Source organism: Mobula hypostoma, chromosome 20, assembly GCF_963921235.1.
Source record: "Mobula hypostoma chromosome 20, sMobHyp1.1, whole genome shotgun sequence".
Lineage (NCBI taxonomy): Eukaryota > Metazoa > Chordata > Chondrichthyes > Myliobatiformes > Myliobatidae > Mobula > Mobula hypostoma.
Window position 1 is genome coordinate 18,002,568 of NC_086116.1, and position 288,358 is coordinate 18,290,925.

General features: G+C 41.3%; 1 protein-coding gene across 4 annotated transcripts; it reads right to left on the minus strand.

Annotated features, from left to right (window-relative positions):
• Nucleotides 1–27,787: 27,787 nt before the first annotated feature.
• Nucleotides 27,788–238,138, minus strand: LOC134359353 (potassium voltage-gated channel subfamily A member 1-like). Of its 4 annotated transcripts, XM_063072476.1 has the most exons (5): nucleotides 234,846–238,138; nucleotides 133,486–133,671; nucleotides 132,802–132,863; nucleotides 125,901–126,021; nucleotides 27,788–35,540 (listed from the first exon to the last, which is right to left on the minus strand). In XM_063072476.1, the coding sequence occupies exon 1, from the start codon at nucleotides 237,821–237,823 to the stop codon at nucleotides 236,222–236,224; it is 1,602 nt and encodes a 533-aa protein (XP_062928546.1). In that variant the 5' UTR covers nucleotides 237,824–238,138; the 3' UTR covers nucleotides 27,788–35,540; nucleotides 125,901–126,021; nucleotides 132,802–132,863; nucleotides 133,486–133,671; nucleotides 234,846–236,221. The 4 variants fall into 4 exon arrangements, with proteins under 4 accessions (XP_062928546.1, XP_062928545.1, XP_062928548.1 ...); XM_063072475.1 differs by lacking the exon at nucleotides 132,802–132,863; XM_063072478.1 differs by lacking the exons at nucleotides 27,788–35,540; nucleotides 125,901–126,021; nucleotides 132,802–132,863 and adding an exon at nucleotides 79,464–79,516.
• Between the last annotated feature and the right edge of the window lie 50,220 nt (nucleotides 238,139–288,358).

The following is a 288,358-nucleotide window of genomic DNA, read 5'->3' on the forward strand; positions in this document are numbered from 1 at the left end:
TCCATCACATACTTTGTCATTGAATTAAATATTCAGATTGGCCCTCACATATTAATCAATGTGCTACTCAGTGAGGATTCTAATTGGCTGGGGAGGCAAATAATTGTTTATCTAGCTCATGCCTATCCTCTGTGGAGTGCTGCTTTAATCTAATTTCTGAATACTGTTAGATTTACTCCAAAAGGCAATAGAAAGGTTATCACCAAGTTTTAATGCAGGGTTGTCAAACTCATTTTAGGTCACGGGCCGGGTTGGGCAAAATGCGACTTCATGCGGGACGGATCAGTTGTGCACGCGCGCGTGCTCCCACAGCTTTCATTGCCTTCGTTTTTTCAACCTGCTCTCATGTGTCTCAGTCTCTGCTATAACTACAAAGTGTTCCACTTTACGAATTTTGTTTCTTATGAAGAAGATTGCCAAGCAAGCATTATTTTTATGATTGGTATTAACTTACAGTCGCAGGCTACAAGAAAGTTGTGATGAGAGAGAGAAAAAACAATGCTACTTTGGCTAAGATTGTTTTGGGAGCCACACCCTTTCCATTAATAAACCATTTGAAATCGAACATTAACAGACACAAATGTAGAGCTAATGAAAAAAATTGTAAATGTAGGCTATACAACTGCACCTAATTTTTATTAGCCTGCTTCCAGCAATCAAACTCAGACAATGAACACAGTTAGCCTCTAATTTTTATTAAAGTGATCACGTTTACAATAATAAAATAGTCAGAAAATGAATGAATCACAATATTATGACACTCAATATTTCATAATGCATTTTGCTTACATGTCGCAGTACATCGAACAGTGTCACTCATTTTTCACTTGCTGCTTCCAGACACCTGACATCTCTTGACTTTAACATCAGGTGCCTGTCAACATCAGGGACCAGTTTCTGGGCAGTTGTGATTTTCATAATGTCATTTAGATGTCTGTGTGTCAGCTGTGAGCGCAGTTTGGATTTGTTAATTTTCATTATGGAGAACTCCTGCTCACAGAGATATGTTGTCCCAAACATGCAAAGGATCTTTGAGGCAAAGTCTGTCATCTTGGGGTGCATCGGTCCCAGGTATTGATAGAATGAGTCCAGACTCACGGTCTCAAATTTATATTTCAAAGCCAAGTTACAATGATGATGATGATGATGATGTCGACTCAGACCTGAGAGGCCAGTGTCGGGCATTTTCATGCCTTACAAGGCGCAGTTCGAAGGGCTGTGTGGGGCACCACTCTTCGCACAGACATTTCACAGTATTATTTTACGAGGCCGAGTTGCGAGCTCGACATCAACCCGGTGCAGATGGTGAGCGTGCACGGGGGCGGTCTGTCACTGGATCGAACTCGGGAACCTCCATTCTTGAGCCCGGCGCTGATCTCACTGCACCACCAGCTGACCAAAGTTACACTGAATTTCAATTAATTCCATTTGGAGTTCCTCCGGCACATCTGATGCTGTGTTGACGGCAAACGGCGAGCAAAATAGTGAGATTTCCTTCTCGAGCTGAGTGAAGACATGGAAACAATTCTGAAACTCACTTTTCAGCCGTGATATTTTGTCCTTGTCCCCGTCCATGTTGTCATTATTCCCATGAGCGACACGCACAGACTGCAAAGAGGGGAAACGAGCTCGGTTGCTCCGGGATAGTTGCATCTCCCACAGGCCTAATTTAATTTGAAAGGCACGAATGCTGTCATAGTATTCCATAACAAGTTTGTTGTGGCCTTGAATGTTAACATTAAGCACATTTAAGTGCTCTGTTATATCCACAAAAAATGCAAGATCATGAAGCCAGTCTGGGTCATCCATCTCTGCCACTAGCTTCGCCTTCTCATTCATAAATAGTCCAATTTCCGCACGTAATTGAAAAAAATGTTTGAGCACAACCCCTCCACTCAACCAGTGGACTTCAGTGTGGTAGGGTAGGCCGTGTCCAATATTACTTTCGGACAAAAGAGTGTCAAATTGCCAATGGTTGAGTCACTTGGCTCTAATAAAATTAACCGTTTTGATTACTACATCCATAATATTGTCTATTTACAGGCTCCTGCTATATAACGCCTCTTGGTGTACAATACAATGAAAATTCCAGAATTCCTGCTCTGGATTCTCTCTCTGAACTTTCTCTCTGAGTTTCGCAACAACACCTGTCTTTTTCCCGACCATGGACAGTGCGCCATCTGTTGTCACGCTGACAGCGAGACTCCAGTTAACCTCCAGTCTGTCCAAGGCCTCGACGAGGCTGGAGAAAATGTCGTTTGCCGTTGTGGTGTTTGTCATGGGCACCATCTCCACAAACTCTTCGGTGACGGTCAAAGATGCATCAACATCACGAATAAATATTCCCAATTGAGCTACATCAGTCACGGCGGTGCTTTCATCAATTGCAATAGAGAAGGCAATAAGTGACTTCACTTTGTCTTTTAGATGACTGTTCAAATCTCCTGCAAGGTCCCTGATTCTCTCTGCCACAGTATTTCTTGACAAGCTGATATTGCAGAAAGCCTGTCTCTTCTCAGGGCACCCCAGCTCTGCCGCCGTCAGCATGCATGCTTTAATGAATTCCCCCTCTGAGTATGGCTTCAACGCAGCAGTTATTTTGTTGGCAATAATATAGCTGGCCTTGACAGCTCCATCATGAGTTTCTTGACTTTTGGTGAACACTGCTGCTTTTTCAGAGCTGCTTCAAGCTCGTTTACCCTTTGTGTTCTGAGACGTCCTGCATACTTGTCATATTTTTCTCCGTGTGACGTGTCATAGTGCCATTTGATATTGTACGCATTTGCCACAGCCACTTGTTACGAGCATATCAGACACACAGGTTTGCCGTTGACCTCACAGAAGAAAAAATGATCCTTCCAATTATCGTTGCATATCCAACCTTCGATGTCAACTTTTCTTTTCTTGGAAAGTATTTTGAACCACAGAAGCCAACAGTCTCAGCCTTGCTACAGGTGTTACTTACCTGAGTACTCTGTGTGTTTATACTGTGTCTGACGATGTAAGTGGGGCCCTAGTGGTCTTCAGTGCAGGGTGATAGGTGCTTATGCACAGCGGGTGGGTAACTGCCGCCTATCGTTGTCTAAGTACACACAGCAAGCTGCCAGTGCAGCAGGCAGCACAGACAGCGGGGGCAGAGAGAGCAGCTGCTGTAGAGATACATAATAAATGGTCGTGAATATACTTTTTTCCCCCAAATCATCCCGCGGGCCGGATTGGACCCCTTTGCGGGTTGGTAGTTTGACACCCCTGTTTTAATGTAAGGGATGGCCAGCTCAATTGGTCATCGAAGGTAAAATTTGGGACCAATCCCAGTTTGTTCCACCAGCATAATAATGCCCCTGGCGGCACTAAAGGCTGGTGCACATAAGCGTGTGGCACTCACAAAATAGAAACGAAGACCTACCTATCCAAACAGAATAATAACTTACAAGTAACACACATCAAAGTTGCTGGTGAACGCAGCAGGCCAGGCAGCATCTATAGGAAGAGGCGCAGTTGACGTTTCAGGCCGAGACCCTTCGGCCTGAAACGTCGACTGCGCCTCTTCCTATAGATGCTGCCTGGCCTGCTGCGTTCACCAGCAACTTTGATGTGTGTTGCTTGAATTTCCAGCATCTGCAGAATTCCTGTTGTTTGCGTTAAAATAACTTACAAGTGTTTCTTTTGACATGAAGTCCAAAAACTTCCTTATTGAACGCTGTTTAACCTGTGTAAAATTAACAGAAATGAGATATTGCATCAAAGCAAAAACATTGACCCGAAATGGAGTTTGAGAATTCTTTTAGTAACATAGACCGTCAGTGGCCACTTTATAAGGTACACCTGTACACCTGCTCGTGAATACAAATATTTAATAACAAATCATGTGAGGACAAACTAGTGAATAAAAGCATGTAGACATGGTCAAGAGGTTCAGTTATTGTTCAGATCAAACATCAGAATTGAGAAGAAATTTCCATTCCTGCAATTCTGGAAATTTATAGGTGATTTTGACCGTGGAATGATTGTAGGTGCCAGATGGGGTGGTTTGAGTAGCTCAGAAAATGCTGATCTCCTGGGATTTTCATGCACGACAGTCTTGAGAGCTTACAGAGAATTATGCAAAAAAAAAATCAAGTGAGCAGCAGTTCTGTGTGCGAAAACACCCTGTTATTGGGAGAGGTCAGAAGAGAATGGTGGGACTGCTTCAAACTGACAGGAAGATGACAGTAACTCAGATAACCAGGCTTTACCACGGTGGTGTGCAGAAGAGCACCTCTGAATGCACATGCTGAACCTTGAAGTGGATGGGCTACAGCAGCAGAAGACCACAAACATGCACTCTGTGGAAACTTCATTAGGTACAAGGGTTACCTAATCCAGTGGCGACTGTGTGGACGTGCAAAACAATACAGGTGAAATCCGAGCTTCAGTATTTCTTCCTCTCCCCGTTTAATTCCTTTCTGGCACTTTGTTTGAACAATCACTAAGTTTAGCACCATGGTAACCAAAACTTCTATGGTAAGACACTTCTAATTAACTAAGTTGTTTATGAGCTGTTTATTGTGACGGTGTGTTGTGGGGTTGTTATTCACAAAACATGAAAATTCTGCAGTACAGAGGGACAAGGAGAGGGTCATTTTCTTTAGCCATCTGTGAATGGAAAACACATTATTTTTCTTGTAAAGAAATAGAAACAAAGTTTCTGCTTTGTTCTTTGCATGTGTAAGAAGACACCTCAAACTGTTTCATAGCACTAATTAAGAATAAGTTCCCTTCAGCAGGATTGAGAAGTGTTTTAAAGAGGCATGGTTAAACTGAAAGTGCCATGTAAGAGCAAGAAGGTAGAACGAGCTTCTAATATAAATAAATAAATCTTCAGTTGATTTTTAGATATAAGGAAATCAATTGGTATTGAGGTAAAAGATCAGCCAGCGCCCCATTGAGTGGCAGAGTAGGTACAAATGACAGTATCTGATTCCTGCTATCACTCGCGTTCACGTCATACAAATTCTTTCAAAACTCAGTAAAGGAATGTCTATCAAGATGACAACTTACATTAGCACAAACTTTGCATAGCATCAGATAGACTGACTGTCAGGCATGTTTTCCACAGGACAGCTTGAGAGTAATTACACTCAGGATAATTTCATAGCGTACATGTGCCGCTATAGGCTCTTCACTGAGCAGTCATTTGACTTTCTTGCTGACTGTGGACAGTTTTCTTACTAATATAACACCTGCTTAACCCTGACAAGTATTCAAAGCTTAAGTGCATCTTGTCATCCATACTTATGCATTAGTAAATATCCTTGACTCAGCCTGAACAATATTTTGGCATGATCATCCAGTTCTCCACAAATGTGTTGTTAGGGTATTATAGTGAACACTGTCAATAGGACCTATCGACCCAGTGTGATCTTTTTCCATGGGTTGCCTCCCTAGTAGGTTGTCAGTTAAATGCCAGAATTAGTTGTTCTATCCCCTGAGAGTTATTTTCATGTGGCTGCTGTACATGACCTGACAATCATGTTTTCTTGCCTCTTTCATTAAAAGGAGAGCTAATTCACTGTAGATAATGGTGTGTACAGGTGCAGGAAACAGAGTCAGAAATCCTGGTGGCGTGAAAAGTTCTGTGCAAATGAGATGGTTCAGTGAAAGTTTTAAGTACATAACTTTTTTAATATAGGATATGTTTAACTTTATGGCTCACAGCCTTTTCCCCTCCAATGAAAACATTAAAGGAGAACTCTTTGTAACAGGCCCAACATGATTCCAAACCGATATCCAGTATCTGGAGATACAACTGTGAAACATCAACCCCACCTACTGTGATTACTGTGGAAATCCTGAATTGGTTGACAGTTTCCGAGGGAAACTTCAACACTTTTCCACACAATCCAAACAATTTGAGTTGTAGGATAAAACCTGACAAAATGTTATTTATATTCACAAACATTTGAAATTTAGTCTTGCCAACAGTAAACACTTATGTGGTTGGGACGGATATCACATGTGGAATTGATGCTGCTTGTAATTTTATAGTGAAAATATTTGCTAACTTTCTTTGCTAGAATTAACAACTGGCTGATTTTTACCCTTAGCTGCATGATTACCTAATTATGTTTCCCGGCTCCCACTACTCGGCTGTGATGCTTCAGTGGTTGTCTCTAATTCTCATATTTTCAAAGCCACTCCATCAGAAATGACATAATTATTTCCAGACAGATTTAACATTACAAGATTATTGCAAGATTCAGTCAGTGATAAAATCATAATCCCACTAAATACTCTCACTAAAATGTTCATCCAGGAAAGTACAACCATACGTTCTACACTTCAAAACTTTGTTCCTTCATTCAGAAGTGCAATGCATATTACTTTTTTTGTCTCTCTGATCGAAGTTATGGTTGTACAACAGGTTGAGAAAATAATTTCCAAACGTAACAACTAGGAAAATTAGAAATATTCTATACAATGAGTTTATGTTCTTGCCAACATCATTGATTGCTGGAGACCTGTTCAATTGTTGAAAGCTTCCTTCTTTAATGTCAAGAAAATGTTTTGCAGAAATTGGAACAGACATCCAAATAATCTGACAGAAGGTCATTGACCTAAAATCTGAATTTTGTTCTACTACTCCACGGCTTGACCGCTGATTGTTTCCAGAATCTTCTGTTTTTATTTCATGATTAAGTGAATATATTCTTTATGCATTGCTTGGCATGGTATAAATACAGAGTCAAATCATGAAGCATTAGGAAATCAGGAACAGGAATGAGACTTGATTTTGCCATGTCTGGTTTAGCCATGATAACTAGTAATCACCACCATACATCTTAATTCATTCATTCATTCACTAATAGCTTGTCACACCAGACAGTTAGCCATTCTTGTCTGGCGTGTAATGTCAGGGTTGGTCTCCTTTCGGATTAACCGGGTCACAGTATGAATGTTCCTGACTTGACCCTTTTTTTTTACGAGGCTGAGTGTCTAGCTCGATGCTCAACCTGGCACGGACGGAAAGGGTGCCTGGGGGGAGGCGGGGGGGGCGGTGGCGACTGGGTTTGAACTCAGGAACCTGCGCTCCGAAGTCCGGCGCTGATGCCACTGTGCCACCAGCCGTCCCTACATCTTAATTACAAAAATGTATAAAATCATAACACAGGTTGACCACTGATTTTCTGGCCTTGGTTCTGGAGCCTTGCTGGATTAACGTTTTTGCTAAATTAAAAGAGGTCACGCAATGATAATGGCAAAAGTGGATAGTAGAAGCTTAAGAATGATTATTACTTAAAGAAAAATTAAATGCAAACTTATTAATTACTGTGTTTACAAAGAATGTTCCTTTTTGGTTATGTTTTTAAACATTTCATCCAGGCGAAGTTGTGTCATGTATTTTAATCTCTCCCTGTAAAGTTTTTCTTGTATCAAATAAAAATTCATTAGTTCTTGTTCCATCATGAAGATACGTTTCTCTAACCCTTTGATTAAACCACCTAACAACTCAATTAACTTGTTGATGGTGGGTCTTTCAGCTTCATCATCATTGCTGCCATCTTCATCACTTGCAGTGTCTTTATCAGCATTCAGAACACTGTCTAAAATTTCTATATGGTGATGCACAACAAGTGCTTCGTTGTCGACAATCATCCACGCAAGTAGATTGTCTTCATTAACACTACTTGCTATATCTTTGAAAGCAGGTCCTGTAAGACTTTTTGCATACACAAGCAAATCATGAACAGCTACTTTCCCCTTTGATGCACAAAAACCTGTAAGATCATCGACAAGCTTACCTTCGGGTGCATGATCAAACATCAAGGAAGGTCACAACTTATTCTTTAGTGTTGAATGTTCTACCTTCTCCCACCCTTGAGCAATGAACCAAAGAACGTCCTTCATGTTAAATTCTTTAATAAATATCTGTACAGAATTGCCAGCATTCACCTCACCTAACAGACGTTTCATGAAAAGTGAGATATACTTGGCCTTTAGAGTGTGCAGGATTCCTTGGTCTTGGGGTTGGATAAGCAATGTACAGTTTGGTGGTAAATACACTGTAAAGCCATTATTTTTAAACAGGAGTTCAGCTTTGGGGTGAATTATCTAAAGTAAGAAGAATTTTACAACCTTCGGGTAGCCCTACAATTGTGCAATGTGCTCTGGCTTTTGACACAAAATATTTTTCAAACCACTCTAATATAATATCAGTAGTAATCTAACCATTTTATTTGCACTGTATATTACTGGGTAAATTTTTATCACCTATCAAGGCCCTAGGGTATTTACTTTTTCGGATCACCAGTGGTTTACATCTGTGAGTTCCTGCTGTGTTGGAGCACCTTAAAATGGTAACTCTGTCCTTAAATTGTTTGAATCCTGCAGGATCTTCTTCATCTTCTGTTGCTAACGTTTTCCTAGATATGCATTGACACTACAATGTAGTTTCATCTGCATTATACACCTGCTCAGGACTGAGGCTTTTGTCAGCTATGAGCTTCACAAATTCATCAACATACTTAGTTGCTCCTCCATGATTTGCAGACCGTTTTTCTCCACACACTTCATGCATGGAAATTCCATGCGTTTCTTAAACTTTTGAAGCCATCCTTCACTATATTCGCACACATATCCTAATTTAAGCTCTTTGTGGAACAACTTAGCTTGGCTCATTATCATACTGCCCGAGAGATCGACTCCATCACTCCGACACTGGCGAAAATATTCAATCATCACTCGACCATGCTCAGTGCTCTTACCAACTTTCATAGTTTTTCTAATGTTCAGTGCTTTTTTGTTTGCGTAGAATTGCAATTTTTTTTTCTCTTTGGTGCTTTATATCATGCATAGTTGATGAACCAATGCCATATAAGTCACATAGCTTATGCTCAAGAACACCTTGGTCCCATTTTTTTCAACATTTCATCCTTCCCCTGAATCGATTTGGACAGTTGTTTACATTTGACAACACCACTGGTACTTGCACTTATCTTAGAAGCCATAGCTAAGATTAAATTTACATAAAATAAGCAAGAAAAAGCACAAGATTTTGGGACTACCACCAAGTGCAATCTAAATAATAAAAATAGCGTGCTTTTATCAAAATGAGTCTCACCAGAGATGGCTCCATGTGTGCTACACACAGTGCCATCTGGTAGCTGCCCAGTAAACTACATCATGTAATTTCATCCGAATTAAAAGAGGAGCCAAACCATCAGCTTCTGGAAAATCCATGGTCAACTGTATTAATACTATTTTACGGAGGAAAACAATTATATAAAACACAAGTACCATTCTATGTAGTTGCATATTTTCTTTCATGGGCTATATTAATCAAAGTTGGGCTTTGTTTCAAAATAGTTTTGCTTTCAACAAATCAAACTACTTCGGAAATAATTTATCTTTTGGACTCATCTTGCCTTTGCTTTTTGATTACCAGACACCATTTTTTAGTTCCAAAATGTTCTCAAGCAGAATATTCCAGTTTGCTTTATATCGATAACTCATAACCCTTCATTGACTGCATGCTTGCAAACTGTATGCACCTCTAATATAGATGGTCTGCTTTGAAGGTGTGAATTATAATTTGAATACTACGTTGTTATGAACTCAGACATCTAATGCAGAATGGATGAGACATAGGCAAAGGGAAGGTAGGTCAGAACAATAACCAAAATGGAATAAAATATTATGTTGAAAGTGGAATTTAAAGTAAGGCAGGCAGAGGATTGATTAACACCTATTGATCCAACTGGACAGTTTCTGTAATGTACTATTCATGATAAAGAAATTCTTTCACCAAGAGTAACATTCTTTTCATTTAATCTGAACATGATCCAGCAGATGTTGCTTGCCTGGTTTGGTTCTTGAATCACCAGTGGCTTTGACATGCTTCAGCATGGAAGCACCTCAAGTGTAAAATGGCATGCAACTAATTTGTACCTTCACCTTTCCTATTTGCACAATTGTGGTTTTGTCCTTATATGGATTCAGCATAATGCTTTCTCCTCATGTCAAAGACATTAGAAGATGAAAGTAAATAAGCTGAACTGTAATCTTCCAGATCAAACAGCAATGACTATGGAGACATGCAAAAAGGGAAATTAAAAACCACATGCTGAGCCAAAGTCTTTATTACCTCAGTAATAAAGGCGAGGCAGCGGCGGGCGGAGGGGGCGAGGCACGAGGCATGGAGCTGGCCTGCCACTCGTCGCAACCGCCACCGCCCGCCCCCGCCACCTGGTACGGTCGGGAGCAGCTGCAGGACCCGGCCAAGGTGGAGCAGCTAGCGCGTGAAAACAAGTGAGGGGGTGGTGTCATTACCACACCACTAGGTGATCATTCCTACGGCAGAGCAGGCAGAAGAGGAGACATCTCCCAACGGCTGCAAAGGTGGATGAGGATGCCTGACAATGGGTAGGGAGGCTTGCGAGCACGCCGCAAGAACTGCCGTAGACCCACAACACTCAGGGCTTGTCTACCTAGCGTGTGAAGCCTGGATTTGGCGGACTGGCGGAAGAAACCATCACTGGTTCAACGGGCAGAAAGGCGATTCTCAGCAATGCGTCGTGGAGCGCTAAGAGGGCACAGTGAGACACACAGAACACTGCTGGCCATCCACTGCATCCTGACCTATCTCCAGCTGGATCGACTATGTCTTGCCACTGGGTCCAGATAAGCCGGGACGAGAGAGAGAGGCTGACGACCTGCGCAACTCTCCCTCACTTTAATCCAAGTCAAGCGCAAGTCATAACTTCAAACCCAACATGGAAGAAAGTGATGGTGCTCAACCTTGGCACATGGAACGTGAGAGCTCTGCGAGATAACATCAAGGCAGACAGACCAGAGAGAAGAACTGCACTGGTTGTAAAAGAGCTAGCTCGCTACAACGTGGACATAGCAGCTCTCAGCGAAACTCGCCTAGCAGACAAGGGTCAGCTGACAGAACGTAGTGGTGGATACACGTTCTTCTGGAGCGGTCACAGCAGCGCTGAACGACGAGAAGCAGGCGTGGGATTTGCCATCAATTCTAACCTCGCCCGTAAACTGACCAAGCACCCAGAGAGCATCAACGACCGCCTGATGACACTTCAGCTTCCACTTGCAAACAAGAAGAGTGCTACACTGATTAGTGCCTACGCTCCCACCATGACCAACCCAGATGACATTAAAGACAAGTTCTATGAAGAACTCGACACCCTCATCTCAGCAATCCCACAGTCAGAGAAGCTCATGGTTCTCAGGGACTTCAATGCCAGAGTAGGGACAGACTACCAAACCTGGGAAGGGATCATTGGAAGACACGGCACTGGCAAGTGTAACAGCAACGGCCTTCTGCTCCTCAAGACATGTGCCACACACGACCTTGTCATCACCAACACCCTGTTCCGCTTACCCACCCATAAGAAGACGTCATGGATGCACCCACGCTCGAAGCACTGACATCTGATTGACTACATCATCACCAGGAAGAGGGACAGGATGGATGTCAGAGTGACGAGAGCCATGTGTGGTGCCGACTGCTGGACCGACCACCGCCTCATTGTGTCCAAGTTTTTGATTACCAGACACCATTTTTTAGTTCCAAAATGTTCTCAAGCAGAATATTCCAGTTTGCTTTATATCGATAACTCATAACCCTTCATTGACTGCATGCTTGCAAACTGTATGCACCTCTAATATAGATGGTCTGCTTTGAAGGTGTGAATTATAATTTGAATACTACGTTGTTATGAACTCAGACATCTAATGCAGAATGGATGAGACATAGGCAAAGGGAAGGTAGGTCAGAACAATAACCAAAATGGAATAAAATATTATGTTGAAAGTGGAATTTAAAGTAAGGCAGGCAGAGGATTGATTAACACCTATTGATCCAACTGGACAGTTTCTGTAATGTACTATTCATGATAAAGAAATTCTTTCACCAAGAGTAACATTCTTTTCATTTAATCTGAACATGATCCAGCAGATGTTGCTTGCCTGGTTTGGTTCTTGAATCACCAGTGGCTTTGACATGCTTCAGCATGGAAGCACCTCAAGTGTAAAATGGCATGCAACTAATTTGTACCTTCACCTTTCCTATTTGCACAATTGTGGTTTTGTCCTTATATGGATTCAGCATAATGCTTTCTCCTCATGTCAAAGACATTAGAAGATGAAAGTAAATAAGCTGAACTGTAATCTTCCAGATCAAACAGCAATGACTATGGAGACATGCAAAAAGGGAAATTAAAAACCACATGCTGAGCCAAAGTCTTTATTACCTCAGTAATAAAGGCGAGGCAGCGGCGGGCGGAGGGGGCGAGGCACGAGGCATGGAGCTGGCCTGCCACTCGTCGCAACCGCCACCGCCCGCCCCCGCCACCTGGTACGGTCGGGAGCAGCTGCAGGACCCGGCCAAGGTGGAGCAGCTAGCGCGTGAAAACAAGTGAGGGGGTGGTGTCATTACCACACCACTAGGTGATCATTCCTACGGCAGAGCAGGCAGAAGAGGAGACATCTCCCAACGGCTGCAAAGGTGGATGAGGATGCCTGACAATGGGTAGGGAGGCTTGCGAGCACGCCGCAAGAACTGCCGTAGACCCACAACACTCAGGGCTTGTCTACCTAGCGTGTGAAGCCTGGATTTGGCGGACTGGCGGAAGAAACCATCACTGGTTCAACGGGCAGAAAGGCGATTCTCAGCAATGCGTCGTGGAGCGCTAAGAGGGCACAGTGAGACACACAGAACACTGCTGGCCATCCACTGCATCCTGACCTATCTCCAGCTGGATCGACTATGTCTTGCCACTGGGTCCAGATAAGCCGGGACGAGAGAGAGAGGCTGACGACCTGCGCAACTCTCCCTCACTTTAATCCAAGTCAAGCGCAAGTCATAACTTCAAACCCAACATGGAAGAAAGTGATGGTGCTCAACCTTGGCACATGGAACGTGAGAGCTCTGCGAGATAACATCAAGGCAGACAGACCAGAGAGAAGAACTGCACTGGTTGTAAAAGAGCTAGCTCGCTACAACGTGGACATAGCAGCTCTCAGCGAAACTCGCCTAGCAGACAAGGGTCAGCTGACAGAACGTAGTGGTGGATACACGTTCTTCTGGAGCGGTCACAGCAGCGCTGAACGACGAGAAGCAGGCGTGGGATTTGCCATCAATTCTAACCTCGCCCGTAAACTGACCAAGCACCCAGAGAGCATCAACGACCGCCTGATGACACTTCAGCTTCCACTTGCAAACAAGAAGAGTGCTACACTGATTAGTGCCTACGCTCCCACCATGACCAACCCAGATGACATTAAAGACAAGTTCTATGAAGAACTCGACACCCTCATCTCAGCAATCCCACAGTCAGAGAAGCTCATGGTTCTCAGGGACTTCAATGCCAGAGTAGGGACAGACTACCAAACCTGGGAAGGGATCATTGGAAGACACGGCACTGGCAAGTGTAACAGCAACGGCCTTCTGCTCCTCAAGACATGTGCCACACACGACCTTGTCATCACCAACACCCTGTTCCGCTTACCCACCCATAAGAAGACGTCATGGATGCACCCACGCTCGAAGCACTGACATCTGATTGACTACATCATCACCAGGAAGAGGGACAGGATGGATGTCAGAGTGACGAGAGCCATGTGTGGTGCCGACTGCTGGACCGACCACCGCCTCATTGTGTCCAAGTTCAGGCTTTGCATTCTGCCCATGAGAAGACCCCAAGGGCAGAAGACTGCAAAGAGGCTGAATGTCTCCAAGCTGAGAAGCAGCTGGGTTGCAGAAGAATTCGTCGATGACCTTGAAGGCAGACTGCCAGACACACCACAGGAAGACGGGACCAGCATTGAAGAACAGTGGACGGCCTTCAGAGACGCTGTCTACACTACCGCCCTCGAACATCTCGGACCAGCAACCCAAAGAAACCAAGACTGGTTCGATAAGAATGTTGAAGAAATACAGGCACTACTAACAGAGAAACATCAGCATTACAGAGCGCATCAGAATGACCCCACATTGCTAGCCAAGAAAGATGCCTTTACCAACGCAAGGAGAAAGGTGCAGAAAAAACTTCGCGAGATGCAGGACAGCTGGTTCAGCAAGAAGGCCGATCAAATCCAGGGCTATGCAGTCAGCCACGACATAAAGCGCTTCTACGATGCGCTTAAGGCTGTATACGGACCCCAGTCCTCCGGCTCCTCACCCCTCCTCAACGCAGATGAGACGCAGCTGCTGTTAGAGAAGAAGCAGATTCTGGATCGGTGGGCTGAGCACTTTAACAACGTCCTTAACCACCCTTAATCAACGACGAGGCCATTGCCCGCCTGCCCCAGGTAGAGATCAACAAGAACCTCGACACCCTCCCCACAGCAGATGAATTCAGGAAGGCAGTGAAGCAACTCTCCTGTGGCAAAGCACCATTTCCCGATGCAATCCCTGCTGAGGTATACAAAGCAGGAGGCCCTGTCATGATGCAAAAGCTGACTGTACTCTTCCAGTCCATGTGGAAAAAGGGACAGGTCCCACAACAGCTGAAAGATGCCAGCATAGTCCACATCTACAAGAGGAAAGGCAACCGCCAGTCTTGCGACAACCACCGAGGCATCTCCCTCTTGTCCATTGTGGGGAAGATTCTGGCCCGTGTCCTGCTCAACCGCCTTCTCCAACATCTTGAGCAAGGTCTGCTCCCAGAAAGCCAGTGCGGCTTCCGTGCTGAACGTGGGACCGCGGACATGATTTTTGCTGCACGCCAACTCCAGGAAAAATGCCAGGAGCAACACAGCGACCTCTTCCTGACCTTTGTTGATCTAACCAAGGCTTTTGATACGGTCAGCAGAGAAGGCTTGTGGAAGATCATGGAGAAGTTTGGCTGCCCCAGCAAGTTCATCACAATCGTCCGGCAGTTCCACGACGGTATGATGGTGAAAGTTCTGGATGACGGCGACGAGTCAGAGGTCTTCCCAGTGACAAATGGCGTCAAACAAGGCTGCGTTCTTGCCCCGACTCTGTTCAGTATGGTATTCTCTGCCATGCTGACAGATGCCTTCCGTAACTACGAAGAAGGAATCCACGTCAGATACAGGACTGACGGCAGGTTGTTCAACCTTAGGCGCCTGCAGGCAGTTACAAAGGTGCGAGAGACTGTCATCAGAGACTTCTTGTTTGCTGATGACTGTGCACTCAAAGCCAGCACAGAGCAGGAGATGCAGCGTGAAATGGACTGCTTCTCACAAGCCTGCGACAACTTCGGTCTCACTATCAGCACCAAAAAGACCGAAGTTATGTACCAGCCTGCCCCAGGAAAGCCATACCAGGAGCCCAGCATCACGGTGAAGGGCCAGAACCTCCAGGCAGTCGACAACTTCACCTACCTGGGCAGCAGACTCTCTCGTGCAGTGAATATAGACGCTGAGGTCAACAACAGGATTGCTAAAGCCAGCGCCGCATTTGGGAGACTCCTTGAGAACGTCTGGGAGCGGAGAGGACTCAGCCTTACCACCAAGCTGAAGGTCTACTGTGCAGTGGTCCTTACCACCCTCCTTTACGCCAGCGAGACCTGGACTGTCTACAGCAGACACGCCAAACAGCTCAACCACTTTCACCTGAGCTGTCTCCGCAGACTCCTCCACATCAGGTGGCAGGACAAAGTCCCCGACACGGAAATCCTGGAACGAGCTGGGCTCTGCAGTGTCTACACCCTCCTGCTGAAAGCCCAAGCCAGGTGGGCTGGACATGTGGTCAGAATGCCAGACAGCTGATTGCCTAAGCAGCTGCTGTACGGAGAACTGTGTCAGGGCAAGCGCTCAGTCGGGGGGCAGAAGAAACGTTACAAAGACTGCCTTAAAGCATCCCTCAAAGGCCTGGGTGTCGACATGAACACGTGGGAGATGCTTGCCCTCGACCGTCCAGCTTGGCGCAGCAAGATCACCACAGGAGCCTGTGCAGCTGAAGTCAGGCACATCATCGAGGGGCAACGAAAGCGTGCTGTGCGCAAGGCCCGAGCAGCATCCACTGCCACGACAGCACCCACCCACTTGAGTCCCACATGTGGGCGAGCCTTGAGGGTGCGGATTGGCCTCATCAGTCACCTCCGGACCCACAGCCACCAATCTCCCACTTTACTTTGAAGCCATGGTCATCTTCGACTACGAAGGACGAACAACAACAACAACAACAACAACAGCATTACCTCAGTGAGTATTACACTCCAGGGTACTATCCTGAGACAGTATATTCTTATGCTGTTCACCTCCATGCAAACTGAAGTCGAGATGAAATAATTGGTTCCTATGTCCTCAGCCAAAGAAAAGGCTTCAGACCACCTGGCCCTCACAAACTCATAAATACACACAGTCACATACAGGAGCACACACAAACAGCCCCGACACATTGATGGAGACATGCCAATGGCTCTACATCATTGAGAGTTTGAAAAGATTTGGTATGCTGTTGCATAGCTCCAGTGATATAGCTCCAGATTCCAACATTTGCTACTCTTTGCAACACACACAAAATGCTGGAGGAGCTCAGCAGGTCAAAAAGCATACTACCACAGGTAACACTCACAACATGCTGGAGGAACTTAGCAGGTCGGGCAGCATCCGTGGAAATGATCAGTCAATGTTTCGGGCCTGAACCCTTCGTCAGGACTGTATAGGGAAGGGGCAGAGGTCCTATGAAGAAGGTGGGGGGAGGGTGGGAAGGAGAAGGCTGGTAGGTTCCAGGTGAAAAACCAGTAAGGGGAAAGATAAAGGGGTGGGGGAGGGGAAGCAGGGAGGTGATAGGCAGGAAAGGTGAAGAAGGAATAGGGGAAAACACGATGGGTGGTAGAAGGAACCATGAGGGAGGTGATAGACAACTGAGGGAGGGGGCAGAGTGACATAGGGATAGGGGAAGTGAGGGAGCTGCCTATCACCTTCCTCCTGGCCTGCTGATTTCCTCCAACATTTTGTGGGTGTCACTTTGGATTTCCAGTATCTGCAGATTTTCACATGTTTGCTACTCTTTGTCTGGGTTTACACATTCTCCCTGTGACTGGGTAGGCTTCTTCCAGGTACTTGGTTTTCAAACCATATCTGAAATGCACGCTGATAGGTTGACTGGCGACTGTAAAGTGCTTCTTAATGTACATTGCCTATAAAAAGTATTCACCCTCCTTGGAGGTTTTCATGTTTTATTGTTTTACAACACTGAATCGCAGTGGATTTAGTTTGGATTTTTTGATACTGAGCAACAGAAAAAGATTATTTTGTGTCAAAGTGAAAACAGATCTCCACAAAGTAATGTTGTTTGAATTACATATATAAAACACAATAATTGATTGCATAAGTATTCACCCCCTTCAAGTCAGTATTTAGTAGATGCATCTTTGGCAGAAATTGCAGCCTCGAACCTGTATGGATAGGTCTCTATCAGCTTTGCACATCTGGACACTACAATTTTTCCCCATTCTTCTTTAAAAAACTGCTCAAGCTCTGTGAGATTGCTTGGGGATTGTGAGTGAACATCCCTTTTAAAGTCCAACCACAAATTCTCATTTGGATTGAGGTCTGGACTCTGACTTGGCCACTCCAGGGCTTAACCTTGTTGTTTTAAGCCACTCTTGTGTAGCTTTGGCTTTGTGTTGTCTTGCTGGAAAACAACTTTTCTCCCAAGTCGCAGTTCTCTTGCAGACTGCACTAGGTTTTCCTCCAGGATTTCCCTGTATTTTGCTGCATTCATTTTACCCTCTAGCTTCACAAGCCTTCCAGGGCCTGCTGCAGTGAAGCATCCCCACAGCATGATCCAGAGTTGTCACAGGTCTCTTGGTGGCCTCCCTCACTAGTCCCCTTCTTGCATGGTCACTCAGTTTTTGACGATGATCTACACTAGGCAAATTTACATCTGTCTAATATTCTCTCCATTTCTTGATGATTGATTTAACTGTACTCCAAGGGATATACAGTGACTTGGAAATTTTCTTGTATCCATCTCCTGACTTGTTCTTTTCAATAACCTTTTTGTGGAGTTGCTAGGCTGTTCTTCTGTCTTCATGGTGTACTTTGCCAGGATACTGACTCCCCAGCAGTTGGACCTTCCAGATACAGGTGTATTTTTACGACAATCAGTTGAAACACTTTGACCGCACACAGGTCTCCAAAAACAGATAGCCATTTAACTAATTATGTGACTTCTAAAACCAATTAGCTGCACCAGTGATGAATTGGTATTAAAAGGGGATGAGTACTTATGAAATGTTTAAATTTTGTGTTTTCTATTTATAATTAATTTAGATCACTTTGTAGAGATCTGTTTTCACTGTGACATGAAAGAGTTTTATTCTGTTGGTCAGTGTCAAAAAACACAAATTAAATCCATTGTGATTGTAACAATATTGTAAACAATAAAACATGACAACTTCCAGGGTGGGGGTGAATACTTTTTATAGACACTGTACGTGGTAGGAGAATTGTAGGGCAGAGTGGGATCAGAAATAATGAGCATGTTGGAAAGAATAGGTTGCAGAGAAGGGGAATGGGATTGATCGATGGTCTTTCTCGGTCATGAGAAAATATGAAAATTATAAGATATAATGTCCCTGCAGAAGCTTTGTTGGAGGTTTCCATAATAACCTCAGGTATTAGCAAGTCTTACAGTGGGATTGCCCAAAATGTGAACATCCAGCAGATCGTTGTTATGGAATTACATTATAGGATCCACAGATATAAGGAAATGTTCATATCGTTGGTAGCACTACCTGGAGGAAGAGCTTTGTTGTTAGTGTAAAGTAGAGTGAACTCCCCTGTTTGAAACTCCTATGAACCGTATTATTGCAAGTAGAGACTTAGTACTCTGTCTTATGATGCCTTACAATGCTTTCCAAAACCAGATGAGCTCAGCCATGCCAGCTTCCTGGGATTTTTTCCAATTTCTCGCCCATTCTCCTTGAGGAAACTGATGGGACTCATACAGACATATGAAGTTACTGATGTGTCTGTTGCTTACAAATTGTTAAATTACTGTTCTGTACTCTTTTCCATAGATGTTGCCTGGCCCGCCTGGTTCCTCTAGCATTTTGTGTGTGTTATTTTGATATTTGCCACGAAGTCTTAATGTGACCAAGGCACACACAACTCTTGAAAACAGTTTCTTATACAGGTCTGAACTTCTTTTCTGCTTAAATTTGCTCATGACAAACTATTTTATTTAAATTTCGCTTACTGACCAGTGATTGATATGGATTGTTCAAACCTTGGTCAAACTTTCATGAATTTGAAATAAGGTAGTCTGAAGCTTGACTGGGTATGTGAGATTGAAGTTGTGGTAAACTTTGACTCACTAGTGCAAATCACTTAGATAATAAAATCAAGGGTTAACAACATCACTCTAGGGTTCCTGCATCATGGGTAATATCTTTAATGCCAAAAGCTTAACCACAAACGTAGTCAATGTTTCTGCTACTGGCCAAGAAGAGTAGTGGTAGAAACAAGAGTATAATCTAGTAAAATTTATGAGTGACAAGTGCTGAACTGGTTTACTATAAAGATAAGTAGCATCAGGAGAGATTGACTTTGGTAAAATGATAACATCTTGTGTCTAAACTCAGTAGAACTAGTGTAGGTTGAATTTCTTTATAAATTGCAAAGAAACACTGAAGATCACATGTTCCAAAGTGATGAGGAGTATGTTAGATGGGTGTTTGGGAGGTGTTAATTTCTCCATTTCCAAGTCCTGTTTGTAAACCTGTCACACAGACACAGAACTGAGCCAGCTACTTATTCTCTGCAGGAATTTTCTTGCAAAGTTTAGAGAATTTATTTTTCATTGATGAACCAGAAAAGAAGCATCAAACCTCTTATCATAATCACACGGAGTTAACAAAGCTTTATTACAGGGAATGTTTATTTTCTTCCATAATGCAAATCTTTTACATGTCTCCATATGTAAGAGAGTGTGGAGAGGGGAAAATCTATAGATGTCATGGGTTTGAATTTTCAGGTGTTCAATTAGATGGCGCACAAGTTTGTTGAACAGAATTAGAATTTCTAGAATAGGTGAAATACCATGAATTGAGCACTGGTTAAAGCATAGAAAAAAATGGGGAGAGGAAACAAGTGGTGTGTGTATTCAGAAACAGAATCATAATCAGGTTTATTATCACCGGCATGAGACATGAAATTTGTTACCTTAGCAGCAGCAGTTCAACGCAATACATAATCTAGCAGAGAGAGAGAGAGAGAGAGAAAAAATAATAAATAAAATAAAACATAATAATAAATAAACAAGTAAATCAATTTTGTATATTAAATAGATGTTTTAAAAGGTGCAAAAACAGAAATACTGTATATTAAAAAAGTGAGATAGTGTCCAAAGCTTCAATGTCCATTTAGGAATTGGATGGCAGAGGGGAAGCAGCTGTTCCTGAATCGCTGAGTGTGTGCCTTCAGGCTTCTGTATCTCCTACCTGATGGTAACAGTGAGAAAAGGGCATGCCCTGGGTGCTGGAGGTCCTTAATAATGGACACTGCCTTTCTGAGACACCGCTCCCTAAAGATGTCCTGGGTACTTTGTAGGCTGGTGCCCAAGATGGAACTGACTATATTTACAACTTTCTGCAGCTTCTTTCGATCCTGTGCAGTAGCCCCTCCATACCAGACAGTGATGCAGCCTGTCAGAATGCTGTCCACGGTACAGCTGTAGAAGTTTTTGAGTGTATTTGTTGACAAACAACTGCAGTCTCCCCACCTTTTTTATTCTGGCATCTTCCCCCTTCCTTCTCAGTCCTGAAGAAGGGCCTCAGCCCGAAATTTCGACTGTCTATTCATCTCCATAGATGTTGCCTGACCTGTTGAGTTCCTCCAGCATTTTCTGTGTGTTGTTTAGGATCAGAATTTGGTCCTCATCTCCTCATTGGCTGTATCAATGTTTGAGTTGACCTGTGTACTTTATTATAGTGTTATACGTTGCAGTGTCTTGCCAATGGGTGCAGTCTATGTCAGAAATTGTAAATGCAGGGAATACTCGAGGAGTTTGGAGAGTTAGGCAGCAACATTAGGCAGGATTCATGGTTGTCATTTCAGGCCCATGCCTTTTCATGGTTGTGAGTCACTGAACTAGATCAATGGCTCTGTTCTGTTTCTCTCTCCGTGGATGCTGTCTGTCCTGATGATTTTCCAGCATTCTCACTCTTGTAGTTTCACATTTCTAGCATCTGCTGCTTTCTGCTCATTCACCCTGGTCTGTTCTGATATAACTCAGTCTAATTCTATCTACAAGTGCGCCCGGCACCCTGCCTTACATCACCTTTCCACCAACCACTGCGTTCTGTGTCTCACTGTTCCAACTTGCTTTATTTCTGCACTTCTCTTTGATTTGTATCTCCTGACTGATTAGCTACTATTAAAAAGCCTTCACAACCCTTTCTCTGTAATAAAAAAGACATCTGTTTTCTTTTCCTTTTCAATTCCAATAGAAACCTTCGCTTTACTTTTTCTGCCAACCCACCTTCTTTGTAAGTAAAAACATCGCAGTTCAGACAAAAGTCACCAAGGCAAAAGGCAAAACATGAATTTTCTCTCTCCCTATAGATCAGGAGTTCCCAACCTTTTTTATGCCATGGACCAATACCATTAAGCAAGGGATCCGTGGACCGCAGGTTGGGAACCCCCGCTCCAGACTGAACTAGTGATTATTTTCATCATTTTCACTTCGTATTTCCAAGTAGGAGGTAGTTCCACCATTACAAGGATGCAGTGCATAGGATGGAATGAGTGTGCCCACTATTGAGCAGAGACGAGGAGATATAATAATCAATGAGCAATCACAACAATAGCACATTCCTCATATCCTCTGATCAACTAGTTTATGCCTCCTTGTCCCCTCTGCCTAGAGGGGAAAGTTGTTCCCCAATGTGATTCTACATCCTACAGGAAGTCCCCCCACCCCCAACACATACACACACACACACACACACACACACACACTCTCTCTCTCTCTCTCTCTCTCTCTCTCTCTCTCTCTCTCTCTCCCCCATGCAGGGGTCAATTGTTCTATTTCTTATTTTTTAGTCTGAATGTAGAAAATCCAAGCACTGTATTTTCAGTTTCCCACCTTGGGAACCTGACCTCATTTTGAGAAGGATAGGACTTTAAAAGTTAAATACTGGGATGAGTGGTGGTGGTTGGGGCAAAGGGTAAAGAAGAGGTGGGATATAGGTGGGTGTGGAATAACAATATACTCTATACAGTTTATACGTGCTGCATTTGCAGTGCATGAAGTTCATATGTAGTGTATGTGTATGCGTGTTTGTGTGCTGTGTTCATTCTGTGTAAAGTGATCTCGTGCATATGCAGCACTGTGCAAGTATCAAAGGTACCCCAGATTTTTTATATGGTTTCCGATGGTATGGCCCGTGGAGGCATGATCTCAACATCATCGAGGTTGTCTGGGGCTACCTGGAGAGACAGAAGCAAGCAAGACAGCCAGTTTGCAGAAGAACTGTGGCAAGTTTCCAAGATGCTTGGCACAGCCTTCCATCCAATTTTCTTACAAAACTGCACGACAATGTACCTAAGAGAATGGATGCAAATTTGAAGGCAAAAGGTGGTCACACCAAATATTGATTTGACTTAGTTTTTCTTTTACTGTTTACTGCTCTTTGTACGTAATTTTGATATTTAGAAATTTCTTACTATTTTTGAAAGCATCTTTGCTTTACAGATTCTTTTTTACGAGTGCCTAAGACTTTTGCGCAGTACTGTATGTAGTGTTGTGACTTGTGTCTGTGTATGTCTAAAAGAAAACAGTTTGGCTCATACCTCAGCTTAATATGACTTGTAAGATCATGAGAAATTAATATCATGTGTGGAGTTTCTCAGTTTTTCATCATGTCATTGTGGCCACAAGAAGAATCAGAACATGGATCACTAATTTTGCAACCACAAATCCTTTTCTTTCTGGCAAATTGTCTTTATTTACAGTACAGTGCACAGACATATATGTGTATATAGACAAGCTTGGAAGTTTTCAGGTTTTACTGTTTTACAACATTGAATCACAGTGGATTTAATTTGGCTTTTTTGATACTGATCAACAGTTAAATTGTGTCAAAGTGAAAACAGATCTCTACAAAGTAATCGAAATTAATTACAAATATAAAATACAAAATAATTAATTGCATAAGTATTCACCCCCCCCCTTAATATGACACACCGAATTATCACTGGTGCAGCTAATTGGTTTTAGAAATCACACAATTAATTAAATGGAGATCTATGTACAGTCAAGGTGATTCTATTGACTGTAGTAAAAATACACCTCAATCTGGAAGGTCCAAGTGCTGGTGAGTCATTATCCTGGCAAAAACTACACCATGAAAACAAAGGAATACTCCGAGCAACTCTACAAAAAGGGAATTGAAAAGCACAAGTCAGGAGATGGATACAAGAAAATTTCCAAGTCACTGAATATCCCTTGGAGTACAGTTAACTCAATCATCAGGAAATGGAAAGAACATGGCATAGCCATAAATCTGCCTAGAACAGGCCAGCCTGAAAAACTGAGTGACTGTGCAAGAAGGAGACTAGTGAGGGAGGCCACCAAGAGACCTATGATAACTCTGGAGGAGTTACAAACTTCAGTGGTTGAGATGGGAGAGACTGTGCATACAACAACTGGAGCCTGGGCGCTTCACCATTCGCAGCTTTAAGGGAGAGAGCAAAGAGAAAGCTACTGTTGAAAAAAAAACTCACATTAAGTATCAGCTGAAGTTTGCCAGAAGGTAGTTGGGAGTCTCTGAAGTCAGCTTGGATGTTCTATGGTCTGACGAAACCGAAACTGAGCTTTTAGTCCATCAGACTAAATGCTATATTTGGCATAATCCAAATACCATACATCATCAAAAACACACCATCCCTATCGTGAAGCATGGTGATGGCTGCATCATGCTGTGGGGATGCTTCACTGCAGTAGGCCCTAGAAGGATTATGAAGATAGAGGGTAGATTGAATGCAGCAAAATATAGGGAAATCCCGAAGGAAAACCAGATGCAGTCTGCAAGAGAGCTGCGACTTGGGAGAAAAGTTGTTTTCCAGCAAGACAATGACCCCAAGCATAAAGCCAAAGCTATACAGGAATGACTTAAAAACAACAAAGTTAATGTCCTGGAGTGGCTAAGTCAGAGTCTAGACTTCAATTCAACTGAGAATTTGTGGCTGGATTTGAAGGGCCATTCACTCATGATCCCCAAGCAATCGGACAGAGCTTGGGCAGTTTTGTAAAGAAGAATGGGGAAAAATTGAAGTACCCAGTGTGCAGAGCTGATAGAGACCTATCCACACAGACTCAAAGCTGTAATTGCTGTCAAAGGTGCATCTGCTAAATACAGTATTGACTTGAAGGGGGTGAATACTTATGCAATCAATTATTTTGTGTTTTATATTTGTAATTAATTTAGATCACTCTGTAGAGACCTGTTTTCACTTTTAAAGAGTCTTTTTCTGTTGCTTAGTGTCAAAAAAGCCAATTAAATCCACTGAGATTCAATGCTATAAAACACGAAAGCTTCCGGGGTGGGGGGGGGGTGAATACTTTTTATATGTATAAAGCTAGGGTGCCTAAGACGTCTGCACAGTACTGAATATTATGTCTCTCCAGTTACCAAATAACACTTAATACCACTAAGCAAATACAAAGTTAATTACTCTTATTTGTTTCCCAACCACCTTCCTATTTTATCCATTATACAGAACTGTGCAAAATTCTTAGTCACCCTAGCTATATCATGTGCCTAAGAGTTTTGCGCAATACTGTATTGATTTCTCTTATTGCAAACTCTTAGAGATCTCTTTACTACCTATTGCACAATTTTTAACATAAGTATCATATGTAACATCTGTCTATGACCAAAGTTTTCTTTCAGTGTTGTTATCCCTTTGATATAACTGGCTGCTTCCTGTCGTGTGTGTGTGTGTGTGTGTGTAAATAAACATATTTGATCTGTTAGAAAATGGTGTGCAGTGGGGTACATTTTGAATCACAGTATAAAGATTTTGATGCTTAAATCCCTGTGTTGGTGAAACCATAAGACCATAAGATATATGAGTGGAAGTAGGCCATTCGGCCCATTGAGTCTGCTCCACCATTCAATCATGGGCTGATCCAATTCTTCCAGTCATCCCCACTCCCCTGCCTTCTCCCCATACCCTTTGATGCCCTGGCTAATCAAGAACCTATCTATCTCTGCCTTAAATGCACCCAATGACTTGGCCTCTACAGCCGCTCGAGGCAACAGATTTACCACCCTCTGACTAAAGTACTTTCTCTGCATCTCAGTTCTAAATGGACGTCCTTCAATCCTGAAGTCATGCCCTCTTATCCTAGACTCCCCTACCACAGGAAATAGATTTGCCATATCTAATCTGTTCAGGCCTTTTAACATTCGGAATGGTTCTATGAGATCCCCCCTCATTCTCCTGAACGCCAGGGAATACAGCCCAAAGCTGCCAGACATTCCTCATATGGTAACCCTTTCTCCTGGAATTATTCTCGTGAATCTTCTCTGAACCCTTTCCAATGTCTATGTCCTTTCTAAAATAGGGAGCCCAAAACTGCACACAATACTGCAAGTGTGGTCTAACGAGTGCCTTATAGAACCTCAACATCACATCCCTGCTCTTATATTCTATACCTCTAGAAATGAATGCCAACATTGCATTCACCTTCTGCATCACTGACTCAACCTGGAGCTTTAACTTTAAGGTATCCTGCACAAGAACTCCCAAGTCCCTTTGCATCTCTGCATTTTGAACTCTCTCCCCATCTAAATAATAGTTTTCCCATTTATTTCTTCCACCAAAGTGCATGACCATACACTTTCCAACATTGTATTTCATTTGCCACTTCTTTGCCCATTCCCCTAAACTACCTAAGTCTCTCTGCAGGCTCTCTGTTTCCTCAACACTACCCGCTCTTCCACCTAACTTGGTATCATTGGCAAACTTAGCCACAAATCCATTACTGTAATCCCATACTCCAAATCATTGACATACATCATAAGAAGCAGTGGTCCCAACACTGACCCCTGTGGAACTCCACTGGTAACCGGCAGCCAGCCAGAATAGGATCCCTTCATTCCCACTCTCTGTTTTCTGCCGATCAGCCAATGCTTCCCCCATGCTAGTAATTTCCCTGTAATTCCATGGGCTCTTATCTTACTAAGCAGCCTTATGTACAGCACCTTATCAAAGGCCTTCTGAAAATCCAAGTACGCCACATCTACTGCATCTCCTTTGTCTACCCTGCTCAAAATTTCCTCAAAAAATTGCAGTAGGTTAATTAGGCAGGATTTTCCTTTCAGGAAACCATGTTGGCTTTGGCCTATCTTGCCATGTGCCTCCAGGTACTCTGTAATCTTATCCCTAACCATTGAATCCAACAACTTCCCAACCACTGATGTCAGCTACAGGTCTATAGTTTACTTTCTGTTGCCTCCCATCCTTCTTAAATAGCGGAGCAACATTTGTGGAGAAACAATAAAATCAAACAGGCACCACAGTGAGTTTCAACACACCTTTGTAATTCACTATACGTGTCATATGGATATATCGCATGTGATTCAGTAGAACTGATGGATGGTAAGTATCTTATAGGCTGTGTGTGCTATTTGATAGAAGTTTCCCTTCCCATCCTGCAACATGTTTGGATCGAGTAACCTAAGTTTAGAGAAATAAATAAAAATGCTACAAGAGGTTCTAATTCTCCCCAGTTGATTAAAGACACCTGATCACATCCACCAATTGGTGAAGATAACGGTCGAGTTAAAATAATGAACGTGTGCATCATGATAATAGCCGAGGAAGTTAACTTTTGATACATGTTAAAACATGTCATTCCAAAAGAGCATCAATTCTGACTAAGCTTTATTTGAAGTAGGAATTATGAACAGAGCAAACTTTGATAATATGCATTTAATTATTCAGCACAATCTTTATGATCCACACTGACGAAGATAGCTAGCGATGAGAAAACTGCATTCAGCTGGAGGTAGTGCAGGACTGCAGAAGATAATTGGCTCAGATCTGAAGTCAGCTGTCCAAATTTTAAAAAGTGTTGGTAATACATTTTAAATGAGTCCATTTAGAACACTGTATTAGTTTTTATTTAAACTTTTTGTACAGTTTACATATAGTTGTACAACAGACAGAAAACCAGTTACTTTGGGTTTATTATCTCTCATTCCAGATCCAAAAGCAAAACAATTCTTGCAAGCTTAGTTATGGATTTTTCAATGTTACATTGGATGCACACTAACCATTTTTAAAGTCTAATCGAAGGGACGAACATTTGCAACAAAACATTATGAAAAAATGTCTGGCATTGTATGAAGGGTGATTGATAAGTTCGTGGCCTAAGGTAGAAGGAGTCAATTTTAGAAAACCTAGCACATTTATTTTTCCTACATTTACACACTTAGTCCAGCAGTCATGGAGCATACGGATCCCTTCTTTGTAGAAGTTGGCTTCTTGGACCTCCAGAAGGTGGTCCACAGCAGGAGTGATTGATAAGTTCGTGGCCTAAGGTAGAAGGAGATGTGTTATTAACTTCAAACTTTCGGCATTTTCACTCAAAGCACGTGCATGTAACGAGAGATGTATAACTCATCTCCTCCTACTGTAGGCCACAAACTTATCAATCACCCCTGCTGTGGACCACTTCCACAAAGAAGGTGATCTGTATGCTCCATGACCGCTGGACTAAGTTCATACATGTAGGAGGGAACTATGTAGAAAAATAAATATGCTAGGTTTTCTAAAATTGACTCCTTCTACCTTAGGCCACGAACTTATCAATCACCCCTCATAAATTCACTGCAGCTTTATATTTACAATAAAATACTTGAATAGTATAAGGGTTGTATATAATAAATGCCCGCAGACTCATAAAATTGATCCTTGTACTTTCTATTTCAAGCAAGTTCATAAATTACGATTCATTGACTAAAAAGGAAATACCCTTCTGTAGAAAAATAAGAATTGGATCCTCAACTAAAAACTGATGTTATAATACTGATTATTTTAAATACAGAATCAACAACCAGATTGGAAAATAATGGAGTATACATCATTCATTTATGAGAATATTAAAGTGGCAATTGAAAATGTTGTTACTTACACACAACTAAGGAAGAATTGAGTGATATTTCTGCCAGAGAGAGGCTATTGCCCACAAGAAAACCACAAGAAAACCACAAGAAAACAGTTAAAAAAAGGTGCTGAATGATCCAAGCCGTCTTCAATTATGAACCCTGTGCATTTGAATGTTTCAAACCAACCTAAAAATACCACAGAGCTGGGTCACGTTTCAGTAGCGTAGTCCCAGTGTGGTCTCTCTCAACATAGTGTCAAATCAAATTAAAAGGCATATAAAATTAGAGGTTGACCAGAAGGTTGCAAACATTTTAGGATCAGTAATTGACAAGCTCAAAAAAACAACACAGGGAAAGCAGGAAATTAGAATAAATTAATAAGAAATAAAAAACAGAACTTTTGCAATTATTAAACGTGAAAATGAAAGTGGGGAATTAGTAATAGAATTAAGAAAACAGTAGAGAATTCCTTCAGTTAGTCCTGACGAAGGGTCTCGGCCTGAAACGTCGACTGCACCTTTTCCTATAGATGCTGCTTGGCCTGCTGCATTCACCAGCAACTTTGATGTATGTTGCCTGAATTTCCAGCATCTGCAGAATTCCTGTTGTTTGAGAATTTGAATGACTATTTTTATATGACTTCATGGTAGAAGGCATATTAAGTACAGTGGTTTTTGTAGAAAATCAAAAGGGAGGAAAGAATTTAAAATGATCACTAGCCCAAGGGAAAGCATACAAGGAAAACTATCGTGAATAAATAGTGACTAGTTTAAGACTCAGGGCCTGCATCCTCACATCTTGAAAGAAGTAATTATTGAAATGGTGACTGCATCACTTGCAATCTTCCAAACTTACTTGGTTTCTGGAAGTGCCCCAGCAGAATAATAATAAAAAAAAAATCAAGAAAGGAGGGAAAGAGAAGGCACGGAAATTATAATATGATTAAGCAGAGGCAAGGTGGAGTTAGGAACGGGAAATTGAGTTTGATTTTGGGGATGTAGCAAGCAGAGTAGATGAAGGGAAACTGGAAGATGTAGTGTTTCATAATTCCAAAATGCATTCCGAGAGATTCCACATGAAGGATTTCAGCTCGTGGTTATGAGGGTAATATATTAGGATGTACAGAGAATTTGCAAATGAACAGAAAACAGAGAAGGAATAAATGTGTCATTTTCAGATTATTAAGCAGTAAGTTGTGTAGTGCCGCAAGGGTCTGTCCTGCGTATTCAATTATTTACAATTTATAGACATGACCTGGATAAACTGGAATCAGTTTTGATGAAAACACAAGGATGGGTAGAAAACAGTTTGTGAGGTGGGCACAAAGGAATGGGAAAGGGGCAAAATAGATTAATTGAATTGGCAAAGTTTGACAGATGAAGTACAATGCTTATTATGTAGTATAAATTTGTAGTAATCTGCTTTGGTTGGAATATTAGACAATATGATATAAAGGTAGGAGGAGGGGCAGGAAGTGCTGAAGAAGCAGGAGCTTTGCAGTAGGACTTGGACAGATTAAGAGAATTGGCAAAGAATTGGCAAAAGGAATACAGTATAGGGAAGTTTGGTAGAAGGAATAAAGACGTAGACTATTTTCTAAATGGGGAGTGAATTCAGAAATCAGAAGTCCAAAGGGACTTGGGAGTCCTAGAGCAGGATTCACTGAAGGTTAATTTGCAGGCTGAGTCAGTAGTAAGGAAAGCAAACGTAATGTTAGCATTTTATTTCAAGACGACTAGAATATAAAGCAACAACATAACGTGGAACACTACCTCACTATTTTTTACTCTCTTTTTGCGCTACTTATTTACTTGTTTATGTACTTCTTTTGCAATTTACTGTTCTTTATATTATTATGCATTAAAATGTATTCCTGCTGCAAAACAATAAATATCATGATATGTCAGTGATATTAAACCTGATTCTGATACTGATTCTAATGCTGAGGCTTTATAACGCATTGATTGGGCCACATTTGGAATACTGTGAGCAGTTTGGGGCTCCATATCTAAGAAAGGTTGGGCTGGCATTAGGCAGGGTCCAGTGGTGGTTTATAAGAATGAGTCAAGGAATGAAAGAGTTAACATATAAAGAGTACTCATGAGTGTTAAGAAAAATGAGGGGGGATCTCATTGAAACCTACTGAATAGTGAAAGTCCTAGATAGAGTGGACATGCAGAGATGCTTCCAATAGTAGGAGAGTCTAGGACGAGAGAGCAGAGACTCAGAATAAAAGGGTGTCCTTTTCGAACAGAGGTGGAAAGGAATTTCTTTTAGCCATGGAGAGGTGAATTTGTGGAGACCAAATCATTGGGTATATTTAAAGCAGAGGTTGATAGTTACTTAATTAGTAAGGATGTTAAAGGTAATGTGGAGAAGGCAGGAAAGTGGGTTGAGAAAGTAAATAAATCAGCCATGATCGAATGGCAGAGCAGAGGCAATGGGCTGAATGGCCTAATTCTGCTCTGACGTTTTCTAGTCTACGAACTGAACACTGTGTGAATGGAGAGTTCAGACTGTGCCAGATAAGGGGACCTTGGTGTTCTTGAACATGTAAGGCAGGATGTCAGCATATTTGCACTTCAAGTAATTAAAAAGCCAAGGAGAATGTTTGCCTTCATTACTTGGTTGGTGGAGTATAAAAACAGGGATTATTTGCTAAGACTTTTCAGAGCTTTTCTGACATGATAAATATCCAATCTTTAGTTCAAAAGAGATTCAAAGATTACAGGAAGGTAAGAGAAGGTTTAGATCAGATGAGATTGATCTTCTGGAATGGCAGAGAAAGCCCAGGAGGAATATGGATGACTCCTGTGCCAATTCCCCAAGCTTTTATATTCGACTCCATGCACATCATATGGCAATCAGTACAGTATCTCTAAATAACAGTATCACAAACTGGCATTTCTTTTTTCCTCACAGATAATAAGTTAATGTATTTTCAGTTTGTCTTTTCTCTAGTTCTTAAACTTGGGCAAATTGTAGGGGTAGTAAGGCAGGTCATCAGTGAGAGTTCAGAAGGACGATTGAGACAGATGTTTGAGAAGATAATTAAAGATTTTGGATCAGGCAAATGACTATGGAGGGTGATTGATAAAGAGCAGTCAGGCAAGAGAAAGGAGCTGGGTTGCTGAAGAGCACCAGAATGTTAATGCAGGCTCTTAGCTGGAGGAAGATCGATATTCTGGACTCTTTTATGCAGATATGGGTAGGATGAAGCCTTTAACTACTCTCTGGTTAAGATATTCCATTTTCTATTGAGCAGTGGGGTCTTGTACAAGCAATATTAAAAGATTGTTGTGTTCATATCCAGCTAGACACCACACAACCAGAAATCCTAGCAACGATATCGGCCTCTAGTCCAGTGGTCCCCGACCACCGGGCCGCGGACTGGTACCAGGCTGCAAGGAAACAATATGATTTGGCGATATGAAATGATATGAGTCAGCTGCACCTTTCCTCATTCCCTGTCACGCACTGTTGAGTTTGAATGCATGCGAGGTCATGACCCGCGTGTCATCCGTGTCAGCGCGGAAAGGAGATCAACTCCCCGAGCTTGCAAATGACGACGGGCTGAAAAGTATGTTTGACATAAAATCTCTGCCGGCATTCTGGATCAAAGTCAAGGCTAAATATCCTGAGATAGCCACGAAAGCACTGAAAACGTTGCTTCCATTTCCAACATATTTCTGCGAAGCGGGGTTTTCTGCAATGAATGCAACGAAAACTAAATTGAGGAATAGACTGGACACAAGGAACTACGTTCGTGTATCGCTGTCTCCCATCACCCTTCGATAGGACCGTGTTGTTGTAGGAAAACAAGCCCAGGGCTCCCACTGATTCAGCGATATTGGTGTGTTACAATGATTTTATATGTTCATATGGGGAAAATATGCGCTGTGTGTTTAATATCCAAACGTTACTTGAAATGTTATGATGCTATTGACTTACTTATATAACCATATAACAATTACAGCACGGAAACAGGCCATCCCGGCCCTGCTAGTCTGTGCCGAACGCTTAGTCCCACCGACCTGCACTCAGCCCATAACCCTCCATTCCTTTCCTGTCCATATACCTATCCAATTTTTCTTTAAATGATATCAAACCTGTCTCTACCACTTCTACTGGAAGTTTGTTCAATACTTACTTCAAGCTCCCCTGTCCACCCCTGATAATTGACTTCTCACTATATTCATGCAAGGAAGGTATGCGCTGTATGTTTAATATTAAATTCATTAGATAAACCGTTTTAGAAACGAAATTGAGTGTATTAGCCACTTATCACCGATAGTCCGGTTGTGATTAACATCACCTCCCCCCCACTCCCCGGACAGAATCGCCAGAAGCAATTTGCAGGGAAGTAAATCGGCAGGTGCACGCATGTGCAGGTCATGCATGCGCACTGGTGCCCGTGCAAGGCTTCATGGACATTGTAGTCTCCTCTGGGTAAACAACGTATTTGACTGCTACTCTTGGCCGTTGGCAACCCTACCCACACCCCGGTCGGCCGGTCCGCAAGAATATTGTCAATATTAAACCGGTTCGCAGTGCAAAAAAGGTTGGGGGCCCCTGCTGTAGTCATCCGCTCCAAACAAAAATGGTTCTACAAACCCAAATGTATCTGTACACCTATTCTAAGAGCAGTAAACAAAACAATAACAGGAAGAAATTCTAGATGGATCCCCACTACATCTCACAAGTGCAATATTATGCCATTTACTCATGTAACTCTCACCTAATTTTGTTCCAGCAAAGTCTGTATCTTCATTAAAAAGTAACTATATAATGGTTGTGACATGGAATGAATAAATGGCAAATTTTGATATTTGATAACTTTCATTATTAAGTCCAATTATGTTGCTGTATTTCAAAATATTCATCGATTTGTTGACTGAAAGTGGAGTAGTGAATTGTCCTTACAAGTTAAGGAAAAAGAAATATTCTTTGATCAAACAGTAATCTGATTTAATAGTATAAAAGTTGACTTTAAAAGTTTAATCTATAATGGATGTATTTTTATCAATAAAACTTTTTTTTGTAAATAGTTGATTACCAGATAACAAACATAAAATTATGCAGCAGAGACAGAAGCTCATTGTGCAGTCTCTTTCAGCTATCCGGTTAACCTCGCTCCCCGTAATTACTTGTCTCCTTGCATTCACACAATTCTCTAGTGAAACTTACTGCTATGTTTACTTTTACTTCCCTTGCAAACAGTGTTTTTCAAATCATGAAAACGCACTGCGTTAAAAGTAAACTGTCATCTTCCCTCTGGATCTTTTAGAAATCATCATAAATCTATCCTCCAGTGAATTACCCTCCTGCCAATGAAAACAGTTTCTCTTGTCCAAAGCCAGTCATCATTTTGAACTTCTCAATTAAATCTACTCTTTTGAGCACTAAAGACAACAAAGAGAACTAACATTTTGAGAGTGGAAAATATGAACTCTAAATAAATTTATTTCCATAAAAACACATTTCTTCCCATCTCTGAAACCATTATAAAATCATAACTCAGCAAACTCAGTAAATCCATTTCATAGTCCCTCACAAGAAGTAAAGGGTGATCACATACACCATTTATAGCTCAGTGCAGCTTTTAATACAGAACTAAATAACATGTCTAAATCTCTCTTTCTCACTGTTTAAAAGTTGAGGAATTTTGAACATGTTCAGAGAGAAACAGACTCTCCAAACTAGCTCATTTGGACAGAAAACAAAATTTAAAGTCCCTGCACTATTTCAAATCAAAAATAAATTCTGTTACACGGTAGAAAAAGCACAACATTGATTCATCACCTGTGAAAAAAATGTAGTGGCTCAAAAATTCAACTCTGTCTGGTAGCATATCATGGGCAATACAGTTGGTTGATGCAGTGTCCTCAGCCTTTGTGACTAAGTCTATTCACTTCAAAGGAATTAATTTGAGGCATATTATAGATGTGTTCTTACAGCATTTTTTGCGCTATTAACTAGGATTTTATTTCTAGGCAAGTATTGCTATCAAACAAAGCCATCTTACCCCATCACTATCTGGCAGTGTACACATTTCACAAGTAAAAAGAGTAAAGTTGCCAAATGAATTCCAAACCTGAAGGGTCAAAAGCAATACTATGGGATTTTCATCTCAGAGAGAAGGTGGAGGATATAATGGGTCAAAACTTTTAAAAGTGGTGACACGAATTGAGATTGTTATCAAAATGGCCTTTTTCTACAGAGTAGGTAATTCAGGGCGAATGAGTTATAATTTCAAACAAAGGAAAACGTACAATAATTTGTCATAAATACATCAAACATAGCAACAATCACAATCTGCTTTTGAGTTCAGTTTAGGACAGGATTATTTCTTCCCAGCAACTAGCATTCCAGATTACCACACTTACAAATCTATCTTGGAGGAAGGTAAGTGAGTTAAATATTATGAGCCAAAGGTCTAGTTTTACCTGAAAATTAGTCCAAATGAAAAACCCCAGCATAAATGTCACAGTGTACAAGTATAACACACTTATTATGAAGCTTCTCAATAACCTTCCATTTGATTGGATGTAGAGCTGCTGTACAAGTGCAGCAAGGAAAACATGGATTTCAACTTCCTGTGTGACTTGTGAGCATTAATAATCTCCATTGGACAGTCCTGTGCTACATGGAACAGTAAGGTTTTAAATGAAGAAGATAATTATTTTGAAATTTCAGAATCACATTTATGTTCTCCACGCTTTGCTGTCGGCTGATACAGTCTATTTCATTAGCTAAAGAATTACAATTGGAACTGAGCATCATGTGATTTTCAACAGATATCCTTACTTCTAGTATGATATCAAAGCAGTTGAAAGTATCTCGACCTACATTACTGCCCTGAGGAATTCCTGTATCTTCGGCTTGTGATTAAAGTGCCTGACCTCTTCCAACAATAATAAACACTAGCTTCCTTTGTGCTGGAGTTGCCTCTGATTCCCACTCATTAGTTTGCTATCAAGGACTAATTCTCACCTCATGTCTGGAATTCAATTTTTTTTTGTTCAAAATGGGACAAAACAGTAATAAGATCTGGGGCTGAGTGGCCCTGATGAAACTAATAAGCAGAATTGATTAATAACTGGTGAGCAAACCCTGTTTATAGCCCCATCGCATCAGTTTGCAAGTGAATGAGATAGTTTGATGGATAGCATTTCTCTGAACTGGATTTATTCTGTTCTTTTAAAAATTTCAGTCTACAGTATTGTGTGTGTACCCGTTAAGTTTTAGTTGCATATGTTGTATCCTGTAGATTGAGCAGCTGCAAGGAAAGGCTGGTAACTTTTGCATGAATTCCAGGGCAGAAGGAAGAACTCTGGTCAGTAAGAGGACTTAGAGCAGCAGAACTGATTCATGTTTTCCATGAAGTTGATGAACTCAAATGTCAGGGACACGCTGGTTGGTGCAAAGCAGCCTTGAGTACTGAAAAACAGTGAGAAAAAAAGAGAGATTCAGACATGTTATTTGGATAGTGTTTTTACATCAAATATCTGTTTCAGCAGGAACTCACACTACATTCCTTCATAAAAATCGACAATTTACATAACAAGTCTTCTGTTCATAGGTCATTTAGAGCCCATATTCTATCACATTAAAGTATGCATTGAATTCCAATCATATTCTGATATTAAACAACACACTAATTTTGTGCTAACGATGGATCTTAACCAGAAATGCCAGCTGTTTATTTCTGCTCCATAGATGCTGCCTGACCTGCTGTGAGATTCTCCAGCATTTTGTATGTGTTACTCTAGATTTCCAGAATCTGCAGTATCCCGAGTTTCTAATTTTAACATAGAATAGTGCAGCACAGTACAGGCCCTTCGGCTCACAATGTTGTGCCGACCCTCAAACCCTGCCTCCCATATAAGCCCCCACCTTAGATTCCTCCATATACCTGTCTAGTAGTCTCTTAAACTTCACTAGTGTATCTGCCTCCACCACTGACTCAGGCAGTGCATTCCACGCACCAACCACTCTCTGAGTAAAAAACCTTCCTCTAATATCCCCCTTAAATTTCCCACCCCTTACCTTGAAGCCATGTCCTCTAGTATTGAGCAGTGGTGTCCTGGGGAAGAGGTGCTGGCTATCCACTCTATCTATTCCTCTTATTATCTTGTACATCTCTATCATGTCTCCTCTCATCCTCCTTCTCTCCAAAGAGTAAAGTCCTAGCTCCCCTAATCTCTGATCATAATGCATACTCTCTAAACAAGGCAGCATCCTGGTAAATCTCCTCTGTACCCTTTCCAATGCTTCCACATCCTTCCTATAGTGAGGTGACCAGAACTGGACACAGTACTCCAGTGTGGCCTAACCAGAGTTTTATAGAGCTGCATCATTACATCGCGACTCTTAAACTCTATCCCTCGACTTATGAAAGCTAACACCCCATAAGCTTTCTTAACTACTCTATCCACCTGTGAGGCAACTTTCAGGGATCTGTGGACATGTACCCCAAGATCCCTCTGCTCCTCCACAGTACCAGGTATCCTGCCATTTACTTTGTACTCTGCCTTGGAGTTTGTCCTTCCAAAGTGTACAACCTCACACTTCTCCGGGTTGAACTCCATCTGCCACTTCTCAGCCCACTTCTGCATCCTATCTCTCTGCAATCTTTGACAATCCTCTACACTATCTACAACACCACCAACCTTTGTGTCGTCTGCAAACTTGCCAATCCACCCTTCTACCCCCACATCCAGGTCATTAATAAAAGTCACGAAAAGTAGAGGTCCCAGAACAGATCCTTGTGGGACACCACTAGTCACAATCCTCCAATATGAATGTACTCCCTCCACCACCACACTCTGCCTTCTGCAGGCAAGCCAATTCTGAATCCACCTGGCCAAACTTCCCTGGATCCCATGCCTTCTAACTTTCTGAATAAGCCTACTATGTGGAACCTTGTCAAATGCCTTACTAAAATCCATATAGATCACACCCACTGCACTACCCTCATCTATATGCCTGGTCACCTCCTCAAAGAACTCTATCAGGCTTGTTAGACACGATCTGCCCTTCACAAAGCCATGCTGACTGTCCCTGATCAGACCATGATTCTCTAAATGCCTATAGATCCTATCTCTAAGAATCTTTTCCAACAGCTTTCCCACCACAGACGTAAGGCTCACTGGTCTATAATTACCCGGACTATCCCTACTACCTTTTTTGAACAAGGGAACAACATTCGCCTCCCTCCAATCCTCCGGTACCATTCCCGTGGACAACGAGGACATAAAGATCCCAGCCAGAGGCTCAGCAATCTCTTCTCTCGCCTCGTGGAGCAGCCTGGGGAATATTCCGTCAGGCCCCGGGGACTTATCTGTCCTAATGTATTTTAACAACTCCAACACCTCCTCTCCCTTAATATCAACATGCTCCATGACATCAACCTCACTCATATTGTCCTCACCATCATCAAGTTCCCTCTCATTGGTGAATACCGAAGAGAAGTATTCATTGAGGACCTCGTTCACTTCCACAGCCTCCAGGCACATCTTCCCACCTTTATCTCTAATCGGTCCTACCTGCACTCCTGTCATCCTTTTTTTCTTCACATAATTCAAGAATGCCTTGGAGTTTTCCTTTACCCTACTCGCCAAGGCCTTCTCATGCCCCCTTCTTGCTCTTCTCAGCCCCTTCTTAAGCTCCTTTCTTGCTTCCCTATGTTCCTCAATAGACCCATCTAATCCTTGCTTCCTAAACCTCATGTATGCTGCCTTCTTCCACCTGACTAGATTTTCCACCTCACTTGTCATCCATGGTTCCTTCACCCTACCATTCTTTATCTTCCTCACCGGGACAAATTTATCCCTTACATCCCGCAAGAGATCTCTAAACATCGACCACATGTCCATAGTACATTTCCCTGCAAAAACATCATCCCAATTCACACCCGCAAGTTCTAGCCTTATAGCCTCATAATTTGCTTTTCCCCAATTAAAAATTTTCCTGTCCTCTTTGATTCTGTCCTTTTCCATGATAATTATAAAGGCCAGGGAGTGGTGGTCACTGTCCCCCAGATGCTCACCCACTGAGAGATCTGTGACCTGATCCGGTTCATTACCTAGTACGAGATCTAGTATGGCATTCCCTCTGGTCGGCCTGTCCACATACTGTGACAGGAATCTGTCCTGGACACATAGAAACATAGAAAATAGGTACAGGAGTAGGCCATTTGGCCCTTCGAGCCTGCACCGCCATTTATTATGATCATGGCTGATCATCCAACTCAGAACCCCGCCCCAGCCTTCCCTCCATACCCCCTGACCCCTGTAGCCACAAGGGCCATATCTAACTCCCTCTTAAACATAGCCAATGAACTGGCCTCAACAGTTTCCTGTGGCAGAGAATTCCACAGATTCACCACTCTCTGTGTGAAGAAGTTTTTCCTAATCTCGGTCCTAAAAGGCTTCCCCTCTATCCTCAAACTGTGACCCCTCGTTCTGGACTTCCCCAACATCGGGAACAATCTTTCTGCATCTAGCCTGTCCAATCCCTTTAGGATCTTATACGTTTCAATCAGATCCCCCCTCAATCTTCTAAATTCCAACGAGTACAAGCCCAGTTCATCCAGTCTTTCTTCATATGAAAGTCCTGCCATCCCAGGAATCAATCTGGTGAACCTTCTTTGTACTCCCTCTATGGCAAAGATGTCTTTCCTCAGATTAGGGGACCAAAACTGCACACAATACTCCAGGTGTGGTCTCACCAAGGCCTTGTACAACTGCAGTAGTACCTCCCTGCTCCTGTACTCGAATCCTCTCGCTATAAATGCCAGCATACCATTCGCCTTTTTCACCGCCTGCTGTACCTGCATGCCCACTTTCAATGACTGGTGTATAATGACACCCAGGTCTCATTGCACCTCCCCTTTTCCTAATCGGCCACCATTCAGATAATAATCTGTTTTCCTATTTTTGCCACCAAAGTGGAACACTTCACATTTATCCACATTAAATTGCATCTGCCATGAGTTTGCCCACTCACCCAACCTATCCAAGTCACCCTGCATCCTCTTAGCATCCTCCTCACTGCTAACACTGCCACCCAGCTTCGTGTCATCCGCAAACTTGGAGATGCTGCATTTAATTCCCTCATCCAAGTCATTAATATATATTGTAAACAACTGGGGTCCCAGCACTGAGCCTTGCGGTACCCCACTAGTCACCGCCTGCCATTCTGAAAAGGTCCCGTTTATTCCCACTCTTTGCTTCCCGTCTGCTAACCAATTCTCCACCCACACCAATACCTTACCCCCAATACCGTGTGCTTTAAGTTTGCACACTAATCTCCTGTGTGGGACCTTGTCAAAAGCCTTTTGAAAATCCAAATATACCACATCCACTGGTTCTCCCCTATCCACTCTACTAGTTACATCCTCAAAAAATTCTATGAGATTCGTCAGACATGATTTTCCTTTCACAAATCCATGCTGACTTTGTCCGATCGTTTCACCGCTTTCCAAATGTGCTGTTATCACATCCTTGATAACTGACTCCAGCAGTTTCCCCACCACCGACGTTAGGCTAACCGGTCTATAATTCCCCGGTTTCTCTCTCCCTCCTTTTTTAAAAAGTGAGGTTACATTAGCCACCCTCCAATCCTCAGGAACTAGTCCAGAATCTAACGAGTTTTGAAAAATTATCACTAATGCATCCACTATTTCTTGGGCTACTTCCTTAAGCACTCTAGGATGCAGACCATCTGGCCCTGGGGATTTATCTGCCTTCAATCCCTTCAATTTACCTAACACCATTTCCCTACTAACATGTATTTCACACCACTTCCCTACTAACATGTTTGACACACTTAACAAACTCTGCCCCATCTAAACCCTTGGAACTAATCAGGTGTCAATCAATATTAGGGAAGTTAAAGTCACCCATGATAACAACCCTGTTATTTTTGCACCTTTCCAAAATCTGCCTCCCAATCTGCTCCTCTGTATCTCTGCTACTTTCATGCCATTTCAACTGTGAATTGTTTATAGCAACAGCACCATGAGATTGTGAATTTTGAAAGTAAATTCTAGTCAATCCACTGTTTCCTACAAATAATGTCTTCATCTGAATGATGAAACTACTATAAGTAAAAACAAAAATAAATTTTATACAATTGATAGATGACAAAGATTTTCATGACGTTTAAGTAATCAATTTCTAAAACAGAATCTGTAGTCTTCCTGACCGGACCAGGTGAAGAACTCACAAACTGCCACACTATTGCAGAAAGAGGAGAAAATCTGCAGATGCTGGAAATTCAACCAAAACACACAAAATGCTGGAGGAACTCAACAGGCTAGGCAGCATCTTTGGAAAAGAGAACAGTCAACATTTTGGGCCGAAACCCTTCATTAGGCCTGGCAAAAAAGATACTTTACACTTTATTGTCGCCAAACAATTGATACTAGAACGTACAATCACCGCAGCGATATTTGATTCTGCACCTCCCGCTCCCTGGATTACAAATATTAAATATTAAAAATAGTAAAAATTAGTAAATATTAAAAATTTAAATTATAAATCATAAATAGAAAATAGAAAAATGGGAAGTAAGGTAGTGCAAAAAATCCAAGAGTCAGGTCCGGATATTTGGAGGGTACAGTCCAGATCTGGGTCAGGATCCATTCAGCAGTCTTATCACAGTTGGAAAGAAGCAGTTCCCAAATCTGGCCGTACGAGTCTTCAAGCTCCTGAGCCTTCTCCCGGAGGGAAGTGGGATGAAAAATGTGTTGGCTGAGTGGGTCGTGACCTTGATTATCCTGGCAGCACTGCTCCAACAGCGTGTGGTGTAAAGTGAGTCCAAGGACGTAAGATTGGTTTGTGTGATGTGCTGCGCTGTATTCACGATCTTTTGCAGCTTCTTTCGGTCTTGGACAGTACAACTTCCATACCAGGTTGTGATGCACCCTAGCAGAATGCTTTCTACGGTGCATCTATAAAAATTAGTGAGGGTTTTAGGGGACAGGCCAAATTTCTTTAGTTTTCTCAGGAAGCAAAGGTGCTCGTGGGCCTTCTTGGCAGTGAACTCTGCTTGGTTGGACCAAGTCAGGTCACTTGTGATATTGACCCTGAGGAACTTAAAGCTTTTGACCTGTTCTACTTGCGCACCACCGATGTAAATTGGGTCGTGTGGTCTGCTATGCCTTCTGAAGTCAACAACCAATTCCTTCGTCTTGCTGACGTTGAGGGATAGGTTATTGTCTTCGCACCATGCCACCAGGTTCTTAATTTCCTCTCTGTATTCAAACTCATCATTACCCAAGATAGGGGGGAGCACACAGCCTTGTGGGGCACCGGTGCTCAGAGTGATTGTAGAGGAGAGCTTGTCCCCTATTTTTACAGCCTGAGTCCTGTCTGTGAGGAATTTGAAGATCCAGCTGCAGATCTGAGTGCTAAGGCCCAGGTTCCGGAGCTCAGGAATCAGTTTATTTGGAATGATGGTATTAAAGGCAGAGCTGTAGTCAACGAAAAGGAGCCTTACGTACGCGTCTTTTTTTCCAGGTGTTCCAAAGAGGAATGTAGGGCCAGAGAGATGGCATCTGCCGTTGACCTGTTGCTCCGGTAGGTGAATTGCAAAGTGTTGAGGTTGACCGGTAGGCTGTGGTTGATGTGTGCCATAACCAATCTCTCGAAGCACTTCATAGCAATTGATGTCAGAGCCACAGGTCAATAGTCATTCAGGCATGCCACCTTGCTCTTCTTCGGCACTGGGATTATCATTGCCTTCTTAAAACACGAGGGGATCTTAGACTGAAGCAAGGAGCAGTTGAAGATGTCAGCAAACACTCCAGCTAGCTCGCTTGCACAGGCCCAGAGAACCCGTCCTGGGATGCAATCTGGGCCCGTTGCCTTCCTTGGATTTATCTTCAGGAAGGCCCTTCTAACGTCCTCCTCGGTGACAATGAATCCCGATGCCACCAGGTCCGGTTCATCCTGAGGAGCGGGACGCTCCTCTCCTGTTCGAATCTTGCATAGAATACGTTAAGTTCATCAGGAAGAGAAGTGCCACAGTTATTGATATACCCAGCCTTTTCTTTGCACCCAGTGATCTCATTTAGACCCTGCCATAGTCTACTGGCATCCCTCTGGTTAGCCTGGGCTTCCAACTTGGCTCGATATTGCCTCTTGGTGCCCTTAATGGCTTTTCAGAGTTCATGCCTGGATTCCATGTAGCGACAGGTATCCCCGGACCTAAAAGCCACAGCTCTAGCCTTTAAAAGGGACTTGACCTCATAATTCATCCAAGGTTTCCAGTTAGGGAATACCTGGATCGTCTTGCGAGACACACAGTCCTCCGTGCATTTCCAAATAAAGTCCGTGACAGCTGAAACGGGAATGGGAATGGTGAAGGTGTGGCAATTACCAGAAGTTCAAGAAATCGATGTTCATGTCATCAGGTTCGAGACTACCCAGATGGAGTATAAGTTGTTGTTCCTCCAACCTGAGTATGGCCTCATCACGCAGTAGAAAAATCCATGGAGTGACATATCCGGAAAGGGAATGGCAAGTAGAATTGAAGTGGGTGGCCACCAAGAGATCCTGCTTTTTTCGGTAGGTGTTCAGCGAAGTGGTCTCTCAATTTACCTCAGGTCTCATCAATATACAGGTGTCACCTCACCTGGAAGGACTGTTAGGGGCCCTGAATAGTAGTGAGGGAGGAGGGGTAAGGGCAGGTGTGGTACTTGCTCTGCTTGCAAGAGTAAGTACCAAGAGGGAGCTCAGTGGTGGGGGTGGGATGAATGGACAAGGCAGTTGTGTAGAGCGAGCCCTGTGGAAAGCAGAAAGTCGGGGTAGGGAAAGATGTGCTTGGTTGTGGGATCCCGTTAACACTATTGCAGAGCTGGTGGTTGGGAAATTTAAAGTATTCTCTCAACAGCAGCCACAATACAGAGGTAGATGTGGTTGATATGAAAAAAGAACAAACACAGAAAAAGGGAATGATGACAATGTCTGTGGTTTATTAGCAGCCTCCATGGATCATAAGCCCAAACAGCTCCCAAACCAGTGGATGGTGCGGGCTGGCCCAAACCCACTGTAAGGTATGGGTTAGTCAAGGATCCAAATCGCTCCAGTTAGTAAAGGGAGCATCGCTGCTGCAGTTTCCTTCAGGCTGATCATTAGATACTGATGGTGGCAAATGTTGAGTGCACGATGATCATGTCACAATGTTGGGCCTTTAGTTGCCATCTTAGTTTTAATACCTATGTCTTGTGCTCTTAATTTTTTTCCATGTAGTGAACAACAAAGGTTGCAAGTGAAACCCTTGCAATTTCTGTCAGCATTGCAGGAAATCTGTGTTCCATGGCCCATGACGTCAATACTTGCACAACTGACACCTGGAAAAGTACTGGGCTGCAATAAGCTGATTTGCGCACGGAAGTTTTAGACCATTTCCCCTGTTAGATGTAACTTCACTTGAAAGGGAATCACTCATGCTTTCCCAGAGTAAAATGACTTTAATCTACAATGCGTACATAAAAAAACACATAAATGGGTCCAATATGTAGGCTGTTTTATTGAGTGAAACCTTGGTCTTAAATATTATCTTGGCAACCAAAAACGCTCAGACAACTGAATGGTGTCCATGCATCCATTCATGATTCATGAATCCTCACACTTAAGTCTTGCTCCATGATAAGAACAAACTAATTAGTTCTAAGTAGAAAATATCTTTAGGTGTGGAAATAACTTGATTCTTCAGACTGAGACACATTGTGAACCCAGATGCCACTAGGGCACAATCTCATTTTCCTGAGCTGCGGCTGGTTATGTAGCCAGGGCTGATTTGAGCATTAACAGTACATTAACAGTCTGCGTCGGTTTTTAAGGAAATTAAGTAGTATTTCACTGACCAATAAGGCCATAAGACCAGAAGACGTAGGAGCAAAATTAGGTTATTCGGCCCATCGAGTCTGCTCTGCCATTTGGGCATAACTGATTTATTTCTCCTCTCAACCCCATTCTCCTGCTTTCTCTCTGTAATCTTTGTCACGTTTACTAATCAGCAATCCATCAACCTCCACTTTAAATGTACCTGTAGCCCCCCTGGCCAGCCTCAGGGTCGCTCGGCTGGTTGTCGTCAACCCATATATGACTTGACCTCCACAGCCATCTGTGACAGTAAACTCCAGAGATTCACCACCCTCTGCCTAAAGAAGTTCCTCCTCATCTTTCTAAAGTGATGTCCTATATCCCCTGGTCCTAGGCCCTCCCTCTATAGGAAACACCTTCTCCATACCCACTCTATATCCAGTAGGTTTCAGTGAGATCCCTTCTCATTCTAAACTCCAGCAAGTACAGGCCAACAAGCATCAAATGCTCCTTGTATGTAAACCCTTTCATTCCCAGGATTATTCATATAAACCTTTTCTTAAATATGAGGCTCTAAACTGTTCACAATACTCCAAATGTGGTCTGACCAATGCCTTATAAAGCCTCAGTATTACATCCTTTATTTTATATTCTACTTCTTTTGAAATAAATGCAATTTTGAAAACATTGCATCTGCCTTCTTTACCATTGACTCAACCTGCAAGTTAACCTTTAAAGAATCCTGCATTAGGACTCCCAAGCCCCTTTGCACCTCTAATCTCTGAATTTGCTTCCCATTTAGAAAATTATCTATGCCTTTATTCCTTCTACCAAAGTGCATGATCATAAAATGCGTCCTATATCAGCGGTCCCCAACCACCAGGCTGCGGACCGGTACCGGGCCGCAAAGCATGTGCTACCAGGTCGCGAGGAAACCTTTCCCCATCGCCTGTCACGGCCACTGTTGAGCCATTACGCATGTGAGGTCATTACCCGTGCGTCATCCATGTCAGCGCGGGAAGGAGATCAACTCCTCGAGCTTGCAAATGACGGAAGACTGAAAAGTATGTTTGACATAACATCTCTGCCGGCATTCTGGATCGAAGTCAAGGCTAAATATCCTGAGATAGCCACAAAAGCACTGAAAACGTTGCTTCCATTTCCAACATATCTCTGTGAAGCGGGCTTTTCTGCAATGAATGCAATGAAAACTAAATTGCGGATTAGACTGGACATAAGGAACCCCGTTCGAGTATCGCTGTCTCCCATCAGCCCTCGAAAGGACCATGTTGTTGCAGGAAAACCAGCCCAGAGCTCCCACTGTTTCAGCGATATTGGTGTGTTGCAATGATTTTATATGTTCACACGGGTAAAATATGTGCTGTGTGTTTAATATCCACACGTTACTTAAAATGTTATGATGCTACTGACTTATAAGTGACTTATATAGCTATATAACAATTACAGCACAGAAACAGGCCATCTCTGCCCTTCTACTCCGTGCCAAACTCTTACTCTCACCTAGTCCCACCGACCTGCACTCAGCCCATAACCCTCCATTCCTTTCCTGTCCATATACCTATCCAATTTAACTTTAAATGACAACATCGAACCCGCTTCTGCCACTTCTACTGGAAGTTCGTTCAACACTTACTTCAAGCTCCCCTGTCCTCCCCGATAATTGACTTATCACTATATTCATGCGAGGAAAATATGCGCTGTGTGTTTAATATTAAATTCGTTAGATAAACCCTTTTAGAAACGAAATTGAGTGTATTAGCCACTTATCACCTATATTCCGGTCGTGATTAACCCCCCCGCCCCCAAACAGAATCATCAAAAACGATTTGTAGGGAAAAAATCGGCACGTACACTCATGTGCACTGGTGTCCGCACAAGGCTTCATGGTCATTGTACTCTTTCTCAGGGTAAACACAACGTATTTGACTGCTACTCTCGTCCGCTGGCAACCCTACCCCCCCACCCCCGGGTCGGCTGGTCCACAAGAATATTGTCAATATTAAACTGGTCCGCAGTGCAAAAAAGGTTGGAGACCCCTGTCCTACATTATATTCCATCTGCCACCTCTTTGCCCATCTGTACAAGTCCTTCTGCAGACTCCCTGCTTCCTCATCTCTACCTTGCCTTCCATAAATCATTTTACCATCCACAAGCTTGGCCACAAAGCCATCATCCAGATCATTAACATGTGACATGAAAAGTAGCAGACCCAACACTGACATCTGTGAAATGCTACGAGTCACCAGCTGTTCCACACTAAACATTTTCACCAGATGATATTGCTTGCTGAAGTGGCTTCAGGTGATAGATGTTTCTAATATGGAGGACACTATTAATACCAATTCATTAAAAAAATTCTCAAAACAGAGAAGGTAGAACACATTCCTTATGACCATTCATTCAGATGAGATGTAAAAGATAATTCAACATATTCACTTCTTTCTTCTGTTATGCCAAACCCACCATCTCCATAACATAATGCACACACAGTACCCATACAATCTCATTGTTTCACACGCAACTATTCTTATAAGGAAACCACACTGGCTGCCCTTATTCACTGTATAAAGACTATTCCTTGTTCATCCTTATAAAATATACATTTCTCTTTATACATCACATCCAGTGCTCAGTTGTCCTGTTGACCTGGTCTATCAAAAAGTATTGTTTAGCATAGTATATCCCAGAATAATATCATTTAGTTGAAATATAATGAAACCAGAATGTTAAATAGTTATTAAGTAAATGAAAGCAGTATGTTAAATAGTTATTATGAAATTTTATATATATCAGGACGGCAATTTAATTTTCTATCTCAGTTTCACGTTTTTTATTCTTTGGAGTATTTCGCTTAGTTCATGTAGATATTTTCTGTGTGCTGAAGATTCACATTGCCCCTGTGGGCTTATTAGCTCCAAATGCAATATTTCTCTCAAGTAACTTTTAAGATTACGTGGTAGTTCAGAACCGCTGGTTCATTTCCTTATCTGCACAACACAGTGCCGGAGTAAAGAACAGTGGTACAAGCTGCAAGAAGAAGTGGTTGGGACAGGTACGAGTACCATTTAAGAGTGTATAGGTACATAGAGGAGCAGTGTTTAGAGGTATGTAGCCCAACCACAGGAAATGGTCGGCATGGGCGTGTTTGTTTGAAGGGCCTGTATCTGTGCTGTGTTGCTCAATGATTCTGTAACTCTAACAGTGTTGGTCAGCCACTAGCTCTTCGTGCACAAACTGCACTCGTTAACAATATATACAATATATATTGTCCAAGAACAATTCTTCATCACCTTCAGCTAAGGTAGAAAATGTACTTCACATCAGGTCCCTCAGATTTATTGTGTGTATAACATCCTACACCATGGAGATATATCCTTTGGCTGAGTCCATGCTGAAAATTTACCTTAATCTTACACTGTTCCCATTTCATTCTCCCCACATTCCCATCAATTCAACTCATCCTCTGCAATTCCACCACACACTCTGCACTGACAGCAGTTTACAGTTTCCAATTCACCTACCAGTCCGTTTGACTCTGGGATGTGGGAGGACCAAAGCACCCAGAGGAAACCTACACAGTCACAGGGGAACATTCAAACTCAGTCAGCTAACACCTGGGTTGTTGGAGCTGTGAGACAGCAGCTTGACCTGCTGTACCACCATGTAGCCCCCTTTATTCAAATACAATCACTGACTTTCATTAATAACGGGAGTTAACTATGATTTATTTTATTATTTAACAACACATTGAAGCCTTTATTTCCACATGAGTGATTTTCTTAGTTCTAATCTGTTGACAAATAAATCTTTTTAAAATTTAAGTCAACAGTATTTTTAAAATGGCACTGATCCTGGGAGATATTCAGGAACAGTTGAAGAGGTTTCTGCACCATGTGACACTGAGCACCAGATAAAGCTGAGGCCCTCACTGCCTCACACCCGAAGCCCTCAGCTCTATCTAGTATATTCAATCAGAATGGCCACTGATCTTGAGGTTGGGAAGCCTCTTGACTCACAGAAGTTAGTATAACCGCAGGGGCGGGCAGGGGGTGCACTCAAGGTGCTCACACCAATCCCCACTCAATTCAGCAAACATACACTAGGATTGCTCGGTAACAAGGGCCATTTCTGGAACAGTCACTGAGGAGACTGCTAGAACACCAGCATAAACATCGGGTGGATGAATGCCACAATACGTATTCAACTAGCACTGGCCTCGGCTTGACCAATGGTGGGATTGTCTTTCTAGATTGCAGTAATGTATTTATAAGCTTCTGTTAAATATTGGTTTTGTACTCTGATTGCATAAAGGGTTCTCCCAATGGTTAAGCAAAATCAGGCAACGACTTGAAAGCAATGGGGAAACTGTACTGCAAGGCACATTGAGATTTGTACATATATCAGTAATAATTCTGGTGACTGCCCAGATTTAACTGCATCTACACTTGCTCTGTTGCACCAATGCCATCAAGTCATTTCAGGTAATTGTCAATCTGTTCTCCAAGGAGTCATCCTTCCTGCTCCCTCCTTCCTTAAGAAGGTAACAAGTAATGAAACAGAGTAAGATGCAAACACAAACATCAGAAAATCTGCAGTTGCAGGAAATGCAAGCATCACGCACAAAATGCTAGAGGGACCCAGCAGGTCAGGTAGCATCTATGGAAAAGAGTAAACAGTCGATGTTTTGGGCTGAGATCCTTCATTAGGGTTGGCAAAAAGATCACACTCTAGGTCTTGAATCAGATATTAAACTTCATATTAGTATTGATAGCTGCTGACCAGTGATCGACTGCAACCATTTTTCCTGTTTATGTAAAACAATGACTTGTGCCTCAGGGACAGCATCATAAAAGCTGTCAATAACCCCAATTACTTTGGAAGAGCTGGAGCAATAATGAAATAGAGCAGTCTGCAGCTATTTAGTGGAAAATAAAAAATAGGAACTTGTAAATTAAGCAGCAATATACTGATTGATAGCATTGATTCCCACCAGTGTCACTATGGAACTGAAGAAGTGTGAATTGGGAGCTCCTGTCTTTTTGAGTACCATTCCTGCAGTAAGGATGCAATAGAATGGTGTTTGAAGTAAATTGCACCAGACAGCTACCGTACTGTCTGTTCAGTAGATTCAAGGCACATTTATTATCAAAGAATGTATAAATTATACACCTTGAAATTTCTCTGTTTACAGGCAGCCACAAAACAAGAGACCCAGATAACCCAATTTTAAATAAAAGACCAAAAACCACTGCACAGAGAAAGAGAGAGAGCAAAAAAACATCATGCAAAACAATAGAGACAAGACAACTGAAACATCTTCAATGACTCCAAAAGACTGAGGTTGGGTAGAATACTGAAAGGCTTTTATTCGCTGTACAATACGACCTCCATGGTGAATATCTGCCCCTGGACTGAGGGGGAGGGGCAAGACAAAACACCTTTATACAGGACTGTGGGAGGAGCCACAGGGGCAGTCAGCAGAGGGGTGTGTCCAGACAGGTAACCCAGTTACAACATATATATGGTTTACCACATTCACCCCTCCTTTTTTTAAAAAGAGTCCCGCAGGGTGAAGTGACTGACAATATCTACAACAAGTATATTTACAGGTCAAGTCTGTCAGGCGGTCGAGTCCGTCGCTGTGATCTACGTAGCACCGGTGGTGATTGCATCGGCGACGGCGATTGTGCTGGCTCCGGCCTGACTTCAGGTGCCAGCACGTTAGGCGTCGGTAATCCCTCGTGCATGTGCGTCGCGCCCGGTATGGGAGTGTCGTGTGGTGTCTGTATAGGGCTTGGAGTGCGCGGTGTCTTGTGGGTACATACATCGGTGGGTACGGGCTCAATAGTCACTACGGAGTGTTCAGGGTCGGGGCCCGGTGCTCCTGCGGGCACCAGGTCGCGGATGGAGACCGTGTCCTCCCGTCCATCGGGTAAAACCACATAGGCATACTGAGAGTTCGCATGAAGTAAGTGAACCCTCTCGACCATCGGGGAGTATTAATTGCTCCTCGCATGTTTCCGGAGCAGCACTGGCCCCGGGGACATCAGCCAAGATGGTAGGGTAGTCCCAGTGGTCGACTTTCTGGGAAATGAAAAGAGCCGCTCATGAGGGGTGGCATTGGTGGCCGTGCATAACAGGGAGCGGATGGACTGGAGTCTTTGGGAAGGACCTCCTGCCAGCGGGAGACCGGCAGTCCCTTTGACCTGAGGGCTAAGAGTGTGGCTTTCCACACTGTGCCATTCTCCTTCTCTACCTGTCCATTCCCCCGGGGATTATAGTTCGTGGTCCTACTGGTTGCAATTCCCCTAGCCAGCAGGTACTGGCGCAGCTCGTCATGCATAAACGAGGACCCTCTGTCACTGTGGATATAGCATGGGTATCCGAACAGAGTGAAGAGCTTGCACAGAGCTTTTATAACTGACGTGGTAGAGGTGTCGGGGCAGGGGATGGCGAAGGGGAACCGTGAGTACTCGTCGATAACGTTAAGAAAGTACACATTGCGGTCGGTGGACCGAAGGGGGCCCTTAAAGTCAACACTCAGTCGTTCGAAGGGGTGGGTGGCCTTGATGAGTTGTGCCTTTTCGGGTCGGTAGAAGTGCAGTTTGCACTCTGCGCCGACTTGGCAGTCCCTGGTCATCATCCTGATATCCTCAAGGGAGTAAGGCAGGTTCAGGGCTTTCACGAAGTGGAAAAGCCGGGTGACCCCCGGGTGGCAAAGATCTACATGTAGGGCGTATAGCCAGTTGATCTGTGCGCTGGCGCACGTTCCCTGGGATAGGGCATCGGAGGGCTCGTTGAGCTTCCCAGGTCTGTGCATGATGTCATAGTTGTAGGTGGAGAGTTCGATTCTCCACCTCAGAATTTTATCATTTTTGATTTTGCCCCGTTGTTGGTTATTAAACATGAATGCGACTGAGCGCTGGTCAGTTAGCAGGGGTGAACCTTTTGCTGGCGAGATAGTGCCTAATAGCTTCCACTATGGCCTGGGTCTCTTTCTCTACCGCGGAGAGCCGAAGTTCAGGGCCTTGAAGGGTACGGGAGAAGAACGCCACTGGTCTTCCCACCTGGTTGAGGGTAGCAGCCAGCGCAAAGTCGGAGGCGTCACTCTCTACTTGGAAGGGAATGGCCTCATCCACCGCATGCATTTCTGCTTTGGCAATATCCCCTTTTATGCGGCTGAAGGCCGCACGGGCCTCGGCAGAGAGGGGGAATGTGGTGGACTTGACCAGGGGGCGGGCCTTGTCTGCATAGTTAGAGACCCATTGGGCGTAATATGAAAAGAAGCCCAGGCACCTTTTGAGGGCTCTGAGGGTATTGGGAAGAGGGAGTTCCAACAGGGGGCGCATACGGTCGGGGTCAGGGCCAATGACTCCATTCTCCACGACACACCCAAGGAGAGCAAGTCGGGTGGTCCCAAATACACACTTGTCCTTGTTATAGGTGAGATTGAAAGCTTTGGCCGCTTGGAGAAATTTTTGGAGGATGTTGTCATGCTCCGGCCGGTCGTGACCGCAGATGGTGATGTTATCCAGATAAGGGAACGTGGCCTTCAGTTGACATTGGTCCACCATCCGGTCCATTGCCCTCTGGAAGACAGATACACCATTCATGACACCGAAGGGGACGCGCAGGAATTCATAAAGCCTGCCGTCCGGCTCGAAGGCGGTGTAAGGGCAGTCCTCCCGGCGGATGGGGAGCTGATGGTAGGTTGAATTTAGGTCTATGGTCGAGTACACCTTGTACTGTGCTATCTGATTGACCATATCCGCGATGCGGGGTAGTGGGTACTCGTCGAGCTGCGTGAACCTATTGATGGTCTGGCTATAGTCCACAACCATCCTATTCTTCTCCCCGTTCTGAACAACCACCACCTGCGCCCTCCAAGGACTTGTGCTTGCCACAATGACCCCCTCCCTGAGCAGCTGCTGCACCTCCGACTTAATGAAAGCTCTGTCCCCCACGCTGTACCTCCTGCTTTTAGTTGCCACAGGTTTACAGTCGGGGGTCAGGTTGGCGAACAGTGGTGGGGGAGGGATCCTGAGGGTGGAGAGGCCGCAAGTGGTGTCGGTAGTGTGGCAGTTGGCATGGTGTTGGGTGGGATGTGCGGGTCGATGTGTGTGTGTGGTCAGTAGCGGGGTACGTGACGCATCTCTACAAAACTGGGGATTTACGACAGTAATTGGCGGGAGGGGCCCATCATACTTCATTGTCACGCTTTTCAGGTGGCTCTGGAAGTCGAGCCCCAATAGCACAGGGGCACACAGTTGAGGCATAACCAGTAACGTAAAGTCTCGATATTCTGTGCCCTCCACCACTAGTGTCGCTACACAACACCCCCCCCCCACCCGCCAGATGTCTGTTGTATGCGACCCGGAAGCCATGGTGACCCTCTGACTTACCGGCCATATCACGAGTCCGCAATGCTGCACCATGTCTGGGTGGATAAAACTCTCCGTGCTGCCTATGACAAACAGGCAGCTTGTCCTGTGCCCCTCCACCAGGATGTCAATCATTGACCTTGCGAGCTGGTGGGGAGCGCTTTGGTCGAGGGTCACGGCGGCAAGAGTTGGGTCGCTGTCTTGGTCCGGCGTGGTGGGGTGCCTCGTGACCACTCGTTGGTCATAGGCGGTGGGAGGTGGTGCCGACCAAGATGGCCGCCCCATGTCTCGCACGTGGTGGCGGCGTGCGGGGAAGATGACGGCCCCCATGTCTCGCATGTAGTGGCAGCGTGCAGGGAAGATGGCGACCCCCATGTTGCGGCGCTGCTCGATCCCGCTTGCAGTTTGGACTTACAGACCTTTGCAAAGTGGCCCTTCTTTCTGCAGATGGAGCAGCTAGCTTCTCGGGCTGGGCAGCGTTTCCGGGGGTGCTTCTCCAGTCCGCAGAAGTAGCACCTCGCGGACTCGCGACAGGCAGCAGCCGAGGTCGATTCGCTGGCAGGTTGCGGGGTCTGCAGCGCCCACGAGGCCATCGGGGGATCGCGTGCCTGGAGAGCCTCAGAGTTATGCAGAGCGGCCTCCAGCATGTCGGCCAGCTTGATCGCCGAACTTAAGGTAAGATTGGCTTTTTCCAACAGCCGCTGGCGCACATACACTGACCTGGTCCCCGTGACGAAGACGTCTCTCACTAGGAGTTCTGCATGCTGTGCCGTCGTCAGGTCCTGGCAATTGCAGGCTCACACGAGCGTCCGTAGGGCCTGGATGAACTCAGCACTTGTTTCCCCAGATCGTTGTTGCCATGTCACTAAGCGGTGCTGAGCATAGACACTGTTTATCGGCCGCAGGTATTGGCCTTTGAGGGCGCTCATCGCGCCGGCGTAGCTCGGCTGGTCTCTGATCAGCGAATAGACCCGTGGACTGACCCTGGAGAGTAGAACTCTGCGCTTCGCTACGGGGTCGGTCGCTTTAATCTCCTCTAGGGACGCTTCGAAGCAAGCCAGCCAGAGTTCGAAAGCGTTTCCAGCTTCTGGCGTTTGCGGATCGAGGTCTAATTTGGCTGGTCTCAGTGCGTGTTCCATGCTTTACAATGTACAGCGAATAAAATTGAAGCACCTTCAATGACTCCAAAAGACTGAAGTTGGGTAAAATACTGAAAGACTTTTATTCTCTGTACAATACGACCTCCATGGTGAGTGTCTGCCCCCGGACTGAGGGGGAGGGGCAAGGCGAAACACCTTTATACAGGAACTGTGGGAGGAGCCACAGGGGCAGTCAGCAGAGGGGCGTGTCCAGACAGTTAACCCAGTTACAACATATATATGGTTTACCACAACAACAGCATTCCAAACCAGACTGAGTCCCAGATCCGCTTCCAGAGCAGTTGGAGTAGGCCCAAAGCCTCAGTCCCCAGTTCATCACACTAGCAGGGCAGAAACGCACAGCAGCCAGATCAGTTCACAGCCTCAGTTGCCAGTTCATCACACCAGCAGGGCAGAAACGCACAGCAGCCAGATCAGTTCACAGCCTCAGTCCCCAGTTCATCACACCAGCAGGGCAGAAACGCACAGCAGCCAGATCAGTTCACAGCCTCAATACCCAGTTCATCACACCAGCAGGGCAGAAACGCACAGCAGCCAGATCAGTTCACAGCCTCAGTTGCCAGTTCATCACACCAGCAGGGCAGAAACGCACAGCAGCCAGATCAGTTCACAGCCTCAGTTGCCAGTTCATCACACCAGCAGGGCAGAAACGCACAGCAGCCAGATCAGTTCACAGCCTCAGTCCCCAGTTCATCACACCAGCAGGGCAGAAACGCACAGCAGCCAGATCAGTTCACAGCCTCAATACCCAGTTCATCACACCAGCAGGGCAGAAACGCACAGCAGCCAGATCAGTTCACAGCCTCAATACCCAGTTCATCACACCAGCAGGGCAGAAACGCACAGCAGCCAGTTCACAGCCTCAGTGCTGAGGAAAAAGGAATAAACATTTGCGGGACAGCGAGCAAAATTAGCCTGACCCTTGCCTCAGTACCCGCCACTCAGGCTTCCATTCTAACTGGGCCGGCGTTTAAATTGCCTACCAAATGCAGAAAAGCCCCATAAATTTTTGTTCTGTATAATCATTGCTAATTAGGTAGAAACAATATAACCTCTGAACTTACAGAGTATTGCCATAAAAATGTCAGTGTAATGCCATCCTCCCACGAGCAGAATCAGGGCTCTGTACAATTCATAGCTTCCAGTACAACCTATAATTAGAGATAACATGTCCTTTCTCATTCTTCTTTTTAAAGATTACTCATTCGCCCTCATTTGACATCTGAAGCCACAGTGTGCTGAAGGGGCCCTCTGCCGTGACAGATGGAGTCTCTTATATCTTTGGGAAGCTATTGACACAGGTCCTCAAATGAAATACACCCAAAGCAAAATCACTGCAAATAAAATCAACATTCTGCATGTATTTAGTGTCCTTCACTATGTCCCAAAGTGAAGTTGTTTCGACGTGGAGTCATTCTGAAATGTAGTCACTGTTATTATATAGGAAATACAGTCAATATGTTTCCACAGTCAGCAACTTACTAAAGACTATTATTTTCCTTGTGAATGTGGAATGAGGTCGAAATATTGGGCAGTATACCAGTTTAGCTCTATTTCTCTTCTTCTAAAGAGTGCCTTGACATCCACCGAGAATAGCAGATCTTGGTAGACCTTGGTCCTTTGTCCATCAAGGTGAACACCCCGTCTAAAAGGGGGTGTCCTTGGCTGAGCGGGGCAGCATGAGAGTGGCCGCCTGGTGATTTGAATGAGAAATAAGCCTTGAATCCAAAAGTTGAATCAGACATGGGGGGGCTTCCACACTATCATAACTGGCATCCTAACAACACATTTTAGAGGCATAGTCATAGAAAAGTACAGCACAGACAAAGGCCCTTCGGTCAATCTAGTCCATGCCAATACCATTCCTACTCCAATCAATCTGCACCAGGACTATAGCCCTCCGTACCCCTACCATTCATGTACCTAACGAAAATTCCCTTAAACATTGAAATCGAACCCGTATGCGCCACCTGTTTGGCAGCTCGTTCCACACTCTCACGACCCTCTGAGTAAAGATGTTTCTCCTCATGTTCCCCTTAAACTTTTCATTTTTCACCCTTAACACATGACCTCTGGTTTAGTCCCACCCAAACTCAGTGGGAAAAGTCCTGCTTGCATTTACCCTATCTATACCCCTCATAATTTTGTATGCCTTTATCAAATTTATCAATCTTCTACATTCTAAGGAATAAAGTCCTAACCTATTGAATTTTTCCATATAATTCAGATCCTCCAGACCCAGCAACATCCTTTTTACAGAAAGGTGATCAAAACTGCACACAATACTCCAAATTAGGCCTTACCAATGTCTTATACAACTTCTACATAATATCCCATATCTGCACCCAGTACTTTGATTTATGAAGGCTAATGTGCCAAAAGTTTTTTTAACGACCCTATCCACCTGTGACATCACTTGCAATAAATTATGGATGTTTTCCCAGATTGCTTTGTTCTATCACGCTCTTCAATGCCCTACCATTCACTGTGTAAGACCTACCCTCATTGGTCCCTACCCAAGTGCAAGATCTCACACTTGTCTGCATTAAATTCCATCTGCCATTTTTCAGCCCAGTTTTCCAGTTGGTCCAGATCCCACTGCAAGACATAATAGTCTTCCTCACTGTCCACTACACCCCCAATCTTGGTGTCATCTGCAAATTTGCTGATCCAGTTAACCACATTATCATCCAGATCATTGATAGGTGACAAATAAAAATGGACCCAGCACCAATCCCTGCATCATTCCACTAGTCACAGGCCTCCAGTCAGAGAGGTAACCCTTTACTACCACTGGCTTCTCCCACAAAGCCAATGTTGCATCCAATTTACTACCTCATCTTGAGTGCTGAGTGACTGAACCTTCTTAACCAACCTCCCATGCAGGATCTTGTCAAATGCCTTACAAAAGTACATGTACACAACATTCAGTGCCTTGCCTTCATCCACTTTCTGGGTAACTTCCTTGAAAACCTCTATAAGATCCGTTAGACATGACATACCATGCACAAAGCCATACGACTATTCTTAACCAGTCCATGTCTATCCAAATACTTATATATCCAGTCCCTTAGAATACCTTGCAATAACTTTCCCTCTCCTGATGTCAGACTCACCGGCCTATAATGTCCTCGTTTATGTTTAGAGTCCCTCTTAAACAGCAGAACAACATTGGCTATCCTCCAATCCTCTAGTACTTCTCCTGTTGCTAAGGATTATTTAAATATCTCTGCTGGAACCCCAGAAATTTCTGCACTTGCCTCCCATAGGGTCCGAGGGAACATAGGGTCCTTGTGAGGCCCTGGGGATTTATCAACCCTGATTTGCCTCAGGACAGCAAACACTTCCTCCCCTGTATATCTGTAGAGGGTCCATGATGTTGATGCCACTTTGCCTCACTTCTATAGACTCTGCGTCTGATGCAAAAATTTATTTAAGATCTCCCCCATCTCTTTTAGCTCCACACATGGATTACCATTCTGATCTTCAAGAGGACTAAGTTTGTCCTTTGCAAACCTTTGGCTCTTTTCATATCTGTAGAATACCTTAAGATTCTCCTTCACCTTGTCTGCTAGGGCAACCTCATGCCTTCTTTTATCCCTCCTGATTTCTTTCTTAAGTGTTCTCTTGCATTTATTATACTCCATAAAAACCTCATTTGTTGCTACCTGCCTATACCTGCTATGCACCTCCTCTCTTCCCTTACGCAGGGTGTCAATCTCTCTTGAAAACCAAGGTTCCCTACTTTTGTTATCTTTACCTTTTATTCTGACACGTATGTACAAGCTCTGTACTCTCAAAATATCACTTTTGATGACCTCCCACTTACCAAGTACACCTTTGCAGAAAGTAGCCTCTCCTAATTCACACTTGCCAGATCCTTTCTGATACCATCAAAACTGGCCTTTCTCCAACGTAGAATCCCAACCCACAGGGCCGACCTATTTTTTTGCATATTTGCTTTGAAACTAATGGCACTTTGATCACTAGATACAAAGTGTTCCCCTACATGAACTTGTGCCACCTGCCCTGTCTCATTCCCTAAAGCTGTTCAAGTATCACACACTCTCTCGTTGGGACTTTTATGTACTGATTAAGCAAATTTCCCTGAAAACATTAGACAAACTCTATCCCATTTCATCATTTTACAGTATGGGAGTCCCAGTCAATATGAGTAAAGTTAAAATCACTCACTATATCAACCTTATGTTTCTTGCAACAGTCTGTGACCTCTCTACAAATTTTCTCCCCTAAATCCCTCAGACTGTTGGGTAATCTGCAATACAGTCCATACCTTTCTTACTTCAGAGTCCCACTCATAAGTCCTCACTCAGAGAGATCTCCAGTCTGTCCTGATTGAGCACTGCTGTGACATTTTCCCAGACTAGTTACGACTCTCCTCCCACGGTGTCGCATCTAAAACAATGGAACTCCGGAATATTGAGCTGCCAGTCAGTCCTGCAACCAAGTCTCACTAATGATACAATACCATAATTTCAGATGTTGTTCCATGCCCTGAACTTACCTGCCTTTGCTATGATACTACTTCTTGCACTGAGATATATGTAGCTTATGGACACTAGTTGCTCCTTGCTCAACCTTTTGATTCCTGACTTTATCTGAGGTCTTATAGCCATCTGTCTCCACAACCTCTGCACTGTTTTGGCACTCTGGCTCCCATGCCGCTGCAACTCTAGATTAAGCTCTAGTTTTCGTAAGACCATAAGACACAGGAGCAGAAATAGGCCATTCAACCTATCGAATCTGCTCTGCCATTCCATCATGGCTGATCCCACATCCCATTCAACCCCGATACACCTGCCTTCTCACCATATCCTTTGATGACCTGTCCAATCAGGAAACTGCTTCAAGTATACCTACAGACTTGGCCTCCACCGCAGTCTGAGGCAGAGCACTCCACAGATTCACCATTTTCCTGCTAAAAAAAAATTCTCCTTATTTCTGTTATGAAAGGTTACTCCTCAATTTGGAGGCTGTGCCCTCTGGTTCTGAATACCCCCACTAAAGGAAACATACTCTCCACATTCACCTTATCTAGTCCTTTCAACATTTGGTAGGTTTCAGTGAGATCACCAAGCATTCTTCTAAATTCCAGTGAGTATAGGCACAAAGCTGCCAAATGCTCCTTAGGGTTAACCCCTTCATTCCCAGAATCATCCTCGTGAACCTCCTCTAGACTCTCTCCAACGACAACACATCCTTCCTGAGATATGGGGCCCAAAACTGTTTACAATACTCCAGGTGTGGTCTGACTAGTGTCCTATAAAGCCTCAGCATTATCTCCTTGTTTTCATATTCTAGTCTCCTTGAAATAAATGCCAACATTGCATTTGCCTTCTTTACCACAGACTCAAGCTATAAATTAACCTTCTGGGAGTCTTGCATGAGGACTCCTAAATCCCTTTGCACCTCTGATGTTTGAAACTTCTCCTCATTTAGATAACAGTTTGCACTATTCTTCCTTTTATCAAAATGTATTATCGTACATTTCCCAACACTGTATTCCATCTGCTACTTTTTCGTCCATTCTTCTAATTTGCCTAAATCCTGCTGCAATCGCATTGCTTCCTCAGCACTACCTATTCCTCCACCTATCTTCATGTCATCTGCAAACTTTGCCACAAAGCCATCAATTCCATTATCCAAATCATTGACAAACAATGTGAAAAGTAGTGGTCCCATTACTGACCCAAGGAACACCACTAGTCACTGGCAGCCAACCAAAACAAGCCCTCTTTATTACCACTCGCTGCCTCCTGCCTGTCAGCCATTCCTTTATCCATGCCAGTATCTTTCCCATAATGCCATAGGATTTTATCTTGTTAGGCAGCCCCATGAGTGGCACCTTATCAAATGCCTTCTGAAAATCCAAGTGATTTTTACTGGCATACTTATACCTCATTTATGTCAAATTTTCACTGATTCTATGTCCTCTGGGACTCTCCCAAAAACTTTCTATGAAGCTTCAATCTCTTTAATTCCTAAAAAAAGATAAAGATTTATCTGAATGCGCCTCTTATAGACCAATTTCTCTATTGAATGTGGATTTTAAAATTCTCTCTAAAATTTTGGCTAATAGACTTGAGGATATTTTACCTACAGTTATTTCCAATGACCAAACTGGATTTATTAATATTCATATTTTAATATTTGAAGATTATTAAATATTATTCACTCTTCTCCATCTAAACAATCTGAATGTGTTGTTTTTCTCAATGCAGAGAAAGTTTTTGATAGGGTGGAGTGGTCTTACTTATTTGAGGTTTTGGAAAGATTTACTATTGGCCCGGGATTTATTTTCTGGATTAAGTTGATCTATCATGCTCCTGTGGCTGCTGTTATAACTGATAATCAAAAATCTCCCTATTTTAGATTACATAGGGTACTCGACAGGGATACCCTCTTAGTCCTTTATTATTTAACTTGGCCTTCGAACCCCTTGTTATTGCTCTTAGAGATTCTAACACTGTTCAGGATATTAAGAGAGGGGACAATATAAACAAAGTTACGTAATATGCAGATGACCTGTTAGTTTATATTTCAGATCCTAGGAAATCTATTCCTTCTATGTTATCTATATTTTCTGAATTCAGTAGTGTTTCTGAGTATAAATTAAATTCACATAAAAGTGAGTTATTTCCTATTAATAATTACTCAGATCCAAATTATCAAATACCTTTTAGTATTGCTAAGAATAACTTTACCTGTCGGTATTAAAATTACTAAAAATTTTAAGGATCTGTATACATATATTTTTTTCCATTAATTGGCCACACCAAACAAATGCTTTCTAAACAGTCGCCTATGACATTATCATTAATAGGTCGAATTAATGCTAATAAAATGATAGTCTTACCGAAATTTTTATATATATTTCAGGCAGTTCCTTCCTTTGTTCTTGAGCAGTTCTTCAACACAATAGATTCTATAATTTAATCTTACATTTGGAACAATAAAAATCCAGATTGAGTAAACCCTTATTGCAGAAATTTAAAAAGGATGGTGGCATGGCTTTGCCTAACTTTAGAATGTACTATTGAGCAATTAATACTCGCTATATTACTTTTTGAATTCACTATTCAGATATACATGAATGTCCTTCTTGGTTGGATTTGGAGGAAAACTCGGTGAAAGGATTCTCTTTGGCCTCTTTACTGAGAGCTCCTCTTCCCTTTTTGTTTTCTAAGATTAGTAGACAAGATTTTAATCCCATTATTAAACATACATTAAGAATTTGGTTTCAGTTTCATAGATTTTTTGAGTTAAATAATTTTATTCTTTCTAGTAATATCCATCTCAATTATTTTTTTAAACCATCAATTTTGGATAAGGCCTTTTTAATTTGGAAAACCAAGGGAATAATAACTTTTTCAGATTTGTTTTTAGGGGACCGTTTAATGTCTTTTTCTCAGTTAGTGGATAAATATGATTTATCTAATGTACACTTTTTTAGATATTTACTAATTAGGAATTTTTACGTGGTTTTTTGCCAAATTACCCTTCTGCTTATCCACCTAATATGACAGATGCTCTCTTTCAGTTTAAACCGTTTCAAAAAGGGTTGATAGCTATAATCTACAAACAGTTATTGAACTCACGAATGATATCTAATCATAAAATTAAATGCGCTTGGAAATTGGAACTTTAAGAGTCATTTTCAGATAATCAATGGGGTAAGATTTTTCATTCGGTTAACAACTCATCTATTTGTGCCCGTCATTCCTTGATACAGTTCAAGGTAGTTCAGGCCCATATGTCAAAGGATAAACTACTGCGTATTTTCTCCAATATCAATTCTATTTGTGACAGATGTAATACTGAGTTGGCCACTCTAACTCATTGGTCCTGTATAAAGCTAGATAACTTCTGGAGAGATGTTTTTAAAATACTATCAAAAGTTTTGGATCTGGATCTACAACCTAATTTGCTTACGGCAATTTTTGGGATTATCCCATCGGAAGCAGGAAATATTCCTGTTTCCGCTCAACATACGATAGCCTTTTTGACCTTACTGGCTAGGAGAGCCATTTTATTGAAGTGGAAGGATCCTAATCCACCTATGGTCTTTATTGGCTCTCCTCCATTATGTCATGTTTAAGTTTAGAGAAAATAAGAAGTCGGACATTTGATATATCCTTTAAAATTGAGCAAATCTGGTGAACTTTTATCCAATATTTTCATTTAATCTGATTTATTACTCTTTCAATCTTTTTTTTCGAAGTTTTAGATTTCATCAGAAAGTCTTTCTTTTTTTGTGGTTGTATCCTCAAAATGGACTGCCCAATCCCTTTTCTTTTGTTTTTTTTATATAGTGCAGTGGGGCTTTTTTCCTGTCCATTTAAAACCAAATGTTTTTTCTTTTCTCTTCATAAACTAAGAGGAGAATTGCTATTTTCATTATTTTTATTATATATTTTATACTAGTTTAACAATATCTATGATTTTGACAATGTCTATCTCAAACTCGGTTTATATTGTTACTGATATATATATATTTGAAATAATTCTCCTCTTGATTGTATTTATGCTCCTTTTAAATCAATAAAAAGATTAATAAAGAAAGAAAGAAAATCCAAGTAAATGACATCCACTGCCTCTCCTTTGTCCACCCTGTTTGTTACCTCCTCGAAGAACTCTCAACAGATTTGTCAAGAAAGATTTCCCTTTACAGAAGCTATGCTTTGACTTATTTTATCATTAGTCTCCTATCATTATCATCATCATAACCTCATCAACTCTGGAGATCTCCCATCCCACTGCCACCAAGCTCATAGCTCCCTTACCCCACTCTACTCGCTTCTACCTCCTACCCAAGATCTGCTACTCCTGTCAATTCACCTCCTCTCTCACCTCCATCCAAGGCACCAAACAGTCCTTCCAGGTGAGGCAACACTTCAGCTGTGCATCTTTTGGGGTCGTCTATTGTATCCGGTGCTCCCGATGCAGCCTCGTCTGCATTGGTGGGACCTGTCAAAAGTTTTGTCAAGCACAAAACTGCTTTGTCAAGCACCTCCACTCTATCTGTCATAAGCTGAATTTTAATTCAGATTCCCATTCCTGTTCTGACATGCTGGTCTACAGTCTCTTCTTTTGCCACGACGAGACCACTCTCAGGGGGGAAGAGAAACACCTCATCTAGGTAGCCTCCAACCTGCTGACATGAACATCAATTTCTTCTTCTGGTAATTTTCCCACCCCCCCCCCACTTCTATTTGCCACTCTGGCCACCTCTTCTTGCCACCGGCCTATCACCTCACCCTACCTCCCCTCTCTCTTCCCTTTTTCCCACGTTCCACTCTCCTCTCCTATCATATTCCTTCTTTTCAAGTCCTTTGCCTTCTCCACCCACCCGGCTTCACCTCTCACCTTCTAGCTAGTCCTCCTTCCCCTGCCCACACCTTTTTATTCTGGCATCTTCCCCCTTCTCTTCTAGTCCTGAGGAAGGCTCTCGCCCTGAATCATCGACTGTTTATTAACTTCCATAGCTGCTGCTTGACCTGCTCAGTTCCTCCATCATTCTGTGTGCATTACCCTGGATTTCCAGCATCTGCAGAATCCCTTATGGTTACATTTGCATCACATCTGACACTAACACAGTAATAATTGATGAATGTAATTGATTTAAGAATATTATGAAGGCTTGCAAAATTATTTTGGTGTAAATGCTACACCAAATTTATTCTTCTGTGTCTTTTTGACTTGAAAAATTAAGTAAACCTTACACACATATTGTACGTACAACTGATCAGCTATCACACACCCTACACCCCACTCTCAGCCACACAGTGTTACTCATCCTCACCACATACCCAGCTCTTGAGTGCTACACATTCTACTTCTGGCCACTCCCAACCCTGCTCTCAGCTGCTGCCCAACTCATTCTCACTCTCCTCTACAGTCTAGTCCATTTTTACTGTAGGCCCGGCTTTCACACTTTACCCTGCAACTCCACATGGTGAGGGAGAGAAATAGTGACCAGTGTAGGGTTCCTCCAGCACTATTATAATATCTCATATGCAGGTCATTCAAAACAAATTACCCTCAAAGTGCAGTGACATTGACACAAAACAGAATTCTATCATTGCAAGGTTGAACCTGGAGACTTATCAAAGATGTTTGCTCATGTGATTTTAAAAGCAGAACATTTCAATTGATTTGGCAAACCAATTTTCATTTCCCTGTCTCTGCTTTGCTTATGGTGTTCAATATGTTCTTTCCTGAAAATGTATATCAGATCATCAAAACTGCAGTATCAGGTGATGTGGACCGGGCACGGTTGGTGAAACTGCAGAATGGATCAACCCATGTGGATAACAATGCTGGTTGGCCATTTCACTGGATGCCTCGTCCCATGGACTCATTCCACCAAATGGCCCACCAGGTCAATCTATCACTTCTTCATCTCTTTTGCTGTTGAAAGCAAATAGTGAAATGAGGAAAACGCTGTGTATTTAGTTTTCCTCGGGAGTGCTCACATCGGGTTTTCAATTTGAAAGCTCAGGAAGGCAGGTGCTGGACAAACATGATTGAATTTGAAAGACATTTGAAGGAAAAGATACTCGAAAGGTGATAGGTTTTGGAACTAGCCAAACTATTAAACTCGCTAGTTCCCAGAATGGTTTGGGAATCATTGAGGCAGATATCAGTGTTTGGCAATGCCCTGAGTTTAAAATTCTCATATCTGTGCTCATTCCTCTCTGTGATCTATCTCTATGACCTCGTCCATGCCTCTGACCCTTGTCAACATGCTTCTGTTCACCTGTTATTTCTTCAGTGGTTTGAACAGGCATGACTGCGCAAGCGCATGGAGGTCAGCCAGTGAGAACAGCGAGAAAAGTTTAAAAGCGAGAAGAGTTCAAAAGGTGATGGTTATTTCTTCAGTGGTTTGAATGGGGCATGACTATGCAAGCGCGTGGATGTCAGCCAGTGAGAACAGTGAGAAGAGTTTAAAAAGAAGACACTTAAACAGTGGACGTCAGAGTAGGAAGGCTTTGGCTCAACGGGGCTTCGGTGATAAAGGGTCGAGGCCAGATAGGTTATCTGTGCAGAATACAAACAGGAAGTCCATGTGTGAGGCCAGTTTTCTGTGCTCGGTGTCAGGTGTGGGAGGGCCTGGAGACTCCCAGCCTCCCAGATGGCCATATCAGCACCAGGTGCGTCGAGCTACAGCTCCAGTGGGACCGCATTAGAGAACTAGAGATGCAGCTCAATGACCTTCGTCTGGTTAGGGAGAGTGAGGAGGTGATAGAGAGGAGCTATAGGCAGGTAGTCACACCAGGGCCTGGGGAGACAGGTAAGTGGGTAAGTCAGGATAAGGAACGGCAGGAGTCAGAGGCTAGAGAGTACCCCTGGACAATAAGTACTCCTGCTTGAGTACTGTTGGGGAGACGGCCTACCTGGGGGAAGCAACAGAGGTCGCACCTCTGAAACAGAGTCTGGCCCTGTGGCTCAGAAGGGTAGGGAAAGGAAGAGGTTGGCAGCAATGATAGGGAACTCTATAGTTAGGTGGTCAGACAGGCGATTCTGTGGACACAGGAAAGAAACGCGGATGGTAGTTTGCCTCCCAGGTGCCAGGGTCCAGGATGTTTCTGATCACGTCCACGATATCTTGAAGTGGGAAGGAGAACACCCAGAGGTCGTGGTACATATTGGTACCAACGACATAGGTAGGAAAAGGTAAGAGGTCCTGAAAAAAGACTACAGGGAGTTAGGAAGGAAGTTGAGAAGCAGGACCTCAAAGGTAGTCATCTCGGGATTACTGCCTGTGTGACGTAACAGTGAGTATAGGAATAGAATGAGGTGGAGGATAAATGCGTGGCTGAGGGATTGGAGCAGGGGGCAGGGATTCAGATTTCTGGATCATTGGGACCTCTTTTGGGGCAGGTGTAACCTGTACAAAAAGGACGGGTTGCAGTTGAATCTGAGGGGGACCAATATCCTGGTGGGGAGGTTTGCTAAGGCTACTGGGGAGAGTTTAAACTAGAATTGCAAGGGGATGGGAACCGAACTGATGTGACGGAGGAAAGGGAGGTTGGCTCACAAATAGAGAAAGCTTGGAGACAGTGTGAGAGGGAGGATAGGCAGGTGATAGAGAAGGAACACGCTCAGACCGATGGTTTGAGATGTGTCTATTTTAACGTGAGGAGTACTATGAACAAATCGGATGAGTTTAGAGCATGGATCAGCACTTGGAGCTATGATGTCATGGCCACTACAGAGACTTGGATGGTGCGGGGGCAGGAATGGCTACTTCAAGTGTAAGGCTTTAGATGTTTCAGAAAGGACAGGGAAGGAGGCAAAAGAGGTGGGGGTGTGGCACTGCTGATCAGGGATAGTGTCATGCCTGCAGAAAAGGAGAAAGTCATGGAGGGGTTATCTATCGAGTCTCTGTGGGTGGAAGTCAGGAACAGGAAGGGGTCAATAACTCTACTAGGTGTTTTTTATAGACCACCCAATAGTAACAGGAACATCGAAGAGCAGATAGGGAGACAGATTCTGCACAGGTGTAATAATAACAGGGTTGTTGTGGTGGGAGATTCTAATTTCCCAAATATTGATTGGCATCTCCCTAGAGTCAGGGGTTTAGCTGGGGTGGAGTTTGCTAGGTGCGTTCAGGAAGGTTTCTTCACACAATATGTAGATAAGCCTACAAGAGGAGAGGCTGTACTTGATCTGGTATTGGGAAATGAACCTGGTCAGGTGTCAGGTCTCTCAGTGGGAGAGCATTGTGACCACAATTCTATTTCCTTTACCATAACATTGGAGAGGGATAGGAACAGACAAGTTAGTAAAGCATTTAATTGGAGTAAGAGGAAATATGAAGCCATCAGGCAGGAACTTGGAAGCAAAAATTGGAAACAGATTTTCTCAGGGAAACGTACGGAAAAAATGTGGCAAATGTTCAGGGGATATTCGCATGGGGTTCCAATGAGACAGGGAAAGGATGGTAGGGTACAGAAACCGTGGTGTACAAAGGCCATTGCAAATCTAGTCAAGAAGAAAAGAAGAGTTTACCAAAGGTTCAGAAAACTAGATAATGACAGAGATCTGGAAGATTATAAGGCTAGCAAGAAGGAACTTAAGAATGAGATTAGAAAAGCCAGAAGGGGCCATGAGAAGGCCTTGGCGGACAGGATTAAGGAAAACCCCAAGGCATTCTACAAGCATGTGAAGAGCAAGAGGATAAAACATGAGAGAATAGGACCAATCAAGTGTGACAGTGGAAAAGTGTGTATGGAACCAGAGGAGATAGCAGAGGTACTTAATGAATACTTTGCTTCAGTATTCACTATGGAAGAGGATCTTGGCGATTGTAGGGATGGCTTGCAGCAGACTGAAAAGCTTGAGCATGTAGATATTAAGGAAGAGGATGTGCTGGAGCTTTTTGGAAAGCATCAAGTTGGATAAGTCACTGGGACCAGACTGTGGGAACTGAGGGAGGAGATTGCTGAGCCTCTGGCAATGATCTTTGCATCATCAATGAGGACGGGAGAGGTTCCGGAGGATTGGAGGGTTTCGAATGTTGTTCCCTTATTCAAGAAAGAGAGTAGAGATAGCCCAGGAAATTATAGGCCAGTGAGTCTTACTTCAGTGGTTGGTAAGTTGATGGAGAAGATCCTGAGAGGCAGGATTAATGAACATTTGGAGAGGCATAATATGATCAGGAATAGTCAGCATTGCTTTGTCATGTGAAGGGATCCAGGAGTGCCCCTATTAACTGTTTGAAGAGAGACAGAGAGAGACATTTATCATTGATGGTTTGTTTGGAAAGGAGAGAGAGACCAAGATTGACAGTTGGACTGACACGGAGTTAACTCTGGAGTTTTTCTTTGGAGATAAAAACTGAGCAGCTTGAAGGTTGCTATGGTGACTAACAGGACATTATTGATGTTACTTCCAAGGACTTGTTGTCCGCTCGCATTCCTTTACAGACAAAGGAAGGAGGGACTCTTTGAATGACAGGTGATGCTCAGCCTGGTGAAATAAATGGGAGATCAGATGATACAGACCTCAGACACATGATCTGGACACTGAATGAGCATTGTTGTGCCCGCAGAGAAAGTGGGTTTTGGAGGATCGATCCAAATTGCTATTCCAGCGTGTTGACTGGTGGGGAGTTGTCTATGTGTCCACCCCTGCCAGGGTGATAGCTCCACCACAGGAAAACCGATCCCCCGGTTAAAGTCACAGTCAGTGACTTGTAAAGGATTTCAGAGGACGACGAGAAGATTGACGGCATCAGCTCACCTGAAGACTCAACTCTCTCTCTCTCTCTCTCTCCATCACTATTCAACTAAATACCACGAACTGAACTGAACTTTACTCAACATCGTAAGACTATCTTTTTACCCCTAGACTTAAAGAAGCTTGATTTTCATACATATATATTCCACACTTACTTTTATATATAATCATTGCTAACCTGTGTGATTTATCTTCATTTATATTACTGTATTGCATAGTTAGTAATAAATATTATTAGTTTATAGCAATACGAGACTCCAAAGTGGTTTCTATTTCTGCTGGTTTCTTTATCCCCGTCACGGGGTACGTGAAAGTCAAAGGCAGGTTGTGCCTTATGAGCCTGATTGAATTTTTTGAAGATGACTGAACACATTGATGAAGGTAGAGCCATAGATGTAGTGCATACGGATTTCAGCAAGACGTTTGATAAGGTACCCCACGCAAGGCTTATTGAGAAAGTAAGGAGGCATGGGATCCAAGGGGACATTGCTTTGTAGATCCAGAACTGGCTTGCCCACAGAAGGCAAAGAGTGGTTGTAGATGGGTCATATTCTGCATGGAGGTCGGTAACCAGTGGTGTGCCTCAGGGATCTATTCTGGGACCTCTACTCTTTGTGATTTTTATAAATGACCTGGATGTGGAAGTGGAGGGATGGGTTAGTAAATTTGCTGATGACACAAAGGTTGGAGTTGTTGTGGATAGTGTGGAGGGCTGTCAGAGGTCACAGCAGGACATTGATAGGATGAAAAGCTGGGCTAAGAAGTGGCAGATGGAGATCAACCTAGATAGTTGTGAGGTGGTTCATTTTGGTAGGTCAATTATGATGGCAGAATATAGCATTAATGGCAAGACTCTTGGCAGTGTTGAGGATCAGAGGGATCTGCCCAAAAGACATTCAAAGCTGCGACACAGGTTGACTCTGTGGTTAAGATGGCAAATGGTGCATTGGCCTTCATCAACTGTGGGATTGAGTTTAAGAGCCGAGAGGTAATGTTGCAGCTATACGGTCAGACTCCACTTGGAGAAATGTGCTCAATACTGGTCGCCTCACTACAGGAAGGACTTGGAAACCATAGAAAGGATGCAGAGGAGATTTACAAGGATGTTGTCTGGATTGGGGAGCATGCCTTATGAGAACAGGTTGAGTGAACTCAGCCTTTTCTCCTTGGAGCGACGGAGGATGAGAGGTGACCGAATAGAGGTGTACAAGATAATAAGAGGCATTGATCGTGTGGATAGTCAGAGGCTTTTTCCCAGGTCTGAAATGTCTTGAGTGAGAGGGCATAGTTTTAAGTTGCTTGTAAGTTGGTACAGAGGAGATGTCAGGGATAAGTTTTTTTATGCAGAGAGTGGTGAGTGCGTGGAATGGGCTGCTGGCAGCGGTGGTGGAGGCGGAAACAATAGGGTCTTTTAAGAGGCTCCTGGATAGGTGCATGGAACTTAGAAAAATAGAGGGCTATGGGTAAGCCTAGGCAGTTCTAAGGTAAGGACATGTTTAGCACAGCTTTGTGGGCCAAAGGACCTGTATTGTGCTATAGGTTTTCTATGTTTCTATGTTTTTTCCTTGACCACCTCTTCCTCCATCTTCCTTCATAACAACATAATATTTCTTGAATATTATTTCTTGTGGATGAATGAAGCTAGGTCCTCCATCAGTGAAAAGATATTGAATGGAAAAAGTCTTAAACTGTCTCTACCCTAAGCTCTGGAATTCCTTTTGTAAGCCATTTTACTGCTTTCTCTCTCCCTTCCCATCTCTTTAAATATGATCTTACTTCTTGGGCCTTAATTTTTTTGGTTATTGGTTTAAGACTCCTTGTGGTTTAGTGCCAAATTTTGTTTGACAACACATCTCTAAAGCAAAAAGGGTTGTTTTACAACACTGAGACTGCTACAAATGTCAAATGTTGCTGCTGGTATCTTGAGCTGCATTTTAAACTACAGTAACACTGATACCATTTTGAATACTTGAATTGTCATCTTGGTCATAGATTCCATTTATAAACAACATAATATTTCTTGAATATTATTTCTTGTGGATGAATGAAGCTAGGTCCTCCGTCAGTGAAAAGATATTGAATGGAAAAAGTAAGCGTTAATCAATTTGCTAGCTATTCATAGAATACCTTCTGACCTCTTGTGCTCCTGCCAGTTCGGCTTAAAAGCTCTAACCTGCTTCCTCAATTCTTCATTAACAATAGAAATGGAACGATAGAGCCAGTAAAATAATGAAAGTGGAATATTAAACCACAAACATAATACAAGTGGGCTGGGAAAGGAGCAGTGGAATCCGGAAAACTACAGAGGAAAGTGATACAGCTTATTCCCTTTTTCTTCATGTGTTATAAATGTTTAATTTTGTTTCCAAAAGTATTTAAAAATGCATGGGTTCATAAAGCGCAGTGTATAATATGAACATATCATGTGCACTTTTATTAGAGTAGTTCAGCATCTCTCAGCTTTAATGTGCATCAGCAAACTACATACAAATTTCACCCCAATGTAATTTTGAGAAGTATAAATGTAAGTTACAATAGGTGAATTTAATCCTGTTGATAAACAGCTACATGCAATAGGATGGCATGTTAAGAGGAACAGACAGGAGATTCTGTGGACGTGAATGGGACACCCGAATGACATGTTGCCTCCCAGGTGCCAGGGTCAGGGATGCCTTGGATTGTGTCCACAGTATTCTGGAGAGGGAGGGAGAGCAGCCAGATGTCTTGGTACATATTGGTACCAACTGCATTGGAAGGAAAAGCAAAGAGGTCCTGAAGAGAGAATTTAGAGAACTAGGCAGAAAGCGAAGAAGCCCAACCCCCAGGGTAGTAGTTTCTGGATTGCTACCTGTGTCACCCACCAGTGAGGGTAAAAACAGGATGATTTGACAGATAAATGCGTGGCTGAGAAGCTGGTGCAGGGGGAAGGGCGTCAGTTTCTTGGATCACTGGGATCTCTTCTGGGAGGAGGTATGACCTGTACAAAAGGAACGTGTTGCACCTGAACCTGAATGGGACTAATACTCTCATGGGCAGGTTTGTTAGAGTTGCTGGGGAGGGTTTAAAATAAGATGGCAGGGGTTGGGAACCAGAGTGAAGGGACTCAGGACTCAGGATAGGATAGATGGTAAAAAAGCAAGGATAGTGCGCAGTCAGACTGTCAGGAAGGGTAGGCAGATGATAGAACAAAATTGCAGACAACAGAGTGAGTATTAATGCATCAGGGATGCAGAATCAAAAAGGGTAGCAAATACAATACTCAAAGTGTCATATCTCAATGCACAGAGTTTAAGAAATAAAGTGGATGAACTTGTTGCTGTCATGGCCCCTTCTGGCAATCCTCCAACGTGCTAATTACCTCAGGAATTGGGCCTCAATCCCCTTGTTTAATTTCCAATCATTCCCAGGTTCCACTAACTACACACACCTGCTTTCCATCAGAAAATGCAGGATAAAGACCCTGTGATCATAATAAGGTGCTCCCAGTCTGTTGGTTGACTTTGGTGTGAGTAACCTTATTTCATGGTTCATTGGGTTGTCAGTTCTAAGTCTAGCACTGCTCCTGGATTCTCTCCAAACACAAGACTCCAGATAAAGACTCTCCTGGATACTGATTCCATGCTTGCTATGGCAATAATGCCTCCTGACTGCCCCTGTGCCTGTGTTCTGCATTTGGATTTGTGTAACAGTTGCACTTTTACAGTTTGTTGGGTATGATGTTGTGGCCATCACTGAATTGTGGCTGAAGGATGGTTGTAGTTGGGAGTTGAATATCCCAACTACACATTGTATTGGAGGCATAGGAAGGCAGGCAGAGGGGGGTGCTGTGGCTCTGCTGGTAAAGAATGCCATTAAATCATTTGAAAGGTGTGACATAGGATTTGAAGATGTTAGATCCTTGTGGGTTGAGCTAAGAAACTGCAAGGGTAAAAGAACCCTGATGGCAGTTATATACAGACTTCCAAATGGTAGCTGGGATGTAGACTACAAATTATAACAGGAAATAGAGAGTGTCAAAAAGGCAATGTTATGATAGTCATGGGAGATTTTAACATGCAGATAGATTGGGAAAATCAGGTTGGTAATGGATCCTAAGAGAGTGAATTTCTTGAATGCCTAGGAGATGGCTTTTTAGAGCTCGTAAACACAAAATACTCTCCAAATGCTGGGGTCAAAGCAACACTCAACATGCTGGAGGAACTCAGCAGGTCGGGCAGCATCCGTGGAAACGATCAGTCAACGTTTTGGGCTGGAACCCTTTGTCAGGACTGAAGAGGGAAGGGGCAGAGGCTCCAAAAAGAAGGTGGGGGGAGGGTGGGAAGGAGAAGCTTTTTAGAGCTGTTTGTCGTTGAGCCTACTTGGGGATCAGCTATACAGTTTGGGTGTTATGTAATGAACCAGAGGAGATTAGGGAGCTTAAGGCAAAGGCAGCCTTAAGAGACAGTGATCACAACATAACTGAGTTCAACTTGAAATTTGACAGAGAATGTAACAGTATTTCAGTGGAGTAAAAGAAATTACAGTGGTATTGGAGTGGAGTTGGCCGAAGTAAATGGGAAGAAGATGCTGGCAGGGATGATGACAGAGCAGCAATGGCTTAAGTTTCTGGGAAGAACGAGGAAGGTGCAGGATAGATGTATTCCAAAAAAAATGCTCAAATGGCAAAATAGTACAACTGTGGCTGAAAAGGGAAGTCAAACCTAATGTAAAAGCAAAAGAGGGCATACAACAAAGCAAAAATTAGTGGGAAGAAAGAGGATTGGGGAGCTTTTAAAAACCTACAGAAAGCAACTAAAAGAATCATTAGGAGGGAGAAGATGAAATATGACAGCAAGCCAGCAAACAATATCAATGTGGATATAAAAAGCTTTTTCAAGTAGATTTAAAAAGAAGATGAGAACAGATATAGGATGGCTAGAAATGAGGCTGGAGAAATAATAATAGAGGGCAATGAGAGACACTAGCAGTGTACCAGGTGTTAACGGGTGTGAGGAAAGAGAAATGAGTGCAGTTATTATTACAAGGCAGAAGGTGCTCAAAAAGCTGAAAGACCTAAAGGTACCTAAGTCACCCAGACCAGATTACCTGCACCCTAAAAGAGGTAGCGATGGAGATTCTGGAGGCATTAGTATTGATCTTTCAAGAAGCTTTGGACTCTTGCAATTTCCCAGTCCTCTGGAACTATACCAATGTCACTCCACCTTTTAAGAAAGGAGGGAGGCAGTAGAAGGAAATTATAGACCAGTTAGCCTGACTAAGAGTGGTTGGGAGGATGTTGGAATCAATTGTTAAGGATGAGGTTATGGAGTACTTGGTGACACAGGACAAAGTCAGCATAGTTCCCTTCAGGGAAAATCCTACCCGACGAACCTGTTGGAATTCTTTGAGGAGATTACAAGTAGGAGAGATAAAGGGGTTGTAGTGGATGTTGCATATTTGTACTTTCAGATGGCCTTTGACAAGGTGTCACAGATGAGGCTGCTTACCAAATTAAGAGCTCATGGGATTTTAGGAAAGTTACTAGCATAGTTAGAGCATTGGCTGATTAGTAGGAAGCAATGAGTGGGAACAAAAGGATCCTTTTCTGGTTGGCTGCCAGTGATTAGTGGTGTTCCACAGGAGTTGGTGCTGGGACTGCTTTTTGTGCTGTATATCAATGATTTAGATAATGGAATAGATGGCTTTGTTGTCAAGTTTGCAGATGATACAAGGATTGGTGGAGGAGCAGGTAGTATTGAGGAAACAGGTAGGATGCAGAAGGACTTGCACAGATTAGAAGAGTGGGCAAGAAAGTGGCATATGAAATACAATGTTGGAAAATGCATGGTCATGCACTTTGGTAGAAATAAATGTGCAGACTATTTTCTAAATGGGGAGAAAATCTGAGATGCAAAGAGACTTGGCAGTCCTTGTGCAGAACATCCTAAAGGTTAACTTGCAGATGGAGTTGGTGGTGAGGAAGGCCAATGTAATGTTAGCATTCATTTCAAGAGGTCTAGAATACAAGAGCAGGGATGTGATACTGAGGCTTTATAAGGCACTAGTGAGGCCTCACCTTGAATATTTTGAACAGTTTTGGGCTCCTCATCTGAGGAAAAGGTGCTTGCATTGGAGAGGGTTCAGAAGGATGATTCTGGGACTGAAAGGGTGATCATACGAGGAACTTTTGATGGCTCTGGGTCTGTACTCGCTGGAATTTAGAAGGATGGGGGGGGGGGATCTCATTGAAATGTTTTGAATGTCGAAAAGCCTAGAAAGAGTAGATGTAGACAGGATTTTTCCATGGTGAGGGAGTTTCGGACAAAAGGGCACATCCTCAGGATAGACGGGTATCTGTTTAAAACAGATGCAGAGAAATTTCTTTAGCCAGAGGGTGGTGAACTTGAGGAATTTGTTATCACAGGCAGCTGTGGAGGCAGAGATCAATAGGTTCTTGATAGGACATGTCATCAAAGGTTATGGGGAGAAGGCCAAGGAGTGGGGCTGAGGAGGAGAAAAGGATCATCCATGATTGAATAGTGGAGCAGAGTTGATGAGCCAAATGGCCTATTTCTGCTCCTATCTCTTGTGGTCTTGTGTTTTCAATACCAGTGCCCAGAGTAATGCATCTGAACTACGTCTCAAGTAATGTGAATGGACTGATGATTATGCAAGCTATGAGCTGGAAACAACAACCACTGTACTGAATTCACACTTGAATGAACCCAAGAACATAACCCTAACTTTGGATGAAGATTACTGTCTCCTGGAGCAGCAGTTTACTGGGAGTAAAAGCACAAGGGTAGGAATTACAGTTATGGAGCTGTGTCATCTACTCACATAGAGCTCCTCACATCAACAAAAGGGGCCAGACTGCCAATGGCCATAAGGTAACAACAGCCCTCAATGTTTTATGTGGAACTAGATCAATAACAGTCTTTTACAAGATCTTACTTCTCCTTCAAATTTACTCTTCACACACTCTGCCTTTGTCATAACTATTTTACACCCAATCAGAATATATTTAGTTATCTTTTAGCACTGATCCACTCCCTAATCTGCCAAAAGACACCATTGGAGCAGTCATAGTAAGTATGGGGACCCTACAGATGAAGCTCATCCCACCATTATGAGGGCAGCACCCTTAGGTGATAATTCAAAAGCCCAACCTTTCAGCATACAGTCCAATTAAGCCACAAAGTCTCCAGCATCACAGTGATTTCAGAGAGAAATTTAGCACAGACACAGGTCCCTGGATCAACTAACTCTATGCTGACTATCACAAGCACCTATTTTAGAACTGATATTACCCCAACTATTTCATGCTCCCCACATTTCCATCAACTCCCACCCCATCCAAGTTTTACTTACACACAGAGGAATTTACAGTGGCCAATTAACCTATCAATCCACATGCCTCTGGGAAGCGAAAGGAAACTGGAGCTCCCGGAGGAATCCCATGCAGGCGGGGGAGAACATACAAACTCCACCCAGAAAACACATAAGTCACCAGAGCTGTGAGGCAGCAATTTTATCAGTTGCACCACTGTTACACCATGTGCTTCATGCTCCCTGGCTTTGCTGTGCAGAAAAACTTGACCATGAATGAGAGGAAAAGAATGTGGCATCAGTGTCTGAACAGGGCACCGGGCAGTATTCAGACTTGGTCATTCCTGCCTCTATGATCCAATATCCATAACTGGGAGCCTTCGGGGGCAGGCCATCACCTGTAGCTGGGTCTGCACACAGTAATATCATAGGTCGAAGCTCACTCCATGTAGATCTTGTCCACAGCAACTTTATTTTAGCATCAGGAGCACATTACTGTTATGTGGGAGTCCTTGGAAGTTGGGTGGTTCAAATCATGCCTTAGCTGGGTGTCAAACTGACATTTAATTACCGTGCACTACTGTAATTTGGGACAGAAGAAGGGTGGAAGAAGAGTGAGGAGTAGGGAAAAGGAGGGAGACAGGAGAGATGTGGAGAGACAGGAGAGGAAGAGTGAAGATTGACAGCAGGAGAAAATGAAGGAGAGAGGGTGAGGTGAGAGAAGAAGAAAGAGAAAAGGAGGGAATGATAGAGGCTGTGGTTATACATAGAATGGGAAAAGGGATGTTGAAAAAGTCAAAAGAGGAAAATGAAAAAGGAAGGAAACTATATCCAAGGTGTAAGTTTACTGGGATATTAGGGTGGTGAGCATGATAAACCAAAGGAACTTCTGCAGACTCAGAATTAAGGAAATAGATAACAGATACAGTTCAACACACCATGAAATTAAGAAATGTTTATTTATCACAAGTCAACTTTTGTTTAGCCTAATTTAATAATGTAAAACTGTACAATTCTGTTTAAGTATGGCATGGCAGCTTAGCAGTTACCACAAAGCTTCACTCAACCTCACTTTCCCCACAAACTATTGACTCACTTTCAAGGACTCTGCATCTCATGTTCTTGATATTTATTGCTTATTTATTTAATTATTACTACTTCTTTTGTTTTGTATTTGCACAGTTTGTTGTCTTTTGCACACTGGCTGAATGCCCAAGTTGGTGCGATCTTTCATTGTCCTGCCAAAGGATTTTGACCCGAAAAGTCAACCGTACTCTTTTCCATAGATGCCGCCTGGCCTGCTGAGTTCCTCCAGCATGTTGTGTGTGTTGCGCAGTCTTTTATTGATTCTATTACAGTTATTATTCTATTATGGATTTATTGAGTGTGCCCGCAAGAAAGTGAATGTCAGGGTGACATATACTCCTGTACTTTGATAATAGATTTACTTTGAACTTTGGAATTTACAGCAGCATTCTGTACGGAATCTGTATGTTCTCTTGGTAACCAGGTGCTCTGGTTTCCTCAAATGTTTCAAAGACATATAGTTAGTTAATTTTCTGTACACTTATAAACAAGAAATGACATTAAACAATCTTAAATTAAACAATCTTGAACCTTTGTATGCAGAAAGAGGAATGCTCCATCTGAGCTATATCTAATACATTAATTAAAGCTCAGATTCTGTCTCTGGATGGGATTGGCATTATTTAATTAAATCTCTGTTCATATCTCAAGACATATCTGAATTAATTTAGTTGACACAATCCATTTACATCCAAATTTTTTATTTAAATACCAATCTTATATTGGATGCAGAGTATTATTTAATTAACAGTGAGACCATGTCTCAGAGCAGCATTTGAAATTTCATTGAGATACTTGCACACAAATGATTATTATGACGTCTAAAATTACTTTCCTGGCTATATAAGCAGAAATGTTTATATTAAATGGCCTCTGCTAATACAACACTGAAAATTTTCAACTGAACCAAGCGAATGGCTGTCAACCATGGTTTGATTTCAATGCCTTTAATTTTAACTGCAATTTCCCAAAATGTCCACTGGATGGCACTCTAGTGAAAGAATACACCACTCTGGCTTGAGCTACCCGAAAGCATTTCAATTGTAATCATGAAACACGATCAGGAAGCCGTGCCCCGTGCCAGCACCCTCACATTGTGTTGGCAGGCTACATAAATAAAACATCTTTGTTTTCAGTATTCTGTAATTTGTTTCACAAAAAGTCACTTAATTGACATTTGACAAAACCCAAATAGGGCATGGGATTGGATGTGCTTCACACTTAACATTTGAATTTTCAATCTGAGACTTCTGAATTGCAAAATTATACTTTAATTTATTCATATTGTACATAAGGGTAGCTGCGGTTAAATGGCATGGAGTGCACGGATGATACTTTCACTCACCCACAGTCCGTAAATCCACCAGAGTACAAGGAGCTGCACCACTGAAGTTCAGGGCTCAGACAAGTATACTATCCTCTCCTCTTCAGAATGTGGGCATTAGTCAGATTTATCAGTGGCCGTTCTCATTAAAATTAACAAACACTGATTATTTCCTGTCTTTTTTGTGTGCCTCCATCATTCATCCACCTGCGTCCGTCTCCTAATTCCACTCCTCTCCCCCACCTGTCTCAATCTGCCCTTCATCATTCACCCCATTAGACTGCTAACTGGCCCTGACCCTTGTCTCACTGCTCCCCCTCTCCACTCAGTCTTGCTGCAGAGTTCCCACTCTATACCTTGACAGCTGCTCTCCCCCGCAGACACTGCTCGGGCTGCTGAGTTCCTCCAGCAGATTGGTTGTTGCCACACAGTCAGTAACGCCTGGCATTGGGTGTGTATTCTTTGTTGTTCAGAAGGTTGAGCGGTGAACCTTATTTGAACAGGGGTCTTGAAAAGAAGGATGCTGAGATGTTTCCACTATTGGGAGAGTCACAAACAAGGGGGCATCATAACAAAATAAAGGGACTGGTCATTTAAAACTGTGGTGCTTAGAATTCTTTTTTTCTCCCAGTCATTGAAACCCTGTTACTCTACCCCAGAGGGCAGTGTGGCCAGATCGTTGCATATGTTTAAGATGGAGACAAGGCCAGATTAAGCTAGTGTGGGGCCTGTAGCATATGTTATAAAGGGGCCCTAAATTTTAAAAATGCACATAAGTATTAAAACATAAATTATTTACTTGCATAGTAAAGTAATTCAATTTTTTCATTTGCTATACAGCCAGATAATACGACAAATGCCTGACACTTCAGTAATAGTATTACTTACATGTAGGTATCAATTTCAAATGTCAAAAATAACAAAACTACAATTTAAAAGTCACATTTTCTAGATTTAGCATGAGCAAATTTGTTGATGATACTGGGAATGTCTACTTCACATTCAATGCTCATTAGAGTGAGATTGTTCAATCTGTTTTGACCCATGGTGCTCTTTAGTTCATTTTTAATCCTTTTCAGTTTTGAAAATGAGTATTCTCCACTGCAGTTGGTAACCATGAGTGACAAATAGATGTGCAAGGCATTTTCTACATTTGGAAAACATGAATTGTCAGTTATCAAACAGTACAACTGTAACTCTACAAGGTCTTGTTTGGCGCCAATATGAGAAGCAAGATCAGTTTTCAACAGTTCAGTAAACTGCACAAATTCTTCATCAAGACTTCCTTCCAGATCTTCCAGATATGAATTAATAACATTTGATGACCTCTTTACAATCTCTTCAGATGTAAACGACTGTAACCGATGAAGGAATCCAAAAACACCATTCACCTTTAGATAAGCTTTCTGCCTTTTTGACAGGGCAGAAAGCAAGCTGTCAATAATGGCAAGAAATGTTTGGCTTTTAAACTTCTGAGAAGGCGTTTGAGATTCAACAAGTGGATCAAGAGGGCTGGAACCACTGAAGTCATCATACACGTGATTTTGCTTGCGTTTTCTTCGAGTTTGCTGTTGATAATCTTCACACTTAGTCAGATCCTTGGCCTTTTGATCAATGTCTGAAAAAGTAGACCGCATAACTTGAGTATATCCATGCAAGGATTCGTAGAGTGCAAAGGCTGTGTTCAAGTCCTGGCCAGAAGATTGCAAAGAAGCACTGGTCATTTGAAAATGCTGAAATACTTGATCCCACAGTATGACCATTATTCCTGTTTCCAACTTCATCGTGGTTGAAAGTAGTCCATGAACCTGTTGTCGACACTCTGCCTTCTGATCATTGTTATTTGAAATGTCATCCAAGACTGCTTTTATTGCAGAAAAGCTGTGTAAAAGTACTTTTGTTGCATCTGCACGAGCTGACCACCTGGTATCTGACATTCTTTTCACAATGGGCAAATGAGCACCACCATCAGATTATGCAGCAGAAAGGAGATCCCACCGATAAGCAGAAGCAGAAAAAAATGTGTACAGGCTTTCTACAGATTGAAAAAAAAATTAATGCTTCTTGACAACATTCAGCAGCACATTTTCCAACCAAATTTAGAGAATGCGCAAAACATGGAATGTAATCTGCAAACTCATTTAGCTCTTTAATTTGTGCTTGTAAGCCACTATACTTGCCACTCGTATTGCTGGCATTGTCTTAACTTTGACCACGGCAATCTTTTATATCAATGTCATTTTCCTTTAAAAAGTCAAGTAAACTTTGAGCGAGCTGTTCAGCACTATGACCTTCCATAACCAAAAACTTCACAAATCTTTCAGCTGGTCCAGACTGCAAAACATAGCGCACAGTCAAAGTCAGCGGCGGAACAGCGCACGCTGCAGCGGCTTGGGAGCGTGGGAGATGGCACAGAGGTCACCACGACACAGCAAGGAGCCAGTGTATGCCTGCACACACATACCATGCAGCATGCAGCTCCCTTGACGTGAAAACAGGGTTGCCAGATCGTTGTGAGAATACGGTGAGATGCCGATTTCACCAGACTGCAGCTTGCAAGCATTCAGTGTGGGGCCCTCGAAAATGTGGGGTCTGTCGCACATGCTACTTTTGCTACTAGGTTAATCCAGCCCTGGATGGAGATAGATAAATATTTGAAAGATCAAGGAATTGCGGGTTATGGGAAACTGGCATGGAAGAGGAGCTGGGGCCAGTATAATTCTGACACAATCATACTAAATGTGGAGCAGGCCTGGTGCCTGGTGTTCACTCCTGCTCCAACTTCCTTGTGTTCCTGTGTATGAGCAAGTTAATGGTTTTATTTTTAGTTTTTTTTAAATAAGTTTTTTAATACAAACATTTTGAAGGAGCTGAAGATTGTGTAGTTGTAGAGAACAGGATATTAGTTTTTGGATCTAGCTTTCGGTCTTGGCTAAGCTCCATCTACACCTTTGAATTCACTGAATCCCCTGTAACACAGAGCAGTGTCAATTTTAGTATTCATCAAAATGAGGAGAAGACAATTCATCTTGAGACTATATAGAATATGTGATGATTGAAAGATGGGGTGGGTGAGAAGTGAACAAATAATTCATCTCTTGTGAAGGATATTTTCCAATGATTTTAATAATTACTGACAAAATTAACTGTTAATTACTCTGGTGTTAACAGAAGTTTAATTTTGGACAGATTTCAAAGTATCATTGAAGATAGAAGTTCCTGCTCATTGAGACTGATCTTAAGGCTGTATTTGTGTGTCTTTTAATCATAAATAATGATAATCACATCAATAAATAAACCAGAATCATGAAATTTTAAAAAAATTCTCAAACATCTATAAATTTTCAATAATAAGGATGGTATTTATAACAATTGATTAACTGTAAAACTAAAACCTAATCACAAATGCGTTAAATTCTGCCTGCTTCTGTTTCTTCCTATTCATTCCAATGGGACGGCTGCAGGTAGAGTTCCCAGCTGAGAGCTGGGAAATAAATTCAACGTCTGTGCTGTCCATTGTATTTGATGAGAAGTAAGTTTGTACAGCCCTATTGTAAATGATTGTACAGGTATTACAGCAGAAGTTCAGGTTCAAAGTTCAAAGTAAATTTATTATCGAAGTACATATATGTCATCATATACTACCCTGAGATCCATTTTCATGTGGGCATTCACAGAAGATACAAAGATACAAAGAAACACTACACATAAGGACAAACAACTAATATGCAAAAGGAAACAAACTGAGAATATATAAAAAGTAATAAATAAATATTGAGAACATGAGTTGTGAAGTCCTTGAAAGTTAATCCATATATTGTGCAATCAATTCAGAGTTGAACTGAGTAAAGTTATCCACATTGGTTCAGGAGCCTGATGTTTGAAGAGTAGTAACTATTCCTGAACCTGGTGGCGTGGGACCTGAGGCTACCGTACCTCCTTCCTGAAAGCTGCAGCAAGAAGAGAGTATGGCCAGGATGATGGAAGATGCTGGCGATCTAAAATAAAAACAGAAAATTCTGGAAATACTCAGCATGTTGGGCAGCATCTTTGTCTACAACCTCGCATGTTAGCTCTGTTTATATTCTAATGCAGTGTGGCTTGCTAAGCAGACACAATAATCTTGAGTAACACACACAGATGCTGGAGGAATCAGCAGGTCAGGCACCATCTATGGAGGGAAATAAACAGTCGACATTTTAGACCTGATGAAAGGTTTCAGCCTGAAACCTCTACTGTTCATCCCCCACCTCCCCGAATGCTGCCTGTCCAGCTGAGTTTCTCCAGTACGTTGTGTGTATGACCTCCAGAGTATTTCCAGCTTTCTATGTTTTTTTTGTTACTTTACTTTCTATACTTTATACTTTATTGTTGCCAAACAATTGATACTAGAATGTACAATCATCACAGCGATATTTGATTCTGCGCTTCCCGCTCCCTGGATTACAAATATTAAATATTAAAAATGGTAAAAATTAGTAAATATAAAAATTTAAATTATAAATCATGAATAGAAAATAGAAAAATGCAAAGTAAGGTAGTGCAAAAAAACTAAGAGGCAGGTCTGGATATTTGGAGGACACGGCCCAGATCCGGGTCAGGATCCATTCAGCAGTCTTATCACAGTTGGAAAGAAGCTGTTCCCAAATCTGGCCGTACGAGTCTTCAAGCTCCTGAGCCTTCTCCCGGAGGGAAGAGGAACTAAAAGTCTGTTGGCTGGGTGGGTCGCATCCTTGATTATCCTGGCAGCACTGCTCCGACAGCGTGTGGTGTAAAGTGAGTCCAAGGACGGAAGATTGGTTTGTGTGATGTGCTGGGCCGTGTTCGCGATCTTCTGCAGCTTCTTCCAGTCTTGGAAAGGACAACTTCCATACCAGGTTGTGATGCACCCTAGAAGAATGCTTTCTACAGTGCATCTATAAAAATTAGTGAGGGTCTTAGGGGACAGGCTAAATTTCTTTAGTTTTCTCAGGAAGTAAAGGCGCTGGTGGGCCTCCTTGGCAGCGAACTCTGCCTGGTTGGACCAAGTCAGGTCATTTGTGATATTGACCCCAAGGAACTTAAAGCTTTTGACCTGTTCCACTTGCGCACCACCGATGTAAATTGGGTCGTGCGGTCTGCTACTCCTTCTGAAGTCAACAACCAATTCCTATTATTATAGCAGAAGATGCAATTACCAGCTGAAAGAAGCTCCAGACTCTGGAAAGTCTGTGGGGGAAAAAAGCAGACAGACTTGAGTCCAGCTGGAAGATCAGCCCCAATATTTCAAATATGGCAAAATAATATTCTATATCCAGTTCCTAATGTGACTGGGGGGGGCACTTAAGAGCAAGAATAAACTTGAACGGTCAAACTATTGGAATGATCCAGTCAGTCAGAATTTTAAGGGATTGAAGTCAGGTGGAATATTTTAAATATTAGCAATCTAAACCCAAACCTACTCAAGATTCAGGTGTTTGGTAGCTAATATCACTGATATCACAGCTTCTCGTATTCAAATGTTAATCCAGTCACAACTAATGCTGTTCAGTGTGTTTATTATTTGCTCTGCAATTGCTCTCTTGTCTTTTAACAAAACATCTATTCAGTGTAAGCTGCAAAAACATTTTCCTTCAAAATGACGCAACCCAAAATCTGCCCAGTGCTCACATATTGAACTGATTGGATGACATATTCTAACCCTGAAACACACTCTCAATTAATTTACTTGGTGTTCTGCTGAATTCATTAAGTGGAAAGAACAAAGTGTTCACAGTCAGTTTAGAAAGAAGATTATAAATCAGGAGCATAGAACAAAGACGTAGATTTGAGCTCCAATCGAACGACACAGAATATTCTGTGATCTCATTCTGCCTTGTACCAACAAGCTGCAAAGTACCAGCGAACTGCCTGGTACCAACAAGCTACACAGTACCAGCTAACTTCTCAAATAATGTGAGGGAATATCTGAGGGACAGTTGAGGATGGTAAAGTTCAGTAGAGTATTGTTGGTGCAAGAGATAGCCTATAGGAATAGTACCAGAAGCAGAATCCACAATAAAATTTAAAAAGAAAACGAGTAAGCATTAAAAATATAAGTATGGTAAATTTCTACAATCTAACACAAAGCAATGGGTTTTACCCCTTAACCAGCTGGGATTCCAACATATGAAATGGGGGCACCTCCTTTCCCCCTATGAGGGAGAGAGAGAGCCTGTGGTATGTCGAATTACTGGGTGAATGAATAGTCTTTGGGGTACTGCAAGTCCATGTCTTTATTGATGCTTTGTTGCACGCTTGAGTGCTCAGTGGGGGATGCCGATGATTTTTTTGCAGGTCGGGGATGTCATTGCCTTGCTGCTGCTTGTGTATGGGAGGAGGGAGCTGGGGGGGGGGCTTTGAGGTTGTAATGTTTAACTGTCATTCATTCTTTGGGGCATTCCTCTGTTTTTGTGGATATTTGTGTAGAAAAAGAATTTCAAGATGTATATTGTATACATTTCTCTGACATTAAATGTACATACCTACCTATTGATGTTGTAGTCAACAGTGGAAGACCACTACCTGCTCAACATCATGTGACACCATTGGCTTCAGGCTCCCTACCACTGGGCTCTAGTACTTGCTGAGTTATAGAGTAATACAGGCCATTTGGCCCATCCTGTCCATGCCCGCCTAAGCTGGTGCCATCCTCCAAGATTTTGCCCATATCTTTCCAATTCTTTCCTATATAATCAAGCCAAGGAGACATAATTTTAAGGTGATTGGAGGAAAATACAGGGGGATGTCAAAGATAAGATTTTTACACAGAGAATGGTGGGTGCATGGAATGCTCTGCCAGGGTTGGTAGGAGAAGATACATTAGGGGCATTTTTAAATTAGAGGGATATGCAGGAGGGAAGAGTTAGTTTGATCTTACTGTAGGTTAAGAGGTCAGCACAACATCGTGGGTCCAAAGGCCTGTACTGTGTTGTAATGTTCTATGTTTTGTGTAAGGAAATCTATTTTGCTGCGGTTCCACAAAATTTGGATGAAGATACTCAGCCCTTGGATCCTCTGCCAGTTTTGCCTGGTTTTCACATTAATTCCAAGCCAATTATTTTGCAGAGAAGACAGGCAATGAAAAGCGATTTTTTAAAATTGTAGTTTGTTTAATGTATTGAATTATTTAGATGTTTAAAGTTGATTTTTTTTTGTTTCTGAATTTCCATGACTTAAAAAAATTTAATTCTTCTTTTCATCTTCAGTAGCTCTTTAAAGTTTCTGAATGTCAGGGGCATTGAGAAATAATTGAAAGTTAATTACTAAATTATGTTAAGAAAACAATAAAAATTAAGAAATAATTAGAAGCAAAACACACAAAATGGTGGAGGTACGCAGCAGGTCAGGCAGCATCTGTGGAAAAGAGGAAACAGTCGCCATTTCAGGCTGAGATCCTTCTTCAGGACTGAGAAGGAAGGGGGGAGAGGACTGAATTAAAAGGAGGGGGGAGAGGAAAGAGGCTAGCTGTAGGGTGATAGGTGAAGCCAGGTGGATGGGAAAGGTTAAGGGCTGGAGATGAAAGAATCTGATAGAAGAATGGAAAATAGGAAGAAAGTAAGGAGGAGGGGACTGGGGGAAGTAATAGACAGGTGAGATGAAGTGGAAGGTCAGAGTGGGGAATAGAGGAAGATGGGGGAGAAATCTGTTCACTGGAAGGAGAAATCAATATTCATACCGTCAGGTTGGAGGCTACCCAAATGGACTGTGAGGCGTTGCTCCTCCACCCTGAGGGTGGCCTCATCTTGGGACAAGAGGAGGTCATCTACCGACACATCAGAACAGAAATGGGAATCAGAATTAAAATATTTGGCCATCAAGAAGTCCTGCTTGTGGTGGATAGTGAGGAGGTGCTCAACGAAGCAATCCCCTGTTTACAATGGGTCTCACCGATGTAGAGGAAGCAGCAGTGGGAGCGCTGGACACAACAGAAAACCCCAGCAGATTGATAACAGCCTGTAAACCAGGAGTAAGCTTTGCCTGGTCTCTGGGACAAGCTTCTCCATTGCATCGTTCAATGCCTTGTCACTGCACTCCCAGGGGCTTTGGGCTAGCAAGATAGGTTCTTTGCATCCAGAGCAGTCAAATTCAGTGTGAGAGGTGACTGGGGATATCAGGCCTGTGTCCCCAGAATTCAGGCCATTGAAAAGAGCGGGGGAGGGTGTATCTCTGTGGATATCCTTTCCACAGAGTTAGGCAGGTACAGTTTACAAAATGAAAAGCAAAACGTCAAAATGCTAGAAATCTGGAATAAAAGCGGGAAATGCCAAGGCACCAAAAAATTGGGTCACCTTGACAATCCTGGTCTCCATCCCATCACAAATCTTCCCTTTGGATTCTGTTCCCTCCAACGTTTCCATTCTCCTCAGTTGAAAATGTCCTTGTTTTATGCCGGGATAGCCTAGTGGTGCAGCAGGACTCCCATCTCACAGCTTCAGTGACCCAGATTCAATCTGCTGTTATCTGTGTGTTTTCCCCGTAACCACTCAAATTTCCTCCAGGGACTTCTGCTTCCTCCCACATCTCAAAATACCCAGTTTAGCAGGTTAATTGGCCACTTCGATCTTTGTTGGGAAATGGTCATTGGAAAGAAAAAGGCACCAAATGAAATCGTTATCAAATCCAAATTTACCCCAACAATTTTATACACCTTAGATTTATTAAACCTGTTCTAAACATATTGAATAGTAACACAAAACAATTTGTTTGGCAATAGAATGGTAACAGGATTAAGTTGACTCTGACTGAATGAATATTGGATTTGCTTCAGCAAAATCAGATCTGATCACTTCCCTTTGCACCATATAACATTAACATGATGCAAGTAAAATACACAGCACTGTACGTTCTTCACTCCTCAACCATTTTAGCACTCTGAGTTTTTTGTATCCCACATCATAAGTATCTTCCTAAATACTGAATATTAAATATATTTTACTAATATCCAATTTGTATTTCTGCTTGTTAAAATCGTTGCATTAGTACACTACGCATCTGTACTGCCCTGCAGACACTAAACTATTCTTTACACTGCCGTTCAAATTGTAAATACATGCTGGTGGTTTATATATACACATTTTATTCCATATCTATCCTTAATTAGCATTTTTGTACAATTTTGTATTCCTCATAATTGTTGAATGCAGTTGTTTTATGTTGCATGTCATGCTCTGACCAACACCAGTAAATTCCCTAATACACTGGATATTGGTTAATTGGGCCATCAGTTAATCTTAAATAACAAAAACTTATTGAAAAAATAACCGGATTCACTTTGTTTATAAGGACCCTCTGCCGCTTAATTAAGACAGGAGGTTGTTGCCAAACAGTTTCTAACTAGTGTCAGTCTCTTGCACTTGTGTGGCCGTTAGACACTACACCTTGCTTAGAGCGAACAGTTTTTAAATAGCATCAGGCATCAGCTGCGTGTATTTGTGCTCAAAAAGTAGTGATTAGTGTTACTGATAGTCGGTGAGAAATGAGCAGTAAGGCAATATCAGAACTCTCTGCTCACTGCCGTTTCAAGTATTCAGGCTTGCAGATGCCAGAAAAGATTGGATTGAAAATGAAATGATTTCAACAAATTAGGAACTTCAAAAAATTTGAAGGTATTGACAACCATCTGAATGTTACAATAAAAATGAAGATATGGAGAATGTAATGGTCAATAGCCTTGTATGAAGACAGTCCATTATCTGCACTAGGTGGCTGTGCTGATTTTGTTCATTTACAGTTAAATATTAGTTAAATATTAAGAACTAGTACACAGTTTTATAGTACTATAGTAATAGTGGTAGTGTTCTAATTTGTTCTGTATTTCATTGAAACACATAATTTGCTACTCAGATTGTCTTTTTTTTTTACCTTTTTAACTATTTCCATGAAATTTCATCTAACTGGGGTAAGATGCACTGGTCCCAATGTCATAGAATCATAGAGCATAGAGAAGGACAGCACAGAAACAGGATCTTTGGCCCATTTAGTCCATGCCTAAATCATTTAAACTGCTAACTCCAATTGACCTACACTGGGACCATAGCCCTCCACGCTCCTACTATCTATGTACCTACCCAAACTTCTCTTACAACATTGAAATTGAGCTCACATGCACCACTTGTGCTGGCAGCTCATTCCAAATGCTCATGACCCTCTGAATGAAGAAGTTTCTTCTCATGCTCTCCTTAAACTTCTCATCTTTCTCACTTAACCCATGGCCTCTGGTTGTAGTCCCACCCAACCTCGGTGGAAAAAGCCTGCTTACACTTACCCTATCTATACCGCTCAAAATTTTGTATACCTCTATCAAATCTCCTCTCAATCTTCCATGTTTTAAATAATACAGTTCTAACCTACTAACCTTCCCTTCTAACTCGGGTCCACCAGACCCGGCAACACCCTTGTAAATGTTCTCTTTACTCCTTCAACCTTGTTTACATCTTTCTTGTAGATCAGTGACCAAAACTGCACACAATAATCCAAATTAGGCCTCACCAGCGAATTACACAACTTTGACATGACTTCTCATCTCCTGTACTCAAGACATTGATTTATGAAGGCCAATGTGCCAAAAGCTTGCTTCATAACCCTATCTAATTGTAATTCTACTTTCAACAAATTATTCTATGATGTGTCCCATTTAATTGGAATCCGCTGTACAAGTAAATGTACATGATGAATAAAGTTGATCCATGATCTGAGTATCAGTATTGAACGATTGTTAGGTAGACCATTAATGCCACAAACACTCTGAATGCAAACTGAATCTACAACCAATGCTTAGCCAAGCCCAGAATTAGGCCAAGCTTGAAGCCGGCCAAGTTCTGAATACCTAAATTGTACTATAGTAGTTCAGCACAACATGAACCTGCTACGCTAAACTGGTGATATAAATGTGCCCTTAGAACAGTTCTTCATTTGCAGTCAATATTTTTTACACAATGTCAGTTTGTATCCAGCTTGTTAGCACCAAGCTATACAGTGGCTCATTAAGCAGTGCAGTTGCAATCGATTTAATACATCTTAGCCTACATTAGTAATGAACCATTTGATGGTTGTCAACTATAACAAGGGTTTGTGCTCAGCTCTACTTAAACATAGAGATAACCAAAACTTGAATTTCAGTACGATATTCAAGTCGTAAAACGCAATGTAAGATGTATTTCAGATCAAATGTTAAACCTCATTGTTGAAGACTTGGAATTTGGAAAATCTTTAGTCATCTCTTCAATACATCTTCAAAGGCTAGGTTTAACATCTACATCCACCCAACCACGATCTTAATCTCCAGATACTCATCAGACTTGTCAGCATCCCTCCATCTATTAATTTCCTGAATACCATTAGTCACATCACCTGTGTCAACCAAGTCCTATTTCAACCCCTCATGCCCATTACTTTGAACTTCCAAATACTGAGAAACCAGTCATGCCTGTTATTTTTGAAGTGAAAGACATTTTGTGCTCATTTTCCAATCACACTACTTTCTTCCAAGTCTATCCTCTGCCTATTAATACCACTCGTACCAGCTCCACAAGCAATCAATTCAACCAGATCTCCCAACTACCAATCCTACACACCACAATCTCAGAAAACCAGCCCTTGACTCCAGCCTTCGATTGGTGCTGAAACCGACTCTTTTGATCTATGACACTTCTTTATTTTCAGTCCTTTTCACCCGTTCAACTTTCTGGATTAAAATCCATTTGAACGGAACTTATTTTGTTTGCTTGTTGCAGCTATTGAACTTTCCAGCAACTGGCTCTTGAGCTAAACCATTGGACCATATGATAAGATGTAGGAGCAAAATTAGACCATTTCTTCATCAGGTCTGCTCTGCCATTTGATCATGGCTGATTTATTTTCCATCTCAACTCCTTTCTCCTGCCCTTAACATTCACTGGCCTATAGTAAATCATCCAAAAATGGATCTTACAAAGCAGTAACCAGCTTCTAAAGCTTTGTAAGCACTCTAACATATTTATCCCAAATGTTTTTGTTGTATAAATGAAAAGCAAGTTATGTTGACATTTAGCTCTGTATAGACAGGTCAATAGACCACTTGCCAATGAGCTCACCGGATATTTGATGATTGTCACAATACTTATCCAGTGCTTTAAGTAACTAAGCACCAGTTCACTGCAATCCCTTCCATTAATCTAGAGTATAGGTGCCAAGGGACGTTTCCTATTCCCAGCAAACACTAATCACATGCAAAAAAGAACACAATTAGACATCACTTGAAATAGCAGCCATCGGAAGCTTCCTCCTCAGTTCCATTTCAGTTTTTATCAGTATTTATTAAACTATTATCACCTCATCATAGAAATAAATGTGTTTGCACACCACTAAATAATAAAAATACTCTTTTGAGTCCAAAATAAGTTTGCTGATCTCATCTCCAATAAGATGACTATTACAATGCCCTCTGTAGTGGAACACATAGGTAAGTTACATTAAAAAACCTGTTCTGCCTTACACAATGAATGAAACCCAAATGGCAAAGCAAAATTTTTGATGCTGAAGATCCTAAAATGCTGATATGCCAATTATTGACTTCCTCATCTTGAAAACACAGATCTAGTGTACTTGTCGGGTAATATGAAGTGAATGAATCCTAAATACCTTCTAAGATAGTTTGGCTATACAGCAATGGACAGCAAAAGAAATATGAAACAGATTAGAGCACACCAATCCACAAATTGATCTAATTCATTCCAATATGCAATAATGATAAGGAAAGTTTGGAAAGTCCCTCCTATTATGAGACCAGTCATATTACCGATGTGAAATATGAATAGCAACTGAGAATGAAGTTCCTCAACTTGATATATCTGGATGTTGTCATTACAATAGAAGATGGAGCACCATTGATACGAGTGTTGCTGTATTAAGAGGGACTTCCCTGCATTTGGAAAACAAATGTGGATTGAAACGTATGTCATTGTCTTAAAACATGCAAATCTTTATTGAGACACATGTCTTAGTACCTACTGAGCTATTGAAAGATCGCTGGTCGTTTAAACCAACGAGACTGAGGTACATCACGAAATGAATCATTTCTTACAGCAGCTTTGAGACAGACTGCATATGGAATCTTCTCTAGAAGGAGATCAACTTTCTGGCAGTCTCTATATTTAAAGATTGTACTGCTAATATATATGGGGTCATATGCTGCAATTCCTCGCAACCAATATTCCATTAATTGTAATGTGTGACTTCCTGTTAAGATACACCTCTTTGTGCTAAGATGAACCTAATGCATTGAGAAGGTTATCAATGTGTTCAGATGTATCTCTCCAAGTCAAAACACATACTTTTTTGCTAAGATGTGACGCACTGTCTTGGAGATATGTCATATTGTGTTGACTGTATGTTGCTGTGTATAATCACTATGTTGAATTATATCTCATGTATGTCATTGTTGAAGTAAAGGACATTATATGTTCAGATACCTATCCAACACATGTTGGTGTTGTGATCTTGTTAGCCTGAATGTTCCTGTGTTGAGTATATGCTGCTATATTGAAATATATATCACTGTACATGATTCAAATTCTCATTTTTACGTTCAGATGTACGCTATTACACTCTCTGTTCATACACAAACAGATAATTGCTGCCCAAGAATTTTAAATTCACAGTCGTCTTTTGGAGAAGAAATCCTCCAATGTAAAGAAAAAAGAATAAAAATATTTATTTTACCCAATTGTTTGTTCAAACATCCATGGAATGTGAAGGAAGAATCCTTCAGATTGTTTGCAGTCTATGGACTCTTGCTCTAAAGTCAGGATGTGTAAAAACAAGTGACAGCAGGATTGTTGCATGTTGATTTATATCATTGAGTAACAGGTTAACACAGGGGCTGGAAGAGGGTGGCTTAATGGCCTGGAACAGTATCCAGGCCTGAGGGAAACTGTTCAAGAGCGATGGAAAATCAAGTCCCAGGGGCGTATATGCTAATCTGCATAAAACCAACTAATCAGTTTTGAGTCTATTATACAAACGTTTGTATATAAACCAGGATTTTAGTACCAAAAAACTATATTTTGTTGCTTTTGCTGCCTATTAAGAGCCTTTTCTGTAATATACTGTATGAAACAGGACCGTTACATTTGTGTAATCCATTCTTACTTCAAATCAAAATAAAGTAAAATCAAGCCAGATTTTGACTTCTTTTGGGATTTCAGTAAATATTAAGATTTTAATTTTGTGTTTCTTATTCTCAATAGGTGGATATCACTGGAAGGGTTGGCATTTATTGTCCAGCCTCTACTGTCACTGAGAAGGTTGTCTGGTGCCTCCTTCTTGAATTGCTGGTAACTTGGTAAACGGATTCATTATCACATGTACCGAGATAAATTGGTTTATTATTGTCAACTGTACTGAGTTACAGTGTAAAAGAGGACTCTTAAAACAGGGCATACTAGCTGCCCTCATGTCTGCTGTAACATGCTTTTAATGTATTGCATCTTTTGCCCAATAAGACGGATGAGAAGAAAGTATGACCAAGGTGAGTGGAATCTTTGATTACCTTGGCTTTTTTACCAAGGCAGCAAGAATTATAAACAAAGTCCGTGGAGGGGAGGCTGGTTTCTGTGATGTGCTGAGCTGTGTCCAGAACTCTGCAATTTCTTGCGGTCTCAAGCAGACCAGTTGCCATACCAAGCCATGATGCATCTGGATAGGACGTTTTCTGTGGTACATCTATAAAAATTGGTGAGGGTCAACAGGGACATGCTGAGGAAGCAGAGGTACTGTTGCACTTTCTTGTGCATGGCATCTACATGGTTGGACCAGGACAAACTATTGGTGATGTTCACTCATGGGAACTTGAAGCTCTCAACTCCCTTGACCTCAGCACCACTGATGTAAACAGCACCATGTGCACCATTCCCCTTCCTGAAACTAGTGACCAGCTCTTCTGTTTTGTTGTACAGTGATTCATCAATAGTTGAGATTTGGCCCCCTATGGTGTTATCATTTGCAAACTTGTAGATGGAGTTAGAGCAGAACCTGGCCACACAGTCATGAATGCACAGTGATGAGTAAGGACCTCAGGATGCAGCCTTGTGGAGCACTAGCAATCTATGGGTAAAGAGAAACCTGCAGTGTGGTGGACAGGATGTTCTGGATTTTGACTCAGCAATGATGAAGGAACAGTTCGGATAGTGCACACTATGCTGGGAGCTTGAGACGGTGACATTCCCACCTGCATCCATTGCCCTTCCCTGCGGCAATGAGATGGTAGGTTGGGTTGAAGGAACCTTAAACAAGCTACCTTTCGTGTTACCAGTAATAGTAACTAACACCACTGAAGTGTTAAGATGTTTTAAAATTCAAGGTTCAAGAATCAACATTGTTCAATGTTATTTCCTGAACACAAGTGCAAGGAGAACAAAATAATTGTTACTCCAGATCCAATGCAGAACAAAGAACACACACAAAATTGCCTCACAAGTACAACAAGAGTGCTCAAAATGAAACATATTCATTAACTCTGTGTTATCAAACCCTTTTCTGTTTGACTATCCACAATCACCATGGTGATATCAGAAACTCCTTGCTGTGACGAGTGATCACTATGGTAAACATGTCTGCTTGGCCCAGAAACACAATTGAATACACTAAGATTTAAGAAGGAGTTACCACTTGCCACCTACACTTTCGACATTAATTTTATTTAAACTCCTTTAACATACACAGTAAGACATTATACAGATGTCTGGAAAGAACAGCACATGTCAGTGCTGGAATGAAGTTTGTGCCATTTTCCAATCTTATTTCCAGTTATCATCTGATAACTTCTCTGCTATATTTCCAGTAATTATGTGATTATTGCTTAGTTGAGAACATGATTACAATCACACAAGGCATTGAGATTCAACAGGAACAAATTCTCCAAAGATTAAATCACTTTTCTAATTTCATTTTAAACTATATGTAGTTATATACTTGATAGGAAGTATTTCAGGTTTTTTTTGGAATCTTAATATTTTGGGAATCACAAGGCTAATCATTCCCATAATCATTAGGAGTGGGTACATGCCCATCCTCAGATTTTCCAATATAAAGTCAGTTGAAGACCAAACATGCTGAGGAAAAATCCATCTGTTGTGATTCTATGAATGCTAAACGAGAGCTCATCGCATAAATGCAGAGAACCTGCCTCCTAAAACATCCAACATTGCCCTCATCGGTATTTCTTGAGTCATGGGAACTACTCATTACTTGTCCTTCCAAAAGCAGAGAGATTTTGGCCTGCTGGCAAAATGTATTGGCACTTGTAAATCTATTTGATGCTTTAGAGAGTATATGGTGCTACTACTACTACGTCGACTCAGGCCTAGCCCTCTCCGGTGATGAATATATGTCATCTGTCAAGTAGGATGCCATGCACAATTCTGATTTGATGGAGGCAGACGTAAGAGCACAGAGGAACATCTAGTGAAACTTCAGAAATGCCTGTTTCGCTGCTGCCGTCACTGTGTGATCCGAAATCTCCGAGGGGAAGGCCTCGAATCCTCGGCTTTGCCTGTTGCTTGGCAGCCGGGGCCGGGGTCGAAGCGCTCGGCAGAAATGGTGCTCAGTGTCGGAGGGCTGGTCGGAGGCTCAAAGTTTTCGGACGGACTCAAAGTCGGACTGTGGTCGGGTGCTTCCAGGATGCTGCATCGGCAAGTTTGTGGCGCTGGAAGCTCATGGCAGGGAGAGTTTCTCCCTTCTACCGTCTGCGTGAGATGTTGGGCTATCGGGACTTTGAGACTTTTTTTTACCGTGCCCATGGTCTGATCTTATCAAATTACGGTATTGCTGTGCACTGTTGTAACTATATGTTATAATTACGTGGTTTTAGTCAGTTTTAGTCTTGGTCTGTCTTGTGTTTTTGTGATATCATAATGGAGGAACACTGTATCATTTTTTAATGCATGCATTTCTAAATGAAAATAAACGAGGACTGAGTGTCCTCATAATCTAAAAAAAACTTTTAAAAAATCCTTAAAAGAAGTGCCTTAGTATATCATTAAGTATTACAGTGACAAAGGAAGGATATCTTATGAATTGTGTGAGGCTTTTAACCAAAAAGAGTGGAAAACAGGAGTTCAGAAACTGTTCATTGTGGTTGTGGTCATGCAACCAGATCAATGTTAGCTACCCAAAGAGTAAACTAGCATCCTTGTGGCCATGGTACCCTGCATATTCCAGGAAATGAAGTGACCTCCTCTGACACCAATAAGCCCAATACAAGCAGCAGTAAATTGTGGCTCAAGTATTTGAGTGGGATCTTAATGTAAAGTTAGAGGATGCAGAGGTGGAAAGGAGGGTGGCATACTGAAGACTGTTTGGAAAAGTATAGGGACACAGTGGTGTGGTGGAGTTCCCACCTATCAGCTCCACTAACCCAGGTTCAACAATGACCACTGTAAATTTACCCTGGTGTGTAGTGAGTGATAGCATCTGGAGTGGAGGCTAATTAATGGGAAAATCGGGGAGAATTAATATCAGATTAACGTAGGATTGGTCCAAATATATGATTAATAGTTGTGTGGACATGGTGAGCTGCAGAACCTTTTACTTACTGTGTGATTCCTATCCTGAGACATCCTTGTCACCCTAACATAACTTCTGTGTCAGGGCACATAAATTGATGCCATTTCATAAGACCATAAGATATAGGAGCAGAATTAGGGTATCTGGCCCATCGAGTCTGCTCCACCATTCAACTGTGGCTGATCCTTTTGTTTCTATCTCCTCCTCAACCTCAGTTCCCAACCTTCTCCCCGTAACCTTTGATGTCATGTCCAATCAAGAACCTATCAATCTCTGCCTTAAATTCACCCAACAACCTGGCCTCCACAGCTGCATGTAGCAACAAATTTCACAAACTCACCACCCTTTGACTAAAGAAATTTCTCAACATCTCGGTTTTGAAAGGGCACCCCCCTATCATGAGGCTGTGCCCTCCTGTCCTAGACTCTCCCACCATGGGAAACATCCTTTCCACATCTATTCTGTCTAGGCCTTTCAACATTCAAAAGGATTCAATGAGATCCCCCCTCATCCTTCTAAATTCCAGCAAGTACAAACCCAGATTCCTCGTATGATAAACCGTTCACTCCCGGAATCATCCTTGTGAACCTCCCCTGGATCCTCTCCAATGCCAGAACATCCTTTCTTAAATGAGGGGCCCAAAACGGTTCACAATACTCAAGGTGAGGCCTCACCAGTGCCTTATAAAGCCTCAGCAACACATCCTTCCTCTTGTATTCTAGACTTCTTGAAATGAATGCGAACATGGCATTTGCCTTCCTCACCACCGACTCAACCTGCAAGTTAACCTTAAGGGTGTTCTGCAGAGGGACTCCCAAGTCCCTCTGCATCTCAGATTCCTGGATTTTCTCCCCGTGAAGAAAATAATCTGCACATTTATTTCTACTACCAAAGTACCCATGCATTTTCCAACATTGTATTTCATTTGCCACTTTCTTGCCCATTCTCCTAATCTGCCTAAGGCCTTCTGCATCCTACCTGTTTCCTCAACCCTATCTGCTCCTCCATCAACCTTTGTATGCTCTGCAAACTTGGCAACAAAGCCATCTATTCCATTATCTAAATCATTTATATCAGCATGAAAAGAAGTGGTCCCAACACCGATTCCTGTGGAACACCACTAGTCACTGCCAGCCAACCAGAAAAGGATCCTTTTATTTATTCCCACTCGCTGCCTCATGCCAATCAGCCAATGGTCTAACCATGTTGGTAACATTCCTGTAATACCATGGGCTCTTAACTTGGTAAGCAGCCTCATGTGTGGCACCTTGTCAAAGGCCTTCTGAAAGTCCAAATATACAATATCCACTGCATCTCCTTTATCTCTCCTACTTGTAATCTCCTCAAGGAATTCCAACAGGTTCATCAGGTAGGGTTTTCCCTTGAGGAAACTATGCTGACTTTGTACTACCTTGTCCTGGGTCACCAAGTACTCCATCACCTCATCCTTAAATTGACTCTAACATCTTCCCAACCACTGAGGTCAGACTAACTGGTCTATAATTTCCTTTCTGCTCTCTTCTTCCTTTCTTAAAGAGTGGAATAACTTTTGCAATTTTCCAGTCCTCTGGCACCATGCAGAGTCCAATGATTTTTGAAAGATCATTTCTAATGCCACCATAATCTCTAATGCTACATCTTGCAGAACCCTAGCATGCAGTTCCTCTGGTCCGGGTGACTTATATACCTTTAGGTCTTTCAGTATTTTGAGCATCTTCTCTCTTGTAACAGTAACTGCACCCACTTCTCTTCCTTCACATTCTACAACATCAGGCATACTGTAGTGTCTTCCACAGTGAAGACTGTCGCAAAATACTCATTTAGTTCATCAGCCATCTCCTTGTCCCCCATTATTATTTCTCCTGCCTCATTTTCAATGGTCCTATATCCACTCTCATCTCTCTTTTATTTTTGACATACTTGAAAAAACTTTTACTATCCACTTTGATATTATTTGCTAGCTTGCTTTCATATTTCTTCTTTTCCCTTCTAATGAATTTTTTTAGTTGCTCTCTGTAGGTTTTAAAAAACTTCCCAATTCTCTATTTTCCCATTCCTCTATCTTCCCAGTAATTTTTGCCTTGTTGTATACCCTTCCTTTTGCTTTTACAATTAGCTTTGACTTCCCTGTCAGCCATGGTTGTACTATTTTATCATTTGAGTATTTCTTTATTTTTGAATAAACATGTCCTGTACTTAGTCAATTTTCCCAGAAACACACACCATTGCTGCTCCGCTGACATTCCTGCCAGCAGCTCCTTCCCATTTACTTTGGCCAACTCATCTCTCATACCACTGTAATTTCCCTTACACCACTGAAATACTGCTACATCAAACTTTACTTTGTCCCTATCAAATTTCAAGTTAAACACAGTCATATTGTGATCACGGTTCCTAAGGGTTCTTTTACCTTAAGCTCCCTAATTGCCTCCGGTTCATTACATAACACCCAATCCAGTATAGCTAATCCCCTAGTAGGCTCAATGACAAGCTGCTCTAAAAATCTATCTCTTAGGCATTCAACAAACTCACTCTCTTGAGATCCTTTAACAACTGATTTTCCCAGTCAACCTGCATGTTAAAATCTCCCATGACTACCATAACTTTGCTCTTTTGATCCGCCTTTTCTGTTTCCTGCTGTAACCAGTGGTCCACCTCCCAGCCGCAATTGGGAGGCCTGTGTATAACTGCCTTCGACGTCCTTTTACCGTTGCAGTTTCTTAACTCAACCCACAAGGATTCAACATCTTCTGATCCTATGTTACATCTTTCTACTGATTTGATGCCATTCTTTACCAGCAGAGCCACACCACCCCCTCTGCCTACCTTCCTATCCCTCCAATATAATGTGTAACCTTGAACATTCAGCTCCCAACTACAACCATTCTTCAGCCCGATTCAGTGATGGCCACAACATCATACCTGGCAACTGTAATATTGCAACAAATGCAACAAGATCATCCAACTTATTTCTTATACTACGTGCATTTAGATACAACACCTTGAGTACCATATTTGCTATCCTTTCTGATTCTGCATCTCTAATGTTTTGATACTCAGCCTGTTAGCTGCAACTAAGTCCCATCACCTGCCTGCCCTTCCTGACAGTTTGACTGCATGCTATCTTACTTTTTTACCATCTGTCCTATCCTGAGTCCCTTCACTCCAGGTCCCAACCCCTGCCAAGTTAGTTTAAGCCCTCCCCAACAGCTCTAACAAACCTGCGCACAAGAATATTGGTCCTCCTCGGGTTCAGGTGCAACCCGTCACTTTTGAACTGGTCATACCAGAAGAGATCACAATTTTCCAAGAACCTGAAGCCTTGACCCCTGCACCAGCTTCTCAGCCAAGCATTTATTTGCCAAATCATCCTGTTTCTGCCCTCACAGGCTGTGGCACAAGCAGTAATCCAGATATTACTACCTGGGAGGTCCTGCTTCTCAGTTTTCTACCTAGCTCTCTAAATTCTCTTTTCAGGACCTCATTGCTTTTCCTTCCTATGTCATTGGTACCAATATGTACCAAGACATCTGGCTGCTCCCCCTCCCTCTCCAAAATACTGTGGACACGATCTGAGGCTACGTCCACACTACGCCGGATAATTTTAAAAACGCCGGTTTCAAGTAAAAACGACAGGTGTACACACTAAGCATTTTTCAAAATATCTCTGTCCACACTAACACGGATATTTGAGCGAATCTCCTCTACTGGGCACGCGCAAGACACACAGAAAACAAGCAAAGAGGAAACGGTATACTTAGTGCGCGTTTGTCCAGTTACAGAGTAGAAAAACTTAAAAGGAATTGTTCTTGGCTGTCGCGCAGGAGGACTTAAAACTAAAAAAAAACAAATACTGGAGCGTATGGAGGCAACCGACAGGGAGTTCACGGACAGTATGACCCAGCTGACGACGAACATTGAAAAACTGACTAACTCTGTTGCATTAATAAAGCACCTTGTTAAATGTATAAAACATGTCTGCATCAGTGTTATCTTGTATTTCCATACAATGTTACATTAGGCTGTTACACATCTATTGTCAGAGAAGTACTTGCATAAATAGGTAAACCACCTTCATACAAGCAAGGACAGAAAACAGGGCAAAGTGAGTATACTTATTTATTCAGTAAGCAAAGTATTTGGTGAGTACATTTCTAACTCTTCTGGCTTCAGTCTCGTTGCTGTCTGTTCTGAAATTGTTAGGTTTTGCGAAATGCAGAATCAAATATCGCTGTGATGATTGTACGCTCTAAACAATAAAGTAGTAATAATAATAAGAAGAAAACAATGAAATGCCGCGCTGCCGCCATTTGTTCCGGCACATCACGACAGCGGCTTTAAAAAGTTCCGGTTACCCCGTACACACTGCAATGGCTATTAGGCGTTTTCAGGTTTATTCACTCTGGAGACCGTTTCTGAAAATCTCCATTTTCGGGAGCTAAAAACGCCATTTCAGTGTGGATGGAAGGTCAAAATGAAGAGAAAAAGCTTCGTTTTCAAAATTATCTGGCGTGGTGACAAAATTATCTGGCGTGGCAGTGGGGTGGGACCTGGAGTGAAGGGACTCAGGATAGGACAGATGGTAAAAAAGTAGTGTGGACATACCCTGAGATATCCTCGACCTGGCACCTGGCAGGCAACATACCATCCGGGTGTCCCATTCATGTCCACAGAATCTCCTGTCTGTTCCCCTCACTATTGAGTCCCCTATCACTACTGCTCCATTCTTCTCTCTCTTACCCTTCAGCACCACAGACCCATGCTCAGTCCCTGTAACCCTGTCACTGTGGCATTCTCCCAGGAGGTCATCTCCCAGAAAGGTATTCAAAGCGGTATACTTGTTTTTGAGGGGAATGGCCACAGGGGTACTCTGCTCTAACTGCCTGTTTCCATTTCTCCTGACAGTTACCCAGCTACTCGCCTCCTGCATCTTTGGGGTGATTACTTCCCTGTAACTTTGATCAGTTATATCTTCACTTTCCCGTACAAACTGAAGGTCATCCAGTTGCTACGTGAGATTCCTAATACTGTCTTCAAGGAGCTGTAGCTTGATGCATTTCATGCAGATGTAGTTCCCTGGAAGACTTTTAGTCTCCCAATTCTCCAACATCCCATGCAACATCCTTATTAGAGTATTGCAGGACAGCTTGTACTTTGTCTTGAACCACTCATTGTCGGGAACACCTGCAATCACTGTGGACTGAAATCTGGGAGGCTGATGTGGAAGGAGATTAACCCAACAGTTTGGGAATGGGGAGAAACGGAGAGGGAGAGCTCGGTCCAGGGGGAAGGGGAGGGAGAATTGGCCCAGCATTTGGTGGAATAGTGGAAAGAATGAGGAAGGTGTCTACATCATCAAGATTAGAGATTAAGCCTCAGGAGAGGAGGGAGTCGAGGAGCAAGAATCAGGTTGAAAGGGGGTATCAGAATAGAGACCAGCAAAGCTTTGGAATAGTGAGGGAAGGGACATGGGATCAGTGCCTGGGGATATGATCATGCAAAGCTCCAAATGGATCATTGCACTGGGCATTCATTCCTCATCATGTCGGATGGTAAATTTTGTCATGCCAGGAAGCTCCTGGTTGAATTTCCCGACTGGCATGATTCAACCTGAGAAAGATCTCAAACACAAATTCACAGTTGATATTCAGTTGCAGAATGCTGGAAGTGCCTGCTCTTTGTGATGCAGTTTCTAGACATGGTATTGTTCCATTATGCATCACATCAGTTTACAAACCTGCCATACTACCACATGACAAGACAAAATTGATCACATGAACCTATCCCATTTTCTCATTGGCTAGAGCACTTCAAGGTGGAATGAAGGGTAAATCAAAGGTGTTCTCCTCAGCATTGTAGATATTTGTATCCTTACAGCAAGTTACCAATTAGCAATGGCTATATTGAAAAACAAAAGCAGAAAGCATTGAAAATTCAGCATGGCTTATGAGTGTGATATTTTTCATTTGATAACATTTACAGAATCTAACCTTGCATAGTTTCATGCAGCTTAAAAGTCATGTGTAATCATAATCTGATTCATTCATCAGCCTTAAAGGGAATGTCACGATCCAGGTGTCTGTGTGCAGGCTGCAGGCTTTCATCACGTGAAGTGCTTGCTGCAATGCATCTGGCTCTATCTAAGATTGTTCCACAACATTGCAAAAGGTATGGCTTAAGCCAACCCTGCATTAACAGGCCAATTCAAATTGAGAACATTATCTCTTGTTATCTACTAATTGTTCTTGGTAAAATTTCAAATAATCAGCAATTAGAGGGCTTCATTTCCATAAAGATATTGCTTAAGACACAGTTTTAAATGAAGAATAAAATATATTGCCATTTAAAGCTACAGTCAGATATTCTGATGCTAACACAGACTAAACTGGCTAAAATATAATCAGTACTAAAGAAACTAAAGCAAAATAATTACAGGGTTCTTACAATAAATGTAAGTGCAATTAATATGCAAAAAAATTACAATTAATATGTGAAGTAACTTGAAGATGCACATCAATATGGAATGGTGCAAGAACTCTGTGCTGGTTTTCAGATACTGCTCATCGCTAGTGGAGTTTGTGACTGTTAGATGCAGACCATTTTATTTACCATGGGAATTCACCTCTGTCCTTATAGTCGGTGTCTACATTCCCCCCAGCGCTAATGCTACGGAGGCGCTCTGTGAACTGTATGGGGCTATTAGCAAACTGCAGAACGCACACCCTGATGGACTGTTTATTGTCGCCAGAGGTTTTAACCACGCGAACCTTAAGTCAGTGTTCCCCAGATTCCATCAGAACGTGGATTTTGCAATGAGAGGGGAGAACGCGTTGGACCTTGTTTACTCAAACATTCCCGATGCATACCGGGCAGAGCCCTGCCCTTACCTCGGCTACTCGGACCATATCTCTGTTATGCTAATCCCAGCATACAGACCGCTCATCAGGCGCTCCAGACCAGTTCAAAAGCAGGTGAAAACCTGGCTCTTCAAGACTGCTTTGAGCACACTGACTGACACATGTTCAGGGAGGCTGCAACCGATGGCGACTCTACCAACTTAGAGGAGTACACAGCATCAGTGACTAGCTACATCAGCAAGTGCATCGATGACCTCACTGTGGCCAAGACCATCACTACACATGCTAAACAGAAGCCATGGATGACCGTGGAGGTGCGTGCGCTGCTGAGGACCCATGGCTCCGCCTTCAGAGCAGGTGACAAGGCAGCCCTAACAACAGCGAGGGCCAAACTGTCCCGGGCCATCAGAGAGGCAAAGCGTGCACACCCCCAGCGAATTCACAGCCACTTCCAGGACAGCGGCGACATGTGGCGCATGTGGAAGGGCATTCAGGACATCACCAACTACAAGACAACACCACCTGCCTGTGCCGGTGATGCCTCCCTCCCAGATGCGTTGAACAACTTCTATACTCGTTTTCAGGCGGAAAATGATGTGGCAACAAGGAAGACCACCTCTCCTCCAAATGACCAGGTACTGTGTCTTACCGTGGCCGATGTGAGGAGAACCCTGTGTAGGGTCAACCCATGGATGGCTGCTGGACCAGACAATATTCCTGGCAGAGTGCTTAGAGGATGTGCAGACCAGCTAACAGATATTCTCACTGACATCTTCAACATCTCCCTGAGCAGCGCCATCGTTCCTACGTGCTTCAAGGTCGCCACTATCGCCCCGTGCCAAAGAAGACTTCAGTGCCATGCCTCAATGACTACCATCCCGTTGCACTCACATCCATCATCATGAAGTGTTTCGAGAGGCTCGTCATGAGGCACATCAAGACCCTGCTGCCCCCCTCAAAGGACCCCTGCAGTTCGCGTACTATCCCTACCGTTTAACAGACGATGTCATTGCCATCACCCTCCACCTGGCCCTAACCCACTGGACAAAAAACGTACGTTTGAATGCTGTTCATAGACTTCAGTTCAGCATTCAACACGATCATTCCTCAGAAACTGATTGGAAAGCTGAGCCTACTGGGCCTGAACACCTCCCTCTGCAACTGGATCCTAGACTTCCTGGCTGGGAGACCTCAGTCAGTCCAGATTGGAAGCAGCATCTCAAACACCATCACACTGAGCACGGGGGCCCCCCAGGCCTGTGTGCTCAGTCCACTGCTGTTCACTCTGCTGACCCATGACTGTGCTGCAACACACAGCTCGAACCACATCATCAAGTTCGCCGATGACACGACCATGGTGGATCTCATCAGCAAGAACCATGAGTCAGCATACAGAGAGGAGGTGCAGCGGCTAACGGACTGGTGTAGAGCCAACAACCTGTCTCTGAATGTGAACAAAACAAAAGAGATGGTTGTTGACTTCAGGAGGACATGGAGCGACAACTCTCCGCTGACTATCGACGACTCCTCCATTGAGATCGTTAAGAGCACCAAATTTCTTGGTGTTCACCTGGCAGAGAATCTAACCTGGTCCCTCAACACCAGGCTCCATAGCAAAGAAAGCCCAGCAGCGTCTCTACTTTATGCGAAGGCTGAGAAAAGTCCACCTCCCACCCCCCATCCTCACCACATTCTACAGAGGTTGTATTGAGAGCATCCTGAGCAGATGCATCACTGCCTGGTTGGGAAATTGTACCATCTTGGATCGTAAGACCCTGCAGTGGATAGTGAAGTCAGCTGAAAAGATCATCGGGGTCTCTCTTCCCGCCATTACAGACAATTACACCACACGCTGCATCCGTAAAGCAAATAGCATTATAAAGGACCCCACGCACCCCTCATACAAACTCTTCTCCCTCCTGCCATCTGGCAAAAGGCACCAAAGCATTTGGGCTCTCACGACCAGACTATGTAATAGTTTCTTCCCCCAAGTCATCAGACTCCTCAATACCCAGAGCCTGGACTGACACCAACCTACTGCCCTCTACTGTGCCTATTGTCTTGTTTATTACTTATTGTAATGCCTGCACTGTTTTGCACACTTTATGCAGTCCTGGATAGGTCTGTAGTCTAGTGTAGTTTTTGCGTCATTTTTACGAAGTTCAGTGTAGTTTTTGTATTGTTTCATGTAGCACCATGGTCCTGAAAGACGTCGTCTCGTTTTTACTGTGTACTGTACCAGCAGTTATGGTCGAAATGACAATAAAAAGTGACGACTTGAAAGTCCTATGAATTATCTACAACGTTAACTCCCTTGCTTATGTTACTTTGCATTCTTAGAAAAATTTCCAGGTTCCCAATCTTTTTTAAAATAGATTAGCAAGCATTCTGACAGAAAAGTGATTTTTACTCTCTGTCAGTACTCCACAATTATGAACTAAATGACAGAATTAGATTGTAGTACAATCAAGATGTTGATATTCCATCACATACTGATATTTTGCACCTCTTTTCTATGAAGAATTTATGCTGCATTTGTCCATGTAGAAGCAGAAAATCTCCTTCTTACTGACACTTAAAGTTGTATCTTTCCCCTGTTGAGGCTTCTCCAATGCAGTGACTTCTTCAATATCATATTTTAACCATTTCAAAACCATTAATAAACCACCACACACTATAATGGCACATTGTTCTTTTAAAATTTTGTTTCCTTCCACCTGTCCTCTTGGATTTATATAATCTGTCATACAGACATATACAAATGGTCAAACTGCACCAACTTCACATAAGTTTCTTCCAGATTGTGGATACATGACTATCTAGTCAGTTAATATCTAATGCAATGCATATATTTTGATGTATGTGCAGTATAACATGACCACCACATCCTGTGTGAAAACAGCAGTATGCAGAAGAGTGTAGTTAAACAACGAGGCTACGCAAAATTTGGCTTTACGAAGGACAAAATGCAGAATGGCTTTGTTCATTACATGCTAAAAAGCCTTCTAAGCAGCTATGTTAAAGACGCAAGAATACCTACATTGGGATAAAGTGACCAATCTGGCTTTACTTCGACTAACAACACCAAAACTTAATTGTTGGTACAGGTGGTCTGTGATCACAAACCCTCACTCTTATGTGCACTAACAAGGGCTTGTCCAAGCACCATTTAGACTTTCTGTGACTGAATATCACTTGCTTGTTAAATCTAAGCACAAAAACCAGTGCCTGGTCTAGGTACTAAGAGCATCAAAGCACCCTGGGATTTCTGTGCAACCCGGTAATCTGTCTCAGCTATTCTCCTGGATGGAGACCCCAGTAAAAACGGGTCAGATAAAAAAAGCCTCTTGTGGTTCAAGTGACTGTCCCTTAAGTGGGCATATTATGATCTCTGTTCAACCTCATACAATCGAGCAAACCTCTCGTCAATCGGTGAATAGATGTACATCTGTAAATGCAGGGAATTTTGAGAAGCTTGGCTGAGCAGTAAAGCTTTGAACACAGAGGAAAAATTCACACAGGCTTAAGGTCCACATGTGATGAATAAAAGTAGAAAAAATAACTCAAGACAAGATTTCCTGTGCCCAAGAAGATCAAGACACTGAGATATGCAAGCTGCTCATCATTTATTGCCTATTGTTCAGTGTAGAATGTTGTACTTAATAATAAACTCCAGATCTTTATACAACTGTTACTAGTTGTTGCTCATTTATGTTGTCTAGAAACCATTCCAGGCCTGCAAATATTGGTTGTAAAACCCACTGCAATCTCTCAAACTTTCCCCCTTCCAACCACCCATGAGCTGCACCCAAATTCTGCTCCAGAGGTTTGATTTCTCTCTTTATATCTTTTGTAAGAGGTAGACATTTGATTGTGGATTAAAATTGACCAAGTGCAAATATATCTGCACAAATAAAAAGACATTCATGCACAGTGATACACTTTTAAGTGACTTTAAGAAAGAGATATTAGTGCTCTGTAGTTTTCATGTTGTTACTCAATATTCATCTCCAGCTGTTTTCTTATTCTTTTCATGCTTCAAGGTTACTAAGAGAAATCTTCATTGAAAATATTACAAGCAGCCCATTTGCTTGAGTAAATTGCATAAACCTGTGAGGTGTGATGTCACAGAATTTCAAAACTCTAAATGTTTATTTTTCACTATGTTTATGTCCAAAATTACCAGCAGTGATTGAGACATTGAGCATGGCAAAAAGCAATTTTGTGCTTCAGTGTCCTGCTGATGGCAAAATCTTACATGTTTATTCCACTAGCTTGCATAACAAATAATAGGACTGTCAAGAGGTGAAGAGTGTGGAAGCAAGCACAAAGGAGGGGAGTAAATAGGTAAGCAGGATTGGCAAAATTGGCTCTCAGAGCTACGATATAGAACTTTTTTTTCTTCTGGAACCTCCGCAAGGTGAAAGCTTGCAGGACCATTGGAAATGATTTCAATGCCAATGCTCAAACCTGCATGGGAAGGAGCAAATACTTTTGACACAGAAGTAATGTCAAAGGTGAATCTCGGCTGGAAATGGTGAATGAATTTCTAGAAACATAGCAAACCTACAGCACAATACAGGCCCTTCAGCCCACAAAGTTGTGCCGAACATGTTCCTACCTTAGAAATTACTCGGCTTACTTATAGCCCTCTATCTTTCTAAGCTCCATGTGCTTATCCAAAAGTATCTTAAAAGACCCTATCGTATCCACCTCCACTACTGTTGCTGGCAGCCCATTCCATGCACTCAATACCCTCTGAGTAAAAAACTTATCCCTGACATCTCCTCTGTACCTACTCCCCAGCACCTTAAACCTGTGTCCTCTTGTGGCAACCATTTCAGCCCTGGGAAAAAGCCTCTGACTATACACACGTTCAATGCCTCTCATCATCTTATACACCTCTATCAGGTCACCTCTCATCCTCCATCGCTCCAAGGAGAAAAGGCTGATTTCACTCAACCTATTCTTATAAGGCTTGCTCCCCAATTCAGGCAATATCTTTGTAAATTTCCTCTGTACCATTTCTACGGTTTCCACATCCTTCCTGTAGTGAGGTGAGAACTGAGCACAGTACTCCAAGTGGGGTCTGACTGGGGTCCTATATAGCTGCAACATTACCTCTCGGCTCCTAGATTCAATTCTACGATTGATGAAGGCCAATACACCGTACGCCTTCTTAACCACAGAGTCAACCTGCGCAGCAGCTTTGAGTCTCCAATGGACTCGGACCCCAAGATCCCTCTGATCCTCCACACTGCCAAAAGTCTTACCATTAATACTATATTCTGCCATCATATTTGACCTACCAAAATGAACCACTTCACACTTATCTGGGTTGAACTCCATCTGCCACTTCTCAGCCCAGTTTTGCATCCTATCAATGTCCCACTGTAACCTCTGACAGCCCTCCACACTTTCCGCAACACCCCTAACCTTTGTGTCATCATCAAATTTACTAACCCATCCCTCCACTTCCTCATCCAGGTCATTTATAAAAATCATTAAGAGTAGGGGTCCTAGAACAGATCCCTGAGGCACACCACTGGTCACCGACCTCCATGCAGAATATGACCCGTCTACAACGGCTCTTTGCCTTCTGTGGGCAAGCCAGTTCTGGATCCACAAAGCAATGACCCCTTGGATCCCCTGCCTTCTTAATTTCTCAATAAGCCTTGCATGGGGTACCTTATCAAATGCCTTGCTGAAATCCATATACACTACATCTACAGCTCTTCCTTCATCAATGTGTTTAGTCACATCCTCAAAAAATTCAATCAGACTTGTAAGGCACGACCTGTCCTTGACAAAGCCATGCTGACTATTCCTAATCATATTATACCTCTCCAAATGTTCATAAATCCTGCCTCTCAGGATCTTCTCCATCAACTTACCAACCACTGAGGTAAGACTCACTGGTCTATAGTTTTCTGGGGTATCTCTACTCCCTTTCTTGAATAAAGGAACAACATCCACAACCCTCCAATCCTCTGGAAACTCTCCCATCCCCATTGATGATGCAAAGATCATCGCCAGAGGCTTAGCAATCTCCTCCCTCGCCTCCCACAGTAGACTGGGGTACCTCTCATCCGGTCCCAGCGACTTATCCAACTTGATGCTTTCCAAAAGCTCCGGCACATCCTCTTTCTTAATATCTACATGCTCAAGCTTTTCAGTCTGCTGCAAGTCATCACTACAATCACCAAGATCCTTTTCCACAGTGAATACTGAAGTAAAGTATTCATTAAGTACCTCTGCTATTTCCTTCGGTTCCATACATACTTTCCCACTGTCACACTTGATAGGTCCTATTCTTTGAAGTCTTATCCTCTTGCTCTTCACATACTTGTAGAATGCCTTGGGGTTTTCCTTAATCCTGCCTGCCAAGGCCTTCTCATGGCCCCTTCTGGCTCTCCTATTTTCCTTCTTAAGCTCCTTCCTATTAGCCTTATAATCTTCTAGATCTCTAAAATTACCTAGATCTCTGAACCTTTTGTAAGCTTTTCTTTTCTTCTTGACTAGATTTATTACAGCCTTTGTACACCACAGTTCCTGTACTCTACCATAACTTTCCAGTCTCATTGGAACGTACCTATGCAGAACTCCACACAAACATCCCCTGAACATTTGCCACAATTCTTCCATACTTCTCCCTGAGAACATCTGTTTCCAATTTAAGCTTCCAATTTCCTGCCTGATAGCCTCATAATTCCCCTTACTCCAATTAAACACTTTTCTAACTTGTCTGTTCCTATCTCTCTCCAGTGCTATTGTAAAGGAGATAGAATTATGATCACTATCTCCAAAATGCTCTCCCACTGAGAGATCTGACACCTGACCAGGTTCATTTCCCAATACCAAATCAAGTACAGCCTCTCCTCTTGTAGGTTTATCTACATATTCTGTCAAGAAACCTTCCTGAACACACCTAACAAACTCCACCCCATCTAAACCCCTTGCTCCAGGGAGATGCCAATTGATATTTGGGAAATTAAAATCTCCCATCATGACTACTCTGTTATTATTACACCTTTCCAGGATCTGTATCCCTATCTGCTTCTCGATAACCCTGTTACTATTGGGCAGCCTATAAACAACACCCAGTAAAGTTATTGACCCCTTCCTGTTCCTAACTTCCACCCACAGAGACTCCATAGACAATCCCTCCATGATGTCCACATTTTCTGCAGCCAATGCACTATCTCTGATCAACAGTGCCACGCCCCCACCTCTTTTGCCTCCCTCCCTGTCCTTTCTGAAACATCTAAAACCCAGCACTTGAAGTAACCATTCCTGTCCCTGAGCCATCCAAGTCTCTGTAATGGCCACCATGTCATATCTCCAAGTTCTGATTCACGCTCTAAGCTCAGCTGCTTTGTTCACAACACTCCTTGCATTGAAATAAACACATCTCAACCTTCGGTCTGAGCACCTCCCTTCTCTATCACCTGCCTATGTATCCTCTCGTACTGTCTACAAGCTTTCTCTATTTGTGAGCCAACCTCCTCTTCCACAGTCTCTTCAGTTCGGTTCCCACTCCCCAACAATTCTAGTTTAAACTCTCCCCAGTAACCTTAGCAAACCTCCCCGCCAGGATATTGGTCCCCCTAGGATTCAAGTGCAACCCGTCCTTTTTGCACAGGTCACACCTGCCCCAAAAGAGGTCCCAATGCTCCAGAAATCTGAATCCCTGCCCCCTGCTCCAATCACTCAGCCATGTATTTATCCTCCACCTCATTCTATTCCTATTCTCACTGTCGCGTGGCACAGGCAGTAATCCTGAGATTACTAGCTTTGCAGTCCTGCTTCTCAACTTCTTTCCTAACTCCCTGTACTCTTTTTTCAGGACCTCTTCCTTTTCCTACCTATGTCATTGGTACCAATATGTACCACAACCTCTGGCTGTTCTCCCTCCCACTGCAGGATATCTTGGACATGACCTGAAGCATCCTGGACCCTGGCATCTGGGAGACAAACTACCATCCAAGTTTCTTTCCTGCGTCCGCAGAATCGCCTGTCTGACCCCCTAACTATAGAGTCGCCTATCACTACTGCCTTCCTCTTCCTTTCCCTATCCTTCTGTGCCACAGCGCCAGACCCTCTGTCAGAGGCACGGCCACTGTTGCTTCCCCCAGGTGGGCTGTCCCCCCAGCAGTACTCAAATAGGAGTACTTATTGTCAAGGGGTACAGCCACAAGGGTACTCTCTAGTACCTGACTCTTCCCCTTCCCCCTCCTGACTGTGACCCACTTGTCTGTCTCCCTTGGCCCTGGTGTGACCACCTGCCTATAACTCCTTTCTATCACCTCCTTACTCTCCCTGACCAGGCGAAGGTCATCAAGCTGCATCTCCAGTTCCCTGACTCAGTCCCTAAGGAGCTGCAGCTCAACACATCTGTTGCAGATATGGCCGTCTGGGAGGCTGGGAGACTCCAGGACCTCCCACATCTGACACTGAGCACAGAAAACTGGCCTCACACACATACTTCCTCCTTTCTGCAAATAACACAGGTAAACCTACCTTGTCTCGTCCCGTTATCGCCTAAGCCCGTTGAGCCAAGGCCCTGTCACTCTGCTGCCCACTAGATATGGCGATCTTCTTTTTAAACCTTTCACGCTCTACTGGCACCTGCGCAGTCTCACCTCTCTTTTACCCCAAGTAGTAAAAAACTGCCTTCACTCGGAAAACAGCCATTCACTCGTACCCTCCTTGCTCCGAATCAAAAACCATTGAAGATTCTTTGCCTTTTTAAACCTTTCATGCTCTACTGGCTGACGTCACGCGCCTGTGCAGTCTTGCTTCTCTTTTATCCCAAAGAGTAAAAAACTGCCTTCGCTCCAGAAAACAGCCGTTCACTCGCAGCCTTCTTGCTCCAAATGAAGAGATTCAACTGGTTACAATATGATGCCACTCAGAAATTACCAATTTGCAGATGCATAGTACTGATAAAAACAGTAAGCTCAGACTTCACCCCCGTTGTCATCTCCAAGTTTACCCAATGCAGTATTTGATTAGCTAATCCAAGATGCTCATAAAATAGGCTGTTAAGTCTCAATTATTTGCACCACATTGTTTACCGTGTATGCTGCTGTTGGACTCCTTGTTTAAGGAAGGATGTAAATGTATTCAAAGCAACTCAGAAAAGATTCAAAAAGCTGATTCCTGAAATGGGCAGATGTCCCATACTGAAAGGCTGGGTTTAGCTTTGTACTAGGTAGAGCGTAAGTAAGTGAGAGGTTAGTTCATCAAAACAGATGAGGATCTAAGGGGTTTGACTAAATGGATATGGGTATGTTTCTTCATTTGGGAGAATCTAGAACAACAAATCACTCGGCTAAGTGAGTAACAAGGTTTTTTGTCTTTACTTCTCAAAAGGTGGTATTTTAAGCCACAGGTAGGTAAAATCTTAACAAGTCAAGGGGTGGGGGAATATGAAGCTGAGGTTACTATCTGATCAGTGATAACCTTGTTGAATGGCGAAGCAGGCTTGAGGGGATGAATGGCCTATTCCAGCTCCTAACTCATGTTTTCATACAAGTGCTAGAAAATGACCATCTCAAACAAAAAAGATGAACCACTTCCTTTTGATTCCCACCAATGTAACCATGAGGTCGCAATTTTCCATAAACTTTGCTGAATCAACTACATAAAATATTATGCATGCATGCATACAGATTCAAAAGCCCGACAGACATCGGATCTTCTGCACCAAGTGATTCATGTCCTGACTGTAAAGCTTTCCCATTAGATATGCCGCTAGTCAAGAGAACAATGGAACACGTCTATTTGTTTAAACGATACAGTTCCAAAAACAATCAATTGAGTTGACATTATTCAGGATAATGTATACCGCTTGATTCACAACATTTACATTCACAACCTTATTTGGTCACTCCCTCCTCCAAGGTTACACTATAATTGCTGTGAATGAGGGAACTTGTTTGGGCTTTTTCAACGACATCACTAGGTCAAACTGTGAATTCTCTACCAAACAACACTATAAGAACTGCTTCAGCTCAAAGTTCGAAGTTCAAAGTAAAATGTATTATCAGAATGCATAAATGTCACAACATACAACCCTGAGAATCTTTCTCTTGCGGGAATACTTGGCAAGCCTTCAGAACAGTTACCGTAAATAGGATCAATGACCAACAAACTCTGCAAATGAAAATACAAAATAAATAGCGATAAATAACAAGAGCATGAAATAACGAGATAAAGAGTCCTTAAAGTGAGATCATTGGTTGTGGGAACAGCACGTAGCGCCACTCTCAGCGTAAAAAAATTACCTCTGACAACTCCCTTATAGTTTCCTCCAATCTGCTTAAAATTGTGTTCCTTGTAATAGCCATTCCTGCCTTGAGGAAAAAAGTCTCTGGGTATTCACTCAATCTATACCCCTTATCTTGCACACCTTTATCGAATCAGTCCTCATCCCCCATCACTCTAAAAAGCCTTAACTCACTCAACCTTTCCTCATACAACATGCTTAGTCATCCAGGCAGCATCCGGTAAATCTCCACTGCACTCTCTGTAAAGCTTCCACAATCTTCCTGTAATTAGCTACTAGAACTGAACATGATATTCCAATATGTTGCGACATTTTATTCAAGTTATGGTGATAAATATTTATTAGTATGCAATAAAAACATGCATCGCCTTTGCAGTTCAGTTTACTGACGTTTTTTGGCTTTCCATGATCTCTGCAATGGGGGGAAGGACCATATTGGGCTTAGTAGAAAAGCTTAATGCTAGTAGATTTTGGCAATTTCAACCCTTGCATTTAAGGAGAGCAATCCTACCTCAAATGAAATCTGACTGAAGTTTGCATACGTGTTATTCACAAAATCTTGGAAGAATATTTCATATTGAAAGCAGGTATGTTTGCTGATTGTACAGTGCTCAGCAGTATTTGTGACTCCTTAGAGAGTGGAACAGTTTACATCCAAATGCAGCAAGATTTGGACAATATCCAGACCTGAGCTGACAGGTGACATGTAACATTCAAACCACATAAGTTCCAAACAATGATAATACCATAAAGAGAAAATCTAATCATTGCATCCTAAAATTCAATGGCATTACCATCACTGAAACACCCACTATCAATACCCTAGGGCAGGGATGGTGAACCTAACCCTTTTGAGAGTACGCACCCAAATTGGCAATAATCTTCTAAAAAAAATTCTCTCATGCTATGGAAATTTGAGCAGAGATTATTGATTAATGAAGTGTAACAATAATTATTGCCCATTTTAAAGAAAAAAGGTAAGTCTTGTTTTTACATGTACTCATTGTTTTACTATTAATAAAAGTACTACACAAACAGGGATGCATCAAATAAAATCATCAAAGATTGTGCTGGGCAGCGCACAAGTGTCCCAGACTTTCAACACCAACATAGATACTTACAACTCACTAACCCTGACCGTACGTCTTTGGACTGTGGGAGGAACTGGAGCACCCGGAGGAAACCCATGTGGTCATAAGGAGAATGTACAAACTCTGTCCTGACAGCAGTGGGAATTGAACCCAGATCAATTTTACAGCTGGCACTGTAAAGGGTGGTGCTCACCCCTGTATTACTGTGCCACCCAAATAGTGAAATAAATGAAACATTTTAGAAAAGTTGTACAAGATAATTAATATTAATCTTTCAAAAAATTGAAAAATAACATCATTTCTAAAAAGTATTGTAATTGTAACCATTTACTAACACAATACCTGTACACCAGGTCTGCAAGGATTTCAAAACATATCATCCAATGTCATATGTTTACACAACCATCTAGCCATCGCCTAGCCAGTTTGAGACGTTTCCTGTGAAAATATCTCACTGCTCTTCGGTTGTAAAAAATATTCATGCTTCATTTAGCAGTAAAGATAATCATTATGTATCATTATATTATGTGTAGGGTTTAAAGACTCCTGGGACAGCCCTGCATGCTGTGAGCCAACAAAATTCTTGCGTGTGCCATTGGTTTGCACCCATATCCAAGGGGTTACTGCACTGGAGTAGCCACATATACAGTGTAGCAGCAAGGTCCGGTCAAGCACTGTGATTCCTGTTGCAAGTAATTCTCCAAAGCTTGTGCACCATCTAGAAGAATCAAGTCCGGAGTATGATTAAATATTTTCCACTTGCCTAGATGAGAGTAGATTCAACACAAGGGGTCTGACACCATCATATAGGACATGACAGCCCATTTGATATGCACCTCAAACACAATTGTTCACCTATTCCAGAACTGGCACAGGAAGCGCAGGATGCACTGCAGCAGCTCACCAAGACTGCTTAGATACATCATCCAGACCCACAACCTGTACAGCTAAAAAGACAAGGGAAGCAAAAACATGAAATAGCACTCCTTGGAATTTAACTTTCAAGACACATACCAACAAAACTTGGAAATCTACTGCTACTCCATTACTGCAGCTGTGTCAAAATACTACATATCCCTCCCTGACAGCATTGTGGGTATACCCATACCTCAGGAACGGCAGCAGTTCAAGGAGACAGCTGCTCACTCCTCTTCTGAAAAGCAATTGGAGATGAACAACTAAACGCTGGCTCAGCCTGTGAAGCCTACATCTCTTGAATAAATGAAATATCTAGAGTTCAATTTTTTTTTGTAACTTCTTTGCTGATTAGTATGGTTGAACATATTAACTAAACCTTAAGTCTATACTCTTGACTTGCAGGGCACCTCGTATTGCGTTTATGGGAGTTCACATTTCATAGAAAGAACTATCTTTGTACATGTAGGTTGTGTCTCTCTTCCACACTTTTCTTAATCTGATACTTTACAGTTTCAGAGTTAATCACCTACTGAATCTGGTTTGGAACTGTGGAATTGTTCGTTTCCCTCAACTCATTTCCTACTGCAATCTACAGGCTTTTGTGACCCAACCATTATAGCAACAAACCACCAGCTTCCAATTTTCTTCATTCCATCTCTCTTGCTAAATTTTAAATAGCACCTAAGCTGCAGAAATTTTCAACAAACTGATGGCACTTGAAGGGTTATAGAACCGGTTGTATAGATTAGGTTTGGATCTCATTATGTATAGAAGATTCATTTGTTGTCCAAGTAAGGTGTTGAATATCAATTGATATGGACAATTAATGGAATTTCTTTTGCAAGATAGTTCATGGAGAAAACAGATCTAAGCTGTTCTCTGGTGATGTCAGACAGCAATTTTCCACACGAAACAGGGTATGGTTTGGAACATCCTCTCTTCTAAAAGCAGCTGTGACATAGTCAAATCAAAATTTCAAAACTGAGTTAGTAAATTTGAGATTTACCATATCTGACTGAATGGCAAACAAGCTCAAGATGCTGAATTGTCTACCCTTTGCAATAATAGCATATAGATACTGATGAAATTATTGTGCATACACCAAACATAAATGAAACAGGAACACTACTTATAAAATGAAAAAGTATGATCTGGTGCACCAAGTTATTTATTCTGATGGAATAAGTAAACATCAGAATTTAGGGAGAACAGTTTCGGAAGGCTATAATTTAGCTGATCAAAGGTGGCTGTCTAGCTGACTTGTTGCTATCACTGATTGAAAATCTGGAACAAGTTAAAGTAGTGTCAGTCAATAAAAAGCCCCGAGTGTGGTTTAAAGTTACAATGTGTCTCTTAATATATTTGAAGTGGTGACCACAGACTGGCGCCAAGTTCCTGCCTCTACCTGCCAATGTAAACCTGCTGTGTTCTCCCTATGAATAATCCTGGCTTAGACCCATGACCAATGTCAAGATTAGCATAAGGACAGTGCATAGTAAACAAATCTAAGATTTCCGTTTGCCTGTTGTCCGTTGCATATTTTGTGTTCCGTAGGCAGGATGTTCAAATCACCATAATAAATAAGGGGATAAATCTTATTCCGTGTGATATGCACAATGTCATCTTGAGAGCAGGTATGTAAAACTGTGTGTGGAATAGCTACACTGTGTGTTTACAGTCCCTCTCATATCTATATGTGTGAAGAAACCATTTTTAAAGAGATTCCCAATATACACCTTTCATATTTTCTTCAAAAGAAATGAAAATTGGGAATGATGAATGATGCTGGGATGGGGGGAGAGATGAATGGATTCAAAGGGAAGATTGGCTTGATGTTGGCCCTACTCAGTCCAGACTAAGGCTCTCTAGGATACAGTTAAAATATTTCTCTTGGATTTTAAACAGCTGCAATTCCATAATCGTATCACTTTTCAAAACCACCCTTGCCATTAATTTGATACATAGAGTCATAGTGTCATACAGCATGGAAATAAGCCCTTAGGCCCAACTCAAAATATGTTCAAAGCTGTCCAAATTTCAAATATATTATTTACTTTAGCTCTGCTGGTATCATGCACACCTCTTCTTAACTGTGATGAACCCAGTGTAATTCTAATGAGTAGTCATCCTTTATTTTTAGTTTTGCAAATTGTTAACCTCCATTTCTGAAACTTCATTTTGTTTGAGTCACACGATCAGATTGTGAACATGTTACATCCTTCCCAGAACTCTTAAATTAATTCCTCGTAGATCCATTAAGGGTTATGTTGACTCATTTGTTTCATGTGGCCAAGTTAGTTAAGGTTTCTTCCTGTATTGTGCACCTAGAATAGGAAATTTACTATATGGGGATTAACATATCTTTGGTCTTTTATTTTAAATAGGTATACATCTCCAACTGCAGTGATCACAAACAGCCTATGTATGCACCTTGCAGAAAGCAGGAAGTGAGCGGCAGATGCCTTCTAAAGGCATTGAGCGGAGCAGCTGCTTGCCACAGGGGGAGATGAAAGGAGAAAAATAATTTCCTACCCTACATTTTGGTAACAGAGTCATAGAGGATGGAACAGGCTTTTCAGCCTGTCATGTCTGTGCCAATCATGAAGTACCCGCTGATAGCAGTCCCATTAACAAGCGCTCACCATGCACCCTTCTATGCCACGGCGATTGAAGTGCTTGTCCAGATTTTTATTAATATTGTGAAAATACTTGTCTTCCAAATTGTAACAACCCTTGGGACAAAAACAAAATTCCTCAGATCCCCTTTAAATATCTTATTCCTCACCTTAAACCCATGCTCTCTAGTTTAAGATGCTTTTTAAAGAGAAAATGTTGAATTATCTATCTTATCTATGCCTGTAAGGAGTTTGTACACTCTCCCTGTGACCGCGTGCGTTTCCTTTGGGTGCTCTGGTCTCCTTCCACAGTCCGAAGATATCTAGCTGGTAGGTGAATTGTCCATTGTAAAATTGTCCCATGATTAGGATCGGGTTAAATCAGTGGGTTGCTGGGTGGCGTGGCTCGAAGGGCCGGAAGGACCTATTCTGGGCAGTAGCTCAATAACCTAAATAAATAAATTGTGTACATCTCATCAGGTTGCACCTCAGCTTCCTCAGACCAAGGAAAAAAAAGCAACATCTACTAAACCTCCTCCGCACCCAATGTAATCATACCCTTCTTATAGTGTAATGAGCAGAACAGCAGAAAATACACAAAAAATTATAAATATTATGACCTTAATGCTTATATTTTATATGCCCAGGATGATTGCCATTATCACTACCTTATCTCCTTGTGCTGATACCTTTGGGGATCTAAGAACTGATACTCCAAGGTCCCCATGTTCTTCAATATGCCCAAGGGCTCCACCATTCATAATGAATGTCCATCCCATCATTATTAAACTTCCCAAAATACATCACCCTGTGGTATTGAACATTATATTGACCAGAATTCCAAGATTCCTTCAGTTTAGGCCTTTTCTCAGCTCCTACTCCTATTATTCCAACAGCCCCATTCTCCTTGTGAGTTTATATTTATAATCCAGCACCATAGCTGTGCTCCATGCCTTCTCCTGTCAATGCATACAGGGATAGAGGCGTAAAGTGGTTTTGACATTTGGCACAGATATAATTGGCCAAATTGCCTCATCGGTGTTCAGAGTATTACTGGTTCTACATATGAGAGTGCCAACAGTCAGAATCAAAGATAGAATATAGCCATGTCAAATGAAGATTAGGTAGCAATGGACACAATTGCTTCTCATCCTTGGTGTTACCATTGCCTGTTTATGGGGGAGTGGGGTCTTGGCAAAAAAGACAATTGTAGGAAGCAAGAACCAGCTTGTTCCATATTTACCTATCTTTCAGATCATCCTGCTGGTCTTGGAGTGTTACGTACATCGCAAATCAAAACATGAATGTGCTCATTAATATTCAGGAGAGTGGTAGACTTAATTAAACATGATTTTGAGAATTATAATCATATAGTACCTTCACATTTGTCTCTGGGGTACTTAAAGAATCGTAGTATTCTAAATTTAGCTTATTTATGAAGAGTAGTAGATAGTTGGCATGGTGATAGCTGTAGGAAGCCCATTAACTCAGTCCCATGAGTCAATAGGCAATCGATGAAGGAAATTATTGTGAGAGGGTATTTCAAATATAGAGAAGGTAGCTGTAATTGAAAGGACTTTACAATAATCTATTCAACCATTTGTACATCTGTTATTTGGAAGTTTGGAGAGTAGGATTTGGATATCTTCAACAATACTGCAGAGTCTCAATGATTAAGAAAATGAAACTTCGGGCATATATGCCTAGAATGTCCATTGCAATCGTTTTATGAGCTAGGCAACAGAATTTTATCCAAACTCAGATAGTACATTCACTCTGTGTGCAGTGCTGTATCAGAAAATTCATAGGTTTCCCCTACTGATGATGAATATCTGCAATAATAGAAATTTGTAGCTAATGCATGAATAATGTCACTGTCATGATTTTTCATTCTGAAAATATATGGTGCATAAACAACATTGACCTTGGTGCAGGAACAGTCCTTACCCTGAAGGTTAGCACCTGCATCTTAAAGAGTCCAAAGCAACCCGAAGATGAGGAGGGAAGTGTGGCAGGAAAGCTTCTTGAAAATGGGGTTTCTACCTTACGATATTTTTTCTTTTCCCCTCCGTTTCATTTAGACTTCACTTCTGTTACCTACCACTGTCATCAGTATCTCCCAGATCCTCAGATCTCAATCCCACTCCACTGCCTATCTCCAACTCACCAAGGATCCCATTGCACCCACATGATCTCCTTCTCAGACTCCTTGATGTAATCCCTGACCCCCCCCCCACCTGACTCCATCCTTACCTGCTCAACAGATCTCCTTTCCCCCCCAGATCTCATGCTCTATTCTCTTACACAGCCAGTTTAATCTCCACAGTGATCTCTTGATGCTCTCTTCAACTTCTACTACACTTCTCCTCAATTTACTAATCATTGTCAACATCTTTCCAGATGAAGGTGCAAGTCAAGAAGAAAATATTTCTCCAACAAGTTTCAAATGTGTTGCAATCTACTCCAAAGTTTTCATTTCACATATGGCCCTTTCAATCTAGTCTGTTGTAGCACCCTCTGTGACCTCGATTGTTATGGGTAATGGCTAGTTAATGGATATCCTGGATTCTTTCATCCACTGTCTTTGTTTTTGTTAGCAATTATAAACACATATTATAAGAAATTACTGAAACAACTGTACAGTGCATCTTAATTATTTACAGCTCACATGAGATTTGATATTGTTTTAACTTATCAAACTTTACAAAATAGCCAGTTTAGTATGAAATATGACAAGAAGCCTGGAAGATGAGCTGTGAACAAATGTGGAAATCAGACTCAGGTTTCAAATCCAACTACAAAGCTTATAGAAAATGTAAATTGTCAACTTTTACTGGTTAGGCAATGACCAATCAGCACTATCCACATTACTGCTTTGCTAGTGAAATTCATTTCACTTCACAACTAAACAGATATCAGTTTTCCCAATTAAATAACTGACAAATAAATAAGGAATTATTACTTTTTGCAAAGGGTTAAGTACATGAAACATTAATTCTGTTTCCCTCTCCACAGATACAGATGCTGCCAGACCTGATACGTGTTTCCAGCATTTTCTATTGTTATTTCTCATTTCAAGCATCTGAAGATTTTTGACTTGTATTAATACTTCTGAATCCAGAATGGTATCTATTGGTCTGAATAAAGGTAATACTACCCAAGTTGTGATACTAAGGTAAAATTTGTGATACTTCATTATTAACAATTTGCCAAAGCAAACTTCCAAATTTCTATAAATATCCCAATGAAATTTAAATTTGGTCTATTAGAACTGTCAACAGAAACAGGAAACAGTAAAAACACCAGGGATACTGTGCAGCTCAACTGCCAGTACACCATGGTTTTCTCTCTGGAGTTCTAGTTTGTTGTGGTACTGGTTAAAAAGAAAATTAGCTGACCAAACTTTTCTCGTCTACATCTATTTAAAAGATTTTGGTATACTTTTGTGCAAGGCACATTTTCAGGAACTGGAAGTCTTATCTCCTGTAATACTTTTCCCATCATACTATGTTTAGCGTAGTGTATTTTTCCATTCCATCAACATAATGTTTACAGAAGATCCACTTACAATCGATTAAAAATCTTGTGTCAGCAAGTTCTTCCAGCAAATGTTACAAGTAATTCCTGTAATATTCCTATTGGAACTGCTATATTTCTGTCAGGCTTACTAATCATATTTTCCAGTTATACATCATTTTGTCTGCTCAATTCATCAACCTTATATGAAACGATTTAGTCTGGTTTCCTCTCATCCCTCAAAAGCCATATACAGACATTTCTTTTATCTTCAAGATGAGACACAACATCAACAAATGCAAACAGCAGTGCTACAGCTTCACCTGAGTCAATGCTATCCACTTATTGTTCATCTTCCTCTGCAATGGGAGTCCACCAACTCTCCCTAACAAAAAAACTCTCCCCAAATCTTTCAAATCCTGTAAAAATCTGCAGCTCCCCTCCCCACCAACTTCATGAAGTTGGAGGTGGAGCAAAGTCAAGATGGCACTAAACGGCGACTGCCTGCATCTTTGGAAACAGCTCTATTTTTACCTTTGATATCTTTTTTACCTTTTCAATGTTTTTTTGAAGACCCTGACCTGGAGTTACACTCTGACTTCGGTTCTTTGTGGGAATGGGACCTGCTCTCAGGGTCTCACGTCCGGCTGCTTTTTGATATCCCAAGGGCGCGGCCATTAGCATCTCTGTGGAAATGGACTTGTTTTCATGTGATATAATCAAGGATGGCATGAGAAACGAAAGACAGAATGAGAAATAGAAGATAGAATAAAGCCAGTATCACATCACGCCCAACATGGCATGATTAATGCTCATCTACGAAAGAAATTTAAAAAATTGGAACTTTGACAGTCAGCAAAAACATTCTACTGGACTTTGCCGGCTACCAAATTTATCAAGGACTTTTTTTCTGCATACCAAAAATGTAAGATCTCTTATAATTATTCAATTTATTCAAATAGTTTAAATTTTTAAAAAGTCAATAATTTTTTTAAAAAATTATAAATAAAAATCACTTAAATACTTAAAAGATTTTTTTAAAGAAAGCTAATAAATCAAATTTAGAAAATATAAAAGCAGTGTTTATTTTTTTCTTACTCTTCTCCTTCACAGCCATTTCTCTCCATTCAAATGAAAGGGCTTGCTATTTCCATTCAAGATTTAACCTGATGGAAGTACAGAGGGCTGGTGCAACAAGTTCATGCTCCATGAGATGTCCAATGTTACAGGCAATTTAGAAATTGCCAGAACCTCTTCCATAAAGTTCAGAATTTTAGCATTGACACAGGAAAACCAAACTTCCTGATTCTTTTTATGGTTAATTCTGAAGGCTCTTTGTGGAATCTGTGATTCACAGTGAAATCTGTTTATGGCTCTTTAATAGTCCAAACATTAGTTAACACAGTTTACTATTGATATTGAATGTCAAATATTAATGATGACATTGTTTGTCAGCTGGCACACAGAAGTATATGAATGTTTGAAATACAAATAAATCCTGTCTGGTGTTACACATTATGATTTTAAGGAACTGTTGTACTACACTATGAACAGTTGAAACTCAACTAAGAAACATCCTTCCACTTAAAGGAATTTTGTTCCCTTTCTCGATTCTTAACACTCATTCAAGTGGTCTTTAACAAATTCACCTTTGTTTTTTTTTCAATCCTCATCCTAAATAGAGTAATGTAAGTAATCCTCAGTTTATTTTGATTGTTCCACATTCTGTACAAACTTAACACTGCTAATGACAGCAATGATTCTAATATTTAGAGTCATAGACCACAGCAGCATAGAAAAAGGTCCTTTAGCCCATCTAACCTGTAATGAACTATTTTTCTGCCAAGACCTGGACCATAGCCCTCCAAACCCTTCCTAATCATGTACTTATCCAAACTTCTCTTAAATGTTACAGTTGATATGCATTACTTAAATTTCAGACAGCTCCAACCTGTCTTGTTGCAATATGGCTGCACACAAAATCTGATACAGGTTGGCCACTGAGAGACGAACAGAAGTATGTTTGCCATTACTAGTGATCTACGATCAATTAAATCATTATATTGATAAACTTGTCAGATTAAAGAAGTACAGTAAATCCTGCTTCCATTGCCATAACATCATGATTTATCATGTCAAATGTCAGAGATATGACAGTGTCCAGCTTTGAAATGCCACAAATCAATAACACCGGGATCAGTATGTGCAAGGAAGCAATTTTCCAGCTGAAGCTGTGCCCAGCTGCCAAGTGGGCTCAGCTGGTGCACTTGACTTAATGGCTAACAGAAATGTACATTTAGTGCACCAGCTTCTCAAAAGCAGCATTACTTCAAAGTCATTTTTTTAAATATTTCAAAGCAAGCACTAAAAAGAATCGAAAGTATAATCAATGAATGCAAAGGTTGGTTTAGAATGCCATAACTATGTCAAGTTATGTTTGAACCAATATTCTTATAATAAAGAGAGAATCCTAGTCTTGAGCTTGCTAGAACAGTTTCCAATGATTACTGCAGTCTAGCTGAAAGAAATGGATTGGGGAATAGCGGTGATCAAGCAGAGATCTGAGTATTAGAATTCTTCAACAATGAGTGGTAGTTTGAATGATGAGCATTGAAACAATGATGAGACTATGTACAGAGCTAAGGCTGTTGAAAAATGCAAAGGAACATTATGTTGCATACAGAAGATGGTGAGTCCTGAACTTGGCAAAGGGATGCATTTGCAATATTTTGTATTATATCTGCATCTGATGTGTTGTGTCATGCAATAAAATTTTATGTATGTAAGTATGTGTGGAGAAAGGAATAGCAACCGAAGTGCGAAATTTTGTAACCTGAAGATTTTGAGCATTATCACTGGTCAAATCACTGATTGTGATCACCGGTGATCACTTATCACTGGTCAAATCACCAGTGATCACTTACCACCGATTGTGGTCGGAAGTGCCCACAAAGGACAACTCTGAGGAAACGCGGGTGCAGAGCGGGATTACAAGTGCATTTAAGGGAATGGGGTCTTAAACACTCTGTGCCGACTATCTTGCTGGTGAACGTGCAGTCTCTGGTGAATAAAATCGATGATCTCAGAGCTAGAGTGCTGAATCAGAGGGATATTAGGACCGCGTGTGTCCTTTGTTTCACGGAATCCTGGCTAATCCCTTCCGTACCGGATGCAGCAATCCAGATCGACAGGTTTACTATATACCGTCAGGATAGATCTATAAAGTCTCTCAAAAGCAGAGGTGGAGGAGTATGCCTCGTGAGCAACTCTTCTTGGTGCACAAATATATCAGTGCTGTCCCAATTCTGCTCACCAGACCTAGAATATCTAGCAGTGAACTGCCATCCTTTTTACCTACCGCGGGAGTTCCCTGGGGTTATTTTGGCAGCAGTTTACATTCCACCTCAGGCCAATCTCAAGTAGGCTTTAAATGATCTGAGCAATGGGATCAACAGCACACCCTAACACCACCATTGTTTTGGGAGATTTTAACCAGGCCAGACTGAAAAAGTCACTAACCATCTAACATCAACAGATTACTTAAAATACCAGAGGAAACAACACACTGGACCATTGCTACACCACCATCAAGAATGCCTACTGTGCTATTCCACACCCTCACTTCAGGAATTCTGATCACCTGGTTGTACTTCTACTCCTTGAGTATAGGCAGAGACTGAAGACTACAGCACCAGCAGTGAGGACCAAGAAGGTATGGACAAGGGAAGCACAGGAGTGCCTACAGGACTGCTTTGAATCGGTGGACTGGACTGTATTCACGGATTCATCTTCGAACCTGGATGAGAATGCTGCAGTTGTTACTGATTTCATTCAAACCTGTGTGGATGAGTGTGTGCCCACAAAAACTTACTATACATTCCCAAACCAAAAGCCGTGGATGAACCAGGAGGTACGTCGTCTGCTGAAGACTAGATCTGTGGCATTCAAGTCTGGCAACCAAGGCTTGTACCAGAAAACCAGGTATGATTTGCGGAAGGCTACTTCAAGGGCGAAGAGACAATTTTGAACAAGGTTGGAGGCGACATCAGATGCATGGCAACTCTGGCAGGGTCTGCAAGGCATTACTTCCTACAAAGCAAAACCCAACAACATGAATGGCAGCGATGGTTCACTATCAGATGAACTCAACACCTTCTATGCACACTTTGAAAGGGAGAACACAACTACAGCTGTGAAGATCCCTGCTACACCTGATGACCCTGTGATCTCCATCTCAGAGGCCGATGTTAGGCTGTCTTTAAAGAAAGTGAACCCTCGCAAAGTGGAAAGACCCAATGGAGTACCTGGTAAGGCTCTGAAAACCTGTGCCAACCAACTGGCGGAAGTATTCAAGGACATTTTCAACCTCTCACTGCTATGGGCGGTAGTTCCCACTTGCTTCAAAAAAGCAACAATTATACCTGTGCCTGAGAAGAATAATGTGGGCTGCCTTGACGACTATCGCCCGAAATGAAATACTTTGAGAGGTTGATCATGACTAGACTGAACTTCTGCCTCAGCAAGGACCTGGACCCATTGCAATTTGCCTACCGCCACAATAGGTCAATGGCAGATGCAATCTCAATGGCTCTCCACATTGCTTCAGACCACCTAGACAACACAAACACCTATGTCAGGGTGCTGTTCATCAACTATAGCTCAACATTTAATACCATCATTCACACAATCCTGATTGAGAAGTTGCAGAACCTGGGCTTCTGTACCTCCCTCTGCAATTGGATCCTCGACTTCCAAACTGGAAGACCGCAGTTCGTGCGGATTGGTGATAACGTATCCTCCTCGCTGATGACCAACACTGGCAGACTATGTATTGCACTGAACTGCTGCTGCTAAGTTAACAAATTTCACGTAACATGCCAGTGATAATAAACCTGATTGTCAATTGTCAATTGTCAACAACACAACTTGAAAATAAACAATTGGAAAGGAAAGAAACATATGAAAAATTACAAGAAATAAGATTTAACTGAGAAAATGCAAATCAGGTGATTGCTGGCTCGTTAGAATAAGGCTGATACCAGAGCTGGAATGCCCACTGGAAACAGAAGTGATATAAAGACTGAGTATTCCTTCCTTACAGCACCAGATGGCTGTTAGAGTCTGGCAATTGATTTCATTCTGGAGGATAATAACATCAATGAAACCCCTCAATTGCATTACTGTTCTACTACTTCCTGACAGCTGTTCAGAATCTCGACTTATCAACACACATAGCTTGATGAGGAAATACCATCACTGATTTATGGACATTGTGCTTTCCAAATATTACTACTGAATGCCCATTGACAAATAACAATGTGTTCAGCTGCGTTTTGCATGTCCTGCCTGAATTATTTTGGCCTTAAAAATGAAATCTCACACTAGTACTTGTATCCTTTTTACTTTGCAATCATAAGATTGTTTTGAATTACTTGTTTAAACAGAGTGTACTTGTGACATCATTTAAGGTAATAGCTTCAGGGAGAAAAGAAAGATTAACATTCAGGAAAGCCACACTAAACACTATCAAAACAAAAAAATCACTGAAGCATGGTAGATTAAAAGCTACTTATTGTGAATTCAGCTTCCGCATGTTGCATTTCCTCAACGAGGCGCATTGCTCTACATATGGCAGTATCCTAGAGGAATTACATGGTGTCATCTGGAGTGGAAGGTCACTGTGAGGAATTCTGAAACAAAGTCAAAAAAAGCAAGCAAAAATCAAATGGTATAGTGGTAATCTCATATATGTGCCCAATGTTCTTCTTTAGCTCAGCTTTTAATCTTTAGTAGACTTCACATTCAAAATTACAGCATTAAAAGATATTAATAGAAAGAATTGACATATGCAAAGAAAAGGAAAAAGATTTGTAAATGTGTGATTACACAATAATAATTAGGGGGCCTGTGGCATACAGATCATTTTATATGGCGGATACTCGGACAGAAATACAATATGCAGCCACTAAAATATCCAGAAATATGGAGCCAATACAAATAATACACCTTTGCCCTTCTGTTAATTCTTTTTTTGAAATAGAAGTTGAATGAACTTGTCCCAGATAGTAAATGCATGCTGATTATTTGTAATGTAATCTTTTGTGGGACATATTTTTGCTGAGTGCAACTTCTCAATCAGGATTGTCTGATACTTCCTCAAGTCATAGATCCTCAGTGTTGAATTACCACAGACTTATTCACTTCGTTACGTAGAAAGCCTCTGCAGCTCAGCTGCACCTCATTCTGCATATGCATCTACTAATCCTTTACCATGTTATACACTTCATGTGTAATATACTATGCCAAGCTACCCGATGTCAGGCATAACCAAAGAGAATTAAATAATTGAAACCTACATTACAACTTCAAAAATTTATATTGAGTTCTCACTACTTAAGGGGACTGTGTTCTTAGCCCCCTGCTCTACTCGCCATATACCCCTGACTGTGAGGCTAAGCACAGTTCTAATGCCATTTATGTTCGGCCAAACTTCTTGATTGGCCAAATCAAAGGTGGTGATGAATCAGCTGAGAATTTGGTTGAGAGGTGCCACAACAACAACCTTTCACTCAATGTCAGCAAGACCAAGGAGCTGATTATTGACTTCAGGAGGAGGAAGTCAGAGGTCCATGAGCCAATCCTCATTGGGGGATCAGAGGTGGAGAGGATCAGCAATTTTAAATTCTTCAGTGTTATATATTAGAGGATCTATCCTGGGCCCAGCATGCAAGTGCAATTACAAAGAAAGCATGGCGGCACTTGTACTTCCTTAGAAGTTTACAAAGATTCTAAAACTTTGACAAACTTCCATAGATGTGTAGTTGAGAATATTGACTGGTTGCATCACGGCCTGGTATGGTTGCACCAATGCCCTTGTACAGAAAAGTCTACAAAACGTGGTGGATACGGCCCAGTCCATCACGGATAAAGCCCTCCCCACCATTGAACACATTTACACGGAGGGCTGTGACAGGATCCCCACCATCCAGGCCATGCTGTCTTCTCGCTACTGCCATCATGAAGAAGGTACAGGAGCCTCAGGACTCACACCACCAGGGTCAGGAACAGTTATTACCCCTCAACCATCAGGCTCTTGAACAAGTGGGGATAACTTCACTGAACTTCACCTGCCCCATCACTAAAATATTCCCACAACTTATGGACTCACTTTCAAGGACTCTTCATCTCCTGTTCTCGATATTTATTGCTTATTAATTTTTTTAAATATTCTGTATTTGAACAGTTGTTGTCTTTTTCTCATTGGTTGTTTGTCCATACTGTTGGTGCAGTCTTTCATTGATTCTATTGTGTTTCTTGGATTTACTGAGTATGCCCACAAGAAAATGAATCTCTGGGTTGTATATGGTGACAAATATGTACTTTGCTAGTAAATGTATTTTGTACATTTTTGTTAACGAACACTTGTGGAATAATTCCACATATAAGAGCTGACAATGTTGTGAGTGCAGCTCAGGTGCTCAGCTGTGCATGGCTCAGTTGGTCATGGTGATTTGCAGGCACTGCCCCAGGCCACAACAGTTGTTCCCTGTCCAGAAGACTACTATGTACAGGGACACAAGACAACAATACACAAGTGCAAAGGAATGAAGGTGGCAAAGGACACGTAAACAGAGGAGGCACAGAGGACAGGCACACGTATGGCTTCTGGCATCTCCTCTTCAGTATTTGTTCCAGAGGGAGACAAGGTCAAAATGGCTACAGAGGCTTACCTAGTTAAACCTCAAACACAAAAGAGATTCTGCAGATGCTGGAAATCTTGAGCATCGTGCACAAAATGCTGGAGGAACTCAATAGGCCTGCCACATCTATGGTGGGGAATAAGCAATTGACATTTCAGGGCTGGAAAGTACTTACTATATTCATTCTGACTTCTGCCCCCTTCCTAGTGGAGGGTCTCAGCGAAAATGCTGGCTGCTTATTTCTCTCCATTGATGCTGTCTAACATGCTGAGTTCCTGCAGCATTCTGTCTATGTTGCTCTACTTAAATATGTAGATTCAGCTTGATGATGAACTGAGAGTCTTGTATAATTTTAAACCAAAAACATGTTAATCCTCCAGACTAAATCGCGTGTTACTTTGGAATGAAGGCAAAAAGTGGCACATAAAGATAAACATATTTAATATTTACTTGTACTTCTTATGGGCAAGAAGAAACAAGATTGCTCCTGAGAGGACCTTAAGGAAATCTTACAATTCCTCTTCCTGGATGTCCTTATCCGCCAAACCCTACCCTTTGCTGAACACCTACGCTCTGTCCGCCAGAGAAAGCAGGATCTCCCAGTGGCCACACATTTTAATTCCACATCCCATTCCCATTCTGACATGTCTATCCACGGCCTCCTCTACTGTAAAGATGAAGCCACACTCAGGCTGGAGGAACAACACTTATATTCCGTCTGGGTAGCCTCCAACCTGATGGCATGAACATTGACTTCTCTAACTTCCGCTAATGCCCCACCTCCCCCTCATACCTCATCCATTATTTATTTTTATACACACATTCTTTCTCTCACTCTCCTTTTTCTCCCTCTGTCCCTCTGACTATACCCCTTGCCCATCCTCTGGGTCCCCCCCGCTTGTCTTTCCTCCCGGACCTCCTGTCCCATGATCCTCTCATATCCCCTTTTGCCTATCACCTGTCCAGCTCTTGGCTCTATCCCTCCCCCTCCTGTCTTCTCCTATCATTTTGGATCTCCTCCTCCCCCTCCCACTTTCAAATCTCTTACTCACTCTTCCTTCAGTTAGTCCTGACGAAGGGTCTCGGCCTGAAACGTCGGCTGTACCTCTTCCTAAAGATGCTGCCTGGCCTGCTGCATTCACCAGAAACTTTGATGTGTGTTGCAAGTACTTATCTGATTATTTTGTAGATATGGGAGACTGACCTGTGCTGAGTAGGTACAGGCTAAAAATTAAGTTCAAGTTTAACTGTCATTCAATCATACATGAATACTCATGAATACAGCCAAATGAAACAGCATTACACCGGGGCCAAGGTGCAAAACACAGTACCAGCAGTCACACACAGCACAAGGTACATATAGCACATAACTATGATAGCAGTAAGCATATAAAAATAATAGTATCATTCATCCCTGAGTATTGTGTCCTGTAGATTGATGGTGCAAGGATGAACCAGTCTGCAGCAGTCCAATCATTACACGCTGAAAAAGTGCAACTGCTGAAAAATGTAATTCAACTTGCCTTTCACCGAGTAGACACTAGAGGGCAGCACTGATGGGAGGGGTCAGCCCCCAATCCCACATGGATGCTGCACCACACCGCCTCTGGCATCTCCTCCCCTGAGCGGCTACAACAGGCGACTCCATGGCACAACGGCCTAGTCCATGCCACCAATGAGGCCACACAGCTCCCCCGCCGTCGGTCTCGCCGATGAACCAGTGATTCGGACTTGCAGTATTCTACATTACCAATGTCCAACAAGATCTTGTGATCACAAGAAAAATGTCCAAGACAATCACTTGCTCCATTCTTTAGACCACACACCACGTTCGAGCAAGGACTCCGCATCTTCCTATAGCGAGTAGCAACACAGTCTACACCAAGCCCAGCTCTTCTGCCTTCGAGCAACTTGTTAATGCATTAGACCTGCAGTACACGATGTTCTTAAATTGCAGCATGCCTTGTGATCAGAAAAAGACGTAAATGGTGAGCAAGTGCACCCTTGGTTGGATGTGGAGTGGCCACTGCGTTCAGGCACACCACCATCTTACCGGAACTTAAAACTTCCTATACTGTAGGAGACTAATTTGAATCCAATCTATCTTTTATACTACAGAATTACAGAAAAACTACAAAATTGCAGGAAATCAAACAACATCTGTAGAAAGAAACAGAGACATTTCTAAGCCCAGAGAGAAAGTGCAGAGGACTGTGTCAAGCTTATTAACATTTTAATGTCAGCGCAGGAGCAAGGGGTGCTGGAGGAACTCAGCAGATCACGCTGGACCTATGGAGGGAAATGAATGCCTGATACTGCAGGCTGAGACCTTTCATCAGTACAAGTATCACCTTGAGCTTTCAGGCTTTTGTATCTTCTGCCCAATGGGAGAGGGGAGAAGAAAGAACATCCAGGTAGGTGAGAAATTTGATTATGCCAGCTGCTTAACTGAAGGAGTAAGAAATACTCAAAATATCCGTGGAAGGGAGGCTAGTTTCAGTGATGTGCTGAGCTGTGGCAATAACTCTCTGCATTTTCTTGTGGTCATGTGCAGAGCAGTGATGCATCCAAATAGGACGGTGCATTGATAAAAATTGGTAAGGGTTGATGGGGACACATCAAATTTCTTTAGCCTTCTGAGGAATTAGAGGCTTTGGCGAGCTTTCCTGGCCATAGCATCTATGTGGTTAGACAAGGACAGACTATTGATGATGTTCTTCATACCTAGGAACGTGAAGCTCTCAACCCACCTGACCTCAGCACCATTGATATAGACAAAAGCATGCACACTGTGCCACTTTCCTGCACTCAATGACTAGCTCTTTTGCTTTGCTGACATTGAAGGAAAGGTTGCCGTCATGCTGCTGAGCCTTTTATCTCTTTACTGTACTCCTACTCATTACAGCTATGCCCCACCAAGGTGATATCATCTGCAAACTTGTAGATGGAGTTAGAGCAAAATCTGACCACGCAGTCATAAGTGTAGAGGGCTGAGGATGCAGACTGGTGCAGCACCAGCGTTAGTAATAATCACAGTGGAGATCCATGCTTACTGATTGCAGTCTGCTGTAGATCAAAAGCCCAGAGATCAATCAACCTAAATGATCTGTTTATTTTCTTTAAATTCTGTGCATAAATGAACTAAGGGAGATCATACACTCTTGATGCATTGATGTGCCTTAGCTCTTTGCATGACCTGACCACAGCCTCTATTTTGTGCTTTGTATTCCTGCTGAGACCAGGTACAGCAGGCAACTGACGGATGTTTGTAGCCCACAGGGTTGTCCAGGCTAAGATATGCCTATGAAATTTGTCTTTTAAATTTTTGAAGAGGCCTCCTTCACAAGATGGACATGGAGTCGCTTAGTTTTTTCTGATATGAATGGCATTCAGTAAGTATCAGTAGGACCACTCCCCATTGCCAATCCCAAACTGGTGGCTAAAGAGAACACAGGTTGCACTGCAGATCACAAGGATGTGGAGCAGACAGAGATAGTCATAGGTCCCCTCAAGTCTTTCTTCCGACGATGACTATAGCAGTCCGCCCTTCACAAAGCTTAGCTACATGCATCTGCCAACCATGTGGTCAGCGGGTTATATTCTATATGACCAAGTACCCAGTGAAAACTGGCAGCTATCTTAGGGAAGTTTGTTTGGCACAAGAATGATGCTGACCATAGACACCCACTATCTGCTTCAGGTTTATCTGCTATAGAGCCACCATTGACAATGATAGTCCACACTATTGCAATTGTTTTAATGAATACTGCAATTAAAATGAAGCTCCGAATTCTTTTTTAATTGGAAAAACAAGGGAGTCTTTCTTACTATGAAATATCTTTCCTTCAAACATCGCTGAATCAGATCACTTAGTCCAATGGCATTCATGTAATTTGCTAATATAAGAAATAGTTGAGACAAATTGTATACAAGCTTTTAAGGGGAATGTTGTGTTCAGAGAGGGTCAGCAACTTTAAATTTCTTCGTGTTATCATTTCAGAGTAACTGTCCAGAGCCCAGCAAGCAAGTGCAATTACGGAGAAAGCATCACTACTTTCTTAGCAGCTTGCAAAGATTCAGCAAGCCATGTAATACTTTGAAAAACTTCTGGAGATGTGTGGTATGAAGAATATATTGACTGTTTGCATCACAGCCTGGTATGGAAACAACAATGCCATTGTATGGAAAAGCCTACAAAAAGTAGTGGATATGGCCCAGTCCATCACAGGTAAAACCTCCCCTCCAATGAGCACATCTACACGTAGCACTGTCAGAGGAAAGCAGCATCCATCAATAGGGAACCCCACCACCCAGGTCATGCTCCCTTTTCGTTGCTGCCATCAGGTAGAAGGTACAGGAGCTTCAGAACTCGCAGTACTAAGTTCAGGAACAGTTACAACCCCTCAACCATCAGGCTCCTGAACCTTCATTCATTTGCCCATCACTGATCTGTTCCAACAACCTATGGATTCAATTTTAAGAACTCTTCTTCTCATGTTCTCGAAATTTGTTGCTATTTATTTATTATTTTCTTTCTCTTTTGTACTTGCACAGTTTGTCTTGTGCACATTGTCTGTTTGTCTGTCCTGTTGGGTACAGTTTCCCATCGATTCTCTTATGGTTCTTGGATTTACTGTGTACACCCACAAAAATAGGAATTTCAGGGTTATATACGTTCTTTGATAATAAATTTACTTTGAACTTCGAGATTTTCTGTCATATTTCCAACAACACACTACTCTACAAAAATACTTAATTAGTTGCAAATACCTTTGGGATATCCTGAGGATGAAAATGTTCTTTCTTTGCCCAAGTGACTTGTGTTAAATTGACTGAAAGGAATGGTACAGGCTGAAATATTTATGTTCACACTTTTACTTTTGATTTATTCTAAGTATTTCATTAAAATAGTATGCAGAAGAATTTTGAGCTAAGGTATTATTAACAATATCACACAAACAATATTTCAGCCTTTAAGAAAAACATTTTAAAAATGCATGCTTAAGTAATGGAGATTCAATTTCTGACACTAACACAGATTTGCAGTAAAGTGCTTTGCTTTGTCCTGTATTGTGTCCAACTAATAGCTACAATTACTGAACAAAGGCTTCAGAATATGATAATTGTCACTTCATCAAAACAGGGATAATTCACCTTAATGTAGTGACAAGCAGCCTTTTGCTTGTCTTAATGGTTTCTTCAGTAATGTGCTGCACACAGTCCAACTACACCTGATCAAAATAGGATTGCTGTGGATGTTACACTGTGTGTGCTTTGTTTTGGATCTCTGGATTAAATTATAGCAGACATTTTTGCATCAGATGAGGCATGGTTTTCTTAAAAAAGAATAAAAGCTTAAGACACTTTATAGCAGAAGAAAATACAAGTTTTTCATTGAATGACATCTGAAAGAGTCAATGCACTACCTGCATGCAGTAGCCCTGTAACACATACCTTGTTATTTTATATGTCATATTCCCTCTTGAATTTCATGATGGTAGTGGCTTTCTGTGGTTAACTAATCTCCATTGAGAATTTGTCTTATTCTGGCATTCATTGTCTTATCATTCTGGCTTCAGACCTTAAATTCATGGTGTTTTCTTCCTCCCAATTTTTCACATTGCCTTAAGCTCTGGAAAACTATAAAATAGGAGAAATAGAGATTAATATTCATTCACTTCTATCTTAAAATATCTTGAAAATTTATATTCAGAATTTTATATCACTCCCGTGCAGAACTTTTCCTGATGTGGTCACATCAGGAATTCCGAGCTTTGTTGACAACTGATATTTAGCATGATCAAATATATCAATAACTATAACATCCTCTGGTGCCTTCAGCTGCAGTGTCCACTACGGCTGAACTCCAATATGAATTGCCAGAATATAAAGCTCTATTACAAGATCGTTAAATTTCAACAATATGGGAAAAACAACTTCATATGTTATCTCATCAATTCTCTAAAAATAATATCTGATCATGTTGACCTTTCTGGTAACATTGAGGGCCAAACTTGCTTCACTTTTTAACCACATCTTTTTGCAGACAGTTCATTCATTGTTTGTTCTCTTGCCTGGTAAGTTCAATTTTAAAAAGACAGTGGACAAGAGCCAAATACTGTTAAATTATACATGTCAGAGATGTTGATGAGTATTAACAAAAGCAGTTTCAGATAGCAAATGACCAGTAGAGAGACATGACTAAAATTTCATTTCTTAGTACAGTAATGGTTCAAACCTCTAAATTAATTTTCCATCAGGTATAGATTTACAGTGCTGTGCTTGATTTAGTTATCTAACCCACATGAATACAGTACTTCAGGTGGACATATGTTCAGGATGAATTGCTTCAATGAAGGTGTCAGTAAAGTTGGAAATATGGGAATTATCTAATGAGGCCATCAAACTGAAAGCTATGTTTAGACTAGAAGGAAATTGACCCTATTAAGTCCTTCAGACACCCAAAGAGAATCTAAGCAATATGTTGCGTGTGAATTTCAATCACTTGCAATAGATTATTTTTGGAAGCATCCTCTCCATGACCACTCTGTCTAAGGTTTTTAATATTTGGTAGGTTTCAATGAGATCACCCAGCTTCTTTTAAGCTCCACTGTGTGCAGGTCCAAAGCCATCAAGTGCTCTTATATCTTCAAATGTTCCTTATACATTAACCCATTCAGTCCCAGAATCATTCTTGTGAACCCCCTCTCTCTGGACCCTCTCTAATGTCTGCACATCCTTACTTAGATTTGGGGCCCAAAACTGCTCACAATACTTCAAATGCAGTCTACACTATTGGTCAATCTTATTACAGGTGTATAGGTGATTTTAAGGGCACCACGGTTTGTAACTTGTATTGAACAAAAATGCCACCACTATATCTGTTCCAAAATAATGGGATTAATAATAACAAACTAATGCGGGAAAAGCTGTGATGTGACCATTTTCCCCAATGTTTTGAAGGAAGCATTACATAGTTCAGCAGTTTGTGATGCTGTTTTACAGCTCCATGTCTCAGGTTTGATCTGGATTTCTGTGGGAAGGTCACATTCTCCCTGTGACTATGGATCACACCCCTCCCCCCACCCCTCCATGCATTGATTTCCTCCCACAACCCAAAGACATGCTGGTAAGTTAACTGGTTCTGTAATTTGCCTCTGTGTAGATGGGAGGCAAGAGAGACAACCAGTTACAGGGAATGTAGGATGGAGAAAGGGTCTTATGGGATGGCTTAAATGAGATCCACATAGACCAATGGGCAAAAAGTCTCCTTCCATGGCATTATAAAAAGTATAAAATCAAAATAAAGGTCCTTTTCTCGATGTGATGGATGCTGTACAGAAATTTTGAATTTATCAGTGAGAAGGTCAAAAGACTTAAATGAATGTACAGAGAATAAATGTATAAACTAAATACAGTATGTACTTTTCAGATATTGTTGTCAAAGGGCAGCCTGTAGTTGAGAAACAAGAGGAACAAGGGTAGATGATCCTTGGGGGAGAGTCTTGGAACAAGATGGGAAGCTGTTATTGATGATTCTTCAGCTAAAACTAACAGTTAAGAAAGAGAGTGGGTATGAACAGTACAGCCCAGCCAGACAGAAGTGGAGAATTCCACAGTTAGTGAAAAATTACTGTGCTGTGCAGTGTTATTTTATCAGTAGAAATTTTACTGATAACATTCATGTGGTTCTTTGTAAGAAAGATTCCACCTTTAAGGTAAGATTCTGTATAGATTGTTATAGATCTGTAAAACGATCCACAGACCTTTTCACCAGAGCTTGCCTCTGATTATCCATTTGTGGATTTCTTTCACACTTTCTGCTAATCTCCTAAAGACAGTGAAGCTTATTTTCACTGTGTTCTTATTTTGCTCACATCTTAGGCACTTTGTCCCTGCAGTCAGTTATCGAAATCTCTCTTAACAAAATATTTCAAATCCATTAAGACAATTGGCCAGTTATTCTGCACACAACATTTCTGATCTTGAATGAGGAGCTCTATCAAATGTTGGTTTAAATGTTCCCATAGCTTACAACAAAGTAAATATCTATGGCCATAGCCGGAATTTTAATGAGTGGAAAGTTTCTGTGAGAGTGAAATGATAAATCTGTATGCAGAGTCAAAGCTGTTGTGCAAAGTAACACTGTTAATCGCAGGTACGCAGATTTATAGCAAAAAGGAATAATGATTTAATGATCAAAGTATATCAGCGTGCAGTTCAAAAGTTCAAAGTAAATTTATTATTAAAGTACATACAATATGTCACCACATACTACCCTGAATTGCAGGCATTCTTGCAGGCATTCACAGTAGAATAAAAAATACAATAGAATCAATGGAAAACTGCACATTGAGATTGACAAGCAAGCAATGTTCAAAAAAAAAGACAAACTGTGGAAATAAAAATAAAGAAATAATAATAAATAAATAATGCTGAGAACAGGATCAAGTCAAAGCTAAAATGGCTCCATCCGAGGGCACAGAATACTCATACAAGGCCAATTATTGGCAAAAGTAGAACTGCAAGTGTTTAATCAATAACTGTTATGGGAACATGCTCACAACGTTAGCTGTGAGACAAGGGCACAGTAAATCTTTCCTTGTCGGGTCTTTGTGTCCCTTTATATTGATCCTTCTTCAGCAGTGTTTCTGCTGCTGGTTCCATTCAGAGGCCAGGTTGAAATAGGCAACAGAATGGATGAGACAGTGGGGAGTCCAGTAATGCTGCCAGGTCCAAATGAAGAGTCTTGATTCAAAATGACTGGATCCATTTACTTCCACAGATGCTGCCTGGCCCACTGAGTTCCTCTGGCAGCTTGCTTTTTGGCTCCAGATTACAGCACCTACAGTCTCTTGTGTCTCTAGCCAACACCAATTCCTGTCATGACACAAGTGAAGATGACATCCTTGTGTTACCTTCATCAAATGACGATGTCATCTAACACATACTAACACCTAGATGAAGGGTGCTGCCATAAGACCTTGTACGTGTCCTTACGAATTGGACATTGTCTATGTCCTTTTTGAGGACACTTTAAAGTCCTTGATTTAAAAATCACCTAAAAGAAACATCGTTCTCTTATTAGAACTTGGGTAATTGTTTAAGTTTGGAATAGAATTCCTTATTCATCACTTCTAGGTTCAGAGCATATACACCGATAACCTTAACACACTGGTTCTGTGATGGAATGAGTCAAAAGATCATGAGGTATTTGTTTATTCCAAATGGTGATTCAATAAAACAGAGGCAAGTTCAATATTTGATGATGAAACCACCTTGAAAGGTATGGTACATTTCTTCTGGTCTGTCTACCACCTCCTCACTAATTGACTTAGCCTGTTCTTTCCACTGTGCCTCACTCATTTGGATCAACCTCAGAATGCCTAGATTCCAGGGCCATAAAACAGTAAGGCACTCCAGTTTGTTGCTGTTGAGGCTGTCCATTCCGGTCCCACTCCAAATATCAAACTTTATTATGGAGTGGGGTATGCTCATGCAGGGTGGGATGACCATTGCACATCAGCTACCACTTTAGAGCATGGTCTTTGTGAGAAGGTGCAACATGATTAGAAACCAGGGTCAGCTAGATACACTTAAAACATATCAAGGTGACTAGATACTCCCATAAGCATTTGCTCAAACTGTAACTATGCACTCTATTTCAGCAAGCACAACTGCGCAGAAACATGCATGCTTTTGCCCATTGCTCTGTTCAGTACTTCTTTCCCTTAACTCTCTCCTCTCAGAAATCCCCTGCGGTTAAACTTTCTCTTGTCCCATCCCCATAATGTATAACCTCATGAAATGGATTAGAACAGAGGATGTGTTAAAGGATAGGAAACAGAGGGCTGATTGCTATTTAGTGGAGGCCACAGGAAATGGGCTGGACCTGCATTAATAACTTAGGTGAAAGCACGGAATAGAGTATTTTTATGTCTGCTGATGATAGAAAGTGAGGTGAGAAGAGGATTGAAGGAGTCTGAAAAGGGATACAGTTCCGTGCAAGTCTTGGGGACATATTTATAGCTAGGTGCCTAAGATTTTTGTCAAAGTGGAGTGGAGAGCACGTTTGTAAATCTGGCGGGAGCAAAGGACGCTGGGAGTGCCAAGGGAGGTGTGTGGGAGAGGTGGCAGAGCAGAAATGCCAGAAGTGGGGGGGTTGGTATGGGTGCAGACACATCCAGCCCTGAGACACCAGGCAAGCAATGTGCCCCCTAAGGTGTGAGTGTGTGCACACGCGCACATCTTTTGCTACTAGCATACAAAGGTACTTAAACTGCGCACAGAATGTTGCCACCCTCTACCTCATTGGCTTGTTAAGTATATTTCATAATCACATTTCCTTTTCCAGTTTCTGATGAGGATGGTGTTGACAATGTGGAGTTTGTGTTAATTTGTCTGCCGATTTTAGAACTGTCTTACTTATACTTGTTTTTATTGAAGAAATTATTCTGTCAGCACATGTTGTTGTTACTGGGCAGAACATTGCACAGCACAAGCTTTTTGTGAACACTGGTCATTACAAATTAGAGGGAACATTGCAGGCAAGGTCATTTAACTCCAAACAACTGCTTTTTCAAAGAAATGGGCGACTCTTCCTCCACCATCAATGCTGCTCTCAACTGCAGCGTTTCACACACGTCTGCCCTTACCCCATCCTTCTACCACACTACCAGGGATTGGGTTCTTCTTGTCCTCAGCTACCACCCCACCAGCCTCTGCATCCAGCACATAATTCTCTCGAACTTCTGCCATCTCCAATGGGATCCCACCGCCAAGCACATCTTCCCCCCCCAACTTTCTGCTTTTCGCAGGGATCGCTCCCTATGCAACTCACCATTCATCCCTCCCCACTGATCTCCCTCCTGACATTTATCCTTGCAAGCATAGTGATTGCTACACTTGCCCCTACATCTCCTCCCTCACTAACATTCAGGGCTCTAGACAGTCCTTACAGGTGAAGCAACACTTCACTTGTGAGTCTATTGGGGTTATATACTGTGTCCAATGCTCTTGGTGTGGCCTCCTGTATATCGGTGAGAAGGAACGTAAACTGGGAGACCATTTCGCCAAGCACCTACGCTCTATCCACCAAAAGAAGAGGGATCTCCCAGTGGCCAACCATTTTAATTCCACTTCCCACTCCCATTCCGATATGTCAAGTCATGGCCTCCTCTACTGTCACAATGAGGCCACACTCAGGTTGGAGGAACAACATCTTATATTCCATTTGGGTGGCCTCCAACCTGATGACATGAACATCAATTTCTTGAACTTCCGGTAATGACCCCCCTCCCTCTCCTTCACCATTCCCCATCCCTTTTTCCCTCTCTCACCTTATCTCCTTGCCTGCCCATCGCCTTCTTCTGGTGCTCCTTCCCTCCTTTTCTTTCTTCCATGGCCTTCTGTTCTCTCCTATTGGACTCCTCCTTCTCCAGCTTTGCATCTATTTCACCAATCACTTCCCAATTCTTTACTTCATCCCTCCCCCTCCCGGTTTCATCTATCACATTGTGGTTCTCTCGCCCCTCCCCCACCTTTTAAATCTACTCCTCATCCTTTTTTCTCTCGTCCTACCGAAGGGTCTTGGCCCAAAATGTCAGCTGTACTTTTTTTCCATAGATGCTGCCTGGCTTGCTGAGTTCCTCCAGCATTTTGTGTATGTTGCTTGGTTTATTGATCATTACAGCATGTCTTTCTGGTGCTTCCCATTCCCTCCCGGCTCCATTCCTCTTTTCCTTTCCATGATTTGCTTCTCCCTGTCTCCTTCCCACTCTCAATCCACAATTGAGACCCATATCAGAATCAGGTTTATCATCGCTCACATATGTCATGAAATTTGTTCTTTTTTGCAGCAGCAGTACAATGCAATACATAAAATTATTGCAGTACTGCTGTCTTAGGCAACTAGTTAAGTATATGTGATTTTTGCACAGTATGTACATAAGGAGTGACGATAAGAAGACAGTTGCAATATCAGGTAGAGATGTGTGGAGGTTATTCATCTTCATGTAAAGAAGAGCAAAACAGATGATTTCTAAAATGTTGAGAAAATGGGAGATGCTGATCAACAGATGGATGAGGGAGCAGTGGTAAATGTAATGACAAAAGACAACATCCAGATACAGAAAGAATGTAGACAGACAAAACTTTTTGTTAACTAGGAAGTTAGAGCATAAGAGTAAAGACCATATATCATACCTAGAGTTTTTCTGCAATTTCACGCTGTGCATATGAGATACCAAATGGTTTCTTTGGAAATAGTGTAGTATTGATTCTTGGAATGAGGGTTTGCCCTTTGAAGAAAAATTGGTTAGTGAACTTCTGGTGACGGGAGTTTAGAAAAATGAAAGGTTGTCTCACTGAAAGATGTCACGTTCTTTTTGGAGTGGGTGAGAAAATTGACATGGGTGATTCTGAGATTACCACTTCTTGCTGGAGACACTTGAACAAGGGTACACAGTCTTAAGAAATAGGTGTGGTATTTCTGGCTTCAACGAGAAGATTTTTCCTCACTCAAAAAATTGAAAATCTTCAGAATTCCCCAGTCCAGTATGCTATACATGCTCTTGCAATAAGGACTTTGAAGGAGTTAATGGACTTTGAGACTGACAGGGACATGGATGAGGTCGGGAATTATCAACAACATTCAATAAAGGAGCAGGCCGAAGAGATCTGTTCTTGCTTTTACTTCTTACATTCATATAGCTACCAAGGTGCATTTAAAAGTAACAGTTATGGTTTGTCTCAATAAGGTGATCACAACATCTGAACAGCTCTCTCTCTTTCACTCTTTCCCTTCAGCAAACGCACTTATTTCCAAAAGCTGAGAAACAATGTTAAAAGCATTCCTGCTTGGTACTGTTGATCTCTATCCCTGTGAGAAAATGGAAGGTCCTGCAAATGCACCACAACAACGAACGTCACTTGTTTAATGGGAATAGAAATTTGATCTCCCTCTCATTACTTCAATGTTTTAGCTTCCTTTGTGTTTCATTCTTGCTATGGAGCAACTTCAGAGCATTCTTCCCAAGGTTCCGGAGGCACCATCAACACTCCTCAGGTCCACGTTATCAATGCCATGGAAGGCACTGTGAATGTATTCAACAAAGAAAAACTACTTCCGGGGTGAAAATGTAGGTGATTAAAATAATTTAGGATTATTGTTACCATCAGGAAGGAGACACAGAAGCCTGAAGGCACATATTCAGTGATTCAGGAACAGCTTCTTCCCCTCTGCCATCTGACTTCTAAATGGACATTGAACTCTTGAACACTGCCTCACTTTTACTTATCATTTCTGTTTTTGCACTATTTTAACTATTTAATATACATATATATATACTTACTGTAATTAATTAATTTGTTCTCTCTATCTTTATCATGCACTGCTGCCGCTAAGTTAATAAATTTCAGGACATATGCTGGTGATATTAGACCTGATTCTGATTATTCACGAAACTGTATTTGACACCTACACCCTCCAATTAGATTTTTTTTCAGTAACATACTTCTTCCTTCACATCAATGAAAATAATTTTCAAAGGAAGTTCTGACTACTTGCCTAAGTATCAAAGCATGAACTTTTCATGGCTCTAGTTAATACTGCAGGAGTGAAATATTGCCTCTTTGAATATCCTGGTAACAAGACAATAAGACATAGGAATAGAATTGGGCCATTTAGCCCAATAAGTCTGTTCTACCATTCTATCATGGCTGATTTACACTATTATCTCTCTCAACCCCATTCTTCTGCCTTCTCCCCACATTTGTCTTTACTCATTAAGAATGTGTCAACTTCTGCTTTAAATGACTTGGCCTTCACAACATCCTGTGACAATGAATTCCAATTGTTACCAAATACCAAAATCAATTGTTAAATATCAAGCCATTTTCCCTCTTTCCTTTTACCTGAAGGTAGGTGCTTTTTGCAGTTGGCTGATCTTATCATTCTACCATGTGGATGGAGTTCAATAGGGCTGAAGATTCATGGTGCAAACTTCCTCCCAACTTTCCATATTGCTTTTAATTATGAAAAATTACAAATTGTGAAAAACAGGAATTATTCCATCTCCATCTATTTGCACTTAATCACCTGTTTTGAAATTTCTTTTTTAAAATACCTTAGTTCTTAAAATATAGATTTTAAGAATTAATTACTCATACGAAGAACTTTCCCGACATTATTACATCTCAGATACTACAAGGTTCAAGGCCAGCTCTGCAACTGATAAACTACATGACCCACACATATCAATAACCACAACATCGCTTGAGCAGTCATTCAAGTGCTGTGCCCACTGGAACTGAATTCCAATATGAACCATTAAGTAAAGTACTGTGCCAGGCTTACTAATTTTCAACACAATTCAACAGCCAAACACTAATAAATTATACATGGGTAATAATAAGGAAGTTTCAGGTGGCAAGTGACCAAGAGGGAGATGGGACTGAAATTTCATTTCTCAGTAATTGGCCTCAGTCTTCTAAATTTTCACCAGGAATAGATTTACATTGAAGTCCCTGATAGCCCACAGGAATACAATACATTGATTGCTCCAATTAATGTGTCCTAAAGGTCAACATCATTGGAAGTAGAGCAATTATCTAATGGTGGGAATATAATGAAAGCTATGTTTAGACTAGATAGAAAAGAAATTGACTTTAGTAAATTCTTCAGACACCCAGAGTCTTGAAAGGCAGTTGGTCATATGGTGGAGGAAAGTTCAAAATGCGACTGCAAACGACTCAGTTCCACAATCAGGACACAAGGTGAATTACCAAAACACCAGCCAGGTTTTCCAAATGGGTGTTCTTAACTGAATGTCTCACTCACTGGGAGCATGCACTGGGTAACGGGAAATGTATCTGCAGGATTGTCAGTACACTGGTAAAATGAACCACAGTAAGATATTGGTAGGTGGGTGAGAAGGGAATGTTTAGAAATATTTCTCCCTTGTTAGCTCTCCCATATTATCTAAAGGGCTCTTTAAAACTGAGCTCTGTCACAGTATCCAGTCTTAGCTTTGTGTCAGAATTTGTAAAACAAAATTCAAAAAAACGTGGCTTGGAATGTTTAAATATGTTAAAAGAACTACACAAATTCAAGTTACTATTGCTATGAATAAAAAAATCAATGAAATAATTCAATATTTACAGAATGGCACTTAACACATTATTTACTCCCTTTTTTAAATTCAGCTGGAAATGGTAGCTGCCCAGCTTCGCAAAGACCACTGTTTTTGATAGTAGGTGTCCTTACTCCTCTACAGGACTGTTAAGGGCAGCTCCATTATACCGTAGGCAGAAATTACTGGTTTCTCATCTCCAAACCATATAATAATAACTGCAGGCCAGTTTTTGGTGATAATGATGTAGGAGCAGTAAAAACACCAAAATATTGAACGATAATAAATCTGTCCTGTAAACAGCATTTGACATTAGTGTCACAGGTACTCTTCACAATAAATCATCACAAACATATCAATAAAATTGCATCATAATTCCATGCCCTCTACATTAAAGCCACTGAGCATTTCAGGGAGATGGTTATGAATTGGTGCGACTAATGCAGGTCTTCACTACTGTAAAGATTCTGGCAATTTAGACCTGGCGATCAGTCGCCCCTATATTTTACAATAAATAAAGTGAATCTCTCAAACTTCTAGCAAGTTGAGCAGCATCTGTGGAGGGAGAAATTGAGCTGATATTTTAAGTCAAAGCTATGGTCATAGAGATAGAGCAGAGAGAAAAAAAAAGCTATTCAGCTCCACAAGTACACACCAACCACCACCCAGGTATATAAATCCTACACTAATCCCACGTTCTCCTCAACTCTCCTTATTCTACCACTTGCCTACACACTATGTGCAATTTACAGAGACTCTCCCTGTATATCTTTGGGATGTGACATGAAACTGGAGCACATGGAAGGAACCCAAGCAGTCACAATGAGCACCTGCAAACTCCATACGGACAGCACCCAAGCTCAAGATTGAATCAGGGTCTTTGGCACTGTGAGGCAGTGGCTTTACTAGCAACACTACAAGGTTCTTCTATTAGTGTATCTTGTTTTTGTACTTTAATAATAAATTGATTGTGCAGTAGCCAAAAAAGGATTACAAGAGAAAAGTTATTTAATTAAATCATGTAGTAAATTGCATGGGTTTTTAGTCACCATGAGTAAAGATGTGAAATATCAATTATTACCGTTTATCTAGTTCTCCCCTTGTAATTAATATGTGATGAATAATAATTTGAGACATTTTGCTAAAGATATTTAAGGCAGCTTCAAATCAAGGCATTTCTTTTGTTCAGAATGGAAAATGAGAATTCTACTGAAAATCTCATCCAAAATATTGTGTATTAAAATGTGTTTAGAACCAAGGGTAGGACAGAAGTCTTTTATTCAAGTACACTGGAGAAAGCAAGACTGAAATTATTTTCCTTAGCCATTTACCAAGTTTTTTGTACGAAAGGAACCTTCCTATCTAAATGGCAGTCTTCGGGGCCTGAAATCTTTCATCACTGGAGAAGTGTTAACATATCCTTGCAAGAATGGGGAAAAAATTACCTAATTACCAGAACAAGGTTTCTGAAATACCTTTTTACACAGTTGAATAATTACTCATTAGCAATAATCATGGATGATTAATATTTAAAGTATAAAACCAACAGACCGTCATGTAGATGCTCTTGTAATTTTTTTAAGGCATAGGGCAGGGGTTGCATGGTTATATTGCTGAGAGGTTAAATATTTCACCATTAACTTTCTCTATATGTACAAAGCAAGTGACAAGTAGGTAGGAGGCAGTGGGTGGCAGGTGATCGATGAGTGAGTGGAGGTGAAGCAGCCTTTGTAACATTACAATGTGAACCACAGTGAAAAGCTACATGAAATGATTTCTGTGTTAACCTCTGTTCTCATAGTCTGTTTATGTCAGAATAACAATCAGAATCAGGTTTAGCATCACTGACAAACGTCATGAAATTTGTTGTTTTGTGGCAGCAGTATAGTGTAAAGGTATAAAGATTACAACCAATCAATCAATAAATAAATAAATAATACTAAAGAGAAATAGCGAGATAGTCTTTAGAGGTTCATGGACTTTTCATAAATCTGATGGTGGAGAGGAAGAAGCTGTTCCTAAGGTGTAGAATGAGGATCTTCAGGCTCCTGTTTTCCCTCGTAATGGTAGTAATGAGAAGAGACCATGTCACAGATGATGAGAGTCCTTAACGATAGATGCCGCCTGCTTGAGACTCCGTCTTTTGAAGATGACCGTGATGGAGCTGACTCGTTCTACAACCCAGTGCAGCTTCTTTTGATCCTGCATTTTGGAGCCTCAATACCAGGTGGTGATGCAACCAGTCAGAATGTTCTGTAGAAATTTGCAAGAATCTTTGATGACGTACCAAATCTCCTCAAATTCCTAATGAAGTATAGTCTCTGGCACACCCTCTTCATAATTGCATCAATACACTGGGCCCAGGATAGATCCTCTGAAATGCTGGCACCTTGAAGCTAATCACTCTATCCACCAATGGCCCCTTGATATGGACTGGTGCGTGTTCTTTCACTCCACTTAAGCTTGATTACAATACTGTTCATGCTTACCTGCTTTTGACAATATGGGTGTCATCTTTGGCTTCATTCATAACATTCCTGGTGCCGAGTGAAAGGGTTATGGCTTCAACTCGAAAAGATTGAGTACAAAATTGGGATCTGAACTTCTGATACAGTAGTGATGTGGCTTTAGGGGATGGTTTATGAATGAAACATTACCTGTGCTCCTACTTTTCCTTTTATTTATTTATTTTCTTTCAGATTTCTCACAATGGAGGCCATTCAGCCCATCAAGTCTATGTCAGCTCTCAGAATAATCTCTCCTGCTCCCCCATTTATTTTCCAGTGAACTATTCTCTCAAAATTCCACGATGATACTCCCATTATCCACCTACATTAGAGGTAATTTACAGCAGCCAATCAGCTGAACAATTTAATAACCAGCAAGTCTTTGAAACTTAAGAAGTTGCTGAATCTCGGAAAGCTCATGGCCATGGGCAGAAAGTGCAAACTGCACATTGCGAGCTCCTCAGTTTGGGCTCTGAGGTAACAGCACAAACGGCTCCGTCACTGTGCTGCCCATGGAATATAAAGAAAATGTGTATTCGTAGGATAATCCAAAGACATTTTCTTCTAGAGGAGAAGTAACTGGTGACTGGATCGACCTGTATCTCTCAATATTAATAGTAGGCCATCTGACTCATCACATTAGCCTGAAATATAATTAAATCTTGGTGGTAGCTTCGTAGAGGATGGTCAGCAAAACCCTCTTTACAGGTCAGCTTACCTTTGACTTCTGCACCTGTGTATTACATTTCAGGAGTTGAAGATTAGCTGCTAGATTATTAGGCTCCCCACACCATCCTGAACTCAGCTCTAAGTGCAGGGTAGAGCACAAACATCCTCAACTAAGGTTGCTTCACATCCATCCCAACATTTGTATTTGGTGTAACTTCTTTCATTTAAAGGGGAATGGGTTATTTTTCTTCTCTATATTACGTTGCTTTTAATTAATTTCTAGTACTTTAATGTGTTTTCAAGTAAACTTAGATCTGTTTTTAAAAATAATTTTTAGTTTTTAATTATTGGATTCTACTTAATCTATTTTAATGTCTAATTATCAGAGATATTTAAAAAGTGGTCAGCGGTGCATATGATCAGATCTATGCAAGCCACCTCATGAACAGGTAGGGTCATTAAAAAATCATAGAATGATTACAGCACAGGAGGCCATTCTGTCTACTATGTCCATGATGGATCCCTACCAGAGTGATTCCCTAGTTCTTCATCTGTAGCCTTACAAATGTTTCTTCCACAGATCTCTGTCCAGATCCCTCTAAAAACCCACAATAGAATCCATGCCCACCACATCGTCAGACAGTCCTTACCAGATTCTAACCACATGCTAGATAAAAAAAATCCTCAAGTCATTCCAAGTTCCTTCCTTTTTCTATTTTATACCTCGTCTTCTATCCCTCCACCAAAGCTACAGCTCCGACTATTCACTCTTTCCAAATCCTTATCATTTTATAAGCATTGGTCAAATCTGCATGCAGCCTTCTGTTACCTGTAACAAGCTGTCAGAGCCTCCAGAATATATCTTTGTAACAGCAGTCGATCATCCCAGGAATTATTCTTGTGAATCATTTCTAGATCCAGCCTAACACTCTCACATTCTTGCTCTGATGTGGCAATCAGAATTGAATACAATATTCGAGCTGCGACTAGACCAGTCTTTTTTTAAAGGATTAAGCATGATTTCACTGCTTTTTTTTAGCTATGCCTCCACTGATAAATGCCAAAACTACAGCCTGCCCTGCCACTTTCAATGAACTTTTCACAGACACACTCAGGTGCTTCCGCTCTTGCACCCCTTTTGGAACAGTATTCTTTATTCTCAATCATCTCTCCTCTTCCTTGCTACCAAGATGACTTTTCTCTAGATTTAACTTCATGCCGTGAGAAACTGCTCAAGTAAAACCTTGGACTCTGGCAGACTTGAGCAATGTAGATCACTCATTGTGAAATAATTTGATTCATGGCATACCAACATGTTACTGTTGCAGTTCTTGCAGTCAATGACAGTCAGTGCAACCTGGGTCCAACAGATGCTGCAAATATGTGACTTAAGCATTTCTCCTGTGATCACACGACCCTATTAGACATAGGTAATATAAAATACTGCAAGTCCAGTTTATTAGTTCATTGAACAGAACAAAGGTGGGGGGACTGCGTGACCTCGGTTGTTGCACAGACCAGGCCCTCATGCCATGGCATTGCCTGTTGCAGCTACCTAGAGGAGGCGGCGTGCTGGAATTGGTAATAGGTTGGGGGCTGGCCCCTGCAGGGTGGGTCTCCTATCGGTGCTGCTCTCCAGTGCTCGCTCCCTGGAAGACAAGCTGGATACTTTTGTCTGCGGTTAGCCCACTGTGAGACAAGCTGGCTTGCCTTCATCTACTGCTGACTCAGTGAGAGTTGAGGAACTGCTGCATACTTGTTCTTAGAGAAACATGGCTCCAGGACAACATCCCATGCTTCATCCATCTTCAGGCCGTGCCACTCAGAAACTTATGCTAAAATTATTTCTCCAACTCTATGTGCAATCTGTGCTGTGTGCTGTGTATGACTACATGTACTGTATCTTGCACCTTTTACGGGGAGAATCACCGTATACATGTGTATGGTTGAATGACAACAATGCCATCAGATCCCAGTGCCTGAAATGAAATAAAAAGGGCCCATTATGAGAAGGGTTCCTGGATTACCTCTAATACACAAGTCTAATAGCCTGGAAGTCAAGAGTCACCATCACATCTACCCCTAGAGTCAACAACCAGACACAAAAATATGACTCAAGTTGATGACTGTCTTTGAAAATCTGAGCCAGCGTATTCCTGCTCCTACATCTATTTTAGAAGTGCCCTTTATCCTAAATTGTCTACTCTCATTATTTCTATCAATGTGCAACTACTCACATTTCACCACATGTAACTTTGTCTGCCGTATGTCTGCCCATTCCACCAGCCTGTCTGTGCCCTGCTGCAATCTATTGCTATCCTCCTCACAGTGCACAATATTGCCAAGTTCTGTGTCATTAGTAAATTCAGAAATTGCGGCCTGCACTGCAAAGTCTAGGTCATTGGTAGATCATCAAGAATGGATCATTGCCACCGAGGCACCAGTAAATGAGTAGCTCAGCAGCAAACTAAAGGGAAAGGAACACAAGCATTGCACATTCTGTCCTCTGTGAAAGGCAACTGAACAGTTTGCCCATGCAGGTATCCAATTCTCAACAGTAGCAGAATTAAGAGTGAAGCACAATGCCTGGATTGGGGAGCATGCCTTATGAGAATAGGTTGAGTGATGGAGGATGAGAGGTGACCTGATAGAGGTGTTCAAGATAATAAGAGGCATTGATCGTGTGGATAGTCGGAAGCCTTTCCCCAGGACTGAAATGGCTAGCACGAGAGGGCATAGTTTTAAGGTGCTTGGAAGTAGGTACAGAGGAGATGTCAGGAGTAAGTTTTTTACGCAGAGAGTGGTGAATGCGTGGAATGGGCTGCCGGCAGCGGTGATGGAGGCGGAAATGATAGGGTCTTTTAAGAGACTCCTGGAGCTTAGAAAAATAGAGGGCTATGAGTAAAGCCTAGGTTGTTCTAAGGTAGGAATATGTTCGGCACAGTTTTGCGGGCCGCAGGGCCTGTATTGTGCTGTAGGTTTTCTATGTTTCTATGTTAGACTGTTCCATGACAGGCACTGTGTGGGGATTTGAGCCTCATCTATGTTGGTGTGGGTGGAAATAATGAAAATATAACTAGTGATGCAGTTAGATATGTACCTGATGTCAACGCGCTCACACATTTCAAGCACAGAATTGCCCAGTTCTTGTTTGTTGCATTTTCAAATGCTAGTACATCTGTCTTGGGTAAAATCATTCTTCATACGTGAAACCCCTTTTTACTGGGCATCTCTAGAAACATGGCTGGTTAGTCCCTTGCTAACAAGCCAGTGGATTCAACAGTTAGAAAACTACCTTTCTTTTACTCCGTACATTTAAGGTCGATATAGCTTGGGTCCCACCATGCATAGTCATTCAATAAAAATTGCCAGGTAATCCAGATTTGTACCCTTTCCAGGTATGAGTGAAGTGCTCCTTAGAGTGCTTTATGGGTTGTTGAGTGGTTGTTTATTGTCAAAGTTGAACTCTGAATACATTTGTATGTGTAACGCCAAATGAACCCATCATTGATGGGGTGGAGTTGTGAATTGGAAGTGCTGATTTGTGTGTGTCAGAGTGCAAACAGTGAACTGTACATTGTAGTGGTGTCAAAGGCAAGAGTATGGGAGAGCTGGTGAAGGAGTCTGAGAAGGGAAAGTGGTAGTTCAGGTGTCTGAAAACAGTACTGACAGGCTGGAATCTGAGAGAAAATATATTTCTGCACTATAATACTGAGATAGATCACCGACTTTAAGCAGCAATTATATCTCATAGTTTTTGTGATATTTATGAAATAATGTAATTTTAGCCTTTAAGTTTGAGGCATACTTGGTTATTTTTCATTAAGTCACTATTCACTATTGTCTTTTCTCTGTTTTTAAAAAATGTGTGCTTTCATATGAAAGGTTTAGTATGGGCAGTGTTGCGAAATTCTGTTGCTGCTGTGGGCCGATGCTGTTGAACACGATGCACTCTAGTTGCTACGGTTACCAATACATGACAATGTTGCCGCATGGAAATGTCAGCTGCTTACACTGCAGATATTTCACAAATGTCTCCCAAGTGCTGAGCTCTCCAGTTGGTGCACCAATTAGATATTTAGCCAAACGATCAGTTCAAGTCACTTCCGCTCAAGTGCCTCATGCCGGCTTTATCCCCATCTTTCTGCAGTCATCAATTTTATTTTTATTTAGATACCACATGGAACCGGCTCTTCCAACCCAACGAGCCACACACCTCAGCAACTTACCTATTTAACCCTAGCCTAATCATAGGACAATTTGTAATAGTTAATTAACCTACTAACTGGTACGTCTTTGGAATGTGGGAGGAAACTGAAGCACCCAGAGGAAACTCGTGATCCTTAAAGATGGCACTGGAATTGAACTCCAAACTCTGACAGACAAGCTGTAATAGAATTGTGCTAACCACGGAGGTCCATTTCAATTCATAATTAATAGCTTTGAACACTTTAATCAGGCAAATAAACAAACACTAGTTTATTAAAACAATGCAATTAAATTAAAAAATTATATTGTATATACCTGACATTCTCTGGTTTCAATACTTTGATCAACTATCCCTTAAAAAGGCTTGCTGGTGACACTCTCAGATTAGAAGTATTTACCTGGCAACAATGCCTCATTCATTCTAGTATGTTGGATTAAATTTATTGCAACCTAATATTAGTTTAGTTTGTATAAATCTCATTCTTCACAACCAGTGCCCAAAATTCCATGAGTACCAAAAGTAGCTAATGAGGAAATCTTATTATAGTCAATTCCATGAGATGTGGTGTCTTTAGCTGTTTATTTAAAGAAAAAAAATCATTCATTTGTTTTAATAAAATTATAAAAGTTCTTCATTTCTTGATTCTCAAATGTTAGCAAGAGTGGAGTTAACATTAGATCATACCTTATTTGACAGCTATAGCCTGAATCCCTGAATCACAAGGAAATTTAGATTCTAAACTTATTCTTGCCTTACAGTACAGCTTGAGTGGCATTAATTATCAGATTTTAATTCCAGTAGAATACTATTTCCATTCCAAAACTCTAAGGAGACCCACCACTGAAGAAAGGGTAGGCAAACATGTGACCTTGATTTCCTGCCACTAGTGTGACCAGTGGAAACTTTGCATAATTGGTGTGATTTATTTTAGTCACAATTGCCATTCTCTTAGGCCCACGGGACGACTATAGCAGAAGTTCAGGCGCAACTTCCAGAGGGAGAAGAACCCAGACCATCAGCTCTCTGATCAATCAGGCCACTGAGAACAGCTTCTCTGAGGCAACATATCTCCTGCTTTTGGCAAGGAAGGGTTTTACTGAAATATTAAAATGTTGCAAGAAACAAAGTTTTCTGGTCCTTTCCCTGTCAGATTATCTCAGTTTTGAATAACAAAATACATAAAGCCAGAACATTTGATTTACTGCATTTTTCCAAAAACATCCGCTGTTTATTCCCCTCCGTAGATGCTGCCTGATCAGCAGAGTTCCTCCAGCATTTTGTATGTTGCTCTGGATTTCCAGCTCCTGCAGAATATCTAGTGTTTATCTACCTGGGTTTTCAGGATTTTCTGGAGTCAGTAGATAGCAGTTGAGTGCCTTCTATAGGTTAGCACTATAGGAAATAAAATGATGAGAATTTAAACCTTTGCACATCAACCTGCCATATATCTAACAGTGTATTGTTCATAGAAATGCATGTGCACCTAAGAAAAATCTTCTAGTGGTGGTTTTGTCAAGCGCCTCCTCAACCTGATTGATTTTGGAAACCCAAAGGAAATGTAGCAGCAAATAAGATATTTATTTCCCTCAGAAAGCAGCACCTTGGAGCCTGGGAACCTCCAACTGTTTACTTGGGAGCAGGAATGAAAATCACCTGAAGCCAGTGGACATGACTGCAACTGTGCAACTCTGCATCTGGTCCTGGCAACATCTATGGTTCTGCCAGGAGTCGGGAGCAAAGTGAGTGGAGGAAAATTGACGTTCACACCTTCAACAGAATGGAAAAACAGCAAAAAAAAAGTTATGGAATACTTGCAACCAGATAGACACAGAGAGGGAGAGAAATCAAATTGTGGAAATAATAAAGCTCAGGATAGTTTGACAAGAAAAAGAAAGAAGAGTGGATAAATAGAAACTGGAGACAGAATTACAGAAACTGACCAAAACACAGAGATGAAATAAGATATAAAGAAAGGAAAATAAAATAAACAGATGGAAAAGTAGATAGAAAGACACCAGAAAGAAACCAAAAAATGAGAATAACATCACACACAAAATGCTGGAGGAACTCAGCATGTCCACTCACTTCTGATCTACTAAAATAAAGACTGCACTTATCTTTTCTGCATGTCCCAACTGAAAATTGGTACAAAGTACTGGTCCAAGTTGCACTGTGACAGGATCCTCCACTCAAATTCTTTCATAAGACAGGAGAGGTCATGAGAGGCAAAACATCCAAAATAACCACTGAAAGAAATCTTGAAAGCCAGCCAAACCATGGCACTAGCTTGGTGGATTTTTGTCAAACCTGTCAAAACACTTCGAATTTTTCTAACTATTTTCAGTGTTTCTCAAAATACTTCAAAACTAGAAGTATTGAATGAAGTATTTGAAAAATTATTAAAGGATTCAATTAAACTGAAACAATCAATCAAATATTTTAAAACAGTTTAAAAACATAAAAACATTAATTGAATCCTCACAACTCTTTTCCTCCACTGAAATCATACCTTGCACATGTTCTTCAAGTGGATTCCTCAGCATAAGTGCTGGGGAATTGCAGCAGCTTTACACTCCACCTCTGGAGCCTCTGTAGATTAAACTAATATCGAGGCACAGTCAGAATATATTGCAAAGAAACTAACAATGAGTTTGGAACTTCTGTGTGTTCATATGTATGTGGAGGCTCTCAACTTGGTTGCACTTAATGCAGACACATGCTGAGTCCATATTTCTGCACATATCCAGTCCTTGGAAATGCAGAGGAGAGTAGACGGAAATATGAATGAGTGACAAAACAACACTTAAGAGATCAAGTTAGATCAATATATGAAATAACAAGAGATGTTATCTGGAGATATAATAAAAAAGGAGACAAAGGGCATGAGATAAAAATAGACAAAGCGATGAACTGACAGATTGATAGATATACATGAATGAACAAAGATAGTGGTAGAATTTTGCCTCGCACAATAAATCAGTTTGCATTATATTCATTTCCTTTCACTGTTCAGAAATTACAATCCACAATAGCAAAGATCAGCAATATGATAGTATAGACTTAGTTTCAACTTGAATAGACCCTGATGGGAGTTATACACAAGTCTCCGAACAGCGCCTTCAAACGCTGTGGAAAAAGCACTTCTGGAGTGGGTGTTGTACAATGAACCACATTTGAATAGGGAGCTTAAGGTAAAGTAAGCTGTGCACCAGAAATTCCAGAATTGTGTGTAGTCACTATTAGCAAAGAAAAGGTGCTTAGAAAGCTGATGGTTCTGAAGATCGATAAGCCTCCTGGACCAGATGGACTACACCCCAGGGTTCTAAAAGAAGTAGCCGAAGATATTATGGAGGCATTAGTAGTGATCTTTCAAGAATCACTAAATTCTGGAACAGTTCCAGACGAGTGGGAAATTGCAATGTCACTCCACTCTTTAAGGAGGAAGGGAGGCAAAAGACAGGAAACTTTAAGCCAGTTAGCCTGACTTAAGTGGTTGACAAGATATTAGAGTCCATTAGTAAGGATGAGGTTTTGGGATATTTAGAGGCATACAGTAAAATAGGCAGAAGTCAGCATGATTTCCTCAAGGAGAAATCCTGCCTGACAAATCTGCTGGAATTATTTGAGGAAATAACGGGCAAGATAGACAAAGGAGAGTCAGTTGATTTTGTTTATTTGGATTTTCAGAAGGGGCCATCCATGATAAGCTAAACAAGAGCCCATGCTATTACAGGAAAGATACTAGTATGGATGGAAGATGAGTTGACTGGCAGAAGGCAAACAGTGGGAATAAAGAGGATCTTTACTGGTTGGCTGCTGGTGAATGTTAATGATATGGATGAAGGAAATGATGATACAAAGTTAGATGGGGGTAGGTATTGTTGAGGAAGCAGGGAGTCGGTAGAAGGGCATGGTCAGATTAAGAGAAGGCACAAAACAGTGGCAGATGGAAGTGAAGGGAAGTGTACAGTCATGCACTTCAGTAGAAAGAATGAAGGTGTAGACTATTTTATAAGCAGGGAGCATATTTAGAAAACAGAGGTGCAAAAGGACTTGGGAGTCCCAGTGCAGGATTCCCTAAAGGTTAATTTGCAGGTTAAGTTGGTAGTAAGGAAGGCAAATGCAATGGTAGCAGTAGTTTCAAGTGGACAGGAATATAAAAGCAAGGATGTAATGCTGAGGTTTTATAAGGCATTCTCAACCTGATCATACTAATGTAGACACATGCTGAAACCATATTTTTGGACAAAGGCAGACAACGTTGGAGTTTTGTGAGCAGTTTTAGGCTTCATATTTAAGAAAGCAAATGCTGGTATGGGAGAGGTTTCTGAAGGGGTTTATGAGAATGATCACACGAATGAAAAGTTTAATGTATGAGGAGCATTTGATGGCTCTGGTCCTATACTTACTGGAGTTTAGAAGAATAATAGAAGATCTCATTGAAACCTACTGAATATTGAAAGATATAGATTGAGTGGATGTGGAGAAAATGTTTCCAATAATGGGAGAATCTAGGACCAGAGAGCACAGACTCAGAATAGAAGGACTTCCCTTTCGAACAGAGATAAGAGGAATTTCTTTTGCCTGAAGGTGGTGAATCCACAGAATTTATTGCTATAAATGGCTGTGGAGGCCAAGTCATTGGTAATATTTAAAGCAGAGATTAATAGGATTAGTAAGAGTATCAAAGGCTACAGGGAGAAGGCAGGAAAAATGGAATTGAGGGGGAAAATAAATCAGCCATGATTGAATGCGGAGCAGACACTAAGCACCGAAAGCCCTAATTCTGTTACTATGTCTTATGGTGTATGATCTAACTCTTAAAGATTCTACATCTAATAGTTACTATTGACGAAGGAGAAGACAGTGTGTTTTGTGTCCAGGTACCAAAAAAAATGCACAAAGCAGAGTTGTGTACACAATAAACTGCAGACTGAAAGGCTAAAATGATGTCATCATTGCAGATTGCAATTACAGGATTTTCAGGTCACATTGATCATATTCTGCAGTGCTCCAGCACAACTAGTGCACTTTGTTAAAATTAAATTTAGCTAATAAAATAAGAAAAATGTGTGCTTTAATTGTTTGGGGATGAGTCTCATATAATTTCATTTGCAAAGAAGCAAATGGATTAAACTCTTGTATAAAGTCACACCTCCATTATAGTTTTTAAGTTAATTAGTTGCCCTGCATTATCTTCACATTAATACTATCTATTTGTAGTGGGTACATAATCTACTTACAATTATCTTAAACTATCCAAAAGGTACTGATCAATCCTAGGAAAGGATTCAATCAAGCCTCCAAAACAAGTAACAGAATAATAATAATAATAACTTATTTATAGAGCACTTTCCATACAGACAATGTAGTTCAAAATGCTTTACAATGGGATGAAGTGCACACATGAAAATAAAAGACAAAAAGACGTTAGTAAAATGCAAGGCTAAATAAATAGTTTTTCAGCCAGTGTTTAAAAGTTTCAACTGAGTCTGCATCCTTTATAGTTTTAGCTATTGAATTCCAGTTTAGGAATGTAGTTCAAAAACACTGACCTACAAATTAACTTTTGAGGGAGATTGTTTAAAGTTAAGATACTTATGGAAGGAGACTTAAGAATTTGCGCAGATTATAAAACGAAAGTGATGTGATGTACTCTGGCCCCAGACCATTGAAAGTTTTAAAACCAGGTAAGAGAACTTTATAATCAATTCTAAAAGATACAGGAAGCCATTGCAGAGTAAGACAGGAGTGATATGCTCCCTCATCTGGTTTTAGTTAAAAGTTTAGCAGCGGCATTCTTAATAAGTTGAAGTTTGTCAATAGAATGATTTGGAAAGCCCAGTGCACTGCAGTATTTTTGTCTATTCATATTAAAAGTGTAAATTAATGTTTCAGCATCATTACATGACAGAAATGGATATACCTTTGCAATATTTCTTAAATGTAGAAATGCCGCTCTGGTCATTTTCTTCATGTGGGATTTAAAATTCAAATCTAAATCAAGGATAATACCCAGGCTTATTACTTCTGATTATACAAGGGGAGTTAAGTTACCAAGTTTATCAAGAATTTACCTTTTCTTTATCTGAAGAAGTTTATACAGGGAAACAAGAGATTATGTGGTATAGAAATGATTTGATTAGATTAAAACCCTCCACACAGAAAATTTCTTCTCATTCCAGTGTGATGGATATTCACTTTCCAGAGCCCAAGGTTTATTGCTAATCTCAGCTTTCTAGCACAGCAGCATGAACTTTCCAAAGGATCAGAGTATTCTTGACAAAGTTAAACTTCTAAGCAATATTTCTTACTCTGCTTCTTGTTGTAAACAAGTAAACAATAAGGTCTTGTAGGCCCATATTTAATCAATGTAAAACAATGGTATTATGTTAACTGGTTTGCATCCAACCAGATAACACTGACTGAAGATTGCAGTCAGCATTTGTGTATTCAAAACCGTCACAGTATTAATTTTGGATGTCTGGGATCTCTGTTCCTGGAAGCTTTTTCAACATGTCTGAATTACTTTGTCCCACCCAGCAAAGGTATTTGAAAAGCACCACATGCATATAATGTCAACTGGTAGCAAAACAGTATAAATATTAGAAAGCATTGGGAATTGTTAGAAATGAAAAGAATGACAGGATGATGGGATGAAAGAAAGAACAACTAGAATACATTCCTCAACCTTCAGTTTCTGCGAAATATGACTCATTCATCTGAAACTCGGGAATCTCATCTGACCTTACCAACCAGACATAATTGGGGATGCATAAATTTGCAACCAGGGTGCCCAACAGTTCCCCTTGACTCATGGCTAGGAACAAGTTCATGCAATTTAACAGTTGTTAAGTCAAGAACACCCTCTCAATATTCTCTACAGATATAGGGAAAACAGGTCGCGCAATGAAACAGCACTGGCTGAAATCAAACAGTGAAATAGAGCCAATCAGTGAACTTGCTGACCCCGAAGATTCCTCTAGAGGTATTCAAAGGGATTTTCTTTTGTAAAAAGTTAAAAACAAATACCAAAGGAGAATTAATCTACGACGAGCTCAAGATGTATATTGAGGATAAAACTATTCCGATTAGGAAAATAATTTCTTGTGCAACAGATGGAGCACCATATATGACAGGTCACCATGGTGGTATGAAAAAAGAAATTCAAAGTCTGTTTGCAGTCCATTGCATAATTCATCGTTTCACACCTGAGAACCTCAGCCAGCATGTTTTTTCTCAAGCATGACTCTTGTAATGTCCATTATCAATAAACTAAAACATCCATTAAATAGCGGAATATTTCGCCAGTTATGCCAAGATAACAATGAAAAGTTTGAATGTTTGCTTGGTGCTTCACATTGAAGTGTGTTGGCTGTCAAAAAGTTTCCGCTTGAAATGTTTCTTTGAGTTTTTTTGACACTGTGGTTGAAATTTTCCTCAAAATCAAGAAGAGCTTGGGAAACAAGATGGAACTTCTACTTGGAAATGTGGCATACCTAGGCAATCTGTATGACAAAATGAACATTCTAAATATGAAGCTGAAGGGTGAGAATTTCAAATTAACACAGGCAAAAAGTGCAGTGTCCACTTTTAACAGAAAATTCAAAATATATAAGCAAAACATTTGGAGAAGAATGTCCAACCTTATAGTTGCGTACTGACCTCTACCTTGCCGAGGCACAGCGACAACTCGCAGATACCTCCTCTTATTTACCCCTCGATCGTGACCCCACTAAGGAGCACTAGGCCATTGTCTCCTACACCATCACCGACTTTATCCGCTCAGGGGATCTCCCATCCACTGCTACCAACCTTATAGTTCCCACACCCCGCACTTCCCGTTTCTACCTCCTACCCAAGATCCACAAACCTGCCTGTCCTGGCCGACCTATTGTCTCAGCTTGCTCCTGCCCCACCAAACTCATTTCTGCATACCTCGACACTGTTTTATCATCCCTTGTTCAATCCCTTCCGACCTATGTTCGTGACACTTCTCACGCTCTTAAACTTTTCGATGATTTTAAGTTCCCTGGCCCCCACCGCTTTATTTTCACCATGGATATCCAGTCCTTATATACTTCCATCCCCCATCAGGAAGGTCTCAAAGCTCTACGCTTCTTTTTGGATTCCAGACCTAATCAGTTCCCCTCTACCACCACTCTGCTCCGTCTAGCGGAATTAATCTTTACTCTTAATAATTTCTCCTTTGGCTCCTCCCACTTCTTCCAAACTAAAGGTGTAGCTATGGGCACCCGTATGTGTCCGAGCTATGCCTGCCTTTTTGTTGGGTTTGTGGAACAATCGATGTTCCATGCCTATTCTGGTATCTGTCCCCCACTTTTCCTTCGCTACATCGACGACTGCATTGGCACTGCTTCCTGCACGCATGCAGAACTCGTTGACTTTATTAACTTTGCCTCCAACTTTCACCCTGCCCTCAAGTTTACCTGGTCCATTTCCGACACCTCCCTCCCCTTTCTAGATCTTTCTGTCTCTGTCTCTGGAGACAGCTTATCCTCTGATGTCTACTATAAGCCTACTGACTCTCACAGCTATCTGGACTATTCCTCTTCTCACCCTGTCTCTTGCAAAAACGCCATCCCCTTCTCGCAATTCCTCCGTCTCCGCCGCATCTGCTCTCAGGATGAGGCTTTTCATTCTAGGACGAGGGAAGATGTCTTCCTTTTTTAAAGAAAGGGGCTTCCCTTCCTCCACTATCAACTCTGCTCTTAAACGCATCTCCCCCATTTCACGTACATCTGCTCTCACTCCATCCTCCCGCCACCCCACTAGGAATAGGGTTCCCCTGGTCCTCACCTACCACCCCACCAGCCTCCGGGTCCAACATATTATTCTCCGTAACTTCCGCCACCTCCAACGGGATCCCTCCACTAAGCACATCTTTCCCTACCCCCACTCTGCATTCCGCAGGGATCGCTCCCTACATAACTCCCTTGTCCATTCGTCCCCCCCATCCCTCCCCACTGATCTCCCTCCTGGCACTTATCCGTGTAAGCGGAACAAGTGCTACACATGCCCTTACACTTCCTCCCTTACCAGCATTCAGGGCCCCAAACAGTCCTTCCAGGTGAGGCAACACTTCACCTGTGAGTCGACTGGGGCGATATACTGCGTCCGGTGCTCCCGATGTGGCCTTTTATATATTGGCGAGACCCGACGCAGACTGGGAGACCGCTTTGCTGAACATCTACGCTCTGTCCGCCAGAGAAAGCAGGATCTCCCAGTGGCCACACATTTTTATTCCACATCCCATTCCCATTCTGACATGACTGTCCACGGCCTCCTCTACTGTAAAGATGAAGCCACACTCAGGTTGGAGGAACAACACCTTATATTCCATCTGGGTAGCCTCCAACCTGATGGCACGAACATTGACTTCTCGAACTTCCGCTAAGGCCCCACCTCCCCCTCGTACCCCATCTGTTACTTATTTTTATGCACACGTTCTTTCTCTCACTCTCCTTTTTCTCCCTCTGTCCCTCTGAATATACCTCTTGCCCATCCTCTGGGTCCCCCCCGCTTGTCTTTCTTCCCGGACCTCCTGTCCCATGATCCTCTCATATCCCCTTTTGCCTATCACCTGTCCAGCTCTTGGCTCTATCCCTCCCCCTCCTGTCTTCTCCTATCATTTTGGATCTCCCCCTCCCCCTCCAACTTTCAAATCCCTTACTCACTCTTCCTTCAGTTAGTCCTGACGAAGGGTCTCGGCCTGAAACGTCGACTGCACCTCTTCCTACAGATGCTGCTTGGCCTGCTGCGTTCACCAGCAACTTTGATGTGTGTTGCTTGAATTTCCAGCATCTGCAGAATTCCTGTTGTTTGAGAAGAATGTCCTCACAGTTTCCCTGCATGGAAAGTATGGCACTCTCTTTCACAGATGGTGATTTGCAAGAGTACTGCTTACACCTGCAGTCTCTGAAGAAGGATTTTCAGAATAGATTCAAGAATTTGAACGATCTGGAAATTCTGGACTGGGGAATAAATCCATTTCTTTGCAAGGTGAAAGAACAGGATGAGAGCTTGTAAGAAGAAATTATCAAAATTCAGAATGATGAAGCAAAATGCTTTTCAAAAATGTCGGCTTTTGTGGTATGTAGCTACACTGTTATTATTAAGTTTCCTGGTCTTTGGAGAAGAGCCAAACCACTCTTCATTGCATTTCCATCCTCCTACCTTGTTGAAAAAGGCTTTAGTGCAGTGAACTACATATCACATAAAACAGAAACCGCTTGGATATTGTTGCCCGTGGGGACTTAAGGCTTTTGCTGTCACAACTTGAACCAAATATTTCAACTAGAAACACAGAACATAGAAAATGTACAGCATAATACAGGCCCTTCAGCCCACGATGCTGTGCCAAATATGTACTCTTGCTAAAAACTATCAAGCTCAAGGATCACATGGTTGTTGAAGCTGCCGTACAGTGCACAGGTACTGTGTAAGCTAGGTTTAAAGACAAATAAAAATTTAAAGCAGAATCATTTTTCTCATGTTAGCATATGGTAAACATGTTTTTACATGATGGGGGTGCCTAAGAGGAGCGTTGGCAAGTATGAAGGCGCTTTAGGGGAGTGCTGATAAGTATGAAAATGCTTTAGGGGCTGTTGGGCTAAAAAAAGGTTGGGAAACACTAGTTCAAAGGGAATTGGACTAGACAAATTGGAAGAACTCAGGACAGCACCTTGCTGGGCATGGGCCTGTTTCTATGTTGTATAACACCACAAGTGAGGAAAAGATGTTAGAATGTGAATAGTTAGTGCAGTTAATTCATATTTTGATTTTGTTTGTGTGTTTTTCTGTTATACGTTAAAAAACAATAATTGTAAATTATATATTAATTTTATTTTTGGCCAACTCCAAGTGTCTTTAAAGGACGTGAAGGTCAAGGACAATCTGAATATTCAACAACAGTGACAGGATTGACAGTCAGTGAGCCTGAAAGCAGAGCCTTATCAGCTGTCAAGGTTGTTGCACTGAGACAGCCCTTACACTTCATCGTGACATGGCATCCCAGAGGAAGATGGCATCAAGGCTCATGCTGAAAGAAACAAAGTGAATTGGTTATGGAACCTAGCAATTACAGGGTAAGGGAATATCTATCCCATGGGGCATTGGCTCAAGTGATAAATTAATATGGTGTGCGCATATGTGTATGCGTGTGTGTGTGTGCACACGCGCTACAAATACAAGGCCATGCATCCATCATGAACTTTTATCCAACGTAGCTGAAAGTGCATTTCTAATGATGTTGCCAAGTGAGTGAATGTTGGTGCTGTCAGACACCAACAATCCAGATGTTTGAGTTCAAATCCAAAAGCAACATGTCTGGAATTCAAGTTCAATTAATAATCTGGAATTTAATAAAAACTAGTTTAAGGAAAGATGACCATCAATTGATTTGTCGTAAAAACACAACTGATTCACTCATGCTCTTCAGGGAAGGAAGTCAGACAGACAACCTGACATTGAACGTGGCACCAAAAATGAACGTGTCAAAGCCACTCCCAGCCCAGACAACCTTGAAAAATCCTCCTCAAAATCATTGGAAGAGATGGTCACAGGCTCACCAAACCATTAGTCTCATATGGACATAGAATGAAACCTCATACTGTGGTAGACTTCTTGATCAGAATCCCTGAGTATGTCCTGTCTCACCAGCAGCGCAGTCACATCAATGGTGACAGCACAATGGTATTTAGATAGAAGGCATAAAAATCTTCAATACTGTCTTCAGACACTATGAAGTCTCGTGCCATCAAGTCAAATGAGGAACGAGGAAACCTCTTGCTATCACATACAGTATTGTGCAAAAGTCTTAGGCACAAGTCTAAGATACCTAAGACTTTAGCATAGTATTGTATATTAGTTAAAATAGGAAGGTGGTGGGGAAACAGAAAGAAGAGTACTTAACTTTCTATTAGCTTAGTAGTCTTAAGTGTTATTTGGTAACTAGAAAGACATAATCTACAGTACTGTGCAGAAGTCACAGACACCCTAGCTAAGTGAGTGCCTGTACCTAATACTTTTAAACAGCACTTTATTTCCACACTCATTTGATGCATCAGTGCTCTTCAATATTGAGCTGCACTTGAAAGAAACCGTGAAAGTAGCAAGGGCACAGAACATATACTAGGTCGGAACTTTAAAGACCCTCACATAGAGCTATGCCACCAGTAAACGGATATTGGACCTGTAACAGAGAGTGAGCAAAGCAGCAACAGTTATGCATACATGACCTCATCTTCACCAATGTACCTATACAGATGCATCTATCCACGATAGTATAGATAGAAGTGATCACCAGACAGCCCTTGGACAGACCGAGTCCTATTTCACACTGAGGATCCTTCCACTGTGCGGTGCGGCACTACAGTGCCACTCAGTAGCTTACACTTAGAACAAATCTGCAAGATAAAAATTGGGCTGTGTGTCACCAGCATTAGCAGAAATGTACACCAAAATAATCTGTAACCTCACTCCAGCATTACAATTAAGTGAGAAAATCAACCCTGGATCAATGTAAAAGACATTCCTAAAATTTAGGTGCCAACCTGGAGAGGTTATAACACAAGACCATATCAGTGTTTGTCACAAAATAACAACATGGAACAAACTGAGCTTTCTGATATTACAATTAGTGGATCTGATCAATGCATTGTAGTCTTATCACTTTTAGCTGTGAGTGGTGGCAAGCAAAGACTGCACAGATATCCCTATCCTCAATAATGATGGGATCCAGCATGTGACTGCTGAAGAGAAGGCTAAAGCAACTGTGATTATGTTCAGCCAGAAACACCAAAGAGATGATCCACGTTAACTTCTTCCTGAGATCCTCACCATTACAGAAACCAACAGAAGCCAATTCACATCCACATGAAATCATGAAACAACTTGCAGCACTGAATACAGACCAGCTTTGGGACCAGATAATATGCTAGTTGCAGGAGTAAAGACCTGCAATTCAGAACTAGACGTGTCTCTGGCTAAACTATTCCAGTGCAGTTTAAAGTGTGGTAGCTCCCACCAATATGAAACATTGTCCAGGTGTATACAGTTCACAAAAGCCAGGTCAAATTCCATCCATTCAAATAGTGGAAGGCGACACTGACAATCCTATCAAATAGCACTTGATCACAAGTGCTCCGTTTAAATTCTGACAGAACTAACCTGTTCCAGACTTCATCACAGCATTGATCTAAATTAAACCAAACAGCTTAACTCCAAACAACAGCTAAGCAGGCCTGCTCTTGACATCAACACAGAATGTGACTGGGTGTTACATCAAGGAAGATTTTAAAGAGTGAATCCAAGGGGAATCACATGTAAAACGTTCCAATGCTTGGATTTAAACCTTGTAGAAAGGAATATGTTGACCAGTCACCTTACTCTTAGGACTGCCAGGCATTCCTTCGGACAATGTTCTGGGACAATCACTTTCAGCTGCTTCTTCAATGACCCTTCCTTTCATCACTGGGTCTGATGTGGGAATGTTCACTTTTGATTACACAGCATTCTACTTTGTTTGCAACTCCTGAGCAAATGAAAGGAGTTTATAGCTGCATTGAGTAAGACCTAGGCAACCATCAGGCATGGGCCAAAAAATAACATACACAGAAGCAGCAGGCAATGTCTGCCGGTGACAGGGAAGAGCCAAACCAAATATCTGTGAGATCCAATGGTGTTACAGCTAAGTCACACCTATTCCTTCCAACAACATGCTGGGGTTCACAGTTTGTCAAATACCCAACTAGACTAGCCACATATATAAATACCAAAAGATTTGGTGACTTACATGCTGACAAACCAAGGCCCATCCACCAGATACAAGGCATAAGTCTGGAGCATGAAGAAATATGCTTCACTTGCCTGGATAGGGGTATTTCCAACAATATTCAGCACCATACAGAATAAAGTAGCTGTCTATACTGATGCTCCATCTATCACTCCAAACATTCATTCTCTTTACCACCAGTGCGTCATGACTGCAATGTGTACTCTATATAAGAGGAACTGCATTTGCAACACTTACCAACCCCAAGCCACTACAAACAAAGGCAGCAGATGCATGGGAACACTACCACCATCACGTCTCCCCTCCAAATTACATACTATCCTGACGTGGAAATATATCAACACGCCTGTGCTATTACTGGATCTAAATTCTGGAGCTCCCTTCCTACAAGCATTAAGTGAGAGATGCACAACAATTGTCAGTTTTGCCAGTGAAGCACAGATCCTAAAAAATGAATATGTAAAGAAACAGCAATACATGCAGCAGTAGATTCCAGCTGAAGAAGTTGGAGGCTTCAATCTCTATTTGATATCAGATAATTTTCTTAGAGTCAGCTTCTGCAATTTCCAGTTGAGATTCTGGAAGCTTAGATTTGTAGCTGGAATGAAACAGAAAACGCTGAGTTTTCTCAACAGGTAAGGTAACACCTACGGGGAAAAAATATAATTAAGGTTTTCAGAGCAATGACCTTTCTCAACCTGAAAACACGATGCTATTTCTCTCTCTGAAACTGCTCCTGACCAGCTTTCCAACATCCGTAGTATTTTGCTTCTGCATGACATTTTGGCAAATGTTTATTTCCAAGACTACTGTGAGCTGTGTTAAACATAAGAGATTCTGCAGATGCTCGCAATCCAGAGAAACTCATACAAAATGCTGAAGTAACTCAGCAGGTCAGGCAGCACCTCTAGAAAGGAATAAGCAGTCCATGTTTCAGGCTGAGACCCCTCATCAAGACATGGAATGAGTTGTGTTAAATTTATTGATAAATCTTTTAAAGTCAAGTCACAGTTAGTAAGAACCTGGTTAGCTGGGTAAATGAACTGCCCCACTTCATGCTGCTGATCATTTCTCTACACTTCTTATAATGAGCTTTTCATAATCTGCACAGAAAATAGTTGTTGCAAATGGCATATAACAGGTAAAATGCCTGTTTTGAAACCTGAAAATGTCACATTAATTTAAAAAATGCACTGGAAATCAAAACTGAGAGCTTTTGTGCTGATGTGTTTCACCATTTACATGGTGTACTTCCATTTCAAACAACACTTCGCTTGGAACCTTTCTGAACTGATAGTTGTGATGAAAACAAGGCTCCAAACTACTTAGTTTCACAATCTGCCTTCGGAGAAAGGTATTTTTGTCTCAAGAATTTATTTTGCATATACACCCACACATTTCTTTGTACAATCTCCAAAATTATTAGTTGACAGTTTTGAAAATAAAATTAATAATGCTATGAAAACAGCATCTAGGACTGCACTTTTGAGATATAGCTTTGAGATAATAATTTTGGAAACTTCTCATTCCTCCACTCAATGACATATGAAGAAAATCATAAAATTAGTTGCTGCAATATCTCTGCACCTTTCAATACAACTACAGATTGGTTATGCATTGCACAACCAAGAATGGTGGTGAACCCAAAACAACTAACAAAAATAAATGACCCCATAAAAATCCCCACCCTCAGAAGCAAGCCCAAGTCAAAAGATCTCACTGGAACATTTACAAGCATTTTCATTCAGAAGAATAACTTTTCCAATTCCAATTCTTCCAGCAAGATGGCGCCAGTTACTAACATCGACATCTTGCAGGCAGCTTACAAAACTACTAGATGCTCTCCTTCTTCTAGATATACTTCTTCTTCATCTTCTGAAATGCGATAGATTGCAGCCTGTAATTTCCCTTCTAAGAATGTATTTTTAGGGCAAGTCAACAATCTGGCGCTTCTGCAGTCTCCGAGGGGATTTAGCATGGAGTGCAACTACAGCCGTCAATGGTGACGGATGCGTTAGTTCCTAAAAGTGGAACGTGAACTTGTGATCAGCTCCATTACTCCATGCCGATTGATGCATCGAGCAAGATTAAAATCAACAAGGATGAGCAGAAAATGAACGGGTTTTCAGTGCCATCCACCTGCATTTGACAAGTCTGCATGTCGCTGCTACCGGTGGAAGGTGCAGAAGTCTTGTCCCAAGCTACATCCCATGTTCGATCGCCTCAGCGGCTCGCGGATGTGAAATTACTTTCGGCCATGGTTTGATGTTTAATGTCCTCAACGCTGGCCATGCTTTACTGTTTGCGTGATTTGATTGAGGTGCCTCGGTCTGGATCTGCAGTTGTGGCTTGCAACCATTGACACAGCGCTGACTCAGTGGCTGTGGACGTGGCCATTGACTTCTGGACCGGCTTCGCTCACCTCGGTGGCTCACGGCTGTGGACTCACTTATGGGGATTCTGTGGTTTGATGTTTAATGCTCTGTGCTATTTGCTTGCTTTTTGTAATTTGCTTTCACACATTTGATGTTCCTGTTGTGTGGGATTTTATTTAAACAGATTCTACAGTGAAAAAGGATCTAGTGCATTCCCAGCATATATGATGAATAAACTTTTCTATAGTGTTCCTTCAATTTGTGGCTGCCTGCAAACAGACAAATCTCAAGATTGTATACTGTATACATATTGTATAAATGTACTTTGAACATTGAACTTCTTGATGAGGTTCCTAACGCTATGCATATTTTTCACATATTTATGACCTAGGAGGAAAATATTTAACCATTAACAATATACTGACACTCAAAGCAATCCCATCAATCTCATTCACCCCTCTTTCCCCTACAATCCATTCTCTTTCCTACTGCCCACAAAACAATTTTATTCAATATATGTGATATTACGAAGTAGCTGAGTGAACTGGATGTAGCAAACGTTGTGGGCCCCAAAGTTGGGAACAGGGAAACAGAGTTGCTTTGTGAGCCAGCAGAGTCTTGATGAGCCAAAATAGCCTCCTGAGATCCAGTAAGGAAAGATGAAAATATCTCAGCTGCAGTGCTGAAAGCATCACCTCCAGCCAATCTGTTTTAGTTCTCCTATCACATTTACCAGTGTGGATGGTTGCTCAAGTAAGCCTAATAATGATGGAGAGGCTTTCAGGTTCAAGGTATAATGGTGAAGATGCTCCTCAACCTATTGTTTGCCTTATATCCATCAATATTCTCATCTGGATGCTTCAGAGGAACTGGAAATCATTGACCTGGCCATGGATGTGTTAAAAATGATCAGTAAAGTAGTAGAAGGAAAGACTAATAGTGACATAAAGCAATGATCTTGCCATTATTGAGCACATTAATGGTGAACTGGTGACATCAGTTTTTGGCCTTCTATTATATTATACTATTTATATTAATAACTAGAGAAGTGGCAGAAGGTGATTTCATCCAAGTTTGCCTTTGACATGAAAATTAGTGAAAGGGTATTTTTCAATGAGGATGTTGTGACTCTGCAATCAGAATGAGTTAGAAAAACTTGAAAATGGGGTTTAAAGTGGGAGAAGTATGACATTGTGCACTTTAGAAAGTGCAATCAAAAGGCAGGCTACTATCTTGGAATGGAGAGAACTTGTAAATGTATGGAGTACAGAGGGATCTAGATGTTCTTGTCCATGAATCACAGACTGTTTGCAGCCAGGAAGAACAAATTGCAAATAAGGAAAATGTGTGGGATGTTGGTGAGGACGCACCTGTAGTACAATGTACAATTCTGATCCTCTCCAAGTAGAGATATACTGCCATAGAAGTCATCAAGCTGATTCCTGGGATGGCAGATTTGCCCATTACTAGACTAAAGAAGTTAGAATTTATAAGACTGAAGGGTATATTATTGGAACATAAATTATCCTAATGGGGCATGATGGACTAAATGCTGACATGTTTCCACTAGTAGCAGAGTCTCAAACAACAGGACAAAGAAACAAGATAAGAAGGCAGGCATTTAAAACTGAGATGCTAAAGCTGGAAATAGTCACCAAGTTAGAAAGCATTTGTTTTCATTTTTCTCAATGACTCCAATCCAAATATGACAGCATTAGGCTACAATCCCAAGACTTGATGAAGGAGCCAGGCTTTACAAGGGTTATTAAAGGAAAAAGCTGGAAAGGCTTAAGGAGGAAATTTCAAAATCTAATGCTCTGGCAACTGGAATCTTGGTCATAAATGGGAGAGTGATTAGATTTAGGAATGTTCAAAATGCCAGTAATAGTGAAGGACTAATATCTCTGAAGGGTACAGAGCTGGAGGATACTACAGAGAAAGACAGACACATCACTAAAAGACATAAGAAGGAACGTTCTTCATTTTAGATAAGCTTTACAATATAGGTGTTCACTCAAGACACAAACTGCTACCCCAAGCTTTCTGCAGAGAAACAAGATGATTCTATGCTGAATGTGCTATATGTTCCCCTTCAGGATATCACTTAACACAACTAGTTTTATTGTATAAATTAGTATAAATTACTTTTTACTCACAACTTTAAAAATTTGAACTTATTTTTAAATGTGAATAATTTTATTTTTCTATTGATAATCAAAATATCCTTCATCTATGGGGCAAAAGGAGGACCAAATAAATACATTTGACACTCTTGTGCTTTAATCTAAGGCAGGGACATACACAGGGACTCATATTTGCCAACTTTTAGAGAAGTGTGGAGGCCTATTTAAAGCTATTGGATGAATGAATAATTATTGTGGGAACCCATGGCTCTTGAACCTTTTGTACCCCTCATCTCATGCTTACCTACTTTTGTCTCCTGAGCTTTTCTGACAGACCAAATACAGTATATCGCTACAATAAAATATATCTTCAGAGGTGATTGAGGAGTAGACAGCAGTCATTCAAGGCTGTAAGTTCTGGACTACTTACTTATGCTACTTTAATCATCAGTCAATAAGCAAGGGCAACCTTAAGCACCAACCCACTTTGTTTCCCCGGGTGCACTACAGAAGGAATTACAACTGTGCACAGCTACAGACAAGCAAGCCTAACATTGGCAAGGCAGATATTATAATAGCATGTCTGTATGAACAATTTACAGGATGTTGTAGCTTGCATTATTTATTACTATGAGTAGACATGAAAGAATAAATGTAGATTTTACAAATAAATGGTTTGTGTGGGCATCTCATAACAGATGGGTCCACATACAGGGGAAAAGGCACCCAGGGAAGCTGTGCAGACTGAAGCAAGCTTTTCCCAGTATTAACTTTAATAAATTGACTATTCTAAAGCCATTCCAACTTGAAGTCAAGGGGTAATTTTACATCCAGCTCTGCCCTACAAGACTAATAATTAACTCCAAAGTATGCTTCATCCCCATTTCTTATTTCCATTTCTCCTCTTAAAGATGATGAAATTACAAATGAAATCGTCTTTGAATTGAGACATAATATTCTACCTGGGAACTATCCAGATATAGAACATAGAATAGTACAGCACACTACAGGCCCTTCAGCCCACAATGTTGTGCCAACCCTTAAACCCTACCTCTCATATAACCCCCCACTTTAAATTCCTCCATATACCTGTCTAGTAGTCTCTTAAATTTCACTGGTGTATCTGCCTCCACCACTGACTCAGGTAGTGCATTCCACATACTAACTACTCTCTGAGTAAAAAACCTTCCTCTAATATCCCCCTTGAACTTCCCACCCCTTACCTTAGAGCCATGTCCTCTTGTACTGAGCAGTGGTGCCCTGGGGAAGAGGCGCTGGCTATCCACTCTATCTATTCCTCTTAATATCTTGTACACCTCTATCATATCTCCTTTCATCCTTCTTCTCTCCAAAGAGTAAAGCCCTAGTTCCCTTAATCTCTGATCATAATGCATACTCTCTAAACCAGGCAACATCCTGGTAAATCTGCTCTGTACCCTTTCCAGTGCTTCCACATCCTTCCTATAGTGAGGCAACCAGAACTGGACACAGTATTCCAAGTGTGGTCTAACCAGAGTTTTATAAAGCTGCATCATTACCCCGCGACTCTTAACTCTATCCCTCGAATTATGAAAGCTAACAGCCCATAAGCTTTCTTAACTACTCTATCTACCTGTGAGGCAACTTTCAGGGATCTATGGACAAGTACCCCCAGATCCCTCTGCTCCTCCACACTACCAACTATCCTGCCATTTACTCTGTACTCTGCCTTGGAGTTTGTCCTTCCAAAATGTACCACCTCACACTTCTCCGGGTTGAACTCCATCTGCCACTTCTCAGTCCACAATGTCAAGGAGAATTTAGTTATGAAAATCATCAGGCTTTGAGATCATTGCTGCAAATTCCAGGTGAGTCCAGGTGGAAAGGCCAGGCCCTCTGACACATCTATATCAGCTTTCTCTCAAATCCCAATTTCAAGCCTTTGTGTGTGCATCTGATGTGAGATATATGTGTGTCATGGTTGTTAAGATCATATTGGAATATGTATGTGCCCATTTAATATTGGGCCCTTATGTGCAACTGATGGTCAGTGAGTGCATCTGATGCTGGTAATGTGCACACTTTCTGATATTAGTGTTGTCTCTGTGCATCATATAATGAACCAGTGTGATCACATTTAATGCCAGCTCTGCATATGTACACCCAGGCTGTGTGTCTCCCTCTATGGAGCCTGACAAATGAAAGATGTCAGGAACAACTAAACTCTAAAGATTACACAAGATGTTTTGAGTAAATCCTTGAGGCATATTCGTAATCAAACTGTGGTTTCGTATGATGTTTGCATACATTTTACATTACCAAATTTTATATTCTGATTGAAAGTTTGAACACAAAATGAACTAAGCATCTTATAGATTGTGGACCAGTTTTCTCAATATCTTTCATCCTCTGAATTTGTATGGTCATTTTAAACAGCTGCTATTTTATTACTCATTTGTCAGGGCATGGGATTTGAAAAAAATATGTCTGTTCCACTACCAACAAACTGTTTTCTTCAACATGATTCTGGCTCTCCTAGTTTAGGCTATGGCCAGTGCAAAAGTCACAAACAAATAAAAAAAGACTCAGCTCTTTACCAAGGTCACTTAGAACTGGAAAACACGTCTTACTTCCAGACTCACCGGACAAAATTAATTTTACCACTAATCAATAGCAAGGGATTCAAAATTCAAGAGTCAAGATTACTTATTTCATGTACATCAAAGATTACAGTGAAATACGTCAATTGTGTTCAGAATAATCCTCCATCAGCTCTGAGGTAGGTGGTACACTGACAGGGACTGCTGCAGCTTACAAACTGAAATGACGCAGTTGCATGAGCCTCTTCCACTAAGTAGATGGACATGACCATCAATGAAGCAGCTATTACTGGGACACAACTAGTATTGTGCTGAAACCACTGAAGATAGCTACATCATCATGATGTCAATGAAGATGACAGGTCCCATTGCAGCATCTTTGCAGAAAATCTTGTTTTACAAACTACAAGTACGAGAAAAATGCACCCCCTACCTTCTCCTACAATTCCCATCCTCCTCTCAATATTTAGATAACCAGGTGTTGAAACCATAACCTACATATCTAAATAGCACTCTTTTTGCCTGAAAGGGACTTAATCAGCCAAATAGCCTCCACTTGTGTTTTGTATTTCTATAAACAGAACATAAACATGATAATACACCACCACAAAAATGTATAACCTAAATTAAATAATATTAATGAATTTACAGGTATGGGTCTGTATTCACTGGAATTCAGAAGAACGAGGGTTGACGTCATTGAAACCTATTGAATGGTGAAAGGCCTTGATAGAGTGGATATGGAGAGGGTGTTTCTTATGATGGGAAAGTCTAAGACCAGGGGACACAGCTGAGATTAGAGGAGCATCCATTTAGAATGGAAATGAGGAGGGATTTCTTTAGCCAGAGAGTGGTGAATCTGTGGAATTCTTTGCCACAGGCAGCTGTGGAGGCCAAGTACTTGGGTACGAGGCAGAAATTGATAGATTCTTGATGGTCAAGGCATGAAGAGATACAGGGAGAAGGCAGGAGATTGGGGCTGAGAGGAAAATTGGATCAGCCATGATGAAATGGCGGAGCAGACTCGATGGGCCAAATCACCTAATTCTGCTCCTATATCTTATGGTCTTATGGGTCATTTACTGTTAGTCACTAATTGTCATTGAAGCCCAGGCCATCTTCCTTTGTGCAAAGTATGATGCTAACTGGTGGATTGTTTTTCCAGGATTTCTGGATGACTTATTTAGACACCATCTTTATTTATATCAAAGTCAATCAGTCTCATTTAGCATCTGAAATTCAGCTCTTTTCTCCAAATTTTGAGCAAGACTTTAATGAGCTCCAGGGCTGAATACTCCCAGTGAAACCAAAACTGAGCCTTGTCATACATACTGTAGCTTTGTTAGTGATGCCTTCTATTGCTCTCCTAATGATTGATAGTCAACTGGTAGGGTCATAACTAACCAGTTTCAATTTGCTTTTTTACTTTTGGTGAGGAAATGGCATACCTGAAACAATTTTCCACACTGTCAAGTAGATATCTGCTTTTGTCATATAGGAATATCAAGTAAAGCTGAGATGAATCATTCAGACAGCAATTCTGCTTAAAATGATTGCCATTGCATTTAGCCTTTTCCTTTCACACATTTCAGGTTCCACTATCATTGGAAATAGAGACGTCCTTGAAACTCCTTCTCAGTTACGTCTTTAGTTGTCCATCACTGGAGGTGGTAGCTTTTGGTTGGGGGAATCACATTACCTCTTTCATAAACATAAAGGATTCTTCGGATGCTGGAGATCTTGAGCAACCTACACAAAATGTTGGAAGGACTCCACATGTCATCCAGCATGTATGGAAAAGTCCATGGTTAATGTCAACAGTCAAGAAGCCATCATTGTTTTGTGTCAAGACCCTTCATCAGTGCTGCCTGACTTGCAGAGTTCCTTCAGCATTTTGTGTGTGTTACATATTTAGCATGTAGCCTTGCGTCATAATTAACAGAAGATGTACTCTCTGAAAGATATTTTAGAAAGCAGATTTGCTGTGGTGGCGAGGCATCTGTATTTGACCAATTATTAAAGATTTTTTCAAAACTGATTAAACCTACACATTTATTAAATAGCTGAACAGGCTCCTGTTTACGACCTTAACTGTTCTCTATTACTGAAGTTACTGTGTTTCTCCAGTAGGTGACATTACCTCAACATATCCCGATACATTTAAAAAATGTTACAAATCAGACTACATAGTTTGCAACAATACATTGCATGTGTAAAAGCATTTGTTTTGTGCATTCAGGATTTACAAATCTCACCAGTGATAACAATGTCCAGGTGGCAGTGCTCTTAAAACTCTATAGGTTATTTTAGCTCAATCTGAACAATGTGAAAGAGATGGGATCAAAACAGCCACTTGTTTTGCACCTGCCTACTTTTACTTTCCAACAGGCATGATGTAACATGGAGAACTGATCATCCAAGCAGGTTAGATTAAAATATCTCCCCACTTCTCAGACCCACCAAACTCCACAGCATAGACATTTGTATGCAATAAATGAGTAGTGTACAAGTTAACGCACATTAACCTCCTCTTTCAAAATTCCATGCCATTCAACAATCCAAATAGCAGAAAACAAATTTAATGTGGTTATGCTACCAAATCACATATAACGTACTTGACCAAGTAGGGACTTCCAACTCATTTGTGAGAACAATTCATCAACAATGGATTGGGAAATGTTAGGTTATAATTAGGTCATCAACTCATTTGATTCTGACAAGCCATGGAGAATTATCTGCTGGTTTTTATGATACCCGTGAACCGCGTTCAAGGAAAGCATGCTTCCATCAGAAGATTGAAACTTGTCAATACATCAGTAATAATTGTAAGAACAGGTAATAGCCCCCTAAGAGCACATTAAACACGTATTCCTTAATTTGACTTGAGGACAATCAAGTCAAAAATGAAAGGAGGAAAATAAAGCATTCAACAAAAAAAATTAGAATGTTATTGTAAGTTGTAGAACAGATATCCAAAGCACATGTTAGACCATAAGACATAGGAGCAGAATTAAGCCATTCAGCCCATCGAGTCTGCTTGCTTTCAAAACCATTCTCCTGCCTTCTCCACGTAACCTCTAACATTCTTGCCTATCAACCTTACCTATTAACAGAGGCTGTGCCCTCTGGTCCTAGACATCCCCACTACTGGAAACATCCTCTCCACATTCACTCTATCCAGCCCTTTCAATATTTGGACGATTTAAGATCCCCCTCTTCCTTCTAAACTTCAATGAGTACAGACCCAGAGCCTTCAAATGTTCCTCACACGCTAAACTCTTTCATCCCTGGTATCATTCTCATTAACCTCCTCTGGAGGCTCTTCAACACCAGCACATCCTTCCTTAGATGTGGGGCCCAAAACTGCACACTATACTCCAGATGTGGTCTGAACAACACCTTATAAAGCCTATATTCATAAATAGCCAGTAACTGAGCAAAGATTTATATCATAAAAAACATTTACTGGCTCACTACAATGCCATCTCAAAATGTTATTTGCCCTCCCATGTGAAATTCTCATTTTAAAAATTGAATTCATAACATTTGCAATATAATGGGGTGAAGGGAATATTTGCCATTTTCTCATGGGGAATGTGCTGTGGCTCAGTACAAAAATCAATATATCAGCCACCATCTGGCCTTTCAAGATATTATTTTTAAAAGTGAAATGTTTGATTTTTTCTGAGAAAGGAACTTATGTTATTTTCTTTAATGAAGTAAATATCCAAATGCAATTGAGATCTTTGTATTAGTTTTGTTGTGATAATGAACTAGTAGAATGTAGCAATCAGCAAGTCATTTTGGTACTTGAGGGTGAAGAAGAGAATCAGAGATGGGTAAAAGGATTACTCTTGACATATGTGGTAAATTAGACCCTCCTGATCCAAATGGGAATGAGTAATTTGTTAACCTTTGTAGACTCAGATTAAGTGGGGTTAGTAACCAACTAGAATTCAACCTACAACTAAACACTGAACTGGGACAGGATCTTAAGCTTGAAGTACACCAGCTTACTGAACAATTATATGTGACCGAAAGAAATATATTTACAAAGACCAGCTGTGCTATGGCATGCTTTGTACAGAGTGTGATTGAGCCATTGTTAAAGGAAAGGAGTATTTTGGGGGCATAGATAAATAAGGTGAGAGTGATGGAGTGGAACTAGTTTTGTATTCCTTTATTTTGAATAGTTCGTTGGTCCCAATGGTTTTATTTTGGCTTTCAAAACTGTACAGAACTGCAGTCCATTCCAGGTTTTAAGAAAGGATATTAGAGACATCAACCAATTAATAGTGTATTAACATGCAAAGGGTAAATCTTAATTGCTTTCTTCATGAAAATGTAAACCCCTTTTTTAAATTTGCCTGTCACTCCAAGTCAAGTTTATTGTCATTTAACCATATACGTGTGTGTGTGTGTGTGTGTGTGTGTGTGTGTACGCACCTGGTGGAGTCGTCGGGGCGCCGTCATGACAAGCTTTTTGGTATGCTCATCGTACGGCGTGTGTTCTGAACTCGACACTCAATTCAGGCACAGATGGAGCGTGCAAGGGAGCCGGTCCTCTTGGGACCTCTCGCCCCAAAGTCCAGCGCTGATACCACTACGCCACCAGCCGGCTCTACATACATGTATATAACCATATAATGTATCAAGAAACAAGAGGTTTCTCTGAACCAGGGTGTAAAGCACATAACACACATAGTACACGATAACTTTAAGATGGTAAGAATAAAATCTACAGATGAATGACACATAAATAACAAACTAACGTGCATTAATATTAAATTTGTAAGGTACAGAACCAATTTACCAGTGACACTTCGAACAGGGAGTTTAGAAGCCTTATGGCTTGGGGGAAGAAACTGTTTCTCATCCTGATTGTTCCTGTTTTTATGCATTCTAGTCTCTTGCCTGATGATAGAAAATCAAAGAGGATGCTGGACGGATGGGTGGGATCCTTAATAATACTAAGGACCCTTCGTACACAGCGCTCCCAATAAATGTCCCCGATAGATGGTAGGGAGACCCCTAAGATCCTTTCAGCTGGTCTCACAGTCCTTCGTAGAGACTTCTAGTCCAATGCTTGGCTGTTCCCATACCAGATGGAGATGCAACTTGTCAGGATGCTCTCAGTGGTGCTCCTGTAAAACGCAGTTAAGATGGTGGGTGAGCCTTGCTTGCCTCAATCTTTTTAGGAAGTGGAGGCGTGACTGGGTCTTCTTGTTCAGAGAGATGATATTAAGGGACCAGGTGAAGTCATCCATGATATAAATTCCTGAGAACTTGGTGCACTTAACTCTCTCTATGGAGGGGCCATGTATTCGCAGAGGGGGATGGTTCATCTGCACCTTCCTGAAGTTCACAATGATTTCCCTTCTCTTCTCTACATTCAGGCTTAGGTTATTCTTCTTACACTATTCCACCAGTCGTACCACTTCCTCTCAATACTCCGTCTCATCATCGTTCTTGATGAGGGCATCAGGGCACTGTTGTGCCATCTGCGAACTTGATGACACAGTTTGAGCTGGATCCTGTGACACAGTCATGGGTCCGCAGTGTGAACAGCAGTGGGCTGAGCACACAGCCTTGGGGAGCACCAGTGCTCAGCATAATGGGACTAGAGAAGTTGCTGCCCACATGGACTAACTGTGGCCTTACTGTTAAGAAGTTCAGTACCAAGTTTCAGAGGGAGGTGTTGAGACCCAGCGAGGACAGTTTCCCCACTAGTTACTGTGGTTTGATGCTGTTGAATGCCGAACTGAGGTCAGACTGGCATAAGAGGCCCCGTTTTCCAGGTGGGTCAGGACAGAGGCTATTGCAGCATCAGTAGATTGATTTGAGCGATACTAGAAAGCGTTCAATATGGCCGGGAGAAAGGCTTTAATGTGCTCCATGACCAGCCGCGCAAAGCATTTCATAATGGTTGATGATAGTCATTTAGGTAGGTTACTGTCGCCTTCACTGGCACTGGAATGAAGGCTGCTGCCTTGAAAACTGAGAGGACAATGAATTGTTCCAGAGAGATGTTGAATATCCATCTGCACCTCTGTCAGCTGAGCTGCGCAGTCTTTCAGAACCCAACCAGGTATACTATCGAGCCCCCAGCTTTATGTGGGTTGATTCTGGCCAGGATCTTCGTTACCTCAGCTTCAGCCAGACAAAGTGTCTGCTCCCCTGGGGGCAGAGTTGCTTTCCTTGCCAACACTTAGTAATGTGCATCAAACTTGTCATAGAAGACATTCAGCCTCTCAGGGAGTGAAGCAGCCTGGTCACCAACTCCAGATCACTCTCTTGACTGCACCTGTGTACCCTCTCACCCCTAACCTCCACACTCACTCAGATAACAAATAACCAGATCTCAGCAATGTGAGGCCTGGGAATTTTCATTCCTCGGTCCTCATCTGCACGACCCAAGTAAATAGCCACACCATAAACAGGGTGGAGGTGAATGGATGGGTGTGCACAGGTGACATGAGAATGGAGGCATCAGTCCTGACATTTAGGTAAATGACAGTGTTCAGAACGACCTAACTAATGAGTCAGTACTTAGACATTAACTGGCTCAACTTCAACACTCCTCTCTCTTGCTCAAACCCTTAACCCTCTGTCCTCCTTGGTTTAGTCTCTTCCTACCTACATCAGTGACACTTCACATGCTCTCGATCTCCTCAACAACATTCAACTCCCTGGCCCTATCGACTCATTTTCACCATGGCTGTCCAGTCCCCTTACACTTCTAACCCCCATGTATAAGGCCTTAAAGCTCTCCGTTTCTGTCTCGACAAAAGACCCAAAGAGTTTCCCTCCACTCCCACCCTATTCCATCTGGTAGAACTGGTCCTCACCTTCAACAACTTTTCCTTCAGCTCCTCCCACTTCCTCCAAACTCAAGGGATAGCCATGGGCATCCACATGGGCCCCAGTTATGCCTGCTTTTCCACTGGCTACCATGTTCCAAGCCTTCTCTGGTAATGCTCCCCAACTCTTCCTCCACTACACTGACGACGGCATTGGTGCTGTTTCATGCACCCATGCTGAGCTTGTCAATTTCATCAGCTTTGTCTCTAACTTCCACCCTGCCCTTAAATTCATTTGGTCCATTCCTGACACCTCTCCCCCTTCTCGGTCTCTCTCATCTCCATCTGGAGACAAATTGTCAACTGCCTTCTTTTATAAACCTACTGAGTTGCATGGTTACATCTCTTCCCACCCTGTCTCCTGTAAAAGTACTATTCCCTTTCTCAGTTCCTTCCATTCCAGGTCATCAGAGATGTCCTCCTTCTTCAGAGAATGGGGTTTCCCTTCCTCCACCACTGATGATGCCCTCACCCTCATCTCTTCCATTTCCGTACTCAATCCACCTTCCCACCACCTTAAAGGGGATAGAGTTCCACTTGTTCTCACCTACCACCCCATCAGCCTCTGCATCCAACACTCCATTCTCTGCAAATTCTGCCATCTTTTTTCTTTCTCTTTTTATTTCATTGAAGGAATGACACAATACAGAATATATAATGGATTACATTTTCCTCCATTTTGCTTTAATATCGTGCCATCTTTAACAGGATCCTACCTCTAAACACATCTTTACCTCCCCCCCCCGCCCCCAACTCTCCACTTTCTACAGGTAACGCTCCCTCTGCGATTCCCTTGTCAACTAATCTCCCCGGCATATTTCCCTGCCAGTAACATAAATGCTACAACTGCCCATTCATCTTCTCCCTCACCTCCATTCAGGGCCCCAAACAGTCCTTCCAGTGAGACAACGCTTCATCTGTGAACCTGTTGGGCTGTCTACTGTATCCAGTGCTCCCAATGCAGTCTCTTCTGCAGTGGTAAAACCTGATGTAAGTTGGGGACCGCTATGTTGAGCCTCTCCAATTCATCTGAAAAAAGCAGAATTTTCCAGTGGCAATCATTTTAAGTCCTATACCCATTCCCGTTCTGACATGTCCATCCATTGCCTCCACTTCTGCCATGATGAGGCCACTCTGAGGGTGAAGCAGCCACACTGCATACTCCATCTACGTAGCCTCCAATATGATGGCATGAACATTGATTTTACCTTCCATTTTTTTTCTTTTCTCTCCCCCTTCCCTCTTTTTCTATTCCCCAATCTAGCCTCTTAACTGCTCTCCTACCCCTGGTGCATCACCTTCTACCTGTTCTCTGTGTTCCGCTCTCCTCTCCTATAAGATTCCTTCTTCTCCTGCCCTTTACCTTTCCCACCTATCCAGCTTTACCTATCATCTTCTAGCTTGTCTTCCTTCCCTTCCCCCACCTTTTTACTCTGGTACTTCTTCCCTTCCTTTCCAATCCAGATGAAGGACCTCAGCCCAAAACATCGACCGTTTATTCATTTCCACAGATGTTGCATGTCCTGCTGAGTTCTTCCAGCATTTTGTGTGAGTGCACTGGATTTCTGGCCTCTGCAGAATCTCTTGTACTTAAGCCTATGCTTAGTCTTTTTGCCCACTCAGTAAAGATTATTTGAAGAAAGACATAAAATACTGGAGGAGCTCAGCAGGTCAGGCAGCATCTACAAAAGGAAATGACCTTTTGGGTCGAGTCCCTTAATCAGGAATGGGTATTTGAAGCCAGTCTATTAGCTGCAACTATCGAGTTGTTACCAATTTCCCAATCCTTCCTACACTTCCATTCTGGCTCTCCAGTCTTTTCTTGCTTGAGAGCCAAATGATTTTCCATAGTCCTTCTCCAACAGGGAATTGTGATCAGAGCTGGTCGAGATCCTACACATGCCTGTATAATCATAGGATATGTGAAGTAATTGTGCCAGTCCTACTCAGATTTCCTTCCTTCCTGCTTTCTTCAGCGCAATGGTAGTTCTGTCAATTCTGTTTCCTATTCTCACCCTGAGCTAGGTCTGTGTCCTCTCATGAACCTCCACCTTTCCTCTCAGAGATAAGCGCCACAGCTGATCTTAAATTGTCATCTATTTTGATGTAGCATATTTATAAAATTAAACATTATCTGTCACGCACTACTGAGTTTCCCAGCTGATACTTTGAGTACAAGACTAAATCTCTGCTTTTCCATTTATCTTACTTTGCCTCTCCTCCATGAACAGCATTTTCCATATTCAATTTCCCAATCCAAGGGTCTGATGTCTTGGGCACAGTAGTTAATTCTTGACCATCTAACCATCCAATTGTTTAACACCATAGGTTGCTTGGTAGCTTGCGCTTTATACTACTCATTTTGTGGCAAGATACTGTTCCCTTAGGTTATAACTATTAACAGTAACCAGTAGACTGATAATGGTAAAATCCTCTGATTGTGCCTGTTACTTTGTTTCTAGGAGAGAAGAGGGCTGTAAAATTGTGTTTTCAAACGTATAACCACTTCAGACACAATTCACAGTGTTTTAAATATGGAAACCATTATTCGTAACCATTATTCTGGTTGCAATGATTGCAAAAATGGCTACACCCATCACTTATTATGGCATTACCAGCATCAAATACATAGTCTTCAACATTCTGTGGGTCAAGTTTGGCCAGAAACTTAAGTGGACGAGCCATTTAATCACCATGGTTACAAGAGCATATTACATGCTGGGTGGCCTGCAGCACTGACTCACTTCTTAACTCTACCAAGTATTTTCACTATCGGTAAGACATGTCAGGAGTGTGACAGAATAACAACCTTCAAAAAATGCTTGGCGTCATCCAGGACAATTCAGCCTAGTTCCTGACACCATAAATATTCATTCCTTCCATTACAATGACATCATTCATATAGCTGTGGTAAGTACAAAACTCATGGCAGCCATTCACAAAGACTTCCTTAACAAGGTCTTCCAAGTGTAAATCATCAAACACCTAGAAGGATAGAGACAATGTGTGCTTGGTATCATCATGCCATATGGCATCTTCACCAAAGTGCCAGAACTGTTCTCAATATCAAAGTCAGGGTCACCTTCACTCTCAGAAACCTTGCATCAAAGCCATGCTGGATACATCTTCTGAGAAAAATCACATACCTTGCTGTTCACTGCCGGAATGCAGGAAGTTGCCAACTTTGAAAAGTAATGTAGTCATTTATACCTGGAAGAGGCATTAGGTTACATTTCAGACTCCCAAACATGCAGGCCTTTATACTGGGTGACCATATTCTAATAGACATTATTCTAGTAAATTTTATCATGAGAATCACCTTTTTCATCTTTCTCCATGTTATTATTTATTTCTGATCTGAGAAATATGGGAAAACTTCCATTTTTACAGGATTTATTCTGACATTATTGGCCTCATAGTCCTGAAGCGGGATCTGCTGAAAATGCCTGGTGGCATGGTGACTGAGATTCCAATTTGGATCCATCTCTTTGAGGAATTTTTGACAGTGGGTTGTGAACCACACTGCTGTTGACAAAACGGCTTCACACAATAATCAATTTGAGCCTTCAGTGTTACTAGAAGTTGTATTTACTAGAAGTGAACAGCCGTTCAGGCTTTGGGCTGGTGCGATTATAAATCTCTCACAAATGTATTTCCCAACCATTTACAGAGATGGGGTGGACTGGCTGCATGGTAAATTGCACCGAATACATGAACTTCCACATTAAAATAACCATCTTGAAAACAACAAAGAAATGTGCACAATTCTCAACACCAAAGTAATGCAATGTTGGACTATGCAATGCTAATTTCTGGTTGGGGCAAGAGGGTCATTGCCCAGGGAAATTTCAAAGTCACCATTGTTTCTTCCTTCCTTTGAATTTCAGTTGTTTACAATTATGGATATTGAAAGATGCCACTGTCATTGTTCACCAAAGATCTCTGGACTTTAGAATCTCTTCATAACCGGGGAAGAATTCAATGATTCAATGCTCCAGCAGTAGCTGCAGAGAAAGGGTGAGCCAGGACTATAGTGCTGGAGCCCATCTCAAATCAACGGATCCCTGGTACAAACTTCCTGGTATTGTGGAGTGATAAGAGGCTTTCAGCACATTATCAGCCATCAAACTTACTTTCTGTGCTCTAATAGAAGAGCAGTGAATTCTGATAGTACAAATGAAATATTAATTACATAGCAAGCACCATGCACGTGCTCCTCTCTGCATCTGTTGCCAACTGATCAGCTGAAGCAGCCTGCTGGCATCACTGTAAATATGCACAAACAGCTCAAGGGCAGGATGTGATTCCATTTCGGTAAGGATAAGGTAACACAGATCACTTCCAACCAAATAATGAAATATAGTAAATACCAAGATTGCTCTTATTATTCAGTATTTCTGGATGATATTACCTTGGTTTGAAGACTCTTCAGACCATCGGATGGACAAAATCATGGGCTTGCAGGAAGTTTACACATGGGGTAAATGTAATATACCGTAACAAGGTAAAATAAAATCTGTATTAGTGTGATTGATAAGATTAGAGTGATAAGATTGTCATTATCTCAATATTGGCTCTATTCTCCTCATACATTATTGCCAGTACTATTATTAAGAAAGAGTTAAATAACAAATCTGAAAAGCACTATGGGCCATAATATTAATCTGGTTACATTAGAGAAGGTTTGGCTGCACACCTCAATTGAAAGGTAAAATTGGAGTCAGGTTTAATATCACCAACATATGTTGTGAAATTTGGTGCTTAGTACAGTACAATACATAATAAGTACTATAAATAATATTAATAAATATATACAAAAATTAAACTGAATAAGTAGTGCAGAAGAAAGCAAAAATACTGAGGTAGTGTTCATGGGTTGGTTTGTTGTCTGTTCAGGAATCTAATAGAGAGGGGAAGAAGCTGTTCCTAAAATGTTGAGTGTAACTTCAGGCTCCTGTATCACCTCTCTAATGGTAGTAATAAGAACACATTCTGGGTGATGGGGTCCTTAATGATGGATGCCACCTTTTTAAGGCATCGTAATTTGAAGAAGCCACCGATGCTGGTTCCAGCATTTCTGGTAGCCCTTCTGACAATGCAATACTCTCACACTGCTATAATGAAATCAAGTCAGTGGTGTGGGGCAGGAGCTCACAGTCCTCAGACTCTACCATGACAACTTTGGTTGCAGTTTCATCACATGTAACTTATTAGAACTTACTGTCCTTCTACCAATAAACACAACATTCAGAAATCCAAGCACTGATTCGTCCTATAGAGAGTACACTCTGCAGAATTACAACGCAATAATGTCAATTCTTACACTCATGTTACCTTTAAAATTATTCAATTTTGGAAACATTAGTAACTTTACAACACAATAAAGTCACAAGTAAATTCTCTTGTGACTAAAAACAATAATTTTAAGAAGAATTTATATAATTCTCCAAGTCTCCCGGACGGCCACATCTGCACCAGATGCGTCAAGCTGCAACTTCTTAGGGACCAGGTTAGGGAACTGGAGCTGCAGCTCGATGACCTTCATCTGGTCAGGGAGAGTGTGGAGGTGATAGAGAGGAGCTACAGGCAAGTAGTCACACCGGGGCGTCGAGAGACAGATGGGTGGGTAACAGTCAGGAGAGGGAAGGGCAGGAGTCATCACTAGAGAGTACACCTGTGGCTGTTTGAGTACTGTTGGGGGTGGGGGGAGAACAATAGTGGCTGCGCCTCTGGCACAGAGTATGGCCCTGTGGCTCAGAAGGGTAGGGAAAGGAAGAAGGCAGCAGTAATAGGGGACTCTATAGTCAGAGGGTCAGACAGGTGATTCTGTGGATGCAGGAAAAAAACACGGATGGTAGTTCGCCTCCCAGGTGCCAGGGTCCGGGATGTTTCTGATCACGTCCACGATATCCTGAAGTGGGAAGGTGAACAGCCAGAGGTCGTGGTACATATTGGTACCAACAACATAGGTAGGAAAAGGGAGGAGGTCCTGAAAGCAGACTACAGGGAGTTAGGAACGAAGTTGAGAAGCAGGACCTCAAAGGTAGTAATCTCAGAATTACAGCCTATGCCATGCAAAAGTGAGTATAGGAATAGAATGAGGTGGAGAATAAATGTGTGGCTGAGGGATTGGAGCAGGGGCAGGGATTCAGATTTCTGGATCACTGGGACCTCTTTTGGAGCAGGTGTGACCTGTACAAAAAGGACGGGTTGCACTTGAATCTGAGGGGGACCAATATCCTGGCAGGGAGGCTTGCTAAGGCTATTGGGGAGAGTTTAAACTAGAATTGTTGTGGGGTGGGAACTGAACTGAAGAGACAGAGGAAGGGGCTGTTGGCTCACAAATAGAGAAAGCTTGGAGACAGCGGGAGAGGGAGGATGGGCAGGTGATAGAGAAGGGATGCAATCAGACCGATGGCTTGAGATGTGTCTATTTTAATGCAAGAAACATCATGAACAAAGCGGATGACCTCAGAGCGTGGATCAGTACTTGGAGCTATGATGTTGTGGCCATTACAGAGTCTTGGACGGCTCAGGGGCAGAAATGGTTACTTCGAGTGCCAGGCTTTAGATGCTTCAGAAAGGACAGGGATGGCAGCAAAAGAAGTGTGGGAGTGGCACTGCTGATCAGAGATAGTGTCATGGCTGCAGAAAGGGAGGAAGTCATGGAAGGATTGTCTACTGAGTCTCTGTGGGTGGAGGTTAGAAGCAGGAAGGGGTCAATAACTCTACTGGGTTATAGACACCCAATAGTAACAGGGACATCGAGGAGCAGATAGGGAGACAGATTTGAGAAAGATGTAATAATAACAGGGTTGTCGTGGTGGGAGATTTTAATTTCCCAAATATTGATTGGCATATCCCTAGAGCAAGGGGTTTAGATGGGGTGAAGTTTGTTAGGTGTGTTCAAGAAGGTTTCCTGACATCTCTATGTAGATAAGTCTACAAGAGGAGAGGCTGTACTTGATCTGGTATTGAGAAATGAACCTGGTCAGGTGTCAGGTCTCTCAATGGGAGAGCATTTTGGAGATAGTGATCACAATTCTATCTCCTTTATCATAGCATTGGAGAGGGACAGGAACAAACAAGTTAGGAAAGTGTTTAATTGGAGTAAGCGGAAATATGAGGCTATATGGCAGGAACTTGGAAGCATAAATTGGGAAAATATGTTCTCAGGGAAATGTACGGCAGAAACGTGGCAAAAGTTCAGGGGATATTTGCGTAGCATTCTGCATAGGTACGTTCCAATGAGACGTGGAAAGGATGGTAGGGTACAGGAACCGTGGTGTACAAAGGCTGTTGAAAATCTAGTTGAGAAGAAAAGAAAAGCTTACGAAAGGTTCAAAAAACTAGGTAATGATAGAGGTCTAGGAGATTATAAGGCACGCAGGAAGGAGCTTAAGAATGAAGTTAGGAGAGCCAGAAGGGGCCATGGGAAGGCCTTGGCAAACAGGATTAAGGAAAACCCCAAGGCATTCTACAAGTATGTGAAGAGCAAGAAGATGAGACGTGAGAGAATAGGACCAATCAAGTGTGACAGTGGAAAAATGTGTATGGAACCGGAGGAGATGGCAGAGGTACTTTGCATCAGGATTCACTACGGAAAAGGATCTTGGCAATTGCCGGGATCATTTACAGCGGATTGAAAAGCTTGAGCATATAAATATTAAGAAAGAGGATGTTCTGGAGCTTTTGGAAAGCATCAAGTTGGATAAGTCTCTGGGACCAGATGAGATGTCCCCCAGGTTACTGTGGGAGGCCAGGGAAGAGATTACAGAGCCTCTGGCAATAATCTTTGTATCATCAATGGGGACAGGAAAGGTTCCGGGGGATTGGAGGATTGGAGATGTTGTTCCCTTATTCAAGAAAGGGAGTAGAGATAGCGCAGGAAATTATAGACCAGTAAGCCTTACTTCAGTGGTTGATAAGTTGATGGAAAAGATCCTGACAGGCAGGATTTCTGAACATTTGGAGAGGTATAATATGATTAGGAATAATCAGCATGGCTTTGTCAAAGGCAGATGGTGCCTTACAAGCCTGATTGAATTTTTTTGAGGATGTGACTAAACACATTGATGAAGGTAGAGCAGAAGATGTAGTGTATATGGATTTCAGCAAGGCATTTGATAAGATACCCTATGCAAGGCTTATTGAGAAAGTAAGGAGGCATGGGATCCAAGGGAACATTGCTTTGTGGATCCAGAATTGGCTTGCTCACAGGAAGCAAAGAGTGGCTATAGACGGGTCATATTCTGTATGGAGGTCAATGACCAGTGGCGTGCCTCAGTGATCTGTACTGGAAGCCCTTCTCGTCGTGATTTTTTATAAATGACCTGGATGAGGAAGTGGAGGGATGGGTTAGTAAATTTGTTGATGACACTAAGGTTGGGGGTGTTGTGGATAGTGTGGAGGGCTGTCAGAGGTTACAGCGGGACATTGATAGAATGCAAAACTGGGCTGAGAAGTGGCAGATGGAGTTCAAACTAGTTATGTGAGAGGTGGTTCACTTTGGTAGGTCATAAATGATGGCAGAATATAGTATAAATGGTAAGACTCTTGGTAGTGTGGAGGATCAGAGGAATCCAGGGGTCCAAGTCCATAGGACGCACAAAGCTGCTGCGTAGGTTGACTCTGTGGTTAAGAGGGCATATGGTGCATTGGCCTTCATCAACCTTGGGATTTAAGAGCTGAGAGGTAATGTTACAGCTATATAGGACCCTGGTCAGACGCCACTTGGAGTACAATGTTTAGTTCTGGTCACCTCACTACAGAAAGGATGTGGGAACTACAAAAAGAATGCAGAGGAGACTTACAAGGATGTTGCCTGGATTGGGGAGCATGCCTTATGAGAATAGGTTGAGTGAACTCGACTTTTTCTCCTTGGAGAGGTGACCTGATAGAGGTGTATAAGATGATGAGAGGCATTGATCGTGTGGATGGTCAGAGGTTTTTTCCCAGGGCTGAAATGGCTAACACAAGAGAGCACGGTTTTAAAGTGCTTGGAAGTAGGTACAGAGGAGATGTCAGGGGTAAGTTTTTTTACGCAGAGAGTGGTGAGTGTGTGGAATAGGCGGCCGGCAAGGTAGTGGAGGCAGATACGATGAGAGACTCTTGGATAGGAACATGGAGCTTTGAAAGATAGAGGGCTATGGGTAATTGTAGGTACAGCATGTCCGGCACAGCACTGTGGGCCAAAAGGCCTGTATTGTGCTGTAGGTTTTCTATGTTTCTATAATATACAGAGATTCTCTAATAATTTGCAAGCCAGCAAGTGAGACATTCAAAACATGGCATTTTTACTTTGATGGAAAATTAAAGCTGAGTTAAAGCAATTAGCAGGCATTGATTGATATGTGGAAATTGTTTAATTATGATATCTACCTTTGGCCTTGTCAGACTATTTTATAAAATATTCATGTACTGAAGACTGGAGGCAGAGCACAGATATTCCCAGCTCTTTACAACTTTCTCCATGTCACAAATAGTCATCAATTAGAATTTATAAATAGTTTAGGAATAACACTTAATTGAACAGAACATTCATCAATCAAGTCATTTGCAGTAGGGAGATAAATTCTCCAAAATCACAACATAATATCACCAATGCTTCAATACGTGCTATTGTCACCCTTTAGAGTCATACCATCTTCATCAGAGTTGTAACTTTTAGTCCTTGCATTAGTTTCCATTCCTAAGAGTTTGAATCTGATCTATCCCTGGCTGTGCTGTAATTTTCTTGCTGTAAGTACACTTCCCGAAGATACAATTCTGCTTCAGCAAGTGAAAATCAGGTGGGTTTATGTTAACTCCAGCCTGTGGTAGCCCCACAGCTGAACTAAATATTTGCTTCCATGTAGCTACTAAGACTGATAACAAGGAATCGCACCGAACTTTTCATAAGGCACAACAGACCACAGATGGCAGAAAGTAAGCCTATGCCACCATTCTGACAACTCTCACACAGGCTCATCTGACGTCAGGACCTTATCACATCCAGCATGTTTTGAATCAGTGGTTGCTCATAACTTTCATTCCCAGATCATCATCCTGCCCAGAGGAAGAGGAAAAGGTCAGATCCATGCCCAGGTGTACTCCCTGGTTGGCTAAGAATCATAGTGTTCTGCATGGCAGGAGGATGGCAATGTGCTGTTTTGCCTAATTAAACTGTGAGCACATGGACAAAGACTAGTTCCTAATACTGTGCTTCTGGGAGAAGCTCCAAGAAATCTGAGCCATGCTGTGAGAGCGATGACTTGCCAGAATAAAACTCTGATCCACTTTCTCCTTTCAGCACCTGAGGAAACCAATTCCCTAGGTACAGGAAAGACTAAAACTCTACCCTGCAGTCTGTACAACAAAATAGCAAGTAGCAACGTGATTTGGCTCTTCTACTCAGACTGGCCTGAAGAACACTGAAAATGGTGACAATGGTCCAAACCTTTCTGATGGCCTTGTTCAGATGAAAATGTTGAATGGGCATATAAAAACAGAGAATATATTTCAAAGATGGATGCAAGGTGAGAAATAGATTAATTTTTCTGCACTGAAAACAGAAGGAGCTTTATGCAACAGCTGTAACCATGGCAACTCCATTGTTTGAAAAAAGACATATAATTTTCTTATTGTTTTGTCTTTCGTGAATATGCAGCTTCATTGCTGAGAATATGCATTATTCACCTTGCAGGGTACATTAAGTATCCAAAGCAAAACCAAGGTTATAGCCAGTAGGAAAATGGTCCTTAAATTTGTGTGCCTATGTTTTTATATGAAGAGTGAATTAATTTTAATGCTGAACAGCAATTAGTAACTTTGGACATCAGATAACAGAATAGTATAAATGTTGTCGGTGATAATAATGTCCATGAAGGAGTTAGCTATTTAGCTCTGCTTGTCAGTAAAGACCTAGATAACTTGGAGAGCCCCAAACTTACTGCAAAGAGACTTAAATAACTTATTCCTTTTATTGAAAGAGCTGTTGAAGCTGCACCCCAACAGGTACTTGTTGTGTGATTTAGTGTTTAGAATATGCTACAATTCAAAACAAATTCCAAAAATAAAATATGTTTAGGGGAATTATTTCTTTTTTGAGAGAACGGGAGACCAAAATTTGGACACATGCATGAGGGAGGAGGTAAGTTACTTGGGAATTTTGTTCTGGGATGCAGGCAGGCAATAGATTAAATACTGTAGAATCTGTCAATCAAAAGCAACAGGAGGCTGCAAAGATGAATTAATCACCAAGGTATGATGTACACAGGAAGAACTTCAATCATTAAACTTTGTCAACAGGTATGAAATTTGTGCAGCCCATGTGCATAGGAGTACAAACTGCAGAGGCGCTGACCAAAGTAGCAAAAGCACTGTAGTATCAGTTGTAATTCAAGTTAGGATTATGAAAAACAATGTAGTAGCAGACAAAATTATTAGGGGAATAGATACTGATCTCTGCAGCTGAGGGTATAAATCCAGAAGAGTCCATAACCTGCCCATTGTCAGGAACATCTACTCAGGGCTGAAAACAAACTTAGAGTTGTCGTAGTCCAATTGTGAAGTAATGACTTAAACAGATCAAGAAAGAGGTTTTGTTGAAGGAATACAAACAGCCAATATCCAAATTACAAAACAAAACCACAAAGTTAACACCCTCTGGATTACAACCTGAACTACATGAAGATTTAGCATGAGGACAATAAGACTGGAAAGCTGAATTTGGCATTCAAAGTTTAATGTGTGAGAAATGGATTTCAATTCATGAGCATCAGTACTGTAGTGAGCAGGAACATTCTGCTGGGACCAGTATCTGAGCAAATCAAGTAATGAAGGCTACAGATAAGGGTTCAAACTAAACAGTGGGCAGTGTGGATTGGAAATGTGGGATGGGAAGGAGCTTACAGAAGAGAGGAAATTTAGAATAATAAAGATTCTAAAAGACAAGAGTTGCTAAATTGAGTACTGTGCTAAGAAGAGGACAGAGCATAAAACATCCATGTATACCTCCACAGAGTAGAGTCAGGGAAAAAATTAAAAAGTAAAATCAAGTCTCTTTATTTGAATGTGGGCAGCAAGATAGACAAATTAATGCAACAAGCAGCAATAAGTGTTATACTGCATAGAGGTATGCTTGAATAGTGATCAAAGATGAAAATTATATATTCCAGAATATTTAGCTTTTTAGAAGATGCACCTATCCTCGTCATATGCGTCTTCAGACAGTGTGGATTCACAGTTATGTGAGGAACTTATTTCCACCAACTTCTCCTTATATGCGTCCAAAACTCAGTTATGCGAGGAGCACTGCTTTTCCGCCAATACAGGTCACGTGCACACGCCTCACGGTCTCACCATTGGGACGAGAAGCACCGCTTTCCCGTCAATACAAGTCACGTGCGCATGCCTCACAGTCTCACTGTTGGGAGAAGCACCGCTTTCCCGCCAATACAAGGCACGTGCGCATGCCTCACAATCTCACTGTTGGGACGAGAAGCACCGCTTTCCCGTCAATACAAGTCACGTGCACACGCCTCACAATCTCACTGTTGGGACGAGAAGCACCGCTTTCCCACCAATACAAGTCACATGCGCATGTCTCACAGTCTCACTCCCACCAGTCTCACATTGGTTTTGGCAACGTGTGGATGTGCGATCTTGGGCTCTTAAACTTTTGTTGTTTTTACCTACGGTTCAGTGATATTGTGCTTGAAATATTTAACTATGCCTTATAAGCGTCCGATGTCAAGTCCTGGGCCATCAGCGAAGCGGCAGAGAACCGCTTTAACACTTGAAAAAAAGTTGGAAATTATAAACAGGGTGGCGTCAGGTGAAGGTAACACAGCTCTGGGACGCTACTTCGGCCTGGGTGAGTCCACTATCAGAAACATAAAGAAAAATGCTGAGAAAATGAAAAGTGCAGTGATTGATTCATCACAAGTGTCTTCAAAGATTGTTACCAAAGTGTGTAACCCGATTATGACAAAAATGGAGAAAATGTTGAGTTTGTACATTGAACATGAAACAAAGGGAAGAACAACACTCAGTTCCAATCATCTTCATGTGAAAGCTTTGGAAATTTATGGTCGCCTTTGTTCAGAGGCTAGTGAGGAAGTGTCAAGTCATATTGTTAGCTTTAATGCAAGTAGGGGATGGTTTTCTAAGTTTGTTAGTCGTCACAGGCTTCACAACTTAGCTATGTGTGGTGAGCAAGCTCGTGCTGATCATGAAGCTGCTGAACTCTACCCTGTGCAGTTGCGGGCTTTGATAGCGGAGTTAGGCATCACACCAAAGCAGGTGTTTAATGCAGCCCGAGACTGGGCTTTTTGTAAGCGTATGCCGAAACACACTCACATAAGTAAGGATGAAAAAACTGCACCAGGTTTCAAGACAGCAAAGGATAGGTTGACTTTGCTTACATGTTCCAATGTCGAAGGAGACTGTAAGACAAAGCCTCTCTTAGTTTACCATTCACTAAACCCCCGTGCTCTTACAGGTTTGAGTAAGAATATGCTTCCTGTCCACTGGGCAGCTAGCAAGAAAGCATGGGTCACTGGTCAGATCTTTGAAGGTTGGTTTGCTAATCATTTTGTTGTTGAGGCAGAATGCTACTGCCGGGAACAGAATCTTGCTTTAAAGTTTTTTTGTTGCTTGACAATGCGCCAGCCCATCCTAAACATTTGGACAGCATTCACCCTGTTCAACAGTGCGGTTCCTGCCACCCAACACAACATCGCTGATTCAACCACTCAACCAAGGTGTGATATCCACAGTTAAGGCGTATTTTTAAAGGCAAACTATCTCTCAGGTGCTGCAAGTAACAGACGATTTTGAAAATCCTGGAAGTTTACAAACGGTGAGGGAATGGTGGAAGCCCTTCAACATCAGACAGGCCATCAACAACGTTGATGAATCCTGGAAGAAGTCAGGTCTTCCACTCTCAATGGAACGTGGACATCAACTTGGGCGGAGTGTGTGCGCACCCTCAAGGGGGTTCCTGCCTTCACTGCAGCTGTCCAGGATTGTGTGGCCCGGGGCCATAAAATTGGTGGGAAAGGATTCTCAGATCTCGAGACTGCTGACGTGGTAGAACTCCTGGATTCTCATGATGAAGAATTAAATGTGGATGACCTTCTGCGTTTAACTCAGACTGAAGGTGATAACGATGAAGAAGAAAGTGTCGAGTTGCAGGTGAAGGACTTTACGGTGAAGTAACTGGCAGAATTTTTTGAGGCTGCGGAACACTAGGCACAAATGGCGATGGACATGGACCCAAGTTTAGAACGGAGTCAGCAGTTCAGTTGTTCCCTGCAGTCAAGTCTTCTTCTCTACAAGCAAATTTATGCTGAAAAACAAAATGCTGCCAAGCAAACACCCCTCACCACTTTCTTCAAACCGGTGTCATCTCCTGCTGCCGGCAGTGCTGAGAGTTCTGTGAGTCTTCCTTCACCCCTTGCTGTCCTTGATGATCCTGACGACATACAATCACCCACCTCATCCGGGTCAAGCTGCCTGACACCACTGTACAACCACTCATCTCCCGCAGCCAACACACCTGCCACTGTTGGTGAGTACTGTACACCCTAGTATGTTAACTTTCTATGATTTATTACGTTGAATATTACCTTAAATTGATGAAATATTATACAAATGTTTCCTTGTGGTACTGCTTTTGTGTCGTATTGGTATGAAAATGTGAATAAATTACAGATAAAACATATTTAGCAGGACCTCCAAAACGCATTCCTATTTTCTCCATTTAAATAATTATTCACATTAAGCGTTTTCACATTATGCATCGACTGCGAGGAACGTATCCCCCACAAGCAGAAGAGTAGCTCTCGTTATAACTATGGGATAAAGAGACCAGAAAAAGAGGGAGAGAGATCTAAGCATGCAAGTCAAGAAGCAGAATTAGTTTGAGCAGAGTTATGCAGTGTCAGAGTAGCATTACAAGTGCACAGATAGACAAAAATAGAAATATTAGAAGTAGGGAAGAATAAAAAAAAGTTACCTCGAACAGTTTAACAGGAGCGGGGGGGGGTCATCATTTCCCCACTATAGGCTGGTTCATTATAGAGCCTAAGGCCAAGGGTAAGGATTACCTCATATAGTGCTCTTTGAAGCAACGCTGTTGGCTTAGTCTATTACTAAAAGTGCTCCTCTGCTCAGCCAAGGTGGAATGCAGAGGAAGAGAAACACTGTTCAGAATTGCCAGGATTTTCTGTCGGGTCCTTTGTTCTACCACAGCCTCCAGTCTGTTTAGTTTGACTTCAATAATAGAGCCAGCCTTTCTAATCAGTTTATTGAGCCTGTTGGTATCACCCGTGTTGATGCCATTGCTCCAGCACACCACTGCATAGAAGACTGTACCGGTGACAACAGACTGGTAGAACATGTGAAGGAGGGGTGTGTATTCTCCAAAGGACCTCAGTCTCCTCAGGAGGTAGAGGCAACTCTGGCCTTTCCTGTACACAGCCTCTGTGTTGGTTGTCCACTCAAGTTTGTCATACAGGTTAACCCCCAGGTGCTTGTAGGTCTTCACCACATCCACGCCCTCACCATCAAAAGTAACAGGGAACAATGCAGGCTTCTGCATCACCATCTCCTTTATCTTACTGACATTGTGCTACAGATGATTCAGCTTCCACCATTTGACAAAGTCTTCCACCAGGGCCCTGTATTCATCCTCCCATCCTCCCTTTATACACCCAACTACTGCTGAGTCATCAAAAGAATTTCTGCAGATGACATGACTCAATGTTGTATCTAAGGTCAGAGGTATACAGGGTAAACAGGAAAGGAGCCAATATGGTCCCCTGTGGAGCCCCAGTGCTGCTTATAGCCATGTCTGACACACAGCTCTAAAGTGGCACAAACTGTGGTCTGCCAGTCAGAAAATATTGGAGGGTGTTGTTCATCCCAAATTGTTGTAGCAATGTGGCTGTTGTGTAGATCAGGAAATTGGACACACAAATAATAAGACCAATACAAGAATCATGATGGTTTTCCACCTACATACCAACTGGCAAACTAAATTAACAGTAATAACATGCAGAACAAATTCATAAGGTGCCTAAAAAAGAGGTTTCTACAACCAAACTGACAATAAAAATATTTTAGGTCAATTGTTATACAATGAAAAGGGGTTAATATTTGTAGTAAATTAGTGCTGTGAAGCTGCACTTGGAGTACAGTTTTGGTCACCCTATTATAGGAAGGATCTTATTAAATGAGAGAGAGTGAGAGTGCTGAAGAAGAAGGATCTGGTGCTTTCCACTGTATATGATGAATAAATTTCTTCTCGGGTCACCAGCCAGGTACAGGCATTGATTTTAACCAATGTTTCGATGACAACCTCGGCCATCCTCATCAGGGATGTTTACCAGATTGTTGACTGGACTTGGAGGCCTGAGTTACAAGGAGAGGTTGCATAGACTAGGACTTCATTCCTCAGAATGTCAAAGATTGAGGGATCACCTATATATAAGATCATGAGGAGCGTAGACAGGGTGAAAGCAGATAGTTTTTTCCCAGACGGGGGGCTAAAAACACGAAGGTTTAAGATCAGAGGTGAGATATTTAAAAGAAGCACCAGCGACAGCTTCCTTGTGCAAAAGGTAATGCATATTTGGAATGAGAGGGCTATGAGTCAAATATGCGCAGGTGGGACTAACCCACAGGGCAACACATTCAGCATGAACAAGTTAGGTTAAAGGGGCTGTTTCCATGTTGTATGATTCCCTGACTGATAGTCCCAGAGTTAAAGGGCCCTTCCACGAAAATCATCATAATATGGTAAAATTTCATTCCAAGATTTAGCTTAATCCAAACCAGGGTCTCAAATCTAAACAAATCAGACTACAATTGCATGAGGCATGAGCTTGTGATGATAGAGAAGGATATTACCTTAAATGGTAAGACAGAATACAAACAACGGTTCACTTTAGAATAAGAAGATGTAAACAAGTTTAAAAGAGCACAGAGAAAATTTACAAAGGATGATGCTGGGTCTGAAGGTCTTGAGTTATAAGGAAAGATTAAATAGGTTAGGACCGTACTCTTTAGAATGTAGAAAATTGAGAGGAGGTTTGATAGAGGTATACAAAATTATGAGAAGTATGGATAGGGTAAATGCAAGCAGGCTTTTTCCACTGAGGTTGGATGGGACTACAGAGGTCTTGGCTTAAGGGTGAAAGGTGAAAAGTTTAAGGGGAACATGGGGGCAAACTTTTTCACTCAGAGGGTGATGAGAGTGTGGAATGAGCTGCCAGCACAAGTGGTCCATGTGAGCACGACTTCAATGTTTAAGAGAAATTTGGATAAGTACACAGATAGTATGGATATGGAGGGCTGCAGGTTCAGGTCCATATCCAGGTGCAGGTCGATGGAAGTACGCAGTTGAATTTGGCATGGACTAGATGGGCCAAAAGGCCTGTTTCTGTGCTGTTCTTCTCTATGACTAAGAAATTCAGTGAGAAGACATGGGCTTTAGCTTATAAATAATGTAGCACTTCTAATAGTTGTGTTCCCTTCAGGCACAAAAACACAGTAAGAAAAGTGATCCAACTGTGGCTGATAAGAGAAGTTAGATCAAACAAAATTTCCTATTATGTTGCCAAAAAGAGCAGTACATCTGATATGAGCATAGCAGTAGGTCAGCAAATGAGGACCAAGAACCTTGATAACGAATGCTAAAGTAGAATGCAGGAGTACTCTTATAAAAAAAAACCATTAAAAACTTGATGTAAAAGCTTCCAAACACATAAAAAGCAAAACTTAAGTTAATGCACATCATTTACTGACTGAGACAGAAGAAATTATAGTGGGCAATAATGAAATATTTTCCAAATTTTCCAAACATTTCACCCTCTGAGTGAAAAATCCCAAAAAAGTCTGCCATTCAGGATTTAGATGAGAATAAATTTCTTTTTCAAATAGCAATAAATCTTTGCAAGTCTCTACGCAAAGAACAATGAATACGCCGTCATTCGGTACCTTAAAGACTGAGAGTAATAGGTTTTGAATATTCATAGAATCAAGAGATACGGGATAAATTTAGGAAAGGAGCACTAAGGCAAAAATTTGGGCATGTATTATTGGATAGTGGGAAATTGCCAGGAAGACCAAATATGGTGAAAATGTTATTTGGTTCTTCATGAGCTCACAGAGGAATTTTTTGAAAAACACGTTGTTTAAAACCTAACAAGAAATTAAGCAATCAATCACCTGCTGCTGTAAAGGAGAGAATTTGTTGTTATATTTGTAATCGTGCATTGAGACCAAACCGAATCTGAAGTAATCCAAACATAATATCTACTTTACACATCTCAGGAATGGAAGGAGAAGTTCTATAACATGTTCTGGCCTAATTATTATCCAACTCACAGCTGTACTTCATCATCTGTATTTGATCTAGGACTCTCATGCACAATGGCTCACTTAAAATATTGAAAAATAGCAAAAAAAATGTGCCAAGAACACGTAGTAATAATTAAGAAGAGAAATTAGAAGACCTACCAGTAATCCAATTTTGCTCCACTTCTTTCTAAAATACAGTAGATTTGGATTAATTGGGACACATTGGGGCCTGTACATTTTGGCCCAATTAAGTGGCTGCTCCAATTAGCCAAAGTTTCATGCAAATAGTTAAAAAGGTATAAAAAGACAAAATGTGTAGCAAATTATGTATTTAGATTAAAAATACAGAACAAATTAGAACACTACCAATACCACCAGTACTAAAAATCTGTATACTTGTTCCTAATACTTATCAACAGAGGAATTAATCCACATTGCATTCTTTTTCACTGTAAATGAACAAAATCAGCGCAGACACCTAGTGCAGAAAATGGACTGCCTTCATACAATGTTGCTGATGGTTGAATCCTATAAATCTTCACTTTCATTGTAACATTCAAGATGATTGTCAATACCTTCAAATTTTTCATAGTTCTGAACTTGCTGAAGTAGTGAAATTGTTTCATTTTCACTCCTGGAATCTCCAAGCGTGAAAACTTGAAACCACAGTGAGCAAAACAGTTCTGAATTGTCTACTGCTTACTTCTTGCCAACTATCAGTGACAAAAACCACAAACACACGCAACTGATACTATTCAACAACTGCTTGCTCAAAGCACGGTGTTGTGACCGACACCAGTTAGAAACTGTTCCACAATAGTCTCCTATCCCAATTAAGTGGCAGACTTTATACTTTATACTTTATTGTCGCCAAACAATTGGTACTAGAATGTACAATCATCACAGCGATATTTGATTCTGCACTTCCCACTCCCTGGATTACAAATATTAGATATTAAAAATAGTTAAAATTAGTAAATATTAAAAATTTAAATTATAAATAATAAATAGAAAATAGAAAAATGGGAAGTAAGGTAGTGCAAAAAAAAAACCAAGAGGCAGGTCCAGATAGTTGGAAGGTATGGCCCAGATCCAGGTCAGGATCCATTCAGCAGTCTTATCACAGTTGGGAAGAAGCTGTTCCCAAATCTGGCCGTATGAGTCTTCAAGATCCTGAACCTTCTCCCGGAGGGAAGAGGGACAAACAGTTTGTTGGCTGGGTGGGTTGTGTCCTTGGTTATCCTGGCAGCACTGCTCCGACAGCGTGCGGTGTAAAGTGAGTCCACGGATGGAAGATTGGTTTGTGTGATGTGCTGTGTCGTGTTCACGATCTTCTGCAGCTTCTTTCGGTCTTGGACAGGACAACTTCCATACCAGGTTGTGATGCACCCTGGAAGAATGTTTTCTACGGTGCATCTATAAAAATTAGTGAGGGTTTTAGGGGACAGGCCAATTTCTTTAGTTTTCTCAGGAAGTAAAGGCGCTGGTGGGCCTTCTTGGCAGTGAACTGTGCTTGGTTGGACCAAGTCAGGTCATTTGTGATATTGACCCCGAGGAACTTAAAGCTTTTGACCTGTTCCACTTGCGCACCACCAATGTAAATTGGGTCGTGCGGTCCGCTACTCCTTCTGAAGTCAACAACCAATTCCTTCGTCTTGCTGATGTTGAGGGATAGGTTAGTGTCCCAAATAAACGAAGGGAAACACGGCTATTTTCTCAATTAGTTTTTGCTCTTTAGGAGTTGTCCCAAATAAGAGTTGGCTCAATTAACCAGAAACTACTGTATTTATAAATGATCTCTACCCCATTTAAGATAATTGCCAAGCTATAGGATGTACATTTCTGAAAGACTGACAGCAACTTGCATCCACCAACAAGAAAACTATCACAGAGTCAAGGACACATCCAATCATCACAATTCCACCTACAACATCAGAATACGAGAAATAGGTGCAGCAGAAGGGCATGTAGTGGTTATTCTGCCATTCAATATGACAGCTAAACTCCTGACTTGGCTCCACTTACATGTCCTGAGTCCCTTAAAACCCAAAAATACACTCACCTCAATCTTGAGTATATTCATACTCAGCATCCTCAATTCTCTAGGACAGCTTTTTTCTGACTGAAGAACTTTCTCTTCACCTCAGTATTAAATGCTCAGTTTCTTTCCTGAGACCACACTCCATCATTCATGATTGTTTAGCCAGGAGTAACAACCTCTCAGCATCAATATATTTAAATGTTAAATTTCAAACTCATCTCCAAGGACCACTTCACCATCAGAAAATGAAATGTGGAAATGATATGCTGCAAAAGTGTGCAACCTTGTCTTAAAGGCTAATTCACTGCATAAATCGCTACTATTAAATTATTGTGTATTGTATTTCTGTGTACTATCTCTTGAATCACTCATTCTCAATGCTTGTGAAAAGAACAGCTTGGTTTTAAACTGCCATGCCACCTCTTGTAGGAAATCCACTGTCTTGAGATGTCGTGTGACAAGATGAAGAAAATAGCAATGCTTCGGGACACAGTCCTTTGTGGAGTTGTAGCACTGGCATAATCACTGTGCATCTATTAAAGGGCTGTATATTTGAAACCACAAAAACCTTTCTTATGCACAAGTTCTGATTCAGGGGATAGTAAATTTAGTATAAATAATGCCTACCCTACCTTTGATATTTTTTGCCATTGTCACTTTATACTTTGGACTATGAGCTATTTCACCCACCACCACCCCCTCCCCACCTCCCCCATCTTTGTAGTATTACCGGTTGATCTGCAATTAGTAGCAACTCTAATTTTTGGAATGCCTTTTAATGAGCTCTGTGAAAACTTGCAAAAACATCGCTCAAATAATTCTGAACACAATTCATAGCAAGGCTGCTCAGCTGTTTTACAACTGACCTAACCACGTAATGAAAAACTTTCTCAAGTTCTACATGTAGAATTAAAAAGACTTCACTGGAGCAATATCAACAAGTTGTACTTGACTCATGCCAAGAACCACGATGAAAGAGGATGGTGTGTCAACCCAATAAAGGCTGCAGACTGGTTAAAAAGGACAAAAAATGTTAAGCTACTTTGGCCACAATCATAAAGGATGACATTAGTGGTCATGATCAGATTTATTTTGGTGAAGAAGGGCAGAAGCCTGACAGAAGGAATCAAAACAAGCTTCTATGAGTAAAATAAATGAAAACCTTGGAAGCAACAACACATTCAAGAACTATGGATTGAAAGGTTGGAAGTGGGCGTATTGTAAATAATAAACACAGCAGATTCTGCAGATGCTGGAAATCCAAAGCAACACACACAAAAATGCTAGAGGAACTCAGCAGGTCAGGCTATCTATGGAAATAAACAAACAACTGAAATTTCGGACCCAGATCCTTCTTCATAACTGGAAAGGAAGGGGGGAAGACGCCAGAATACAAATGTGAGGTGGGAGAATGGTTAGATGGGTAGGTAGAAAAGGTAAAGGGCTAGACAGGAAGGAACCTGACATGAGAGAAGAGCAGAGTGGACCACAGAGGAAAGGGAAGTAGGAAGGGAGCCAGGGAAGGACATAGGCAGGTGAGAAGAGACCAGAGTATGGAATACAAGAGGGGAGGGTACGGAAATTCTTGCCATCAAGTTGGAGGCTACCCAGAATACAAAGTGTTGCTCCTCCACCCTTAGGGTGGCTTCATCGTGGCACAAGAGCCCATGGACCGACATGTCAGAACAGGAATGGGAAGCAGAATTAAAATATTTGGCCACCAGAAAGTTCCGCCTTTGCAGGATAGAACAGAGGTGGTCTACAAAGCAGTTTACCAATTTCCAATGGGTCTCACCAATGTAGGAGAGGCCACATTGGGAGCACTGGACACAATAGGCAATCCCAGCAGATTCGCAGGTGAAGTGTTGCCTCCTCTGGAAAGACTAATTGGGACCCTAAATGGAGCTGAGGGAGGAGGTCCAAGAGCAGGTGTAGTACTTTGGCCACTTGAAGGGATTAGTGCCAGGAGGGAGATTAGTGGGAGGGATGAATGGATAAGGGAATCACTGAGGGAGCAGTCCCTGCAAAAAGCCGGGGGGGGGGGGAGGTGGTGGAGGTAAAGATACGTTTGGTGGTGGGATCCCTTTGGAGATGGAGGAAATTGTAGAGAATGCTGTGTTAAATACAGAGGCTCATGGGGTGGTAGGTAAGGACAAGAGAAGCTCTATCATTGTTAAAACGATGGGAAGATTTGGTGAGCATGGATATTTGGGAAATGGAGAATAAACTTGCAAAGATAGAGGTGTCAAGAGGTTCTTTGTTTTGAAAAAGTGTCAGGAGAAAGTATCAGATTTCAGGACAGGAAAGAATTAAAACAAAGGTATGAGCATCTGCTAGGCTGGGGTATCCTTATAATGGGCAAGGCTGGGGACAAAGGGCTTGGAAGGAGAGAAAATGCTAAAGTATTTGAACAGAATGTACCAACTTCAGTGAGAAAAAAATTCAGTGAACTTTCCAAGTCAGTTAGAGTAGACATCAGAGGGGTTTAAAAATGTGCAAGGGAGGCCAAGAATATCCTGGAGCGGTTAGCAATCAGTTTCACAGGTGCAAGTTGTAATTTTAAGGTGAACAATGTAGATCTGACAGTGAATAATTCCATCAGTTGCCAGTCTCATCTATTCCAATGGAATTAAGACTAATATTATTTTTATCGCATATAGACACTCTCCATATATGTTAAAACAAAATCAAAATAGCACATTTGAATCAGTGCCAATGTCAAATTTCTGAAAAGAGAAACTGCAAAAATGTAAAACTTAAATCTCTACCAGCTGTTCTTCTTAAAACAAATGACAGCAAACTTGCATTCAGGAATGTGTGACAAGGCCGATAAATTAGTCAATTTCTAATTTAAATGAACATTCAATTTAGTAACTGAGTAATGGCCAAAAGAGTGTCCAAATTACTGAAAGTTTCCAGTAAGCTGAATTTATTCACTTTTGACCATAAAAGGGAAAACTGATTCAAGGACATAATTTATTGCTCAAGGTGCACTTTTGGAAGTTAAAGTATCTTTAAATTAGTGCAGTTGTATGTTCACTGGGCATTATGACAATCAAGTGTCTTTGCTCTTTACACTTACTCCATTCAATCGATGCTTTTGCAATACCACCAGTCTTTGAAATCTTTTTGTAGAAGTAACCATCAATGCTGCTGTTGTGCTTTTGGATTGATTTTGACTTTTCCTTCCCCAGCTTTGAGGAGTTACTCTTGGGCCTAAAACTTAACTGGGGTAAAACACCACCACCAATTTCCATGCACAAGTCCAAGCTCAGTTTATGCAGGCAATTCAAGAAGGGCAGCAGGACTAACCAGGTAGGTACAGGCTAGTGTATGACTTATACATCAATGAAAACTTAGACTCTTCAGCCTTGACCTGAACTCCGTATTTCATACATAAACACATCTACATCATACATTTTCATTCTATTTCATCTCTGCCTATATTGTCATCATCCCTGATCTCAATTCTCCATAATGTCCTCCCTGCTAGTGCTTTTTGGTTGCAAAGAGCCCTTCCTACCAGTTAGTGATATAAACTGCTGGGTGTATTCTGCAAATAAGAAGCAAACTGCTGGAGGAACTCGGAGGATTAAGCAGCATCTGTGGAGGTAAAGGGGTGGTGTATATTTCAGGTTGAGATTGTACATTAGGACTAAGAGTGTAGACAGAAAGTAACCAGTGTAAAGAGAGTTGAGAAGTGGAGACAGTTAGCAGTTTCAAGTTCCTGGGTGTTAATATCTCTGAGAACCTAACTTTGATGCAACATATTGATGCAGCTATAAAGAAGGCAAGACAATGGCTATATTTCATCAAGAGTTTGAAAAGATTTAGTTTGTCAACTAAAACACTTGTAAACTTCTGCAACTGTACTGTAGAGAGCATTCTGATAGGCTGCATCATTATCTGGTATGGGGGGGTGGAGGGCACGAGATCGAAGTAAGTTGCAGAAACTTGTAAACTTAGTCAGCTCCATCATGGGTACTACAATACGTAGTATCTAAGACATCTTCAAGGAGTGGTGCCTTAGGAAGGCAGCGTCCATCATTAAGGATCCCCATCACCCAGCACATATCCTCCTCTCATTGTTGCCATTTGGAAGAAGGTACTTAAGTCTGAAGGCACACACTCAGCAATCCAAGAACAGCTTCTTCCCCTCTGACATCTGTTTTCGAAATGGACATTGACCCCATGAATATTACCTCTACGTTTTTTTATTTGTTTTTTTTGTACTACCTATTTTAACTTAACTATTTAATAGCTATATATATTTACTGTAATTCAGTTTTTTTCTCTATAATTATTTATCATGTATTTCATTGTACTGCTGCTGTAAAGTTAACAAATTTCATGACATATTCCAGTGATATTAAACCTGATTTTGATTCTGACAGGGGCTGGTCAGCGACAAGTCGGTGGTTGTGATGGAAGAAGATGATTTTTTTTCCTGCCAGCTTCCCTCTACTACACTCAGTCCTGATGGAGAGACTCAGCCTGAAACATCAACCTTCCCACTGATTGCAGAGATGCTGCGTGACCTGCTAAGTTCTTCCAGCAGTTTGTTTTTTCTCTCCAAATTCCAGCATCTGCAATCTCTTGTGTCTTTGTGCTTTCTGCACAGGAAAACATTCACCATTTTTTCATCATTTTAAGTTGTGCTGTTGGGCTTGCTCTCATGTCACCAATAAACAAACCCAGCCATGAAGGGCAATGGAAGTCCAACAGAAAAAGAGCAGATAATTTACTGTTTCCACATAAGTGCACAGCATCTTCAAATTTCTTGGTAACTGCCCTATATCTTAGTAAACTGCATACCTTGGGTATTTTATTATTTCATTAATACTTATTTCTAATTTTTAATGTTCAGGTGTTATTAACAAAACTTTTGGTGATAAATTTAACCTTAATAAGTTTCTCTATAAATAACTATGTGAAATAAATATAATTACTGTGAAAGATTACACAAAACTTTTCTGTCCTTTTCTCTGATTTTTTTTTTCCACTTCTGCCCAAATCCCACATCAACCCACGGACTGAAAGGAGGTGTGGGTTAATGCCACTCCTGACCTTGCTATTTAAAGACACTCTCCAACTCAATTTGTGGAAAGAAACCAAATGTAAATTTAATTGATTGCAGATGTGTTTGTGTGATTTCTTTTGCTTGTTTCAAATTTTCTGTTTTTTTCTACCGATTATCATTCATGCTTTTCTCCCAAATAACAGGAACAGGAGACACAATGAGTTCTAATTCCACATGACCAGCAGAACAAACTGGACTCAGAGAGAATTTCAACTTTCCTGCACATGTATAAACTGGCCATAAGTTTATTGTTAAGTACAAACTAAAATTCTTATTTAGTGAGTTTTACTCCTGATTACCAGACATGGTAGCTAATAAGACTTTCAATAATCATTGTAAAACTCTTTCTGCCTACAAACTCTATCAACAGCATAGCAATGCAGCTGGTAGTTTACATGCTCTCCCTGTGATCATGTAAATTTCCTCCAAGGTACTCGGGTTTCCACCCACATTCCAAAGATACACAGCTGCCCCAGTGTGCATACTGTGTTAGTGAATGGTGGAATCGGAGTGGGGAGGGCAGTTCATGGGAATGTGAAGAGAATAAAAGTGGGATTAGTATAGGCTTAGTTTAAGTGGGTAGTTGATGGTTGGGATAGACTTATGGGCCTACGGACCTGTTTCCATGCTGCTTTTCTCTATGACTCCACTATAACATCATTCATAGCAAAAGGCAAACAAGAGAAAATCTGTAGATGCTGAAAATCAATGTAATGCACACAAAATGCTGGAAGAACTCAACAGTCCGGGCAGTATCTATGGAAAAAAGTAAACAATCGTCGTTTTGGGCTGAGACCCTTCATCAGGACTGGCCCAAAACATTGACTGTTTACTCTTTTCCTTAGATGCAGAGCCTGCTGAGTTCCTCCAGCATTTTGTAGGCAGTTCATGGCAAAAGGCATCATTTCATCTCATATGGTTAAAATCATATTGTTGAGCTGGAAGAATGAGGTATTTGGTAGCCTTTTCCCACCACCCGAACAAAAAAAAAATCAGTGGCAAGTATATTTTTCCCTTTAAATTAAGTAATTATTTTCCTCCAGCATGTTTTGTCTTCATCAATTTCTCCCATTGACCTTATGTAAAAGGTAGTGCCTGCAAACTAAGTGGTCCAGGAGTATGTTGAGGTGGATTATGAAGTCTTTAGAAAGCCACACATTATGATATTTAAAAGTTGCTCTGTAAAGGTTTGTTTCACTTTTTTGTTCCTCCAAGTTCCATTTGGAAATCACAAGCCTTCCCTGCCCAAGACTTCTTGTTTTATTCATTTCTGGAAAATGGGGATCACTGGCAAAGGAATTGTTCATTGCCCTGAAAAAGATGGCACTGCGCTCCCAGTTCCGAGATCTCTTCCAGTGCACCTGACTGTATTAAAGGCCCATTTTGTGGAACATACTCAAAAGTTCACAGGTAGACAAGGTCTACCCAATTTTTTCTGGAGATCAACATCTTCTTTATACCCAATTTCCAGCTGATGTGAGTGGGAAGTGGATCAGCTGTCAAAACAATATAGCTCCATGGATGAGTGGGAAAGTAATTAAGACCCTGTCTTTTGCTGTTAAATCCTTACATCACTTTCCTCATGTAATCTTACAGTGATACACGATCACTAAAATGGAGCTAAAAACCTTAATGGCTCATTTTTTCTTAACTTCTAGGTGCATTAAATATCTTATTCACATCTGTACATTTAAATGTATATTTAATCAGGAAGTACACAAGGTACATCTTCGAAGATCAGTTAGTCCAAACTAATTGAAAGCATGGTGTGTGAATTCCACTTCACCCCTCACCTGCATAAGACTTGCAAGGGTTGAGTGGAAAAATGCTTGAAACACTAATGCTGTCATCATTAAACAGAAGCTACAGCAGGAACAGCTGGAGAAGCAAGAGTGTATGATTAGGCTCAATTACATGACCAACATGATTACTTATTTCAATTACTTAATTTGTACAATATATTAACTAAAATATCAAAAATATACATTAGGTACAATGCATAATAGGCATGTGTCTGTGATTGGATCATCTCAATGTTAAAAATTGATTTTAATGATATAAAAATATTACTATGTAGCCACAGAAATACCCTCAGATCCTCATGTTAATCACAGCAACTTTAATCTGCAACTATGATTCTTGGCAGAGCAATACTGACAAATGTTGACATAGTAATGTACGTTTAGAGAGTGGTATAAAAATCATTGTAATGGAAGTCTAATTTGTTTCTATTTCCATATATAATATCCAAAATAATCTTGTTGAACCAAGGACAGACTAGAGAAATCAACTAGTGAGGTGTTAAGGGTGGATCTGAGAAATAAGAGAGGTATGACCACATTAATGGGGCTATATTGCAGACCACTCAACAGAATCAGGTTTATTATCACTGGCATCTGACTCGAAATTTGTTAACAGCAGCAGCAGTTCAATACAATACATAATCAAGCAGAGAGAGAGAGAGAAAAAAATAAACATAATAATAAATAAATAAATAAATTACATATATTGAATAGATTTTGTAAAATGTGCAAAAATGGAAATACTGTATATTAAAAAAAGTGAGGTAGTGTCCAAAGCATCAATGTTCATTTAGGAATCAGATGGCAGAGGGGAAGAAGCTGTTCCTGAATCGCTGAGTGTGTGCCTTCAGGCTTCTGTACCTCCTACCTAATAGTAACGGTGAGAAAAGGGCATACCCTGGCTGCTGGAGGTCCTTAATAATGGATGCTGCCTTTCAGAGACACCGATCCCTAAAGATGTCCTGGGTACTTTGTAGGCTAGTGCCCAAGATGGAGCTGACTAGACTTGCAACCTTCTGCACCTTCTTTCGGCCCTGTGTAGTAGCCTCTCCATACCAGACAGTGATGCAGCCTGTCAGAATGTGCTCCACAGTACAACTATAATAGTTTTTGAGTGTAAGGTTGTTGTGGTAGGTGAATTTAACTTTCCACATATTGATTAGGAATTCCATACTGTAAAAGGACTAGATAGGATAGAGTTTGTCAAATGTGTTCAAGAGAGTTTCCTTCATCAGTACAAAAACGTCCCAGTGAGAGAGCGTGTGTTACTGAATCTGCTATTAGGGCATGAAAGACATCTTTGCCATAGAGGGAGTACAAAGAAGGTTCACCAGGTTCACCAGATTGATTCCTGGGATGGCAGGACTTTCATATGAAGAAAGACTGGATGAACTGGGCTTGTACTCGTTGGAATTTAGAAGATTGAGGGGGGATCTGATTGAAACGTATAAGATCCTAAAGGGATTGGACAGGCTAGATGCAGGAAGATTGTTCCCGATGTTGGGGAAGTCCAGAACGAGGGGTCACAGTTTGAGGATAGAGGGGAAGCCTTTTAGGACCGAGATTAGGAAAAACTTCTTCACACAGAGAGTGGTGAATCTGTGGAATTCTCTGCCACAGCAAACTGTTGAGGCCAGTTCATTGGCTATGTTTAAGAGGGAGTTAGATATGGCCCTTGTGGCTACAGGGGTCAGGGGGTATGGAGGGAAGGCTGGGGCGGGGTTCTGAGTTGGATGATCAGCCATGATCATAATAAATGGCGGTGCAGGCTCGAAGGGCCGAATGGCCTACTCCTGCACCTATTTTCTATGTTTCTATGTTTCTATATAGGACAGGTGACTGCAGTTTGCGTAGGGGAACACTTTGCATCCAGTGACCACAATGCCATTAATTTCAAAGTAAATATGCAAAGAGATAGTTCTGCTCTGTGGGTTGGAAAAAGGCCAATTTTGATTGTATCAGAAATGATATGGCAAGTGTGGATTTGCTATTTTCTGGTAAAGGTGTACTTGGAAAGAGGGAAGCCTTCAAAAATGAAATTTTGAGAATACAAAGCTTGTATATGCCTGCCATAATAAAAGGTAAAGACAACAGGTGTAGGGAACCTTGGTTTTTGCAGTGCAGTCTCAACAGGCCAGATGGCCTACTGCTCCTGTTTCTTATGTTCTTATATACTCAGTCTCTTACCCAGTATAAAGATTGGAAACAGCCATTATATTCATTTTCAAAATGGTGAATGCAAATAATGGTTTAGCAAATCATACCTACGCTTCCCACAAAAACTTTATTTTTCATGGGGTTTTATGGCAACTGACTTTACACTGAAACTAATGGGCAAGTCAAATACTATTTCTGTAGTTTCCTGCTGCCTCAAAGAATCAATGATATATTGAAAAACAGACTTAAACTAAATATGGAAATGTTCTCCTTTGTGACAACTGTGATAGATACACTTTACCATTTCAACTATGTTTGGTGTGAGATGGTGTCTTGCACATGTACTAAAAATCACACGCCTGGCATTTATCCAAAACTGACAGCTCTAAACCCAGCATGAGTTAAGTGCTTTAGCACTGAAATGGCAGAGTGATATGATTCATTATGTGATGCAATGACAACATTGTCAATCACATTTAGATCTCCAGTTATTTTATATTCTTAGCCTCATTCTCTATGATACAAATCACACATCATAGATAGACTCCACTGCTGTAATACAGATTTCCAATATCCTGAAGACAATCTCACTGCTGCAAAATAATTTACAATTACTACAGACAAGCATTTGTCACTATTTTCCACATCAGGCAATAGATGGGACTCTTACCTATTGAAGTTTACCACAGTAGCAAATGTATCAGTGTTCGTAAAATACTGCAGTCAAACTAATGTATTATTGCAAAGCAGCTTATTTATGACAGCCAATAGGCTGGCAAATCTGTCAAATCTTTTGCTATAGAAGTTGGCATGGTGGTATTGGAGTTGAATGTGAAACCAGATTATTCCAGCCAATTTGAAACTTTGCATTGAGCAGACAACTCTATATATTTAAGGCTCGTGTTATTTTTGACAAAAGGTGAAAATTGTCTCCTTAATAGAAATTATTCCAATATCACTGTGAAACTTTCCTGTTGTTTCAATACAGCCAATTACGTTTTAAACTGAGAAATGCTGCAAATTAGTGTACTAAGTAAACTCAGTATTTCTAAGAAACCACAAACTAAAATAGATTTATAAACACCTCATGAGCATGTGTCACACATTGTGTGAGCTATACAATTTAGCTTGGAAAGATTGATGCATGACATGCTTAAAGCTTAGCAAAATACTTTCTTGACAAGTTATGGTGTCAGCTGTGGTGAGTTTAAGACCTGGCATCACATCACAGCTATAGGACATATTTTATAGATAGGTACAGAAACTGAACTCCCATCAGCAAATAAAAGGAAGCACACCCATAGGCTTGATAGCATGAAGGTCATTACAGAATCTTGGACCCCACCATGCCGCTGGATTCGGGAGGGGATGTCGAGAGGGTGGGTCTGGACCTGTGCAACCCCCTACTCACCTAAGATCCATTCACGCACATGCTGTTCCTTGAAAGGAACCATCATCATCCTATGGGATGGATAGCCAGAGAGAGAGAGAGAGAGAGAGATGTGCAAAGGACATAATTTCATGAAATTAGGGTAAATTGATGCAACATTAGCAATGGAGAGGGGTTGGAAATTGCCACTGTCAAGAATGAAGTAGAGTTCTCAATGATGTTGCAAAGAATGCAATGTGAGCTGTAGGCTATACAACATTTTGAGTCAGAGTGGCTAGAGCTGTTGCATTCTACATCTAACCACACTTGACGCTAGCGGCTGTCTAAGGTCCAATGTTGTTTCATTTCCCATCACAGGCACTTTGTAGTTCAAAACACTGCTGAAATAACTATCAATTTAAAGGCTAATTTGTCCTCTCCATATCTTAAGAAACCTGGAAACGGCAGCAGTGAAGGTTCCACAACTAAATCCTTCTTTATCATATCTGCCATGAATCAATGATTTACATTCCCAGCCTGCTGCACCTTGTCAAGACTGGACAGCAGCGGGAAGGACCCAACAGCTCTGATGGAATGGAAATGTCTCTTAACAGTCTCCTATCTCAAAGCATTCCTCCAAGCTCACCTGCTGAAGGCTCCAAATGAGACCTGGAAGATTGCTAGAATCTGTTCAGTCCTTTAATTGTGGTTTCCTTATCTCCCAAAACGGCACTGGCGGGCTCCCAATTACACATACAAAATGCTGGAAGAACTCAGCTGGTCAGGTAGCATCTATGGAAAGGAATAAACAGTCGAAGTTTTGGGCCAACACCCTTCAGGGATTTCCAGGTGCTGGCTGTTAAAAGCTTCACTAGGAGCCTACAATGGAAACATAATTCACTGTCATTCGAGAAACTATGACAAGGTCAAGGTAAGGTTGGCGGCATAGGCATAAATTCCAACTTAAATTTCTAACAGCATGAAGAGGAAAACACAGGCCCAAAACTTCTGTACATGAAATGACAGGAAACCACAGAAAACCAGGCACACGCAGAGTCTAGCCTGCTCTGGACCAAGGTGATCACTTCTCCACGGTGGCAACCACACAAGTAGCCACATAGACTCAGAAGACAGGACAGAAGGAAAAGTCGGTGAAAAAAGAAAAAAAACGTGAAAAACTACAGATGATTCCACACAATAAAACAAAGATTCACTGGAAGGATTTTGTTTTGCTAAATTAGTCGTCTCACCTGGAAAAAGTAAAGCTGGATACTTACAACGTGCTTCCTTTGGCCCTGCAGTGATGGAAAAGTTAGCCATTGTTCCATGATCTTAGAAATTAGCCACTAAATCATGGTGAAAACTGACGTCGAGCAAGAACGAGAGTGTTAGTCTGTGATTTCTCCATGTCAAAAATACATTTATTGATGCTCCTTGCTGGGTCTCAAGTATGAAAATTGGTCACTTCAGTGATGTTGCAGGACAGCTGGTACCCAGATCCCAAAGAATAAATACCAAAGGAAGATTTTAATCATATAAACAGGAAGTAGGAGGACCAAAAGGAAGAAAACAAGGAGAGCTGAGGATAAAAAGGAGGGTAAATCTATTAATATTACAATTAAGCTACATTGAATGAACTTACAGTATTTTTATGTGTAGAAATAGGTGCTATAGTTTCATTTCCTGTTTGCACACCAGACTGTAAAAATTAGACCATTAGGCATTGAATTTATGCCAGCAGTAGCTCAGAATCTGAAATGCTTGTTCATACCCATTCACCTGTATCTTTTCTGTAAATTCTCAAGCTCAAACTGTGACACTGCTTGTTTTAAATTGTTATACATCTTGCCTTATTGACCTTTACTTTCTAATAACTTTCTGTGTATAAGTAGTCAGATATTTTAACTTCCTTCAGATTTCCAATAACTTTCAATCATTATAAAGCCTATCTGAGAAGATAGCCTGAATTTTGGTCATTCTATGAAAATATTAGACTATAAGACCATAAGACAAAGGAGCAGAAGTCGGCCATTCAGCCCATCAAGTCTGCTCCGCCATTTTATCATGAGCTGATCCATTCTCCCATTTAGTCCCACTCCCCCGCCTTCTCACCATAACCTTTGATGCCCTGGCTAATCAGATACCTATCAATCTCTGCCTTAAATACACCCAATGACTTGGCCTCCACTGCTGCACATGGCAACAAATTCCATAGATTCACCACCCTCTGACTAAAAAAATTTCTTCGCATCTCTGTTCTGAATGGGCGCCCTTCAATCCTTAAGTCATGCCCTCTCGTACTAGACTCCCCCATCATGGGAAACAACTTTGCCACATCCACTCTGTCCATGCCTTTCAACATTTGAAATGTTTCTATGAGGTCTCCCCTCATTCTTCTAAACTCCAAGGAATACAGTCCAAGAGCGGACAAACGTTCCTCATATGTTAAACCCCACATTCCCGGAATCATCCTAGTGAATCTTCTCTGTACCCTCTCCAACATCAGCACATCCTTTCTTAAATAAGGAGACCAAAACTGCCCACAGTACTCCAAGTGAGGTCTCACCAGCGCCTCATGGAGCCTCAACATCACATCCCTGCTCCTATACTCTATTCTTCTAGAAAAGAATGCCAACATTGCATTCGCCTTCTTCACTACCGACTCAACCTGGAGGTTAACCTTAAGGGTATCCTGTATGAGGACTCCCAAGTCCCGTTGCACCTCAGAACTTTGAATTCTTTCCCCATTTAAATAATAGTCTGCCCGTTTATTACTTCTGTCAAAGTGCATAACCATACACTTTCCAACATTGTACTTCATTTGCCACTTCTCTGCCCATTCTTCCAATCTATCCAAGTCTCTCTGCAGACTCTTCATTTCCTCAGCACTACCGGCCCCTCCACCTATCTTCGTATCATCAGCCAACTTAGCCACAAAGCCATCTATTCCATAATCCAAATCGTTGATGTACAATGTAAAAAGAAGCGGCCCCAACATGGACCCCTGTGGAACACCACTGGTAACCGGCAGCCAACCAGAATAGGACCCCTTTATTTCCACTCTCTGTTTCCTGCCAATCAGCCAATGCTTTATCCATGTATGTAACTTTCCCATAGTTCCATGGCTCTTATCTTGTTAAGTAGCCTCATGTGTGGCACCTTGTCAAAGGCCTTCTGAAAATCCAAATATACAACATCCACTGCATCTCCCTTGTCTAGCCTACTGGTAATTTCCTCAAAAAATTGTAATAGGTTTGTCAGGCAGGATTTTCCTTTAAGGAATCCATGCTGAGTTCTGTCTATCTTGACATATGCCTCCAGGTACTCTGTAACCTCATCCTTGACAATCGAGTCCAACAACTTCCCAACCACCGATGTCAAGCTAACAGGTCTATAATTTCCTTTTTGCTTCCTTGCCACCTTCTTAAATAGCGGAGTAACATTTGCAATCTTCCAGTCCTCCGGAACCATGCCAGAATCTATCGGCTTTTGAAAGATCATCGCTAATGCCTCCGCAATCTCCACAGCTACTTCCTTCAGAACATGCGAGTGCATTCCATCTGGTCCGGGAGATTTATCTACCTTTAGACTATTCAGCTTGCTGAGTACTTTCTCTGTCGTAATTGTGACTGCGCACACTTCTCTTCCCTGCCACCCTTGAGTGTCCGGTATACTGCTGATGTCTTCCTCAGTGAAGACTGATGCAAAATACTCATTCAGTTCCTCTGCCATCTCCTTATGTCCCATTACAATTTCTCCAGCATCATTTTCTATCAGTCCTATACCTACTCTCACCTGTCTTTTACTCTTTATATACTTGAAAAAGCTTTTAGTATCCTCTTTGATATTATTTGCTAGCTTCCTTTCATAGTTCATCTTTTCCCTCTTAATGACATTCTTAGTTTCCTTTTGTAAGCTTTTAAAAACTTCCCAATCCTCTGTCTTCCCACTAATTTTTGCTTTCTTGTATGCCCTCTCCTTTGCTTTAACTTTGGCTTTGACTTCTCTTGTCAACCACAGTTGTATCCTTTTTCCATTCGAAAATTTCTTCTTTTTTGGAATATACCTGTCTTGCACCTTCCTCACTTCTCGCATAAACTCCAGCCACTGCTGCTCTGCCGTCTTTCCCGCCAGTGTCCCTTTCCAGTCAACTTTGGCCAGTTCCTCTCTCATGCCACTGTAATTTCCTTTACTCCACTGAAATACCGACACATCAGATCGCAGCTTCTCTTTTTCAAATTTCACAGTGAACTCAAACATGTTATGATCACTGCCTCCTAAGAGTTCCTTCACCTCAATCTCTCTAATCACCTCAGGTTCATTACACAATACCCAATCCAGTACAGCCGATCCCCTAGTGGGCTCAACAACAAGCTGTTCTAAAGAGCCATCTCGCAGACATTCTACAAATTCTCTCTCTTGACATCCAGTGCTGACCTGATTTTCCCAATCCACTCGCATGTTAAAATCCCCCACAATTATCATAACACCGCCCTTCTGACAAGCCTTTTCTATTTCCAGTTGTAATTTGTAGTCTACATCCCTGCAGCTGTTTGGAGGCCTATAAATGACTGCCATCAGGGTCCTTTTACCCGTTTCTTAGCTCAACCCATAAAGATTCTGCACCTTCCGATCCTATATCACCTCTTTCTAATGATTTAATATCATTTCTTACCAATAAAGCCACACCTCCCCCTCTGCCTACCTCCCTATCCTTCTGATACACTGTGTATCCTTGGACATTCAGCTCCCAGAGACATGCATCCTTTAGCCACGTCTCAGTGATGGCCACAATATCATACCTGCCAATCTGTAGCTGTACGACAAGATCATCCACCTTATTCCTTATGCTGCGTGCATTTAAGTATAACACCTTAAGACCAGTATTTGGTACTTTTCGCTTCGATTTCACTGCAACTTTATTGCACTGCAACTCATCCCTATGGCTACAAATTTACCCCATCACCTGCCTGTCATTCCTGACATCTTTACTGCTCACTATCATAGATTTATTTCTGTTTTCCCCTTCCTCCGCTCTGTCATTCCGGTTCCCATCTCCCTGCCAAATTAGTTTAAACTCTCCCTAACAGCTCTATTAAACTTTCCGGCCAGGATATTGGTCCCCTTCGGGTTCAGGTGTAACCTGTTCTTTTTGAACAGGTCATACTTCCCCCAGAAGAGATCCCAATTATCCAAGAATCTGAAGCCCTGCCCCCTGTCTCTCAGCCACGCAGTCATCTGCCTGATCCTACTATTCTTGCCCTCGCTAGCACGTGGCACAGGTAGCAATCCCGAGATTACTACCCTGGAGGTCCTGCTTCTCAGCTTCCTTCCTAACTCCTAGAAATCTCTGTTCGGGACCTCCTCCTTTGTCCTATCTATGTCATTGGTACCAACATGTACCAAGACATGTTTGCTACTTTAAAATCATTCATCAGTTCAAGAAGGAATAACCAAAAGTACAGCACAGAAACAGGCCATTTAGTCTGTGCTGAGCCATTTAAACTGCCTACTCCCAATGACCTGCACTAGAACCATAGCCCTCCATACCCCTACCATCAAAGTGCCTCTCCAAAATTCTCTTAAAGGCTGAAATCAAGCTTGCATGCACTACTTGCGCTAGCAGCTTGTTCCCACACTCTCACGACCCTTTGAGTGAAGAAGTCTCCCCTGATGTTCCCCTTAAACTTTTCACCATTCACCCTTAACCCATGACCTCGAGTTGTAGTCCTACCCCCACCACAGTGGAAAAAGCCTGTCGGCATTTACCCTATCTATAACCCTTTTAATTTTGTATATCTCTAGCAAATCTCCTCTCAATCTTCTACATTCCAAGAAATAAAGTCCCAACCTATTCAATCTATCTATATAACTCAGGTCCTCCAGACCTGGCAACATCCTTGTAAATTTTCTCTGTACTCTCTCAACCTTATTGATATTTTTCTTGTAGGTAAGTGACTAAAACCTGCACACAATACTCCAAGTTAGACCTCACCGATGACTTATACACCCCATGTCCGGTACTTTGATTTATGAAAGCCGATATACCAAAAGCTTTCTTTACGACCCTATCAATCTGTGATGCCACTTTGAATGAATTATGGACCTGTGTTCTCTGATCTCTTTGTTCTACCACACTCCTCAGTGCCCGACCATTCACTGTGCAAGACCTGCCCTGGTTGGTCCTGCTGAAGTGCAACACCTCGCACTTGTCTGCATTAAATTCCATCTGCCATTTTTCAACCCAGTTTTCCAGCTGGTCCAGATCCCACTGCAAGCTATGATAGTCTTCCTCACTGTCGATTACACCCCCCAATCTTGGTGTCATCCACAAATTTGCTGATCCAGTTAACCACATTATCATCCAGATCACTGATACAGATGACAAATAACCATGGTCCCAGCACCAATCCCTGCGGCACTCCACTAGCTACAGGCTTCCAATCGGAGAGGCAACCATCTACTACAGCTCTCTGGCTTCTCCCACAAAACCAATGTCTAATCCAATTTACCACCTCACCTTGAACGCCAAGTGACTAAACCTTCTTGACCAAACTCCCATGTGGGGCCTTGTCAAAGGCCTCGCAAAAGTTCATGAAGACAACATCCACTGTCTTGCCTTCATCAACTTTCCTGGTAAATTCCTCTAAAAACTCTGTAGGATGGGTGAGGCATAACCTACCATAATGACTATCCTTAATCAGTCCGTAACCATCCAAATATTCATATATCCAATACCTCAGAATATCTTCCAATACCTTTCCCACCATTGATGTCATGCTCACCGGCCTATAATTTCCCAGTTTATTTTTAGTGCCTTTCTTAAACAGCGCAACAACATTGGCTATCCTCCAATCCTCCGGCACCTCAACTATCGTTAAGGATGATTTAAATATCTCTGCCAGGGCCCAGCAATTTCTGCACGTCTCCCACAGGGTTCAGGGGAACTTGTCAAGAGTTTTATCCACCCCAGTTTGCCTCAAGACAACAAATACCTCCTCATCTGTGATCTGAAAAGAGTCCATGAAGTTGATGCTGTTTTGCCTTACTTCTATAGATTCTGCGTCTGTCTCCGTCTGTCTCTTGAGTAAATACAGATCCAAAAAAATTATTTAAGATCTCTCCCATCTCTTTTGGTTCCACGCATAGATTGCCATTCCGATTTTCCAGAGGACCAATTTTGTCCCTTGCAATTCTTTTGCTCTTAACATATCTGCAGAATCTCTTAGGATTCTCCTTCACTTTGTCTGCTAAAGCAACCTCATGCCTTCTATTCGCCCTCCTGATTTCTTGAAGTGTTCTCTTGCATTTCTAATACTCCAGCAGAACCTCATTTATTCCTACCTGCCTACACTTGCTATGCACCTCATTATTTGTCTTAACCAGGGCCTCAATATCTCTTGAAAACCAAGGTTCCCAACATCTGTTATCTTTACCTTTAATTCTGACAAGGACATACAAACTTTGCACTCTCAAAATCTCACTTTTGAAGGCATCCCACTTACCAACTATACCTTTGCCAGAAAACAACCTGCCCCAATTGTGAGAAACAACATCCTGACATTTGTGTTTTGCTAAGCGAATTTCTAAAATAACATTGGAGATCTATGCAACATGTCATTGTTTGCATCCATTTTTGGCTAAGGGAAACCGAGAAGTTAAATATGTGCTCAGTTCAAATCTGACATTTTCAAGATTCAAGTTTATTTGTCAGGAGTACAACAAAGCATAGAGTGAAATGTGTCATTTGTTTTAACAACTACACACCCAAATGTGTGCTGGGGCAGCCTGCATTCCAGCACCAACATAGCATGTCCACAGTGCTTGGCAGAATACAAGCAACAAACTGCAACTAAAAAAGGCCTGCTTCTCCTCCCACCCACACACAAGCACAGACCTTTAACGCCACGACCCAACCTCCAGCAGACACAGACTCGGGCCTGCAGACACCATTTTGACCACATCAGCAGACTCATGGAGATTTGCAGACTCGGCTCAAGCCAGTGGACCTCAAATCTGGACTTTCGACTTGCCCTCGGGCCTTGATCCTAGTCATCTATTCTAGATCACACCAATCACCCAACGTTAGGCCTTGAACTCCAGACTCTCTGATTCATGAACCCAGAGGGACATTGGAACTCGTTACTCTTGCCTAAACAGAATTCCAATTCCAGAACCCTCCAACAACTCACTGATCTGGGGGAAGGCGGGGATAATCTTACCCACTCTCTGCCAGTCCGACATCTAACATCCAACCGTGGGTATCCACATCCATGTGACTGGCCTTCAAATGTGGAGCAGAGACTTAAGAGACTGGCCTGACCTCCAGTTCCACCACATCCTTGTTTGGAAACCCTATCCTGACCCTTAAATTCACCTCTCTGTCCCCAAAATCATCCTTATGAACCTGAAAATCAATTAAAAATAAAACAATTTTTAAACAATCTGATCTGTGACTCAATGGAGGTCACAGCTCGACCTTTTCTTGGAGATATTTTTCATTCTTCATTACCACAGCAGAGCAGTACGAGCATATGGCTTCCTGAGCAGTACAGCAATCTCCATGGTTCAGACTGCAACTAGCTCAACACACACACTGCTTTGCTGGCACCACATGTCAATTTCCACAAGTCACCTAACCAAGATTTTACTCCTTTATTGTCCATTTTGTGCTTTAGCATTCACCACACACCATGCTGGTCAATAACTAGTATCCAGACAGTAGCTCTGATGATTGTATTCTGAAATGGGCTGCTGTGTCATCTGAATTTATGCCACCAAACTAAAGGACAGTTCCTGAATGAAGATGGCTCTGTCAATGGCATGGTTCAAGATGTCAATGAGCACCAGGTTGCCAAACAAAATGCAACAGAGCAGGTCATTGAGGTGCTCGAGTAATCAGCTAAAAAATGAACTCTCAGCCAGTGATTCCAAAGTCACCAGCTAGCAGCAGTTCACTCAATAATGTATCCCAGATTTCCTTTCCTGAGCATTCCATATATATCTACCCTTTTAAACCAACGCCTGCACTCAGTGGTGGGTCCACGTGTAGACAGATGTGCCTCCTATCCAGCTCTTCAACTTTACATCAGCCATCAATGATACATCCAACAGGGATCCATCAGTTCCGAATTTTCATTCACAAAGTAGGTAAAACTTATCTTTTTTTGTTTATTAAATTTCATTTAACTCTACTTAGTTATTGTCAATTAATTAGCAGGTTTAATGTACTTTAAAATAAATAATTATTTTACAAATTTTAAATTTTAATTATTTTTACAACTTCTTCATCAATAAAAGGATGAATGCCAGAGGGGTGTATCAGCATGAATGCTTTCAATGAAAGCCTCCATGTGCAATAAACCTAAAAGACTCCTTCTAGTGGTGAATGCAGAAGTCACATTACCCAGAAATCTAACATGGTTGAGCATGTTTTTTTTAATTTCACAGCAGCAATTCACATGAGAAAGGAGCATGAAAAGGCCACAGCCCTCAGCTTGACTCTACCATTCAACATGATGATGGCTGAACTACCGCAGGCCTTGTTTCATAAGTGACATACTCTATGTCAATAAACACCATCTACAAGGACCTTGAAGCAAGGATTCTGAAAGTGAGAGGAATATTAATTTTGACTGAGAGCAGCTCAAGCGGTTTTAGCTTATACATGAGTTTTATTGATCGCAGAACAGCTTGCATACCTATTGCTCCTACAAGAGGTGCCACGGTAGTAGATTGGTTAGCCCGACGTCGGTACAGCTCAGAGCATTGGAGATCAACTCCAACAGTACATGTAAGGTGTTTGTACATCCTTCCCTTAAACACGTGGGTTTCCTCCAGGTGCTCCCACGTTGCAAAGCTGTGCCAGTTGGTAGGTTACACGAGGAAATCGGCAGATGCTGGCATTTCAAGTAACACACATAAAAAATGCTAGTGAACACAGCAGGCCAGGCAGCATCTATAGGAAGAGGTACAGTCGACGTTTCGGGCCGATACCCTTCGTCAGGACTAACTGAAAGAAGCCATAGTACTTTCAAATCTCTTACTATCTCTTCTTTCAGTTAGTCCTGACGAAGGGTCTCGGCCCGAAACATCGACTGTACCTCTTCCTACAGATGCTGCTTGGCCTGCTGCGTTCACCAGCATTTTTTTTTTGTGTGTTGTCAGTTAGTAGGTTAACTGGTCACTGTAAACTGTCCTACAATTAAGCAGGATTAAATAGGTGGATTGCTGGGTGGTCCACACTGTATTTTTAAATAAAAAATAAATAAGTAAAGAGCATTGGATTGGATGATATCTCCTTGTGAAGCGTGGGTACAGAAGGTTTTTAGAAACACTGATTTTATCTGGAATCCTTTTTCTACTTTTCACTCATTTGACACGTCTGTTTTGCATGATTTCATCTGGCTTTTCAGTCCCCCACATTTTGACAGCAAGTACACTGAAACATCATCACAGTTCCGTGCTGACTAATACCTGGCTGAGGCAGTCTACTGGAGGTTTCTGCACACTCCGCCTGTGACTACAGGCAGGAATTTCTCAACAACCAATCCCTATCTTCAGTGTTATCATGAATTTGTTCTTCGGGAGGAGAAAAATGTCAGTCTCTATTAAAATCACTGAGATGCAAAACCTTGTCAGAAATTAATGTCAAGCACTATACAAGTGTTGACATTACTTAATGTCAAAAGATAGTGCTGGGTAGTGCTGCATAAAAATTAAACTAATATTTATACTGATTATCAACTGCTGATAATTCTCCAAGAAACATACAGCAAATTGGCCATCATCATTTTCATCTCCACACCTAGTTTATCATCAATCCAATTTCCACAGTTCATTATAAGCAAAGCCCATGTCTCCTCACTGACTTTCTTACAGCCACAGTGTCATAGAGAAGTACAGCACAGAAACAGGCCCATTGGCCCATCTAGTCCTTGCAAAAACCATCAAACACCCTACTCCCGACAACCTGTACCTGAACCATCGCGTTCCATATCCCTACTGTTCAAGCACCTATCCAAACTTCTCTTAAACTTTGAAATCGAGCTTGCATGCACAACTTATGCCGGCAGCACATTCAACACTCTCACAACCTTCTGAGTGATGAAGTTTCCCCTCATGTTCCCCTTAAATGTTTCACCTTTTACCCTTAAACAAGCATGATCTCTGGTTGTAGTCCCATTCAGCCTCAATGGAAAAAGTCTCCTTGCATTTACCCTATCTATATCCCACATAATTTTGTATCTCCTCTCAATCTTCTAAGTTCTAAAAAATACAGACCTAACCTATTCAATCTTTCCTTACAACTCAAGTCCTCCAGACCCGGCAATATCCTTGTAAATTTTCTCTGCACACTTTCAAACTTGTTTACATCTTTCCTCTAGGTAGGTGACCAAAACTGCACACAATACTCCAAATGAGGCCTCACCAACATCTCATACAGCTTCAATCTAAAATCCCATCTTCTATACTCAATACAATGATTTATGAAGGCCAATTTGGCAAAAGCTTTCTTTACGACCCTATATACCTGTGACGCCACTTTCAACAAATTATATACCTGTATTCCCAGATCCCTTTGTTCTACCACACTCCTCAGTGCCCTACCAATCACAGTGTAAGACCTATCCTGATTGGATCTACAGAAGTGCAAAACCTTACATTTGTCTGCATTAAATTTCATCTGCTATTTTTCATGCTATTTTTCCAGCTGATACAGATCCCTCTGCAAGCGATGATAACCTTGCTTACTGTCCACTACACCCCTGTCTTGGTGTCATCCACAAATTTGCTGAACCAGTTAACCGCATTTTCATCCAGATCATTGCTATTGATGACAAACAACAAAGTGCCCAGCACCGGTACACCACTAGACACAGCCCTCCAGAGAGGTAATCCCCTACTACCACTCTCTGGCTTCTCCCACAAAGCAAATTTCTAATCCAATTTACTAATTCATTCTGAATGCCGAGTGACTGAACCTTCTTGACCAGCCTCCCATGTGGGAACTTGACAAATGCCTTACTAATGTCCATGTAGACAGCATCCACTCACTGCCTTGCCTTTATCCACTTTCCTGGTAATTTCCTTGAAAAACCCTTTAAGATTGGTTAGACATGACATACCATGCACAAAGCCATGCTGATTATCCTTAATCAGTCCATGTCTATCCAAATACTTATATATCTGATCTTTTAGAATACCTTGCAATAACTTTCCCTCTACTGATGTCAGACTCATCAGTTTATAGTTTCCTGGTTTCTGTTTAAAACCTTTTTTAAACAGCGGAATAACATTGACTACCCTCCAATCCTCTGGTATCTCCCCTGCCACTAAGGATGTTTTAAATACTTCTGCTAGGGCCCCAGCAATTGCTGCACTTGCCTCCCGTAGGGTCTGAGGGAACACCTTGTCAGGCCCCAGGGATTTACCCACCCTGACTTGTTTCATGGTAGCACACACCTCCTCCTGTCATCTGTACAGGATCCATGAAGTTGATACCACTTTGCCTCCCTTCTCTCGACTCTGTATCCCTCTCCTGAGTAAATGCAGATGCAAAGAATGCATTTAAGATCTTCCTCATGTTTTGGCTCCCCCCATGTATTACCATTCTGGTCTTCCAGAGGACTAATTTTGTCCCTTTCCATCTTACATACCTGTAGAATCCATTACAATTCTCCTTCACCTTGTCTGCTAGAGCAACTTCATGCCTTCTTTCAGTCCTCCTGATTTCCTTCTTAAGTGTTCTTACATTTCTTTTATTCCATAAGCACCTAATTAGTTCCTACTTGCCTATACCTGCTGAAGACCTCCTTTTTCCTCTTAACCAGGGCCTCAATATCTCTTGAAAACCAAGGTTCTCTACTCCTGTTATCTTTACCTTTTATTATGACAGGCACATACAAGCTCTGTACTCTCAAATTTTCATTTTTCAAGGCCCCCCTCTTTCCAAATACATGTTTGCCAGAAAACAGGCTGTCCCAATCCACACCTACCATATCATTAACGATACTGTCAAAATGGGCCTTTCTTCAACCCGCAGACCAGAACTATCTCTTTGCATATTTACTTTGAAACTAATGGCACTGTGGTCACTGGATGCAAAGTGTTCCCCTACACAAACTTTTGTCATCTGCCCTGTCTCGTTCCCCAATAGCAGATCCAGTATCACACACTCTCTCATTGGGACTTCTTTGTATAGATGAAAGAAATTTTCCTGAATTCATCGGACAAACTCTATCCTATCTAGTCTATCCTATCTAGTTCTTTTACAGTATGGGATTCCTAGTCAATATATGGAAAATTAAAGCATGTATCATAACAACCTTGTGCTTTTTGCAACAGTCCGCAATCTCTCTACAAATTTGTTCCTCTGAATCCCTAGGACTGTTGCATGGCCTATAATATAGCACCATTAACATGTTCTTATCTCTCAGTTCTACTCATAATGCCTCACTAGTCGAGTTCTCTAGCCTGTCCTGACTGAGCACTGCTGGGACATTTTCCCTGACTAGTAACGCCATCCCTCCTCCTTTAATCCCTCCCGCTGTCACGTCTAAAACAACAGAACCCCAGAATACTGAGCTACCAAGACTACCCTTCCTGCTACCAAGTCTCACTAATAGCTACAATATCATAATTCCAGGTGTTGATCCATGCTGAGCTCATCCATTGTCCCTATGTTATTCCTTCAATTGAAATATAGGCAGCTCAGGACACCAGTCACATCATGTTCAACCTTTTGATTCCTGATTTTGTCTCAGGTCTTACCAACATCTGCCTTCACAACCTCTCCACTAACTGTTCGCACTTTGCCACCCTGCAACTCCAGTTTAAACAGCATTAACAAACCTTCCCACTAGGATATTAGTGTCCCTCCAGTCCAGGTGCAAACTGTCCCTTCTGTACAGGTCCCACCTTCTCTGGAAGAGAGCCCAATGATCCAAAAATCTTATGCCCTCCCTCCTACACCAACTCCTTAGCCAAGTATTAAACTGTATAATCTTCATAGTTCTAGCCTCACTAGCATGTGGCACAGGTAGCAATCCTGACATCACAACTCTGGAGGTCCTGCCTTTTAACTTAGCACCGAACTCCCTCAGCAGAACTTCGTCACTTGTCTTACCCATGACATTGGTACCTACATGGACCGTGAGCTCTGGCTGTTCACCTTCCCACTTAAAAATGCTGAGGATTCGATCTGTGATGTCCCGGGCCATGGCACCCAGGAGGCAACATGTCATCCAGGAATCTCATTCTTGCCCACAGAACTTACTGTCTGTTCCCTTAACTAATGAATCCCCTATCACCACTGAGTGCCTCTTTCCCCTCTACTGCCCTTCTGAATCACAGAGCCAGACTCCGTGCCAGAGAGCCAACCACTGTGCCTTTCCTCTGTTAGGTCAGCCCGCAACCCCCCCCCACAAAAATATCCACAGTAATGCACCTGTTGTTGAGGGGGATGACCACAGGGGTACTCTGCACTGGCTCAACCCCTTTCCCCTTCCTGACTGTCACCCAGTTTCCTGTGTCCTGCACCTTGGGTCTAACTACCTCTCTGTAAGTCCTATCTATCACCCCTTTAGCCTCCCAAATGATCTGGAGTTCATCCAGTTCCAGCTCCAACTCCTTAATACGGATTGTTAGAAACTACAGCTGGATGTAATTCTCACAGGGTGTAGTCATCAGGGACACTGGATGTCTCCCTGCCTTCCCAAATCGCACAAGAAGAGAATTCCACCATCCTCTACTGTCCTAGCTGAGCAGATATAAAAAAGGGAAGAGGAAAAAAAAATAGTTTTGAGATACAACCTTTGACAGAAATGTAATCAAGCAACTCAAGTTCGATTTCCTTATTCAGTGGCACCAACGGTGGTTCACAATTCCTTTTCTCTAGCTGCCAGATATCTACTTCCCACCCTGTATATTCCAGAATGTAGGGGAGAATGACTGTATTTATGTCCCATGCTCAGCAACCATGAACAACCAACCAATGATTAGTTCCTACATGTTTACAAGGCTACAAACTATGTGAAGAATAGACCTTTCTCTTTTAAATAGCATTGCCATGAAAATGACTCAAAGGAGTGAGGAGTAGTTTTTGACCTCTTGTGATAATGTGTTGAAAGGTCAACTGGTAGTTTCATATCTTTACTGATATTTGGTTCCATTGACTTGAATTAAAGAGATGTAACTAAGAACAGCTTGTCAACCTGTTTTATACAAACACAAGATAATCTGCAGATGCTGGCAATCCAAACAACATACACAAAATGCTGGAGGAATTCAGCAGGCCAGGCAGCATCTATGGTAAAGAGTAAACAGTTGAAGTTTCAGGCCAAGACCCTTCATCAGGTCACCTTTGCACCAAGTCAAATTCTTCTCATGAAGTCTACCTAGGTAAGATGGTCGGATTCCTTTTTGAGTGACAGCATATGATAGATGAGTCTACCACAGTTGGAAAATGTTAAAATTTGGAAGAGCCAGTAGAAATGCAGCTCAAATAATTTCAAATTAATAACTGTACAAAAATTGTAATAAATGGGAGAATCAAAGTTTATAATGATTGCTGTCGAAGTAACTAGATGGCTTCAATTAAATTTAATTGGGTACTTATAAACATGTAAATGCATTTATCAAAGGAGAGCATAATTAACTTGTATCATGATTTTCCATTACTTTTTTTGGTTGCTATGGAGCTCATACAATGACCTTGTAGTGAGTAATATTTAAAGTTATTACAATTTAAACTTCCAGTTTACATTTCCAGAAATAATTTTGTCATTTCCTAATATCTGAGAATTGGAATTACAAGTAGAAACAACTCCTGCATAATTATTATTTATCATTTCTTTAAATGCTATGACCACTGCCACTGGTTCTGTCATTCTCAAAAGTTGATAATAAATGAAATGTGCTTAAATTGAAGTATTATCATTATACATCATCTAGTGAAATCATCCACTGTTTAAGAAATATAATTGCTATTATTATAAAGGCACTATGCACACCAAACTAATTATACATAATGCAGTAAATTAGTAAGGAGGACAAAGCACCACATGTTGAACATAATACAATAGAAATGAGAATTGATTACGCAATGACAGGCAAGAGGAAAGAAAGAAAAATGAATATTGATGTTTTTGCAGGGGGCAGCATAGTAAGAATAATATATTAATAAGTGCAGTAAATACTAAAACATCAATAAAGAATTTTTACTTGTTCCCAGTTCTAAGGCATGAATAAAAAATCAGTGAACATAAATGTTTCATAAAGAAATCATGAATATTAACAGAAAAATCACAAAAAGTGAGAACCGATGCTTTTTTATTATAACCTGACAATCAAATGTGTGTGATTAATTCAAGATATTTCAGAAGCAAGTACCTTTCTGCAATGGGTGAGATACAGTTCTTTGGTACCTTTTAATTTTGTCAAGGAGCTCAAGGCAGACATTGGAGGTGTTGTATCTGCATTTAGGAACTTGTAATGCGAAAAGGAAATTACGTAAATTATGTCTGACTTTCTATTCAGGATTGAAGGCTACATTCCCATTAAGTTCTAGAGAATTTTGCACATGTAATGTACACTCAGTGCCCACTATATTAGGTACAGAAGGTACCTAACAGAGTGGACACTGAGTGTACATTCATGGTCTTTTGCTGCTTTAGCCCATCTACTTCAAGGTTCAACTTGTTGTGGATTCAGAAATGCCCTTCTGCACATCATTATTTTAAAGTGCTATTTGACTTACTGTCACCTTCCTGTCAGCTTGAAGAAGTCTGACTAATATCCTCTGATCGATCTTATTAACAAAGCATTTTCACTCACAGAACTGGATTTTTTTTTTGTTTTTGTTTTTTGCACCATTCTCCAAAATTTGTAATGACTGTTGTACATGAAAATCCTGGAGATCAGCAGTTTTTGAGATGCTCAAAACACCCCATCTGGCACCAACAATCAGTCAAGAGTCACTTAGATCATATTTCTTCCCCATTCTGATATTTAGTCTGAACACCAACTGAATCTCTAAACCATATCTACATGTTTTATGCACTGAATTGCTACCACATGATTAGCTGATTGGATATTTGCAATAATGAGCAGATGTACCTAATAAAGTGACCACTGAGTGTATAAAGAAAAAAATAAGAAGCTAGCTATATGAGATATACTGTGCATTCTCTAATGTACATGGACACGTAAAATGAAATTATTTCTACCTGACCTATCAAACATTGCTTATTACTCAGCTTTAAGGATGACTGATGTGATAGAAGGGGTAAAATTATAGCACATTATGTAAAACTGTGCTCCTGAGACGGAGACTGAGACTGAGAAATCTGCTTGCATAAGGTACAGAATGCTTTGTTCTGCACTTCACTGTCAATAGTTTCAATCTCCACAGCACAACAAAGATTGAAAGGAGAAATTTGTCCATAGTAATAGAACTAAATAACCATAATTGGAGCAATTATCAACTAAATATTAATACTATAATAATAATGAATATACTATAATAAATACTATGATAACTTATCCACAATAATAAGTATTAAGATTTAGATTATATATTTCTTTTCAGTTTACCTAAATGAATCTTACATTTAAATTAGTTTATTAATTGTGCCTTCTTGAAAAGGGCTATTTATACTGCCTTTTATTTGATCATTTAAGCATGGCGGCACCTTTGCCAGTCCTTGTTTTATTTATGTAATCTAGCTAGCTGAGGTTGGTCCTTCAGCACAAAATCCACATTTACGGGACAAGGCTAAGCTGAGAGATCCTGCTAAGCAAGCTGGTGTTTGGAATTCATGACAGTGGGAATTTAACCTTGATAAGATGAACCTGTATTTAAAAAATTAATATATGCTAAATAGCCACTTTATAAGATACACCCATTGATGCAGATATCTAAATTGCCAATCATGTGGCAGCAACGCAAAGCATGCAGATATGGTCAAGAGGTTCAATTGTTGTTCAGATCAAACATCAGAATGAGTTAGAAATGTGCTCTCAGTGACTTAGACCATGGAATGATGGTTGGAACCAGATGGGGTAGTTTCAGTATCTCAGAAACTGTTGATCTCCTGGGATTTTTGCACATAACAGTCTCTAGAGTTTACAGAGAATGACACAATAAACAAAATAGCATCCAGCGAGCTGCGGTTTTGTAAGTGAAAACGCCTTGTTTATGAGAGAGGTCAGAGGAGAATGGCCAAACTAGTTTAAACTGACAGGAAGGCAACAATAAATCAAATAGCCATGAGTTACAACAGTGGTGAACAGGACAGCACCTCTGAATGCACAACATGTCAAACCCAAAAGTGTATGGGCTACAGCAGCAGATGACTATACCAGCTTTCACTCCTGTCACCTCTTTTTTAGGTACATGCCAGCATCTGCAAAATCTCATGTGTTTATCAGTGCCTCTCCACATCCTTCCAGTGCAATTAAAAGAAATCAGAAAGCTAAGAAACTCTAGGATTTACTCTCACTGTTAGGTAGATTAAAAATGCTATGGCTTGTTGCATGAAATGCAAGCTCATTTACAATGGAGTCATGCTTACTGCTTCGCTCTTGCTCAGGCCTCAATATTAACCTTAAATATACTTGGATTGTAAATGACTGATAATTATTTCAAAATATTAAAATATTTTAAAATTTATATTAAATTACTTCATGCTTTATAAAATGTAATTATTATATTACTTATTTGCATGTGTTTCAATCTATAGTTTTTACATTGAAAGATTTTTAAAATAGCTAAAAACTGTTGTTCTTTGTTCCTAGTTTTCTGTGGGAATTCTTTTGTGATAGATACCCAGCTGTTTGATGACATTGTGACTGCAGCATGTAGGGATCCCATTTCTACAGATGGCTGAAAGCTACTAACGACAGTAATACTGAAGTTTATGCCACAGACATCATGGGCAGCTAGCTTCAAGGTCAGTGAGAAGTGCATGATCATTTACCATTGCCAGTGACCATAAAATCCAAGCCAATATCTAATACTCAATAAAGATCAGTGTAAAATATCATGCATAGTTTTAAAATTTCTATTTTTGCAATTCTATAATTATATTTAAAATGTGGCTCCACATTTACAATGATAGACTGTACATTATATTGATATAACCATGAATAGGAAAACATTTCAGTTGGAATGATATTTTTTCTAGTCACTATTTCATCACTGGATAAAATAGTGTAGAAGCAGAAAGTTAATTTATTCATTTACTTTTCTTACAAATAATCATTGCAAGACCATATCTCTTTCAATTGTCAAAAGTAATGAACCATTAAAACTTCCAAGGTTAATTATGTTAAAAATATTGAAGAATGCTCTCCTTATCAAAGCTTTATTTTCCCTCACACACCACATTCACCACCCAGGATTTTCAACATCATGCACAAAATTCCCAAAGGAGAGCTCAGATGATGCCTGCCTCAGTCATGAAACAAAATTCCTGGCCATAGTCTTTTGTTGACAATAAAAGAAAAAGGCAGTGTTGGAAGCCTGAAGTAAACAGAAAATGTCAGGAATGAACTGAGTTCTCATGCAGGGTCCGATCTGAAATACTGACCTATCATACTCCTTCAGATTTACCCAGTGTAAATGTCCAGAGTATTTTCAATTTATTTGCAAGATCATGATTTTCTTTCATATTCTAAATGGCTCACATAGATATACAGCCCTCATACTACATTCCAACATATTTTTGTATATGGTGCAGTTTAATGTCGTCACCTTATCAAACTTTTAAAATTTTCAATTTGAAATTGCAAATGAAAACATAGTGTGATATAAAATTTACACAACTTGTTAATTCATCTGGGGATAATACAAATATGACTTCATCTCTCAATATAATTAGATGCACTCACTGTATAAATATATGCAATCAAGTCCCATGGGACATCTCTTTGTGAAAGCAATGACCAGGGACTGAAAAAGCAAAAAGAAAAGAATGAAGAGCGACATAAAATATAGGAAACAAACAGGCTAAACAGTAGAAAAGAACACTAAAAATTTTCACAGGGAAAATTTCGGAATTTAATTGTCAAACTTAAAAATTAGAAAAAAGGAAAATCAAACTATATAAAAATGGAGAAGGGGAAAAGGAAGAAAAAATCTGGAGATCTTTGCAAGCATGATAAGCAGTCTGCTCAATATTTCTTTTTGTTCTAAATACCTATGATCATATTTAGAATGGAAACAACCTAGGTAATGGTAAATCCTAGATCTACACTATAATTGACATGCCGCAGTAGTACTAATGATGGACAGATAACTATAGTATTACAAGCAAGAGACAAGTAATCATCTTCTAATCCTTGCAAGGATGACCATCAATTCTTTCAAAGACCATCTTCATTTCACTTTCAAGACCACCTGTTAGCTATTTTTTTATCACTGCTTCAGCTTGCAAGTCTTTGGCTTCTGCTTTAATCTTCAGTATGTGCAACTTGCTCCTTTCCTTGTCAAATTGGACTTATTTTCAGGTAAATCCTCTTGCCAAAGCAGTCAGATCAGCCCTCTGAATGACAAGATTACACTGGCAATTCCAATTACAAAGGTAGTTGCAACACTTTAAAGGTAAATAGACAGATAATTTATTGATCCCAAAGGAAATTATAGTGTCACAGTGGCATTACAACCACACCAATATAAATATAAGTAGAACGAATAAAAAATAAGTTACCACAAACAGTCTAACAGGAGGAGGTCATCCTGGCTTTAATCTATGATTAAATCAAAAGCCAAAGTATAAAAAAAAGAAAATATTTGACATCAGAAAGGTATCTAAACAGCAAATCTGCCCCGATCAACAAATCTCTCCCCGTAACTTAACTTTACTTTCATATTTCATCCATACAACTTAGAGAAATTTAGCAAATATATATATATATAAACAAACTAAATAAGAACAGCAAACATCATGTAAAGATAGATATTTCTTTTGCAGCACAGTTAAAAAAAAAATTCCTCTTGTAAAATGGATTCCTAGAAGCCACCGGCACAGTAGCACAATGCTTTACAGTACCTGCAACCTGGGTTCAGTTCCCGCCACTGTCTGTAAGGAGTTCGTATGTTCTCCCCTTGAATGCATGGGATTCCTCCGGGTGCTCCGGTTTCCTCCCACATTCAAAAGACGTACCAGTTAGTAAGTTAATTGGTCCTTGTAAATTGTCCCATGATTAGGCTAGGGTTAAATGGGGTGGGCGGTATGGCTTGAAAGGCCAGAAGGGCCTACTCTGTACTGGATCTCCATAAATAAATAAATAAATAAAATTACATGCATCACAACATAGTGACCATACAGCTATATTTTTACATAATTATAAAAAAAACTGAATAACTAATCACACTCAGACTGAAATTTCACTGTAAAAGTAGTAAATGGAAATTAGTAAACTATTTTTAACTAGAGCGATCATTAGTACATTACACAGTGTAATCTGAGTCTTACACTATGGGGAAGGTTGGTGAAGGGTTCTACTGGGCTTTTGTTCCATTTGACAAAGTCATATATAATTCCAGAATGCAAAACCAGGAAGAAAATCACAAATCATCTCTTACAAGTTTACTCAGTTACGTCAAAACTGTCATTAGCTATCAACAGATGAGGAGCCTACAAAGTATATCAGAAAAGGTTAAAAAAAACTCAGAGGTTTGTTCATGGAATCAATTCCACAACTATACAGATAATGAGTTTACAATGAGGTTACCTCTATGCCTCACCTTAAGCTTCATGAGAAGCTAACACCTTTTTTGGTAGTTGCAAGTTTCACTTACAAATCCAAAAGATACTCATGGGTGCCTGTAGCTCCCTCTGCAATTTCATTAGCAAACCTCAATCAATGAGGATTGGCAATAACGTCTTCCCCTTGCTGAGCATCAACACTGGTGCATCTCAAGGCTGCGTGTTTAGCCCCTTGCTCTTTTCCCTATAAACATGACAGTCTGGCTAAACACAGCTCCATCGCCAAATTCAAAATGACTGCTGTTGAACAAACCAGATGTGATGACGAGTCCATGTATAGGGCACCTGGTGAGTGGTGCCACAACAATTTCTCACTCAATGTCAGTAAAACTAAAGAGCTCATTGTTGACCTCAGGAAGGGGAAGGAGAACAAACACAGACCTGTCTACACTATAGAAATCATCTTTTCCGCATCTACTCCATTTAGGCTTTTCAATATTCAATAGATTTGAATGAGATCCCCCCCTCATTCTTCTAAACTCCAGTGAGTACAGGCCCAGAGCCACCAAACACTCCTCACACACTAAGCCTTTCATTCCCAGGGTCATTCTCTCGAGCCTCGTCTGGACCCTCTCCAATGTCAGTACATCTTTTCATTGGTAAGGGGCCCAAAACTGCTCACAATACTCCAAGTGTAGTCTAACCAAATCCTTAAAAAGCCTCAGCATTGCATCCTTGATTTTATATTCAAGTCCTCTTGAAACGAATGCTAACATTGTATTTGCCTTCTTTACCACCAAATCAACTTGCAAGTTATCCTTTAGGGAATCCTGCACTAGGATTCCCAAGTCCATTTATCACTACCTCTGTACAACAACACTTTGAACACATTGCACAACAATAGACATTTTATTCTATTTGTGTTCTTTCTTATACAAATACTAATCTAACACTTAGTTTATGTTTTTCTTGTGAATGCTGTGCCTCTGATGCTGCTGTTTAAGTATTTTTATTGCACCTGTGAATACATGAACTTGTGCATATGACAATAAATTTACTTTTGACTTCAATGTAGAAAATCATAGCAAGAACTTAACCAAACAAAATTTGACAAGCCACATAGAAATGTGTTAAGAGCACTACCAAAAGGTTGGTCAAATAGGTAGACCATGAAGAATGAGAACCAGAGATTGCTGAGATAATTTCAGTGCTATAATGACTGCCAATCATGCAGTAATTTAATAACACAAGAAATTTGAATTGATGGAGATGACTATCCAGAAAGGCTGCAGAGTGTTATGGAATGTGGAGGGGACAGGTTACAATAAGATTTGAAAATAAGAATGAGGATTTTTAATTTTGAAGTATATGCAGTAAAGAACAAATGAGGGCCAGGAACCTGTTAGAATAATCAAGCCTGTAGGTAACACCAGCAAATGATTTGAGGTAGGATGCAGTCCAGCATATATTGATGGCAAAAATAGGCAAACACCTCTCACCAAGATTGCAAATGGTCTGATTCAACTTCAGATAACAGCAAAGGAAAGGCTTAGAATAAATGGCTAGAGGTCAGTTAATGACAACTAAATAATTATACTCCCAGAATCTGAGATGCAATTTGCAGCCTTTTTCATAGGTATTGTGGGGATTCTAATCTGCTATCCTTGAATCAGTAATGTGGTAACTCTTAAACAGAATTTTTAACATGTGAAAGATTTCATTCAATAATAACTTTCTGGTCATGCTGGGACACAACTTCTTCTTAACTCAGTGAAACATTCTACCATCTGAAGCAATGCTATAGAGTCCTCACAGAATTTCTATCCCTGTATTTAGACTATTTGATCATTTTTTCCAAACCTATAAAAAGGCTATCTCTTGTAAAATGCAGAAAATATCATCCAAGAATACAAATTATTTAACCAACAAAGAAACCATAATCTTAAAAAATTCCACTCCCTTTAACAAAGCATTTAACTGGAATCAACATTATGAACTCTAGTCTGAAGACTATGTACCCAATATATACTTAACAGTAATTTGACTTTGCTATGTTTTAAATCATTTTTAACTTTGCAGCAAAGTATTACAATGCCAACTGTGTTATTGAATACTATAACCTTTATGACCAAGAGATTATTAGAAGCCAAAAGCAAGCAAAAAAACGTGTGTCCAATTTCTAGTGTTCAATTCTACAAGATCACTCGTGTTAGTAATAAGGGAGGCTTACAAGTATAACCTTTTGCAATAGACGATTTGCTGTGAAATTACTGCATTCCCCTATTAATTTGGTGAAATGTTATTTTATAAAGATGCCTTAATTATCAAAGCTTTCACTGCTGGAAAATGGAACCTTTTCCAAATTAGGTATCCAAGAGCAATAGTGAACATTTCCATGGTCATCAATATGATTCATTGGTACAAAAAATTGCTCCTTTTGCCTATCTCATGAACATGCTCTATCACCAGTATGTTTTGTTTCATTCACTGTTCTTATATCACCCTTCAGGGTGACTCGGGAGAAAGTATTGTAAGGTTAGACAGTCTGTGTTCCCATTCACTTTATCAGAGTTGAGGTGTGTATTGCAGATCACCCGTCCATAGACTCCTCATGATAAACTCCAGTAAGTCAGAAAATCCATCTCTTAGTGGATGTACTAACAAAGTAGAAGGTTATATTAACCCTTGTGGCCAATCTCAGCTGGATGTGAATCAGGTTATCACTTTTATCACTTCAAAGAGAGTACATTAATCAAATGCCCCACAACATACACACAGACTCTTGATCTATGTGTTAAACTCAAGATCTGCATTAACAAGTATTTTGAAGGTGTATGTTGTATTGATGCGTAACACTCTATACGTAATTTTGCTATGAATTAAATTCAATTCAGGGGATAAAACACAACAACTGTTCACAGAAAAAATGTATTAATAATATATTGTAAACAATTTAAACATAAATATTTACAAATAATGAAATACAGATCAATTCAGCAAATCATTAATGAAAAGTACAATTCTTAAATATGCCTGGCATAACAAATAAACACAAACTAATAACAACCTGACAGTAGGGGTTAATCTTCCAAATAATTATGCATTTCAAAATTCTAATGCAAGAACAATCTGAATTTATGTAAAAATTGAAGCTGTTGTTATGTGCATGCTTTTGAAAGAAAAAAAATCAATAAAGTTTTTTTTCATTACAGGCCAAATGGAATTTCAGTACACACAAGGAGTAGAAGATAGTGATATCTGGATAAAATCCATAAATTGCAAACGCAATTATTTTATTCACACAATTAAAAATTCTGAAGCAAAGAGATGCTTTGATGCTGGGTAAATTTTAAATTAGATTAAGCCAATGTTTTAAACTTTGATTTCTTTAAAACTACAAAAGTTATTACTGGTAGCACATTCACCTATATGCAGGAGTTCAATCTGTATCACATATATGCATTTGCAGTTCATTTCTAGATATTTTAAAAAATAGTGACCATATAATAATAAACAGCCCCATAATTTAGCAATATTGTTGATCATAAAGCTGCAGAAAATGTTAAATGCAAGTACCAGACTCAAAGGCATTATGAACTATTTACAAACTTGACATGAAAAGCCATTAACACTGAGTAATCAAAGTATGAAAATAACTCAAAAAAACCTTTTCAGGCCTAAGGCAATAACTATTTGTCAACAGAGGGCTACCTGCCAAACAAAGGAATGTCATGCAGTAAAGCAACACCTTCTACATTGAGTTCACAGTGAAGTCAGCATGATAGCTCTGTGTTGATTCTCACGATAAATCCAATGAATATCTGTACATTAAATATGAAAACAGCTGCATTAGGATGCAAGGTTCTGTGCACATGTCATGGATGTAAATAGCATAGACTTTGAGAAATATTTTAACATTACAGTATACTGTAGCTCAACAGGACTATTCATTTTCTATTAAATAGAATTTGTTGTATTACTTTATCTATTTACATGCTTAAGGCAAGTTCTCTAAAAAAAAGTGAAAGACTAACCTTTGATCCTTTGACTGTAGCTGTAAACGACATGCACAAGTCTAGCTTTTTTGGCCATTTGAAGATACTGACGATCTTGTTATCAGTTCAGAATCTGATTATCAATTGATCCCATCTCAGGACTTATTAAAATGGATGTAGATTTGGGGAAGAGTGCAGTCACTGTTCTACAACATTGTCCAAATGTCACTTCCTCAATACATTTTCAAAGATAAATCAGATTCTTAACAAATAGCAATCCAGAATGTTTTGCTGTGATCATCTTAAAGGTGCTTCCAGTTCAAAGACGAGGGAGATCTTTTGTTTCATTATTTGATTTGTTCTCTAGTATTATTTAACAATGTTCAAACTTCTGGTACTTAATCCCAATCTTCATATGTTCTGACAAACCAGTTTTCAGATCTACTGTTCAGGATAAATATGCAGACTTAAAATCTGTAACTAAACAGCAATGTCAAACAGTGCATTCATTTAGATCTTTGTACAATGGGACATCTTCAATTCCATGTGTGCAACACATTAAAGGTATCTTTTCCACAAAATATTTTCCAACTCTACAAGCAAAAGACAGTCTATTGTTTAGCCAATTGTGTATATTCTGTATAAAAAAGTTAACTGTGTATCTCAGTCTGCAGTACTATGGAGAAAATACAAAAAGCTCCAATTATTTCAATACACTATTCAATAATTAATGCATAAACATTTATGTTTGTTTCATAAAGGCATTGAAAAAATATATTATAAGTAGACATAAACACCATTGCATTGATCCAATCAGTACCCCATATTTGTCTTCATTACCAACACATTCTTAAAATTTTTCTGCTTAATTTTAGAACAGTTGCTAGAAAGCAAACAATAAACACTATTACAAAACCTCTAAGTGGACCAGCTCTGTACTTAATCATCTTCCAGCAACCCCATTCACCTGTTGGAAGTTTGCTTGAATACTTTGAAGAAATAAAGCAGAAAACACAAATTCAAATAGTCCACAACCCTTTCCCTTCACGGCAAAATTAAACTGAACTACTTCAAACACTTACCCCCCACAATAACAGAACAAAAATAAACTCATGGAATTTGAAGACGTTTGTTTTCTATCACTTATTAAAGGCACAACAAATGCAAAACGGAACTGTTAAATTAATGCAAATATTGATGTGCTCCTTTCCCTTCAAGTTTAAGTTGCAGCGCCCATGCATATACCCAATTTTATTTGTATTAATTTTTGTAAGATAAAGTATGATGTATAAAATTAGTCTCTCTTTCCATCGAACTATTCTAACTTTTGTAATGTGTACAAATGTGTCTTTACTTCAAAATTATTCTTCCTATAAATAAACCTAATCTGTATAGTTCAAGCACCCAGCTGTTGACTACAAGTCCGTTTCAGTATTTGGATCAATACAAAGTGCGTACAGGGGCTTCCTGATGTCCGAGGTGCTGTTAGCTTTGCAATGCGTCCCTGGGCCATAGTTCATGCCATCGCTGTTCTCTAAGTGGTTTCCAACAGAGTTCCTGCTCTTTTTCAGATCTTCGGAGCCGCTGCTCTCAGTATCGATGTCGTTGTGCAAATACTGAGCTTGTTCTTCGTTGTCAGTCTCCCGGTGGTAGAAGTAGTTGAAGTTGGACACAATGACGGGCACGGGCAGCGCGATGGTCAGGACGCCGGCGATGGCGCACAGGGATCCCACAATCTTCCCCGCCATGGTGATGGGCTTCATGTCGCCGTAGCCCACCGTGGTCATTGTGACCACCGCCCACCAAAAGGCGTCTGGGATGCTGGAGAAGTGGGATCTGGGCTCGTCAGCTTCGGCAAAGTAGACGGCGCTGGAGAAGAGGATGACCCCGATGAAGAGGAAGAAGATGAGCAGACCCAGCTCCCTCATGCTGGCCTTGAGGGTCTGCCCCAAAATCTGAAGCCCTTTGGAGTGCCTGGACAACTTGAAGATGCGAAAGACCCGGACCAATCGAATGACCCTGAGGATGGCCAAGGACATGGCCTGCTGTCCATTGGACTGCTTCTCCGCTAGCTCGGTGCCCAGCGTGATGAAGTAGGGGATGATGGACACAACATCGATTACGTTCATGATGTCCCTGGCGAAGACGGACTTGCTCGGGCAGGCGAAAAAGCGCACCAGCAGCTCCAGGGTGAACCAGACCACACAGGTGGTCTCCACGATGAAAAAGGGGTCGCTCAGGCTGTCGTCGCCCGTTCCCCGGGTGCCGTTGGCTGAACGGTTGTGGTTGCTATCCCGCTCGTCGCGGAACTCGGGCAGGGTCTCCAAGCAGAAGATGATGATGGAGACCACGATGACCAGCACTGAGACGATGGCGATGCCCCGGGCCGGGCTCGAGCTCTCGGGGTACTCGAAGAGGAGCCAAAGTTGCTTCTGGAACTCGGGCTCGGGCAGGGGCTTCTCCTTCTCCTTGATGAAGCCCTCGTCCTCCCGAAACCTCTCCATGGCCTCGGGTCCCAGTTTGTAGAAGCGGATCTCGTCGGCGAACATGTCGATGGAGACGTTAACGGGCCGGCGGATCCTGCCGCCCGACTGGTAGAAGTAGAGGATGCCATCGAAGCAGGGCCGGTTGCGATCGAAGAAGTACTCGTTCCTGAGGGGGTCGAAGTAGCGCATCCGCTTGTCGGGGTCGCCCAGCAGGCTATCCGGGAACTGGCTCAGGGTGCCCAGCTGCGTCTCGTACCTCAGGCCGGCGATGTTGATCACCACACGCTCCGAGCGCCCACCGCCGCCGTCCGCCACATGGCGCCGGCCCTCCTCCGCCAAGCTCTCGGGCGGCCCCGCCAGCTCGCACATGCTGCCCGCTGTGGGCACGGGGGAGGGTCGCGGCTCCGCGCGGTCCTGGCCCGGGCGCGCCCACGAAGTGATACCGCCACCGCTTCCTCCTCCGTCGCTGCTCGGACACCTGCTGTCCGCGGCGCCCCCGCCGTCCTCCAACCTCAGCAAAGCGATGTCCATGCCCGTTCCATTAAATATTCATCGGTGCTGCTGTCTCACTGATTTCGCAGCAGCGAATCGGTCGGTGCGAGGTAGGAGCGCCCAGAGACAGAGAGAGAGAAAGGATGGAGACTGAGCGAGAAAGAGAGAGAGAGAGAGTGTTGGGAACCAGCACTCAGCCCCGATGATCAAAACCTCACTTATAAACCCAGTGCTCAGTGATGCAAACACTTGGGATAACTTCAGCAAAATCCACATCCGCAGTCTTTCCACTTAATAGTCAAACCTTATTTTAATCCATAGTTCTCCTCACCATAGTTCCCCAGAATGTACCGCCTCTCAATCCCACCCCTTCCCTCACCCTGGACTCGTTAACACTGACGCTATCCGACTTTTTTAAACCTATAACACATACACAACCCCGTCCTTCCTCCTAAATCTACCTAAACCAAGGGTTCCCAACCTTTTTATGCCATGGACCAATACCATTAAACAAGGGGTCCGTCCTACTTCATCTCCTAACCCCTACTTTACTCGGTACGCCAACTCCCCAGATGCTTTACCTCACCTGTCAAAGGATCATGCTCATTGGAGCCAAATCACCAGCATTAATTTTCCAGAAATCAGCCTTCCCGTCTTAAGTAAACACCATGATTTTAATGACAACACAAGCGGCTAGAATATGAAAACAAAAAAAGTCAAACTGTGTGTTATTTGGTTTAAATTGTATGCTGAGTTAAAGATTGTACAGGATGTTGTCTTCTTTATAAAATGGAGGATATAGAAGTTTAATAGTTCATGGAACAGTGAGAGGTGTCTCAATCTCTCCCTGACTAGTGAAACAGAACTAATCACAAATGGTCTCAGAACTGCTGCTATTTATAATTTGCATAAAGTATTCCAAGCTCACTGTCACTGGAACTGCTCAATTCAAACCATCCTCCTCCTATTTGTAAAGCTTAAGTGTAAAATACTTAAAGTACTTCATGGTATGATTAAATAGTTTACAGTTTTTAATCTGGGAGCTTTAGAGAGTGGAGTTTGTGCATCATGGCATTCAGTGAAGCAGCAAGCTTGGCTTTGCATAGCAAATTCCAATTTAGATCCGTCCCCAAGCAAAGATTCTTCAAAGGCAACCCGACCAGCACAGTTGCCTGACAAGCTTTTTAGATGTACTTGCAGTTAAGTTTTAGACACCACAATGATTCTTTATCTCCACATTCATTTCATTCAATAAAACACTGAAGACTGACACTCTGTTCAGAAGATTGGAAGACAATATGATCCAACCTCTACATCTGACTGAGGACATTCATTTATTTATGGATTAAAGAGCCAATTTTATAAAAATCTTGTTTCCAGTGGAAAGACTTAACAACCAGGAAATCATATACAGACCTTTCTTGATTTTGCCAACCTGCTAGTATAGGACTTCCTCCAACAGGTTTGAAATCAAACTATAAGATAGATTTGGTAAAAACGACAGTTGAGATTGAGAATTCTGTCAACTGTGGCTGGGAAACCATAATTAGGGAAAAGGAAACACAACCTGGAAATCGTGAGGTATTGCTACCAGAACGGATATGATGGAATCCAGTAGACTTGGAGCCTGGAATGGAATCCTTACATAAAACAAGGTGGGTGTAAGTGGAGTCAAGAAAGCTGTGAGAGCCTGTGTAAAGGATATTGGTTACCTATCCAACGAGATGAAGACAAAGGAATCAAGAAAGGGACGTGTTAGATGTGGATTGTGGAGTGCATGAAAAGGCGATGGAACTTTACAGTTATGTGCAAAAGCAGGAAGAAGCACCCCTGCAGCCATCAATTTACCAAAGCAAGCAGTGAGGGACTGAAACAAGGACCATTTCACTATCCCACGAAGAAATAAATATGGAGTAATCGAGTACAAAAACAGGCTCATCCAGCTGAACTGGTCCACACTGACTATGGCATTGACCCAGTTGCCCCCATTCAGCCCATAACCCTCCAAACCGCTCCCCTCCATGTACCTATCCAAAGGCCTCTTAAATGTTGTAGTTGTGTTGTCCTTATTCCAGGTACTCTCTACTCTCTGTGTAAAGACATTACGCCTCAGGTCTCTTTTAAATCTTTCCTCTCTTATCATGTGTCTGTGCCCCCCAGTTTTGAATTCCCAACCTGGGAAAAAGACTGACTGTCCAACTTATCCATACCTTCATGATTTTATAAACTTCTATGATGTCACATTTCATTCTCCTACACTCCAGGGAATAAAGATCCAGTGTGTCCAACCTCTCCCTATAACTCAGGCCCTGTAATCTAAACAACATTCTTGTAGATCCCTTCTGCACCTCTCCAGTTTGACAATGTCTTTCCTATAACAGGGTGACAAAAACTATACATAATACTCCAGTGTAGTCTGACCAACAACTTATAAAACATCACCACAATGTCCATACTCCTAAACTCGATGCCCTCTCTGATGAAGGCCTGCATGCTAAATGCCTTTTTCACTGCCCTGTTGACTGGTGCGGCCACTTTCAATAAACTATTCACTTGTACTTCAAGGGGTCCCTCTATTCCATAATGCTCATTGGTATCCTGTCATTGGGTCCTAAGCAAATTTGAAAGTACAAAATGCATCACCTCACTCTTATCTAGGTCAAAAACTATTTGCCATTCCTCTCCGGTATCCCTAACCGATCAAGCTGTCTTTGTAATTCTTGTAACCTGCTTCCCTATCAAGCCCCAATTAGTATTGTCAGCAAACTTGCTAATCATGCCGTGTACTTTCACATTCAAATCATTTATATGAATAGCAGAGGTGCCAACACTGCTTCTTGGGGCACTCCACTAGTCAGACACCCCGCAGTCAGAGAATCAACCTTCAACCATCAACCTCTGCTTTCTATCATCGAGCCAATTCTGCATCTACCTTACTCGCTGTCCCTGAATCCCATGCAAACTAAATTTCCAGACCAGCCTGCTGTGCAGGACCTTGTCAAAGGCCTTTCTAAAGTGCATATAGACGATATCAACTGCCTTGCCTTCATCTGTCCCCTTCATTACCACTTTAAAAAATGCCAAACGATCCATCAGACATGACCTCCCATATGGAAAAGCATGCTGACTATTCCTGATCAGGCCTTGACTTTCCAAGTGACGGTAGATCTTGTCCTTCAGAATTCCGTCCAGTAATTTTGCTACAATTGAAGTCGGGCTCACCGTCTTGTAGTTCCCTGGCCTATCCTTACTACCCTTCTTGAATGCAGAACAACATTAAACATCCTCTAGTCTTCTGGATCTTCACCACTGGCTAATGATGAACAAAATATCTCTACATGGACCTCCACAATTTCTTCCCCGACATCCCATAAAGTCCAGTGCTGCACCTGATCGGGCCCTGCGAATTCACATACCTTAATGCCCTTTAAATTTGCATATACCTCCTTCCCCATAATATGCATATATTCCAAGACATCATTACTTATTACCCTCATTTCTTTGACATAAATAATATTCATGGTAAACACCAAAAAGAAATGGACATGTCTTGACCTATATCTGTTCCCAGAGATATACCTTTGATTTGGAGGAAGTTTAAAGAGAAGTTGTTCCGTGGAAGAACAAGGCAGAGCAGGGGTGGAAGGAAACTGACTGGGCCTCTGTTTAAGGAAGAAGTGAAAGGCCCCAAGTCTTCCTGGAGTGGGATGAGAGTGTAAGGGGATTAGAGTCCATGGTGAACCTGAGCCAACTGGGTCCCAGATGATAGATTACTGTGAAAGTGATCCTGAGGCAAGGTAGGTTTTATGATGTGGAGACTAACCAAAAGGGGAGAAAAAATAGGAAGGGAGTATGGGAGCCTCTTGTGTAGCTCCTTTTAAAAGCCTCCTGACACTCCAATTACAATACATGTAACCATATCTGCTGGTTGCCCCCGTTTCTGTTTTTTTCTAATTACAACATCAAAGCATGAGCAGATTTGTTAAACATAATTTTCTTTTTGTGAATCCATCTTAACTCTCCCCTGTACTATAACAATTCTCTATGCGCCCTTTTACTAGTTCCCTAACAATTACAGCATTTTTTCTGCACTGATATTCTGCTAACTGTTCCATAGTAGAGTTAAATTTGCTCTCTTCCACTCTGTGGGAAATACTCTGTAATAGAACTCTGAAAGATAATAACAGCACTATTTACTATTTCCATTGCTATCTCAGGACCTGAGGATTTATTGGCTTCCAGTCACATTAATTTCTCTTGATATTTATTTGTATGTCAAATTTTTTTCCTTCCCTCTAGAAAAGTAAATCACCACTATTTCCATGAGGGTTTCTTTCAGGCAAATGGGTACTATATATACAGTTTGTTTAGTTTCTCTGCCATTTCCTCATTCCCAAATATAGTTTCTCTTGTTTCATTCTACAACTGGCCCATATGAAATTATATTAATCTTTTCCCTTCTGCACCTCTATGAAGCATAGCCTATTTTAACGATTCTCTCTAGATTTGTCTCATTTTCTTATTTTCCTTTCCTTATCAATGTTATTGTCTTCCTTTGCTGAATTCTGAAATATTCTCCAATCCATCGCTTTTTTGGCAATATTATCTTTGATAGAATACTATCTTTAAATTCTCTTGGTAGCTACAATTAGAATATTATTCTCAGATGTATGTGCCTTAACCTAAATTAATTCTTCAAATGTTACATTACTTTTCATTTACTTTATAGATTTAATGTAGTTTCCCAATTTAGCAAGGTCAAATCATGCATCGTATTTCGTAGCTTGCTTTCTGTTTGGATTTAAGGCATTGTTTTTAAATTAATGTACATCATTTTTACTATTTGTATGAAATCCTGTTTTATGCACTCTTCCTAAAAGGCCTCTTTACTACCAGATTTTAAATAACCTGTGTTTTTGGCACTTAGAGAGGCTTGCCATGGCACAGCTGCGCCACAGTTCTAGGGGCTTGACATTTGGTGTTGTCTGTGTGGAGTCTGTACATTTCCCTTATGACCATGTGGGGTTCTTCATTTTCCCTTTATATCTTAAAGATCTCCCATTATTTTAATGTGATGCTGTCAACAACCCTTAATTTAGTTAAATGGCAATAGAATCAAAGGGATATTAATCAGCATGTGAGCAAAAGAAAGCTGCAGGAGTACAGGGAAATAAGAAAGGACAATGGACTGATGGGATTTCTCTGCTGGAAGCAGTGTTGAACTGATGGGCTAAATAGCCTCCTGTGTTGTAATAAAATGAGATCAAAAATAGCCTATTCTCTTGTAGAGTCTTCGGCATATCGATCTAGAAAGCTATCTCCGACACACATCACAAACATACTTCCATACCGTATCACAGACAAGAGAAGATCTGCAGATCCGTACTATGTCAACTAAGTTGGTTTACATAGAACATAGAAATCTACAGCACATTACAAGCCCTTCGGCCCACAATATTGTGCTGACCATGTAACCTACTCTAGAAATTGCCTAGAATTTCCCTAGCACATGGCTGTCTATTTTTCTAAGCTCCAGGCACCTATCTAAGAGGCTCTTAAAAGACTCTATTGTATCTGCTTCCACCACTGCCACTGGCAGTGCATTCCACATACCCACCACTCTCTGTGTGGAAAAACTTACCCCAGACATCCCCTCAGTACCTATTTTCAAGTACTTTAAAACTATGCCCCCTCATGTTAGTTATTTCAGCTCTGGGAAAAAAGCCTGTGCCTATCCACACAATCAATGCCCCTCATCATCTTATAGACCTCTATCAGGTCACCTCTCACCCTCTGTTGCTCCAAGGAGAAAAGAAACTTAAACTCCCTCATGATTATTGTAATACCCTAGATGTATACTTTTCAATATTTTAGTGGAATTTAAGCACCAGTTTTCCATCTTCTTTGATATGCAATCTCACATTATTACCCTAGATTAAGATTACCTTGCATCAATACACAAAAATCTCTTTAATTCTTATATCCCTAATAGCTCCTTCACTGTTATCTACCCTTTCTACTTTTGCATCATCTGCAAATATTAATAATGTACCTTCAAAATTTGTGTGTATGTAAGATGCAAGAATTGTGATGTGCAAAGGGTCTCAACAAAGACCTCAAGTTAAGGAAAATCACTGTTTACATCACTCTCTCCAGTATGAAAATATTTTGGAATATCCCTCTGATCATTAAACAACATTGCTCCACTAATATCACATTTTTTTGATACACAGCTTCTTTATCAATAAAGTTATTTGTTAATTAAATGTCTTTTGATATTTCTTATACAGAACATCATCTGTAATACACATCACTGCTTTCTACATCTCTACAAAAACTTTATTATATGAATAAAATTATAAATAAATTAGTGTCTAGCTAGTAAAATAGTCTGCAGAGTGGCATTGATTTAAGTAGTTAAACCTGAAAAGAGAATAGGAGCTTGGTGCTTACTCATTCATCCAAATAAATTCTGCACACAAGATCAAGTACGCACATTTAAAAAAAAAATTGAGTATCCATTTGGCTGAACTCAAGGTTTAAGACCCATGTTGTCCAAGAAACACAAAATATCTGTGTTGTTGAGATAGCCTCCATCTTGCATGTTTTTAAGATTATATACTAAAGCAAAGCCCCATCTGGCTAGCATTAAAGGAGTGGAGAATTCTCCTACTTGTCTGACAAATATTCCCTGCTGAATTGATTCCCAAGGAGTCCATCAATGTGCTCATTACTGCTTGTTGCATAATGTTGGTTTGGAACAGTTGGTTTGTTTGCTTCCTTAACAAACAGAAAGCCTGAAAATCTTGCTAATTTACTAAAATTGTTAAAAATTATAATCAATGATAAGCACAGATTAATTGGCCACTGTAAATTGTAGGTGAGCTGTGGAAACTGGGTTGAACAGATCTTAATGTTGAGAAGGGTTAGTGTACGATTAGTGAAATGGGTGCTTGATAATCGGTACAGACTCAGTAGGATGAAGGGCCTTTTCCGTGCTGTGTAATTCTATGACAGATTAATCAACAATATCTTTTAGAGTCCTCATTGAATTGTAAGATACTTCAGAAATGTAGTTCCAATTTATTGTTCCTAGATAAATGTTTTACTTGCTTTCCTAATTCATGTAAATGGTTATTCAATTTAGAAAATTTAATTAACTTGTTTCTGAGGTGAAGCCTGTGTATGATGTCATCAAATCAGCACTCAAATTTATGTCCCAATTATGACAGGGCCTGGCTGTTTTGTAGAAATAAAACATTCCTCTTTTATTCTGATAGATCCTATATTGCCTAACTTGGATTATGATTGGTTTATAGTTTTGCCTTTTCTCTTACTATCTTGCTTCTATTATTCTATGATTCCTGTGGTTCCTATTTTTTATATTTTTAGCTTTCCACTTTCTGCTTACAATTTAAATAGATGCAATGGATGGAAACATCTGGGATCATATCCTGTCTTCTGGTAGAAGCTGGACACCTTCAGTTTTCTGTTACAGTAATTTAACAAAAATTCACTTTGATTTTATTCTGTTCTTAGTTTTATTAGATGTTGGTGCGTGGCCAAGTGGTTAAGGCGTTCATCCAGTGATTTGAAGGTCGCTAGTTCGAGCCTTGGCTGAGGCAGCGTGCGTGTCTTTGAGCAAGGCACTTAACCACATATTGCTCTGCGACGACACCGGTGCTAAGTTGTATGGGTCCTAATGCCCTTCCCTTGGACAACATCGGTGGCATGGAGAGGGGAGACCTTCAGCATGAGCAACTGCTTGTCTTCCATACAACCTTGCCCAGGTCTGTGCCTTGGAAACCTTCCAAGGCGCAAATCCATGGTCTCATGAAACTAACAGATGCCTATAAAGAGTTTTATTAGCCATTAGAATCAAGGATCAGCTGATGTTTTTTATTGAATGATATTTCCACTGCAGGCTTATCTGTTCCCACTGAACTCCTGAAATGTCTCAAGACATTGTAGCCCACCCGAGACTATGTTAACCTGAAGAAGGCAGCTTATAATGGTAAATTTCCCCATCCTCACGGGACTGCTTGCATTTATAAACAGCTGTGGCTAATGGGCAGTGGGCTATTAATGGTAATCTCTCAGGTCACCGAGTGCGTGGCCTCATCTTCTTTTAGAACACCACCAAGGAACGCAAAAAAATTAACCCAAAAAGGTAAAAGTTCTTGGCCATTCATTTTCCAGTTAGTTTTTGTGTTTCTTTGAACTAAACTACTTTTCTGAAGTCCAGATCTAGATAATTTTTTGATACATGTGGCTAGAAATATATGCAAGAAACACAAATACTTATCCGTTTTTTCTGGACTTATCTGTCTCCATCTCATACAGAAAAATTGCAATTGACATTTTCTGTAAACCCACAGCTCCCACCCTGTTCCCTGTAGGTGCACCAAAGCTTTTATTCAATTTCTCCATCTCTGCCACATCCATTCTCAAGATGATGACTTCTATTCCAGAGCTTCTGAAATGACCTCCTCCTTCCAGAAATGTGGCTTCTCTTCTCCCTTATTCAATGGAACCCTCACCTGTACTTCGTCCGTTTCCCAGCTTTCTGCTCTGAAACCCCAATCCTACCCTATCCCTAATCACCCCAGCAAAGCAGGTCCCTTCATCCTCACCTTTCTCCCCACCAGCCTCTGCATCTGATGCATCATCTTCCATCATTTCCACCCGCTTGAACATGATCCCGTCACCTCCTTCAGCTAGCTTCCCCTGCAGAAATTCTGTCCTCGAGACTCCCTATTCTACTCATCCCTTCCCATCATTTGGCATTTCCTCAGGAACCATAGGAATGTAACTCCGAGGAAGGGACTAAAATGTCAAAAATCTGAAAACCACTCAGAGAGACGGGTTGGGAAGTACTTGCCACTATTCTGCTGTAAAGCATTTAAAATTATTAATGGAACTATAACTTTAAATGAAATTATCAATTAATATCGGCTGGCCTCCCAACCACCGAAGAAAGGAGGATTTCAACTGTTAACTGCTACTCCAGCACTTCCTGTAAACACAAGGAACAAAAACAAGAAGTCCCTTCTAAACAAACCTGCCATAAAACTAGTTCTAGCCCACACACCAGCGAATACCCCATAATCTGAACCCCCACTGCTGGTCCCTGATATTCTCAAATTCTCCTCCCTTGTCCGAGGGCTCCACTCTCTCCTCTCCGCCCCTTGAATGTATCCTTTCACCAGATGTCCACTCAGTTTGACCAACCGTCATCCAGTAAAATAACAAAATGGTCAAACAGAACCCTATTGTTAATTTGACAGAATGTATCCATTACCCAGATTCGGTTTTCCTACTGCTAACACTCACATTCAACTTTCAATACCTCAATTCCACATATATATTAGTGTCATATTTGGGACTATTATAATACAACTATTTTAAATTTTCAGATACAGTTGAATATTGAATTAAAATTCCTTCACGGCTATTTTACGCCATCTGCTGTGTCAGTGTTTTTTACAGCTACCATCACTTAAGACTCAAATTGTGAATATGCATTGTGTGCTGCAGGAAATGTGTGCTAGAATTGTACAGTGACAGAAATACTTCAGGTCAATGACCTAAACCTCTGGAGACAGATCATTGACCTGAAATGCCATTTATTTCTTGCTCCACTGATGCTGCCTGTTTTTCTGAGTATTCCAGACACTTAGTTTTTATTCCAGATTTCTGGCATATACAGTTTTCTCTTCACTCTTCAAATGCATCTTATAGAATTGCTTGAATTTATCTATCTTGAATATTCCCTTAAAAAGGGCACATTGCAATCTTATTGCTGATCTGAACTCAAAGCATTAAAACATTTTGCAAATGACAATAATTTTGTTTATCTTGAGCTTCTTCTTAATGAGCAGAAGTTTATCATTGTAGACTTTGCTGCTGTAGAGTTAAAAAAAACAGATAAGTAATTCCTGTCTGTGGCTGGAAATGCGACATAGATTTTCAAAATAAAGCTGGATAAGAATTCCTTACCAACCAGTTATTCACCCACTACTTGTCTAAAGATAGGTACATGGGAAAGAAGTTTTTTTTTTCCCTCGAATCTGTCCATGCTTATAATTCTAGCAACTTTGTAGGAATGTTGTATCAATTACAGAATGGCCTGTTATGTAACGGATCCTCCTCTATAAGATAATAAAGGACCTGTGACCTGAAACATTAGCTCTGCTTTTTATTTCCACTGATGCTGTCTAGTTTGCTGAGTGTTTTCACAGTTTCTACTTTTACTCCATAAAAAGATGATGCAACACTAACTATGTAGAGGAAGAACTATATTCTGTGGTTCCAAATAATTGTCCAGACTTAATTTTGCAAATACTTTGTTTCAATCCCAAATTTAAACACAGGTCCTACCCACCTGAGTAACTCACACATTCGGTACAAATAAGCTTTTGGGAGACTGGTAGTCTGGATTTGTTGGCTAGTGCAGGGTTGCGTGCATCTTCCCCCACCTGGGAACCTGGTTCATGGCTGCAAATCTATTTATTATGTCATTGCTGCAAAACTGTTTGGGATACAGAAAGTTCACAGGAATGGAATACTGCCGAAACCCGGGGAGAACCTGTATATTGAATTTTCATTATTTTGCTTATCTGTTCTAATTCATTTAAATCTGAACCTATTTTTACAAATATAAAATATTTACACGTTTGTATTTTGTTTTTGGCAATATATTTTTGCAATTTAGGTGTCTTACTAACTCTGTAGACAATTATCTGTCAGAATGCAGAAGCGTACAATAATTGTAATCACTAAACTCATTAGATAGAATCATATTATGCAGGTACGTAAATTTTTACAAAATTAATGATCATCTAATTTATTCTGGAGCTTTCTGCATAAATCTCTGAAATAGAGAGGGTACCACAGTGAAATTGGCTTGGTGTAAAATGACTCACAATAAACATCCTACTATCCTAATTTTTCTGTATTGCCTACGGTTTTGCAGCAATGACATAATAAATAGAATTATTTTCAATTGTACCTAGCAGAATATTTTTGTTTAATCTGAAGCACTGAATGCACTAGAGATTCTTCAAAGCATGAGAATATATTTCTCCTTCTAGCTCCTCATCTGAACAACAGTGCAACCCAGCTCCTGTTAAACAGCTTTTCAATAACAATGAAAAGTGAATTTGCATATGTAAAATCAAAATATCACAATCATTTTGCTGCCCAAATTAGTATGTTATCAATACCGTTAGTATACCTTGTAAATCAACAACAATTGTAAGCTCTATACTTTGAACTTCAGTGTGCCAAGAAATGGGTGAAGGTGTGCTCAGCAGCAAGTCCTCTAAACTTCATTAAAGGTTAAGAAGCACACCCTGAACGATACAAAGAATAACTCACTGCATGCCCTGCTCATGTGGTAAGATTAGGCAGCATTTCCTGTCAAATTCAAAGAGCTGTATACGGCAATCCATATATAATTCATAACGAGTGTGTCGCCATCTTATATAATTCATCAAGAGATATGTGACACACCCTGAGTGCTTGAGAGATCCTACTAGGAATTACTTACAATATATGGTAGATCACAGATATAAAACATACAGACCAAAATCTCTGAGGCAACATTAAGACTCTCCAATCCCTCTCCTATTCTCTTTCACCCGACCCTACTGCCATTCCGCACCTTTCTGCTCATATTCTTATACAGTTTCTTTGAAAGGCATCAATACCAATTGGCTCAGCTTCTTGCTGTGGAATGGATGCCCATATTCTCAACATGCTCTGGACAGAGAAGTTTCTTCAGAAATACCACATTAAATTTTTGGTAACAATTATATACTGCTGGTTTCCAGTTACTTGACTCAGACTGATTTTAGAAATTGTGGTTCCAGCACTGTTTCAAATGGGGCGCCATTCACCTTTGCCACCGTGAATCGCTACCAACTAGTTCTAAAATATGTCCTGTCAGATTCAAATGCCTTGTCATTTATCCAGTTGTGCTGAAAATTAAACAAAACCCGCAGGTGTTGGAAATTTGATATGTAGAAAGAAACAGAACTAAATGGATTTAGATCATAGCATTCTGAGGAAGAATTTTTGACTGAAATGTTAATTCTGTTCCTCTTGCCACAGATGCTGACTGACCAATTGACTGCTACCGGTAACTTCTGTTTTTAACCCATTTATGCTGCTTATTCGTAAACTCCACATCAATTAATGTTATTCATTAGTCTGTTGTACAATACAACATGGGGATCCACCACACTAACCTTGTCCACACTCTCTGTGACCTCTTTAAAGAATACAGAATTTGATTAAGTTCTTTAACCTTTTTGAATAACGTGCTGACAATCATGATTTTACTTACTTTTTTTTATCTATTCTTTTCTGCAGAGGTGTTTCTGGAAGACACAGGGGCAGAATTATGCCACTCAGCCCATCGAGTTCCATTACATTTGTGTCATAATATTAAAGTGCCTCATCCAATGTTACAAATGTTTGAATCCCCCACTGAATGAAAACGTGACTGCAAATTTTGTTATCTGCTCTGGCAGTACATCTCCTTTCTAATACATTATTAAATAGACATAATAGAACCTTTCCCTAGGTTCTATACTAATTTCTCATATTTCCTTACAGTGTGAAAGAGGCCATTCAACCCAGCAAGTGTATGCTGGCTCTCAGGGCAATCCCATCACTCCATTTCCTCACATATTTCCCTGTGACACATTCTGTTTCATGTGCCCATCAACTTGTCTCTCGTTCTCTGATAACCCATCTACACTAAGCATGAGTTGCTGTGGCCAATTAACCTACTGGCTGATCCACCTTTGCGATGCGGAAGGAAACTGGGGCGTCTGGGTGAAACGCACTCACTCACGATGGAGAACAGGCAGACTCCACAGCACCTGAGATCTGGTGCTCACTGGCTTAACTCATAGTCGGGGTTTCATTCTGTCTGGCATAGGGTTTCATCCATGAGATTGATTGGTTTATTTAATAATTTAGTATTCTGTTTAAATGGGGCCTTAGTGTTTCTATTGTTAAATGAGGATGTCAAGTCAACATTGTATCTTTGATATTAATAGGAAGCATGTAGTGCCCTGTATAATTCAGTGAGTATATGATAGGCTCTGTGTCATTCAGTAAGTTGGATACAATACTTATATATCTTGTCTACAACCCCTTATGTAGGAGACATATATAACAATATAATCATACATAACTGCATAATCTACATAGAGTCATGGAAAAGTACAGCACAGAAACAGACCCCTCGGCCCATCTAGTCAATGGCAATCCATTTAACCTGCCTATTCCCATTGACCTGTGTGGGACCACAGCCCTCCATACTCCTACCATCCATGTACTTATCCAAACTTCTCTTAAAGGTTGAAATCGAGCTCACACGCGCCACTTATGCTAGAAACTTGTTCCACACTCTCACGACCCTCTGAATGAAGATGGTTCCCCTCGTGTTCCCCTTAAACTTTTCGCCTTTCATCCTTAACCCGTGACCTCTGGCTGTAGTCCTACCCAACATCAGTAGAAAGAACCTGCTTGCATTTAACCCAATCCATACGCCTCATAATTTTGTATACCTCTATCAAATTTCTTCTCAATCTTCTACATTCCAAGGAATAAAGTCTGAACCTGTTCAGTCTTTTCCTATAATTCAGGTCCTCCAGACCTGGCAGCATGCTTATTAATTTTCTTTGTACTCTTTCGACCTTATTCACATCTTTCCTGTAGATAGGTGACTGAAAATGCCACACAATACTCCAAATTAGGCCTCAACAATGTCACCACAAATTATGAAGGATGGACTAAAGGATGGGTTTTGCATATAATACATAGCAAAGAGCAAGTTTTAATTTAGTAAAGTCCTACCTGGGGATTGAGCTGTGTTTTCTATATTCAGCACAATGTTCTCCTTAATCTGGTAGTTTCCTAGGACCTGCAAGTACTGCTCCAATTTCTCTTGAACTGCCAGTTCCATTCTAATAGTGCCGCTGCACAGAAAAAAATAAAACAAGAAGAGATCTCTTCAGAGGCTAAATCTCAAAGATGCTACTTGTAAGCTTATTGGTTGAAGCCTGCTTTCGATGGTTCTGGAAATTAATTTCCTCTCATTTTTTAGTCTTGAAATTTGATCCCAAAACATCCTTGGGGCTACATTGCTTGCAGCCAGCATTTTTCATCATCTGGAAGGCAAAAGTAAATTTTATCTAGTATTGGAAATACACTCAGTGATCATGTTATTAGGAACACCTGCACACCTGCTCCTTAATTCAAATATCTAATCAGCAACTCAATGCATATAAACATTCAGACGTGGTCAAGCGGTTCCCTTGTTGTTCAGACCAAACATCAGAATGGGGAAGAAATGGATTTGGGCATGAAATAACTGTTGGTGCCAGACAGGGTTGTTTGAGCATCTGAGGTACTGCTGATCATCTGGGATTTTTCCAGCACAACACTCTCTGGAGTTTACAGAGAATGGTGTGAAAAACAAAAAAAAAAAAAATCCGGTGAGTGGCAGTTCTATGGGTGCCTAATTAAATGAGCGAGGTCAGAGGAGAATAGCCAGCTGGTTCAAGCTGACTGGAAGGCGACAGTAACTCCAATAAGCATGGCTTACAACAGTGGTCTGCAGAAGAGCACCTCCGAAACACAATGTATCAAACCTTGAAGTGGATGGGCTACAACAACAGAAGACCATGAACATGCACTCAGTGATCACTTTAATCGGTACAGGTGGACACTGAAGGTATAGTGTGATAATGATTGAGAGTACAAATTTGTTCACACATCCTTCAAAGGAGGAATTCACTATTTGTCCCCTCATGGCAAGGAAACCCATTGCAACCTGATTCAACAGACAGAAAATTTTGGAGGAAATCGGCTGCTCAGGCAGCATCTATGGAAGAAAGGAACAGTTAATGTTTTGAAGCTTTCAATGCCAACCATCTTTTCTTTGTTCAGTGTATGGACTGATACAATTCACTGAGAGCTAGTACAGATGACATTTTCCTCAAACCATGTATCATTTCAGTAGTTATTGAGCATTCCTTTGTCTGATCCATTTGCTTCTCATATGCTGCCAGGCTGAGGATATTCTTGCTGTGCAACAGTCTCTGTTTTCTGTCTCCAGCTCAGAGACGATAAAAATGCTTTGGACCACCTGGAGATTTGAGATCGTTGTGCTCTTCTGAACATTACATGAGAAAGAATACAAGTATTACGTCACCTGGTTCCTTAAACCTGCCCTGGCATTCAATATCATCAAGGCTGATCTATTGCTAGTCTTGCGTCAGTTTCACAGAACTCAATTCCCCAATCTTTCAAAAATTTCCCTAGCTCCTCTTTAGAAACACGAGAAAATCTGCAGATGCTGGAAATCCAAAGCAACACACACAAAATGCTGGAGGAACTCAGCAGGCCAGGCAGCATCTGGGGAAAAGAGTAAACAGTCAATGTTTTGGACTGAGACCATTCATTGGGACTGAAAAAAGGGGAAGAGTCAGAGTAAGAAGGTGGGGGGAAGGGAAGACGAAGTAGAAGGTGGTAGGTGATAGGTGAAACCAGGAGCTGGGGAGAGGGTGAAATAAAGAGCTGGGAAGTTGATTGGTGAAAGAGATAAAGGGATAGGGAAGGGGCAATCTGATAGGAGAGGACAGAGGACCATAGAAGAAAGGGAAGGGGAAGGAGCACGAGAGGCAGGTGACAGGTAGGTAAGGAGATATGGTGAGAGAGGGAAACAGGACTAGGGAGTGGTGAAGGAGTGAAGGGGGAGGGCAATTAACAGAAGTCAGAGAAAGCCAAGTTCATGCCATCAGGTTGGAGGCTGTCCAGACAGAATATAAGGCATTGCTCCTTCAACCTGAGTGTGGCCTCATGGTGGCAGCAGAGAAGACCGTGGACTGTCGTGTTGGAATGGGAAATAGAATTGAAATGGGTGGCCACCAGGAGATCCTGCTTTTTGTGGTGGATGGAGCGAAGCTGCTCAGTGAAGCAGTCTCCCAATCTTGCAGCATCGCCTCACCTGAAAGAACTACTTGGGGCCCTGAATGGTAGTGAGGGAGGAGGCATAGGGGCAGGTATGGCACTTGTTCCACTCGCATGGATAAGTACCAGGAGGGAGATCAATACTGCCACCATGAGATCACACTCAGCTTGGAGGAGCAACACCTTATATTCTGTTTGGGTAGCCTCCAACCTGATGGCATGAACATTGATTTCTCTAATTTCTGGTAATTGCCCACCCCTCTCCCCTTCACTCCTTCACCATTCCCTACTCCTGTTTTCCTCTCTCACCTTATCTCCCTACCTGCCCATCACCTGCCTCTGGTGCTCCTCCCCCTCCCCTTTCTTCCATGGTCTTCTGTCCTCTCCCGTCAAATTCCCTCTTCTCCAGCCCCTTATCTCTTTCACCAGTCAACTTCCCAGCTCTTTACTTCCCCCCCACCCCACCCCTCTCCCGGTTTCACCTATTACCTGCCACTTTGTACCTCTTCCTCCCCTTCCCCCACCTTCTTATTCTGACTTCTCCCCTTCCTTTCCAGTCCCGATGAAGGGTCTCGGCCCAAAACTGTTTACTCTTTTCCATTGATGCTGCCTGGCCTGCTGTGTGTGTGTGTGCGTGTGTGTGTGTGTGTGTGTGTGTGTGTGTGTGTGTGTGCGCGTGTGAGTGTGTGTTTGTGTGTGTGTCTGTGTGTGTGTGTTGCTACCTCCTCTGAAAATGCTTCCAATGCTCTGCAATACAGAAAGCTCCCGAGATTCACCAACATCTCTGAGAAAAAAAATTCCTACTGGATCCTTTGATCTAATTTGAATTTATAGTTTAGAAAGGAAAAATCCCTCCAGGATTCTGTAAACTTAGAAGCTAAACTATGATATAGTTTAAGAAAATTAAACATAGTTCAAATCTGAAATCAAAACATAAAATTCTGGAAAAATTCAGTGAATCAGGCATCATCTGTAAAGGGCGAAACAGCTTAATGTTTTGGGCCTGAGTCCCTTCACCAGAAGTGGGAATGGAAAAAAAAACAAGCTGGTCTTCAGCAGCAGATAGGGTAGGGAGGGATTTGTAGGACAAAGGGAATACCTGTGATGGAGTGGGTGCAAGTGACTTACAGAGGACAGCAATCAACACATTAAACCTCTTTGTGTAATATGTTGCAAATGGCACTCAATAGCAGCCAGTCACTCAGCAAGCCAGCCTGTATAAACAGACAAAGAAATGCTGAGCCTAATGAATGACAGGCAGAAATGGACAGTTCTGGTACAGACGGAAAGACCTGAGGGATAACTAAAGTTAGAAATTTTGCTATTGAGTCTTGAAGGCAGCAACCTACCTGGCATAAGGTTTTGTTCTTCAAGCTTGTATTGAGCCTTATTGTAATAGTGCAGGAGGTTATGGACGGAAGTATCAGTGTGAGTGAGATGGTGAGCTGAAGTGGCAGGCAGCTAGATGTTCAGGGTCACCCATGTGGACTGAACACAGTGGTCTGCAGGAGTAATGATATGCTTGCTCAGCAAGGAAAGGGGTAGTTAGATCATGTGGATAGTCGGAGCTTTTTTCCCCAGGGCCGAAATAGCTAACACGAGGGGGCATAGCTTTAAGGTGCTTGGAAGTAGGTACAAGGGGGATGCCAGAGGTAAGTTTATCGCACAGAGAGTGGTGAGTTAATGGAATGCACTGCCAGCGAAGGTGGTCGAGGCGGATACAATAGGGTCTTTTATGAGACTCTTAGATAGGTACATGGAGCTTAGAAAAATAGAGGGCTATGCTGGAGGGAAATTCTAGGCAGCTTCTAGAGTAGGTTACATGGTCGACACAACGTTGTGGGCCGAAGGGCCTGTAATGTGCTGTAGGTTTTCTATGTTCTATGTTCCAATAGGTAATGTAAAAACAGTCATTACAGACAGAGCAACAAATAAAAATTGCTAGAGGAACTCAGCAGGTCACAGAGTGAAATGAACAGTCAATGTTTTGGGTCAAAACCCTTCCTCCAGCATTTTTAGTGTGTTGCTCTGTTCCACCATCTGCTGTCTTCCTTATGTCTCCACTGTTGAAAGAAGCTGCAGAGATCATTATGTTCGTATTGGTTCACTGAAAGAGCCTTACAGTTTGTTCTTTCATCGTGGCCCCAAACATCTTTACATTGCCAATTTCCTTTTGTCTCCATCTGTTTCTAAGCTTCCAAGATGTGAACTGTGGATCACAGAAAATGTCTCATAATTTACATCAGATCCCTGTTGATATCTTAAACCTTCCCTGCAAAAAAGCACACTCTTCTTCCACTAAATGCAGGAATTCCGCTGGAAGACATGACCACCAGCTAGTCACTTAGGGCATGGTTACAGGCCTTTCAGCCTATCAGTTTTTCTCTTGTCATGAAGCAACCATTTACACTAATTCCATTTTATTATATCTGCTTTCCCATTAATTCTCCAGAGATTCTACCACTACCAATGCATTCAATAACATGTTAGGCACATTTGCAGCAGCAAACTAACCTACCAACTCACACATCTTTAGGGATGTGCGTTGAAACTGGAGCACCTGGAAGAAACACGTGGGTCTACGGGTTGTAGACGGGTCATATTCTGCATGGAGATCAGTGACCAGTGGTGTGCCTCAGGGATCTGTTCTGGGACCCCCACTCTTCGTGATTTTTTATAAATGACCTGGATGAGGAAGTGGAGGGATGGGTTAGTAAACTTGCTGATGACACAAAGGTTGGGGGTGTTGTGGATAGTGTGCAGGGCTGTACAGAGGTTACAGCAGGACATTGATAGGATGCAAAACTGGGCTGAGAAGTGGCAGATGGAGTTCAACCCAGATAAGTGTGAGGTGGTTTATTTTGGTAGGTCAAATATGATGGCAGAATATAGTATTAATGATAAGACTCTTGGTAGTGTGGAAGATCAGAGGGAACTTGGGGCCCGAGTCCATAGGACACACAAATATGCTGCACAGGTTGACTCTGTGGTTAAGAAAGCATGTGGTGCATTGGCCTTCATCAATCGTGGGATTGAGTTTAGGAGCTGAGAGGTAATGTTGCAGCTATATAGGACCCTGGTCAGACCCCACTTGGAGTACTGTGCTCAGATCTGGTCACCTCACTACAGGAAGGATGTAGAAACTATAGAATGGGTGCAGAGGAGATTTACAAGGATGTTGCCTGGATTGGGGGAAATGCCTTATGAGAAAAGGTTGAGTGAACTCAGTCTTTTTCCTTGGAGTGACGGAGGATGAGAGGTGACCTGATAAAGGTGTACAAGATGATGAGAGGCATTGATCGTGTGGATAGTCAGAGACTTTTTCCTGGGCAGAAGTGGCTAGCATGAGAGGGCACAGCTTTTTAAGGCGCTTGAAAGTAGGTACAGAGGAGATATCAGGGATAAGTTTCTCATGCAGAGAGTGGTGAGTGCGTGGAATGGGCTGACGGCGACAGTGGTGGGGGCGGATACAATAGGGTCTTTTAAGAGACTCCTGGATAGGTAATTGGAACTTAGAAAAATAGAGGGCTATGGGTAACCCTAGGTAATTTCTGAGGTAGGTAAGGACATGTTTGGCACAGCATTATGGGCCGAAGGGCCTGTATTGTGCTGTAGGTTTTCGATGTTTCTACATAGAGAATGTGAAAACTCTGCGCAGAGAGCATTCAAGTTCAGGATTGAAAGATCACTGAAGCTGTGAGCTCCCCTATCATCTGCACCATATATTGCCCTAGTATTCGAAACCTGTGACTTTTTTTTGTAGCATTGTACCTGGAAAGATTGAAGATGGCCAAAAGAATTTAAATGAAGCCTGTAAGACAGTACCAAGACTAATTGCTGAATAAGTTTCAAAAAAAAAATGTTACTACCCTCTCACGGAAAATGTTTAACTGTTGGCATTGGACAGTGTAGGAGCTAGATGTTATCTTCTCCCAAACAGATACTCTGGATATTAATGTTTATAAAATACAGAAGTGATGGAAGGGATGACGGAGGAACCGGCTAACATAGACTGGGTACACAGTGTGGGACTGTTGAGGAACAGTGGAAGACTTTCAAAGAGATTTTTCATGGTGCAACAGAAGTGTTTTCTAGTTAAAAGCAAGAACAGTAAAGGGTGAGAAGAGCCGGCCTTGGAAAACTAAGGAAATAAAAGAAGGCAACTAACTAAATGCTCATGCATACAGTCACCTAGAGTAGTGGTAAACTGGAAAATTAGGAAAACTTTAAAAAGCAACAAAGAACCACTAGGCAAGCAATAAAAAAAATACATAGATTTTGCAGAGCCTATAAAAAGTATCCACCCCCCCCCACTTGGAAGTTTTCATGTTTTATTGTTTTACAACATTCAACAATCACAGTGTATTTAATTAGGCTTTTTTTTTCACTGATCAACCGAAAAAGACTCTTTTGTTTCAAAGTGAAAACAGATTTCTACAAAGTGATCTAAATTTATTACAAATATAAAACACAAAATAATTGATACCATAGGTATTCTCCCCCTTTAATATGACACACCAAATCATCACTGGTGCAGCCAATTGGTCTTAGAAGTCACATAATTAGTTAAATGGAGATCTCCGTGTGTACTCAAGGTGTTTCAATTGATTGTAGTGGAAGGTCAGTATCCTGGCAAAAACTACGCCATGAAGACAAGAGAAAACTCCAAGCAACTCCACAAAAAGGTTATTGAAAAGCACAAGTCAGGAGAAGGATGCAAGAAAATTACCAAGTCACTGAATACCCCATGGAGTACAGTTCTATAGGTCTACCGTAGAACAGCTGCATCACTGTCTGGTATGGGGGTGGGGGTGGGGGGCTACTGCAGAGGACCAGAAGAAGCTACAGAGCATTATAAATTTAGTCAGCTCCATCTTGGGTACTAGCCTACAAAGTACCCAGGACATCTTCAAGGAGTGGTGTCTCAGAAAGGCAGTGTCCGTTATTAAGGACCTCCAGCACCCGGGACATGCCCTTTTCTCACTGTTACCGTCGGGTAGGAGGTACAGAGGCCCGAAGGCACACACTGTAATTAATAAATTAATTAATTTATTTTTTTTTTCTTCTTCTTCTGTGTTATGTGTTGCACTGAACTGCTGCTAAGTTAACAAATTTCATGACACATGCCAATGATAATAAACCTAATTCTGATTCTGATTAAGTCAATCATCAAAAAATGGAAAGAACATGGCACAGCTGTAAATCTGCCTAGAGCAGGTCGTCCTCAAAAACTGAGTGACCGTGCAAGAAGGTATCTAGTGGACGAGTTACAATCTTCGGTAGCTAAGATGGGAGAGACTGCGCATACAACAACTGTTGCCCGGGTGCTTTAGCAGTCACTGCTTTATGGAAGTGGCAAAGAGAAAGCCACTATTGAAAAAAAAACTCACATGAAATCTCAGCTAGAGTTTGCAAGAAGGTATGTGGGAGACTCTGAAGTCAGATGGAAGAAGGTTCTATGGTGTGATAAAACCTAAATTGACCTTTTTGGTCATCAGAGTAAATGCTATGTTTGGCATAAGCCAAACACCACACATCATCAAAAACATACTATCCCTATCATGAAGCATGGTGGTGACTGCATCATGCTGTGGGGATGCTTCACTGCAGCAGGCCCTGGAAGGCTTGTGAGAGTAAAGCCTAAAATAAATGCAGCAAAATACAGGAAATTCTGAAGGAAAACCTGATACAGTCTGCAACAGAACTGTGGCTTGGGAGAAGATTTGTTTTCCAACAAGACAATGACCCCCATAAAGCTAAAGCTACACAGGAATGGCTTAAAACAACAAAGTTAATGTCCTGGAGTGGCCAAGTCAGAGTCCAGACCTCAATCCAATTGAAAATTTGTGGCTGGACTGTTCACTCAAGATCCCCAAGCAATCTGATAGAGCTTGAGAAGTTTTGTAAAGAATGGGGAAAAATTGTATTGTCCAGATGTGCAAAGTAGATAGAGACTACCCACACAGACTCAAGGCTGTAATTGTTGCCAAAGGTGCATCTACTAAATATTGACTTGAAGGGGGTGAGTAATTATGCAATCAATTATTTTGTGTTTAATAATTGTAATAAATTTAGACCATTTGTAGAAATTTGTTTTCATTTTGTCACGAACAAGTCTTTTCTGTTGACCAGTGCCAGAAAAGCCAAATTAAATCCACTGTGATTCAATGTTGTAAAACAGTAATCATGAAAACTTCCAAGGGGAGTGAATACTTTTTATAAGCACTGCAGGTCCCTTGGAAGATGTGAAGTGGTATTAATGTTGGGTAATGTGGAAATGGCTGAGTCTTTGAATGACTTTTTTGTGATAGTTTTCATGGTGGAGGATATGTGCATACGTAGATGCCATGGGAGATGAGATCCTCAGTACAATTAGTAGGCCTAAGAGTAGATAAGTCCCCGGGTGCTGATGGGATACTGAAAGAAATGACAGACATTATAGTAGACTCGTTTGTGATAATTTACCAAAATTCTCTGGATTTGGGCAGGTCCTGGCAAAAGCTCTACACTCTTCAACTAACAATAATATACCACAGTACTAAGTATGTAGAAGGCCTTCAGTACCATTACACACATCACTGGAAGCGCCCAATTTGCAGCCCTGGGAAGACAGGAATGATCACTAAAAAGTTGTTTGGTTGACTAAATTGTAGTTACTGCAAACTTGCTCTGTCCTACAGGCTAATCCATTCCAAGTTTGTTGTATTTATCCAACAGTGATCCAAAGCAATTGTGATGGAGGGAAACACCACTCATGGTTTCTAGGACAATGGAGATTTTGTTTGGGTGGAAATCCCTAGCAACCCCCTTCTAAGGAGATCCATGTGTTACACTACCACATTGTTTCCAGTCTCTTGTCAAATGACTAAAACAAGATATCCTAATAAGTCAAAAAGAAACAGACGTGCCAGAAATGATGACTCTGGTGAAGCTAAACAGAGCAGGTTGTTTCAAGAGGTGGTGCTGTTGAACTTGAATTTATTGATGTTGATTTATAATGGAGAGCTATACAAATTCAAAAAATTTTGCAGTCACCAATGAGTCCATGAGAACCTCTGAGGAAAAATCGTTATCTTTTACAGCTTTAAGAAGTTCAAGCACTCTACTTACTAATGTGTGATTGCCAACACTAAGCTGCATTTTCTTGCAGATAGGATTCTACTAAACATTGCATTGTTTTCTCATACCTCTATGTAGTTATGTAGCTACTTCACTGTGTCTTTGACCTCCACTCATACCTGACTTTACTTGATTTTAACATTGACCTATTGATAGCCCAGCATTCAATTGTCCAGAAATCCTAATAGTTCAGCATCTGCCCCCCTCGTTAGTCTGGAAGGCGGGCCAGAGGTCTAAACTATGAGAGGATTATGTAGCCGGGGCTGGAGCTGTGATCCAGAGTTCTTGTATATTTCCTACTCCCTTAAATTAACTGAAGCATTTATTATACTATTAAATAAGTGTTTTAAAGAAAGTGAAATAAAAGTGTGTCTAGGTTTGGAGTAACATCCAATAGTCCGGAAAATCTGAAGGTCCTGCATTGTCAGAATCCCAGTGGTGGTAGATTGCTGGAAGTTTACTGACCATCCATTGGAATCTTTTGGCCTGATTTGGCTGCATTGGTTGATCACTGCCATTCAAGGTTGAAATATAGTGCTGAGATGCAACCCATAAAAGGGCTGTGGATTCCCCTTAAGAGGGCAAATATCTCATTAACAGGAAATGCTTGCACAAAAATACTGCAATAAGTAGATACTTTCAATTGGAGGCTTCTTTACAAAATAAAAGAGAGGTGGGCTATCATGCTTGGGTCTCCACAGTACAACATACAGCAGGCTAGGAAATCTACCAAAGTAAGCTTGGTAGATGGCAAAGAATGAATGACTCAGAGATTTCCTCTTGCCTGGTTGATCCATAACTCTTCTGGAAACATTGGTCTCAATCTTCTGACACTATCCATTACTAAGGTTGGGAGTTATCCATATTTTCCATTTTCCAGCATTGTTAGCCTTAAGCTGATGGTAGCATGTTCCATTCACCAGTGATGCACCAGTAGACTCGTGACACAGACAGGCAGGGCAGCAGAATATCCCATGAGCTCTCAGGCTCGGAAATCTGCCTTCCCCATTCAACACTGGCTACAAGTTCTTGCGTGTCCATTAATGTCAAATACTTCCACTTTCAGTGAACCAGGGGTAGGGCCACACAGATAATCACAGCCATTTTGCACGTTTTAAGGCTATTTGCCTGATGTGATTTCTACAGAAATACTGTGTCCAAAACAATACTAGAGTAAACCAGGTCAGGGCCTGTTATTTGACACATTTTGTGCAAAAGTCAGGAGCAGAGGTTTTTCATGTACTTTTTAACACTTTACATATTTTCCATTCGTTTTAGGATTCAGCAATCTCAAAAATATAATCACATTAAAATTACAATGTTTAAACCATTCTTGACATAGTAAAGCTCAGATTCAGAGTTAATAAACAAATGGATCTCTTGTTATATGCTTGTCCAGAAATCACTAATGGTTTTCCATCTGGCTCACTGGGTGCTGTTTTCCATACTCCTTTTAAACTTACCCAAGTCTCGTTTCCTGTGCTCCACTTAAACCCACGCGGGTCCTATTTCCAACAACTTTAAATTCGCCAGGTTCATTGGAAAATGTACTATACTCCAATGCAACGTATTTTTAAAAATGTAAAGGTGTGTCAGGTTATTAATAAGAATAGCATCCAACAGGCTAGAAAGTCTGCCAGCCCAGCATCTCCAAAATCCCAGAGATGCCAGATTACTGGAATTTTAATTTTGGAGTTTCTGGCATTCAGATTTATAGCCTCTCCAGCCCCATCTTGTGGTAGAAGATGGAACAGGTGTGATTTCGTCACAGAATTGTAATGCACAAATAAGGAGCGCCTGACATGCATGGAAAATGTATTATACTGTGTAAATAATTACCATACCAAAGAACAATTCATCTGATTCCTGCCTGCTTCATTACACTCATAATGCAGATACACAGCTAAGCTGCAATTAGGTACCCTTACATTTATTTTTAGGTCAAACACAGTGATATTTAAAGAAAATTTTTTTAAAAATTGTTATTATTTAAACAGTATTCTATGTTATAGGCTTTACTGTTTTCCAGCCAAATTTTATGAGTAAATGGCAGACTAAATTGAAATAAATTAAATCACAAGACAAATTAATTGTCATTTAAAGTTAAATTGGATAGCTATATGGACAGGAAAGGAATGGAGGGTTATGGGCTGAGTGCAGGTCAGTGGGACTAGGTGAGAGTAAGTGTTCGGCACGGACTAGAAGGGCTGAGATGGCCTGTTTCCATGCTGTAATTATTATATGGTTATATGGTTATAAATTGGGATTTGGGTTCTTTCTAGTTGTAGTATTGCTAAATATTTAGGGACTTCTCCATTTTAATTATTTACCAAGTTAATTTCTGAAATTTATTTTTCCACAAGCTTTAGGCTAGAAAGTAGTTAGATGAGGCAGAAATTATTTTGAATATATATAAATCTTCTTGATTTTTTTAAATCTCTTTATTGGTCTGAAACTGGTTACCAAATAGTAAAGGATCCTTTAAACAGGAAATGCTGTTTTCAAATGAAAATTACTTAACAGCTGCTGACAAGATATGATTTTACTGGTAGAATCTGTTAATTCAAGCCGTGTTTAGAATAAATGTACAGTAGCCTGTAGAAGTCTTAGGCACATGTACAGGTATATAGTTAGAGTGCTTAAGACTTTTGCACAGTCCTGTAGTGATTTTATGTATTGCACAGTACTGCTGCCACAAAAAAAAACAATTTTCATGAGACATCTGAGTGATGCTAAACCTGATTCTGATTTGAGTCTCTATTGTGGGTTGAGAGTGAAAAGGAGGCAGGAAGAGGGGATCATGTTTGGCAAAAGGGGGAAGGAGAGGGAAGGAGGCAGGAAGCACCGGAGAAGCATTCTGTAATGATCAATAAACCTATTGCTTGGAATCAAATGACCTTGCTTGATGTCTCTCATCTGGGTGTGTCTGCCCCTGTGCCAACACCCACCCCTGACATTGCTCCTCCTTTTCCACCTGTCCCATGCCCCTCCCGCAGTGCTCCACCTTCTCCATTCCCATCATCCTTTACTCCCGCCAGATTTATAAACTCACTCTCCACTCCATTTTGACATATATAGTGCTGTGCAAAATATTTAGGCACCCTAGCTATATGTACCTGCCTAAAGCCTTCGCACAGTACAGTATATTCACAATCAGTTGTAAGTTGCCTTCAATGTCAGCAGAGGGTGGACTGTGACAAAGGGAAGGCAGCTAGCTGCTAGAAGGTACTGTATCTGTAGCACAAAAGCTTGTTCATTCTCCTTATATGACTTAGTCGCCATTATTTTTCCTTCTGTCAAAACTGTAATGTATAAGTCATGAATTTTTGTGACAGATTTATGAATGCACTTAAATGTGCACAAATAAGCTTGTGTTTACCAGAGTATACATTATGTATATGAGTGTATGTCCTGAGAGCTCATTTATGTATAATGCTGTTATGCAGGTGTGTTTTGCGTATTCTGAGTGCAAGTGTATGTGTGCATAAACTCATCCAGAACTCTGTTGTCAACATTGATTCTTCTTCATCATCATACCCAAGCTAGACCAGTATTTGCAGTGATGAAGCCACAACTTTAAACCGATAGTGCTTGCTTTCAATTCTTTAAGTAGTGTTTCTCCCCAGTTGTGTCATTATTTTGTTTGATTAAACTTCTGTTAATAACCTTCAGAAAATATCACTTTGGAGGTTCTATGTAAATGTAAGTACTTGCGCATAAATAAATACGTTTGTGTGAATGCACAATAGTATTCCATGTAGATGTGTGAGTCAGTGCAATCATTTGGTAGTTTGGATGACACCTGGATTATTCCGATGGGTTGCATAAATTGTTGGGGGTCAGCTGTGAAACATCAGTGTGTTTTATTTGTACTGCTGACATTACATGAACACTGCAAAGAAGTTGCCATGGTTACAGCTTGCACTTAGTGATGGAAAGGATGGGCAGAGAGATGTTGATATATTTTTAAACTGTCGTTGGCTCATTAGAAACTAAGTGTAATAGGCTACTTCCCGCTGTTATCTTTGGATATTGAATGGCTTAGGATAGGGGACTCATGCTTCAAACAGTTGGTATTAATTACTGCCAAAAGTTCAGAAATTTGGCAAATTGCACAGAATACCAGAAGGGAACTCATTTTCTATTGCTCAGATAAAATATATTTCAATAAACAAAATCTGCACTTGCATTTCAGCACCAGAAGGTGACAGTCTGAGAGAGAGAGAGAGAGAGAGAGATAGGAAAGACACCCATGTGAATTTTGATGACTGACATTCCACATGGATTTTACTGATTGATGCAGGAAGCCTAAGCATAGCCAAAGGCCCTCTAGTACTTCTGATTTGAATGTGAAGGTCTGGATTAAGAACTTCTCCAGTCTTATTGGTGCCCAATCAGTCCAGGAGAGTTGGTCCTTTGCTTGGGAAACTGACAATCATCTCAGCTTTGTAATATCAGTCAGACTCCAAGACCAGGAAATAATTGATCCTGACATCCCCCTTTAAAGTCTATAGATATAATGACAACTTTTTATTTCTGTCTGGGTCCTCCACTGAAAAGGCCAAAGGCCCCACTATTCTATCTATTGGTGGATTGACCTGACTATATGACTAATGGTCCCGGACTATATAATGAACAGGCCCTTTGGCCCATCTAGTCCATACCTAAACCATTTAAACTGCCTGCTCCCATCAACCTGCACCGGGACCATTGCCTGTTTCTGTAGTGTACTTCTCTATGACTCTGTGACTCTAATTGTCTTCATTGAACCCTGCTATGTAAATAAGGTGTGACTTTGCTTGAAGGTTGTCACCTGAGCAGAAGGGAATCAGTGCATCAGGACTTTAGTTCAACAAGGGATTTTGAACTAAATGAGAATGAGGCTAAAAACAATTTTTATGTGGAAAATGCATGGCAATTTCCAGTGAATGTACTTGCACAGATAAAAGCAGACATTTGAAGGTTGCTATCCCTAGTGTGATGCACCTCCAAAAACTACCCAATCCATTGGACTCAGAAATCTCATACATAAAACAGCATGCCATACACATATCCAAAAACTGCCCAGCAGAAATTGGGCATGGACCATTCCCTTGTCACTATCATTTCAGCATGTGACTGACATTATTTACTGGTAAAACTGATTGATTATCTTGATTAAGGTTACATTTGTGTTACAAATTAACACACGTCTTTGATGCATTAAACAAGAGTCAGAGTTAGCATTAACTCTCAATTTGGAGTCAGCACAAAAGCAGAGTCAAGGGTTGAGGGATTATGATTGGTCTGAAGATGAGCCAGGGATGAATATACCATAGTGAAACAGTTTCATATTTATTATCACTGACATATGACATGAACTTTGCTATTTTGTGATAGTAATACAACACAAAGACTTTAAAAAGCTTTAAGTTACAAAAATAAGTTCATGGACTGTTCAGAAATCTGATGGCAGCAGGGAAGAAGCTGTTCCTGAATTGTGAATGGGATCATTTGAAAAAGAAGGGGCTTCATATTAATAGTCAAGACAATGTCCAAGCAATGAGTCTTTAAATCCCATAACGTTCATTACTTTCAGTACGATGCACTTCTTGTTGGACATTGCATTACCAACACAGTTCATAAATCTTGGTAATGATCCAACGTCCAGCATTAGGCAAATAAAGCTCACTCTGCACAGACGACTTAATTACATGTACCAAATAATACAAGGAAATATTGCCAACATAAGAGTAAATTACATCAGGATGTATCTTGTCCAGTTTCCTGATGGGCAATATATAGAAATACTTGCAGTCACTTTGATCTGATATTATTAAACTGAGCACTGAGTTGGACGTCTTTTCCATCATCTACATACAATCTACCTTAAATATATATACAGTAATGTCCAATCATGTTGAAAGCTACAGGTTTAACAAGGACTGCATTGGCGCTGCTTCCTGCACGCATGCAGAACTTGTTGACTTTATTAACTTTGCCTCCAACTTTCACCCTGCCCTCAAGTTTACCTGGTCCATTTCCGACACCTCCCTCCCCTTTCTAGATCTTTCTGTCTCTGTCTCTGGAGACAGCTTATCCACTGATGTCTACTATAAGCCTACTGACTCTCACAGCTATCTGGACTATTCCTCTTCTCACCCTGTCTCTTGCAAAAACGCCATCCCCTTCTCGCAATTCCTCCGTCTCCGCCGCATCTGCTCTCAGGATGAGGCTTTTCATTCTAGGACGACGGAGATGTCTTCATTTTTTAAAGAAAGGGGCTTCCCTTCCTCCACTATCAACTCTGCTCTTAAACGCATCTCCCCCATTTCACGTACATCTGCTCTCACTCCATCCTCCCACCACCCCACTAGGAATAGGGTTCCCCTGGTCCTCACCTACCACCCCACCAGCCTCCGGGTCCAACATATTATTCTCCGTAACTTCTGCCACCTCCAATGGGATCCCACCACTAAGCACATCTTTCCCTCCCCCCCCTCTGTGCATTCTGCAGGGATCGCTCCCTACACAACTCCCTTGTCCATTCGTCCCCCCCATCCCTCCCCACTGATCTCTCTCCTGGCACTTATCCGTGTAAGCGGAACAAGTGCTACACATGCCCTTACACTTCCTCCCTTACCACCATTCAGGGCCCCAAACAGTCCTTCCAGGTGAGGCATCACTTCACCTGAGTCGACTGGGGTGATATACTGCGTCCGGTGCTCCCGATGTGGCCTTTTATATATTGGTGAGACCCGACGCAGACTGGGAGACCGCTTTGCTGAACATCTACGCTCTGTCCGCCAGAGAAAGCAGGATCTCCCAGTGGCCACACATTTTAATTCCACATCCCATTCCCATTCTGACATGTCTATCCACGGCCTCCTCTACTCTAAAGATGAAGCCACACTCAGGTTGGAGGAACAACACCTTATATTCCGTCTGGGTAGCCTCCAACCTGATGGCATGAACATTGACTTCTCTAACTTCCGCTAAGGCCCCACCTCCCCCTCGTACCCCATCTGTTACTCATTTTTATGCACACATTCTTTCTCTCACACTCCTTTTTCTCCCTCTGTCCCTCTGAATATACCTCTTGCCCATCCTCTGGGTCACCCCCCCCACCTTGTCTTTCTTCCCGCACCTCCTGTCCCATGATCTTCTCGTATCCCCTTTTGCCTATCACCTGTCCAGCTCTCGGCTCTATCCCTCCCCCTCCTGTCTTCTCCTATCATTTTGCATCTCCCCCTCCCCCTCCAGCTTTCAAATCCCTTACTCACTCTTCCTTCAGTTAGTCCTGACGAAGGGTCTCGGCCTGAAACGTCGACTGCGCCTCTTCCTATAGATGCTGCTTGGCCTGCTGCATTCACCAGCAACTTTGATGTATGTTGCTTGAATTTCCAGCATCTGCAGAATTCCTGTTGTTTAGGTTTAACAAGGATTTAGTCATCAGGCCCATGACATCAGAAGCTGCTGTGTTCCTGACTTCAAATGCCACGCAGGCACAATTAAGAAAGTATGCATTTCAGGCCTCCTTCATAAAATCAATACATCATGACACATTCTCTCTCAGCATTGTTTTGAAAGCAAGGACTCATCAGTGACTGATAAAGTCAAGGAGTTCCAAGGACCTCCACAGAAGCCGTATCCAATGCCAGGACATTCAAGCTCCTTGAAATGTTCCAGTGTCATTCTTGAAATGTGTTCTGTGGCTAGCAATCTGGTATCTCTACTGTAGATCTGATGATCTCTGGTTTCACCAAGAGCTGGTGCGATTCTGCAGGTGAAGACTTACAGTTGGCACGTAGTGCAGACTGGAAGAACATAAGTTTAACTCAAGCAGTAAACGGCTCCACCACATACCCAGGTCTGCACCATTCACAACATCCCAGACAAGATGAAAGCAGCTCATTTCATTTCCTCTCAAGTATCAGCAAAGTAATGGAAAGTGTAATTGAGATGCTAGCAAATGGCACTCACTTGTCAACTTGCTCACCCATGCCCACTTCAGGTTTCCCCAGGATCACTTGGCACCAGACCTCATTAAACCATTATACTAAACATTGTCTAAAGAGGTGAATTCCAGAAGTAAAGTGAGAATGACTTCCTTTAGCCTCAAGACAACATTTGACAGTGTGGCATCAATGTGCCCTAGTCAAACTGAAGCCAATAGGTATCAATCAGAAAACACTCCAATTGTTGGTGTTATACCTCATAGGAAATAGCAAATGTTGTGGTTATTGGAAGTCAATCATCAAAGGTCCAGAACATTATTGCAGGGGATTCTCAATGTAGTACTTAACGAGTTCCTCGAGTCTGTGTCTGATGTTCAACTATTAATTCCTTCATCAAAGGCCATCCTTTTGTCATTGGAGAAGAAGCGGGATGTTCACTGATGATTGAACAATATTTACTTCCATTCAGCACTCTTCAGCAAATGAAGCCCCACTTAATACCTGCAGTAAGATCTAGACAACATTCAGGCATAGGCTGATAACGAGACAGGTAACATTCATCTTACCATCAAGTATCAAACAATGAGCATCACCAACAAGAGAATATCTCACGACTTAGCCTTGACATTCAATGGCATTATCATCACTGAAACCTCTACCATCATCATCCTGGGGGTGTCACTATTGACTAAAAACTCAGTCGGGCTAGCCACCTAAGGACTGTGGTTCAAAGCTCAGGTCAGAGGTTGGGTATCCTACAATGAGCTAGTCATCTCTTCATACCTTCCGCCCATTTGAAGGCACAAATCTAAAGTGTCATGGAAAATTCTCCACATTCCTGGATGAATGCAGTTCCAAAAACAGCCAAGCCATTGACACTATCCAGGATTAAAACCCTACTTGATTGATAGCCCATTCATTACATCGAAAATTCATTCCCTCCATTGCCTGCGTGCAATGGCTGCAGGGGTGTGTACCGTCTACAAAATACTCACCTAGGTGCATCTGACTGTACCTTCACTTCTAATACCAAGAAGGGCAAGAGTTCAAGGTGCATGGTAACACCACCACCTGGAGGTTCCCCAGATCTTACATATTCTGACCTGGAAACACATTCCCATTCCTTCAGTATCATTGGGTCTAAATTCAGGACTTCCAAGCATAGTGATGTGCAGTACCTGCACTAACAGGAGGGCAGGAGATCAAGATTTGGATTCATGTTTCAATTTACCACATGTACATTGAAACATAGACTGAAACATGTCCTTTGCTTTAATGACCAATACACCCAAGGATGGGCTGGGGGCACGTGTCACCACAGATTCCAGCGCCAGCAGAGCGTGCCCATCATGTTCAGCACAACAAAACGGAACACAGCAAGCAAAAAATAAACAGGATAACAACATCTTCCCTCCCTCTCACTCACCAACCCACCCGCGCACCAATAGGTAAATCAAGAAGGATACCCACCATTGCTTCCTCAAGGACAGCTGGTATTGGCAATAGATACCTGGCATTTCCAGTAGCACACAACATCTGAAAACTGAATTAACAGATATTCTATGTCAGCAGCTTCATCAGCTAAGACTTCTTGGGTAATATAGCATGGTAGAGATCACCACTGTCTTCCCCTCCTTGAAATACTTTATATTATGTCAAAATATTGCAAGGAAGAACAAGGAGAAAAGGAAAGATATGCAGCAATCCTTTTCACCAGACCACTTTTCAGCTACGGGTATTTTCCAGGGGACTTCAGAGCAGAACACAAGAAACAGTTCATTCCAATTCTGGATCATCCCCATGCATCTGTACTCATCCCCGGCTAGAACATCTGTTGTCCTGTTCTGCACTCTGGACAGAGCAATAAGGAGAGTATCCCCTGAATGTTTCCAATCAATGTATCTGTCTTCAAAGAACATCTGACAAGAATGAAGAATACATGTCTGGTCTGTCCAGAATTTTGCACGAATTCTGATGATGTATAATATATATTGGTAATCATAGCACTGAAGACACCTTCATGTTATTATTTCTGTGAATTGATGCTTAATGCGTGATTATTCCTAGAGAAGTAGATGCATTATTAATACAGGGACTTCGGAGCTAATAAGCAAAATTACTTAATAGCATTCCAACTCAACTTTTTCTAGTTTGCATTTGTCAATTAATGTTTATGAGGTTTCAGAGCCAGAGGACAAAGAGAGAGGATGATCATTTAAAATTTGCCCCAAGGGTAAAATACGTTCCCACAAGAGCAACAGAGAAAATAGCGTCATTGTCATTCAGTAAATGAATCAGCTGCAGAAATCAGGACCAGTAGTCTCACTGCGATAGTTCGCCAAGAAACAAAGATACAGTTGAGAGGATACATGGGGAGGGGAGCAATAAAGCGACACAAAATATGGCCCTGAAGAATAATTTTGCACTAAATTCCAAATATTCCTTGCTCCCTTAAAAGTCTTCCTTGCACTGAAAGTATAACCATTTCTATTGCTAGTATGATAAATTACTGCCAGACTCATACAGAAAAAGAAATTACACATGTACAGCCATAATTTCCAAATATGTATTTACAGTGGGATGGCTCCTAGACCAAAGTATACAAAAAAACTTTTTCCTCAGATATTGGGACTGTAGAACTCCCCTATAGTACCTGTTAATAAGGTGCAGTTGGGTCAATAAACATAACCAAAATATACATGTACATTTGCTGCGCCCCAAAGAACTTAGCACCTGAGAAGTTGGTGCTTGCTTTATGTGTACAGAATATACAGATCATAATGTTAGTCAGTATGCAAAACTGGTTTAATGACATTGCTGCAACACACATCAAAGTTGCTGGTGAACGCAGCAGGCCAGGCAGCATCGGTAGGAAGAGGTGCAGTCGACGTTTCAGGCCGAGACCCTTCGTCAGGACTTAATGACATTGCTGTCAAATTGGAGCTCCATGCTTCACCTGAACTTCCCTCTCTTAATCCCTCAGCTGCATTCAGGAGCAGAATTCAAAGGGGCCATCGGCTATGGCAGGAAGATTCTGAATGAATCTTACTGGTTGAGCTACAATTGTACAAGGACTTCAGATTTTCTAAAGTCAGCATGTTGTGTGGGTTAGATGCCAATGCACTTCTCCTTGACTTCAGACCTTCTGCTTAGATCAGTGGGTCACTTAGTGCACAGCATGAATGGGAGAATGCAGAGAGAATGTGCAGAAATGGACAAGCTTCTAAAAGGAGGAGGTGGAGGAAAGGGGGGGGGGGACAAACCTCAACAGATGCCCATTTTGGCCCGAGGTGTTCTCTGATGTGAAGCTGTGAACTCTGGGACCTCAGTGCTTCTGTGTTTATTAACAACTACACTGAAATATGCCATCTGCTCAAGTCAAAACTCTAGGGTAACAGTCACATTATCCCTGGCTATCAAGGACAGTGTGACCATGAGCTCATGCTCAGAATCTCTACAGGCTTGAGGTCCAGACATTTGCATCATTTTACAGTTTGCCATTCAGTGTTACATGAGGAACATCCCTGGAGAGATTGCTCATTCTCTCCTGGCTGACAGCAAATGGCTCTAAAGAAAAATGGCCACTTTGCACTAAATTTAAAATACTTTCCCCTGGGGAAAAATGTTAAATTGCAGCATAATTTTCCTTGCACTGAAAATAGGTAGCTTTGTCCTAGGCTCTCCGTGATGCAGGGTGTCACACTGAGCACTGTCAGAAAATGTAGAGGAGCCTTGACCTAAAAGCAGAGCAGTGGAGAAGATTTGGCAATGAACGATAACTTTAATTATAGACTATGAAAATAGCAAGACACGAGAGGCCACAAAACAAGAGAGAACAGATACTCAACATTATAGGCAACAAGGTAACCGAAGGCTAGGAGCAACTGACTGAGGCTGGATGGTTTGATGAGTGATCAAAGACTGTGGATGAGAGCAGGGTTTAAATAGGCTGCAGGTGATGAGTTGGAAACGAGTGGCAGGTGACTCCTGGTAGCTGGGTGGAGACTGGGAAGAGCGCGCATGTGCGGGCCTGACAAGAACAGCCACTATGGTATGTTCCCATAAGCTGTATGAGTCAAACTGCCTTTATTCCATGGCAGCCTACATGTATTTGGGCCCATATGATAAGACAAGTCAAAAGCAAATTACTGCCCTGGATTTGAAACACTAACTCTGCTTCTTTATTCATAGATGTTGCCTGACCTGCCAAATATTTCCTACATTTTATGTGTTTATTACAATATGCTGCAAAAACTGAGAAACATGGATTTTGCTGCTGATGCAGAATCGAAGCTCATTTGGGACCTATGCAAAGGATAATATTTTGCTACCACATGAAAACTGGTAGAACAGACCATTGCCATGCTGAAATAGCGATTCCCCTGCCTGTTCTACCTCAGAGTGGAGATCTCTGGGGATTGAGATGACGTGCTGTATACTGCAAAAGGGCATTGTCATAAGAGCACACCCCTGACACCAGTAATGTGGAGAGCAGCTGGAGAAGGTAGAGTGAAAGAGTGGAATGGGAGAAGGAGGGAAGCATGGAAGGAGGTTGCACATTCCAGAATTTTTCCATATATATGTTGGCCTTGCTAGTAACATCCACAACCAAGAAATAAATAAGAAAAACTTCATCCAACTGCAACTCCAAATTAACATTCACCAGCAATCGCATATCTGACCACTGCAGAGTAAAAACCACAAAAATATTTATCTTAAACCAACCATCCTGTAATACAGGGGAGGGTGGTCTGCATTGTAAACAGTAGGATCAAGTTCACAGTGCTTTGTCTATTTCATGAGACATATACAGTACTGTTCAAAAGTCTTAGGCACGTATATATAGTTTGGAATCAACTGAACTTGCCTGGTGTCTCCGGGCTAAGTATGACTGCATCTGTGTCACTCTCCCCCACCCCCGGACTTAGCCCTTCTCTGTCACCTGTCCCACACTTCTCCCGCGGCACTCCGCTCACGCCATTTCGAACATCCATTTCTCCCATCAGATTTACAAGCTCGCTCCCCACTCTAAGTTGATGAATGGAGTACTGTTCAATTAGACTCCTATTTCATGAAGAATGGACTATTCTAACTCACACCACCTCAAGCAAGAACTTCTTCTGAAGTTCTCCTGGAAAATGCATGGTCATGCACTTAGGTAGTAGAAATAAATGCGCAGACTATTTTCTAAACGGGGAGAAAATGCAAAAATCTGAGACGGAAAGGGACTTTGTGGAGGACATCCTGAAGGTTAACTTGCAGGTAGAGTTGGTAGTGAGGAAGGCAAAAGTAATGTTAACAATCATTTCAAGAGGTCCAGAGTACAGCAGCAGGGATGCAAAGCCTAAGCTTCATAAGGCACTGGTGAGGCCTCACCTTGAGTATTGTGGTCCTCATTTAAGAAAGGATGTGCTGACATTGGAGAGGGTTCAGAGGAGGTTCACAAGGATGATTCTGGGAATGAAAGGTTTATCATACAAGGGATGTTTGATGGCTCTGAGTCTGTACTTGCAGGAATTTAGAAAGGGATCTCACTGAAACTTTTTGAATGCTGAAAGACCGAGACAGAGTACATGTGGAAAGGTGGGGAGTCTAGGACAAGAGAGCACAGCTCAGGATAGAAGGGCATCCATTCAAAGCAGAGATGCAGAGATATTCTTTCAATCAGAGGGTGGTGAAATTGTGGAATTTATTACCACAGGCAGCTATGGAGGCCAGGTTGTTCGGTGTATTTAAAGCAGAGCTTGATTGGTTCTTGATTAGACACTGCATCAGTGCTTACAGGGAGAAGGCTGGGGAGAGGGGCTGAGAAGGGGGAAAAAGGGATCATCCATGATTAAATGGTGGAACAGACTGGATGGGCCAAATAGCCTAATTCTGCTCTTATGTCTTATGGTCTAACGGTCTTCTCCCCTGACCTGTATTCATACCTGATCACCATCACTAGCTCATATGAGGCACAGACTCACGTTTCAGACAACCCCGATAAGAATCTCTGGGTATTCCTTCCAAACATATCATCCAACCTGTGCCAGTTTCCTTTGTGAAACAAATTCTACAGTGAAATTGATTTTTTCTCCATAAAAGTTATGTGTTCTTCTTCAGGGCCGGCTGGTGGCGCAATGACATCGGTGCCGGACCAGGGAGCAGAGGTTCTACGGTTCAAAACCATTCGGGTCCACTCCCAAGTACGCTTTCCATCTGTGCTGGGTTGAGTGTCGAGATTGCAACTTGACCTCGTAAAATAAAGGGAAAAATACTACAAAAATGTCTGTGTGAAGAGTAGCACGCCAGTCTCTCTCTCTCGTGCCACGCCTTGTAAAAAGCCATGAAAAAGACATCATCACAGACGCACGCACGTACACGCAGACGCATCCCAGACGCACAGCCTCGCACACACGCAGGCACTCGCCACAAAAAAAAAGTTATGTGCTCTATCTCTACTATAAACTTGATACTTTAAACATGGGTCCTCACTTTCATACAGCGTCTCTAAATAGTGTTGTACATCTTAAAGCATCAGCTGGGTAAAATGGCATAAAGTTCAACACAGACATACCATCCAAAATCCTCTTCAAAAGGAATGCAAAAAGATAATCTCTAGGTATACATTGGACACACTGCTTGTCAGTCATTAGGGATGTTGTGTTGAATGAAAGAGATTGATTGCTTGATTGATTGATTGACCTTTGACAAATTCTTTGGATGAGCCTCTACTGCACTACAGTCCTGAAGCCTCATCATTCCTCTACTCTGTCATGTGTTATGCTGTTCTAGAAACGGGTTACTCTACACAAGTTGAAGAAAAAGTCAGCAACGTCCTACCTTCACACTGTACATGTCTTGTCCAGTCAGATTGGATTCAATAAATCAAAGAGAGAATCTGTTTTTAATTTTATTACGGTATCCATGTAGATTTATACTAATGTGATTTATGGTGGAAATGTTAACCCCTTGAACAGGTGACTTTTGACGAGGTTAGAAGGAAAAAAATGGAAAAATTTAAAACCAGTCCCTGCTTGTTTAATTATGGACAAAGGGGGCAGGGAAGCAGTCTATCACCAGGCTAAGCTTCCATCAATAAACTTTCAAGGAGGCTTTCTGGCTCTATTCCTATGGGTTTTCTTTTGTTCAGTTCTGTCAGATTTCCCAGTCTCAGTGATAGATAAAATGAAGCACAAAGGGCCAACTCCATGAGGCAATCCTTGTGGTCTGGTCTGCAGAACAGAAGAACCGGGAGTCTTTCCTCAGGCACACTTAGCTCACAGTCCAAACTTTCCCGACTTCCATGCCCATTTCCCAACTCTGAAAGTGTTGTCACAGATCATGGCACAGGCAGATATGATAGGGGTGTTTAAGATACTCATCGAGTAGGGACGTAAAAATGCAGAGAATGAAGGGACGTGGTCCGTCCATGTGCAGGTAGAAGGGATATGCATCATTATCACATTACCTATGCATCATTAGCTTCATTAGCTTGGCACAACTTCATCGGCTAGAAGCCCTGTTTCTGTGCTGTAATATTTTATGTGCTATCATACCATCAATCTTCCCCTAATTACAATCCATTCATTTCAACTATGACTATGAGCTTTTCCCTAAATACAATTGCTTCCTCCAAACCACAAACTTATACAGCACCACCTCCCCTCCCACCAACTCCCCCTCTGCCTTAGTCTACAGGCTGACAAAAAACTATGACGTGCCTTGTGCTACATTTTCGCAGGACATCCAGAATGACCATTTTCTATGAGAGTTTCTCACTAACTCCCACCTCTGCATATCCCCCAAGATATACCAGGGTTACTTGTATAGGATGAAATTCATTTATTGTTAATGTTTCTCCTGTTATTCTCAGGAACAGCTAACATAGCAATGGTGAATGCATAATTTCTGCCTCTGAAAGGAAAATAATTCAAGTTTACTCATCAGATATTGTATATGTTATTCATCATAACTTAAACCTTTGTTTCACCATAGCCTAGCACACTTCCCCTGTATAGCTGGCATTTTACATCCAACATAGAATAGTTCTGCTTAGGACTGGCCATTTAGACCCCAATGTTGTGCCAAGTTTGATATGAATTTATACTAAATATCCTTGCCCATATCCCTCCGTTCACTTCATATTTATGTGTCAATCTAAAAGCCTCTTAGACTTCACCAGACTGCCTGCCTCCACAATTAACCTCTGGAACCAATTCCAGTTACCTATCAAACTCTGCATAAAAACTTATTCTTCATGTCGCTTTCAAATCAACCACTCACCCTCCCAGACTTAAAAGCATGTCCTCTGGTATTTGATATTTCTACCCTGGGGAAAAAAATTCTGACTGCCTTATCTATGCCTCTTATAATTAAAAAAAACTTTATCAGGCCTTCCCTCAGCCTCTAACACTCTGGGGATAATATCTCAAGTTTCCTCTAATCCAGACAGCATCCTGATACATCTCTTCTGCACCTTTTCTACACTCAGGTACAGCTTCTTCCCCTCTGCCATCTGTTTCCTAAATGGACATTAAACCCATGAACACTATCTCATGTTTTTAATAAATATTAATTCTGTTTTTGTATGTTTTTTTAATCTATTCAATAAACATATACTGTAATTGATTTACTTATCTATTGAATATTATTGTTTTCTTTTTCTATATTATGTATTCCATTGAACTGCTACTGCTAAGTCAACAAATTTCCCGACACATGTCGGTGATAATAAACCTGATTCTGATTCTGATTCCGATTCTCCACATTCTTTCTATAATGGGGCAAACAAAACTGCACAAAATACTCCAAGTACAGTCTGATTAAAGTTTCATGCAAAAACAGCATGAGTTCTTATGCTCAGCACCCCTCAGAAAGGTTACACCGCTAATGTAATGGTCTTCCTGTAGAAGCAGTGTTTGGGTTATGGTTAGAGATAACGGGTGCTTTGGAATGTGTGCCGTCCAATGACGGGAGTGTGTTTTCATGTTGTGTGCCTGACACCGGGGTGATCTATGTCTTTTGCTCAGCGCGAGATGGAGAGAGAAGACGCTGGAGAGGAGGGGTCGTAGGAATGGACTTGGAGTGGGGCCGGGAGTCAACCAAGCCCGGGGAAATCGATGGAGGATCAGCGAAGGGGAAACCATGAGCTCCAACTTGTTCACATTGGACTGTTTCAATAAAATGGGCCCTTTTCTTTTTTTTTGCTTTTCCTTTACTAACCCTATAGTCAAATTAAGAATTATAAAGCTAAATCGTTTAATTGTATAGGGTGTTCCATCTGTTATTTTGTGGTACTGATTTGTAACAGGGAAACAAATCACACAGCATTGAAACAGGGGGTTTCAGGTGAGCTTGCACCTTAATCTCACACGTTTGGCGGGGTCAGAGATTGTGTTCCCTTGACTTATGCAGCCGACAGAACCTCAAGGTTACCAAGGCAGGATGCCATACACTCTCTTTACTACCATTCTTTTTTATAGTTTCATATTTCTAGCATTTGCTGTTTCCCCCTTGCTCTTTAGCTGAGACCATGCTCTACCAGACCTACAAAAATAAATATAAGAAATACAAAAATGCAGAATACTGACATGAAATTAGAATTGGCAAGATTTATACAGTGGGTGGATAGTCCTTTATATAAAGAGATGTGCTCATCTATAATCTCTCCAGGAAAGCTTGTCAAAATCTGTTGCTTTCAGCATTTGATGATGTTCACTTTTGCTTTCCATTCCTATTTCATATCATTCAAAGAGTTTTGTCTAATTACACCTGATTTTTTCCCATTTAATTGAACGATGTTAATCTTCTTGTAATTAATTATCATTGCATTTCACATATATAGCTGGAAATTCCTGCATGTGTACCTGCTGTATCTTTGCCTTTACATAAATATAAGGCATAGAAAATTCCTATCCAATAAATCCTAGGATTTTAAACCTGTCAGCAGATTTAATGAGCAGAGAGAAGTGACTTGAATGGTTCATATGCAGCCTGAAATAGAAACATTCACTTTTATATACAGAACGATGCTGCGAGAGGCTGTCACAAACCAAGTATCACATTCTGCACAAAAGACCAAACTGAAAAATGTAAAACAATTTTAAAAATTCAAAATAAAAATGGGAAATCATTAATCTTCTGAAGTTTTCCTTGATCTCCTAAATTAATTTAGCTTTTTCCCAAGGAGGAAGAACAATGTACTTGTCAATCTAGTTAAAATTTCAACAGCAAGGATAAGTAGCCTGTAATTGACCTCAAGAACATAATTAGACTACTATCTGGTGGGAATTATCTGAGCATTAAGTTGATGGATATAGTAGCTAAACATCCCAAGACCAAATTGCACCAAGCAGAGCTATCAATACATTTGAAATGGTGATATTTGTACAATGTAATGGAAAAACTTTGAAAAGGTCATTGCTTGCCTTAGAAAACTTACAAAAAGTTAAGAAATGGAAGATGTCCAACAGCCTTACGGGGAGGTGTGCTACTGCAGTTAGGGAGAGTTGAAACTAATTTGTAGGAGAGTGAGGAGCAGAGTGGATGTAGAGCTGTTGGGTGGGGAGGGGGGAGAAGTGCAGTCAAATACACGAGGAATTCTAAGTCATTCTAGTAGTGAGAGCAGAAACAGTCACAGTAAGGAGAATAGAAGGAAAGCCTACAAGGTCTTGGATTAATAAGACAGGTGAACTGAGCAGAAGGGAACATGATAATATTTGCTATCGCATGATTTAAAGTGATACGACTGGAGGAAGGACAGGACTGATAACTCAGCATTCCTGAGTTACAGGAATGAAGTTGAAAGGTAGAAGATGAGGTGACACTCCCATGTTGATTAAGGAGTCCATTTTGACAGTATTGAGGGAGGGTGATCAGGCCACGTGGTTAATAAAAAGAAGGTACGGGTTGAGAATCCCTTTTCTAAAATTCCAAAATCCAGAAGCATCTGAAATCCAAATATTTTTTGAGTGCTGACATGACATCACAAATGGAAAATTCCACAAGACGCTGGGAAGGTTCCCAGGCAACGTACAGGTCTCTGTGCACCACAGGCAGTTCTGAAAAGTGGCTTCACAAAATGTTATAAACAGACATTAATTAAAGGTACAACAGCACTGAATAAAGCAAAGAATGAAGACCCAAATCGTGTATCGTCAGAGTCTGAGTGAACAAATTCCCTATGCTGATCATGAAACAAGAAAAGTTCTATCACGACAAACTGAAAATTGAAAATAATTGTGAATATACAGTCAGCAGGTTACAGAAATTTCAGAAAATTTGAGAATCTAAACTGGAGAAAGGCCATTTTTTATGGTATCAGAAATGATCTGGCAAGTGTGCATTGGGACAGCTTATTTTTTGGCAAAAGTGTTCTTGGTATTGGGAGGCCTTCAAGAGCAAAATTTTGAGAATGCTAAGCTTGTAAGTGTGTTGGTTTTCAAGAGATATTGAGGCCCTGGTTAAGAGAATAAAGAAGGTGCATAGCAGGTATTCAGGTAGGATGAAACAAGGAGCTTATAGAGAATAAGAAATGCAAGAGAGCACTTAAGAAAGAAATCAGGAAGGCTAAAAAGAGGCATGAAGTTGCTCTGGCAGACGAGGTGAAGGAGAATCCTAAGAGATTCTACAGATATGAAAAGAGAAAATGATTGCAAGGGACAAAATTAATCCTCTGGAAGATCAGAATGGTAATCTATGTGTGGAGCCAAAAGAGATGAGGGAGAATTTAAATGTGTTTTTTGAATCCGCATTTACTCAGGAGATAAACATAGAGTCTATAGAAGTGAGGCAAAACGGCACCGTGTGCAGATTACAGAGGAGGAGGTGTTTGCTATCCTGAGGCAAATCAGGGAGGATAAATCCCCAGCATCTAACAAGGTCTTTCCTCGGACCCTGTGGGAGGCAAGTGCAGAAACTTTCAGGACCCAAGCAGAGATATTCAAATCATCATTAGCAACAGGAGTGGTACCACAAGATTGGAGGATAGCCAACGTCGTTCCGCTGTGTAAGAAAGGCACTAAACATAAACCAGAAAATTACAGGCCGGTGAGTCTGACATCAGTTGTGCGAAAGTCATTGGAAGGTATGCTAAAGGACCGGATATATAAGTATTTGGATAGACGTGTACTGATTAAGGATAGTGAGCATGCCTTCATGCATGGTAGGTCATATCTAACCAATCTTATAGAACCTTTGAAGGAAGTTACCAGAAAGTTGAATGAGGGCAAGGTAGTGGATGTTGTCTACATGGACTTTATTAAGGCAATTGGTGGTAGTAGATGGTTGCCTCTCTGACTGGAGGCCTGTGACTAGAGGTGTGCTGCAGGAATGTTGCTGGGTCCATTGTTGTTTGTCATCTATATCAGTGATCCAGATGATGATGTAGTTAACTAGATTAGCAAAGTTGTAGATGACACCAAGATTGGGGGTTGTAGTGGACAGTGAGGAAGACTATCATGGTTTGCAGGGGGATTTGTAGCAGCTGAAAAAATAGACTGAAAAATGGCAGATGGAATTTAATGCAGACAAGTGCGAGGTGTTGCACTTCAGTAGGACCTGCCAGGGCAGGTCTTGCACAGTGAATGGTAGGGCACAGCGGAGTGTGGTAGAACAAAGAGATCTGGGACGATAGATCCATTATTCATTGAAAGTGGCATCACAGGTAGATCGGGATGAAAAGAAAGCTTTTGCCACATTGGTCTTTATAAATCAATGTATTGAGTACAGGAGATGTGATGTTATGTTGAAGTTGTATAAGACGTTGGTGATGCCTCGTTTGGAGTATTGTGTGCAGTTTTGTTCACCTACCTACAGGAAAGATGTAAATAAGATTGAAAGAGTACAGATTTAATTTACAAGGATGACCTGATTTACAAGGAAAGATGAAATAGGTTCAGACTTTATTCCTTAGATCACAGAAGATTCAGAGGAAATTTGACAGACATATACAAAATTATGAGGAGTATAGACAGGGTAAATGCAAGCAGGCTTTTACCCGTGAGGTAGGTGGGACTGCAACCAAAGGTCATGTGTTAAGGGTGAAAGGTGAAAAGTTTACAGGGAACATGAGGGGAAACTTCTTCACTTAGAGGGCCGTGAGAGTGTGGAATGAGCTGCCAGCACAAGTAGTGCACGTGAGCTTGATTTCAACATCTAAGTGAAGTTTGGATAGGTACATAGATAGTAGGGGTATGGAAGGCTATGGTCCTGGTGCAGGTCGAATAGGAGTAGGCAGTTTAAATGCTTTCGGCATGGACTAAATGGGTGAAGGGCCTGCTTCTGAACTGTACTTCTCCATGACTCTAAAAGGCACAGCATTAAATTTTTAAACTGTCTTCTGATCATGAAAATCTAGCACCAGACAAGTTGACAATGCTATTTTTTTCGGCTTTAAGGTATAAAAACAAAGTGAAATACAAATACAGTGTACCTTTTCATCAAAGCACGTCATTGGTGAAGACTGAAAGCCTGCCATTGTTTGTTGCTCTTCAACAGATAGTCTTCCCATACCGCTGTGCTGCTTTTGTTACCCTGCACACGTTATATTTTCACTATATTAATGATATGTAATAATTTTTACTGTTAAGTGATGAACAAGTTTAAGACAAAGACTGGTTACTGATAGCACATAAATTCAGAGTTGGAAATGATGACAATCCTAAGCTATTTCATTATATATTCTAAAATCCAAAATAATCCCAAATCCAAAACACTTTTGGCCCCAAGCATTTCGGATAAGGGGTACTTAACCTGTAATTACTTTTCTGGGCGTGTCCTACAGGTCCTTTAATAGTGACTCAGAGGTAGAGGAACAGAGATGCAAAAAAATCACAGATCTGGAAGAATATTAAGAGAATATTAAGGTTGTAGTATTACATTTGTCCCCGCATAAAAGACTTAGTGGGGTGGAATTTTTGAAGGACATCCATGAGGATTTCATGAACGATTCTGAAGATTGTACTATGAGAGAAGGAGCAGTGCTGGACTTAATCATTCTGAACATAGCCAAGCAAGTGGTGTAGGATTGGTGAGAAAGTGATAATACCTTCATATATCTTAATTTCCAGTCCACCTTTATCCTTACAGGAAAGGATAAAGTTGGAATGGAAATAAGGGGCCTGAAGTGGGTAGCCTGATTTCATTTTTTTTAACCAGGACCTGGCAACAAGTAGACATGAATCAGTGGCTTCCAGGTGTGTGTGTACATTTGAAATATTTAAAAGCGAAATAGTGAGATTTCAGGCCGAATGTATTTCTGGAATGATTAAAGGTAAGGACAACAAGCCTGTGGAATACTGGGTGTGAAGAGATATTGAGGATTAGATAAAGAAAACATACTAAGCATGTAGTAGGTATGAAGACTGGAAAATAAGAGATGCCTGACAGAACATGCAGGGGGTTAAAAAATTATGAGGGAAAAAGAGAGGTCACAAAATATTACGGACAAGCCAGACTAAAGGTGGTGATGAATCAAAAATAGCTAGGGTTTAAATGAATTTTTCAAAGAGGTAACAGAATGTATTGATAAAATCAGTGTGATTGATGTGTCCCACATCGACCTTAGTGAGGTCCCACAAGGAGGACTGGCTCAAAAGGTTAAAGCTCTTGGAATCCAAGGAAAATTGGCAAATTGGATCCAGAATTGACTTTGTAATAGGAAGCAGAGGGTTATGTTGGATACTTTTTCTGCAGGCAACAGACAGTAATATAGCTATTGTCTACCGATCACAAAAAGCAACCATCATTAGAATGCTAGGACTCTTAAAGTTTATAGTATTTACTAACAATTTGGAGGTGAATGTAGGAGGTTACTAAGATTGCAGAGTACATGAAAATTGGTTATGTTGATATTAATCAGGTAGAGTCATGCTATGATATTGATAAATTGGTAAATTGGTCAGAGCAGCAGAAGATAGAAACTAGTCCTGATAACAAGTGATGTATTGTGGGAGGACCAACGGGGTCAGGTTATATACGATGCATTGTAGGACATAAGGGAATTTTGAAGACAAAAAAAAACATGGAATCTGCCAACAACTGGCAAATGAGAGAAACTGGGGGTGCTGGCAGATATTGTCTCTCACTGAAGTCAACAGCAATATGTGCACTATCAGTTCCAAACAAGATCTTATACTTCTGAAATCAGAGGCACCTCAGCACTGAAGTGCACCTTAGTTTGAACTGAGTGTTGCTGTCGACCCAGGTGAAACAATTCTTATCATTGTAACCTGAGAATGATCTCCGGTCACTGAGGATTGTCAAGCAGAGAAGCCAAATAATGAGCAGGAGATTGAACTTCTTACAGTAATGAAGAAAGGAAATCAAAACTAAGAATTCATATTAAAGAAGAAGATTCTTTATTCTTTATTCATGATCCCAAAACATGCAGATAAATATCAGAGGATCTATAATTCAGTTTATCTTAGATTTCTGTTTTTGTCCTTCCAATAAAAAAAAGTGACAGCTCTTCACATTTTCATGGTCTATACATTTTAACAATTGAGCATAGCCTCATCCTTAAAGGAAGGTGAAAGATAATGGATGTAAAGTCAGGATTTGTTAAAGAAAACCAGCAAACTCAAGACTGGGGTAGATACACACCTGGTGGAAATGTCACAATGGGTATCATAGGATATGATGGTTCCTGTGTCCCAGGGTCATCAGGTTGCGTCACAGAAATCCTTGTCATCCTTTCTACCCCCTTGTTCCAATAACCTGCAAAAGAATAGAATGGATATCACTGAGTGGATTAACTGAAGCAGATATTTCTTGGCATCCAAAAATATGTGATGATATGAGTTCATTTTTCCATTCTCAGAACATGGGCAGTAACTATCTGTGTCTGGTCACCCACAGAAGGTGGTGATGATGGATCTTGGAGTCAGTAGTTGCAGAGGATGATTAAGATAGAGAATACTGGAGTAGGATACAAACAAGACCAGACAAGCTTTATGGGTGTGCTTTCAAATCTATCAGTAGATATTTCATGACAATCCCTCAACCTTCTGACCGCTTTCTTTGCATTGCTTTCCAAGATAATATTTTTAAAAATAATTCAACTTCACAAGTCCATGGTGGGATTAGAACATATGCTCTCTAAGCTATGGTCCAGGCCTCCAAATTATGTTCAATATTATCATTCCTATAATACTGTACACCTTATATGTGTCCTGTATATTTTTGGGACTGTCATGGCAAAGCTAGTGGAGGAAGGAATGTGTAGGAGGAGAAGGTCTTGGAACATGGCAATTGGGACAAAAAGCTTTGAGAATCAAATTAATGCTGGATGTCATTCACCTTTTCTGTTAGGAGATGTAGAGGAAACTCAACCCAAAAGCAGAGTAGTGGAGATGATTCGGCAATGAATGATAAATTTAGTAACAGACGGCAAAAATAACAAGCCACAAGGGGCTTCAAAACAAAGAACAGACACTAAGCACCAGAGACAACTGAAGTCTAGGAGCAACTGGTAGAGGCAGGCTGCTTCGATGAGTGAAAAAGGGCTGGGGATGAGAGCTGGGTTTTAATTGGTTAGAGGTGACGAGTTGGAAATGAACGGCAGGTAATTCATGTTAGCTGGGTAGAGACTAGAAGGTGCCAGCTTGTGCAGGCCTGACAGAAACTGCCCCCACCCCTCCACCTTCCTCCTATGGCCAGTACCCAATGGCCCATGGTGATCTGGATGGATCCTTTGGAACTCCTGATGAGTGATGGATTCAAGATGAAACTGAACAGCACCAAAGACTTCCCTCCAGGTCATACCCTTCACAGTCAACCAAGTGATGCACATTCTGTCCACGATGACATGAATCCATCAACAGGTGAATGAACCATACTGGACCAGTTTCCACTATCCTAGGTCCTGGAGTTGTAGGCTCAGGTGGGTTGAGTGCTTCATGGATGAGGGGCTTGAGACAGAACATGTGGAAAGTATATGTGATCCTGAGGGACACCGGCAACTGGTGATATTAAATGACTGGATTGATGTGACCGATAATCTTGAAGGGACCAATAAACTGGAATGAGAGCTTGTGAGAGTTAGGCCAGAACTTGGGTGAAGAGCCAGACATTGTCCCCAGATCGGAGTACTCTGCCTGGGGTTGGCCTCACCACAGTAAGCATGATTGGTGTCCCGATGGCCATCCAACCCCTCTTCTAAGCATTCCAGCAGTGGCGAACTAGGGCCCCAGAAAGGAGGATCTCCACCGTAGGCTCCTCCACTGGGACCAATGTGGGTCAGTGGCCATGAAGCACTTCAAAAGGGTGACATAGCCATGGCAGAGGAGGTGTAGAGATTGCGGGACAGCTCGGCCAGAGCAGATACTTCTTCCATATGGAAGGGTTACAGGTAGCGAAGCATCGTAGAAGCTTCTCCACTTGCTGATTGGTTCTTTCTGACTAACCTGTGTCTATCTAATATCAGTGTGAGAGAGGCAAGAGAGTGCAGCCCAAGAGTTTCAGTGATCGAAACCTGTGAGGAAAGTGCAGAAGCAGTTCCACTATCCTTTTTTGACTCTAAAATAAATTTCACCTACATCAGAGGTGATGCTTAATAAATTTTAATGTTTTAATGATTTGAATCCTTTTCAAATGTTTGTCAGAATCAAGGAAAAGCAAACAAGCTTGAACATGAGCTGCCAAATGGTGTCAGGGCACTGATGGGTCTCAGGATGTACCACTGGGAGGTCTGATCCCTTGGCCAGCTGTGGTACAGAGGTGTTCACAGCTGCAGGGAAGTGCATGGCCACAGAGAATTGTCGTGGCCATCGGGAATACAGCAATTGAGCAAGATCCAGCTCTTAAGCCTGAAGTTAATACACAGTACAGGTGCAGTTATTATAGGGCAGATTCTTAAAGCACTGATTTATCTGATTATGTGTCCATGAATGTTGTGCTGTAACATGGATCAAATCAAAAGAAAATCCATTTTATTCTCAGTCAAAATAGAACATAATGTGCAAAATGGATCCTATACAGCAAACACTCCAGTGTTTTGGAGCTAGGAGAATTTCAAGTGGGTATTCTGCCAAGACAGCTCCAAAGTTTTTTAAAATTATCTGTACACATATACAGTATATATATTTATGTACAGTACAGTGGATTCTGGTTAATAGGGCATCTACTTATTTGGGATAAATCTTAAAGAACAAAAACTAGTCGACAAAATAGCCAGGATTCCCTTAACTTATTTGGGACACCATGCCTCTTAATTGGGACAGGAAACTGTTGCCAAGCAGTTTCTAACTAGCATCAGTCACATGTGCTTGTGTGGCCATTAGAAACTACACTGTGCTTAGAGCGATCAGTTTTAAGATAGCGTCAGTAGCACATGTTTGTGTTCAGAAAGCAGTGATTTTTATCACTGATAGTTGGCAAGAAATAATCAGTAAGTCAATTTGGAACTGTTTTCTCACTGCGATTTCAAGCATTCAGACTTGGAGATTCTAGAAACGGCCAGGAGTAAAAATAAAGTGATTTAATTACTTCAACAAGTTCAGAACTACGAAGAATTTAAAGGTATCAACCACCATTTTGAATGTTACCTTTGGTCCCCACCAGACTCTCAGCTGTCACCTGTGGCTCCAAGTAGCTGTATGCATGCTTTGGCAGCTATACCCTTGTATATTGCTTCAACAGGTGGGCTCACCCAGGGGAGGGTAGCCAGCAGCTCGCGTACCCTGATGAGATGGCAACATGCTTGTCCTAGCATGCAAAGTCCATTCTGGCAGACTGGGCTGATAACCAAGAAGACAGTTCTGCAATGCTACATGGAGGGTGAAGGGCATGACAAGTCTCAAAAAATATCATGTCATCCACTGCGACCAGGGAAGACCCCAGCTGTGACATCCACCCATAGCACTGGATCTGGACTTCTGAAATCGAGATAGTGGAAGTACCCCGTGCAATGGCTTCTCCACTTTAAAAGCTCTCCTGCACAGGTTTCCTATCATCAACGGATATGGCGGACAACCACCAGTAGTAATGGTAGTGTTCTAATTTATTCTGCATTTCATTTCAATACATAATTTATTACTCAGTTAAACAGGTTTCTTTTTATACCTTTTTAACTATTTCCATGAAACTTCGGCTAATTGGGGCAACCACTTAATTGGGCCAAAATTTACTGGACCTGATGTGTCTCAATTAACTAGAATCCACCGTACATATTATATACTAAATGATATACTGTATATACTGTATATACACACACACACACACTTAAGGTGATTGAAGGAAAGTATGGGGGATGTCAGAGGTTCCTTTTTACTCAGAGAGTAGTGGGTGCATGGAATGTCTTGTCGAGGTGGTGGTAGAGACAGATGCATAAGGGAGATTTAAGAAATTCTTAGATAGGCACATAAAGGATAGAAAAATGGATGGCTATGTAGAAAGGAAGGATTAGCTTGCTTTTGGATCGATCAGAAGGTCGGCACAACATTGTGGGCCAAAGGGTCTGTACTGTGCTGTAGGGTTCCATGTTCCATGCTCAAAATCTTTGGGAGTCAATAAAGTTGTGAATAAATTGGATCTTTGCTTTATA

Excerpts from the sequence above, each read along its gene's own strand:
- LOC134359353 (XM_063072475.1), bottom strand. The coding sequence starts at position 237,823 with ATGGACATCGCTTTGCTGAGGTTGGAGGACGGCGGGGGCGCCGCGGAC.